We start from the raw sequence: 270,943 nt of genomic DNA on the forward strand, positions 1-270,943 counted from the left end.
GCTTTCTGTGAGAGATAACGCCCTGCATTTAAACAAGCAAACAAAACCACGTTTCTGGAGAAACCAACCGCTACGGTCTTGGAGGCCCAAAGCGGGCGGGCCCTGGGGACGTGGCCGACAAAAAAAAAAAAAAAAAAAAAAAAAAAAAAAAAAAAAAGCCTAACAGTTATTGGCCATATTCCCTTAGGTGCCCGCCCTAGCACCGCCCAGCCACTTTTCCAGACTGAACGAGCTCATTGGCTGAACGAGGAGCGTGCCCTTTGAGCAGGGAGGTTTCATTGGCCGGATTACCGCACCGGCTCTTTGGGGGCGGGACCGAAGAGGGGGCGGGGTTTCTTGCTGTCGGGTCGCGCTCCCAGGTGTTGCAGAGGGTTCTTTAGGCCAGCAGTGAAAATTAGCGTCTGGGGTTAGTCTTGGGGCGGAGGTTGGGACAGGCGTTAGCGGACCCCGCCGTCTTTGCTCTTGCTCGCCCAGCTTTCTAACGCCGAATACAAACCCGGCCGGCGGCGTCGCGGGCGTGACGTCATCGCGAGGCGTCGAGAGAGTCCAGCAGAGGAAGCCTTGACCTCTCTAGGCGTGGGGAGCTGCGCTACAATGCTGCAGCTAGTCCGGGCAGGGGCGCGGGCCTGGCTTCGGCCCAAGGGCTGCCGGGTGAGGCCGGGGACTGAGGGCGGGGTCGGAGGACAAAGGTTGGAGGGTCCGGGGATCGTCTCTCAGTCTTGCTTACCGTTTACAGGGCCTAAAGGCGCTGGCAGAAGAGGCAGTGCAGCCGGCGGAGAAACCAGAACCGGTGGCGAGCGCGGGTGAGGTTGCTGGGGTTGCCCTAGGAGGGGAGGCAACCGGAAACTCTGACCCTTGCTCCTGACCCTTGACCTCCCAATCGGTCCAGGTCATCGGGTGCCCGTGCTGCGCAGGTGCGAGCTCCCGGTACTCGCGCACCGGCGTCCCGTGCAGGCCTGGGTCGAGTCCCTGCGGGGCTACGAGCAGGAGCGCTTGGGTCTGACCGAGCTGCACCCAGACGTTTTCTCCGCGACGCCCAGGTAAGTGGGAGCCGAAATGGTAAACTGGGTGGCAGAGGGACGAGGAGCGGGGATTTAGGAATCAGGATGACCTGGACTCGAGCCTCAATTTCTCCACCTGTTAGAAGAGAGTGATGAAAAAAAAAAGAGAGAATGATGGTTTTTCTTGCTGCAGAGTTGTGTGAAGGTGAGGGCTGAGAGGTAACATCCTCTGAGTGTTAGGGACGCAGAACTCTGGAACCCGAGTGACTGGATTCAAATCCTGCCTTCCCCCTTGTGCTTCAGTGTCTCTATTCTGTCAAACCTCAAACGATTAAATGAGATCATTCTAGCCCATAATATGGTCTGTAGAAATGTTGGTTATTGTTGCTGTTATTGGTTTTTGCAAAAATGAGCACTAACAGTGGTTAAGTCCTTACTGTGTGCCTGTGACAGTCTATTTGTATTTTATTTTATTTTATTTTTGGCCACGTGGCTTGCAGGATCTTAGTTCCCCAACCAGGGATTGAACCTCAGCCCTCAGCAGTGAAAGCACAGAGTCCTAACCACTGGACTGCCAGGGAATTCCCTTTTTTTTGGGGGGGGGGAGCGTATTTACGTTTTAAAAATATATATTTATTTAGCTGCGTCAGGTCTTAGTTGCCGCACGCAGGATCTTGGTTGCCACGTGGGGGATTTTCGTTGCAGCATGCAGGATCCTTAGTTGCGGCATGCGGAACCTTTTTAGTTGTGGCATGTGAGATCTAGTTCCCTGACCAGGGATCAAACCTGGGCCCCCTGCATTGGGATCGGAGAGTCTTAGCCACTGGACCACCAGGGAAGTCACCCTACTTGCAGTTTAGTTAACTAGATCCTCATAGCAACCCCAGGAATGGATTCTATTATTCTTATTTCGTAGGTAAGGAAACTGAGCACAGACAAGTTAAGAAATTTGCCCAAGGTCACACAGCTTATAAACTTTAGAGCCAGATCTCAACCCTATATGGGCCAACTCCCAGGACCAAGTTTTCGCTTGTCAAGGTGTGTGATGTCTCTTACGTGTATGTGTCTGGCACATAAGTGCTATTAATCGATTACTGTTACTTATTTGTGTGGTTTGCTCTCTGTCTTTACAGAGTCCCAGTCTGCTAGAGGGTGATAAAAACGACATATTTTGTTTATTCTGTAAATACTTATGAAGCACTTACTATGTGCCGGATTCCATCCTAGGTGTCAGGGATACAGCAGTGAATGAGCACCGAGGTTGCTGATGTTGCTCCCAGTCTAAGCCGGGATCAGCAAACTTTTTCTGTAAAGAGCCAGAGAGTAAATGTTTTTGGCTTTGCAGGCTGTAACGTCTCCATGGCAACTCCTCATCTTTGTTGATGTAGTACAAAAGCATCCATAGACAGTGTGTAACTGAATGAGCGTGGCTGTGTTCCAGTAAAACATATTTACAAGAACAGGCAGCAGGCCAAATTTGGCCTTACTAGCCATAGTTTGCCAACCCCTGGCAAACCAGCCTGGCAGCACTGTCCAATGCGAGCCATGCATGTAACTGAAATTCTTCCAGTAGCCAAGTTTTCTTTCAAATAGTGAGAAACAAATGAGATTGATTTCAATAATATATTTTGTTTAGCCTGATAAATCTAAAATCTTGTCGTTTCACCATGCGGCACTGGCCACCTTTCAGGGGTGGCCAGACACATGTGGCCAGTGTCTACTGTATGGAGCAGCACAGGGGTAGAGAGGCAAACCAGTCTGTAAAGAAGTGGCAGTAAGGAAGTCGTAATGGTAGGAAAGGAGTAAGGTAAAGTCCTCTTTAGCAAGGGGACTCCTCCTGGAGATACCATTTGGGCTAAGACTGGTAGGCAGAAAAGGAACCAGCCAGGGGAAGAGCATTTCAGGCAGAGGGAACGGCAAGTGCAGAGGCTTGGAGGCTGGACTCCATAGAACGGACACAGAGTGGAGCTGGAGGTGGTGCAAGATGGGCTCAGAGAGGGACCGGGGCAGGTCACACAGGGCCCTGGAAGTGGATGGGGACGAGCCGGAGGTTTTTTTCTTGTTGTTTGTTTGTTTGTTTTGCGGTACTCGGGCCTCTCACTGTTGTGGCCTCTCCCGTTGCGGAGCACAGGCTCCGGACGCGCAGGCTCAGCGGCCATGGCTCACAGGCCCAGCCGCTCCGCGGCATGTGGGATCTCCCCGGACCAGGGCACAAACCCATGTCCCCTGCATCAGCAGGCGGACTCCCAACCACTGTGCCACCAGGGAAGCCCCGGAGTTTTCATCTAGTCGGGCGGAGAGGGTTTTAAGTGGAAGTGGGCCTGTCATGTCTCCTTCCTCCACAGGCTGGATATCCTGCACCAGGTTGCCATCTGGCAGAAGAACTTCAAGAGAATTGTGAGTGCCCTGAGTGGGGCGGGGGTGGGGGGGCAGAGGATGCCCCTGCTGTGTCTTCTCTGGACTGTGGGGCTCAGGCCCCATCTTCTCTCTCCTGACCCATTCACCGATGGGCCATTTGCCAGGCATTTTGTGAACTGCCACTGTACCCTGGGCATTGTGCTGGGGGACAAGACAGGCAAGGTCCCTGTCCTTTTGAAGCTCCCAGTCTAGCTGGTGAGGAGAACATGAATCAAGTAGTCATGCCTGTAAATGTATAATTAGGGAAGTTGTCTCAGAGAAAGGGGCGTTTAACCTCAGGTGTGTGACAGGCGCTAACCAGGTGAAGCGGGCAGTGGGGCTGGGGTGGAGGGCGTCGGAGCAACACAGGCAAAGCCTCTGTGGCAGGGATCAGAAGGGGCCCAGTGTGGCCATGGAGGTCAACAGGGGCAACGTGAGGTGTTTGGATCTTACGCCAAGAGCGCTGATGATGCTGTTATCAATCAGAGTCCCCGCCTTGCATCCGCCCACCTCAAGTCTGGCGAGTCCTCCCTGGCTCGCCGTGGCCCTGGAAGTGAAGTCGTCAGCCTGGCATTGGAAGCCTTGCATGATCCTCTAACCCGCATCGCTCCCTGATTCTCCCTAACCCCCGCGTCTTTCTCCACGCCCCACCTTCCTTTTATTTATTGATTTATTTTTATTATTATTTTTTTTTTGCGGTACGCGGGCCTCTCACTGTTGTGGCCTCTCCTGTTGCGGAGCACAGGCTCCGGACGTGCAGGCTCAGCGGCCATGGCTCACGGGCCCAGCCGCTCCGCGGCACGTGGGATCCTCCCGGACCGGGGCACGAACCCGTGTCCCCTGCATCGGCAGGCGGACTCTCAACCACTGTGCCACCAGGGAAGCCCTCCTTTTATTTTTTTATTTAATTTTACTTATTTATTTATGGCCACGTGTCTTGCAGGATCTTAGTTCGCTGACCAGGGATCGAGGGATCGAACTCCTGTGCCGTGCAGTGGAAGCTCAGAGTCCTAACCACTGGACAGCCAGGGAATTCCCCCAGCTTCCTTTTAGTTACAGCTACATGGAAATCATTCAAAAAATACTAAGTACATACTGTGTGTCAGGCAGCAGAGCCCCTGCCTCTCTGAGGCTGACGTTCTGGAGTGCAGGAGGGAACTCTTGATTTCTCTCTCCCTTCCTCTCTCCCTCCCAAAGCACTCCGTGCTTGTCCCGATGGAGCCCCAGTCTCTGTGTCTCCTGTCCGGCTCCCCAGCGGCAGGCCAGTCCGCCCAGCTCACTGCTGTGTCCCTGGGCCTGGCACCTTTCGTCTGCAATGGCACCTCCCTTGTGAACCTGGCTCTTTCCTCACTCTGCGCCCACAGAGCTATGCCAAGACCAAAACCAGGGCCGAGGTGCGGGGCGGTGGCCGGAAGCCCTGGCCACAGAAAGGCAGTGGGCGTGCCAGGCATGGCAGCATCCGCTCCCCAATCTGGCGAGGAGGTAAGCAGGTCTGCCCACGTGCGGTCAGAGGTTGGAGAGTCCATCCACTTCGCCCCATTTCCCTGCAGCTCTGGCCTTGGCCTCTCATCAGGCCATGGCCACAGCCCCTTTTGCCCCACTTCCCATCTCACCTCTCCTGGCCCACACTTCACACAGCACCCAGAGGGCTCTTCCTAAACCTCCCAGCTCCTGCGGCCTTTGTGTGAAGTCTGAGCCCCTCATCCTGGCCTTCCAGGCCCTGGTGGCTGCAGACCGCACCCCCTTGTCCCTTGCACACCCTCCAAGACCAAACAGAGCTGACTCAGAGGCATCTCCCATTTGTCTGGCCAATCCCTCTCATCCTTCCGATGTGTTTGGGCCATGCCTCCTCCAGGAAGCCCTCCCTGACCCTCTTTGGGTCTCCCCACCCCCTGCAACCCCCTGTGCTGCCTGGTTCCCTCTGGGATCAAGTCTCTGGCTGAATATGAATGGCGTGGGGGCAGGGATCCTGTCCCGCATGTTCCCTGCTGCACTCCCAGCGCCTAGCAGAGGGAGGACACACGGGTAGACCATCCTCACCCCAGGTTTGACGGCTGAAGACACCAAGCCCCAGTGAGGTGAAGTTACCTGTCCCAGGTGATGCCTGATGCAACCTCCCCTCTCCATCCCTACCTGAGGCCCTGCCCTCTCTGCTGGGTTTCTGCCTGGCCGAGGGCAGCCTCCCTCCTGCCTCCCCTGTGCCAGGCACTGGGGCAGATTTCTGACCTCCAAGCCCGGCTGGGGCCTTCCCCTATTCACGCACCTCTGCCCCCACAGGAGGCATTGCCCATGGCCCCCGGGGCCCCACAAGCTACTACTACATGTTGCCCATGAAAGTGCGGGTGCAGGGCCTCAAGGTGGCGCTGACGGTCAAGCTGGCCCAGGTACAGCAGCAGTCCTGCCGGGAGCCACGGGGGTCCTGGGGTGTGGGCTGTGGGTGCAGGGTGGGCTCAGACTGTCCTTTCCTCCCACCAGGACGACCTGCACATCGTGGACTCCCTGGAGCTGCCGACCGCAGACCCCCAGTACCTGATGGAGCTGGCCCGCTACCGCCGCTGGGGCAACTCCGTTCTCCTCGTGGACTTGTGAGGGTGCCGGGCAGAGCAGGGGTGGCCGGGGTAGGGGGACGGGGGGGGCGGTCCATCCTCGGCAGCGGCTCACCTCTTGGCCTCTGTTTCAGAGAACACGAGGACATGCCCCAGAACGTTGTGGCAGCTGCCTCTGGGTTGAAGACCTTCAGCCTAGTCCCTGCTATTGGTGAGCAAAGGGCCCCGCTCTGTCTCCCAGACCCCCAGAGAGTACAGCATGGGCCAGTTCAAATCCTGTATCTGCAGCTTGGTCACAGAGTGGCCTTGGGCAGTGACCACCCTCCCCCACCCAACCCTCAGTTTGCCCAGACGGAACATTGGGAGAATGATGTGTTTCTTAAAGAAAACTTCTGAGGGGAATTCCCTGGTGGTCCAGTAGTTAGGACTCCATGCTTTCGCTGCCATGGCCCGGGTTCATTCCCTGGTCCGGGAACTAAGATCCCACCAGCTGCACGGTGCAGCCAAAACACAGAAAACACTCTGAGGTCACATCTGTCCAAGCTTGGGCCACGGTGCCAGGCATGGAGTGAGTTTGAGGGCCCACTGGCTGGCCCCACCCGGCTCCTTACTCGGAGACGCAGGATCAGGGCTGTCCTGAGTACGTCACACCAGTGGCTGCGGTGACTAATCCCCAGGGCTCTCTCCTGGTCTCCTGACTGTGTGCCCGGCTGCCTCCTGGACAGCGGCACGTGGGCTCTGCTAGTCATCCTGGCACACGAGACCTTCCTCCCAGCAGCTCCACACTGTCCCCCTCCACTCCAGTCTGTTAGCTCACCCTGTCAGCGCTGTCTCCAAACATATCCAGAATCCCACCACCTCTCACCGCCCTGGGCCAGCTCCCACCATCTGCCTGGACTGGCACAGTTAGGGCACAGTGGCCTGTGCCCTGGTCCCAGGCTCCTGCTGACCGCCTCCTCCCCACAGTCTGTCCTGCACTCCCGTCCCCCCCCCCCGCTCCCACTACGGCCACCAGAGGGCGCCTGAGCACCTGAGTCAGGTCCTGTCCCTCCTCTGCCCACCACCCTCCAGGGCTCCCTCGTCACTCAGGGTAAAGGCCCAAGTCTTCCCCGGAGGACCACAGACCCTGCATGCCCTGCCCTGCCCTCCCCTTCCTTCCCCTCATCACTCGCTGCAGCCCCATGGGCCTCCCTCAGTACATTGTGTTTGTTTATCTGCTCTGTTTACCGTCAGCCTCCCGCACTGGGGTGTGAGGTGGGAACCGTGCCCAAGCGCAGGGCAGAGTTGGGTACTTAGGATGCTCTCGGTTGGAAGTTGACGAGCTAAGGGCAGTCTCTTGCCCAGGGTCTCGCTGGGGGTGAGCGACTGAGCCAGGGTTTGAACCCAGGCTGCGGGGCTCGGGACCCTACACCACACCCTGGTGTTTCTGTTGGGGGCAGGGGGGACCCGCCCTGACTGTGCCTCCACCCCGCCCCCCCCAGGCCTGAACGTGCACAGCATGCTCAAGCACCAGACCCTGGTCTTGACCCTGCCGACCGTCGCCTTGCTGGAGGAGAAGCTGCTCTGGCACGACTCGCGCCACACGCCCCTCTACCCCTTCCGCCTGCCCTACCGCGATTTCCCCTGAGCCCCACGCGGCACCCCCAGGGCCCATCGGCCACCCTCCTTCCTGCTCGCTGTCCACGTGGTGCGCCTGCTCCGAGCCCGGCCGAGCCCCCGGTGGGCTTGGGAGCCTCCCGCTCACCCTGCAAGGGCGGCCAGAACCCCTCATCCCGGTGGGAAGCTGAGGCCACTCACAGAGCAGCCAGGCAGGCATCACTACCGGGAAGGGGCCGCTGACAGGAGCTTGGGGCAGCTCCTGCCCCGAGTCTCTTTTGTGTAAGATAAATTTTACTTTTTAATCAAAGAGGAGAAACAGAACAACAGCTCATTGCCGTTTTGTGAATAATTCCATTTGGCGAGTTAGGCTCTTTCCCCGGTGCGCGGCACCGCTGGGTACCCGGCTGCCTCAAGGCACTGTTTATAGAAATGACCCACCATCAACTTTTCTGGGGTGAGTCAGCCTCGGAGCACGCAGAGAACCAGCCATCGCTAGGAACCCACTCATGGTGCCTCCCAATCCCAAGCACTCTCACCGAGCGCTTGCATCCCTGACGGGGCTTGTGGTCCCATTTATTATGGTCCTTCAGTCCAAGTGTGGACCTGATTCCCCAAGTGGGTGCAGTGTGGAGACCTGAGCTTTCATCACAGTGATTTTCCCTAAGCACAGAGTCAGTATCAACGTGGTCAATAAATGAGTGAATAAACATTTTTTAAAAACACCAAACCGGTATCCTGATCCTTGAGTCTGCTGGTGTTATTTGCCCCCCACAAGTTGTTGTTGCTAATTGTCACAATACAGACTATAAAGTAACGAGGTCAGTTTCTTTAAACTCAGCCCGGGGCTTCCTTGGTGGTGCAGCGGTTAGGAATCTGGCAGCCAATGCAGGGGACACAGGTTTGAGCCCTGGTCCGGGAAGATCCCACACGCCACGGAGCAACAAAGCCCACGCACCACAGCTACTGAGCCTGCGCTGTAGAGCCCGTGAGCCACAACTACTGAGCCCACGTGCCACAACTACTGAAGCCCATGCACCAAGAGCCCATGCTCCGCAACAAGAGAAGCCACCGCAACGAGAAGCCCACGCACCGCAACGGAGAATAGCCCCCGCTTGCAGCAACTAGAGAAAGCCCGCATGCAGCAACAAAGACCAAACGCAGCCAAAAATAAAATTTATTTTAAAAATCTTAAAAAATAAAACAGTATGAATGCAAAAAAAAAGCCAGAACTGCCATCTGGTGTGCAGGCCCAACCAGGCGGCCGCAGTGACCCATCGACTGGGCTGCTCCTCGCTGAAAACATCTCTGGAATGCTTCTTGGGAGTGCCTTCAGAGCTTACAACGCGTTCTTTGAAAGTCCTCAATGAACATAAATTGTGATCCTTAAAGCATCAGATTTGACTGAGTAAAAAAGAAAAAGCTAGGACTTCCCTGGTGGTCCAGTGGGTAAGACTCTGCACTCCCAATGCAGGGGGCCCGGGTTCAATCCCTGGTGGGGGAACTAGGTCCCGCATGCCGTGGTGAAGATCCTGCGTGCGGCAACTAAGACCCGGCACAGCCTAATTAATTAATTAAAAGAAGAAAAAGCTATTTGGAGCCAGTAGTAAGAAGGGGGTGCAGGGACTTCCCTGGTGGCACAGTGGTTAAGAACCCACCTGCCAATGCAGAGGACATGGGTTCGAGTCCTGGTCCGGGAAGATCCCATATGCCACGGAGCAACTAAGCCCGTGCGCCACAACTACGGAGCCTGCGCTCTAGAGCCCATGAGCTACAACTACTGAAGCCCGTGCGCCTAGAGCCCGTGCTCTGCAACAAGAGAAGCCACCGTAATGAGAAGTCCGTGCACTGCAACGAAGAGTAGCCTCCGCTCGCCACAACTAGAGAAAGCCCACATGCAGCAACGAAGACCCAATGCAGCCTAAATAAATAAATAAAATTTATCTTTTTTAAAAAAAGAAGGAGGGGTGCAGAGGCTGGTTGGGAAATGCTGGGCTAAACCCAAACCATTACCTACCTCTCCCTGTGCCTCTCACCAGCTCCGCAGGGACACCGAGGCCCCAAGTAAGACCCATCTGTTGTCCTGACAATGCCCAGCCTAGTCGTAGCTATGCGTAGTCAGGCTCAGTCGTCCACATCACAGCCATCAGGAAACAGGGTGAAGGAAGGGGTCAGAACCTGTTGCTGACACTGGGATCCCTCTGCCAGATCGAGGATGGAAAAAGACATCAGGAAAAAACGATCCGGGGCCTAGAATGTGCTAATAATCAGGGCATAGTATGTGTATTAGTTTCCTAGGCTACCTTAACAAAGTACCACAGACTAGGGCTTCAACTACAGAAAAATACCGTCTCATGGTTCTTGGAAGCAGAAGACCAAGATCAAGACGTCATTCCTTCAGAGGCTGTGAGGCAGGCTCTGTCCCATCCCCCTCCCCTAGATTCTAGTGGTTTGCTGGCATCCTTGGTATTTCTTGGCTTGATACATCACCCTGATCTCTGTCATCATCTTCAAATGGCATTGTCCCTCTGTGTGTGTCTGTGTTCAAATTTCCCCTTTTTATAAGCGCAACAGTCATGTTGGGTTAGGGCCCACCCACCCTAATGACTTCACGTGAACTTGATCATCTGCAAAGACCCTATTTCTAAATAAGATCACAATCCGGGGGTTAGTGCTTTTTTTTCCCCCTGGGGAAGAGACGTAGTTGAACCCATGACAGGGTGTAAGGGGAAGGAAGGAACAGGATTGGCCATGAGGACTGTGGAAGTTGGCACATGTGGCTTCATCACATGTCCTCTTTGCTGATGTCTATTTTGAAATTCTGTATAATTTTTTTTTTTTTAGAAAGAGAGAGATGGGTGAAGACATTTCTTCAGAGGAGCTTCAGACGTGCTACCTGCACATCCATCCCTGGTCGGGGAAATAAGATCCCACATGCTGCGCGGCGCAGCCAAAACAAAACAAAAAGCCCTATCACACCCTCTTGGGACATGCGTTAACCCAGAGCCTAGAGAGGAAGGTGACTTCACAGCCTCTGGAAAATATCCCTGACGGCAGGACACCAAAGACTCAGGCTGACCCTGGCTTAAGAAAGTTCGAGTGAGTCAACAGGGCTGGGATCTGACGCCCAGGAGATCCAGGGGCGAGAGGTAGGCGGTTCTCATGGTGGAGTCAGGGTGTCTGCTTCTTGGTGGTCAGCATGGAGGCCCACCAGGAGAAATAAGAGGGTAGGATCAGACCCCAAGGGCTGAGGGAAGAGCCACAACCCATATCAAAGATGCCTCCATGCCAGCGAAGGGGTCTCCAGGAAGAGGAGGCCTCAAAGAGCCCCCCCAGAACACTTTAACACGCTGCTGGGGTACCCAAAAGGGCAAAGCCACCAGCCATGGAGGAAACGCCCTGTCCCCTCCTCCTTGCACCTGGCTGGGCAGGAGGGACCCACAGGCTGGTGAGAGGAGGTGAGGGGGACAGAAAGAGGGTCAACAGCAGGGGGACTAGGCCCTTCTTCTCTACCAAGGCTTCCAGCCTGGAGAAGCCTCACCTGGGGCTCCCATCCAACACCAAGTTCCGAGATTTGAACATGATGCTGATCGGGGCCTAAGTCAGGGGCAGAATTCTCAGCCAGGGGCAAGGCAGAGTCCACCACAGAATAAACTTCCAAAGAGCGGAAGGAGAAGCCAAGTTATGTTTTGTTTGTTTGTTTGTTTTTGTTTTTTCTGCGGTACGCGGGCCTCTCACCGTTGTGGCCTCTCCCGTTGCAGAGCACAGGCTCCGGACGCGCAGGCTCAGCGGCCATGGCCCATGGGCCCAGCCACTCCATGGCATGTGGGATCTTCCCGGACCGGGGCACGAACCCGTGTCCCCTGCATCGGCAGGCAGACTCTCAACCACTGCACCACCAGGGAGGCCCCCAAGTTATATTTTGATCAACATCCAAACGTCATGCATTTTTGCTTTACACCCTGGGGCTCTGATGAGGAACCGTGATGCTAGAATGAACTAACCTGTGGGAACAGAGGAGGAAGTCTGTATTTCTGCCTAGGAAGTTTGAGGGGGGATTCTCAGAGCTGAGTCCTATGGAAACAGACAACTTGTAACTCCTGTTATCTGTTCTCACTGCACATGAATGGTCTTACTGAAATCTCGGGACTTCCCTGGTGAGGCAGCAGATAAGACTCTGCCCTCCCAGTGCAGGGGGCCCGGGTTCGACCTGTGGTCGGGGAACTAGATCCCACATGCAAGCCACAACTAAGAGTTCACATGCCATAACTAAGGAGCCCGCGAGCCACAACTAAGGAGCCCACCTGATGCAACTAAGAACTGGCACAACCAAAGTAAGTAAATAATGTTAAAAAAAGAAGAAAAATCTTAGACCCACCCTTTGAGGGATGCATTACCATCCCTTTCTACAGCTGAGGCCATCTAGGTACCACCAGGGGAAGTGGCTTGCTCAAGGTCACAGCTGGTGGCAGGTGCACTTCGGCCACATCCCCTCGGTACTTGCTGGTCCGTGCACACCCCCAGTTGCCTTTGCTGCAGGATTGTGCTTGGCTTATCCACTGGACAGATCAGAAGGACTGGGGAACCACAGTGAGATACCACTTCCCACCCATTAGGATGGCAATCACCATAATAATAAAACAAAATAAATATTGGCAAGGATGTGGGGAAATTGCAAACCTGGAACCCTTGTACATTGCTGGTGGGAATGTATTGATAAAATGGTGCAGCTGCCATGGAAAACAGTCTGACAATTCCTCAAAAAGTTGAACATGGAATTACCATGGGACTCAACAATTCCACTCCAAGGTATATACCCAAAAGAAATGAAAGCATGTTCATACAACAACTTGTACCTGAATGCTCATGGCAGCATTATTCATAAGAGCCAAAATGTGGAAACAACCCAAATGTCTATCCATTGATGAATGGATAAACAAACTGATATAGCCTTACAATGGAATATTACTCAGACGATGGCCTGAACAGTATGGCGGTTCCTCAGAAAATTAAAAATAGAACTACCTATAACATTATAAATCAACTATATTTCAATAAAAATTTTTAAAAAATAAAAATAGAACTACCATATGATCCAGGAATTCCACTTCTGGGTATTTATCTGAAGGAAACAAAGTTGTTCTCTTGAAAAGACATCTGGGAATTCCCTGGCGGTCCAGTGGACTTGGCACTCTCACTGCAGGGGCCAGGTTCAATTCTTTGTGCTCCTAGCCCTGTTACAACCTGGTAGATGAAATCCTCTGGTAACCTCTTGTAAAAGCAGTAGGAAGGGAATTCTGGGCTGGAGGAACAGCATGTGCAGAATGTTCAGAGAATAAGAGAAGTTCATTCATTCAACACATATGTATTGACCATCTGCCTATAATGACCAGACATTGATTCAGATGCTGGAGCTGAGAGGGTCCCTGGCCTTCTGGAGCTCACGCAAATGAACGTGACACAGGTCAATCAAAAGAATTTCAGCAAGTGAATGAAGTTTCAGTAATGAAACCATTAGAGCAAGTGACAGGGAACGTTTAGGGTGTGGCCCAGGATGGAAGGAGTCAGGGAGTCAGGGAGCGTCCGGGAAAGCTTTTAGGAAGAGGCTCAGGCCACTAAGAAAGGGCTGGCCATATCAGGGACGAGAAGAGCATTCCAGGTCAAGGGAACTGCAAGGTGGTCACGCCAGACCTCAGAATGAGGGGCGAGCAGGCATGATGCCATGGAGTGGGGTTTGGGTATTTCTGCCCTGGGTCCACAGCCTCTGGTCTGCAGTGGGGCCATTCCCTGACCTTCTTGAGACTGCCTGGCACCCTGGAGGAAGCCCTGCCCTTCCTGGTAGCTGCAGCAAAGGGATGGGGAACATCTGCTTCCCTTTCTTTCAAGAAAGCACAAATGGAACATAGACTAGGGGGTGCGTGCTTCTTCTGCCAAACTGCCCCCTATTATCACCCCATTCTCATCTCAGGAAATGGCCCTCCACCCTCCTAGGACCTCAGAGCAAGACCAAGGAGTTGACCTTGACTCTGCCTGCCCCCCACATCCCAGCAAACACAGTTGGACCTGCTGCCAAAATAAATGCCAAATTGGACCGTATCTCCCCAGTGCCATTGCCCACTCCAGGCTCCATCATTGCTCCCCCGCACTGGAGCAGTCACCTCCTCTCCCGTCTCCTGGCTTCCTTCTACCCTGTCCTCCCCACTACTGACTCTAGCTCCTGCTGTCTTAGGAGGGTGCCTGTAAAGGCCTGAGTCAGGGCGTGTCCCTGCTCTGCTCAGAACCCTCCATGGCTCCCACCTCACTGAGAGGAAAGGCCAAAGTCCTCCCCAGGCCATGCTCTACCCCATTCCCTCCTTCCCTCCTCTCCTCCGATCCTCTCCCTCCCTTACTGCATTCCAGCAACACTAGCCTCCTGGCTGTTCCTTAAGGCAGCTCCTTCCTACCTCAGGGCCTTGGCACATTCAGTGCTCTCTGCTTGGTACATTCCTTCCCTGATATTGTCAGGACTCTCTGCTCTTTGCTCAAATGTCACCTTCTCAGTCTTTCCCAGAATACTCTATTTAAAGGTTTATTAACCTTCACATTTCCTATTCCCTTCCCTGCTTTACTTTCTCTTAACACTAATCACAAGCTATGTCTCCATATACCTTATTTTTGTTTCTGTCGTCCGGACTAAGACGATCTCTGCATGACGGTAGGGATTTTGGCCTATTCTGTTCATTGCTGCGTCCCCAGCACCTGGAACGATGCCTGGCACACAGCAGGCTCTCAATCGACGCTGCGTAGCAAGTGTTGAGAGACAGAAGGAAGAAGCACGATTTTACCGCTGTAAGGGGGACCAGAGCCGCGCGCGGGAGCTCGCCGCCCGCGCACTTGGGACAGAGGCCAAAGTAAGCAGTGATCCGAACCTGGTAAAAATCCTCCGGAAAATGACCCCCCGGCGGAGGATTTTCCCAGACCCTCCCAGGGACGTCCCCGGCCCCCGCTCTGCGCCTTTGCCCAGTGCGTTTGGGGCGGGAATTCAACACCTTCCACACTGCAAGAAGAAAGATCCCCGTGGAAATTCCTTAGGAACAATCGGGGCGGAGCGAGGGACTCTTTTCCGGCTGGCGAGTAATTCGCAGCCCCTTCCCCGGGAGGAAGGGGTCGAGCGTCCTTGAAGCCCCCTCCCTTCCCCGTCTGCTGCGCGACCTCCTTGGCCCTTCTGAGGTCTCCCTGGCGACGCGGCGCGCGCGCCACAACAGGAAGCCTTAGGCGGCTGGGTTCTGCGCTCAGAGACTCCAGGATCCCCAGCCTTGACGTGGTGGATGCCGAGTCTTGGGCGGTCACACGCGCAGGCGTGGCTTGGGGGGAGGCGGGGGCGTGGGACTGCCTATAGACGCGGCGCGGGACCTCACAATGTCCCCCAAACACCCTAATGGAACAAGCCGGGGCAAACACCCGTACAGATTTAGTGCTGGCGCCCGCGATTCGAGTTACGGGAGCTGCGAGCAGAGGACAGGGGTTTGAGCGCCCCCTCTCCCCGCCCCATTCCGGGGCCTGGGAGCTGCCTCAGTTTCCCTGCAGAAGGCAAGCATTCGAGCGCCCCCTCTCTCCTCCCCCGTCGAGGTCTGCGGCCTCAGTTTCCCCGCGGAGCCTGGGGACTGCAACGGAGGGGCTCGGCACGTCAGGACCACGCGCCTTCCTTCCTTTTTCTGGAAGCTGTAAAGACGCCCCCGCACTGGTGGCCGAAAGGGGAAGCGAGGCCGCGGGGGAGTGGGAACCCCCCTCGGTGGGGGACGCGGAGCCCCGGACGTGATGCGCCTTACGTCCTCTCCCCCAGGGTTCACAGAAAGTGCCTGGGCTTTCTGCGGCCGCTTCTCAGAGAATCTCGGTGTCACTGGGCGGGGACATGCCCCTTTGGGGAGGGGCACCCTTGATCGAGAGCGCCCCAGGAAGATTCCTGGGGCCCCACCGAAACGAGGGACCGTCCACTCGGTTAAAGAGGCCTGCTTGCGCTGGGGAGTCAGACTGGAGTTCGAATGACCTCGCAGCTTGGAGCCTCAGTTTACCCCTCAGTTTAGTCCCTACCGTCCAGGGTGGTTGGCAGTATCCAATAAAGCACTGTGTAAACGCGGAATCAGGGGTAGCCGAGCCCGGGGACGGGACCCCTAGCTCCGGGAGCAGTCTCCGGGTTGTTTTGTGGCCGCTGCCGCCAGGCAGCCCTCACTACTTCAATTCGGAAATTCCGGTGCGAGAGCGGCCCGCGAGAGGGTACAACCCTGCTCGGCCCCGGCACCCTCTCAATCCGGAAATGCCAGAGCCCTCGTTCCGGAGAGGAAAGCGCGAGGTTTCCGGGAAGGCAGCACCGCCCCCTCGGCCCCCCTTGGCTGGCCGCTATAAAAGGACCCACAAGGTCCTCAGCTCCACAGTTCGCGCCCACGCCTCTGCGCCACCTCGTCCGACCTGCCTCCGCCTGCGATGGTTCCTGGCGCTGCCCATCCCGCGCTGCTTGCGCTCCTGGCCCTGCTCGGGGCTCTGCTCCCAGGTGATCAGGGGTGGGGGGGCTGCCGTCGGGCTAGCTCTTGGGATCTGGGCTGCGCCCTGGGAGCGGTAGGAGGACCGGCTCCCCACCGGCTGGGGACACTGGTACTTAGGTAGCTGTTTATGGGAAGTTGGGGCTAGAGCCATCGATTGAAAGTCAACAGCCATGGGTTCAAATCCAGACCCTACATCATGGCTTGCTGTGTGCCTTCGGACTATGGGCTGCCCCTCCCAGAGGAGCTTCACTTTTTCAGCTGTAAAATGGAGAAGTTAATAGTGTTCACATCGCAGTGGTTGTGTCCTGGCCCCAGGAGGTGGTCAGACCGTGTAGAGATGTGGCCCCGTGCCAAGCTTAGGTAGACTGGGACCCCCCCCACACACACACACACACGCACAGACATTCTGTTCCTCATCCCGTGCCCTTGGGGGAAGTCCAGGACTCTACTCAGGGGAATTCCAGGGCTGACTTGCCAAGGGAGCAGAGGCTAAGGAATGGGATGCCCCAGCAGCCCTTCATCAACTCCAGCTAGAAGGAGGGAGGGGAGAAGGGGGACAGTTGGTCTCAAATGGTGGTCAGTGTCGGGAAGCAGGAGAGTGAAAAATTCATGAGCAGACCACACCGTGGTTACCAGCTCAATGAAACGTTCTAATCCGGACTCTACCACTTTCTAGCTGAGTGACCTCCCTTCAGGTCTCACCATTTCCCTCTGTGAAATGGAAGCGACCCCAGAATCACCCTTGAGAATTCATGGAGCTGCTGTTTCCGCACGCCTCCATCCCAGATGGAGTAGACCCAAAGCTGAAGGCAGAGGTCTTTGGCGGGGTGGGGGGCAGCTTTCAGATGGGTGGGCTCAGACAGACTTTGTTTTTTAGCTTTGGAGGTACCACAGTCTGCGGGAGCTAATCCCAACAAGCCCCCTCCTTCTTACCTGCAGCCACATGCTACCTGCCCTGTGCTAGGAGTTACTTGCATCAGCAGGGGTTGGGGTGACTATATTCACCCACTTTACAGATGGGGAAAATGAGGTCCTGAGAGGGGAAACCAGTTGTCCAAGTGGGTAAGGAACCAGCCTGACTGGAACCCCTTTATCCCTGGAGGACTGACTCCCTCCACCTGACCTCTTGCGGGCGGGGGCGGGGAAGAACACTAACTTCATGCCCCTCTTTTGCTAAAATCCTTCATGGCTGCCCATTGTCCTCGCAATGAAGAACACTTCCTTGGCGTGGCTTAACACTGCTTTGCATGATCTTCCTGACCCCATTTCCCCCCAACTCATCCCTGTGACTCTGCTCCAGCCACCCTGCCTCAGGACCTTTGCACTTGCTGCTCCTTTTCCTGGAACTCATTTCCCTTTTCTCTCGATGGCCAGCCCCCGCTCATCATCCAGATCTCTGCTCACACACTACCCTGTCACCAAGGCACTGTCTGTTCTATCATCCCATTTTGTTCTTGCCAAAGCTCTTGTCAGCATCAGTTATTAATTATGTTGTGTGCTCGTGAATTTTTCTGTCTCCCACGCTGAAAGCAGAGTTTTGTCTTGTTCAAGGCTGTGTCCGCAGCACCCAGAACAGGCTGGATGCAGTAATGTTAATGAGCCCGATTCGTCGTGTCTGACCCCTCCACATCTTTTGGTTCCAGGGCCTGGAGGTGCCCAAACGTCAGTGCATCCTCAAAAAGCCATCACATCCCGAGGAGCCTCCATAACGGTGAACTGCAGTACCTCCTGTGACCAACACACAATGTTGGGCCTGGAGACTCAGCTGGCCAAGAGGGAAGTAGACCATGGGAACAACTGGAAGGTTTTTGAACTGAGTGACGTGCAAAAAGACAGCTTTCCAATATGCTACTCGAGCTGCCTCGGCAACCAGTCATCAGCCTTGATGACCCTCACCGTGTACTGTGAGTGGCTGGGCCCAGGGGCTGGACTAGGCAGCCTGGGTTGGGGAGGTGGACGACGGAGTCCCCAGCAGGTTGGAACAGCCTTTGTTACTTGGGGGTGGGGGCGGGTAGGGTCTCACTGAAGGGCAAGGGGACCCATCTTCTGAAAGTCTCATTGTCATCTAGAACCCTTCCTTGAACTTCCTTGGGGGTGACTTCCAAGTATGGACTCAGTCCTCAAAATGTCACATGTCTGGGTCCTTTGACACAGAAAACCCACTCCTGGGAATTGGGCCTATAGGTGTCCCCACCCACCAGGGTACTGAGGGAGTGTGGGGTTATTCACTGTGGCTTGATCTGAAAGGGTAAAAGTTTGCAAGGCACTCAAATGTAGAGGGCTGGGGAGAGAAACTGTGGTTCAGTCATCCCGTGGAATAGTATGCAACCGTGTAAAAGAATGAGACAGGTGCTCCAAGATGTATTGTCAAGTTCAAAAGTAAGGTATGCCCAGAATGAGTGGCATGCCACCCACAGTGTTAGGGAGCCATGGGCTCGGAGTTAGGGAGGCTGTGTTTCTGCATTAAAGGGCCCAGAAAGGAAATACAACAAATGACAATATAGCTGGCTGTGAGGAGAGAAGGTGCAGGGCTCTGGGAGAGCACAGGGAGCGAGTTTTCTCCATGTGCCTTTTTTTTACTTTGGGCATTTTGAAGTGTGACAGTGAGTTAGCATGACTGTAAGCAATACATAGGTAAATGAAATTCAAATGAAAACAAAACAAAATAAAAAAGGAAGAAAGAAAGAGAACTGGCCAACTGGCCTTGCGATCAGACAGCCTTGGGTTCTAGTCCCAGCATGGGCCTCACTAACTGGGTGACTCTGATGTGGGGAGCGGGGGAGGGGGGAATACGTGGCTTCCTGGTTGCTTTTCACATGAGACCTCCTCGGAAGGGTCTAATGATGCAGTGAGGCCTGGAGGACATTCCGCCTTCACAGGGCCTGTGTAAAAGAAGCTTTGGGGCAAACATCAGCTTTGTTTCTGATTTGGAGGATGTCTGAGCAGCTGCTGGCCAAGTGAGGGAAGTCCCCAAACATTCCCGGTGGCCTCTGAAAACCCCCAGAAAACCTTTTCACAGGACCTTCTGCATCTCACCCTGAGAGTTGAAAGCCCAATCTTCCAGGTTTGAGTCCTGGCCCTGATATATTTCTCCCTCTTCGGGTGCCAGACTTTGCCTTAGTTTTCACCTCTGTGAAATGGAACAGACAGCTGCACACAGTAGCAAGGGGTCACCTAGGAGAGACTCGAGCTTGGTCCTGCCCCACTGCCAGTGTAAAGATGAGGGAGCATCTCTGGGTGGCTGAGCTTTCTCTAGAAAGAGTTGTAATTCCTGCAGGAAGTGACCCCTAACTGGGCCTTGAAGGATGCGTAGGAGTTGGTAAAGACAGGCATTCTAGACAGAGGGAATAGCCTGGGCAAAGATTTGGAGTGGGGAAACATGCTGACCTGGGGTTGGGGAGGCAAGAGGGATTGAATATCAACAGATCGGTGTGGCTGGAGCTGAGTTTGGCAGGACTTTGAATGCCAGGCCGAGGAGCTGAGACTTTCTTCTTAGGGTGACAGGGAGCCATGGAGGGTGTGTGAGCAGGCCAGGGATCCAGAGCAGAGGGCTGACCTTACAGGAAGCCAGAGAGCAGCTGCCCATGGACCCAGTCCAGGTCGTGCATGTTGACCGCAGTTTCGCATACGAGAAGGGAGGGGCAGACAAATATTTGAAGAGTGGAGTGACCAGGACTTAAGTGAGGGACTAAAGATGGGAAGTCAAGGAGAGGTACAGGCAGAACAGGCCTCCTCCCCCAGTCTGGCCTTCAGGGCAAGGATCTGGGCTCCAAGATGTGAGTTCCATTTGGAGGCTGTGGTTTGAGGGGGCCGCCAGCTCTGCAAGTTGGAGTTTGCAACAGATGGTCAGAGGTAAGAGTTGGACGTCTGAGGGTTTTCTCAACCTTTTTTTTTTTTTTTTTAACAGCTGTTAGCATACACTGCAATGAAGTTTGGAGTATTTATAGTGTTGTAGAAGTCTAGTTTAAGAACATATCTCTCACCTTAAAAAGTAACCACACACAAAAAAATTCAGATGTGGAAAACACAATATATTGGCTTCAAAATTTTTAAAAAGGCAAAATTAAAATGAATAAACATTTAATCAAAAGTCAAAAAAAAAGTAACCTCATGCCCATGTACAGTCACTCTCAACTTCTGAAGTGGATTAATAATAGTCCTAATAATAATAATAACGATAATAATAGTCCTACCTTCATTAGCCCCAGGTTACAGCTTAGAAAACTGAGGCATTTCTGTAGCCCCGAGGGCTGGGACTGTTCCAGTGTGCAAAGTCACTCCCCCACAGGCCATAACAAAGAACCAGCAGAGCTAGGAATCAACTCCAGGCTCCTGACATTTTAACATCACTGCTTTCCCCCCCCCCCACCCCCGCTTAGGTTGGAAAAGGAAAGGTTGCTTTATTCAGGAGATTGGCAACCTGGGGAGAAGGTGGACTCATGTCCAAAAATCAACTCCCAACATCACTACTGTTTAAGTGACATTTCAGGGCCTCTTGAGAAGGGACTGAAAGTGGGAGGCTTCAAGACCCCTCCCTAGGGAGCCTGGGGTCGGGGAGTGAGTCTCAGCTCACCAGGGCTCTGCGGGCAATTTCCACTGGCGATCCAGGCTTGGAATTCTGTTACCTCATGCAGAATGGAGACCCCGGCAACCAAGCTCGCGTGTAGTGTTTTCAGGGGATATTCAGGGTTTCGTTCTGAGGGTCTGTGGGTGGTTCTTAGATTTTTAACATTTCAGGGGATCACACGGTTCATTTGGGAACCCTTGAAAGCAAGCTCCTGAAAGGCCTCGCATCGGTGTGGGTGTCTCAACCTTATTCTTTCTACAAACATAGAGTGCCTAAGGGACTTCCCTGGCGGTCCAGTGGTTAAGACTCTGCGCTTCCACTACCAAGGGCATGGGTTCGATCCCTGGTCGGGGAGCTAAGATCCCACAAGCCGCGGGGCGTGGCCAAAAAAAAAAAAATAGAGTGCGTATCGGGTGTCAAGGATACAACAGGGAACAAAACAGACAAAGATCCCTGGCCTCCTGGGTTGACATTCCATGGCAGGAATAGTGGAAAAGCAAATTAACTGAGTAGATGATCTCTTACCTCAGAGGTGAGGGATGCTATGGAGAAAAATGCTAAGGCCAAAAAAAGGACAAGGAAAAACAGGAGTTTTTTTACAACAACGTCTAGAGACTGGACAGCTTAAATGAACTGTATTCATTTGCCGGGACTCCTGGCAACAAACCTCGAAATTCTTTCCCACTTTTCACTCTCAGATGCTGCAGTGAATAAAAATGTATTCTGCCTCCTTCACAACCACTTGGGAACTTCTCACTGGGTTATCCTGAAGCTCTTAACATTCCTCTCTAGTTTAGGTGGTTTGGGGTGTGTTCTCGGAAGAGCGTGGTGAGACTTCCCGAGCAGGTGTAGCCAGGGCCCCGACGTTCCTGTGGGCGGGCGGCCAGCCAGTTCAAACAACACTCCCCTCCCCTCCAGGGTTCCCGGAACGCGTGGAGCTGGCCCCCCTGCCCCGCTGGCAGCCCGTGGGCGAGAACCTCACCCTGCGCTGCATGGTGTCCGGTGGGGCCCCCCGGGACCACCTCACCGTGGTGCTGCTTCGTGAGGGGAAGGAGCTGGGCCGTCAGCCAGCGAGAGACGGGGAGCCTGCCGAGGTCACAGTCACGGTGCTGGTGAGCAGAGATGACCACGGCGCCAATTTCTCTTGCCGCACGGAGCTGGACCTGCGGTCCCAAGGGCTGGCACTGTTCCAGAACAGCTCGGCCCCCAGGAAGCTCCGAACCTTTGGTGAGGCACTGGGGAGCCAGTAGAGAGGATGGGATGACAGGGGTTTCCTGCTTGGGGTGTGAGGTCTCTGGGAAGGAGAGGCCCCTGGCCGTGGGGGCATTGAGAAGGTGGCAACCTTGATTGCAAAGGTTTCTGGGAAGAGCATCTTCTTGGCCACTGGGGTGGAGTGTTCTGGGATGTGGTGCCTGGACTGCAGGATCCACTGAGAAGGCTGTGACCCAGGGCAAGTGGTACACGTGTCCTGGGACAAGGGTGACCCAGGCCACAGTGTCCCGGGAAGAGAGTGTTCCAGGTGGGGGAATGAAAATGCCCCGGGAAAGGGCTTCAGGATGTCTGTCTCCTCTCTGTTTACACCCACTGTCTCTCACCAGTCCTACCAACGACCGACCCGCACCTTGCTACGCACCCGGTACTGGAAGTGGGCACACAGTGCCTGGTGAGCTGCACCCTGTATGGACTGTTTCCAGTCTCGGAGGCGGAGGTCCACCTGGCGCTGGGGGACAGGAGGCTGCAAACCACGATCACGTACAATGAATACTCACTCTTGGCCAAAGCCTTGGTCGAGGGAAAGGTGGAGGAAGAAGGCGTCCAGTACTTGACGTGTGCGGTGAATCTGGGAGGGCAGAGCCGGAGGTCTCTGGAGAACGTGACCATCTACAGTAAGTAGAAACCCAGGTGGGGCTTCTGAAGGGGTGGGGCTAATGCCAGGGGCGGGGCTCACTGTGCACCCCACCTCCAGGCTTCCCGGCTCCCAACCTGACCCTGAGCCAGCCCGAGGTCTCGGAATGGACTACAGTGAACGTGGAATGCGAGGCCCAGGCTGGAGCTGTGGTGACGCTGAACGGGGCCCCAGCCAGGCCTCCGGGCCCGAGGGCCCAGTTGCAGCTGAATGCCAGCGCCGAGGACAACGGACGCAGCTTCTTCTGCTCTGCTGCCCTGGCGGTGGCTGAGCAGGTGGTACACAAGAACCAGACCCGGGAGCTCCGTGTCCTGTGTGAGTGGGGCTGCTAGACAATGATCCCTTACCTCCAAGGCCCAACCCCTAAGACCCCGAGAACTCCTGCCTCCACCCACTCCCACCCCCACCCTAGTGAGCCCCTTCCCCAGATTCCTACCTAAGTCTTCTTACCTAGACCTAGATGGTGAGTGATGTCCTGGTCCCTGACCCCGTCCCTCATCTTGCTGTGTTTCTTCAGATGGCCCCCGACTGAACGAGAGGGATTGCCTGGGAAACTGGACATGGCAGGAAGGCTCCCAGCAGACCCTGAGGTGCCAGGCCTGGGGGAACCCAACCCCCAAGCTGAACTGTAGCCGGAAAGAGGATGGGGCTTTGCTACCCATTGGGGACCTGAGACCCGTCGAGCGGAAGGTTGCAGGCACCTACCAGTGTCGGGCCACCAGCACTCGCGGTGAGGTTACCCGTGAAGTTGTCATCAATGTGATCTGTAAGTGCTGGAGTTCAGGGCTGGGCAGGGCAGGGGCAGTGAGGGCAGCTCAACCCTCACCGCCCCCTGTGTCCTCCCCACAGACCACCAGAATAACATGGCCATCGTCATTCCGGTGGCATTTGTGATGATCTTGGGCGCTGTGGGCGCAGCCATTTACATCTATAACTACCAGAGGAAGATCCAGAAATATGAGCTACAGAAGGCCCGGAAGGCCCAGGAAGAGGCTGCCATGAAACTGACCACACCAGCCACGCCGCCCTGAGCCTACCCCCTCCGGACAGGACCTCCTCAGCCCCCAAACTGTGACAAGCAGGGCTGCATCGAACAGTGGTGGACATATGCCATTCAGCTATACCCACCTTCCCAGGGTGCCAGAGGACAGGAGAGAGGCCTCAGTCAGGATACAGACAGCATCTGGGGTCATGGCCCCTGCACACTTATAACCCCCAGGCCTCACACCTGATGTGGAGCCACAGGACTGAGACAAAAGAAGGGGCCAAGGCTCAGGGCATCAATGTGAGGGATGTCAAGGTCTGACCTGGCCGGAGGGTGTATGATGGAGACCCTGACCTCCAGCATGGGGACACCCAACTGGGAAACATTGAAACTCACCCCCTCCTGCGTGTGCTGAGGCCTTACGGTCCTAAGAGAGAAGTGGCCCTGCACAGACACATGCAGCACTGAAACACAAATCCCCACACGTCCTCTGACAGAAGCCAGCACCAGCATTGCTGTCCACAGACTGTTCCCAACTCTTGATGATGACCTATTTATTCATTTGTTCTCTTACTAGCTATTTATTGAGTGCCTTTTATGTGGGCTAGAATGGTAAACAAGAAGAACATTGATTCCCGCCCTCAGGGAGCTCTCAGTCTAATCTCATTCAGGATCGCCAGCTACAGTTGTACTGGTTGTGCACTGCACAAGAGTGCCTGGCAAAAAGATTAAGTGGGGCTAGAATTTCCCACTCCACTGGCCAAGCTGCTTTCTCCCAGAAAGGGATTAGTAACGGTGACAAGGTATAGCTGGTGACATGCCCAGAGATGACCCACTGAGCCCTTACACCCCAGCACTGGCACTGACCTCTGATAACCCACCTCTCCACCTATACCCATGTCTGCTAGTGCTCACAATGACACTTGGTGGCATGCCTAAACGTGGGTGTTCACTCCTTGATAGCTAAACCATGGAGTCCCAGGAAACTGTGCCCAACCCCTGTGTGTCCCTGCCTTGTCCTACCTGTTTCCATCTCAGTGGGGCCATGCAAGAACAGAACAGTCTGCAGGTCCAAATTCCTGCAGCGACGAGGGTTCTGCAGGCCGTGGGGAGGAGAGGCCTGGGAGAACCCCCTCCCAACTGCGGAAGCCTCTCCCTTGTGCTAATAAAGCTATTTCATCCTTCTGGCCTTGTGTGAGTTGAGGGGAGGTGTCATGTCCAGCTGGAGCCTTTTCTGGCCTGTCCTCCCACTTCCTGCCCCAAGAGAAGGCTGCCAGTTCAAGGTCCAGCCCTCAGGCTCTAATCCAAATCTGGGGTTTATTAGGGCCTTTTGAGACTTTAGTGAAAATTAAAGATCCCTCTCCAGAAAAACACGATGACATTTGGTTTAGAATGGGGTGGAGAATCCCATTCTTAAGCTGCGGGAGTGGGGTGTATACCGCAGGGCTCCGGGGCCCCCCGGAGCCTCTGTCTCTCTCTGCCCGGGGTGGGGCTGAAGAGGCGGTGCTGCGGGCCTCCTTATCTCCGGAGCCAGCCTTGGCTCCCTGGCGCGGGGCCCCTCAGTCCGGGCTTTTTGCCATGGGGTCTCTGCTCCTCCTCTTGTTGCTGCTTTTGCTGTCGCCCTCCTACCCGCGAGGCGGGAGCGCGCGGAGGCGCCGGAGTGCGCGGACGCAAGGCCCGGGAGGCCCCTCTCCCGCGCCCCCGGAGACCTCAGCACCCTTCTGGGTGCGCATAAGCCCCGAGCTCAAGGCCGTGCCGCCGGGGGGCTCAGTGTGGCTCAACTGCAGCAGCAGCTGCCCCCTACCGGAGGGTTCCAGCCTCCGCACCGAGCTGCGGCGAGGCGACACGCTCAGTGGGCCCGGTTGGGTATCCTACCAGCTGCTGGATGTGAGGGCCTGGAGCTCCGATGTGCACTGCTTCGTCACCTGCGCGGGAGAAACGCGGGGGGCCACCGCCAGGATTACCGCCTACAGTGAGGGACAGGGGCTCAGGCCTGGCTGGGGTGCGGGGAGGAGGACGGAGCGGGGGTAACGGACAGTCGCGCTAGGGGGAGCCCTCGGACCTTGCCCAGCGGCCCCCTCTTGCTTTAGAACAGCCACGCAGCGTGATCCTGGAGCCTCCGGTCTTAATGGGCAGTGAGTACACTCTGCGCTGCCATGTGACACACGTGTTCCCCGTGGGCTTCCTGGTGGTGATTCTGAGGCGCGGTGGCCGGGTCATCTACTCCGAGAGCCTGGAGCGCTTCACCGGCCGGGATCTGGCCAACGTGACGCTGACTTACGCGTTACGCGCCAGGCCCAGTGACTTCGGGCAGCCCGTTACCTGCTACGCCCGCCTCAATCTCGATGGCCTGGTGGTCCTCAGTAGCTCGGCACCCATGACGCTGCCAGTCCTCGGTGAGGCACCCTTATAACCCTGGGAAGAGTGGGGAAGGGTTATGTGGGCCAAGCCAGAGCATGTCCATGCGGGTTGTCACACCTCCAAGTGCTCTGTTCCTAATTCTCCCCTCTTGTCTCCAGCTTGGAGCCCTGCGTCCAAAGCCTTGGCCTCCACCTCCATCGCAGCCCTTGTGGGGATCCTTCTTGTAGTGGGGGCCCTCTGCCTGAGAAAGTACCTGTCGATGAAGTCTCGGGCATAGAGGCAGTGGTCCATGCTGGCTGAGCTGGAGGAAAAAGGAATCTGGAACATTTGGGGGAACCTTGCCTGGATCAATAAAGCCTTCCTCAGCCAGCTTCTGCCCCTGGGCATAAAGGTCCCCCATTAGTGCACCTCCTCTGACTGAAGTGGTCTTCTTTTTGGCCTTGCCTCTATCATTTTCTCCAAATTCCTGTCTCCCTGAGGGCACCTGAGGTTTTTCACTCTGGTCTCCCATGCTGGAGCCCCATTCCCTCCGCATTCCCAGCCGATGTAGTAAAAACCTCTCCCGTGGGCATTATCAATGCGGAGCAGAGGGGCAAGGCATGGGCCCAGGGGGGCTTTAGGCTGTGGAAAGGCTGGTTCATGGTATGACTTCTCCTGATTGGCTCCAGCGCTGCCACGCAGCAGCTCTGATTGGATGTTAAGTTTCCTACCCCCCCTCGCCCTTTACACCCTGCACTTTCCTGGAGGGCAGGGGTGGGGAGAGAACTAATCCCCATAGTTCACCATTAGTTCTGGGAGTGAGAGCACAGGTGGGCTGGGTCAAATGTACTTTGTGAGGAACGTGGATACGCAGAAAAGATACCCATGTGTTGACTGCGGGGAAGGAGCAACCAGATGGTGAGGTGGGGGGGGGGGCGGTGGTGTATGTCACAGATTCGCATCCTGGAAACGTCCTGTTGGTCACCGGGCCTGGTGAGCACATGGAGGGTGTCCAAACCTGGAACCCAGATGCGGAGTCAAAAGTATCACAGTTGGTCTCTTGGTCTCGCGTGGACGCAGAATCGGGGCCTGCAGTGGATGCCTGGCAAGGCCCGCGTGGTCCAGGGCCCCGCCCGCCGAGCAGAAAGCGGATTCAGAGGCGCTCTTTGGCGGCTCCTGCTCACACAAGTCGCGTAGACACGTGCCCGCTGAACGCTGGGTAAATACAGACCCAGAGCCGAGCCGACCCTAATTTAGACGCCCGAGAACGCTGCGCGCAAGCACACACGTTCCCAACTCGCTGTCACTTTCGTCCCCGCCCCTTCTGTCGCGTGCGGGGGCGGAGCCAGAGAAAGACTAGAGGCGTAGCTGTAACCCTCAGCTCCCAGGGGTTAAAAGGGGAAGGATCAGTGAGGGAGGCATCCCCACATCCTCCCCTAGAGCCTTCTCATCCCCAGCCTGCACGTCTCAAATCTCTCCTAGCCCCCAACCCATCTCCGCTCCAAGGGGGGGGGCTGGTGGGAGGGGCTAAATGTGGAGGCGGAGCTCGGAGTCCAGCTCATTATCATAGCATCTAAGCAAGGAGTGGGGTGGGGGTTTGAGAAGGGCAACCCTGCATCCACACCACCTCAGCGTCGCCGCCGGGGACGACGCTGGAGTGCGCAGCCGCCCCCAGAAGTCTCCGGGCAATGGGGCCGGCCTCCATGTAGACCCTGGGGGTCGCTCGCTCCTGCCAGCACGCCTTCATCAAAGCCGGTAGCCTGGTGCACGCTCGCCTTCCCGCCCTCCCCGCGCCGCCTCTGCTGCCGCCCCCTCCTTGGAAACCAAGTTACCAACGTTAAACCAATCCCCAAGCGCAACTCAGCCTCCTCCACACCCCACCCGCCGCGCCGCGCAGTCCTCTAGCCCAGCTCAGCGCTCGCGCTCCCCTCGCCTCCTGCGCTTCCCCCGCGGCGGCGATGCCAGGACCCTCGCCAGGGCTGCACCGGGCGCTGCTCGGCCTCTGGGCTGCCCTGGGCCTGGGGCTCTTCGGTCTCTCAGGTAAGAGCCGGTCCGGCTCAGGGTGGACAGGGCGGGGTCGTAGTTTCTGGACCTGAGAAGCGGCCACAAGCCCCTCCCCGCTCCTCCCTCGCCTCGCTCCCACGCTTCTGCCCCCACCTTGAGCCCAGGGCCTTCTTCTCTATCCCTCTTCCCCCACAACACACACTGGACACCAAGCTTCCGGACTCCTCGCTCACTCAGGTCTCTACCCTACCTTCTTCGAGATCCTGGGTGCTCTTCTGCACCCAGCCTCGAGCTCTGGAGACTCCATTATCTCCCCTGTCCCCTCCCGGGGTACCTCCTAACCCTCTGCTATGCACCATGGTCCACGGACTGGCATCTTCACCACTCGAAATCCACGAAGACCCAAATCTCACCAACTGCCGTGACTCCTAGGCACTGTTCCCGCTCCACCCGGAGCCCTGGCAACAGAGTCCATCGGCTGTTCCCGCGGTTCCTTTCATGAGCCCAGCCCCGCGTCCTCTTTCCGTACTCTTCACCCGGGTTTGGACTCCTCCCTTAACCTCGCTTGACTCAGCCTCATCTCTCTTTTGCCCTCGCTTCAACCAGTCTCCCCTTCTCCTGGCGAGAACCGTGAGAACCAGTCCGCTTCCCTTCCCCCACCCAGGGTCCCCTCTTCCCAGCATTGCTGTGTGCGTTGAAAACCCCATGTTTCCTCTCATCTCTCCCCTCCCCCCCATTCTTCCCCGTCACTCCATCCGCACCTTGGAGAGAAGGGCTCTCCGCTGCAATATACCAGAGACACCCTCGAGGTCTGGACCGTGGGAGCGCGCTTGTAAACCTGAGACCTGGGCAGGACTTGGGACTCCTGGCTGTGGCCTCTGCTCATTCCCTGGGAATCCTGAGTCTGCATAGGGGCTCTTAGATCCCGGGGAGGTTGCTCCCAGGCTGAGCTCGCGTTTCTCCGGGCAGTGGTCGCGCAAGAGCCTTTCTGGGCGGACCTACAGCCCCGCGTGGCGCTCGTGGAGCGCGGGGGATCGCTGTGGCTGAATTGCAGCACCAACTGCCCACGGCCCGAGCGCGGTGGCCTGGAGACCTCGCTGCGCCGGAATGGGACCCAGAGGGGTTTGCGCTGGCTGGCGCGGCAGTTGGTGGACATCCGAGAGCCGGAGACCCAGCCCGTCTGCTTCTTCCGCTGCGCGCGACGCACACTGCAGGCTCGCGGGCTCATTCGCACTTTTCGTGAGTTCTCAGAGGCCAAGCTACTTTCCCTCCCTTCCAGGCCCCGCCCCCTGGGTAACGGGGTCCTCTCCTACAGGCCCCACCCTCTGGATCAGCACGCCCTCCCCCTCTTGGCCCCTGGGTTCCAAGCCACGTCGTGCTGAGCCCTGGCATTTCCAACAGCCGTGGTTCCCCCGTTGCAGAACGGCCGGATCGTGTAGAACTGGTGCCGCTGCCTGCCTGGCAGCCAGTGGGCGAGAACTTCACCCTGAGCTGTAGGGTCCCCGGCGCTGGGCCTCGTGGGAGTCTCACATTGACTCTGTTGCGGGGCGCCCGGGAGCTGATCCGCCGCAGCTTCTCCGGGGAGCCACCCCGAGCGCGGGGTGCGGTGCTCACAGCCACGGTACTTGCTCGGAGGGAGGACCACAGGGCCAATTTCTCGTGCCGTGCGGAGCTGGACCTTCGGCCGCATGGCCTGGGGCTGTTTGAAAACAGCTCAGCCCCCAGAGAGCTCCGAACCTTCGGTGAGTGGGTGTGAGGAGGGGACCCAGGGGGGTCGGGCCGATGTTTAAGAAGCTTGGAGGCAGAGAAATCTGAATTCTAATTCTTACCCTAACACTCACCAGCTGAAAGTTATTTTCCCCTCTGTGCCTTGAGGATAATACCATAATAGAGTGCCTGTAAAGCGCTTAGAACATATTGAGCGTTCAATACGTAAGTTCAAGCTCTGTTCTTCTACTCCCAGCCCTGCCTCCGGAAGCCCCTCGCCTCGCTGCCCCCCGGCTCTTGGAAGTGGGCTCAGAAGGACCTGTAAGCTGCGCCATGGACGGGCTGTTTCCAGCCTCGGAGGCTGAGGTCTACCTGGCGCTGGGGGACCAGAGGCTGAGTCCCGATGTCACCCTCGAGGGGGACGCTCTCATGGCCACTGCCACAGCCACAGCTAGCGCAGAGCAGGAGGGCGCCAGGCAGCTGGTCTGCAACGTGACCCTGGGGGGCGAGAGTCGAGAGACCCAAGAGAACGTGACTGTCTACAGTAAGAGGGAGTGAAGTGGGGCCTCGGCGGCTCGGGGGTGGAGCCAGAGGAAGGCGAAGGCGGGGCAAATAGTGGGTGGGGCCCTGGTATCGGAATGGGCGTGGCCCGAGAGTCCCGAAGGGGCGGGGCAGATGGAAGACTCAATAGTAGCTGGAGAAGCGGAGTCTGAGCTGCCCAAAGGGGAAGGTCGCAGACCCGACGAGGATCCCTAGAGATGTGGCCTGACCACCTCAAAGGGGCGGGGCGAGAAGGGAGAGAAGCCTGAACAGCCCGAGGGGCAGGGCACGGTACCCACGGTTTGGCTGAAGTGGGGAAGGTTCGGGCTGATAAGGGGCAGCCTTGAACCGCAGGAGGGGCATGGTCAGTGGTCTCCCGGCCAATGCCCCGTCCCCAGGCTTCCCGGAACCCCTCCTGACCCTGAGCGAGCCCAACGCCCCCGAGGGGAAGATGGTGACAGTAACCTGCGCAGCCGGGGCCCGAGCCCTAGTCACACTAGACGGAATTCCAGCCGCGGTCCCGGGACAGCCCGCCCAGCTCCAGCTGAACGCCACCGAGAACGATGACAGGCGTGGCTTCTTCTGCGACGCCACCCTCGAAGTTGACGGGGAGACCCTGAGAAAGAACGAGAGCGCCGAGCTGCGCGTCCTATGTGAGTTGGCCTTTAACCTCTCGCCTACCTCCGCCTGCCTGGTCTCTGGCCGTGTCATGGAAGTGGAGGATTTCCCCACGGTCCACGTCTAGCCTCTTGTATCCCATGCCCCTGCCCGCAGACGCCCCCCGGCTGGACGATTCGGACTGTCCCAGGAGCTGGACGTGGCCGGAGGGGCCCGAGCAGACCCTGCGCTGCGAGGCCCGTGGAAACCCAGAGCCCTCGGTGCACTGTGCGCGGCCCGACGGCGGGGCGGTGCTGGCCCTGGGCCTGCTGGGTCCGGTCACTCGCGCGCTCGCTGGAGCTTACCACTGCACCGCGACCAACGTCCAGGGCCAGGCGGTCAAGGACGTGACTCTGACGGTGGAGTGTGAGTGGAGGTGCATAGGGCGCACCTCTGTCTGGTTCTCAGTGTCTAGGGGTGGCCTGACTACAGAGGAAGGTGGAAACAGGGTCTGAGGCGTGCCTTTGAGCAGGATTTTGAGAAAGGCAAGAGGCTGGTGAGCCGGATTAGGGGAAGATCTTAGAGAAGGATGGAGGGGAGGGGGTGGACGTGTCCACAGGAGCCTGGGGCCTGGCGTTTGAGCTGAGTCTTGGAAACGTGGGTGCTCCAAACCGGCTAACAATTTTTAAGCTAAAGACTGGGGAGGGTCCTGTGGGCACTTTGTAGGAATCAGGAAAAAAGCACACTTCAGGGCTCAGGAAGTCCCAAAACAGTGCACGGCTTGACTGGAGAGAAACTCCTTTGCTTTGGTGTCCCTGTGCAGAGCATAGCCTACCCGCCTGGGATGGGAAAAAGGGTCTAGGGACATTAGACCTGTCCCTAAACCCCAAAACTCAACAACACCCTCCTCTCTAGACGCACCAGCGCTGGACAGTGTGGGCTGCCCTGAACGCATTACCTGGCTGGAAGGAACAGAGGCCTCCCTGAGCTGTGTGGCCCATGGGGTCCCGCCACCCAATGTGAACTGTGTGCGCTCTGGGGAAGCCAGGGTCGTCGAGGGCACACTGCGTGTGGTCCGGGAGCACGCGGGCACCTACCGCTGCGAAGCCACTAATGCTCGAGGGTCTGCAGCCAAAAATGTAGCCGTCACGGTGGAATGTGAGTGGGGGCAACACAGGGCAGGACGGGGTACGTCGGAATCACCCTGTCCTGACTTCCAGTCCCTCTGCCCCCCAGATGGCCCCAGTTTTGAGGAGGTGAGCTGCCCTAGCAATTGGACGTGGGTGGAAGGATCTGGGCAACTGTTTTCCTGTGAGGTGGATGGGAAGCCAGAGCCGAGCGTGGAGTGCGTTGGCTCCGGAGGCACCAGCGAGGGGGCGCTGCTGCCGCTGGCACCCCCAGACCCTGGTCCCAGAGCCCCTCAAATCCCTAGAGAACTGGCACCCGGAACCTACATCTGCAACGCCACCAATCAGCACGGTTCCGTGGTCAAGATGGTCACCGTGAGCGCGGAGTGTGAGCGAGGCCCAGGCGGGCGGGGAGTAGGGGGTGTTCCAGGTCCCGGCTTCTCCCTGAACAACGAGCCCCCCCGCCCCCACCCCATGGCTGTTTTGCAGCGCCACCGCAAATGGATGAATCTACCTGCCCGAGTCACCAGACGTGGCTGGAAGGCGCCGACGCTGCTGCGCTGGCCTGCTCCGCCCGGGGTCGCCCCTCCCCACAAGTGCTTTGCTCCCGGGAGGGCGCGCCCCGGCCGCAGCGGCTGCGCGTGTCCCGACAGGATGCAGGCATCTACCGCTGCCTGGCCACCAACGCGCACGGCACTGACGCCCGGATCGTCACCGTGGGCGTGGAGTGTGAGTTGCGGGCAGCACCAGATAGAGGGCATCCGGTCTCGGGCACAGTGACTAAAAGAGGTGGGATTCCCCGGGGGAGTTCAAGGGCACCTCCCCAGTCCCATTTCTGGGGACAAGGAATCCTGGCCTTAACATGAAATGTTAAGGGTAATGAAAACTCTAGGGAACAAGAGCCCGAGCCCGCCCCCGCCCCCTCAAGTTCTGGGTCTGAAGGGCCCTGGCGTGGGTCCCCACCTCCTTCCATTCAGTGAAGCAGGGCTCAGGATTTTAGCCCCGACAGCAGTCCAGTTGTAGGGGGATGGGGCTCTGAAGTGAGGCAGGATCTTTGCCTGCTCATCTCAAGAGGGACAGTCTCAGAAGGGGGCTCTCGGTCAGCGGCTGGCCCCTTCAACCTCCTGTCCCCTGTAGACCGCCCCGTCGTGGCCGAGCTGGCTGCCTCGCCTCCAGGAGGCGTGCGGCCAGGAGGGAACTTCACGCTGACCTGCCGAGCGGAGGCTTGGCCCCCAGCCCAGATCAGCTGGCGTGCGCCCCCGGGGGCGCTCAACATCGGCCTGTCAAGCAACAACAGCACGCTGAGCGTGGCGGGCGCTATGGGCAGCCACGGCGGCGAGTATGAGTGCGCAGCCACCAACGCGCATGGGCGCCACACCCGGCGCATCACCGTGCGCGTGGCTGGTAAGTAGCAGCTGGTGGGGGGGGGCCTGGGCGAGGGATCTACAGGGGGCTGTGACCCGCGCCTTTGGACTCTTGACCCCGTCCCTGCCTCCCTCTCAGTCCCCACAGATGAGACAGAAGTGAGCCGGGGTGGAAATTAGGGGCGCCCTGGCGGGTGGGGCTTTGATGGCGCAGTGGGGGTGGCAAGTGGAAGGAGAGGGAGCTGACGAGCCCAAGGGAAGGGAACCTTCGGGGCTGTGACTGCTGTGAGGAGGGACTTAACTTTGGGTGGGTTCTGCGTGGTGAAGGCTTGATCCAATTCACCTTCCAGCGTGCGGCTGTGGAGAAGGGGGTCTGGAGAGGGACAGAGGCAGAGGATAGTGGTGGGGACCCAGCAGGATCCTGCTGCCGCTTCGCGTATCTCTGGGGCTGGGGTCTTTCTGGGGTGGAGGAATGACTGGGTTCCCCCCCGCCCCACCATCCTTTTGAGGGTGAGGAGAGTTGCTTGACTTCCTGGGTATCTCTGGGGCTAGGGGCTTAAATCCTCCCTGTGATGGGGTGGCCCATAAAATGGGTCTAGGGCCTCACCCGAGCTGGGGGTGGCCTTACTGGGGTCTCTCCTTTCCTCCAAGGCTGGGTTCCCTGGGGCTCCCTGCCAGGCACGTGAGAACTGACCTCATGCCTGTGGGGAGGGGCAGAAGTGGCCCGGGCTTGGTGTGTTGGATGGGTGGGGGGAGCTCGACCACCTTCTTTGAGCGTCCGCACCCCGCAGGTCCGTGGCTATGGGTCGCTGTGAGCGGCGCGGCTGGAGGCGCGGCGCTACTGGCCGCGGGGGCCGGCCTGGCCTTCTACGTGCAGTCCACCGCCTGCAAGAAGGGCGAATATAATGTGCAGGAGGCCGAGAGCTCGGGTGAGGCCGTGTGTCTCAACGGCGCGGGTGCCGGCGCCGGCGGGGGCGGGGGCGCCGAAGGTGCAACTGAAGCTGCGGGCACTGCAGAGGCGCCGGCGGGGGGCGAGGTCTTTGCCATCCAGCTGACGTCAACGTGAGCCTGCTCCCCTCTCCCCGCGGGCCGGGGGACGCCCCCCAGACTCACACGGGGGCTTATTTATTGTTCTATTTATTTATTTATTTATTTATTTATTTATTTAATTCAATTCCAGGGGCGTCACCCCCCATTTTCTACCCCCCTTCCCCAATAAAGTTTTTATAAAGGACTTCAGCTCCATCTGTTTCAGTCCGCGATGCAGAAGCAACGCAGGGTTCGAATCCCAACCCTGTGGGTGTTTATTCAAAAAACCATTTTTGCTTTTGAGGGCCTACTACGTGTCAGGCACAGTCCAAGCCTCCATTTCGCGATGTGACCGGGAGTTTGCGCTCTCCGTGCCCTGTTTCGTGTTCTCCCTGGACCCTTGGGCGGGGGTGGGGACCTGGCTCCTTCCTCCCTCTCTATGCTTATCTCTTCCGCCCAGCGCTGCCCTCTAATCCGGCTAATGTTGGGGGTGGGAGCTGGGTGCTTCCCCCAGGCCTGCTTCCAGGAGGAGCTGAGGCTGCCTTCCCTGGATGGGTGGAGGCCCTTTCCCAGGGGTCTGGGCATCGCCCCAGCCCTGAGGCCTTGCAGGGATGGGTAAAGGAAGCTGCAGCTCCGAGTGTCAGCTGCTGCGATGTCCCTCCTATTACAGGGTGCACCCCTGCCCCACCCTCAAGGCCTCCTCCCTCCTGTGTCCATCCGCGGTGCCTCAGTTTACCCACAAGCTGCCTTTCGACTTGGCCCATCACGATTCGGAAGAGACACATAGGGTATCAGCCACATCCCCACCCCCTGCTCACCACCAGTCAACCCCCTCACCCCCCACAGCAGAAGGAGAGAACAGCTGGGCCTCCTCCACCCCCCGTTTCCTCCTCCCTCAAAAGCAGGAACACAGAGCTGCCAGAAGGAAGCGGGCCTGGACTGCTCCAGCTCCACCGGCTGCCCCCCACAAACATTTCGGGAGCAAAAGTGAGAGCAGGAAACTGGGGCACTAGAGGCTAAGCCAGTGCCGGGTGCCAGGTACAAAAGGCCACGAGGCCCAAGCGTGGTGCAGCCCCTGCTGTCCGGCCCCCATCACCTCTCTCCTTGCCCACCCGCATCCTTGAGGTTCCATGAATCCCAAACTCCTGCCTGCCACAGGGCCTTTGCTCTTGCCATTACCTCTGCCCCAGGTGTCCTCATTTCAAATAGTTCCTTTGTTTTTTCTGGCCGCACTGCCAGCATGTGGGATCTTAGTTCCCTGACCAGGGATCGAACCCGTGCCCCCCGCAGTGGAAGCGCGGATTCCTAACCCCTGGACCGCCAGGGAATTCCCAGCTAGTTCCTTACTGTCAGGTCTCTACACAAAGGTCACACCTGCTCAGAGAGGCTTTCCCTGAGAACACGGTAGCAGCCCAACTCCTCACCTCCTTACATACTTTATTTTCTCTGTAGCATGATCACTACTTGACATTCTATTAGATACTTATTGAATACCTGTTTACTGTCACTCTCGAATATTGGCTTTGCTAGGGATCTCTGTTCCATTCATAACTGAGTGCCTCATTGGGACCTGGCACACAGTAGTTGGTCAATAAATGTTGACTACGTCGATAAAAACAGCCAGGGGTTTGTAGACACACAGTCTGAGACCCTCGTGTGCTGTATCTCTCCCCGAAGAGCTTCTCCATGCTGGGCACTGGTGGTGGTGGTGGGGGGCATATCACGGTCAAGAACAGAGAGGTGGTGACCTTGGACCTCTGAAGTCATGGTCCAGTAGGGGAGATGAATGTGAATGAAATAACCCTGGACCAGTAGCGAGGTGAAACTTCTGGTAGGTTCCAAGAGAGAGATGAGCAAAGAGCTGAACTAGAGCCTGACGTGGGGTGGGAGGGGGGGTGTCCATTTTAGGCTGGGGGGGGGGTCAAGGAAGGGGTCTCTGAAGATGTGGTGTTGGGGCAGAGCCCACCCCCACTCCAGTGATGCGAAAGGCAGCAGCTACGGGAGACCTGGGGGAGGGTGTTTTGAGCCAAGCAAGGGGGGTCAGGGATGAATGAGTCAGGGATCCGAGGGCTGAGGAATCTGGACCCAAGCCTTCCCCACAGGCTCACTCAGGAGAGTCAAAGGGGGTCTCAGAGGGGCTCGCCTTCCCAGGGCCAGTGGACCTGCAGGCCTCACTCACCCCTCACAGCAGGGACCACCCCTGCCCACTCTGCATCTCACCCATCCTTGATGCCCCCCTCCTCCCTCCCTCCCTCCCAGTGAGTAGTGGTGGCCTGTGTGTCCTGGCAACAGGGGTAGAGCTCAGCGTCTCCTATGTGGCTTTTGGCTTCAGGTTGGGGACACACTTTGGTGGGGTTAGAGAGATCTTGAAAGGGAGGAGGGGACACAGTAGGGACTGGTGTGTGAAAGGATGCAGGACGGAGACATTCTCTAGGCAAGGGTGGAGCTGCCAGATACAGGGCCCACTTGTGTGTGTATCACCGTGGGCCAACTTGTGCCACCTATGTTTCTTTCATGTGTGTCTGTATCGTGCATGTGTATGTGTCCTGTGTGTACATCAACACGTGTGTCTATTGGTGGATGTGCGTCTGTCAATGTCTTGCTGTCTTGTGTGTGGTCTGTCTCGTGATTGTCGGCACATATGTGTCTGCTGATGCGTCTCTGGCTGTGCCGCAAGGCATGTGGGATCTTAGTTCCCTGACCAGGGATTAAACCTGTGCCCCCTACAGTGGAAGCGGGGAGTCTTAACCACTGGACCCCCGGGGATGTCCCACTGTGTGTATCTTTCTGAACGTGTTGTCTGTCTCTGCATGTGGTGGCTGTCGCCCTGTATGGGGTGCTGTAATGAATGGGGCTAATTCCCAGGTGGTGCCTGTCTACACGACTGTGTGTGTCCCTCAGAACCCCACTGAGAAAACCCCTTCCCCACATTCCTGGGCCAGGGGAGAGGCGGGGGAGAGAGGTGGGAGGTGGGATCCCAAAGTCACAGTGCCCTTTATCTGAGGAGTTTTGCTCTTTATTGTCACTGCTATTAACAATATGAGTTTCACAGCCACGAGCATTTCCTGAGGGGGTGAGGTTCTCAGCCAAGCCTGGCTGAAGCAGGGGCCAAGGAGGGGGCCAGTGACCCCGTGAGCCAGGAGCTCTGGGGCCTGAGGCCTGGGTCTTCCACCTGGTGTCTCTGAATGGGGAGGGGGCAGAGAGGAGGCAGGCTGCACCCCTCAAGACCCAAGTTCTTTCCCCTAGGAGGCCTTCAGCCCATTCTTCCCCTGGAGAAACTGAGGCAGGACAGGCTCGGCTGGGTGAGGAAAGGCTTACCCTTCCTGAGTTGGGACTGGGTGGGGACCCAGCAACACCCCACATCTGCCACACAGCCTCTTGGGCTGGACACTTTTCCTGGGCACCAGCCAGCAGCTGGAGCACCGGGTACCATATTTCTTGTACCTGGGATGGGAGTGCAAGAAACCAACATTCAGCAGGGGCCCAGAAATCACCACGGGTGAGCCCCGTTCCCCAAGAGGTGGGTGTTTCCTCTTCCGCAAACCCCACACCGGCTAAGCATGGACTGATGCGAAGACCCCACCCCAAATCCCTCCTCCATTCTGAGGACCTGATACCACAGGCGTTGCAGAGGGGGGTCCCATCTTCGGCATCTCTCCAGAGTGGGGTCCTCTGGGTCCTACAGGAAGCACAGCGTCGGGGCCCTGAAAGGGAAGAGGGCAAAGGGCAAGGGTCAGAGGCCAAGAGTCCGAGCTCAGGAGGCCTGTGTGGGATGGGCATTTTGGGGGGGTGGGGCCTCTGTGAAGGCCCCACCCAGCTCCGGGCCAGCCCCGGTGTTGCCAGATCTAAGACAGAGGGAAAGCCAAGAAGGGAGACAGATGGCAAAGCTCAGCAGAGGAAGAAGCCGGGGGCGTGGGTGACTCAGCCTGAGTGGAGGGGGATGCTGAGACTCCTGGATGGGTCTAAATAGGGAAGCGGGATGGGGAGAAAGACAAGGAAGAAATGAAACTGTATCCCCCCCCCAAGTATTTATAGCTCTCAAGTCTCCAGGACTCACCCAGAGCCTCGCTGCCTCTTGCATTGGCCTCTGGGACTCTGGCAGGGCCTGGTGGGGGACCCTGAGAGCGGGTGCTGCAGGCCAGGCTGGGGAGTAGACAAGGTGTTAGCACCGAGGGTCTGTCTGTATGCTGTCCCAGATAGCCCCCAATTGAAGATTTACGATCAGGCAACCCCCAAGGAGGCATCTGATGTCTGAAAGTCCTGGCCTTGCACCTCATTAATATCACAGACATAACCATTTGAAAAGACAGTAAGCCTGGGGCCAGCCTGCCAGGTTTGTTTTTGTTTTGTTTTGCTATTTTTTTTTTTGGCTGCAACCAGCGGCTTGTGGGAATTTAGTTGCCCGACTGTGGATGGAACCCCGGCCCACGGCAGTGAAAGTCCACGTCTTAACCACTGGACTGCCAGGGAATTCCCCAGCCTGCCAGGTTGAAAGCTCAGCTCTCCCACCTCTTTGCCGTGTGACCACGTACAAGAGATCTCATCCTCTGCGCCTTAGTTTCTGCATCTGTAAAGTGGGCCTCACGGGGTTCAGCGAGCCCATACACACCAAGTGCTACCTGTTACCTCTATGACTGTTGTCATGTCTGACAAACGGTAGCTATTATCATTGCTGGAAAAACTAACAGAAGCAGCAGCTCTGGGTATGGTCAGGCCTCTTAAGAAGAGACCCAGGCTCAGACCTGGATGTGACTGGCTCATAGCAGCAGGGACAGGGACTGACACCAGCCTGAGGTCTCGCTCAGAGATGGGGCCATTTGTAAGGCAGGGCTGAGGTGGGAGTCCATGATGGCATTCCTGGGAGCACCTGCCCCCGGGCCTCTGCACTGTTACCACTGTTACTTGCATAAAGGGTGCCCTTGCTCAGGCCAGCCCCTACCTGTAGGTGGGTATGATCTGTAGGCTGGAATCTGGCTTTATCTGAAACTTCAGGGTCACCCCCTCGAACTGGGGGTCCACTTTCTCGGCGCCCCGCTGGGGGTTCGACTGCTTCCGGGGTCTCCTCTGTGGCTGGGCTGAAGAGGCCGGGGGAGCCACTCGGGGCCCCAGGCTGCGGCTCTGCTGGCTGACTGGGGTCAGCATGTTCTTGGTATCCTTGGCCGGAGGTAGGGCTCCCAGAGTCTCCAGGGCCTTCGGCTCCCAGCAGGGCCCTAGGGCCTGAGTGTCCCAGGTGGCGGGCTGGGCCAGCCCCTCTGCTGTCTCTTGGAGGAAGTGAAGGGCGGTGACCGAGTCCTGGTGTGCAGGCCAGAAGGACCTGGGGACAAGGGGCAGTGCGGTCACCCCACTCCCTGGGCGGTACCTACATGAGTCTCAGGCACAGGGGGCAAGAAGAACTGTATAGCCTCTGACCCCCATATGACTCCAACTATCCCTGGGGACCGGGACCTCTTCCTTGTAAGTACCAGGAACTAACATTTTGACCCCTGAGTAACCCCAGGAACCAGAGGTCATGATCCCTTGACCACTGGGCCAGGTTGGGGGAAGGGCCGCTCCTTAACGCACCTGCCACTGGGTCTGAGGCATCCTGGGGTCTTTGGTGCCTGCTGGGTGGCGAGTTCCGGGGGCGGTTCGGGGTCCAGACAGGGCGGCGCCAGCAGCTCTCGAAGCATCGACAAGTCCGGGGCTGGCTCGGCCTCCATTGTGCCCCAGCCCTTACCCACTTCCCAAATCTCGCCCGGCCCCGCCCACGCCGGGCCCACCCGATGAGCCCCACCTGCTTGGGGCGGGGGCGCTTCTGGCCCTGGGTGCAAGGAGCTCCACCTGAGGGGGGCGGGGCCAGTGGGATCGGGCGCCTCTGACGTGCGATATTGGGCACGGGCTTCGAAGCCTCCACCCTCAGGCCAGCCTCCGTCCTCTCTCCCTTCCGACCCTGCTTAGGTGGCCTGATCACCCCTTTCGGCCAAGAGCAGCCTGGACCCCTCCAAATCCTTCCGCGGCTGAGGGGCGGGGCCTTGCCACGCTGATCCTCAGGCTCGCGGGCCCTGACTCTGAGGCCTCTTTCTCAGTTTCCCGCTGGCCCATCACCACCGTGGGAGGGGAAAGCTGGAGGCCTGGAAGTTGCAGTTGTAGACCCCAGGGCCTGTACTCCCACCCGCACCCCCCGCAAGGACACTCAAGATGCCGGAAGTCTGTGAGCCGGTTTTATTATCTCTCCGATTAGGTTCCACCCCTATCCACACCCCCATTTTCAGGGGTTTGGGGGAGGCTGACCCAACAGGGGCCCTGTCCCCACCAGAGCCTGGACGCGGGATCTCTCTGAAGCACGCGTTCTGGCCTTCCGGTTGCTTCCGCCATCTCTCCCGGGCCTGTCCCGTGCTCTGGGCGGGGCTGGCAACTTGGCTATTCCTCCAGTCCTGGCCCTGGGGCCGTGAGTGTCTGGGACCATCCAGCTGCCTGAGTCAGTGGGGCTTGGGGACGTGGCCGTCCACGTAGAAGTTCCTGGTGATCTTGGGCAGGGTGAATTCAGCCCCTTCCAGCTCAGGTGTCAGCACAATCTGGCAGCCCAGCCGGGAGTTCTCTTGGAGGAGGGGGGCCATGTCCAGCATGTCGTCCTCCCTGGAGCAAGGGGGGCAGCGATTATTAATGGGTCTGGGGGAGTGGCCAGAAAGGAAGCTCTCCTGCCAGCAGCAGGAGCAGGGAGAAAAGCTGGGGCTGCCCTCTGCTGCTGACGGGGTGGAACTCTGGACACCCGGAACGCCAAGGCTCAGCAACCAAGCCCTGCAGCTCAGAGCTGGGAGGGGCCCCCCTGCTCACCTCTCGTCAGGAGGAGGCAGAAGGTCCAGGTGGTCCTCGCTCACATACACGTGGCAGGTGGAGCACGCCAGGGAGGCTTCACAGGCTCCTGGGGACAGCAAGTGAGGGAGCATTGGTAAGGGGAGTGGTCAGGCAGGTGCCATTCAGTGAAGGACATAAAGGAGAATCCCTTTGTTTCTTTATTATTATTATTATTTTTTTTTTTTTTGGCCACACCACATGGATTGGGGATCTTATTTCCCCGACCAGGGATCAAACCCAGGTCCACGGCAGTGAGAGCCAAGTCTTAACCGCTGGACCACCAGGGAATTCCCAAGAATCCCTTCGTTTCACCACTCGACCCTCATTTCTCCCTCCCGGGCCTGCACGCCCACTGTGGGCACCCTCCACCCACCCTGTCATTGACTTAGCTGGCTGTTCCTGACCTGCACATAGTTTTTGCAAAAGGACGCCCGGGGTTTCCCCCAAACTCCCCAGCAGGCTGAGGACCAGGCTGGATACCTGGAATCGTTAATGAGCGTGGACCTGACTTCAGTGTAGCTGAGAGGGGACAGGCCAGGCAGGTTTCCTGTAGCCTGTGGGCCCTTGCTGCGACCCTGCCACTGTGCTGGGCTTCCCTGCTGCTGCTGAAGGAGGGACCGGCTCACTCAGCATCTAATGCTGCAGCAGGGGAAGGGGTTAGGGAATAAGGGTTGGAAGATGGGGAGTCTGGGATTTCCTGCTTGCCCCTGGACACATTCCCAACCTTCTGATTGATCACTGGGAACTGTGCTCCGAAATAATGTTCCTCCTGGCCTAAAGCCTTCCAAAGGTTTTTTTCTTTTTTCCCCCCCAAAGGGTTTTTATAGCTAGAGTAAAACCCAAACCCCTCCACTCAGTCCTTGAGATGCTCCCACCCCCGCACTCACCCACTTCAGCCACACCGGCCCCCTCACTCAACTCCTCCATGCCAAGCTCATCCCCACCACCAGACCTCTGCATCTTCCATACTCTTGATCTGGAATGCTCTTCTCTCCACTCCTTCCATGGCTACGTCCTTGTTGTCTTTGGGGACTCAACTGTCCTCCAAGTGCCCCATTTCTTGTCCTTCCCCTGACCCTTGTTATCTCTTAAATAATTTCTGGACAGTATTTATCACAGTGTGAAATTACCATCATAATTTCTGGGTTTACCTGTGCTCTGTCAACCTGCCCTCTTCTCTCTGTACTCAGCACTGAGCCTGGCAGGTTGTAGATGCTCGAGAGATACTCGTTATAAGTGAACGGGACAGAATTCTCTTTTCTCTTCCGGACATGTCGGACAATAAGGGTGGTGCTGCAAGGCAGCCTCCTGAACCAGCAGACCATCCCTGTGGGCTACGGTGACTAATTTGCCCACCCTTCCAGTCTCTGGGGAAGAAACTGTCTGGGCCTCGAAACTGCCAGTAGTTCCCAGGCATCTCTTCCTCAGCCCTCTTTCCCAACTCGTTAGCGTCCTTACCCCATGAGACAGATTATCTAACGTAATCGTCCCAGCTACTCACTGCACACCAACTATATGCCAGGTACTACACACTACACATGAGATCTGTTTAATCCTCACAGCAATCTGGTGAGATAGGAACTAAATTATCCCATTTTATAGATGAGGCCGAGAGATGCTAAGGACCTTGCTCACGGTCACACAGTTGGCAACAGCAAAATCTGAACACAGCCCACTTGCCTTGAAAATTCATGTTCTAATCTCTGTCATGAACTGCCAATCACTGGATTCCAGAACAGAACTTTAGGTAGGTTTGCTATGACCCCCACGCCCCACACACACATTCCTACAACTCTCCCCGTCTAATGATTAAATCAGCTCCCTATTACATATACCCAACAGCTAACCCTGTACACTTTTTGTTTGTTTTTGTTTTTGCTTTTGCGGTACGCGGGCCTCTCACTGCTGTGGCCTCTCCCGTTGCAGAGCACAGGCTCTGGACGCGCAGGCCCAGCGGCCATGGCTCACGGGCCCAGCCGCTCCGCGGCATGTGGGATCCTCCCAGACCGGGGCACGAACCCCCGTCCCCTGCATCGGCAGGCGGACCCCCAACCACTGCGCCACCAGGGAAGCCCCCTGTACACTTTTTAAAAGACTGCTCTTCCCAGTTGCTCATGATATAATTACATGTTTATGCATGGGATTATTGTCCCTATTAGGTTGAAATTGGTGTGAAATGACACGGGCCTTATCTGTTTTTTACATTGCTACCTGGCACACAGTAAGTGTTCAATATTCATAGAAGAGCAGCACAGATTAGTGGCTAAAATAGGCTGGGTTTGCTTGAATCTAGTTTTGCCACTTACTTGAACTTGGACCAGGTCTGCTCAACCTAAGGCTCAGTTTCCTCACCTATAAGATAGGATAACATTCTCCCCTCCTGCATAAAGTTTTCATGGAATAGATTCAATCAGTTAATATGTGTTAACAGGCTTAAAGTAATGTCTGCTATTATTGTATTTCCTCTAACAAATACTGATTTAATACCTGTTACATCTAAATACCATGACAGGCAACAAATAAGTGTGAACAAGGCAAACAGGGTTTCTGATCTGATTCTGGGGAGAGATGACAAAGAAGGAAACAAAACAATGAGAAGTGCTACGCAGAGAATAAAACACACTGAGATGACAGTTATCGGGGCATGGGGACTTTAGTTGGACCGAGGGGGACAAGACTGTCAGGAAGATGACATTTACATCGGGACCTGAAGGATGAGAAGGAGCCAGAAGATCTGGTGGGAAAGCACTTCTGATGGAACGGCAAATGCGAAGGCCTTGAGGCAGGCATGAACTGGGCTGTTTGAAGAAGAGCAAGAAAGCCAGTGTGGCTAGAAGAGAGGGAGGAAAAAGGAAGAGAATACAAGCTCCTGGAGGGCAGGAGTTTTAGTAACCTCTAGCAAATGCTCAATAAATAACTGCTGAATGAATGAAGGTTAAGAGGCAGGGAATGAGACTGTGGTGAGGAGTCTGAAGTTTACCCATGTTTGGTGGGAAGCCATGCAGGGTTAAGTAGTGGAGAATCATATCTGACTTATGGGGTTTTTTTAACGAATGAATACGGGCCTCCCCAGTTCCCTGTGCCCGGCTCCCACCTTCCAGATCCACCCCATGGCGCTGGGCCAGGTAGAGAACATTGTCCCCGACTCTGCCGCTCACCGGAATCCGTTGGCCTGACCGGTCTACGAACACCACGTTCACCCTGAGGACAGATTGGGGTGCAGATGACGAACTGGATGATGGGCACAGGGACCAGGTGTAATCTAGGATTAGGGAGTCGCGTTTGGGGCTTGATGGACAGGGGATTAAGGTGATACAGAAGGGGGACCCAGGGATGAGGCTGTAGGGCAAGGTGAGGACCGGAGAAACCTCGTGAAATTAGTAATGGGGGACCTGGCCCCCACACTCACACGTCCCCGGGCCGCTCGGGGCCGCCGGCTTCTTCCTCCCCCGCCGGGCGCGAGCCTAGAAAACACGGTTGGGTGAGCAGCCATGCCGCGCCCGGCCGGCGTCCAATAGGTTAACGCTGCCCGTCCGGAGCGCCCCAGGTACCTGTCGCCCGGAACTTCTTGGCTGTCGCAGGCGCCGCCGCCGCCTCCCCGGACCCCCAAAAACCCCCGGGTCGGCACCACCAGGCACCCCTGGCCGCCCGCAGCAGGAACCCAGCACTCACACCTCCCCGGGCCACGGAGGCGGCCATGACAGGCATCATGTGACCCAGAGACTAAGTACGCGCCGTGGCGCACGCGAGAGAGATGGGCCCGTAATTGCCCGAACATAAGCGCCGACATTTTTGCGTGGGGGCGTGCGACAGAAGTGAGTCCAGGAGGAGGCTTGCCAGAGTGAGGAGCCGGGCAGGCTCGGCTGCACGAAGACCTGCAGGGCTTTCCCAGACCTCCCACCAGGCCCACTGTTATCCCAAGAACCAGCCAGGTCTGCTTTCTTTAAAACCATTTACTTACAAACTTTAATTCAGCAAAGGTCTGTGTGAGAAGACTGGGGAGAGGACACCCCCCCGGCCCGGAGTGGATGTGGACCCCCAGAGTCAGGGGAGGGAAGCTGGTGGCCCAGCCGGCCAGGACCAGGGCCCAGGATCACCTCAGGCTGACATGTCCTGCTGGTAGGCAGGGGCAGAGCTTATTGGCATGTTGTTGAATTTTCTAACACTGGGCCAAAGGGAGGCCAGCTCCGGGTGATCTGGCCTGGGGATGAAGAGGCAGAGCTCATCTTCAACATGGAGGAGACAGCAGAGGCTCAGTGAGATGCACAATGCCTGACAGACAGACAGCAGGGGGACCAATTTAAGCTGGCAGAGAAAGCCCATCCCTGCACCTAAGCCCGAGCAGGAGGGCTGGTGGGACTGGTTTGCCAAGACCAAGGCTTTGGCCTTCTACTGTCCCCACGATGGGGGACTGCGGGTAGAGGGGCCCAATCCCCAGGCCAGAGCCATTTGGTCCTGAGTCAAGCTTCCGGAGCTCAGCATCTGAGAGGCTCTGGCCAGCGGGGCCTGGGGCCTGGAGCCTGGCTTTTAAGGCATCAGAAGGCGAGGGGGCTGTGGTAGGGGGCGGGGGACCCGGACCTGGAGTACAGCTCAGAGAGGGCAGGCAGGGGCAGGAGACAGCCATGCCTGCAGCAGTTGTGGGAAACAGAAAAAAGGGCTGAGCCATCTCAAACCGAAAAGTGTGGAATGGAGGCCCAGACACGCTGGGCCTTGAAGGAATCAGAGCTGGGGGTCGTCCTGGATTGTTTAAAAAATAATAAAAATTAGAAAAGGAAACCAAAGTCAGCTGTCAAAGTTAAAAAAGGGGGACAGTCTCTGATCCTCACGGGAGGTCAGGGAAACCTCCAAGGCACTCGAAAGGCCAAGATACAGGAGCGACGAGGCAGGAGAGAACTCCCAGAGAGACGAACACAGGCGGACACAGGGGTGGGGAGAGAGAGCAGGCCATGGCCTCTCCCTCTTAAGGCTGCAGGGTTTCCACACTGAGAGCAGGCCAGAGGTGCAGAGTGGCTCCCAGACGCCCCTACATTCCTTGGGCTCCTGCTGGTTGGTCAGCAAAGTCTTTCAGAAATTTTTCTATTACCGAAAAGAAAAAAAAAAAAAGAAAAATAACACAAGACAAAACACCAGAAAACCCAAAAGCGATTTGGTGCAGGCCCTTGAGCATCTCCAGCACTGGCCCCTTAGAAAATCCTCTTGCGCTTCAGGTAGGAATCTGCGTAGTGGCCTCCAAGGCCCTGGGAGTGCTGGCCCACATAGCTGCCTTCTGGGCTAGGCTCGGGTGAGGGCAGCAGGTGGGCGAAGCTGCGTTTCTGGCCACCCAGTGGGGTCTGGAGACAGAGGGGAAGGGGTGGCGGGTCAGGGGCCACCCAGGGGCCACCACTCCCCAGCCGAGTGTCCCCACCCCTCGCCCGTACCTTCAGCAAGTGGCTGTGGCCATTGGGCCCAGGGCCGAGGCCCAGAAGCCCTTCTCCAGAGCCCAGTGGGGAGGAGCCGACCGCCTGGGAGAAATGGGAGAGATGTGGGATGGGAAAGCAAGCAGCCCCCAGAGCAGAGGCAAGGGTTTCAGGTTCAAATCTTGCTGCTGCCACTTACTAGCTATGAGACTGGGGTCAGATTACTTCATCTCTCTGGGCCTCAGTTTCTTCATCTGTGGATTGAGGCTATACCACCCACACCCTGGACTGCCGGGGGAGGAAGTGAGAGGCCAAGAAGCCTGGGCAATACTGGGTACAAGACACACAGGCTCAGGGAGAATGGCTTGTTTCAGCTCGGCCCTGAGCAAAACTGACCCCTGCCACCACCCTGGCCTTGGCGCTGAAGGTCACAGGGCCCCATGCATCCTGGCTGTCCCTGGGGACCTGTGCTCAGTCAGGGAGGCTCCTCACCTTGTTAAGGTGGCTCTGCTTGAGGCCAGCCTGCAGGCCGCTGGTGAAGTAGGAAGTGGGTGAGCCCGAATAGAAGTGGGAGAGGGGCCCACTGCCACCTCCGCCACCCCGCTCGCCAAAGCCACTGGGTGGGGGGGACATCTGCAGAAAGGGGGCTGGCTGAGTAAGACGGATCATTGCAGTATCACCCCTTCTGTCCCCCAAACAACTCTGGGCTTTGGACAATACGACAGTGGTGTGACAATGCCAGCAGAGGGGCCTGCCCTCCCTTCCTCCTCTGGGGAACCCTCCTCCAGGGAACCACATGCATGAGCACAGGGGGGCCTGCTGGAGGATGAGCTCCATGTGGAGCAGATAAATCACTATAGCCGAGGCTCTTCCCCAGCCTACTGACTGCCAGTTATATGAAGGAAGCCACCATGGACTGCTGAGCCCCAGCTGAACTGCCAGGTGACTGCAAAGAACTGCCCACCCACCACCCCACAGAATGGTGAAAAAATAATAAAATATTTGCTGTTCTAAGTCACAAAATGGTGGAATTGCTTGTTATGCAGCAAAAGCTAACTGATACACCCAGGAGGTAGGATGGACAGGGCAGCTCTTACTTTGTGTCGGCTGAGTCCATGAGGCCCGAGGGTTGGCTCCCGTGGGTGGGAGAAGAGCCGCCGAGGTCCCACATCCTGAATGAAAGTGGGAGAAGCACGTTGGGTTGGGGTCTGTAACCAACCTCACCCTTGATTCAATTCCACGGCACAGCTGTCACCGGGGAAGTCAGCCCCCTCCAGGAGAGGGCAAACTCTAGTGTATGGGGGCAAACTCAGCCAGCAGGGTGGGGCAATGAGACAGAATAGGTACCCAGTCCCAGGGGGGTGACTGTACCTGGACCCCAGAGGGCTGTGAGAGTGTGTGGCCCCAATGGAGCCAGGGCTTTGGAGTTCTCAAGGCAAGCAGGGCATCCAGGTTGTGTGAACTCCTGTGGTTTTTTTATGTTGGCACTGGCATTTGTTTCGGTTATTTTTTAAAAAACCCACTGTGGGCCAAACACAACACAGGTGGCCAGCCTGCAACGTCTGGCCTAGAGGAAGTCGGAATCATAGAAAGAGCAGCTCTCCAGGGACAGAGACATGAATCACAGAGGGGAGGAGGGGGAGAAGGACAGAGAGACAGAGCGGAGGCTGAGCCCTGTCTCTAAGGAGAAGCAGAAGTGTGGCTGCAGGCCTCTCGGGAGAGAAAAACTGACTGACAGGAAGCAGGGTTTGATGATGCACCGAGACAAACAGACAAGAGACTTAAGGGCAGGGACTGTGTCCAGCACGTTCCCCGCTGTCTCCCTAACGCTTGGCCTGTCACAATCAGTACTAGAGAAATGTCGGTTTGGAGAGTGACTTGCTCCCAAGGGACAAAGGGCCACAGCAGCCGGCCTTTGGGAGGGCTGCCCCCAGGGCGGCCAGGTACTTACTGAGGGGTAGTCGAAGCCATAGCTGTCGGGCAGCCCTGGATCGGGGGGCAGGCGGGCGCTGGTGAGGGGGCTGAGCAGGCGGGACTTGAGCTGGAAAGCTTTGCTGCTGCCACCACCTCCAGGGGCTGGGGGGTTAGGCAGGGGGGCCTCAGCTGGGCGGCGGCTTCTCCCAGCGCCTCCCCAGCCCCGGGCCTCCTTACCCGCCAGATTGCTGGCTGGGAGCAGGCTGTGTAGGTTCAGGTAGGGATTCAGGGGGATCCGGAAGTCCTTGGGAGGCTCCCCCAGCAGCGAGACCTGTGGCAGGAGGGCCGGGTTCACGAGGGCCCCTGGCAGGGGGGCCCTCGCAAGGCAGGGGGCTGCAATGGTGCTGGGTGCAGGCAGGGCCTTACCCCAGTGGCCGTTGGCAAAGGCCCACTGTCCTTCTGCAGGCCTCTGAGACCAGTGCCTCGAAGCCCCACAGGAGCAGGGGGTGGAGTGAGTTGGGGTGCTGGGGGACCCAGGCCCATGGGTTCCCGGTCACCCCCAGAGGGGCCAAGCAGTGGCGGCAGCAGGGGTGGTGGCTTCCCTCGCCGGGACGGCAGCTCCGGGGGCAGGCCCCCTCCTACAGAGAGGAGGAGGATGTCAGCAGCCCGACCACACAGGCCACCTCCTCCCAGGGTCCTACAGCCTCCGCCTGGACCAGGGCTAGCAGCCGGGGGGCAACTATGTGCTGGACACTGAGCAGGGCCCTCAAAGTGCATCAACTCCCAGATGTTCATGGCTCCCCAGGGAGGTGCGCACCCACACACTCAACTGACAGGCGAGGACACTGAGACCCAGAGGGGTTAGGTCACTTGCCCAAAGCTGCACAGCTGGGAATTTACCACGCCCAGTGAGGAAAGGGGCCCAGGAAGGGGAAGTGGGGTGGGGCCCACAGAGATGGGAAGGAGCAGGGTCTGCATTACCTGCAGACAGCTCCCCGAGGAGGGGGCTGGCCGGCTGGGCCCCAGACTGGAGGGTGCCTAGGGGAGAGTCTCCCAGGATCCCGGGTTTCTAGGGACAGAGCACAATCAGCTGGAGACGAGGGCAGTGGGTCACAATGCCCAGCACACCGAGACTCCAGCCCACAGCCAATCACAGGCAGACACACCGGGTATCTCCCAATGTCTGTGATAGCCTGGGCATCACCCACCCAGCCGATGGTGACCGAGGCCTCCTGCATGCCAGGGCTTGCCCAAGGTGCTGGGGAGACCCAGGGAACACGGACCATGCGCAGCGGATCAGAGCCTGTCACCCACACTGTCAATTACTGTGAAATATCTACACTGTGACAGTCCTTCTTTGGCACCCACCATCTCACACCCAGCCCGCTTGCTGATTATTACGGAAGCACAGCGTCTTAACACGCACACCACCACGTCGACTTCAGGCACATGGCGTGTGACAGCCACATGTGGATTCAGTCACTCTTAGCCACACACAGCCCAAGCCCACACACAACCTTACCTTCTGTCAGTTACCATCAGACACATCTGCACCACTGACTTGGCCCCAGTGAATCAAACCACACAGGGCAGTGAGAGAGAAAGTGAGTGAGTGAGTGTGTGTGTGTGTGTGTGTTGAGGGGGTGGGGATGAGAGGCCCCTCTACTCCCCTGTGCAGCCTCAGCTTTGACTGAGTCACTTCCTGAGTCCTGAGCACCTGCGACAGGCCGGGGCCCATAATGGGCCCCAGGGCCACAGTCTGATGGTCCACAGCCCCGCTGATGGTGAACCACCCGTTGGTGGGTACAAGTGGTGTTGGAAACGGAATGACGAGGGGCTGCGGGATGTGAGTGAGGAGGGAGCCCGTGGCCCACGGCCGGCCGTTACCTTCTGACTCTGGGTCTGCAGGGCGAGATGCAGCAGCGCTGTGGACAGGGCGGGCCCGTTGAGCAGCGGCATGGCCGGGGGTGCGCCCAGGAGGCCTATGGGGAGACCCAGAAAATGGGAGGTGGGCCCCGGGTGGAACCTCCCCATCAATTAAACACAGACCCAGGCCTGTGGAGAGCAGGAAACTGAAGCTGCCAGAGGGCAACTGACAACCAAAGAAAAGGGCCTGGGAGATGAGTCCCCCCAGAAGGGGACAGTCCCTCCCTCCACCACACTGCCTCCCCTGCAAGGGGCTCAGGGCACCAGCTCCCTCGGGGCAGCATCACTCTCATCCCAGCCCCTGCGCATGGGCTCATGTCACTGGAAGCTCGGGTGGGAACGGTTGCAGGAGGTGCCCGGTTCTGAGAGCGCTTGGCCCCTGCTTGCCTTACCCTGCTTGCCACCTGCGCCGCCGTGGAGCAGGGGGTTGAGCAGCAGCTGGAGGGAAGCGGAGGGCCCCAGGTTGCTGAGCAGCTGCAGGATGCTGGGCTCGGGCAGGAGCCCTTTGCCCCGATTGAGGGCCTGCAGAAAGGAACAGAGGAGCAGCTCAGGGTCCTGCCTGGCCACAGAGGGTGCCCGCCTGGTCCCCTGGCTCCCCCATCTCCACCCTCTGGGGCACCCTCCCTCTGGCACACGCTCACCGTGGCCTGGGCAGCAATGAGTGCAGCCAGCATGCTGCGGCCAGGGGGCCCAGGGGCGCAGAAGGAGACGCGCAGGTGGCTGCCCCCCAGGGCCAGGCCGTCTGCCCGCTGCTGTGCCTCTTCAGCCATCTCCGCCGTCTCGTACTCCAGCACGGCGAAGCCCTTCAGCTGCCCGTCCTGGCCATACGCCAGCTGGGGGGTGGGGGCAGAGGCAGTCATAAGCACCTGGGTGGCAGTGACCACCATCATGTGAAGTGACAACGGTGACCAGATGAGGATCCTGATGACAGTGACCCCCAGAGAGGATGGACTCGGGGCCCTGCACTGTCCTGTGCCTGGTTTCAGCGTTAGCTCATCGAATCTTCTGAATGGCCCCAGGATGCTACATTCTGCCCATTTTTCAGAGGGGGCAACTGAGGCTCAGAGAGGTCAGCGTGCCCAAGGTCATACTGTTGGTGGGAGGGCAGAGCCATGACCCACTCCATATGGGTCAACTCCCCCAGGCCTTGCTCCAGTGCCACTTTGGGACTTTGCCTGGGATTCCCGAGCACATGCTGCAGGGCTCAAAGAGGAGGGGCCAGCAGAAGAAGCAGGTGGCTCGGAAGTGCAGCCCTGCCACAGACCTCAGGCCGAGGATGCAGGTGGGGCTGGGAAGGGCACACAGCCTGGTGGTGAGGCAGATGGCCACCAAGCTTGGGTTTGAGGCTGGTGGTGCTGGGCCGGAGGGTGGAGTCACACAGCCAGTGAGTGGCGGGAACAGGGATGTGGTCACGAGCAGGCCAGAGAGGCCCCTTCACCCCCCTTGATGCAGTCATTTGATACTTCCGGCCCACAGCCCCCTCTCCAGACCCTGGGGCCAGATATGTTCCAGGATTGAGGCTGTTTGGGAGATGAGAAAGGAGGGTGCCGCACACACCCTGTATTATGTATCAGTCACCCGCAGTGGGTTCTGAGGCGCCCTGGAAATCAAGCTTGTGAATAGCCCGGCAGCAAGATGCAAAGACAAAGGCCACAGACGACCCCACGTCAGTTCAACTCAGGCTTTGCTGCCCAGTGAGCCTGCCCAAGTCGGAACAAAACTCTTGGTTTTCAGGGTGTTGTAGGCGCTGGAATTGTGGGCCGGGGCTGTCCCAGGGCGAGCAGATACTGTGAGAGCACTCAGCTGGGCCCTGCGCGCCCTTGGGCCAGGTGCCACGGGCGCTATTTCAGCACTCCCACTTTGCAGGTGAAGTAACTGAGGCTCAGAGAGGGGCAGTCCCTTGCCCAGGCCACAGAGCTGGAGCTGGGGTCAGACAAGGCCAGGCAGAAGCCCTCAACAGGACTGGGCACCTTGGCGCGGCAATGGCTGTCCTGAGAACCAGTGCTGTTCCTCTTAGGTCCAGAATGCCGCACAGATGACTGCAGTGTGCTTTGGGGCAACGCACTGCCCGCCAGTAGGACATAGCACAGAGTCCATAAAATGGAATATGGCGCAGCTACAGGAGAAATGAGAAAGCTCTCATTTCTGAACATGGAAAGACGCCCAAGATAAAGTCAAACCAATGCAGGCATGGCAATATTTGAGTCAAGAAAAGGGGAATGCAGGAGCATATATACATATCCATTTGAAATGCATAATAAAATCTCACTGGAAGGACACACACAAACTGCTCTGAGAAGGGGTTGTAGGAAAAGACCCTGCGGAGCCAGGAGGGAGTCTTCACTGCAGGGCCCTTGTGGACATGCTAAATTTTGAAATGGGCCTGGACTGCCCATTCATAGAAACGAATCAAGTTGAAAAGGCTTTTTATAACACCCCAGGGTCTTGGGACACCTGCTTTATACATATCCATAGCATTCAAACATTTTTAAGCAACTCTGCAATAAAATGAAGCAATTAAGATACACAGGGACTTCCCTGTGGTCCAGCAGTTGCGGCTCCATGCTTCCTCTCCAGGGGGCATGGATTCGATCCCTGGTCAGGGAACTAGGATCCCACATGCTGCACGGCAGTAAATACATAAATAAAAATTATATATACATATATAAAAAGATACGTCAGTTGGCCTGTGGATAACTGGCAAAGTGAACTGCACTGAGTTGCTGTGGGCTTTCCTTCATGATCTTCTCTTGATTATGTCAAAAATAAAACACCCCCCACATGGGCAGCAAACTCCCGTTGTGGGAGGCGGGGGCACCCAGTTGAGAGCGGGGGCCCCAGGGTCAGCTGCCTGATCTTGGCTCCCAGCCCACCGCTTACTGGCAGGCCAGCCTGCGGAAGCCACTGCACGTGCCCGTCCATGGCCCTCAGTTTCCTCATCTGTAAGATGGGCCCAGCCACTAGACCCACCTGGCAGGGTAGCAGTGGGGATTCAACAGTGTGCTCAGCAGGGGCGGGGAGGCTGTGGGCGTGGGCCCAGTGCCCACTCTGAGTGCCCAGGCAGAGCAGGCTCAGGCCTTCAGCCCACCTCTAGAGAGCACTTCACCTTCACCCCTGGCCAGGCCCAGCACCAAGGCCTGGATGTGCTTCTTCTCACAGTCACGCTCGTCTCATCAGACAAATAGAGAAAGGGGTCAAAGAGCAATCAAGGCCACAAGGTTCCTAAATAGGGGACCGTTCAATCAGGATGAGCATCCTGACCGTTCAACCAGGATGCCCAGCATGACTGGGCTCCTCGGAGGCGGTCTCCTCAAGGCCTGGGACTCAGCAGGTGCTCAACAGACATCTGGTGAATGCCTAAGTGGAGGAATGCGTGAGTAGCCGTTTGCAATAACCTAGTCACAGAGCATGGCCAGACCCATTTTGAGATGGGGAAAGCAAGGCCCAGAGAGAGAACCTGTAGTTGGCCACAGCCCTACAATCTCCACACGAGAAGAGGTGGCTGCTAAGCTATATGTATATGTCATCTGTGTCCTGAGTCCCATCCAGGGCCTGGCACACAGTAGGTGCACGGCAGAGGCAGCAGTGAGCAAAGAGAGGGGCTCCTACCAACGCCAATTCCCCAGCACCAACACCCAAGGCCACAGAGCTGGGGTCTGAGCCCAGTACCAGCCTCCTCCAGGGTGGCCTGGGGTTCCAATGCTGGCTCTGCCACACCCTGGCTGTATGTCCTGGGGCATGTCAACTGACCTCTCCATGCCTCAGTGTCCCCACCTGAAGAAGCGGATGACACCTGCCTCTCCAGGCTGTTACAGGATGGAGGGGTTGCAGGTAAGCCCAGTGAGTGCTGAAGGAATGTCCACCCTGGGGGTCTGTGGGCACGACCACCTGGAAGCTCTCCAAGAGCTGGGTCTGGCCTATTCTCGCCCCACCGCGCCTGTCATGGGGCTAGACACCCTCACAGAAGGGCCCAAAAAGTGAGACCAGAATGAACCAGGGATTGTTTTGCTAAACCAATGCATGAGTATTGAACCCCTTCTTATGGAGGAGGGAAACCAAGACTCAGAGAGTGAGTGACTTGCCACAGAGCAGGGCTGGGATCTGGCCACGTCCAACTTCCTGACCTCAAGGCTTAAATGGACTGTGGGCTCCTCCAGAGTAGCCTCCTTGATGCTGGGCCCGGGGCCTGGGACCCAGGAGGCGTGAGCGCAGAAGTGGATGTGAACACAGGGTGAGCAGGCCTCACAGCCATTTTTTTTTTTTTTTTAACAAAGGTAGCCTCGCCTACATTTTACAGTGGGGAGGTTAAGCAAGTCGCCAGAGGGTGTGCGGGGATCTGAAGCCCAGCCACCTGGCTCCTCGGTGGGCCGTCACGCACTGCACCATGTGGCCTTTCTAACAAGAAGCCCCTTCAAAGTGGCATCGCTGCTGCCTTACTGAAATGGGACCCAGGAGACTGGAGAGAGCAGGTGACTCAAAGAGCCTCTCTGAGGTGCTCTGGGCTTCGCATCTGCTCCCCGAGATCCCCGCACTGGGCACAGGGCTCACCTGGCAGAAGGTGGGTATGTGGACGGCCGAGAGCGCCCGGCGCAGGGCATCCACATCACTGAAGCCAGGGGGCAGGTGGTCGACACAGAGGCAGCGGGAGTGGAGCAGGGAGGGCGTCAGCTGCCCGGCGTCTGTCCAGTGCACGTAGAGGGTGCGTGGGCCCAGCGGCTTGCCCAGCAGGTCCGACTTGGCGCGGGCGGCCGAGTCCTTCTTCATGTACTCGGCGAAGCCATAGCCCTTGGAGTGGCCGGTGCGCTCGCTGTAGACCAGGAAGCAGCGCTCCAGGCTGCCAAAGGGCCGCACCAGCTCCTCGAACTGCTGCTGCGTGAGGCTGGGGGGCAGGTTGGCCACGCACAGCAGGGCGTCCGTGGGCTGCAGCTGCACCGACAGCTCGCGCTCCCGCAGGCGGCTCTGGTGGAAGGCGCTGATGGCGGCCTCGGCCTGCTCCCCGTTCAGCAGGGTCACGAAAGCTGCAGCGGGAGGGAGTGTGGGTCAGTGGGGCCCCCGAGGGCCTGCCCCTCCACCCCATGGTCGCCCGCACCGACCTCCCTCCAAACCACATGTGACCTCAGAACACCGAACAGCCAGGACATCGCAGGCAGCACCTGAATGGAACAGTCACCAGCCTTGAGCAACAACAGTCAGCACCTCCTTGCAACCCACGGTGACGCTCACCTACTGGGAGCCTGGCCCCATCCTAAGAACTACACGTGTAACTCGGGTGACACACAGGGTAGTGGTTAAGCATGTGGTCACTGGAGCCTGGGTTTCAACTCTAGCCCCTGAGTGGCTTTGAGGTCTATTTCCTCGTCTGTCAAATGGGAATAACTTACTCCTCACAAACACTAATTTTCCAGCAATGAAATGGGCCCAGAGCAGTGCCCTGCCCAAGTGCCTGGACTTGAACCCAGGCAGGCCGGCTCCCAGGCACCCACAGTTTTTCAGGTGTTTTAATACGTTTGGCTTCACGGCCAACTCCAACAGGTCATGTCCAATTTGCTGGTGAGAAAACCAAAGCTGAGGAGGGTAAATCACTTGCCTATGGCCACAGAGTGAGGACAGACCAGGACTAGAACCCGGGTCCATTTGCCTCCAGGGCCCAAGACCTTAAGCACTACTCCGGCCCACCAGCTAGGTCTCGAGGGCTCACCAGTCCTCAGTTCCTTCTCAACCATACTATAGTTCACAGGCAAAGGCCCTGGCTGGTTTAACTTCTGGCCCAAAGCCTTGTGGGCACAGACACCCACGGAGAGCCTCCCATGTAGGGGGCCAAGGCTGACAAGACCTGTCCCCGCTCTCACAGAACTGACCACCACGCGCAGGAGGCAGGTGAGTGGGCTGGCAGCGACAGCCTAGGGTGGTTGGTGCTATGATGGGGCGGGGGGGGGGGTGCGCTCAGGGCATTGTGAGGAGCTGCCTGACGCCAGCTGGATGGAAGAGGAGACAGCTAAGAACAGTGACAGAGGGAACAGCCTGGAACCTTAGGAACCTGAGGAGACGATGAGGCTGAGGCACATCCTTGCAAGGTAGTATCAGGAGGAGCCTCAGACAGGTTTTGAGAAGAGAGAAGAATGATCAGGGTTAGGACCAGGTATGATCAGATTTGCAGTCACATCAGAGCTGGCGGTCTGGGGGAAGGCAAGCAGGGGAGTAAAATCGTGGAGGCAGAGAGGCCAGAGGGAGGCTGCCATTTCGGCAAAGATGTACCCTAGGTCCAGCGCAGGACAGACTGTTGCCCCAATCTGTCCCTCATCTTGGGCGCCCATCGTGGGGCATCCTTGATGTTCCTCTTCCAGGCTACCCAGCAGATACCTGGGCACTGGGTACCCATTCCCAAGCCATCCCCCCGGCCGGCCAGTCACCCACGCCTGTCTGATCTTCTCCTGCAAGTCCTCCAGAACAACTGGTGCCCCTCCATTCTCTTGGCTTCCTTCTGGTCCACATCCCTTCCATCACTGCTGAATGTTGGGCCTGAAGTTCATGAGACACTGGGCCAAGATTCTCCCAGCTTCAGGGGCTGTCATCCCCTGCCCCTAGCCCACCCCGCAGTCCCACAAACCTGTCCCTTTGTATTTGTCCACAAAGCAATACTTGAGCTCATAGTCGCCGAGCAGGTCGTGCACCTCCTGTGGAGACAGAAGCCAAAGGACAGGGAATCACCGAAGGCTGAAGGGAGCAACCCAGTGCCACCTTCACATGGACCAGCTATGAGGGCAGGTCAATTACCATCCCTATTTTACAAAGGAGGAAACTGAGTCTCAGAGCATCTACTTGCCCAAGGCCATTGAGGCCATACCTGGCAGAGCTGGGATTCAGAGGTTAGCTGCAGATCCCATGCTTTTAACCAACAAAACACTCTCTTATTAGAGAGTCAGGTGTGTCTGAGTTCAAGTCCCAGCTCTGCGTACACCCACAGGGAAGTTGTTTAACCCATCTGAACCTCGGCTTTCAAGACTGACTCTTTCCAACAACCTTGCAAATCAAGTATTAACAAATCCATTTTGTACATGTGGAAACTGAGGCTCAGAAAGGTGAAGAAAATTGTCACAGGTCATGCAGTTGGTCAGGGCAGCAGTGGGTATGCCACCCATGGGTACCTGACTGGGGACCCTGTGTACTTAATAAGCCCACATTGTGTGGCTTCACGTGCCTCCCCATTCCCTCCTACTGGCAGGGCTGCCTTCTTGAAAGCCAGCTATGGAGGCGAGGCTCTGGGGTCTGCTTGTGCCAGACACACTGTGCACCCTGCAGGAGAGACAGCGTGTTCCCAGCTGAGAGATGGTGTGGGCACTAGGAGGATGGCTGACTCTAGAAACAAACCAGACTATGCTTAGGGGTGCCTGCCCCAGGTCTGTCCCCAAGTCACACTCCTCCCAACACTCCTAGGGCCCCACCAGCCATGTGACCACCCATGGGCAGAGAGAGCCAATGGCAGGTGTGTTGGTGGGCCAGAGACCAGAGATTCTCCACAGCAGGAACAAAGAACCCATTCCATCGCTGATGGGCAGGGCAGACCAGATGCAATCTTCCTGGGTTCAAAGAGCACTGGGAAGTCCTGCCCCATTTGGCCCCAACAGAAGAGCACCCTTGGCCAGATCAGCCAAGGGGGGGCTACGTGGAACAACACCCCCCCCCTTTTCTGCAGGTCTGTGGCATGGGGACAGGAGGAGACTCCATTTTTCCAAATTAATCCCGAGGCTTTTGGGGAAAAAAGACCCCAGAAGCTGCTATAACTTCCGGATCTACCTCTAAAAGGAGTTAATAAACGCTTGCTAGGAAAAGGCATAGTCTAGTCAACCATGAAACTTATGGATATGAAGTCCCACCACTCCATGGTAGAGCAGGAAGAAACTGGCGTCCCGGTTTCCACAGTCCCAATCTGGCTGCCCATTCACAATCCCCCAACGTGGCCAAAGCTGCCCGCCCCCTTCCATTCCCCGCCCCCTTCAATCACTTGGTTTCGTCCAAGCCTGTGGTCGTCCCTAACAACGTCCCCTCAACCAAGTTGGTTTCATCCTCCATCTCCGACCCCCCACATCCCGCTCTTGGTCTCTCCCGACCCCGCGTGGATCCCGCGCTTGGACTCAGCCTACGCCCCCCGCCAGAGCGTTGGTGTCGCCCGGTTCCCCCCGCGCACGCGCACGGTGGTATTTCCCGCCACGCTCCCACAGGGCACCCCCCCACACCTGGTTGGTCACGTCCCCCGGGAGGCCGCGGATCAGTATCTTGCGGCGGTTACGGAACTGGCGCTCGGTGTGTTCCAGGCGTTTCCGGATCTCCTCTGGATCTAGCGGCGGCAGTTCTTCTTCAGGCGCCCGGCGCTCCGCGACATCACCAGCTTCAACCTCGGCCCCAGCCTCCGGGCTCAGCGGGGGCCGGTGAGTAACGGACACGTCGGCCGCCATCTTGGGAAACCCGGCGCCTTCTGGGACCAGCGAGCCGAGGCGGAGCGGCATAGAGCGGCAACGAGGGCGCGTCCGCCGATTGGCCGAGAGAATCCCCGCCTCCTTCCCGACCCCTCAGCCCATTGGATAAGGCCCCGCCCGCCTCTCAGAGTTCAAGCCGCGTCTGGGCGCTACAGGCTCCGCCCTTTTCCGCTATCAAGGTGTCACTCAAAGGACGCGCGGAGCAGTGGGATGGCAAGCCACAGTGTGCAGATTTTAAAGCCTTTATTAGTGCGGAATTCGGGGATGCAGCCAAACCTCCGTCGTCTTTGCCCAGTATCACGGCACTTTGCCCAGTATCATGGCACTCTGATGCTCAGGATAACTCCACTGCCACAGCCTCGTCGGGCTGTTGAGGCGCGAGGGGCAACCGGGTGCTGCTTTGCCTCACGTGGTAGATGTCACGCCGCTTCTGCACCCCAAAGACGTACACTGAGGCCGCAACGAGGATCACCAGGCCCAAGATCGTTAACACCCCCAGGACAATGGTGATGGCGATGGGGTTCCGACCTGTGCAGAAAAGCGAGGAATAAATACACGCGTCTCGGCCCCTCCTAAGCTTGCCCGTCTAGAATAAATACGCCCCGCCTAGGCTCACCCTGAACGTCCATCATCACTGTCAGAACGTCCGTGCCCCGTGAGCTTGTCGCTTGGCAATTGTAAGTGCCACTGTAGTTTAACCTGACGAGGAATGGGATGCCGACGGGCACCTTGAACTTGGAGGCTTCCTGCAGACACTGTAGTTTGGGGTTTGGGTTGCCCCGGGCCTGGCACTGCAGGATATGCATAGTCCTGTCTTTCCACGTCAAGCGCTGGGGACATTTAGCTCGGTCAATCTTGGGGCCGTCTGTGGGACCACCAAATGATTAGATACACCCGACACACCCGAGGCACAATGGGACAAGGGAGAGACAAGTCTTCCCAAATCAAGGAAGCAAGGGATTAAAGGTCAGAATGACCTACGCACACAGGACACGCAACTGGACGCTCCTGTTACGGTGCAAGATCACCCCATGCACCTCGAGGGTGGCATTGCAGAAGAAGGTGCGCCTGTCGTCCTTCGCAGTGGCGTTTAGCTGAAGGTGGGCAGGCTGTCCCGGTGCCGCGGCTGGAACTCCGTCCAGCGTGACCCGGACTCGGGGTCCGGCCGCGCAAGTCACAGTTACTGTGGTCCCCTCGGTGGCGTTAGGTTCTCTCAGGGTCAGGTTGGGCCCCTGGAAGCCTAAAGGCGGAGCATTGCCCAGGAGTTTCATGACCACACACCTCCCTTAGGTCAAGCCCCGCCCCCACCCGCCTCCTTCCCCTCGGAGTATCCAGGCTACGCCTTCATCTACTCTGCAGCCCACGCCCAGTTTGGGGCGCTCAGGCTCTTCTTCTCGAGTCACTTAGGTCCCGCTCCTCTCCAGTTTAGTCTCCGCCCGATGCCACGCCCCCTTGGGCTATGGAGGCCCCGCCCCTTGCCTCCTGAGTTATTTTGGCTCCGCCCCCTCTTACTATAGGCCTTCAAGTTCTCCCGGGTCTCGCGGCTCTCGCCCCCCAAGGTCACGTTGCAGACAATCTCCTGAGTGCTCTCCTGCTCTGCTTTCGCTGTGGCTGTGGCCGTGAGTGTGTCACCGTGGCTCACGACTGTGGCATTCAGCATCTGGTCCCCCAGCGCCAGTTGCACCTGGGCCTCCGATGCTGGGAAGAGCCCATCCAGGGTGCAGTCAACGGGCCACGACGTTTCCACCTCCGAGAACCGGGGGACAACGAGGCGCGGGGGCGTCATGGGCATGGCTTGAAAGAAGGGTGGGAGTGAGCGGCAGGAGGTCTCACAGCCGTGGAGGCCCCTTTTCCCATGACACTCATCCCCACAAACCAGGGTCCTTCTTTCCCAGGATACCTTGCGGCCTGGGTCACCCCCTTCCCAGGACACACACAGCCTTCTCCAAAGGTCCTATGGCTGCAAGCCTCCCATATGAGGCTACCCGTCGCTAAAGGCATGTTTTCCCAAAAGCCCTTGAGGTCCAGGCCACCCCCTTTTCAGGAATCCCGCCGCCAGGGCACCCTTACTCTGGCTCCGCTCATCACCCACCGTCTGCAGTCCCTTCCCTCACCAAAGGTTCGGAGCTTCCTGGGGGCCGAGCTGTTCTGGAACAGTCCCAGCCCTTGGGACCGCAGGTCCAGCTCCGTGCGGCAAGAGAAATTGGCGCCATGGTCATCTCTGCTCGCCAGCACCGTGACCGTGACCTCGGCAGGCTCCCCGTCTCCCGCTGGCTGACGGCCCAGCTCCTCCTCCCCACGAAGCAGCACCACGGTGAGGTGGTCCCGGGGGGCCCCGCCGGACACCATGCAACGCAGGATGAGGTTCTCGCCCACGGGCTGCCAGTGGGGCAGGGGGGCCAGCTCCACGCGTTCCGGGAACCCTGCGTGGGGGGTATGAAGGGGAGAGTAGAACTTAGCAGCCAGCCTGGCAGCCTCCACACTAGGGAGTGGCGAGGAGTCAAGGGTGGCCCAGTGCAGAAGTGTGAACTTTGAGTTAATAAACCTCCAGGGCTTAGAAATGTGCTAGTATAAGTGTTTGCTATTATCATTAGCATCATGATTATTATTTCCTGTTTTGTCGGACACCTTGCCAGGCACTGAAATAAAAGTCAGATTTTCTGTTCCCAAGGACCTCACCATTAAGTGGGGGGGGGGGAAGGAAGGAAGGGGACTAAAGTTTATGGCCACTTATGATGTTAATAGTAATCATAAAATTTCCTGTTTATTTTGAGTTTTCCTTAGACTTTCCAGATGTCATCCACCTTCATTCACACAGCAACCAAGTGAAATCTCTTCTATTATTCTTCCCTTTTATGAATAGAGAAACTGAGGCCTAGAGAGGTGAGGATGAGGTGATCTGCCCAAGGATGCACAGCCAGGAAAGGGCAGAGCCAGGGTTAGACGGGGGTTTTCCCAAACTCCAGACCTGTGTGTCTACCTGCCTCCTTGATATCAGGTCTAGAAACTCCCCTGACCCCTCCTCCCAGCTTCTGGCCTGGACTCTGGTCTTGGCCTTTCCCAGAGCTTGGTCTAGCCCTCCCCAATCAGTCCCAGCTGCTCAAGGCCTAGGGCAGCCTCTGAGGGTGCTCTGCACAGTCCTTGGGGACTCAACAGCCCCAGGCTGGGTCCTCTCCCAGCTGCAGCTGCAGTGGCCCTCACAGGCACACATACCAAACCCTGGGCCTCCTTTGGGGGAGCATCTCTCAAGCCTGGATCTCAAGCTGTCACACACAGGCCTACGGACTGGCCGCTATGGAAAAATATTTAACATCTAACTGTAATTTTAGAATATTTAACAAGGAGGCCCCCATCTTAACCTCTGGTTGAGGGACAGTGGTATGCTGGCCAATGCTGATTATGCCTGGGCTCTCTGGGGTGAGGTGGGGGAGCCCCAACATGGAGCATTTGCCAATTTCTGTGGTGTAAATACTTTGGCTGATTTCAAGCTACTCAGTGTGACACATTGAGTAGCTTGAAATCAGCCACTCAGTGAGCTGGGAAGAGACGAGCACCATGGACTCTCATGAGCCAGGACCAACAGGCTCTTGCACAGCACTGGACAGAAGCATCTTACGGTCACACAGATGGGGACACCCAGATACACACATAGGCAAACATATACACACGCAGATGTACATGTTACAACAGAAATACGCACAAAGACATATACAGACACGTACTGACACAGACATCCACACTTGCTCACACACAGAGATACACAGATACCGACATACAGACATATATAGATATTCACACATAGAGATATACACAAATCCAGAGACACGTACACACAGGCACACACAAACATACAGACAGACACATATACAGACACACAAGTACGCTCACACGGTCTCACAGAGATAATGACAGATACAGAAGCTCACAGACACACACATAGGTACACAAACACGAATACAGACACTGGTGCACACAGGAGCATACGCACAGTTACACATGTACACTACACTTTTCTGTGGCTTCACAAAACAGTAAGCACCATGACTGATGTACTCTGCTACTTTCTAGTCTATTGTTTTGTTGTTGGTTTTTTTTTTTGGCCACACTGCCTGGCTTGTGGGATCTTAGTTCCCTGACCAGGGATTGAATTCAGGCCCTTGGCAGTGAAAGCATGGAATCTTAACCACTGGACCGCCAGGGAATTCCTCAGATATATTTAAAATGCTTATTGGGACCCAAATAAATTAATTCACAACTGCTGCCCTGGCATGTGGTCGAGATGCATCTCTCTGTCTCTGTCTCTATCACACACACCCACACACACACATTCAGGTCCAAGCTCTGGGTCAGAGCCCAGGTCCATTCCTGCAAACTCAGGGCCCTCATGCCCGCCCCGCTCCCCTGCACCATTGGTTATCTAGCCCCACTGCTGCCCGAAGCCAGCTCCACCTCCAGGCACAGCCACTCACGGTACACTGTGATGTTAGAGAAGCCTATCATCTGGGAGCCATTGCAGAAGCCAGAGCAGAGGAGCTGGGTGTCACCAGTCACATTGCTGAGTTGGAAGGCTGCCCAGCCCAGGCCACGGCCCACCGACTCCTTGAGTAGGGACGTCTCCAGGAAGATGGGTCCAGCGCTGGGGCAATCTGTACTGCAATTTACCAAGAGGGACTCTCCGGCAGGCACCACTGGGTTCTGCGGCTCCACTCGCAGCTGCAACTCCTGCCCTTGGGTACCTGGGGGAACAGAAGGAAGCTCTCCTGGGGGTTCCAGTGCCCCCCAACCCACCCATTTGCAGGCTCCACCATTCAAAACTTCCTCTTGCCGAGATATGATGGTCTCTGCCTTCATGGTGCTTCAGTTTAGTGAGGAAGACAGATGATGGATCAGGAACCAAGGAGAGCTGGGAGGGAGGCCAGGGGAAGCCCTGATCAAGCCTCTAGGAGGAAGTGAGTCAGGGAAGGCTTCCTGGAGGAGGGGACCACTATGGTCAGTTTTAAAGTGTCAAGGAGGCGTTAGCCAAGTGAAAGGGAAGAGTGATCCTGGCAGACTGAAGAGCATACGCAGAGGTTGAGGGTCCAGATGGACCAGGGAGGGAATGCATGCATGCATGCGTGCTTGTGTGTGTGTGTGGGTGTGTCGTGCAGAGGGAGAAGAACAAGTCAAATGCAGGGACTGTGTCTCTCCGGGAGCCCTGAAGGCTGTGTTAAGAGGCCACCACTTTCTCCCGAGGACACTGGGGAGCCCCCTGGCCGATCTGAGTTTAAGAAGTGTTATTGGCACAGCCCGGGCAGCAGGGTGTGAGGCGCTCTGTTCTCCTTCCCCTCCGCCACCAATCCCGCAACTCCAGCCCCCCCCAGCTTGCCGGGCCTCACCTGGGGGCAGCAGACAGCAGACTAGAAGCAGAGAGATGAACGAAGTCCAGCAGGCCCTGGGCAGCGGCCCTGAGGGCATCATGGTGGCCAGCCTGTAGGAGGAAGTTGCCTTAATGAGGCGCTGGGCACTGGAGAGCAGGCGGGTCACCCAGGGGAAGGAAGTACAGCCACCGCAGTTAAGAATGCAGAAGTCCAGGGGCTACACCTTGCCCAGGCCTAGGGAGGGGCAGGGGAATATTGTGCAGCCCCAGGGCTCCAGAGTGGGGGGCCCAGGGAGGTGGAGGGCGCTGGCCAGTCTCCAGGGAGTCTCAGGTAGGGTAGACCTCAGTCACCGCCCCTCCCCACACCCCCGGCCCCCCCCCCATGAACCCACAGGAAGTGCTAATGCAGTCTTCTTCCTTTGTTTTTAGCACAGGAAAGCCTGGAGGGGGGAGGGGGGAGGGGGTGGAGGTGGTGAGACACCTCCTTCCTGTTGAACTTAGGTGAAGGGGGGGTGTTCTGTTCCCAGAGAGGAAGTTAACGGGGGATAATCAGACACTTTCCTTGAAGGGATAGGGTGGGATTTCAAGGCAACATTTCGAGGAGGCAACAACAATGGGTGGACTTCTAGGCAGGGCTTCGCACAGTTAGAGCGAGATCCCAACACTCCTGGGGGGCAAATAAGAGATTTGGGGGGTGATAACGAGGGACCCCTAAGATAAGTGAAGCCATGAAAATGAACAGAGCCCACATTTATTGGGGACTTGTGCTAGGCTCTGTGTTGGCTGCCTGGGTGGCTTTTATAGGGCCCCTTATCTTTGAAGATCTTGTGGGTGGGGTCCCCCATTCCCTGTGTGCAGTGCTGAGGTAGAGTGCTTGGGGTACAGCTAAATCCTGAGCCATCGTCTGCCAAGGGTGCTACTTGTAACCGGCTCTTACCCCTGTCCCCCTCCCCCCTTGCCTTTCTTCTCCAGGTAGCTGGTCTCTTTACCCCAACAGCAGGGACTTGGCGGGGCGGGGAGAGGGGTCAGGTGGGGACTCCCACCTCCATCAGTTCCATCTCTCAGGCCTCTGACCTGCCTCCTGTGCCTCTGACCTGAGCTCCAGAGAGGGACCTTGTTGAAGATCTTGATGGCACTCAGCATTCATCCACTCTCCCCATCCCTAAGGCCACACCCCCTCCTCTCTCACCTGGAGTACCCTCCCCAATGAGGTCTCTCCTCGCCTGCCCCGCCTCCCAAAAATCCGTTTCGCACATGGTGCCCAGAGAGCAACTAAAACCCAAATCAAAAGTATTTGTAAATAATATATCTGATAAGGTATTAATATCCAGATTATAAAGAATTCCTACAACTCAACAACAAACCCAATTCAAAAATGGGCAAAGGGCCTTCCCTGGTGGCGCAGTGGTTGAGAGTCCGCCTGCCGATGCAGGGGACACGGGTTCGTGCCCCAGTCTGGGAAGATCCCACATGCCGCGGAGCGGCTGGGCCCGTGAGCCGTGGCCGCTGAGCCTGCGCATCCGGAGCCTGTGCTCCACAACGGGAGAGGCCACAACAGTGAGAGGCCCAAGTACCGCAAAAAACAAACAAAAAAACATCTACAGGGACTTCCCATGTGGTCCAGTGGTTAAGACTCCGCGCTTCCACTGCAGGGGGCATGGGTTCCATCCCTGGTCGGGGAACTAGGATCCCACATGCCGTACGGCCAAAAAAAAAAAATTGACATGTGCAAGGATTCTCACAGAACATCTACTGAACTCTGGCAGAAGATACCAGACTTCCAAACGGGCAAAAAAATCTCCATGTAACTGGGTATGACAAAAGAAAAAAGAAAACGAATAAAACAGAGAGAACAAGGTCCTACTGCATAGCACAGGGAACTACATTCAACATCCTGTGATAAACCATAACGGAAAATAATTTTTTAAAAATATTTATTTATTTATTTAGTTGCACTGGGTCTCAGTTGCAGCAGGAGGGCTCCTTAGTTGCGGCTCGCTGGCTCCTTAGTTGTGTCATGCAAACTCTCAGTTGTGGCATGCGGGTGGGATCTAGTTCCCCAAACAGGGATCGAACCTGGGCCCCCTGCACTGGGAGCGTGGAGTCTTAACCACTGTGCCACCAGGGAAGTCCCGGAAAATAATTTTTTATAAAAAAGAATGCAAAAAGAAAAAGTATCTGCCTAAGAACAAGCCAAGATAATTTTGAGAAAAGAATGAGGAGAGACTTGCCCTATCACCTATCAAAATATATTCTAGTGGCAATGACTTTCCAAATTACCAGGTTAGATCGTGCAGCTTTTCCCATTGGGAATTTGTCCTACAGATACCCTTGAATGTGGGTGAAACCATGTGCACACATGCTTACTCACTGCAACAGCCCAGGGTATGGCAAAGGATTAGAAATGATTACATGAACAAATGCCGATGACATTTGAATGATGAGCTACAACACAACCATAAAATAGAAAGAGAAAACACTGTTTGCCTCCAAGGCCTATTATGTGGGGAAAAAATAGAAAAGATACAGGCTAGAGCTCTATATAGCAGCACACACTTATTCTTGCAAAAGATGGGGAAATGTAACATGTGCACAGATTTCCTTGTATCTGGATAAAATGTCTCTGGAAGCCAAAAGAGGAAACCAGATAACATTAGTTGTCTCCCGGGGAGGTGACAGTGGTGGCTGATGGACAGAGGAGGGAAACATTTCACTGCCTATGGCAATATCAAAAAAAAAAAAAAAAAAAAGGAAGATTTACAATTATAATGAATATTTAATTTTAAAAACTGTTATAAAAAGCAAATATCACTAAAATAGTGTGAAACTGACCAGTCAGGAGGGCTGCAATGCACAGGGTCTTAGGAAGTCCCATGGGAAAGAAATCTAACTGCCTTTCACAATGTGGCAGACCCATCTCAAGTATACCTGTTAAGCAGAAACACATTGGCAAACACCAGATTAACAATAATATCAAATGTTTATTGAGCAGTTGTTTGCATATCTCTCTGCTAAGCATTTGACAGATACGACCTCATTAGCTCTTTTTTTAAAAAAATTATTTATTTGTTTTTATTTTTGGCTGTGTTGGGTCTTCGTTGCTGTGCGCGGGCTTTCTCTAGTTGCAGCGAGCGGGGGCTACTCTTTGTTGCAATGCGTGGCCTTCTCATTGTCGTGGCTTCTCTTGTTGCAGAGCACGGGCTCTAGGTGCGCAGGCTTCAGTAGTTGTGGCACACAGGCTCTAGAGCGCAGGCTCAGTAGTTGTGATGCATGGGCTTAGTTGCTCTGCAGCATGTGTGATCTTCCCGGGCCAGGGATCAAACCCGTGTCCCCTGCATTGGCACGCAGATTCTTAACCACTGCACCACCAGGGAAGCCCTCATTAGCTCTTGACACTAGTCCTACAAGGCAGCAAGCATGACCATCCCAAGTTCTTAGTTGAAAGCTAAGGCCCAGAGAGGGGAAGCCACTTGCCTGAGGTCACACAGCGAGAAAAAGGTGAAACTGGCAATCTTATTTACATGGCATGTGGTCCTCCAGGTCCTCTGTTGATATATTTAACATACATCTTGAGGGCCTTCTGTGTTCCAGGCATTGGTCTAATTGCTGGCCGGTGATTTAGAGGTGAGCAAAGGTTCAATAGTTGAATCTGACTTCTTCTGCAATGAGTGTCTTGCTCTAGCTGCAGTCCCCAGGAGAGTGGACACTTGCTGAAGAAGGGCCCAAGGACCATGCCTCTAGCAGAGGAAATACGAGTTTTTAACCAGTTAGGGGAGATAGTGGGCTCCAAGGGCAGGAGCTGGGGGAAGATAAAAAGATCAGATTCAAGGGCCTGGTTAGCTCCTTGCTTGTCCTGGATCCCTCAGGAGCCTGTGTCAGGCTCATGATCTTGGAAGGTTCTATGGTTTGAACGTTTCTGTCCCTTCAAAATCACTATGTTGAAATCCTAACACCCAACGTGATGGTATTAGGAGGTGCATAGGTCATGAGGGTGGAGCCCTCATGAATGTGATTAGTGCCCTTATAAAAGAGGCTCCAGAAAGATGCCTTGCCCCCTTGGACCTTGTGGGGACATAGTAAGAAGGCATAGGCTATCAACCAGTAAGAGGGCTTTTGCCAAAATTCAACCATGCTGGTGCCTTGATCTTGACTTCCCAGCCTCCAGAACTGTGACAAATAAATTTCTGTTGTTTATAAGCCACCCAGTCTGTGGCGTTTTGTTATAGCAGCCCAAACGGACTAAGACAAGGAAAGTCAGTTCAGAGGGGTGGGGCATCCAGACAGGAGTAAGGCACAGGGAGTCAGTGAGGCTGACCACCCCCTCTTGGGCTCCTCTTAGGGTGGGAAGCAGGAGGCCCTCTCTGTGGGTACCGTCTGCTCCAATCCCCCCAAGCAGAGCTGCTGGCGGGCTTCAGCAGACACTGAACACTGAGGCTGCCTGGCCTTGGTATTTCTCGTGGACCGTTTTGAGGATGGGTATGAGGTTCTGGAAGGTCGGGCGGAATGAGGCCTCTGCTTTCCAGCAGTTCTTCATGAGGCAATAGATCTGGGGAAGGAAAAACTGAGGCTGTGATCTCTGCTCTCTCCCTGGTCCGATGGTGGGGGCAGGGGGAAAAGGGAGGGTCTCACCTCACAGGGACATTTCTCTGGCTGTGGCAGCCTCTCCCCTCGTTCCAGCAGCTCAGTGAGCCTCAGCACTGTCATCTGCCCCTGGGTGAGGCCTATGAGCTCGATGAATTTCTACAGAAGAAACAGGACAAGCTCTTTTTAAGAGGCGGGGCTGCCTAGATAGAGGTCAAGAGTCTGAAGCCGGACGGCAGGAGTTCTAATGCCATCTCTACCACTTCTCAGCTGCATAACATTGGTCTTATGACTTCGCCTCTCTGGGCCTCAGTTGTCTCATCTGTAAAATGGGTGATAACATCTACCACCTGGGGTAATTGTGAAACTTAGATAAACTAATATTCATAGAGTAAGTCTGAATTAGGTGCTTGCTATTATTATTAAGCCTCAGCAAGTTGTTTTTGCCTGTTCAGAAAATTTTTTTAATTTTTTTAAAATTTTTTTAATTTTTTAAAAAAATTTTCCTATAAAGGCACTCTGATTGGCTTTGGGAATAAACCCTTAACATACTCTAGGCTCCTCCCCTCAGCCAAGGACTACACAGTGAGTGGCTCCCTGGAGGGCACGTGAGTCAAGCTGGGCCAATCAGAGAGTCCTGAATTATGCTGGAAAGAGAAAGACCCTCCTCCCCTCAGCTGGGTCCACTGTTGCCACAACAAAGGGAAGGCTTGCTTAAGAAATGCTACCAGTGGTTAAGACTCGGTGCTTCCACTGCAGGAGGCACAGGTTTGATCCCTGATCGGGGAACTAAGATCCCACATGCCGCGTGGCACGGCAAAAAAACCAAAATGCTACCATGGAAATCAGCAGAGCTGAGAGATGGAGAAAATGGGATTCCTGATGGCATTTGAAGGTCTAGATCAAGCCATGTTCCCACTGTCCCCTTGGGGTTTGCAAATGGCAGAATAAGCCGTTCCTATCTGAGTGGGTTTCGGTCACAATCCAAGCCCTCTGCAGTGTAACTGGCCCACTTTACAGAATGCGACTGTGAGGCTCAGGTAGGTTAAGTCCTTGCTAGGGTGGGGGAGCTGGGAACTGAATGCATGCCTCGCTAACTCCTCTAGGATGAGGTCGGGGTGCGGGCCTGGCTCTCACCGAGGGGGGGCTCTGGGTGGAGTCACAGTAGGTCAGCAGCTCATACATGGTGACCCCAAAGGACCAGACGTCAGACGCATAGTAGAACTTACACTCCTTCAGGCACTCCGGGGCATACCTGGGGAGAGAGGGCACTCAGGCCTTGGGCCAGACCGAGCTGGAGTCCTTACCTGAGGCTTAGGAGCCCTGTGGTCCCAGTTAGGGCCCCACCCTTAAGAGGGGGGGCAGTGTCACTTGACCCAGGCCCTGTCGTCTGAGACCCCGGAATCCATCTCCTCCACCCTGTCTGCTCCAGGTGACCCTGGCACCCCTCCCTCCGGCTGGGTCCTGCTGGTTACCAGAACACGGGACTGTCCCCATCCTCGCGCACACAGTAGTACTCATGGCCTTCGGGCACGGCCTTGGCGAGACCGAAGTCCCCAATCTTGACCAGCCTGTTGTTGTCCAGCAGCACGTTGCGTGCGGCCAGGTCTCGGTGCACGTAGTGCTGCGCGTGCAGGTAGGCCATACCCTGGGGGTGGGGCAAGTCAGGATCAGCGCGGGGGCAGGACCGGGCCTGAGAAGCAGTGACCAGGATGGCTGGGGACAGTCAAGTTGGCGGGGACCAGGCGCGAGAACGGGCAGGATGGCAGCTGGGGCCAGAGAGAAAAGGAGCAGAGCCAGAGAGCAGAGGTGGAGCCACATGGGGGGCTCCCCCGGGGCAGGGGGCAGGAGAATTGGGAGGGGGGTGGGGGCCTGGGCCAGTGGGGGTGTGGCCAGGTGATCTGCTGAATGGACAAGGATGGAGGAGAGCAGGCCCAGCGGGGTTGGCGGGGGAGATAGGGAGCTCAGGCCAAGCCAAAGAAGGGGGCAGGTTCTGGGAGCAGGGGCAGGCAGGCCCACCTCGCAGATCTGCTGGGAGAAGAGCAGCAGCTGGGCCAGCCCGACATTGTGCCGAGGCAAGTAGTCTCGGAGGCTGCCCAGGGGCACGTACTCCATGACCAGCTGTACCGACTTCTCGCCTGACACCGGAGAGGAGCGGCCCATAAGGGTGGTAGAGACCTGGACCACAGGCTGCCCACCCTGCACCCCCTATCCCAAGGTGGGGAGGGAAAACCAAGATCCATCCACACTAGGACCAGTCCTCAGGTGGGGCGGACCCATCCTGAACCCGTCCACAGGCAAGGGAGCTGACGGTGGCTCCCACCCATCCTGGCCCCAGCAGAGCACCTAAGGATGGAAAGGAGGCAGCCGGGCCTCGCCCACCTTGGTGTCTGCAAACTGCATCTTCCAGCCTGGGGCTGAGAGGCTCTAATTGGCCAGGTCCTGCTGGCCCCGCCCACCAAGCCACACCCAAGCCATAGCCCCGCCCTGTTACATCTCTAGGCCCCGCCCACCTTGGTCCTCGCAGCAGCCCTTGTACTTGACAATGTGCTGGTGGTAGAGTGTGCGCAAGATTTCGATCTCTCGCCTCCAGCCTGTACGGAGCTGGGGACCGCAGCCTGCCTTGAGGGCCTTCACGGCCACCATCTCACCAGTGCCGTCATTGGTTGGATCGTAGCAGTACAGGCTGACCTTTCCGAAGTGACCCTGGCCGGAGCGTGCAGGAGCGTCAGCCCCACCCCCAGCTCCCCAGGCCCCACCTCCAGGCAGGTTTGTTTGGAAAATCCAAGGCCCCACCTACTCCATGTGGATGGGTCCCCTTGGGGCTGAGGCCTCCCTTTCAATTCCCCGGGGCCTCCCTTGAAGCTGAGAGTCTCTAAGGCCAGGGCCTTGGAGCAGCCCATGCCCCGCCGCCGGTCCTCCAGGCCTCGCCCTTACCTCACCCAGATCCCTGATCTTTTTCAAATAGCGCTTGTGGAAAACCGTAGGATCTGACGCCGGTGAGTCCGGGTTCACAGACAAGACATCAACGAGATCTGGAAGAGCTACAGTGGGTGAGTCTGGAACACAGCCCTTTCTCCAAAAGGGTCCACACTTGGGGACACAGAAAGCCAGCTACTGCTATCCCCAGCATCCGATCCCAGAGATAAGCAAACTGTTTTTTTTTTTTTTTTGCAAGGGCTGGAAAATTCCTCCTATTGTCCAAAACACAGAGCTGGCTGCACCATAACCAACGCCTGGGATGTTCTGAGATTGGGTAAAGGGCACAAACTTTTCATTAATAACCAAAAAATTTGCCAGGGTCTAATTCATCCAAAGAAGCCGTGGCTCTCCCCAAGCAAAACATAAAGGAGAGCTTGGGGCTTCCCCTCCCCCTTACTTAAGTGAATTAGAAACCGGCACACACCCTAAGCCACTGTACAGAGACTTGGGTGCACCATGCCTGAGTCAGCAGGGATCCCAGCCCCTCCCCCCCTCCAGGGTCCCCGCCCTGGAGTGATGCTCACTTTGGGGCTGCAGCTGAGTGAGGTCACGCAGGATGGTGCGGAAGGATGGCCGCTGGGCTGGCTCATAGGTCAGGCACTGGCTGGTGAGTATGGCCAGCTCTGGGCACGAGGGCTCAGGCAGCTTCTGCTGCTTCTGGTAGAAGCGCTCTTTCTGTTGGAGAGAGGACCGGAAGGAGTCAGTGTACACCCTCAGTCCCCTTCCCCAAGAGGCAGAGTCAAGTCCCCAGAGCAGGGCTAGACCAGCCAGGTCCTCGTTCTTGTCATTCCCATTTTACAGATGAGGCCCCTGAGCCTCGGCAACGGGATGCAGACTTGCCCACCACCGCAGAGTCAGGACTGGAACCCAAGGAGAGCAGGCTGTGCTGTGCTGGAGCATCTCACACTTGGCCCTTCCTGCCCTGCCTTCCACCTACCTCTGCTCCCAGAACGCTTTTGCATACTGCAGCTCCCTGAATGCCCCAAAGCCTCCCGGCCTTTGCATAGGCTGTGTCCACCACCTAGGCTGCTCTTCCTAGCCTGGGACACTGATATTTCTGCACTTAGATTAAAACCTCCTCTGGGAAGCCCTGCCCCATCCCTCAGCTGGGTCAGGGGCATCCTCTGGGTCCCCTTCCTCCCGACAGCCTGTGCCTCCCCCTTGATGCCCTGGTCACTCTGCCTAAAGCATGTGATCTATTTGCTTTGTGCCATAACGACCTTATGAGGTTGGGACTGCAGTTCACTGCAACTGACAGATGACCTGATGGAGCCCCAGAGAGATGAGGCTGCACAGCCAGAGGGGAGGCAGCTCTGGACCCTGAATGTACCCTCTGGACTCCTTGGCGGTGCCAGCCCTCTTTGTGCGAAGGGCCCAGGGGTCCCCTGGACATACCTCGGAGGGGCTGCGGCCCTGCAGGGGGGCCTCCCCATCGAAGCAGATCTCCAGGAGGGTGGCACCAAAGCCCCACTTGTCGGCTGCAGTGCTTAGGCTGTTGGCTCCACCGGACAGGCACTCAGGGGCTGTCCAGGGGATCCGCTCCACCCGTTCTGGGGGCCAGAGTCAGAGGTCAGCAAGGTAAAAGGAGTGGGGGAAGCCCGCCCCTGTGCCCAGCCCTGCCTGCGTCCTCACCCTCCCTGGAGAGGACGCTCAGGCCCACACCGGGGTCACTCAGCTTGATGAAGGGGCTGGTGCCCTCCGCCAGCCCCAGCCGTGCCAGGAGGATGTTCCGGCCACACACGTTGCTGTGAACCAGGCTCTTGTCTTCCTGGGGTAGGGGGGAAAGGGGGCGTGGCCACTGGGGGCTGTAGACCCCACCCCTACCCCATCCCACATGGTCCCCCCAGGGACAGCCCAAGTGAAAAAGACAATCATGGTCGTTATGGAGATGCCAGTCCATTGTCATAGTGACAAGGCAGCACTGGGTCTCCAGTGGGTCCTTCCTGTTTTCCCAGTGCTGGTGGCCAAGGCTCTCAGCCAGGGACAAAAGGCCAGAGGACCCTACTGTGGTCCTCAAACCCATGGCAGACATGCTCCTTCCCCAGGGCCTTTGCACTGGCTGTCCCCTCTGCCTGGAATGCACTTCTCCCAGATACACTCACAACTACCCACCTCTCCCCTCACCCCATGTCACCTCCAGGTCACCTTAGTGAGGCCTTCCCCAACCCACCTGTTTAAGACATCACCCCTTCCCCAAACTGTATCAAATCCTCCTCTCCACCTCTGCTTTTTTGCCCACAGTTCTCGCTACTTTCTGGCGTACTATGTAATGTAATGTACGAATTATTATTTCTCGCTTGTCCCTCCCAACTAAAATGCCAGCTCCCCAAGGACAGAAACTTCTGTCTGTTTTGTTCTCTGTTGGGTCCCCAGGGCCTAGGACAGAGCCCGGCACACAGGGGGTGTTCTGGAAACTGGGGTGACTGGACCGGGAAGGGCTGGGGAACAAACGGCAAGAGTGACAGAGGCGACTGCCACAGGGCCTTGGACACCAAGTGGAGGAGGTGGGGAGAGATGGGAGCCACAGGGGTGCGTGAGCAGAGGAGGTTCATGGGAAGATCCAGTGCATGGATGGGTGCGTTCAGGCCTCCATACGCAACGTGGGAGCTGCCCTGGCCCTCCCCACCTGCGCAGGCCCCGCCCACAGACCACGCACCAGGTAGCTGAGGGCGCTGGCCAGCTGCTGGGCCACTGTGAGCTTCCAGGCCAGGGGCACGCGGCCCCTCTCCCGCCGCAGCCACACGTCCAGGGGCCCGTGCTCCACGTACTCCGTCACCATGATATCTGCAAAGGCCCAGCCACTGCAGGTGCTGCCCACCAGCTTACCCTCCAGGGCGCCAGGGGGCAGGACGGGGGGTGGGGGGGCGGCACTGGGATTGTAGGTGGGGAAGGTGTCGGGCAAGGGTGTGGGGGGAGGCTCGGGAGCGACTCTGGGGAGAGGAGGAATGCAGTACCGAGGGCCGGCGGAGGTGGGTGTAGGGTGAGGCCGAGCTGAATGCTGGCATTTGGGTCCAGGGTGGGGCTGGGGTAGAGAGGAGGCTGCGAGTGAGTGACAAAGGTCAGGACGGGACTGGGGAACCGGGGGGAGGGTGCAGACCAGTGGAGGAAGTGGAGCTGGAGGTTGGGATCCCACAGGGCTGGGGGTGCCTGTGCAGTGAGAGGTGCGCAGGCTTGGCACGTAGGCCAGCGTTGCGGGGAAAGCAGGAGAGACGGACATGTGGTGCTGTGGTCGGCGGGTCTGGGGGCGGCCATGGGCACCCTGTACAAGGAGGTGCGCACAGAGTAGCAGGAGAGCGGGGGGAGAAGCAGGGGCTGAGGTCTGGGAGGATCGGGGTGGCCAACAAGGCTGGGGTCTGCATGCTGTCACGGTATCGAGGGGGTCAGAGGATACACAGGGGCTGGATTGTAGAGGTGTTTGGGTGGTAGATGGAGCAAGGGATGCAGTCTGGAGTCGGGGTGCAGGTAGACGGTTGGGGCGTAGCCAGGGATCAGGGAGCTGCTAAGGGTCATGGTGTGGACAGGGTTTAGGCTGGAGATGAGAGTTGATGGGCACAGGCTGGGGTACGTTCAGGGGTGGGGTGTAGGTCAAAGGTCAGTGTGCAGTCAGGGATAAGGATGCAGGTCAAGAGTGTAAGTGGGGTCGGGCTGTAAATGGGGCAGAGTGGGGTGGGGTGTGTGTGTATGTCGGGGGTGGGGCAGGGCCCACTCACTCTCGGAGCCGTGCACGTAGATGCCGTGCACGAAGACCAGGTGCACGTGGGAGACCTGGCTCATGAGGCTGGCTGTCTCGTAGAAGGCCTGTGGGGACGGGGCAGGTCAGGGGGCTGCAGGCCCTGACCCTGACCCTCTTCACCCTGCCCCCCATCCCCCGGCCACGCTCACTCACCAGGGCGATGTCATGGTGACTGGGATCCAGCACCTTGAGTACCACTCGCAGCTCCTGTTCACAGCCCGCCCCAGGCATGGGGGGGTCCTCGCCATCCACCTTGTCCTCTTCAGGGCCTCCGCCCCCCACTCGCAAGAGGCCCTCATACACATTGGTCCTCGTGCCCTGGCCCAAGTGGGACAGCTGGGGGGACATGGTGTGGAAGATCTCCATGACAACGGCTCCAGGCTGCCTCCCTGGTGCCCCGCGCCCGCAGGGGCCACCCCCGCGCCACGCACCTGGGTGATGTCTTCCTGGTGGATCTGGTGGAAGCTGAGATGGCTGAGGTTGAGTGGCCTGCTGCTGGCCCGAGGTCCCCGCGTGACGATGAGGTTGGAGATCTCTGGGGATGGAAGCAGTCCCTGAAAGTCGGCAGGGAGGGAAGAGGCCCCCCCCCAACCCGAGCCCCGTGGCACCCCCATCTTGGTACCTCCTGGCCGTGGCAGGCAGCAGTGGCGCAGGGAAAAGCAGTCGTTGCCGGCCCGCAGGGAGCAGCCCTGCAGGGCAACCCGCAGCTCGCGCACGCTGGGGAAGGACCGGTCCCAGCCCTCCAGCGCGACAGTCCCAGCCTGCAACTCGATGGGGAACTTCCGTAGGTGCAAGCCCTTCACGCCGGGTGCCTGGAGCAGGTGGCAGCAGGGGTGAGGGCGGTGAGCAGGGGTCCAGGCAGGGAGCACGCCCAGCCCCAGCCCAGGACCCCCGCCCCAGGCCCACCTGGTCACGCTGGGCCACCGTGAGGATAAGGCGGTGGAGGTGGCTGGTGCTCCAGTGGATGAGGTAAAGGCCGTCCTCGGGCTGCAGCCTGGCCAGCACAAATGGCTCCCTGGGCGGGTGGGGGCACAAAGGGGCACCATCAGGGCACCTGGGAGCACTGCTGGACCCACACCTGGCAACAAGGACTCACAAAACCTGCCCAGCAGGGCACACTCCAGCTGGGATAAATGTCAGACACGGCTTATGTGGTGACACTGTGTCTGAACACACACACGCAGGTAACCCTGTCCCATGCATGAAAACTCACACACAGACACAGGTACCGGAACAGGCACATGCTCGTGCGTAACAACTGTGGACACCGTGGCCGACAAGATCACACACACACACACACATACACACACGGGAAACAGCCATCAGATGCCAGATGGGCACACACCCAGCCATAGACACTGCCACTCCCAGGGTGACGCACAATGCAGTCTGTCACACACCGAAAGGAAAAGATCACAGACAGAGGACTTCCCTGGCAGTCCAGTGGTTAAGACGACGCTTCCACTGCAGGGGGCGCAGGTTCAATCCCTGGTTGGGGAACTAAGATCCCGCATGCCGCACAGTGCGGCCGGAAAAAAAAAAGAAAAAAAAAGTATGAAAGATCGCAGACACAGCCGCTGTGTAACATAACAGCACAGGGGCACTGGCATCCCAGACCCAGAGGGGACAACTGTCATAAGCACAAACAGGTACTACAAGGTGACACAGCCACACAGACTCTGACAGTTACGTATGTGGTACCAGAGACTGAATGTCTGTGTCCCCCCAAAATTCCTATGTTGAAGCCCTAACCCCCGACCAAGGCGATGGCCTTAGGAGGTGGGTCTTGGGGAGGTGATTAAGTCATGAGGGTGGAGCCGTCACGAATAGGATTAGTGACTTATAAAATGGACCCCAGGGACTCCCCTGGTGGCACAGTGGTTAAGAATCCGCCTGCCAAAAAAAAAAAAGAATCCGCCTGCCAATGTAGGGGACACGGGTTCGAGCCCTGATCCAGGAAGATCCCACATGCCGTGGAACAACGAAGCCCGCGTGGTACAACTACTGAGCCTGCGCTCTACAGCCTGTGAGCCACAACTACTAAAGCCTGAGCGCCACAACTACTGAAGCCCGTGTGCCTAGAGCCCACGCTCCGCAACAAGAGAAGCCACCACAGTGAAAAGCCAGCGCACCGCAATGAAGACCCAACGCAGCCAAAAATTAAGTAAATATATTAATTTAAATAAATAAATACAAAAATAAAATGGACCCCAGAGATCTTGCTCACCCCTTCCACCATATGAGGACACAGCCAGAAGACTGAACTTTGGTTATGTAACAGGAGGTGGGGCTCTCACCAGACACTGGATCTGCCAGCACCTTGAATTTGGACTTCTAGCCTGCAGAACTGTGAGAAATAAGCATCTGTGGTTTCTAAGCCACCCAGTCATTGGCATTCTGTTACAGCAGCACGAATGGACTAAGACACACGCTGACATGGCCCATAGGCCACATGGCCCATGTGGCCCGTACAGCCACAGCCCTTGAGAGGTGAAACGACCACTTCACCCTCCTCTGGTGTAGAGACAGGCTTGGAAGGGTGAGACCTCTTAGACTGACCCAGGGGCCAGTCCAAGTGTCACAGATAGGACAGGAGATACCCAGGCACAGGGCCAATGACCAGATGAGCTGATAGTCACAGACCCCAACCCGGCAGCATACAGGATGGCCACACACACCTGATGACCACATAAGCCCTGACACTTCACATTCTCAGCCCCACACGTCCAAGCAGGAATGCTCAGACAGTGATCCACAAGTACCAGGACAGACACATGCCTGCAGGGGTGTAAACACCCACACGTATATCTGAACAGCCACCAGCGTTTGGACAACGCATAGCCCAGCAAAACTCACCCGTCCTGTCACGTGCAAAAACACACACTGACAATTTAAAATGCAGTTGGAGGACTTCCCTGGTGGTCCAGTGGTTAAGACTCCGCGATTCCACTGCAGGGGGCATGGGTTCCATCCCTGGCCGGGGAACTAAGATCCCGCGTGCCCCGTGGCGCGGCCAAACCAACAACAACAAAACCAAACAAGACGCACTCCCCAGAGTAGTGACACAGCTGCGTGCCAAATGGGCTGTTAAACATTCAGACATGTGTGGTGACAGTCCCCAACCCAGGCACTCTCAGCGTGACACACCGTCCATGCCGTGACAGGTGCCCGTTCTCCCCCCATAACCCCTGGGTGCACACATGCACCCACGTGAGCACCCACCAACGTGAACGCATGCACAATGCTGTATGAGCAAATCCTTGCACGTGTACACGCATGCACAGACACGCGTGTGCACACTAGACACGAATGCTCCCACACACGTGCATGCACACTCACGTGCACACACAGGCACACACACACTGAGACATGGATGCTTGCACACACATGTGCACTCATATACATGGGTGAACACACAGGCCTTCACACCCTAAGACACACATGCACACACCTCATTCAAACCCCACAGTCCCTAGAGCTCATGCCCAGTTCAGTCACCACCACGCAGCCCGCCCGCCCTTCCCGGCACTCACAGCAGGGGTCCGTGGATACCGTCCTGGATACTCATCACCAGACGCGGAGGCGCCACCTCATGGCATAGGTAGTGGCTCGAGTCGGCCGTCAGGCGGAAGTAGCCATCCACCAGTGACACCAAGGACAGGGCCGCAGCCCGGGAAGGCAGGCTCAACTCCTGCAGGCGAGGGGGCGGTGGTGGGGAGGACAACATCAGGTAGATGTCACAGGCCAGAGGCTCCCACCGTCCCCCAACCCTCCCCCCACGGCCAGCCCGGCCCCCCGTCCCGGGCCCCACCAGGCACTTGTTGTCCTGACAGTGAATGCTGACGCGGCGTTCTTTCAGCACCACGTGGGTGATGTCCTGGAAGTCGCAGAAGTAGGCCCATGGGGCCTCCTGAGGTCTGTGCACTGGCTGGTTGCCCACCTCCTGGGCCTTGGCTTTCTTCCCAGATGGGCCAGCATGGGGCATCCTTCTGCCGCCACCACCACCACCATCACTGGGAGTCTGGAAACCAGCACGTGGGGCAGGTGAATGGAGCAGGGCAGTGCCTGTTTAGTCCCACTGCACTTTTCCCCGGGGGAGAGGCGGGAGCTGGAGGGACCAGGCAACCCCCCCATCAACCCCAGTGTCACAGGCTGGACAGGAGACCCACCCAGAGAGATACACATGCCAGAAACTGGAACTTCGGGGAGAGTAGAATGGAGGTTCCTCACCCTCTCGGCCCCAGATGCCAGACCCCAGAAATCAGGTCCCCAGGGGGGCAGGCAGACAGAGGACACTCCCCAAGAAACAGACCCCCAGGGACTTCTCTGGTGGTCCAGTGGTTAAGACTCCACTCTTCCAATGCAAGGGGCACGGGTTCGATCCCTGCTCGGGGAACTAAGATCCCACATGCCATGCCGCGTGACCAAAAAAAACAGAACAAAAAACCAAAACAAAACAAAACAAAAGGAACAGACTCCCAGGCACAGACTGACACACCCCAGAGGCACATGGGGGATAACCACCTTCGCAGGCCAAGGCCAAGGCTGAGCAAGGGTATGCCACCCCCAGCTGCCCTGGACTGCTAGATGGAAGAGGCGCCCCACTCACCTCTGCCTGTACCAGCCGCCACTGGATGCCGTCGGTGCCCGACACCAGCACCTCGTGGGTGGGGGGTCCTGCGGCAGACTCAGGCCCGGGGTCGGGAGGGGCCTGTCCGCCATCCCGGATGTAGCAGGGCTCCCCCTCAGCCTGGGTAAGTAGCTCCAAGTGGCACACGGGCACGCGCTCTGTGCCGAAGCGGGGCGCCAGCCGCTCGAGTGTGGCCAGGTACTTCACCATGACAACCTGCTGGGAGAGGCAGCCCGGCTGGAAGGCCCGCAGGAACTTGCGGAAGATGCTCCACAGGCGTAGCCGCGTCAGAGCATTGTGCTGCCGGATCTGCCACCGGAAGGAGCGTGGGATGCAGTCCTTGAAGCTGTGGGGACGACCAGGAGGGGCCAGTCAGGGGCGGGATTGCAGGCCTAGCTGGGTGACGTGGGGCAAGTGGCTTCATCTCTCTGAACCTCAGCTGCCTCGTCTAGAAAACAGACAGGCTGCAACCTACATGGCCATCAACAGATGAATGGATAAAGATGTGGTACTTATATACAATGGAATACTACTCAACCATTAAAAAGAATGAAATAATGCCATCTGCAGCAACATGGATGCAACTAGAGATTGTCATACTGAGTGAAGTAAGTCAGAAGGAAAAAGACAAATACCATATGATATCACTTATATGTGGAATCTAAAATATGACACAATGAACCTATCTACAAAACAGAAACAGAATCACAGACATAGAAAATAGACTCTAGTTGCCAAGGGGGAGGAGGTTGGGGGACAGATGGAGTGGGAAGCTGGGGTTAGCAGATGTAAGCTTTTATGCATAGAATGGATAAACAACAAGGTGCTACTGTATAGCACAGAGAACTATATTCAATATCCTATGATAAACCATAATGGAAAAGAGGATGAAAAAAACAAGAATGTATATATATGTATAACTGAATCACTTTGCTGTATAGCAGAAATTAACACAACATTGTAAATCAGCTATATTTCAATTTAAAAAATATTAGGGGGGGCTTCCCTGGTATTGCAGTGGTTAAGAATCCGCCTGCCAATGCAGGGGACACGGGTTCGAGCCCTGGTCCGGGAAGATCCCACATGCCTCGGAGCAACTAAGCCTTTGCGCCACAACTACTGAGTCTGTGCTCTAGAGCCCGCAAGCCACAACTACTGAGCCCATGCGCCACAAGTACTGAAGCGCACGCGCCTAGAGCCCGTGCTCTGCAACAAGAGAAGCCACCACAATGAGAAGCCCGCACACCTCACCAAAGAGTAGCCTCCGCTCGCCACAACTAGAGAAAGCCCGCACGCAGCAACGAAGACCCAGTGCGGCCAAAAATTTAAAACATAAAAATAAAAAATATTAAAACTGAAAAAAACCCCAAAACAATAAAAAAAAAAAACAGGCAGGCTGTCATGAAGGTGGACAGAGAATGCTATAAAGGGCCAGCACAGGGAGGCCAGGTGGTGTCTGGGCCCAGGGCCCAGGACTTTGGAGGAGACTATAGGTCAGAAATCCCAGCTCTTGGGCAACTTCCTTAAGCTCTAAAGGGCTCTGTCTTTTCATCTGTAAAATGGGATCAAACAGTGCCCACTTCTAGGGCTGATGAGAGAATCAGGACTATTGATTGGCATAAAATAAGGACTATGTGAGTGTTGGCTATTATTATTATTGGAGAAGTCGCTATTGTTTTGATCATTAATATGATTATCAATAGAAGGCACAGCTCTGGGAAGGCCCTCTGCTCTTCACAAAGCCATACCCTTCACCCCTTCTCCTGCCCTGCACTTGCGCACCAGCATAGCCCACTTAGATGAGATTTGAAGCCTCATCCTCCATGTCCCAAGCCACCTCTTCCAACCTTTGAATACAAAGATCCTAAAGGTCAAGGTTCTAGCTGCCTTCTGCCCCCACTTCCAAGCTTTCCAGGGCTCCCTAGAGCTCTCAGGGAAAAAGGTTCCCTGACTAGTGCCTGGCCGTCTCCTGCATTTGGGCAATCACATTCCGAGTTCAGCTCCCCTGGAAACTAGGCCTTTACCACCTCCTGCCTCTGGGCCTTTGTATATGCTGTTCCCTCTCCCTCGAATGCTTGGCCAAAGCAATCCACATCTGGATAAAGCCAACTCAACCTTCAGGTCTTAGCAGAAATCACCTCCCCCCAGGAGCATCCTCTGATCTCCAGGCTGGATAGGGTCCCTCTTCTGGGCTTCCCAGCATCCTGGGCTTCACTGTCACAGCCCTAGTCCTCCAGTGATAACACGACAGGGATTGAAAAATATGTGCTTTAAGAACTGCAAGCCCTGGGAAATTCCCTGGCGGTCCAGTGGTTACGACTCGGCGTGGGTTCAATCCCTGGTTGGGGAACTAAGATCCCATAAGCTGTGTGGCGTGGCCAAAAACGAACTGCAGGTCCTGAAAGACCCATTTCTCTTGCTGCCTCCTCCAGGCAGTGTGCCCTGATTGCCCCAGCCCTCACTGCAGTGGAGGCTAGCAGCTCTCCAGACTCCTGCCTCCTTTTTTCCCTTGAATTCTAGGGAGTCCTCCAAGCTCACCCTGCTTCCTCCACCACATATCAAGCATGGTACAGTCTTAGGGCCTTTGCACTGGCTGATCCCTCTGTGGAGAATTCTCTTCTCCCAAATACCCACCTGGCTCCCTCCTTCACTTCCTTTAGATTTTTGAATTTGAATGTCACCTTCTCAGTGAGGAATTCCCTGATGACCCAGGTTTTTTTTTTAATTTATTTATTTTTTATACAGCAGGTTCTTATGATGACCCAGTTTTAAATTGTACGCCCCCCATTCCCTGACACACCCCTTCTTCCTCTGTTCCTGCTTAATTTTTCCCCATTGCACTTATCATTGTCTAAAACGCTATACATTTTATTTTTGTATTTTGTTTATTGCCTGTCTCCTTCATCAGATGTGACCTCCAGGAGGGCAGGGATTTTTGTCTGTCCTATTGACTGTTGTGTCCAGAACACCCAAAACTAGTACCAGGGACTTCCCTGGCGGTCCAGTGGTTAGGACTCAGTGCTTTCACTGCCAGGGCCCTGGGTTCAATCCCTGGTCAGGGAACTAAGATCCTACAAGACGCTCAGCACGGCTGGAAGAAAAAAAAACTAGTACTAGCATACAGTAGGCACTCAATAAATGTTTGTTGAATGAATGAAGGCATGACAGTATGCAAGGTCTACCCTGGCCACCAGATGCCTGGGCATGTCCACCCACCTATGCAGTGTTCCCGCCTCATTCTCAATACCTGATCTTCTTGGCCACCTTCTCAAGGGGGACACCATGGCAGAGAGCGAGGTGGCAGAGGTGCAAAAAGGCCATGCCCAGGCTCTCGTTCTGAAAGTGGTGGATCTCCTCCTCGCTTGACAGCTCCCAGAGCGATGCCACATCATTTATGAACTCATGCTTGCCCTGGGGATGGGGAATCAGGCAGAAAGGGAGGCATGAGAACCTGTTCACTCCCCAGCTTCTGGTCACTTTGGGGAAGGGAAGGACCCCACATGTATGCCTCCTCTGCTCAACCCTATGCCTGTGGCAGACATCACTAATCAATCACAGCACTTACCCCTACAACCCTAAGAGTCTCAAAAACCCTTTGGTTCAGGCAGCCAAAGGATCCCAGATGGCATGAGTTGAAACCTACTAGCTACAGCAAATTGGGAGGGAAGTGAGGACTCCTCATTTGCAACCTCCCTCACAAACAGTCTCACCTCCCCAGCCCTGCTCACACCTGCTCAAAGAGGTACTCAAAGGAGGCAGGGTCCAGGAGTTGCACCCCCTGCTCGGCCTGTTCTGAGGAAGGCTCGGACCCTGGGGGACCGCAGCGGTACACAGCCGGCTCCTGGGGATGCATGCCATGCCAGTTCCGGAAATAAAACCTGCAGGAAGGGAGGGGGCGCAGCTGGGGTTTAGCACAGATTCAGACCAGGTCCAGGAAGGTAGGGACAGGGGAGGGAGGGGACAGAACGAAAGCCTTCCAAGGGGACTTCACCCACCTCATGCGGAAGTACAGCATCAGGCTCGAGTCTCTGGACATATCCAGGACGTGGTTTGGAGGCAGCCAGACCTGGGCCTGGACATCGAAGAGGGCAAAAAGATTGAAGCAGGGTGGAGTGATGCCTGGACAGGGGAGAAATGAGTCAGGAGTCAATGCCTGCTGCCGTTAGCCCTGTGGACCCCCAGACCCACTGTCTCCCTTCACAATCCCTCCCTGGGCCTCCTGCCTTGCCAACAGAGGACAATGCAATATGTAAACCAGCCTATGGCCTCACAGGAAAACTACATTTCCCAGCCTCCCTTGCAGCTAGGATGGAGACATTGGGCTGGTTTTTGGCCAGTGGGATGTGGGCATAAGGGAGTACATTTTTCCAGGCCTAGAAATAAACTTTCCTGCCATCTTCGCTGCCCCAGGGATGTTGGAAACCCCTTATGCCTAGTGGTGAAGCTATAAGATAGAGGGGAACCATCTGACCTGCATTAGATTTTAGGTAAATTTTCATTGTCTTAACCCAGTAGAATTGGGGGGGCTGCTTGTTACTACAGCAAAACCTATCATAGACTGACTAACACAGCTCTACAGACTGCTGGCACTTTGCCTGGTCTCTCTCTGAACTCCAGACCCAGAGAAATATCCAACTACCCCTTGGCTGTCTTCCTCTAGATATCTCGGGCCCCCTGAGATGTGCCTTGTTCCAAATAGATCTCATCTGAGGTCCCCAAACCTGCCCCCTCTCTGCCGGACTTCATCCTTGTCCTCAACTCGTCCCACCCCCTCCACATCAGATTGGTCACAAGTCCTGTACTTTCTGCATCCTCCATCTCTCTGGGATCTACCCACTTCCTTCAAATCCAAAACTCAGCCCTAGTTCAGCCTCCAAACTTACTGTCATTCCCCACACTGGCTGCCCAAGCATCTATTTTTTATACACATCACTTAAAAATTGTATCTAAAATAGTTCAGAATTATTTATTTATTTTTAATTAAAATTTTTTTTCTTTCTTTCTTTCTTTGTTTTGGCTGCGCCGGGTCTTAGTTGCGGCAATGAGGGATCTTTAGTTGTGGCATGCAGACTCCTTAGTTGCAGCATGCATGCAGGATCTAGTTCCCCGACCAGGGATCAAACCCAGGCCCCCTGCATTGGGAGCACAGAGTCTTACTCACTGGACCACCAGGGAAGTCCTTCAGAATAATTTATAATCACCTAAGTACCAGCCACGAGAAAAAGAATAAAACCTGGCAAGTACAACTGAAGCCCCCACCTACATCCACCTCCTCTCCCCTCCCACAAGGAGGTAACTATACTCCTGAACTAGAGTTTATCATTTTCATATTCTCTATCATCTTTGAATGTTATAAATTCAGATGCAGTATTATACCATAGGCGTTCTGCAATTTGCTTTTTCATGCTACGATAGGTTTTAAGCTTCACATGTGACATATGTAACTTTGGTTAAATTCCTTTTTCCTGGCTATATAGTATTCCAGTGTTCAACCATACTGAAACTGATTTGTGCATTCTCCTATACACAGACTTTGAGATGGTCTCCTATTTTCACTAAGATAAATGAAGCCACTCTGAACTTTCCCACGTACATCTCCTGGAACACATGAGCTGAGTGTCTGTAGAGTGCACATCTAGGAGTGGAACTGTGTGCCCTCAGGGGATGTACATTTCAACCATGTTAGACGATGCCAAATTGCTCTCCAAACTCATTGCATCCGGGAATTCCCTGGTGGTCCAGTGGTTAGTACTTGGTGCTTTCACTGCCGAGGGCCTGGATTCAATCCCTAGTCAGGGAACTAAGATTCCACAAGCCACATGGCACGGCCAAAAAAAAAAAAAAAAAGGAAAAGAAAAGAATCATTGCATCCAAGTGTACTGCCCCCCAAAGAAAGAGCATGCCTCCCTATGAGACAACTTCCTAAAGAACCAATCTGTTTCACTCTCTGGCTTAAAACTTCCATCGCTCCCCTTTGCCCCCTGAGAAAGCCCAACCCCCTCAGCACTGAATAACCATGACCTGGACCCAGACAATTATGCTCTGCTTTCAATTCCTACTTCCCTTCCAAATTCTTGAAAACTATGCTCCAGTTATTCTTAAGATCTTTTGCTTCCTCAAAAAGATCAGGTTCTCTGGGTCCTTGGCCAGGCATGTTTCACACCACCCAGAAAACCAGTACTTCTTTAAGAATCTGCCATTGATGGGAAAGTACAAGGTGTTATAGAAATCTACCAGAAGGCCCCCATCCAGTTGTGGGACAGGGGGTTTGAGAGGACGTCCTGGAGGAAAGGGCATGTAAGCAAAGTCCCCTTGGAGAGACCTTCTCCCCCTCCGGCAGGAGAAACTAACTTTCAAGCACGTGTGCTGCAGGCTCTCTCAACCATTCCATGCTTCACTACTGTTCCTGGGGAAAGCTTTAAGCCCTAAACTCCTCCCTCTGGGGTTTAAAACACTGTAAGATCTGAACCTGGCTGACTTCTGCCCCATAACCTCCTACTTTACTCCCGCCCTCGCCCGCCACAGTCTGCTCCCCCTACAGCAGCCAGAGATCATCTGTGACACTTGCGTCCAATTACGTTCCTTCTTCACTCACAGTCCTCTGTGGCTCCCACCTCACTTGGAGTAAAATCCAAAGTCCTCCCTGAGGCCCAAGAGGCCCTGTACAACCTGTGCCATCACCTGCTTGCCCTCACCTATTCCTGTCTCCCCTTCACTCACTCGGCTACAGCCACACCGGCCTCCTCACTGTTGCTGGCAAGTTCCCACCTCAGGGCCTTTGCACTTGCTGTTCCCACTGCCTGGCGCCATCTTCCCCAAGATATACCCGTGGCTCAGTCCCTTATCTCCCCAAGTTTTAAATCTTTTACCATGATCTCTGGCCTCCTATACAGTTTTCTTATTGATTGTGTTTCTTGTTGATCCCTATTAGAATATCAGCTCTACAAATGTAGTAACTGGGGGCTGGCACACACTAGGTGCTCACTCAATGTCCTCTGAATGAATGGGCAGACAATTGGATGGATGAGGCCCGGCGGCTGCCAGCACCTCCACCCCGCCATAGGGCTGATGCCCGGGACTCACCGACTTTGTGTGCAATGTGGAGGCAGACCTCCTCCGCAGTCAGTGTGGCCTCGCTGAAGGTGACCCAGGGCTCCCCGCCACCGGGGCCGGCCCAGTGCAGAAGAACCTTCAGGCCTCCTCTGGTGGCCATGGGCTGAGCTCCATCCCCATCGGGCTTTCTGCCCCTGGTGGTGGCCCCCCATTGGCACAGAGGCATGCTCTTGACAGCTGGCTTGCCTGGGAAGGAACAACATCCTGTCAGCCCCAGGCCTCAGCCTGGAGGCCCCTTTGAGCACCTCAACCTTCCAACCATCCAGACTGAGGCTTGGGGGGAAGATTCTGGACCCCTGCTTGCTGTGCAAACTTAGACACCCAATTCCCCTTCCTGAGCCCCAGTTTCCACAACCGTTTGATGGAGTTGGGGTATGTGTCCCCACCTACCAGATCAGTCATGAACAATAACACCACCAAACCCCTTTATTGGACAAATTCACCAATATAAAAATCTGCTCTGTCCAATAAATTTTTTTTTTTTAAATCTGCTCTGAACCCACCTTTCCAAAATAACCAGGAAGACAGGGGTGGCCAGACAGACCTGGGGGTGAATCCTGTATTGACTCAGATGAGTCACTTAGCCATGCTGGGCCTCGGTTTCCCCATCTGGAAAATGGAGATGCTGAGAGTGTTGCCATGAAGAGATGGTTGTGAAGTTTATACATTCTTTTTTTTTTTAACTTTTAAACTAGAGTTGTAAGTGAATTATGCACCACTGTCACCATATTACAGATAGGTAAGGACTTACTATTGCCATTTTGTTGTTTTCTCGTTGTTTTGTACATCCATTGTTCCTTGTTTCTTATCCTGCTGTCTTTCTTTGTGTTTGGATGTAATTACTATAAGATTTTTCCTTTGTGGTTACCCTAAGTTTAATGTTACAAGTTTAAGACATTTTATGAGCCTTACATAACATACCTCACACTTGTAACACCCTATTTTAAGCTAATAACAGCTTCACTTCAATAGGACTGGTAAACATTATACTTTTCATTCTCCTCCACCTCATATTTTGATTACTGCTGCTACACTTTACATGTTTTTTATATTGTGTAACTAAAACAGATTATTATATTATGGTTATTTTTTCTACATCCTTTTTTTTAAAAAAACTAGAGTTGTAGATCAATTAGGTTGTGATGTTTCAACACAATTCTGCATGTCACATGTTCAGTACCTTGATACAGGCATGAAAAAATAACAAACATGATAAAAACAAGAATGAAGTCATTATTGGTTTTATCATCATAATCCTTTTTCTCTTTCAAGCCGAGATTCCTGCATACCACATCTACCCCCACCAGCGACCCCAGTCCCTGCTGGCTCCCTGAGCGGAGAAGGGGCTGTGTTCAGCTCTTTCCCCAACAATCTGGAACTTTTCGAGAGCCAGGCCCAGGGCTCAGGCCTCCTGAGGCCTCCAGTATTTGCAGGGAGGGGCTGTCAGCGATTCGACCGATGTTACTGATTTAAGACAGTGATGGGGGAAAAGAGAAGGTTGTAATGGCACAATGTCGGAGTCGTCAAGAATCAACTCCTCTCTGAACCTGTTTCCTCATTTAGAAAATGGGCATAAAACAGTCTCTCTGTCAAAGGGTTGATGGGAGGATTCAGTGAGGTGAGACAGGGAAAGGGCTCCGCACCGGGCCTGGCGTGCAATAAGTGCTTGATAAATGTTCGCTATTATTATCTTATTAACGTTCGAGATAAGATCTTGGGGATGGGGTTTTGCAGGTGCCCATCTCCTCCCTCCTCGTCCCCATTGGGCCCAGACCCAGCTTTGAAGATGAGGTCTGGGTGAGGTCCGCAGCCCCCGCCCCCCAACAGAAATCTCCAAACCCTTCCGGCAGGGGCGGGAACCGCGACGTGTACCCACCGGGCATCAATCAGTCCCAAGGCAGTGTGGGGGCTTCTACCCACCTCCTGCAAAGGGCAGTCCCGCCGGCCGCATCCTTCTTGATGACCTCCCGGGCGCGCCCCCTCCCGCCCCCTCTCCAGACTCACCCTTTCCGGGGAACTCCGGCTCGAACCTAGGACCCCGCCCCGCCCAGCAGCCAGGGTCAGCCGCCGCTTGATCGCCGCTGGGACACCGCCTCCCATTGGCTGCCTGAAACGGGCACACTCATTGGCGGCCGCTCTGTTCCGCCCCCTCGCTGCTACGGCGGCGCTCCCATTGGTGCGGGCTTCATGCTTTGCTCAGCAGCGGGCGGGAGTGTGAGGTCTTGCCGGGGCAAGGCTGCTTCCATTACCCACGCGGGCGGTGGGCCTAAGTCAGGTTTCCGTACCTGAACTTGGTGCAAGCCCAGGTCCTCAGCTCGGCAGTCTTTCAGTCCTCCAACTCCCCTGCCATATGGCCCTACATCTGTCCTGCCTTTCGTCCCTGTCTGCCTGGCCAGCCCTGCTTTGCGGCCTGAGACCCCCTTCCTCTAAGGGAAGCATTTCCGGCCCACCAGCTCACATCCCTTTTCTGATCACCTGTAGCCCTGTCCTCCGAGGGCCCCTTGCTCTCAAGGTAGCAGCTTGGACGTCCCACCTGATCCGAGTTCTGATGCCTACACAGTAGGTCGCTGTCATTTTACAGAAACGGCTATGCGCTGAGCGTTTTCCACGCGTTATCTCATTTGATGCTAGCAGTAGTTCCTGTGGGGACTGTTATCCCCATTTCTCAGAGAAAGAAACTGAGGTCCAGAGAGGTGACAGACTCTCTCCTTGACCAAACTGTAGTCTTCTGAACCTTCTTCTCGACTACTCCTCAACCTTGGCAACAGTCCTGTCTTTGGCCTGCACAGTACAGTCTAAGCAAAGAATCCTTCTAAGTCATCCCTCAACCCTTGATATCTGATCAAGTTTCTCATTCCCCACCATTGATGTATACATCCTTGGCCTCTCTTTAGCAAGAATCCCCCTACCCTCAATGTCTCCATGGACCTCATCACTCTGCTCTGGCTGTCAATCCCCAGCTGTCTTTGCTGCATTCAGAGTTGAGCCCAATGCTCTCCCCTTTTGCAATCCGCCTATTGCAATAGTCCTGAATAAAGTCTTCCTTACTGTTCTGTGAATGAAAAATATTGCCTGCCATATCAATAAACAAAGGATGTTGTAGCCATCAAGCCATCACATTACAGCCCCCCAGATGGTGACCCTGGAGGGAACTCAGGATAGAAAGAGGATGCCCACCATCAAGCCATCAGCCACAGCACACCACACCCCCCAACCCCCGCAGTGATGCACCCTGAGGAGACTCCGGATGAGAAAGCCCAGGATACTGGCCCTAGATAGCTGAGGTGCCTATCAAAGGAACGACTTCAGTGAGCCCAGACTCTTGCATCTTCCCATACATAGAAAAGTACTAAATTCCTTAACTTGAGATATTTGGTTTTCTTTAATTAACAATAATCTTTTGATGTTCCGACTACCTGGTCTTTGATGCAAAAACTCCTGTGTATCCTGGATCCCCACTTGCCTCTTCAGAGCAATCTCTCAGAGTTATCTGAGATGCTGTGTCCCAGACTTAATTCTCAGTTTTGTCTGCTGAATAAACTATAACTCTCAACTTTTAGGTCATGCTTTTGTCGACTGTCAGTCGACAGTTTTTAACAAGTGTCAGAGTCATTTTTTTCTTTAACAGAGGCTGAGTAACTTTCCGAGGTTAGTTAGTTGCCCAGCACAAAAGAGCAGAACCAGGTTTATTTCTGAAGGTGGAGCCATAACTGCTGTGGCCAAGGGCATGTGGCTACTCATCTTAGTCTGAGAAAATGTGGGGAAAAACAGACTCTTCTTCACAGGGCAGCTATGGAGATTCAATGTGAAGTTGTAGATAGAGACTTAGCCTAGCACCTGGAGGGTAGTGAGTGCTGGGAACTTGGGAACTGGGGAAGCAACAGTGATGCATCCTGACAAGGGAATAATTTGCAACTGGGGAAAAAAAAAAAAAAAGAGGAGCTCTGTACTGATATGGAGACATCTCCAGAGTGTCTGTATATTTCATAACAGAATGAAATATATAGAATAAAGAGAATGTGTTATATTTCCCTGTGCCTGCTCAGCCCGCCTATGGGAAGACTCAAGAGAAATATAGAAATATTGGTTAGCTCAAGGAAAAAAATTTCAGAGAATCTCAGGAAAAAAAAATCTCACATTTGTCTCACACCAACCTTGGGTTCATCAGCAAAATCTCACCCCTCCTGGTCCAGCCCCCATCATCATTTGCCTGGACCAATGCAGTTGCTTCTATCCTGGTCTGAGGCTCCTCCCCTTGCCCCTGCCCACCCCCACCTCCTTGTCTATCCTCCCTGCATCACCCACAGGGCATCTGTGAGCGTCTGAGCACAATCTCCTATCCTTTATAGATATGGGTGATCGGGCCCAGAGCCTGATTGTGTGGGTTACAGAATTGTGAAACCATTTAAATGCTCAGGGTCTCTTATGCTAAGGTAAGGGCACTGACTGGAGAGGTTTGGAATGGAAATATTGGGCAGACACAGATGACCCTGAGAACTTTGACCCCATCAATACACTTGTCTGAAGGAGTTGGCCCTTCTACGTGTGATATTGTGATATAACAAGAAATATATATTTGGTCTTCATCCCTGATTCCTGGCACAGAACTTCGAAAACTCTTGAAACTTGTTGAGTGAAAGAGCTGATAGCATCATGTTTTGTTATAGTATTTGGGTTTAGTTCCTGGTTCCTGGCTCAGAGCTCCTAAAACCCTTGGAATTTCCTGAGTGACAGAGGTGAGAGATGAGAAAAACATGTTTTGTTTTTCGGTCTAAGCCTGAGCAGCCATACCCGAGTTTATGCTAATGAGGTGACTCATGGATGGCCCTGGAGATTGTCAAACTAAGTGAAGTAAGCCAGATAGAAAAAGACAAATACTGTATGATATCACTTATAGGAGGAATCTAAAAAAAAATGATACAAATAAACTCAGAACAGAAACAGACTCACAGACTTAGAGAACGAACTTATGGTTATGGGGGGGGAGGGTTGTGGGGAGGGATAGACTGGGAGTTTGGGAATGACGTGTACACACTGTTATATTTAAAGTAGATAACCAACAAGGACCTACTGTGTAGCATAGGGAGCTCTGCTCAATATTCTGTAATAACCTAAATGGGAAGAGAATTTGGAAAAGAATAGATACACTTATATGTATAACTGAATCACTTTGCTGGACACCTGAAACTAACACAACACTGTTAATCAACTAGACTCCAATATAAAATAAAAATTTAAGAGACTTCCCTGGTGGTCCAGTGGCTAAGACTCCCCACTCCCAACGCAGGGGGCCCGGGTTCAATCCCTGGTCAGGGAACTAGATCCCACATGCTGCAACTAAGAGTTCACATGCTGCAACTAAAGATCCTGCATGCCTCAACGAAGATCCCGAATGTGGCAACCAAGACCCGGCGCAGCCAAATAAATAAATAAATATTTTAAAATATAAAAAGAAAAAAAAAAACTTTCATGAGCTTCACCCGTGCCCAGTTTTAAAGAAACCACAATAATAGAACAAACCAAATACCCAGGCCAAGAAATAAACCCTCACCACTCCCCAGAAGCTCCTGATTCTGAATCAGCAAGTCCATCTTCCTGTCCCCTTCACCTGCTATATTTTTCTTAGCAACCTTTATGACAGTCTGACGTTCCACTGGAAGTCTCTTTGAGCACTGGTTTTAATGCCTGGCTTCCATTCTAGAATGTCAGCTCCACAAGGGTTCTCCACTGTGTCCTCAGTGCCTGGAATTGTGTCTGGCACCCAGTAGGTTCCAAGAAGCTGGTGGAGTGAATGATCTACGGAGATGTCTAGGCCGGGGCTACTGTCCTGCTCTGCTGCGGAAGGGCTGGCCATGGCCTTCCGGCCTCAGCTTCCTCTTTGCCACTAGGACCGCAGCAGCAGGAAACCAAGTGTGCCAGATTCTTCAACAGCCAGCCTGGATGAGGTCGGTTGGCCTCGCTGGGCCTGGAGGCCAGACTACAGAGGGCGGGCTGGGCCTGGGACCTGCTGTCTACCACCCGAGGAGGGACCGACAGGAAGTGTCAGAGTGATTAATAATAACAATAAGGGTAATAAACCCAGTCATAATAATAAACTCTAATAATAGTTCACATTTTTCTAGGCTGGATGCCGTCTGGGCCCAGGCATTCTTGAGAGTGAATTCTCTTGAGTTGAGAATTCAACTCATTCCTCAGTTGAGAATTCTCTGAGCCCTCTCGGGTTCTTTTAAAGTGTAACGAGTACCCCACTTGACAGCTGGAGAAAAAATAGGACGTGGAGGCCACTGGGAAGGCTCATGTGCTGCCCCCCAGGCCTGAGTCCTCTTTCCTGAACTCCTACATCTCAGCTGGGGTCCAGCCCCAGCAGGGAGGCTCCGGGTTACCCCACCAACCATGGGGGTTTGCCTAGGACCGAGGGGGGTTCCCAGGCAAGGGACTTTCCGGGTTAAAATTGGGACAGTCCTGGGCACACTGAGACTACTGGTCACCCTGCTCCAGTGGTTTTTTTTTTTTTTAGGAGGAAGCTAGAATTGGGGAATTCCCCAGACTCTGAGAGGCCTGCTGGGGCCTCCCTAGAGGTCCCGCCAAACCAGGGAAAAGTCAGGGGCTGCTAAATTAAAACAAAAATCTCTTTGTGTCCTTTTGAATGGGAGGGTTCAGGAAACAGTCAGCCCCCTCCCCAAAACAGCTATGAGGTCGGTTGGGAATCCTTCCCTTGTATGTGTGTGAACACATGGCCTCTAGAACATTCTCATAAGTAGCCACAGACAAGCACATTCTGTGCTGAACTCCAGAGGAAACAGAGGAGTTACACACATGAAGGCTGGAGCCAGAAGGCCAGTGTGATCCCAAGCCATCCCTCAACATCACCATACCTCAGTTTCTTCTTCTACAAAATGGGGCTAATTGGAGTCCCAAACTCAGAGGTGTGTGTCAGGATCATCAAATGAATTAATATACATAAAGAGCCAGGCGCAGAGCAACTGGTATTATCTTTTTTATTTCACAATATTTCTTAGATATCTTTCTTTTCCACTCTGTATAGATCTATTTGGTGGATTTTTTTTTTTTTTTTTTGCTGTGCCCGTCGGCTTGTGGGATCTTAGTTCCCTGACCAAGGATCGAACCCGTCCTTTGGCAGTGAACGCTTGGAGTCCTAACCACTGGACCGCCAGGGAATTCCCCAGAACTGTTGTGTTTTGTTTTTAATTAATTTTTATTGGAGTATGGGTGCTTTACAATGTTGTCCCGGAATTGTTTTAATATGGAATATTTCAGGCATCCAAAAAGGTGTGGAGATAAATAAAAACATCACCTAGGCACCAGACAGAAACAAACCCAGTGTCCATCAACAGAGGAATGAACAAACAGAATGTAATATAGCCGTACAATGGAATACATTTGACCCTTTGTATCCACGGGTTCTGAACCCCGGATTTAACCAACCATGGATGGAGAATAATCAAAAGAAAAGGAAATTCCACAAAAAAGCAAAGACTTGAATTTGCCATACACTGACAATTATTTACATAGCATTTACATTGTATCAGGTGTTGTAAGTAATCTAGAGATGATTTAAAGTGTACAGGAGGATGTGCATAGGTTATATGCAAATACTACGCCATTTTATATAAGGGACTTGAGCATCTGCAGAGTTCGGTATCCATGGGGGGTCCTGGAATGAAGTTCTGACACGTGCTACAGTGGGCATGAAACTTGAAAACCTGTCAAGTGCTGGGACTTCCCTGGTGGTTCAGTGGTTAAGACTCTGTCTCGGGTTTCCCTGGTGACGCAGCGGTTGGGAGTCCGCCTGCCGATGCAGGGGACACGGGTTCGTGCCCCGGTCCGGGAAGATCCCACATGCCATGGAGCGGCTGGGCCCGTGAGCCATGGCCGCTGAGCCTGCGCGTCCGGAGCCTGTGCTCCGCAACGGAAGAGGCCACAACAGTGAGAGGCCCGCGTACCGCCAAAAAAAAAAAAAAAAGACTCTGCACTCCCAGTGCCCAGGGCCCGAGTTCGATCCCTGGTCAGGGAATTAGATCCCGCATGCGCAACTGAAGATCCCGCATGCCTCTAATGAAGGTCCTGTGGGCCGCAGCTAAGACCTGGCGCAGCCAAATAAATAAATAAATATTTTAAAAAAAGAAAACATATTAAGCGCAAGAAGCCAGATACAAGAAGACAAATATTGTATGTTTCCACTTTATAGGCGGTCCCTAGAGGAGACAGAAAGTAGAATGGTGGGGGCCAGGGGTTTCAGGAGCGGGAGGGAGAGTCAGTGTTTAACAGGAACAGAGTTTCAGTCTGGGGAGATGAGAAAGTTCTGGAGATGGACGGTGGTGAGGGTTGCGCAACAATGTGAATGTACTTAGTGCCCCTGAACTAGAAACTTAAAAATGATTTAAACATGAACTTTTATGTTATGTGTATTTTAACCACAATGTTTAAAAAATCAGGGGGAAGTGAGGTTAGTGAAATGGACAAAGGTGGTCAAAACGTACAAATTTCCAGTTATAAAATAAATAAGTCCTGGGGATGTAACGTACAGCATGGTGACTAATAATACAGTATTGTATAACTGAAAGCAGCTAAGATGGTAGATCTTAAAAGTTCTCATCACAAGAAAAAAGTTTTTGTAACTATGTATGGTGATGGATGTGAATTGGACTTATAGTGGTGATCGTTTCACAGTGTATACAAACATCAAATCATTATGTTTTTCCTGAAACTAACATAATATTATATGTCAATTATACCTCAATTCTCTTTTTTTTTTTTTGGGCTGCGCCGCAGGGCTTGCGGGATCTTCCCTGACCAGGAATTGAACCCGCGCCCTCATCAGTGAAAGCACAGAGTCCTAACCACTGGACTGTCAGGGAATTCCCTCTCAATTTTCTAAAAATCAAAAAAATTGTCTGTGTGCCCTCCACTGAGGTAAAAAACAAAACAAAACAAAACCAGCATAAATACCGTGGAGGATCTCAGAGTTCCACTCTCCACTTCCATCCCTGGAGGGAGGTAGTTGCTGTCCCTTCCTCCCCCTAAGCAATGAGTAAGGGCCACTTTTCATTTAGTCAATACATATCTCTTGAGCACCTACTTTACGCTCGGCCTTGTTCTAGGTCCTGGCAACACAGCAGGGAAGAGAACAGATAAAATTCCCTGCACTTGTGGCGTGACATTCTAGATGGGATGACAGCCAAGAACAAGGATAAACAAGTAAAAATATATAGTGTGACAGATAGTGATACGATATAGAAAAAGCAAAGGAGGGAGATGATGTCACTGGAGATCGGGTGGCCTGGGACCATCTTTCTGATCTGCAGGAGCTGAGGTGGAGACACAAGGATGTCAGGGGCAGGGTGTACCAGGCAGGGGGAACAGCTGAGGCAAAGGTCTGGAGGAGAAGGCTGTCCTTGAACTTGATGTAATTCCTATCTATCTGCTGGGCCCCGTAACTTGCTTCACCGCATTTCTTTTTTCTTCTTCTTCTCATTTCATTATTTCTTTTTAAATTTTATTTATTTATTTATTTATTCTTGGCTGTGTTGTGTCTTCGTTGCCGTGCACGGGCTTTTCTCTAGTTGTGGGGAGCAGGGGCTACTCTTTGCTGCAGCGTGCAGGCTTCTCATTGCGGTGGCTTCTCTTGTTGCAGAGCATGGACTCTAGGCATGCAGGCTTCGGTAGTTGCAGCACGTGGGCTCAGTAGTTGTGGCTCGCAGGCTCTAGAGCACAGGCTCTGTAGTTGTGGAGCATGGACTTAGTTGCACCGTGGCATGTGGGATCTTCCCCAAGCAGGGATTGAACCCATGTTCCCTGCATTGGCAGGTGGACTCTTAACCACTGTACCACCAGGGAAGTCCCTCATTATTTCTTTTAACAATTAATTAATTTTAAAATATTTATTTATTTATTTTTGGCTGCGTCGTGTCTGTTGCTGCACGTGGGCTTTCTCTAGTTGCGGCAAGCAGGGGGCTGCTCTTCATTGCAGTGCATGGGCTTCTCATTGCGGTGGCTTCTCTTGTTGTTCACCGCATTTTTGTTCATGAATTTCATCCATATTGATGTGAGTTTCTCTCCCTGGTTTCACTGCTCTGTCATGCAGCACTGTACACATTAATAGGCTATAATTTATTTGTCCCTTCCCCCGTGAATGGACAGTTATGTGAAATCCAATTTTGTGGTCTCAATGTCTCCAGGAAACAAAATTTTCCCACCCTTTTTTTCTTTTTAATTGTTTTTTGGATTTTTTTTAAAAATAAGTAATTCATTCACATAGTTCCAAATCGAAAAGGCACAAAATGGCTTTGAGGACAAGTCCCCACTCTGCTTCCAGCCCCCTGACACCCATCTCATTACTGAATTCAAAACATGCTATGGTTTAATGGTTCCTCAAAAAGAATTACCAGGGGCTTCCCTGGTGGCGCAGTGGTTGAGAGTCCACCTGCTGACGCAGGGGATGCGGGTTCGTGCCCCGGTCCGGGAAGATCCCACATGCCGCGGAGCAGCTGGGCCCAGTGAGCCGTGGCCACTGAGCCTGCGTGTCCGGAGCCTGTGCTCCGCAACGGGAGAGGCCACAACAGTGAGAGGCCCACATATCACCAAAAAAAAAAAAAAAAGAATTACCATACGATCCAGCAATTGCATTTCTGAGTGTATACACAAAGAAAGCACAGACTCAGAGAGATATTTGTACATCTGTGTTCATAGCATCATTATTCACAATAGCCAAGAGATGGGAAGCAACCCAAGTGTCCAACGATGGATGAGTGGGTAAACAAAATGTGGTGTATTCTACAATGGAATATTATTCAGCCATAAAGAAAAAAAAGAAGGAAATTCTGGCACATGCTACACCATGGATGAAACTTGAAAACACTATATTAAGTGAAATAAGCCAGGAACAAAATTACAGATATTTTATGAGTGGGGACTTAAGTGTTTAATGCATACAGAAATTCTCATACTTGGACTTCCCTGGTGGTGTAGTGGTTAAGAAGCCGCCTACCAATGCAGGGGACACAGGTTTGAGTCCTGGTCCGGGAAGATCCCACATGCCACGGAGCAACTAAGCCCATGCGCCACAGCTACAAATACTGAGCCCACGTGCCACAACTACTGAAGCCTGAGCGCCTAGAGCCCGTGTTCCGCAGCAAGAGAAGCCACCACAATGAGAAGTCCATGCACCGCATGAAAGAGTAGCCCCCACTAAAATAAAATTAAAAATAAATTAATTAATTAAAAAAATAAAGTATACAATTCAATTAAAAACAATAAAGTCTTGTACTTAATACCACTGAATCGTACCCCTCAAAATTGTTAAAATGGGGACTTTCCTGGCGGTCCAGTTGTTGTGACTTCCAGATCCCACTGCAGGGGCCGTGGGTTTGATCCCTGGTCAGGGAACTAAGATCCTGCATACCACGTGGCGTGGCAAAAAACAAAACAAAACAAAACAACACAAAATGGTTAAGTGATCAGTTTTGTTATGCACATTTTACCACAATTAAACACACACACGCACACACGCGCGCGCGCACTTACGGAATGCTTACCCTGTGCTGTGTTCTCAGCCGTGGGGTTTTAGCCATGAACAAAACACAGGAATCCCTGCCTTTAGGAAGCTTACATAAACCAGATAAATAGTAATAAGCCCACTTGTGGGTTTTGTTGGAAGGTGGAAGTGGTGGGCAGAGAAGAGTGGAGCAGATAAAGGGTATAGGGTGCAGGAGTAACTTGTTTTAGGCTCTGTCCTCAGCACCCAGTGTAATTCCAGGCCCCCGGCAGGATATGTGTTGCCTATGAGCAGCTGTGTATTCAGGGCTTCCTCCTATAGCCACAAAAAAAGAGGACATTGCTTCACTCAGCTTCCATGTCCTTGGCTTCTGGTGGGTTCTGCCGATGGGGAAGGCTGACAGGAGATCAGAGGTGGGAGACAGACGAGGGTCCCTATTCCCTCCCTGCCCAACCACCGTTGGGCAGTAGTGGTTTCTCTGTGGCCACATAACCTGCAAGGAGCCCCTTCTTCACGGCTCCAGATGTCAGCAAGTTCTGCTCCCTTCCCATCCTCTTTAGTCCTGTCGAAATCTTCCCACTGTTGCTAGTTCCGGGTGCCTTATGGAATTACAACGCCCCAAAGATGTTCATCCCCTAATCGCCAGTGAGAATCAGGAATTAAGAATGCTACTCAGCTGACTTTAAGGTAGGGTGATTAGCACTTGCTTCAGCGGCACGTATACTAAAATTGGAAGGATACAGAGATTAGCATGTCCCCTGCACAAGGATGACGCGCAAATAAGTGAATCATTCCATATTAAAAAAAAATGATAGGGAGATTATCTTGGTGGACTCAGTGTAACCACAAAGGTCCTTAAAAGTGGAACGGGGAGGGGACTTCCCTTGTGGCGCAGTGGTTAAGAATGTAGGGGACACAGGTTCGAGCCCTGGTCCAGGAAGATCCCACATGCCACGGAGCAACTAAGCCCGTGCGCCACAACTACTGAGCCCGTGCTCTAGAGCCTGCGAGCCACAACTACTGAAGCCCACGCACCTAGAGCCCGTGCTCCGCAACAAGAGAAGTCACCGCAATGAGAGGCCCGCGCACTGTAACGAAGAGTAGCCCCCGCTCGCCGCAACTAGAGAAAGCCCGCGCGCAGCAACAAAGACCCAATGCAGCCAAAAATAAATAAATTTATTTCTTTTTTTAAAAAGTGGAATGGGGAGGCAGAAAAAGAGGTCAGAGTGATGTGACAGAACTTGATTCATCTTTGCCATCTTTAAAGATGGAGGAAGGGGGCCATGCGCCAAGGCGCACAGGCAGCCCCTAGAAGCTGGAAACAGCAAGGAAATGGATCTTACCCAGAGCCTCCAGAAGGATCACAGCCCTGCCAATGCCTTGATTTTAGCGCAGCGAGACCCATGTTAGACTTCTGACCGGCGGAAGGGTAAGGTAATGCATTTGTGTTGAAGCCACTAAGTTTGCGGTGATTTGTTACAGCAGCCACAGAAAATGAATCCACTCAACACACATCTGTTGGTTCTCCTGTCCCACTCACATCATTACATTTTGTTCAGTGAAACCCTTTGGAGTGGAATTCTGTTTGCCGCTAAGACCCAGCCAATCATGCTTCTGGGAGCTTACTCTATAGGTGGGATGCCTGTCTTCGTGGAAAATGGTGCGCAAAGGTGTTTCGCTGCATTGCTTGTAAAATTAGAGACGGAAAAACTTGCAAGTGTTAAAAACGCTGGTGAAATAAATGCTGAGATGTGCACATACTGGAGCTTTCTACCAGAGTAGAAAGAATGAGGAAGTGCTGATGAACTGATAAGGAAAAATCTGCAGGGCCACAAGGTTCAGTGAGAAACAGCAAAGACGCGCGTCGCTGACTGCAGTGTGTTAGCTCTGTGTGAAAAAGGAACGGAAGGGGTAAGATTACATTTGAACTTACAAAAAGAAACCCTGGAAGGAGTCACGAGACACCGTATACGGTGGGCTCCCATGGCTGGGGGCAGGGAACAGCGTGGGTGGTGGGTGAGTAGAGAGAGAACCTACTCTATGTGTCTCTCTTAATAGCTGGTGTTTTAAATCCTAGCCAGTGTTAGGGTGAGGCAGGCGAGGCATGAAAGCAAAGAGGGCGCCAACTCAGTAATCGAGATAAATATTTTAATGTAATATTTTCCAAAAACACCATTAATGTGAAAAAAAACATGATGAACAAAACATTGAAATTTTAAGTCAAAAATCAGTAACAGGGCTTCCCTGGTGCCTCAGTGGTTAAGAATCCGCCTCCCAATGCAGAGAACACGGGTTCGAGCCCTCGTCCGGGAAGATCCCACATGCCGCGGAACAACTAAGCCCGTGCGCCACAACTACTAAGCCTGCACGCCACAACTACAGAAGTCCATGCACCTAGAGCCCGTGCTCCACAAGAAAAGCCAACGCAATGAGAAGCCCACGCACCGCAACGAAGAGTAGCCCCCGCTCGCTGCAACTAGAGAAAGCCCGGGCACAGCAACGAAGACCCAATGCAGCCAAAAATAAATAATTTTTTTTAAAAAATCAGTAACAGCGCTGAATTCTACTGAAGCCTGAGGTCAAACAAAATATCAGGAATATGGATTCTATCTTTGAAAGTTTTACAGTAAAGTATTAACAAGTTGACGATCCTGAGTGGATCCTGGATGGGTGGGGTTTATCCAGGGCCTTAGGAGGGCCCCCCATACCCCCCCCCACCAGCCATTCTCATCTATATGAAAAGCATTAGGCAATGCCACTCAGGTTTGCAGCTCACTGTTGACCCCTGGTGGTGATCAGCTTGGACACAAAGGCATTTACTGAGGGCCAGGACCCCTTCGGGGCGCTGGGAATATTTTAGGACCAAGACTCAGTTTGTGCCGTGGTGGTGCTCACAGCATAAAGGAGACAGCAATACACACATCAGCAAAACCAGGCAGGTGAAGAAGCTGCGAGGCCAGACGTGATGGGTGACTCAAAAGGCGGGTCAAGGAGGACCTCTGGGAGGAGGTGGCAGAGCTCTGATTGGAGTGAGAAGCAGCTGCCAAGGGGTGGTGTCCCCCAGAAGAGGTGGGCAGTGGGCTTCACGACCCTTGGTATTTCATGTCTTAAAAGTTGATGTGTCCTTGTTTATTATAGTATTCTTTAAGCCTTTCCTGTGGCCCGAATATTCCATTACCTTTTAAAGGAAGACTGCTTTCAAAAGATTACTTTTTCAAGGGAAGGGTGTTCAAGCAGAGGGACGGGCATGTGCCAAGGCCCAGATTTTGAGCACCTGGGTACCAGGCGCCATGCTTGCCTGTACATTATCTCACCTACACCTCATCGCAACCCTGGGAGGAGAGCATGAACATTACTCTCATTGTACAGAGGGGGACACTGAGGCTGAGGAAAGTGCCCAAGGTCACACTGATAAGAAAAACTTGAAAGTGCTTAAGGATCAGCAAGGAGGGAGTTGATGAGAAGGGGAGGACATGAGACGAGGGCAGGGAGGTGACCAGGCAGATGGTGTAGGGCCTGGCGAACTGCAGGGAGGTCTTAGGCTTCTGCTCTGAGGGATGTGCCCTGACTCAGGTGTTCACAGGTGCCCACTGGCGGCTGCCTGCTGGGGTCCAGTGAGGGCAAGGAAGACAGGGAAGAGGCTGGAGTGGGCATGCAGGCCAGAGGTGACAGGGACCTGAACCAGGGTGGAGGACCAAGGGCAGTGGACAGACTCAAGATTTGTTTTGGAGGCAGAGCTGGCCACGTGGAAGGTGAGACACGGTGCAAGTTGATGCTCCTGAACGGACGCTGGGGGGTGGCTCAGAGGGATGAGATAATCCCAAGACTTACGGGGGGGGGGGGGGGGGGGGAGTGAGAACCCTTGACACAAAGGTGTCCTGAGGAAGTGTTCCAGGCGGCGGAACGACACATTCCTGGAGAGCCTGGAGTGAGGATGGAGGACATTGCCCATTTGCTGCAGGGCAAAGCTGGGGGCATCACAAGCCCAGCCGCCAACACTGACCAGGGTTCCCTCCCACCCTGCAAGAGAAGAGCTGTGCCAGCCCTCCTGAGGTCTCGCGGAGCATCTGAAATCCTTTATTGGAAGATAATTGCTGTTTACTATGTAGGAGACTCAACAGCAGATGAACAGTGAAAACGGAGCCCACAGTGACTGGGGCAGGGCCCTCAGCTGGGGACCCCACCCATACCCTGTGGACCAGCCTGGCAACCTCTACCCCTCCCTGGACCCCCAAGCCTTTGGCATAATGCTGAAGTGGGGGAGCTGCAGGCAGTGAAGCTCCTTGACTCAAAGCAGACTTGGATGAGCGCTCAGGGAGTGGGGTCAGTGGAGGGGGGTGGGCAGGCCCCTCCGGGCTAGGTGTGGGAGCAGCCAAAGTGGAGGAAGCCAGGAGCTGGGGAGATGGTGTCTATTTTTGTTTTCTGAAAAGGGGCGCACAGGGGCCTGCAGGCAGTCGGGCAGCAGCTGAGGTGGGTTATGCGCTGACGTCTTTCTTGTCGCCCCGACTGGAGGCTTCCAGCAAGGGGTCCCCGGGACCCGCCTCCTCCTCTTCTTTGGCCTCACTGGACTTGGAGTTGGGGACCCAGAGGCCGGAGTCGATGCAGCGCTGCATATGGTACTTCGCGTCCTGCAGGGAGAAGGGTGGGTTGGTGAGGCTGGGCTGCCATCTTCTGGTGGCCCGCCTGTCCCCCGCACATCCTCGAGCCTGCTTCCTGCTCTTTCTAGATTACAGCTTTACCAAAGAACTGCGCGCAATGATGGAAATGGCCTGTAATCTGTGCCGTACAATATGGTAGCCACCAGCCACGTGTGGCTACCGAGTACTTCAAATGTGGCTGGTGCAGGGGAACTTTAAAGCTCACTTAACTTTAATTCAAGTTTAAACAGTGTAGTCTAGAACAAGGGTGAGCAAACTTTTTTGTAAAGGGCCAGACAGTAAATATCGTTGGCTTGCGGGCCCTATGGTCTCTGTCAAAACCTCTCAACCCATCATGCCTCAACTTTATGGTTGTAGCACAAAACCAGCCACAGACAAGATGAAAATAAACCAGCCTGGCTGCTGCATTCCAATCAAGTTTTATGTAGAGACAGGCAATGAGCCTGCAAGCCATAGGCGGAAGACCCTTGGTCTAGATGTTCATTCCCACAGAAGCATCTAGAAACCCTGGGCCAGGTCTTGCGACTAGACTTTTTACAGATGAGGAAAGCAGTGTGGCCAACGGGGTGAGACAGGCAGCAAGAATGGGGTCAAACCGAGGTCTATCAAGACTCAAAGTATTTATCTACCAGCGCGGTGGCTGCTCGAAACAGCTGCTGTTTTTACCAGCACCTACTACGTGCTCAGCCCTCCCCATGGATTTCGTGAGTTAATATCGAGAGAAAGTGGTTTGATGAGGTAACTGAAGCTGGAAAGGGACCCCCTCCTTGGGCCACTCTGAGCTGCTGGCAAAGGTGGGGTCAGCTGGTGTGCTCATCAACAGTCCGCAGGGACAGGGACACTCAATCTGGACGCCGGGCACACAGTAGGTGCTCAATAAACGTAAGTGGGCAGGTGGCACAAAGCCTGGCTGCCTCGTGTGCTGGCCACACGGTGACAAAACGTCCCTTGTTCCTTTGAGAAGCCCAGGAGGGACACTTCTACCAATGATGTGGGCAGCAGAGCTGGAGGGGGCGGGGGAGACACATCGCTCGCCCAGGTGGGCTTGGGCGCAGTTACTCACGGTGGGGTCCATCTTGCTGATGGCATCTTGGAGCATCTGCACATCCTTCACGTCAAAGCATTTCTGGAGTTCCTGTGGGTGCAGAGGGGTGGGGTCAGGGCCTGGGTCCCAGGGAGCCTGGGGACCCCACTGGCTGCCTGCCTGCTGCCCGCCAGGGCCCAGGGGGCCGCACCTCAGGGAGGGACTCGTAGACCTCGACGGGGTCCAGACCGCCGGGGCCAAGCCGCTTCCTGCGCTCCTCCTCCTCGTACTCCTTCATGGCCTTCTCGATGCGCAGCTTGGCCCGGCCCCGCACGCGGTCTTTGAAGGCCTCCAGCTCGTCGTTGAAGCCCTCCATGTACTGACGGTCAGCAGTCTGCGGGGGGTAGGGGCGTGCACAGGATTGAACTGGGGGAGCCAAGACCGCCCCACTGCAGGTCCTCAGAGACGCCCCAGGGCTCCCTGCATCTGCTCCTGAACTGACTGACAGGCACCCTGGGCCTCAGGGCTCTCCTCTGCCTCCTCTGAGCTCGACTTTACACCTCTGTGCTCACGACCCCCTGCCCGCACAAGCCCCTGAACCTCAGACTCGTGACACCCACCTCCTCCGGGTCCTCCTGTGGAGTTTAGCGGGCATCTCAAATGCAACACAGCCACCCCGGAGCTCCCGGTCACACCCCTTAGTCTGTCCTGCAGCTCCCCCAGCTCAGCAGGGATAGCTTTGCTCTTCAGGTGCTCAGGTAAGAAACCCACAGGCATCCTTGACTCTGGCCCTCACCCCAGCTTAGGACTTTCAGCACATCGTGCCAGCTCGGCTTTCCAAATCTGCCCAGGAGCCGACCACTCGTCAGCTCCTCCATGGCCCAGCCCTCTCCTGACTGAGGAGAGGACTGATCACAGGGGCTTGAGTCCAAGTAAACCCATGTCTGTCTCCCCCAGTGGACCGCAGGCTGGTTCCCTGAGGAGGACCACCCTCCACTCTGCCCTGGCCACTCCGGCCCCTCCCTACCTTGATCTTGGTGAAGAACTGCCGGAAGCAGGCACGGGGGTCCACCTTCAGGCTCTTGGCCAGCTCCAGGATGAACTGCATGACGATGGTCTGGTGGGCCACCTGCTCCATCAGCGCACATTTCTGCCAGGGGAAAACAAGCACGGCGTCACCAAGTGGCGGACCCAGGGCACAGCCGAAATTTCCCCAGCCCCGAGGGCGGGCTCCACATACCTCCTCCACCTCTAGGTCAATGCACCAGATGACCAGGTAGTTGGCGGTCTCCTCACACACCAGGTGGACGTTGTCCGACAGGTACTTCTGGCTGTCATCCCAGCGGCGGAGCATGCCTGCGGGAAGGTGTTGGCAAGGTGTTGGAAGGGCCCTGGAGGCAGAGGCTAGCCCCTTGTCACGTGCACCGCCCACCGGGCCCCCACCTGGGCCCAACTTACCGAAGTGCTTGATCTGTTTCTCATACTTCTCCACGAAGGTTTTGTGTTTCTGTTCCCTCACCTCCTCCGACTCCTCCTCCGCCCGCTCAGGCTTGGTATTGACCATGCTCTGTGGTGGGGTGAGAAGGGGAGTGGGCTGGGGCGAGGCTGTGCGGCGCCTCAAGCGTGGCCGGGTGGGCCGCGGCCGCAGCGCCCATCCCATCCAGGGTGGAGGTGGTGACGGCGCCATGAACATCAGCGTGGCGGAAGCGTGGGCGTGGCAGGTGTGGCCTCGGACTAGGGCCTTCGGGCAGATCAGAGGGGGGGTACCGGTGGGGTGCCGCACCTGCCTGGGCCCCCACACATGATCCCCTCACCCGCCACCTCCATCCACCCGTCCCTGGACCCGAGCAGTCCCCTCGGCCACACCTGCCACCGTCTGCCGAGCGCGCCCGGCTCTCGCACACCTTGCTGAAGCCGTCCTTGCTGAGCGTGTCCACGTTCCAGGGCATGCTCTTCTCCTTCTTGCGCATCTCCTCCAGCTTCTGCTCCCAGCTCCGCTCCTCCTTGCGCAGCTGCTGTGCCTCGGCCTGCAGCCGCTCCAGCTCGGCCCTGCTACCCTCGCCCTCGGCCACCTCCAGATCCTTCAGCTTCCGCTGGCACTCGGCCACCTTGCGCTTGCACTCGCGACAGCCCCTGTCCAGCTCCTCCTTTTCTTTCTGGAACTGCTCCATGCGCTCCACCCGGGCCTGTGGGACAGGCACGGCCCATCACTCTGCGGAACGGCTTGTCCCTTGACCCCAGCCCCAGGCCCAGGACCCCAACAGCTGCACCTGGAATGACCCCGGAGAATGTCAGCACCAACCTCCGTGTGCTGGACTCCCAGCTCCCGCTCTCGCTCCTACAGGTGCACCTGAGCCAGGGCGGGTCCCTCTTCTGCTCAGAACCCTCTACGGCTGCCACCTCACTTGGAGCAAAAACCTAAGTCCTCCCTGTGACCCGCAGGGCCGTGCGCAATCTGTCCCGTGCCCTCCATGGCCTCACCTCTTCCTGCTCACCCCCTCCCTCCAGCCACACTGGCTGCCTCACCTTTTCTCGAACCCACTTCAAACCTCAGGGCCTTTGCACTGGCTGTTCCCTTGGCCTGGAATGTTCTCTCCCCAGATACCCCCCACCCCGGCATCCTTAACATCTTCTTTTTAAAAAAATATATATTATTTATGTATTCGTTGGCCGCGCCCTGCAGCATGCGAGATTGCGGTTCCCTGATCAGGGGTTGAACCTGTGCCCGCTGCATTGGGAGTGTAGAGTCTTAACCACTGGGCCACCAGGGAAGTCCCCCTTATCATCTTCAAATGTCCCTTACAGGGAATTCCCTGGCGGTCCAGTAGTTAAGACTTCGTGCTTTCACTGCCGAGGGCCCGGTTTCAATCCCTGGTTGGGGAACTAAGATCCCACAAGCTGCGCAGTGCGGCAAAAAAAAAAAAAAAAAAGTCCCTTACAGATGAGGCCTTCCTTGACCACCCGGCTGAAGGTCTCAACCTCCCCCTACCCTGCTATGCTTGATCTTCCTCCTCAGCACTTGTCACCCGACAACAGCCTGTGACAATTATTTATCATGTTTCGGGCACTGTCCTCCTCCAAGGATACTGGCTCCACAAAGGTGTTGTGCCTCCAGAGCTGGGCCTGACACACAGTACGGACTCAGGAAAGCCTTGTTGGATGTAATAAAGTAATAAGATGCTGGATAGAGGCCTCACCCCTCCCCAGGGTCTCAGGTTCCCCCTCCTCCCTGGAGCCACCCTCAGTAACACTCAGGCACCCTCCTGCGCCCACCACGCCCCTCAAGCCACCGCTGCTTGGGTGTCCCACAGGCACCTCCAATTCTGTGCCCCAAACTGAACTCCCCACCGGAGCCCCCCAGACCTGTTTTTCTGCTGTGTCCTCCCTCAGCAAAGAGCCTGCCCCTGCCTCCTGTCCCAAGCTGAGGCCTGTTGTGAGCCCTGTCCCTCCCTCTCTGCCACCAAATCCTGACATTTTTTTTTTTTTTTTTTTTTTTTTTTTTTGGCCACGCTGCGTGGCTTGTGGGATCACAGTTCCCTGACCAGGGACTGAACCCGGGGCACAGCAGTGAAGGCCTAGAATCCTAACCACTAGGCTACCAGGAAACTCCCCTGACACTTTTCATTTCCAGTTGTTTCTCCAATTTGCTCCACCCCGGGTGCTGCACCTGGATCTGCAGAGGCCCGCTCAGCTCTGTCTCCAGGCCAGCAGGCCCTCCTGAGCCCAGCCTAGTGCCCACCAGCCTCCTGTCCCCCCCTACCCTAGACGCCACTCCTCAGACCTCCTCTTCCACTGCACCCCATCTCCTCAGTCCCCCATCCCGACCCCTATCAGATCACTGGGCCCTGTCACTCTCCAACCCTGCTTGGCTCCCAGCAGTGCCTGCTCAACCCAGACCAATGACTGAACCCTGAGAGGTGTCACCATCTTCCATTGCTGTCGCCCCAATCCAGGCTCGGAACCTGCCACAGGAGTCTTTGAAATGTACCTGTCTGACCACAGCCCTCCCTGCTACCTCAGACTGGAGTGTCTGGGTTCAGAGGGGACCCCAGACCCCTGCCCCACGCTGGCCAGATGGCCAAGGCTCCTTGGGGGGCTGGGTCGCAGGCCGATGCCGGCCCCTGTGGTTGATGCTAGCCCTGAATGGACCAGCTCTCTCCTGACTCTTAGCCTCTGCACATGCTGTTCCTCCCACCTGGAACTCTCTTCCCCTTACTCCATCTGCTTTGTCCCCAAGTCTCAGCTTCGACAAAGCCTTCCCCAAGTGCCCGACCCCCAGAGTCACTGAGCCCCAAAGGCCCCTCTGTGATCATCAGATGACGTGATGAGATGCTAGTGGAAGGCCTTGGGGCACCAGACCTGGGGTCATATCTCACAGCCACCATGTAATGGCCGGGTGTCCCTGGGCCAATCCCCTAACTTCAGTTTCCTCATCTGTCAGATGCAGACAATAGTGCCAAGGTTGCACTGGGAAAAGCAAAAAAGGTTATAAAAGTAGACAGTCCAGAGCCGTGCTGGGTGCTCAGTCAGCACCATTCCCACGTTGGCTACTGTCATTACTGTCTGTCCGAGGGGACAATCTGTCTCTCTCTGGGGACTGTACTGGGGCTCAAACAAGAAAATGTACTTCAAGTGCTTAGCTCGATATCCAGTAAATGCTTATAACTGGTAACTGGGAGCAGTTGTTACTGTATCATCAGAGCAGCCCAGCTCCACCACTTACTGGTGATGTGACCTTGGCCAAGTCTCATATCTCTCCCTGCCTTGGTGTCCCCCTCTATGAAATGGGGTCTCACAGGGTTGTTTTGAGGACTAAATGAGTTACTCCCAGGAAACTGCCTGCAACACAGCATTCAGTATACGTGTCCTCAACTGTCATCACCGCCGTCATGGCCACGGCCACGGCCACGGCCACCAGAATGGTCCGCTAACTTGCTTCTGTGCTTTATTAGAGGCCCTAGCACAGGGCCAGGAAGACGGTGGGTGAGAAGCGGGAGACCTGAATCCTTCTCTAACGCCCCACAGGACCGACATGGCCAACCCTGAGCCTCACTTTTCCCACTCGGATGAGGCCCTCGCCTTGCGGAGGACACATTGTGGCCTCTGCCACCTCTCTTTTTCCACGATGGGACTGTGTCACCTGGAGCCTTCCTGCTGCCTTATGGCATTATAGCTGGCCTTGGGTGGCAGCAGGAATCTACCACACTGCTGGTTTCTGCTGGACGGCCATCAAAATCTTCCCGGCATCCTCTGAGCAGCCGCCAGGGAGGCCAAAGCTAAATAAAGGCCTCCTGGAGCTGCTGGGGGTGGCAGCCTGCCCGGCCTGAGCTTTACGCCTCCGGGAGGGGCTGTAGCAGGCTGGGAAGGGCAGAAGCCTTGGCAGCGAGAAGGGGCCACAGGTATCACTGCCCTCCTTACAGACAGGGGACCCAAGGCTCACAGAACCTGGATACCACACAGCTCACTGGGAGGAGCCACAAGAAACTAGTACTGGTGGCTGTTTCTGGGCAAGGGAGCCAGGGAGCTGGAGCTGGAGCTGGGAAGACTCGCTGGTCCCCTTCTGGAACCTTTGGATTATTTTTTTACCATGAGCGTGAATTACATGAGTAATAATAATGATAGTGGCTAAAGTTTCTACACAGTTTATTACATGCCAGGTACTGTCCTGAGAGCATTACACACATTAAATACATAAGGCAACCCTCACAACAACCCTATGAGGTAGATACTGATAAGATCCCCAGCTGGAGAAATTGAGGCACAGAGAGATCAACACTCACTGGGGGCAATGCAGCAGGTCAGTGATTCAGCAGGAGCCAGCATCTGAACCTGGGTGGGCAGGCCTGTGCTCAGAAGCACACCAGGCTACCTTTTCTCTAATCTCCCTTTCCCCTCTGGTCCTGCTTACTCCCTCCCGGGCCCTGAGCCAAGTTCTTTTCAGATCTCATTTCATGTCATCCTTACGATGGTCTCATGGAGGCGGGGTCTCGCTCCCCCTAAAGCAGCAATGGCCCTGTGGCAGGGCTGGGATGAGAACCCAGGCTTGGTGGCTGCTGAACCGGGTGCTGGAGACACCAGGCTCCCTGCCTCCACTCCAGCACTGGGGCTCCCAGTGGCAGGCCAGGAAAAGGTTTTGTGCCAAGAGGGAGAAGGGTGTGGTGGGAGGAGGATGCTGCAGGAGAGGGGACATCAGCCTCCCAACTCAGCAGGACCAAACCGTCCTCCCCACGGTGATATAGATTAACTATGTTACAGAAATAGGTGTTCCCAAGAATTGCCTTGAGAGCTTGCAGAGATCTTCAATATTTCATAATAAAATGTTACACGTGTCAAGAAAGAGAAGTGCTAGAACTTTCTCCTTACACTCCAGGGGCCCACCCGGCAGACACTACCCAGGAGGCTGCTGCTTTAAGGAATGGGTTGGAACTGGGACTGGAAACCAGATGTAGGGACTAATGCTGGGTCTTGGCAGGATGGGGAAGGGCCCTTCTAGAAGCTTCTAGATAAACGACTGGGAGCTGATATATGGGAAGGTGGGGTGAGGAATTCCTAACTGGAAGATTCTGAGAGACATATGCCCTCAGTCTGAGAGTGTAACAAGCATAGGAATGTGGGTGCAGGAGCTCTGATTTGGTGGAGCAGATTAGAACATTAGGTCTCATGAGAGCCATTCTGTTGGCCTGAGAGTGCTGCTGGTCAGGGAGAGGGGTGAGAGAACACACAGACTTGGGATTCTGGGGTCTGGATTTGGGGGAAAATAAGTAAAAGAAGGGGCAGGGAATTTGGAATTAGACTGGGAGGGTTCCTGGTAAAAGCAGGGTCAGTGTGGGTGTCTGAGAACAGCAGACCAAACTGGGGTCAGAAGGAAGCTGGGGTGGGTTTAGGTCCTGGACTTGGGTTTGAATGAGGCATTCCAATGCTGGCGGAGGTTCCTACAGGAAGCCTGTCTCGGGGGTGGGCGGTGACTGGGCCTGCAGTACCAAGTAGGGGCAGGGGCTCTGGCTGGGCAGGACGCCACGTGGGTAGGGTTTCCTGATGCAATAGGAAATTGGGTCTACAGTGCATGAGGCTGAAGGAGAGCAGCCGGAATTGGATGCTCCATCAGGGCGGAGCTGGTGGTTCAGTCTGAAGGGGAACCAGGTTTCAAAATTCCAGTCCTAGATGGGACTGAGGGTCCTGGTGGGGCACCGGTCTACGTTCTAGGGAAGGGGTCCTGGGTGTGGGCTGGAGTCCCAGGCCAGGAACAGAAATCTCGGCGGAGGACAGAACTCCTTGCTCTATTGAGAGGAGCAGAACCTCTAGATCTAAATGTGAATCACCGTCAAGATTCCGAAAGGCAGGTCACAGACTAGACTTAAAGTATTGGGAACTCTGGGGGTTGGAGGGGCCAATGGGACATCCAAGATCATAAGTGGGTACCCGAAAGGTTCAGGGTGCAGATTCTGAGGTAGAATTCTGGGTGTAAGTGGAAGGTCCCAAATGGATTGGGGGGGCACGTCCAAAGCTTGTCTTGGTAGTCTAAACTGTGAAGAAGGTGCCCTAGGGGTCAACTGGGAGTTCCAAGAAGAAATTGGAAGGGGAGGGGGGAGGGGGGAGGGCCCAGGATCGCGGGCAAGGAACTCAAGGGTCTCGGCAATTCTGTTGCCCCGGAGTTGAATCAAGGAACCCCGGGCGATTCTGAAAGTCCAGACTGTAGGGTGGGAAACCCAGGTGTCAATGGCTAGGCCCCCAGCAGTATCAGGAGTCAGAACTCTGAAGCGGAGTCCCGAGAGTGGGGGAAGGCGCTGGGCGCGCGCGCTCTACCTGGTGCCGCCAGCGGAAGAGGCTGGCTGTGTCGATGTTGGGGTGCGTCTCGTCTTCATCGTCAGACACCTCGATGTGGTCCCACACGCTGTAGTCCACCATCTTGCCTCCGCGGCCCAGCCCGCTCCGGCTCTGGCAGCAGCAGCAGCGGCGGCGGCAGCAGCGGCTGCTACGGCGGTAGCACCACACAGACTCTGCCCGCAGAGCCCCGCCCCTTCCGTTTCCGCCCGGACGCGGGCGCCCCCGCCCGCGCGTGACGTCACATCCCTAGTAACCGCGGCAGCGGCACTGGCGACCGAGGTCTTAAAGACCCCTGCGCACGTGTTCCGGCTCCCCGAAGTCTTCGCCGAGACCTCACCCCATCGGGCTTGGGGCCTCCGCTAGGCACCTCCTAGGGGTATACGGGTGGCTTCTCCAACCTTGAGCTCCCCTTCTCTCCCGGTGCCCCACGGTGGGCGTTTACGGCGTCCGTGAGGGGGGCAGTTGGCGAGACTGAGGGAGAGGATTGTCCCCTTAGCCACACCGCAGTGACGTCAGACCGAGCCCACTGCTGGGGCCGGGCCTCGGCGAGAAGACCTCGCTCCCGCCCCTTGTGAAGAGGAACTTAACTTTGTGCCTGATAGGAACGGACATTCCCAGTCCGAGGGGTACAGGGCCCTGCCCTGGGAGGGTCTAAGTAAAGGAAGGATATGGCCCTGCCCTTGAGGAGTCGGAGGTGGGCGCGATGTAGCCCTGCCTTAATGGCTGGTGTTTCCCCGGCTCGGATCACAGCCTACCCCTCGCGTCCGTATCTTCTGCCTCTTTAGCGGTGATTCGCGCATACACGCCCCCTCTGGAATCACCCGGACCACACTAACTGGCCTCGGGAGCCTGTCCACTGCGTCCCCCCGTGCAGCCGCTGGGTGTCGCTAGTGTCTAACTAGCGGCCCGTGCTCTTGGCCTCGCGCCGGGTGGGGGTGGGGGTGGGGGTGGATCTTGGCAGTGAGCACGGCGGGGGGTCTTGACCCGTTGAAGTACTCTAGGACTGCTCGCAGCGCCCGCCCCCTTCCTCGTCCCGGGCGCTAAGGACTCCATTACACTGAGCTTGGGCGACCCCAGCCACACATTTTCATACATCCCTATCCACGCTGTGACACCGGGATAAAAGGCTTCGTTGCAGCCTAGGGCAAGGATTATCTCAGATTAAAGGGCGCTGGGGGGACAGGGTGGACTGCAGGAGCTTCAACCGGGAGGCTCCTGGTGAAGGGAGCCTCTTCCAAACTCCCCCAGAGCGGGCGTTGGAGGGAGGGGGTGGAGCGACTGGAGTAAAGGTCTCTAAAAGGGTACGGGTGTGGGGGATTCCCCTGCCCACGGAAGGGGAGGGGCCATTCGGACAAAAGCTCCCGCCTGCTGCCGCCCCTCCCCCTCGCGCTCCATTCAAACCCGCGAGTAGGCGGGCGGGGGCGGGGGAGTCCCCCTCTCCTCCTCCTCCCCCTCCAGCCCCGGCAGTCCAGCATCACAGCGGCAGTCAAGTCCCGGGCACGCGCGCGCGAGGACCCACACCTCGGCGGGTCTCACAATCTCTCTCTCTCTCTCTCTCTCTCTCCTCTCTCTCGCGCGCACACACACACACACACACACACACACACACACACACACACGCACCAGCAACAAACGGTCTGGACACCCCCGTCCCCTACCGCCCCTCAGGCCGGAGAGGGCGGGGCATCCCCTGCCCAGCCCCCCTGCAAGGTAAGCTTTGGACCACAAGCTGCGGTGGCGAGGGGGACCAGGCGCCGGGAGGGAGGGGGTCTGGACGGGGGGGGGCTTCCCTCGCCCCCCAAGAAAGTCAGGGGCTCCCTGTACGCCCTTTGAGGGCTTCAGGCCGGCCTCCAGGCTGAGGGTATGTAGGGAGGACCCCGGATGCCGGATTCCCGGGTAGGCGCGAGGGTCTCTACCTGGCTTCGGAGACCGGAGCTGCCTGGCCCCAGGGAAACAGGGTCCCAGGAGCCCCAGCTCCCAGAATTGGGGACAGGGCGCCGGAAGCTCCCCGATCAGCGCCAAGCATTTACTAATCTCCTGACAACACAGCATCTCCAGCCTGGGGGACTGAGACAGAGACCCCTGAGTTGCTTTGCACTGCCCCTCGGACTCCCAACCGCCCTCCCCCCATCAGCGCACCCCCTGCTGGGCGTCTTGTACCTGTGGGGTGGGGGTGGGGGACTGGGAATGCTCCTCCAGGCTCCCAAGCTTCCTCTGCTGCATCCCATAGCCACACACTGCTTAGCTGCGGCTGTGGGACTGAGCAAACGGCTTTGCCTTCCTGAGCCTCAATTTCCTCATCTGCAAAGTGGGTAATGACACACCCAGGATTCGGGGAGGTCATGCATGCGAGTCTGCCATTACGCCATCATTTATTTTACAGCTCATTTCACACATATTTCCCAAGAGCCTACTGTGTGCAGACAGCCTGTGACCAGGCTGTCAGGCTACAGCAACCAACAAGACCAGCTGGGTCCCTGCTCTGCTGACCCTGGACACTGGTGAGGGAGCAAGATCAGTGTGTAAACAGAGAAATATCCACGGTGATTTCAGACTGTGAAGACTAAAATTTCACGAGGCATAGAGAGTGACTGCAGGGAAGGATGTTCAAGATTAAATGAGATTTACGGTTTGTATCTGCCTTCCTGGTTCACTTTCAGCTCCATGAGGGGAGGGCCAGGTCTAGAAGAGTGGTTGGTACACAATAGGTGCTCAATAAATGTTGAATGAGTTAAAGAGGGGATTAGATTAAGACTATTTTCATAGCACTTTAGATCAGGTAGGAGGCTTATCACGAACCAATCCATCCTCTCTCCTATTTTACGGATGAGGCGAGTGAGTCTCTAAGGCCCAGAAAAGGGAAAGATGTCGTCAAAGGCAATAAGGGAGTTGACGGGGTGTCATCATTCCCACACAGGTGAGGGTGGCTGAAGGAATGGTTTTGAACAGCGGGGAATGGAAGAGAGTAGAGACCAGACTTGAGCACAGGTCCCTCCAGGAACCCATGACACCCAGCCAGTGCCCATCTCTCTCCCCATACCACACAGACACAGCCCTGCATTCATCCATTCAACAAGTATTTACTCAATGCCTACTATGTGCTAGGTGCTCAGGACACAACAGCAAACAGAAGAAAACCCCCTACGCCCATGGAGCTGATATTAAGTAGAGAAAACAGAGAAGAAACAACATAAACTAACGAATAAATATATAACAACAAACTGTGATTAGGACGGTGATAGAAATAGCTTGTGACAAGAGAGAAAAATGGAGGGGTCTACTTTGGGTTGGGTATCCAGGAAGACCTCCCAGAGGAGTTTCATTACTCTTCAAACACACACACACACACAGACTTTGATCCAGACAAACGTAATCACATACCACATACAGGCTGGAGCCTGAGAACCTTAATAGTGTGCCTGAGGCCCCATAGCTACTGGGTGGCCATGCAGAGATTTGAACCCAGAATCCACATTTCTAACCAGTGTACTTCCTGCTGCCCCCACATGCATGTACCCTCCCCGCCTCCACACACACACATACTCAGAGTCACACAGAGACACAGCCAGCCTCATGCCCACATAGACTGATATGGTGTCACTTTGTCACATACACTCCTGTAGGTATGGTCTAGTCTCAACTACACAACACTCAGACTCCCAGAGAGTTCCACCTGTCCAGTTGCATGTGGACAGCTGTGTACAAAGTCTCACTTTCACACAGGTGCACGCGCACGCGCACACACACACACACACACACACACACACACACACGCGCATGCCCCGTGGGGAGAGGGGCTGAGAGTCCTTCCCAGCTCCAGGTCATGGAGCTTGGGTAGTCATTGTACCTCCTCAGGCCTGAATGATCTGGGGCAAGCTGTGGACAAGCATATTCATCCTCATTTCCATGCCTCTTTGGCTGCCCATCACCCTGTCCTTCTGAAGGCAGTGGAGGTTGGGTGAAGCCAGTGCTCCTCTGTCAGGCCAGGCCAGGGACGCTGACAAGCTGGATGGGGGAAGAGGCCTCTTCTCAGCCTGAGCCTGGTGCCTGCTCTGCCATCTGGAACCCCTCGCCAGCTGGCTGCTGCGCAGGGGAGGGGAAGGCAGGCTTAGCGGCTCCCGTCCACCTGGGCACTCAGGCCAGTTTCTGAGGCCCTGTGTCCCATGCCCAGGTTTCTGCCAGAGATGATTTCTGCAAATGTGCACAGGTGTCCAGACAGTGGTGGCATGTGTGTCTCTACCTCTCTCCCTTGGCCTCCTTCCTTCCTTCCACAAATCCCTGAGCATCTACAATGAGTTGTTATGGGCGCTGAGGGTACAGCCAGGACCGGCTAAAGAATTCTGCAGAGCCCAGGACCAGATGAAAATGCAAGGCCCCTGTTTAAAATTATTAAGAATTTCAAGACCACAACAGCAGTGCATTAAACCTTCTAAGCATGGGGCTCAGTGGGACTGCTTAGGTCACGTGTACATGAAGTTGGCCCTAGATCAAGACAGAAAAATCCCCTGCCCTCATGGAACTAAGGGGTGGGGGCAAGCAGAAACATAAACATGATACCTCAGGGGTGATAAGTGCTGAGAACAGAAGTAAAGATGAGTGAGAAACAGAGGGTGATGGGGTTGGGGGAGGCATCCATGCCAGGGAAGGCCTCTAAAAGGAGGTGACTTTGAGCAGAGAGGTGAAGGAGGTGAAGGAGTCAAGTGGATTTATTCATTCACTCAAGAGACATTTGTTGAGTACCTACTGTATACCAGTGTTGTCCTAGGTCCTGGAGATCCAGCAGGGGACAAAACAGACCAACATCCTGACCTCATGTCCTAATCAAAGGACAGGCAATAATAAAATAGGTAAATTATATATCTTGTTAGAATGTTGTAAGTCTAAAACAAACAAAAGGAAAGCAGAGCCAGGGAGATCGGGGGTGGGAGGAGCGCAAGATATCTGAGGCTGGTTTTCCAGGGGAGGGAAAAGCAAGTGCAAAGTCCCTGAGGTCTAAATATGCTTGAAGTGTTTGAGGAACAGCGAGGAGGCCAGCGGGATGAGCGGGGAGGACGGGAGGAATTGAGGTCTCTGTGAATGTGTAGCTGTCTCCCATGTATGTCCACAGCGCCACTGAGTCAACAACAGTGATAATTGTTAGTATTATTAAGATAGTGGCTACTGTTTCATGAGCACCTACTATGAACCAGGCACTGTGCTCAGAACCTTACATGCATTATTTCATTTCATCCTCACAACAACCTCCTCAGATTGGTATGAATATTATCCCCATTTTACAGGAAACTGAAGCTCAAAGAGGCTGGGCAACTTGCCCCCAAATATACAGCTAATAAGTGGCACAGTTAGGATTTGAATGCATGTCTGTCAATGTAATACTGGAGCCTAAGCATGGTCCTTACTACATGGCCCTTTCTCTGCCTGTCTGAGCATATGTGTCTGTCTGCGTACAGAGGAGAGGGTGCCTCTTTCTCTGTATGTCTAACTCATTCCTTCATTTATTCACTCAGCATTCATTGAGACTATGTGTGGGGGACCATGATGCATGGGTACCATTTCTTGCCCCCACAGAGCTCTAGTGGGGAAAACAAATAATTACAACCCCAGATGATGAGTGCTTTAATAGGGGCAGAACAAACAGCAGTGGGAGCCCAGAACATGGACTGGCTCTGTCCGGCTGAGAAGTGGAGGTGACCTTTAAGCTATCTTTACACATTCATCCATTTGTTCAACAATTGTCTGTCATAGACTTGCCTGGTGCTAAGCACTACGTGGGTGAGATGACGTTTACATTCACTTCTACTAGTTCATATTGAACTGAAGTGCTAGTTAGAGCTATATGACAAGAAAAAGAAATAAGAGCTAGTCCATAGGAGACCTAGGAACATTATTAATATGCTCTTGAGTCCTCAAAACAATAACTAGACATTTAACAAATAATTATTAAGAGCCTACGATGTTCCAGATTCAGTTCTAGGCACTGGGGATATATTAATAAAATAGATAAAATATTTTTGTCCTCCTGCAGCTGATATTCTAGTATGGGACAAGACAGACAATACAGGTAATAAGTAAATTACATAGTATGTTATGAGGTGATAAATGCTGTGAAAAAATAGAGCAGGATAAGGGAGTTTAAGAATCCTGAGGGGATAGCAACTTTAAACAGGGGTGGGGTGGAGAGAAACACCAGGAGAAATGCTGAAAAGGTGAGATGTGATTAAAGACCTGAAGGATGTGAGGGACCTGCTGATGTTTAAGGGGGAAAGTTCCAGGCAGGGGGAACAGAAAGTGCAAAAGCCCTGAGGCTAGAGTTTGCCTGGTGTGTCCAGAAACAGCCAAGAGGCCAGTGTAGATGGAGCAGAGTGAGCCTGGGGGAGGGTGGGAGGAGATGAGGACAGCAGGACTGTGTGAGCCTCTTGTTGAGGACTTTGACGTCTCCTCTGAGGGAGGTGAAAGCCATGGAGGGCTCTGAGCAGAAGAGGGACATGATCTGACTTGGGTTCTAACAGGCTCCCACAGGCTCAGATGGTAATAGCCTTTATTAAGCACTTACTGCGTGCCAGACGCAGTTCTTCGAGAATTCAATATGGTCTGATCTCATTTCATTCTCGTATAGACGCTGCAAGGATTATCATTCCATTTCACAGAGGTGAAACTGAGGCTTAGACAGTTTAAGTCACTGACCTACGGGCCACACAGCAATAATTTGCAGCGCCTGGGTTGACGGTGCAGCGAGCGAGCCAGCCTTCCCCTCCCGCAAGCTTTTAGATAGGGATTGCCGGCAGCAGAGCGCACTCATAATCGGGAGTTGCGTCTGTGTCCCTGTCTGTTTCTATTTCCACGCGTCCCTGTCTGTCTCTGCGCGCCTCTGCCTGCGCGTCCCCCATCTGTGCCCAAGCCGCCGTCTCGCTGCACCCGGCCCCCGCACATCGGAGCTATTTCGGGTTTAGGCATAAAAGCCCAACAGCTCGGAGAAGACGCTTCCTCCTGCCCCCGACTCGGACCACGCGCCACACGCGGCCGGCTCTGGGAGCTCCCTGTCTTCTCTGAGGGATCCCCAGGCTGGAGAAGCCCCCGCAAGAGGACAGGTGGGGGTTGGGGCGACCCGGGCCGGAGGCTCTCGGCCCCCCAGTGGCCAGTTCAGGCATTGACTCTGCTCAGAGCCCAGTTGAGCATCAGCTGTCGCTCTGGCAACAGACGGGCGACGTCACCGACAGGCAGTGCGTCAGCCACCTGCTGACGTCACGCCCCAGGAGAGGCAGTTGGTGAGGGGCGGGGGCGGTTTCCATGCTCAGCCGGCAGGGGGAGCCCCCGGGAGCTAATGGCGGATGCCTTCGGCCTGGTCCTGCAGGAGACGCTGGCCGGGGCCGACATGGCCCCTGAAGCCCCCAAGGCGCGCTAGTCTGGCGGGATGAAGAGGAGTCGCAGTGTCCTGTCGGTGGCCCGGACCGGTGACGAGGTGCGAGGGGCGGGGCCCGGGCTGGGGGCGGGGCTTGGGCTGCGACGGGGGGGGTAGGGAGCCCTCTAGAGACCAAGACTGACTGCTCACTAAGCCTGGCTTCACTTCCCCCCAGGCAGCAAGGAGTCTTGTCCCCTTGTGCCTCAGTTTACTCCCTCGACTTCAATATTCTCCTGCTGCCCAAATTAAGGGCTCTCAGCCCAGGGATAGAAGGCAGGGTCTTCCAAGGGGCTTTCCAAATAGGGAGAGGATTGTAGGGTGGAGGGGAGGGTGCTGGGGGTGAGGCCTTGAGGGTCTCAGATATGAGGAGAGGGGGCCACAGACGTTTAGGCCAAGAGGGGGCTTCCTGGACGTGGAGGGTGGTGATGTGTTAGAGGGGTTTCACAGTGAAAGGCAGAGTACAGGCATGAGGGCCCAGAGCCCTGGCCATCCAGTGGTTAAGAATCCATGCTTCCACTGCAGGGAGCACGGGTTCGATCCCTGGTCAGGGAACTAAGATCCGGCATGCCGCGTGGTGTGCCCATACACACACACACACACACAAAAGTGAGAGGAAAAAAGGGAGTCCCACAAAAATTATGGCTGAGAACGGGCACCCTTCAGATGTAAGAGCTGAGAAGGGACCCTCTGTGGGAGGGATTAGTGAGTGGCTAAGACGTGAGAGGGGCACAGTAGCCTATATCCCCATCGGCCACCATCTCAGATGGTTAGGGAGGGACGTTACTGCAGGGAGGGGCTCAGAGCTGCCTGACCAGGCTGCACCCCTACCCCGCCCTTGTCACACCTCAGAGGCCGCGAGATACCCCCAAGCCCGGCCGAGCCAACATGCTCGGGGCTGCCCTCCGACGCCCTCGCCGACGCCTCTCCATGGGCCCAGGCCTGGGCTGGGCTGAGCCTGAGCCCTTGGACACTGGGGTCCCTCTGCCACCACGGCCCACCACGCTGCCACTGCTGATCCCCCCGCGGATTTCCATCACCAAAGCTGACAGGTAGGCAGGAGGTGGACCAGGCTGGGAGGTGGGGTGGAGGAACAGGGCCACCTGGGCTAAGTCCAGCCACCAACCCTTTCCTGTGCTCTAGGCTCCTGGCTCCCTGTGTTTTGCAAAAGCAGCTGAAACTTCTCCTGGAGCCTGGTGGGTCAGGTTATGACATAACCCCGCCCCCGCAAGAGGCGCCTCTTGCAGCCTCTAGGAACCCCTTCTTCCATTTTGCAGCTGCCTGAGTCAGCAAGGGGCAGGATTTCGGAAAGGGTTTCAACCCTCCAGTCCCCAACGATGCTCCCATAATCAGAGAGCTGGGACAGGCTAGGGAGTGAGCCTCTCACCAATCCGCCGTGCACCTCTATTTCCCTTTCTGAGAGGATGCAGTTTCTTCAAGGCCTTAAAAGGAGATGGTGGGACCCTGGAGGAGGTCTGGACTGGCATCTTTCTTTCTCCTGAGCTCAGCTTCACACTGCACTTCCTTTGCTCTTTCTCATCTGGGGCCCTCGGAGAGCACTTCAACCCCCATCTTGGCCCAAGGATGAATTTGAAAGCCAGACAGCTGCCACTGTTCTCTGCAGCTTCTCTCAATCTCCCCACCCACCCCTTTGTCTACTCAGTCGGAGGGCTCCAGGGTCTCTGCTTGGGTCATGGTACAATGGTTCAATTCCAAATGCGGGAGGAAGTGACTGTCATTCCCCTCTCCAGTGGTCTAATGTACCCCCCCCCCAAAAAAAAGAAAGAAAATTCCTCTAGCCTCTACCTAGTTCAGGCCACAGATCCAACTACCAGCTCTGGCCCACTGCCTTGGGCTTTCCTTTTTGTGCAGCCCCAGCTGTGACCTGACCCCACCCTCAACCCCACCCTGTGTTACCCCACCCAGAGCTTTGACAAGACTACAGCAACCCCCCCCCCCGCCAAGAATTTGGTCCAGCCCAAGACCCTCAAGTGATCTGGGGAGGACTTCCAGCCCTTACCGATCCCCTAGAAGCCTTTTTGAGTATGCACTTGTGGGGAGGGTCCCTGAGAGAAGCTGGGGGACAGTTCTGGCCTCTGGGACATCCAGCCGCTGCTAATGGGAGGGCGTTTCTGGCTCTGCGTTCGCCCACGCCTGGAGCCCCCTCTGGCGGGGAGAAAAGAGGCTGTGAGGGTTGGAGACGGGCTTTGTTTTTTCTTTTTTTTTCCAATAAGAACAGTGTGGAGGGAGGGCGGTGGCAGACGGCAAGGCTTGCCCGGGGGGAGCCCTTGAGGGGGGGCGCGCGGGGGCGGGGCCTGGTTGCGCGTACTTGCACCCAAGCTGGTTAATCCGAGCGCGCAACGGCCGGGGGCGGGCCACTGGTGTGTGTGCTCTGCCCCCCGCCCGGCAGCCACCGACACCAGTGCTCGGCCTGGGTCGGGGCGGGGGAAAGGGAGGGCGCTCGGATTCTGCTAGCTCTCTGCTCGCTCGCGCTCAGCGCGGCGCTGGGGGAGGCGGGAGCGTGAGTCACGGCGACTCCCGATTTAGGTGCCGGAAGGGGGGCTCTGCCGGCGGGGGCAGCGGGGAGGAGGCGCGGCTGTTTACTCGCCTGAAAAGGGCACGGGGATGCGTCCCGCGGCTGCCCGGGACCTGCCTCAGTTTACCTGCTGCAGAAGCGCTTTAGAAGGAGCAGCGATACACAGAGCGGTGGGCGGGCAGTCGGGGTATCAGAGCCGGGGTGTCCTCCTGGAGCCACACAGAAGGGACACACACCAGTAACACCTCAGAGTGGCCCCAGGCCGGCCACACACACACACCAACACACATGGACTCCCTCAGACACCACAAACAACAGAGGCTGAATCGAGTGCACAGCTCCGCGAGCGCGGACCCACCACAGTACACACCCAATCGCGGGGGAACACAAGCACAGACCCCAGGCCACCAGAACAGACCCTGTGAGAGGCACACACCCTCCAAACAGGCAGCACACGTGCACACACTTCCTTCAGCCACAGACACGCAGATACACGCACAGCGAAATCCAGGTAAACAGGCAGACCGCAGCAGCCAACCACGTGCGCACACACACTTCTAGCAGACACCGAAAACACACATCCCTCGGAAGAGGCCACGTGCGCGCACATCCCGCCCCCGGACACACACCATCACCGTCCTCCGACCCACCAAAAGGAGATTCCCCGAACACCGTCGCCGCCCGCTGCAGGGACCGCATCCGTGTTACCGGGACCACTTCCCACAAGCTCCCCCTGGCCAGGGGTAGCGAAGAGGACAAGCCAGCACTGGGCTCCGCCCCCACCATGATGGACGGACTGACTGACACACCGGCAACCAGTCGGGTGTCTCCTTCACGAGCGGATTAACCGTTTAACTCCTTCGTGGCCGTGTGCGCCGCGGCTAAGGCAGGGCGCTCTGGAGAGAGCTGAGTTCCGGCGCCCCCTCCCCGCCGGGAGCGGGGCTCTGCGTGGGCGGGAAGGGCCCCCTCCTCGGGTGGCTGCCCCCCACTGGCCCGGACGGAGGAGGAGGGGGGCGGCGCTGACAGCCGCGGCGGGCGTGGGGCGGGGAGAGGCGGGACGGGGCGGGGGAGCCGGGGCTGCCTCAGAGCGGGACGCCGAGCGCGGAGAGCGCTGCCCCGCATCAAGCAGAGCGACAGGCGCTGACAGGAAGCCTCCGCGCCCGGCCCGGGGGCGATCGGCCCGTAGCGCCCCCGGGTCTCTCCCCGGGGCGCCATGGCCCCACCGAGGCCAGGAGCACTTGCGGGGCCCCGGGCGCGTCAGCTCGCGCGCAGCTGAACGGGGTGCAGCTTGGAGAGGCCGGGGCCCCCTGGTGTGCAGGTGGGGGCCGGGGCCATGGAGCCCCCGGCCGTCCCCTCAGAGAGGAGCCTATCTCTGTCTCTGCCAGGGCCCCGGGATGGCCAGGCCACCCTGAAGCCGCCCCCCCAGCACCTGTGGCGGCAGCCGCGGACCCCCATCCGTATCCAGCAGCGCGGCTACTCGGACAGCGCGGAGCGCGCCGAGCCCGAGCGGCCGGCACACCGGCCCATAGAGCGCGCCGACGCCGTGGACACCGGCGACCGGCCCGGCTTGCGCACGTCCCGCATGTCCTGGCCCTCGTCCTTTCACGGCACCGGCACCGGCAGCGGCAGCGCGGGCGGAGGCAGTTGCAGGCGGTAAGACTCCGCGGCGGACGCGCGCGGAGCGGATAGGCGCGCAGAGAGGACGCAACTCGCCCCGCTGACCGCGGAGGGGCGCTGTGATGCGGGTGGGATCAGTGTGACTGACGGGGCTGGGGGGAGGAGTTCTACTGCGGGGGCGTCTGGGACCTGACCCCCGGTGGTGCACTGTACCCGAGACTTCGTACTGAAGATGGAAGATGATCCTGAGATCGATTTATGGGGGCGCCATGCTGCGTGTGCTATTAACGGGGTCTTGGTTGAGGGTTGCAGCTTTAGGGGTCTGTAGCCTTCGTCGGTGACAGTGCAGGACAGTGACTAGGCTGGGTGCCACTTGACGGGGCTAGATTCGCTGTGTTTGGGGATGGCCTAGGGGTCAGTCTGTAGGGGGTGCCTGCTAGAACCACAATGCTTCCTGCAGGCTGGGGTGCTCCCAGGGTCCTTCTAGAGTGGGGGGACTGTATTGGGAGCGGGATTCATGGACTTGCCCTGCAGCTGGGGTCAGTAATCTAAAGGGGGACTCTTGGGGGAGCCCTGTGTTGGGGGCCTGTGTGCTATGTCAGAGCCCCCGCTCAGGGCAGGAGTGTTAGGGTTCAGTAGCTGCCCAGAGGGAGGGAACAGTGTTCAGGGGGTGCACAGTCCCACCACAGGGTGAGGGAGACCCTGGCTCCCTAGGTAACAGTGTTAGTGATGAAGTGGGAGTTGGGTACCCTCTCATTGACCTGAGTTTGCTCCAGCTGTGGGGGATGGCCAGCTGTGGCTACCTAGGCTGCATGCCCTGCCTGGCGTTCTGGGGTCCTATGACTGTGACAGCATAACTGTGTGTGTGTCCAGGATAGTATAGTTAGTGACATGTTGACTGTGTGCTCCCAGGACAGTGATTGTGCCAGTGTGACTTGTGTGCTTCAGGGACATGGTGATTGTGACTGTACGACTGTGCTCCCAGGACTGTGACTAAGCGACTGTGTGCTTCTGGGACAGAGATTGTGACAGTGACATCGAGTGGTCCTGGGACACAGTGATTTTGCTGGGTGACTGAGTGTGCCCCTGGGGTGCTGTGACTGTGATGGGATGACTGTGTGTGCTACTGGAATACTATGATTGTGACAGCGTGGCTGTATGTGCTCCCAGGACATTGTGATTGTGTCCCTGACTGTAGGATGTGGTGATTGTCACAGAGTGACTGTGTGTGCTCCTAGGACAGTGATTGTGACAGTGACTCTGTGTGCTCCTAGGACAGTGATTGTGACAGTGACTCTGTGTGCTCCTAGGACAGTGATCGTGACAGCGTGTGTTTCTGGGATGCAGTGATGGTGGCACTGTGATGTTATATTCCTGGGGACACTGTGATTGAGACACTGTGAAATGTTCTCTGCTGCTTGTGTGCCCCGTGTCTGAGAGCTGGTGCTCTCACTTTCAGGGCGTGCACCCAACTCCCTGACATGCTGTCCTCTAACCACCTAGTGTTCCGATGGGGTCTGACTTTGTGTCCTGGTGACATGTGTGACTGATGGCTTTGAGTGCTTCGCCTAACTCCCATGGGTGCCCCTCTACTTGGAACACCCCTGGGACCGTCAGATTCAGGCCTCTCCTGGAGTTCCTGAGGGAGGCCCTTCTAGGCTGGGACCCTCCTATTTTAGCTCTCTCTGGGGATCTCCAGCAGACACCACAGCCTCCAGGTCACCCACCCACCTCCATTCGGGGCACTCCAGCACCCCTGCCCACCCCCAGGAAGCAAATGTCACGGATCCAGCACTCACAGCCTGCTGTTTCCCACAGGGAACTGGAGAGAGGCTGAGGGAAAACAAAGCTGGAATCAACAGGAAATGCCAAGACCAGGGGCAGCGCGCCAAACTGGCGCAGGTCACTGTCCTGAGAGACCCGAGGGGCGGCGGGGTCCAATAGGAACTGGACATTAGTCCCTTTTTAGGCCCCAGGGACTCCCCCTACCCTGGTCTCTGTGATGTTGACTCTCTGGGGACAGTGGCTGAGTGACAATCATCGTCATTATCTTAGTGAGATCCGTCTCATCATGGCTCACTCTTGGGCTCCATGCCGGGGACTTTTCCACACATCTTCATCCCTAGTGACCTGTGAGGTAAACTGAGGCCCAGAGGGGCAAAGCCCCTTCTCCTGTTTTTGGCTGCGCCACATGCATGCAGGATCTTAGTTCCCCTTAACCAGGGATTGAACCGCGCTCCCTGCAGTGTAAGTGCGGAGTCTTAACCACCGGACTGCCAGTGAAGTCCCGCCTTCTCCTTCTTACCCAAGTTCACACAACCAGGAAATGGCAGAGCTGAGATTCCAACATAGGTCCCATCTGATGCCTGTGTGTCCTGGCACAAGTGTCTTGCCCTCTCTGAGCCCCAGTTTTCCCATCGGTAAAGTGAGGCTGTTGTTGTCACTGCCCTGTGGGGATCATTTCGAGAGTTCTGTGAGATTGAGGATGTGTGTAAAGGACTTCACACAGCGAGTGCTTGGTAGTCACTCAGGGACCCGAATTTGGGAGAGGAGGTGGGCCCTCCGTAGACCCTGCTCCTGTAGGGTGGGAAGGGAAAACAGGAACCTCAACCACATCCCCGCAGGGGCTCAGGTTTCTGTTTCACTGTGGGCCTGCATAGCCTCCAGTGGCTGTGGCCGGAGGGAGGGCACTGGTGCCAGCATCCTCCCCCCACCCCCAGGCAGAAGGAGGAAGGAGAAACTGAAAGGCCTCTCATGGGAACTCACTCCTTAGGAATGAGCATTCTGCCAGCCCAGTTCTCCAGAAAGGGTGCACACACAGGGGGCTCCAGTGCTATCCACGTTAGAGTTCATGCAGCCACCAGAAAGGGGATCCAGAGAGCCCTCCAGACTTGAATCACAGGAACCTCCAAAGAGAGGGCACTGCCCCCCCCCACGTCTGAGATGGCATCTGAACCCCCCTCCAGACCTGGGGATGTAAGAGCCTGCGCTCCCGGCTCCCTGTGGGGCTGAGTCACGGCACCGCCACGATCTGTCAAAAGGCAGATGGAGCTGGAGGAAGAGAAGGACTCTGGTGGTGAGGTGGAGAGACTTGCCTGAACTGGGGGGCGAGGCCAACGTACCGACCCCTTTTGAACCCCCAGACTCTCCCCACCGAGGGAGGCTCTGCCTGGCCCCAGGAGGAGGTGGATACAGCCGGACTGGGGTCTCTCTCTGACCCGTGGTCTCCACTGGGGTCTTCGCCTCCCCCAGTCCCTGGCGCTCCCACATCCCTGCGTGTGTATCGGGAGTAGGTCTCTCCTCGCGCCCCTCCCTCCGCACGCCCTCTGCTGGGTGACAAGAAAGGCACAGGCTGAGTGTGCGCTCAGAGTCCGGACCTGCCTCCGGAACTCTCGTCCCCGAGCAAAGTCGCCGCCGCCGTCACTGCCGCGGCGCCCCGTATTATTACTTCATGTTTATTGAGCGTCGCGGACAGCGGGCGCCAGGCCGGCCGACCGCAGGCTGCGGGTGAGGTCCTCGCCCACCCGGGGTTGGTACCAGGCCGCTACCTCCATCCTCCACCTTCAGCCGAGCGTGGTGGAGACGGCCGCCAGGCGGATGGAGAGGAACTTGGCGGAAAAGTTGAGGACGCGGAGTTCCCGTCTCGCCTCCGCGCGCACTTGCCCAAGCCAATGCCCATGCCAGGGCCTCCCAACACCAACCTGCGTTTTAACTCCCGGCATCTTTGGCTTTCCATTCCTGCCGAGGAAACTGAGACACAAGTGGTTTCCCTAAGGGCACACAGCGAGGAAGGAAGGGCAGAATTATTGTTAAAAACCAGTTCTCCTCGACTCCAGACCAGTGGGTGAGATTCAGATTGTAGCCCTGTCCGCTGACTCGCTGTGTGACCTGGGGCCAGCATCATGCCTCTCTGGGCCTCAGTTTCCTGATCAGTAAAGCCGGGCTGAATAAGATCTGCCCACCCCCCGGGCTGCGGTAAGGCTGAGATAGCCGACATTGGGGCTGGGCAGCGAGAAGCTGTTGTTTTGAGAACTGCACTTCCTCAAAATGCACTTCCTCAGCAGAGCGAAAGGGGGCGTCCCCCAAACCACAAACCCGGGTTCTGGCTGCCAGGGTGCCCCGTCTTTCAGCAGTAACAGATGGACTGCAAGCTCCTCTGAGTTGCAGGAAACTAGGGCTTTGGGCCTGGGAGAACTGCAGATCGGCAGGGTGAGGGCAGAGTTTTGGGGGGCATCTGAGCCCACTGTTTTCACTCCTGAGTAAGAGCCCAAATCCAGCCTTTGCCCTTGACTTGCTGTGTGACCTTGGGAAAGGAATTCACCTGTCTGAGCCTCAGTTTCCTCATCTGCAACAGGGCCATTCATTCCAAAAACATTGATTGAGTGGGACTTCCCTGGCAGTCCAGTGGTTAAGACTCGGCGTTTCCACTGCAGGGGGCGTGGGTTCGATCCCTGGTCGGGGAACTAAGATCCTGCATGCCCTACATCGCGGCCAAAAAAAATCCAGAAATAAAAAACAAAACAAAAAACATTGATTGAACATCTTCGAACTGTGGTGAAGACTGAAATGGACCCAGTTCCCGCCATCCTGGAGTTCTCAGACTAGTGAGTGAGGAAGAAATAAGGAAAGGCATTCAATAATTCTAGATGGTGACGCATGGGATGTGAAGAAAAGAGGGACCTTGAGGTCAGGGAATGCCTCTCTGAGGAGGTGACATTTGAGGAGAGACCTAAATGAAGTGAGAGAAGATGCTATGTGGGTGTCTGAAGGATGAGGTTGACAAGCAGAGGGAATAGCAGGTGCAGAGGTTCTGAGGTGGGAACCTGTCTCATGTGTTGGAGGAAAAGCAGGGAGGCAAGTGTGACTGGGACAGAGTGAGCAAGGGGTGTTGGAAGGAAATGGGGCATGGAGGTGATGGGGCAGCTCATGTAGGGCCTTGTAGATCATGGTCAGGGCTGGCTTTAGACCTCAGTTTATATCTGACTTCAGGGGGCCAGAAGGAAACTGAACCGTGAAGGCCCTTTGGGCCAGAATTCCAGTCTCTGAAGTCAGACAACTCAACTCGTAATCGAGATAATTCCCTGGTGGTCCAGTGGTTAGGACTCGGCGCTCTCACTGCCGGGGTTCAATCCCTGGTTGGGGAATTAAGATCCTGCAAGCCACGTGTCACGGAAAAATAATAATAATAATAATAATCAACTCATAATCGAGCTGTGCTCCTTCCAGACTGAGTGACCCTGACCAAGTCACTTCCCTCTCTGGACCTCAGCTTCCCCATCTCTGAAATGGGTCTAGTATGAACCCTATTCCCAAAGTCTGATGTGAGGAATCAACAAAACAATGCAGGGAACCCTGAGGGCAGGTAAATACAAATGCCCTTCCTTTCTGTTTGTACCTAGACTGAGGGGTACCGGTGGCCAGGGCATGGGTCTTAGTGGGTTTAGAGCAACAGTTCTCAACCAGGGGCAATTCTGCCCCCCAGGGAACATGTGGCAATGGCTGGAGACATTTTAGTCATCGTGACTGAGGGGGTGCTACTGGCATCTAGTGGGGAGGAGCCAGGGATTCTGCCACTGCTACTGTCTCACAGGACTGCCCCCCAGGACAAAGGATCATATGGTGCTAAATGTCAATGGTGCCAAGGTTGGAAAGCCCTGCATTCCCAACAAGGCAACATCACCTCCAACGGGGTGAAATTTGGTTCTTGGGATGGAGGTGTGAAAAAAAGCTTACTTTTATGTATAAAGCCCAGATAAACACCCAGTACATAAATGGATATACAGCATATCTATGGCATTAACATTTCATGAAGGAGGCACCTTGGGGGTGGGTGGGGAAGGGAGCGTCTAAAAAGGCACTGGGGGGGGAATTATCGTGAAATAAAAGGAGACAACCACTGGTCTGGAGCCTGGCTCAGCCACTCATTGGCTCTGTGACCTTGAGCAGATTGTTTCTCTCCAAGACTCAGTTTTCCCATCTGTAAAATGGGACAATAATGTCACTTGATGGGCATTTTGTGAGAATTAAATGAGATCATAGCTAGAGGCGGTAAATGCACAGGAAGCATTCTGAAGGTTAGCTGCTATGTCATCTTTTTATCATCATCAACCATCATCTGTATCCTCTGGCTAGTGCATGGCTTGCACATTATAAGCTCTCCATAAATGTTTTGTCCAATAATAATAATCGTAACTAGATAGTTGTTTGGGGCATGAGTCCACCATCTTCTCGGTCTGCTGGCTTTCTGAATAAAGTCACTCTTCCTTGCCCCAATAACTTAGCACTCAATTTATTGGCCTGTCGTGTGGCAAGCAGTACAAGCTTGGACTTGGTAACACATTTTGGTGCAGCCAGCCAGGAGCCTTGCTGCTGTGGTTGGGGAATTTTCAGGTAAGGCCCTAGCAGCTGCTAGGACCACTTGTCCTGAGAATTAGTCCTAACATTCAGTGAAAAGTGTACAGACACTTTTCTGAGCCTTTTATGTGTCCATCCATGAGGTCTGTAGTGTTACTTTACCCATTTTACAGGTAGGAAAACGGAGGCTCAGTGAAATGAAGTGACTGGGCCAAGGTCAAATGAATAAGAAGCGCCGGAGGCCGGACTCAAGCCTAGGTCATCCAACTTTGGGCCCCTTGACATGGGAGCCAACAGGTAGAGAGGGAAAGATATTCACAGAGGCAATTTAGATTTAAAGTAGAGATGTGCCCCATTTTCTTATTTTAAACAAGTTTCTCCCCCTTCCCGAACCCCAGAGAGCTGTAGACAGGAGGGATAGGCTCTGGAATCATAACTAGCTAGCTGACTTTATTCAAGGATCTTCATCTCTCTGAGTCTCAGGTTCCCCATCTGTGAGAGGGGATAATATGCCCCCCACAGAGTCACAGTGGCTGGGCATGCAGAGTCCCCACCACTGGACCCCACAGAAGTCAGTGCTGAGGGGAGGTTGGGTTCCTGGAGCCACCTCATGAGCTGTGGGGCCCCCAATTCTAAGAGGTGCCTCAGAGGTGCTAAGTAGTGGGAGGACTGGGGGGATTCTTAGGAGTGTCTAGGGGGCTGTGAGCATACTCCAGGCTTCTAGGGGTGTCTAAGACTTATAAGGCATGTCTCAGAGCCTGTGGGGGGGCATTCTGGGGGTGCCCCAAGGATCGTGAGTACATCTTGGATTCTGGGGGTAGCCTAGGGTGGTAGGCCTGTCTTAGGAGCTGTGGAGGAATCTAGTTGTGCCCCTGGGATCTATGGGGGGCACCCCAGGATTTTGGTGGCATCCCCATGGTTATGGGAATGTCCCCTGAGTCCTAAGGCACCCCTGAGGTAATGCTGGGTTCTCTGCACTTCTGGGGGCGTCTCAGGAATGCTGTGGAACTACTAGGGGAGGGGATCTGAGGGATTGTGGAAGCCTTCCTGAGGCCTCTAAGGGACCCTAGGATTTGGGGTGGCCCTCACGGAGATCTGTGGGAATGCTCTGTGGCTGTGGGGGATTCTTGGGGTGTTTGGAGGGTCTCCGCATGACTCAGAGATGGTGGGACTGCCCCAGGGGATTTGGGGGACATCTGAGGAAACATAGTGGTTGTCCTGGGATCTGAAGGGGTTTCTCGTGGACTCTCAAAGCACCTCTGGCATTTGTGGGTGCATCCTGGGATTGTTGGGGTGCCCCTGGAGTCTGTGGGCATGTTTCAGTAACAATGAGGGGACATCTGGGGAGCTGTGAGAGTGTCCGGTGTCTATGGGAGCCTCTCAGAGCACCTTTGGGTTTTGTGGGGGAACCCATGGATTTGGGGGGTACCTCTGGGTTGTGTGAGGACAGCTCAGGGATAGTAGGGGCACTCCTTAGGATTGTGGAGATCTAAGTCTGAGGGACTCTGGGGATGACCCTGAGGTCTGTAGTACCTCTCAACATCGTGGAGGCTGTGTGTGTGTGTGAGAGCACCCCAGAGATCTGGGGGCATTCCAGGTGTTTGTAGAGATGCTTCCGGCGATTGTTGAGGACGGCAGAGGGACTGCGGGGGGCCCCTGGCGTCTGTGGGGTGTCCCCACCGCGGCGCGTGGGGGGCCCTGGCCCGCCCCGCCCCAGGGGCGGCCCCAGCGCGTAGCCGGAAGGGCCGAGGCGGCCGGGAGGGGTGGGGCCCGTGGGCCCGCGGGTAGGGCGGCCGGCCTGTGTGGGCCGCGCGGGGCGGGCGGCGCTGTTCCCCAGCGCCCGCCGAGGCTGGGCCGCCCTGCGGCCCCCCCACCCGCGGCCCGCGCCGAAGTCATGGCGCGGCCGCGCGCCCTGGGCCGCATACCCGAACTGCAGCTGGAGGCCTTCCCGGCGGCGGCAGCGGCGGCCACCGAGGACGAGGCGTTCCTGCCCGAGCCCCCGGCCCCGCGCGCGCCCCGCCGCCCACGTTCGCCACCTTCCTCGCCTGTCTTCTTTGCCAGCCCGTCCCCAACTTTCCGCAGGCGCCTTCGGCTTCTCCGCGGCTTTCAGGATTTCGGTCGCCAGGCGTGGGCCGGGTAAGTACGCGCTGGTGGCTGTGGGTTCGAGTCCCCCTGGCCATCAGGCGCGCGCCAGGGTCTGGGGTTCGTAGCTGGCTCTGTCAGCCTCACTTTTTTTCTTCCGTCACAGGGCAGCGATAAAAATCAAGTCTGCTCGCCAGGGTTGCTGTGGAGACATCTGATAAGGCATGCAGTAGGCGCTCAATAAACGCTATGTTCCTCCCACTTCCTGCGCAGACCTGAAGCTGCGGTCAGGCTTTGGGGGAGTGAAGCCAACCTGCCATCCAGGGTGATGTGGGGACGTGTGTTCAGTTGTGTTATCCTTAGTCCACAGGCCTGTGAAATGGGGCCAGCGCTGCCCTCTGGGGGTTGCCTTGCCAGGAGGCACTGGAATATTACCGCGTGCACCGAGCAAGGAGGGCAAATGGAAGTTCCCTTCCTGGCCAGACCCGGGGTGGGCCGCGGCGGCGGGCAGCTTGCGGGTGAGGAGCCTGGAGGCCACATCCGGTCTGGCTTTCCAGTGTCCGTTTATCTTGGAAACGGAGGTTGGCGGCCCGGAGGTAGGCACGGGCTGGCTTCGGGGGCTTCTCCGGAACCCGGAGAGGTTCTCTGGTTGCCCTTCTCCTCCATACTCTCCGCGTGCACTTGTTTAGAACCTGAGTCCGGAGACACAGGCTGAGAGAGGGCGCTGCAGGGACAGTACGCGGGCCCGCGTCCGGATTTGGGGACGAGATCGGGGCGGGAAGAGATAAGGAGGAGGGGTCGAGGCCCCTGGGAGGCCCGCGTGGGGTCGGGAAGAGTGTGTGTGGGGGGAAATCAGTGCCTGTCTCCGGTTTCTCTCGGTGTCGCTGTCTTGACCTCTGCCTCTCCTGTCTCTGTTACGCCGCCCCCACGCCCCCAACTCCACCTCCCCCGCATCCATCATCCCTTCCCCGGGTTTTTGTCACCGGACCCCGCACTGCGCCCGCTGGCAAGTCGTTCCCCCACGCAGGACGCACGGCGTTCGGAGACCTCCAGGGGGCCCAGCTCGACGTCAGGGAAGGGGTGGAAAAGGCGGGGCCAGGGGAGGGCTCGGAACCCGGGAAACCGGAGCCCGGGGCACCCTCCGAGGCCCGGGGGAAGGGAGGCAGGCGGGAAGTATGCGCAGAGTTCCGCAGGGCCCCCGCAGGAGGAGGCAGGCGCGGAGCCCGCCCAGGCGCTGCGGAAGGGGGTGGGGGGGGTGCCCGAACGCCCGGGGCCGTCCCTGGGGGCGGGGGGTCACCGGGAGGGCGGGTGTGGAGGCGGCGCCGGCGGCGGCTGCAGACACCTAGGGCCTGGAGAGCAGTGCGCGCCACACCACCTTGCAGCCGTCCCCATGCGCGCCCCGACGGTGCTTGGCACTCATGCGCTCCAGTGCAGCACCCCGGACCCGACCCCGGCCCCCTGCCCTGGTACTGCCCCCCGCGGGCCCTGAGTCCCTGGTCCACTTCTCCTTCAGCGACGAGGACACCTGTTGGTACCCTCCAGGCAGATTTGTCAGGTGGGTGGCCCCCGGCCAGTCCCCTCCTTTGCCACTGGAGGGCTCTGGCTGCTGTGTGTGTGTGTGTGTGTGTGTGTGTGTGTGTGTGTGTGTGTGTGTGTGTGTGTGTGTGTGTGTGTGTGTGTGTGTGTGTGTGTGTGTGTAGGGTGGGGGAGCAGTCTGCCTTGCGGGGAGTCCCCAGAGTGGTTTACAGGGTCTATCTGGTCTGGAGGCTCACCCCCTTCCCTGGTCCTAAACTGTCTGGATGCTGCTGAGGGCTTCCTGCAGGTGGTGCCCCCCAGAATGGGTGCTGGGTCCTGCCCCCTTCCTGCTTACCCAAGATGGGATCCCTTAACCCTCTTTGTGCCCCAAATCTGGGCTTCTGGCATTCACCGTAGCAGCAAATATGGGTGTCCTGCATCACCCAGGCTCCACTCCCGGGCTACTGGCCTCAAGCCACGTCCCTCCGGCCCTGCTCTGCTCAGTGCCTCCAGCCTTACCCTCCCTTCCTCCTTGCTGGGGCTGCCAGGATGAAAACCAAGCTGGGGTGGGGGTGGGGAGGAGGTTCCTGCTGGAACTCCTTGGGGGGTATTTAGAATCAGCTGGACAGCGCTGAGGCAGAGAAGTGGTCTTTAGGTTCTCAGAATTCTCAGGGTGCTCCAGCCTCGTACCTGCTCCCCTGCACCCACCGCTTCCGACACCCAGACATGCACATGCTCTCCCACATGGATACACGCACTCCACATATGCAGCTACACAGGACACAAACACAGACACACCCACACACAGGGTAATCGAGATCACCTGGTGTGTACTGTGCTAGGCATGGGTCTTCTGGCTGACGGGGCCAAAAAGAGAACCCCACAGGTGACCCACGGCCATGGTGACAAACACCACAGAAACCCTGGTCTCACACAGCCTCGCATACGCTGCGCTGATCCCAGGTACACACTGTCACTGCAACGCACACCCAGGCCCGATTCCCACCTGCACATGGCCACACACGGGAGCTTTCAACCTCATACCCACTGAGGAGTCAGGGCCCATGTGCAGCACACAGGTACCCTCTCCCAAGGTCATACAGACCACAGACACAGACATAGATACACAGATACACACAGGCACCACCAACACCCAGACCCCGCTCTCACACACACACACGTACAAATCCACACTATATGCACACAGGGGCTCCTGAGCGTGCACACACACCCCGACTCACACACACACAGACCCTCCTTGCACACCCAGCCCCACAAACTGCCGTGTCACCTGGCACCATGCGCCCTCCTGGCAGACACACACCAGCGCCCGCCCCCAACCTCCGTGTGACCTTCACAAAGCAAATGCCAGGCCTTTCCATGAAGCCTGCTTGGCACCTCCTACAAGGCAGTCAGGTGGAGTGGGGCAGGGAGCCCAGGGAGATGCCAGGCCTGCCTGGGAGAGACGGACACCCAGTGATTTACTGGGCAGCCTTGTAGCCCGGCTGCCCTGGTTCAAATCCTGGCTTTACCACTAGCCAAGTTACTCATCCTGTTTGTGCCTCAGTTTCTTTCTCTGGAAAATGGGGCATTAGTACACATCCAGGCATAGCAGAGTGCCTAGCATGTGACATTCAGTAGCAGCTGGCTACTTTCATTGTCATGATCTTTACCAACTGGGATGTGTCCCCTTTCCTGGCCACCCCCACTCCCCTGCTTGTTTCTTTCCCATGGCCCCTGCAGCAGAACTCTCTGAAGCCTGGATCTGCCCCTAGGCTGCACAGTCCTGCAGAGGCCCAATCTGATGCTCTGGGAGCCCAGGTGGGCAGGCCTCGGGGCCCCAGAGGGGTGGAGGCAGGTAGCAGCTTCAACTGTGAATGCCATCAAGTGGTCAGCCTGTCCAAAGGGGAGCCTTGGGCAAGTCGTTTCCTTTGTGATGAAGTGTCTGGGTGTGTGGCTGTGATGTCAGGGCCTGTCGGCTGCCCTTGACTCTGATTTGTGGCTTCAGGTCCCACTGGGACAGTGCTGGAACAGCCTCCAGCCTGACTTTGGCCACGCTGAGCAGTGGCAGGTCAGGGAGGGGTGAGTTCCCACAGCTCTGGGGTTTGGTTCTGAGGGGTAGCTGAGACCCCACCCCCCCTACACACACACATACACAAACACACACACTCAGGCTGCAGTTCAACAGGCCCGATTCTCCTCTGCCCTTCCACAGCCCAGGGGACATTCGCTCCTGGAAGCACAAACAGCAGGGCCCCAGGGAGCCTCCTCTTCCCATCCCGGCCTCTGGGCTCCTGCTTACGTGAGCTGAGTCCCCTGGGGCTGCAGGATCTGCCCGCAAGGCTAGTCGGGCGCCCTCTGGACTTGGGTCTCACCTTCCCCCAACGAACTGTGGCTTCAGGTCCTGGGGCGGGGTTGAGGTCCTCAGTATGGAACTATGTTCTTCTCCCCTCCACAGGGGCACTCAGCAGAGCCAAAACGCCCAGGCTGGGCCTTGGGAGACAGGACATGGTTCGCAGGCAGCAAGGCCACCAACCCCTCGCTGCCTCTCTGCACCACCGCCTCCTCGTTGACCCAGGACATTAACAGAACCCAACTCACAGAGTTAGTGGGAGACCTCATTGGGTTCACGTGTACAAAGCACTTTGATAGTGCTAGGCACACGGCAGATACTGAATAAATATCTTATTATTATTACTATAAGCTTAAAGGATCTAACCTGGCACCCAGTACACAGCAGGTGCTTAATAAATGGGCATTATCATCAAAGGCCCAAGCTCATGATCTAAGAGTATTTTCATTCCTGAGCGTGGTTTTTTTTTTTTTTTTTTGGCTGCATTTGGTCCTCGTTGCTGCGTGCGGGCTTTCTCTCTAGTTGCGGCGAGCGGGTGCTACTCTTCGTTGCAGTGCAGGGGCTTCTCACTGTGGTGGCTTCTCTTGTTATGGAGCACAAGCTCTAGGCGCGCAGGCTCAGTAGTTGTGGCGCACGGGCTTAGTTGCTCCATGGCATGTGGTATCTTCGCGGACTGGGGCTCGAACCCGTGTTCCCTGCATTGGCGGCGGATTCTTAACCACTGTGCCACCAGGGAAGTCCCTGAGTGTTTTGTGTTTTTTTTAATTTACTTAAAAAAATTAACATAAAGTAAAATTCACCTTGTTTTTGGCTGTGCTGTGCAGCTTGTGGGATCTTAGTTCTGCGACCAGGGATCGAACCAGGGCCCTGGCAGTGTAAGCGCAGAGTCCTAACCACTGGACTGCCAGGGAATTCCCAAAATTCAGCCTTTTTAGTATATATTGCATAAGGGTTTTTTTTTGGTTTTTTTTTTTTGGTTTTTTGTGGTACGCGGGCCTCTCACTGCTGTGGCCTCTCCCGTTGCGGAGCACAGGCTCCGGACGCGCAGGCCCAGCGGCCATGGCTCACGGGCCCAGCCGCTCCGCGGCATGTGGGATCCTCCCGGACCGGGGCACAAACCCGCGTCCCCTGCATCGGCAGGCGGACTCTCAACCACTGCGCCACCAGGGAAGCCCAGGGTTTTTTTTTAATTGTGTAAAATATGCATAATAAAATTTACCATTTTAACTTGAGTGTACAATTCAGTCATTAAGTACAACCACATTGTTGTGCAACCATCACCACCATCCATTTCCAGGATTTTTTCATCTTCCTAAGCTGAAACTCTGTCCCCATTAAACACTAACTCCCCATTCCCACTCCCTCAGCCCCTGGCACCCACCATTCTACTTTGTTTCTATGAATTTGACTCCTCTAGGGACCTCATGTAAGTGGAATTGTACAATATTTGTCCTTTTGTGTCTGGCGTATTTCATTTAGCGTAATGTTTTCAAGGTTCATTCATGTTGAAACATGCATCAGAATTTCCTTTCTTTTTAAGGCTGAGTAATATTTCATTGTATATATACCACATTTTCGTTATTCACCCATTAATGGGCATTTGAGTTGTTTCTGCCTTTTGGCTGTTGTAAATAATGCCGCTAGGAACACTGGTGTACAAGTATCTGTTGGAGTCCTGCCATTCAATTCCTTGGGGTGTACATACTGAGGAGTTAGCTTTGCTGGATCACGTGGTAATTCTGTACTTAAGTTTTTGAGGAGCTGCCAAACTCTTTTCCGCACTGGCTTCACCATTTTGTATTCCCACCAGCAGGGCACAAGTATTCTGATTCCTCCACGTGCTCCCCAACACTTGTTATTTTCCTTTTTTTTTTTTTTTTTTTTTTAATAATAGCTATCCTGATGGGTATGCAGTGGTATCTCATTGGGATTTCTTTTTTTTTTTTTTTTTTTTGCGGTACGCAGGCCTCTCACTGTTGTGGCCTCTCCCGTTGTGGAGCACAGGCTCCGGACGCGCAGGCTCAGCGGCCATGGCTCACAGGCCCAGCCGCTCCGCGGCATGTGGGATCTTCCCGGACCGGGGCACGAACCCGTGTCCCCTGCATCGGCAGGCGGACTCTCAATCACTGCGCCACGAGGGAAGCCCCGGGATTTCTTTTTATATAAGTTTATTTATATTTGGCTGCGTTGGGTCTTCGTTGCTGCACGCGGGCTTTCTCTAGTTGTGGTGACCGGGGGCTACTCTTCATTGCAGTGCGTGGGCTTCTCATTGTGGTGGCTTCTCTTATTGTGCAGCATGGGTTCTAGGTGCATAGGCTTCAGTAGTTATGGCATGCGGGCTCACTAGTTGTGGCTCGCAGGCTCTAGAGCGCAGGCTCAGTAGTTGTGGCACACGGGCTTAGTTGCTCTGTGGCATGTGGGATCTTCCCGGACCAGGGATCGAACCCGTGTCCCCTGCACTGGCAGGTGGATTCTTAACCACTGCGCCATCAGGGAAGTCCCTCTCATTGGGGTTTTGATTTGCATTTCCCTAATGACCAGTGGTGTTGAGCATCTTCTCATGTTTATTGTCCATCTGTATATCTTCTGTGAAGAAATGTTTATTTAAGTGCTTTTCCCACTTTTTTTTTTTTTTTTTTGCCACGCACGTGGCTTGTGGGATCTTAGTTCCGCAACGAGGGATCAAACCCAGGCCCTCAGCAGTGAGAGCACGGAGTTCTAACCACTGGACCACCAGGGAATTCCCTCCCACTTTTTAATTGGGTTGTTTGTTTTGTTGTTGTTGTTGTTGTTGAGTTTTAGGAGTTCTTTATATAGTCTAGAACATTAATCCCTTGTCAAATATGAGATTTGCAAAAACATTCTCCCGGGACTTCCCTGGTGGTCCAGTGGTTAAGACTGCACGCTTCCACTGCAGGGTGCGCAGGTTCAATCCCTGGTCGGGGAACTAAGATCCTGCCTGCCCCGTGGTGCGGGCAAAAACAAGCAAACAAACAAAAAAAACTATTAAAAAAAAAATGTTCTCCTGGGGCTTCCCTGGTGGCGCAGTGGTTGAGAGTCCGCCTGCCGATGCAGGGGACACGGGTTCGTGCCCCAGTCCGGGAAGAGCCCACATGCCGTGGAGCGGCTGGGCCCGTGAGCCATGGCCGCTGAGCCTGCGCGTCCGGAGCCTGTGCTCCGCAACGGGAGAGGCCACAACAGTGAGAGGCCCGCATACCGCAAAAAAAAAGAAATGTTCTCCCATTCTGTGGATTACCTTTTCACTCCCTGAATAGTGTCTTTTTATTTTTTTTAATTTATTTTTATTTATTCTTTCTTCTTTTTTTTTTTTTTTTGCTGCGTTGGGTCTTCATTGCTGCGCACCAGCTTTCTCTAGTTGCGGTGAGCAGGGGCTACTCTTCGTTGCGGCGCAAGGGCTTCTCATTGCGGTGGCTTCTCTTGTTGGGGAGCTCGGGCTCTAGGTGTGCGGGCTTCAGTAGTTGTGGCACGCGGGCTCAGTAGTTGTGGCGCACGGGCTTAATTGCTCCAAGGCATGTGGGATCTTCCCGGACCAGGGCTCAAACCCGTGTCCCCTGTATTGGCAGGGGGATTCTTAACCACTGCATCACCCGGGAAGTCCTGAACATTGTTGCAATTTTGATAGGGATGGCATTGAATCTGTAGATTGCTTTGAGTAGTATGGACATCTTGACATTATTAAGTCTTCCAGTCCATGAATATGGTATGTCTTTCCATTTATTTGTGTTTTTAATTTCTTTCAGCAACATTTTGTAGTTTTCAGTATACAGAGGTTTTGCCTCCTTGGTTAACTTTATTCCTAAGTATCTTAATCATTCTGATGCTATGGTAAGTGGAATTGTTTTCATAATATCCCTTTTAGTTTGTTCATTGTTAAGGGCATAGAAAAGCAACTGACTTTTGTGTGTTGATTTGATATCCTGCAACTTGGCTAAATTCATTTATTAGTTGTATGAGGGGTTTTTGTGTGTGTGTGTGTGGTATGTGGGCCTCTCACTGTTGTGGCCTCTCCCGTTGCGGAGCACAGACTCCAGACGCGCAGGCTCAACAGCCATGGCTCACGGGCCCAGCCGCTCTGCGGCATGTGGGATCTTCCCGGACCGGGGCACGAACCCGTGTCCCCTGCATCGGCAGGCGGACTCTCAACCACTGCGCCACCAGGGAAGCCCCAGTTGTATGAGTTTTGACACATGTAATCCCCACCACTGGCTTCTTTCTCTTAGCAAAATTCATTTGAGAGTCATCCAAGTTATTTTGTGTTTGAGTAGTTAAAAAGGAAACTGTTTCTTTCTACTTTTGCAGAAAACTTCTGACACAAAATGTGTTTGGTTTTTTCCCCACACCAACCCATTCTCCAATACTCTATGGACATTAACTGGGTGAACTACAGTCTAATTCAATTCTGACACTAACTGGAGTTCGTGCAGATCCCACAGGTTAAGGGCTTAGTCCCACAAGACCTCCCCCACTTCAGATGTCAGTCTCAAATCCAGGTTGTCACCTGTGCTTTTGGGCGACCAGCTATAAATCAGAGGTACCTACAACCCCCTCCTCTGGTTCAATAATTTGCTAGAACGGTTCACAGAACTCAGGAAACCAGTTTACTTACTAGATTGCTGGGGGGGGGGGGGTTGGTTTTTTTTAATTTTTAAAAATTTATTTTTTGTATTCCCCTCCTGGTTTATTTTATTTTATTTATTTATTTTTGCGGCACGCGGGCCTCTCACTGTTGTGGCCTCTCCCGTTGCGGAGCACAGCTCCGGATGCACAGGCTCAGCGGCCATGGCTCACGGGCCCAGCCGCTCCGCAACATGTGGGATCTTCCTGGACCGGGGCACGAACCCGTTTCCCCTGCATCGGCAGGCGGACTCTCAACCACTGCGCCACCAGGGAAGCCCCTCCTGGTTTATTTTAAAAGATACAACTCAGGAACAGCCAGATGGAAGCGATACATAGAAAAAGGAATTGGGGGAGGAACTTGGAGCTTCCCCAGGTGTGCCACCTTCCCAGCACCTTGATATGTTCAGCAACCCAGCAGCTCTCCAAACCGTGTCATTCAGGGATTTTGATGGTGGCTTCATTATGTAGCCACGATTGACTAAACCATTGGCCATTCCACTGGTGATTAACTCAACCTCCAGTCCTGGTCCCTGAACTGGTCCAGCCTCTCTAATCATATGGTTGGCTCTCCTGGCAACCAGCCCCCATCCGGAGGCTGTCCAGGAGTCCCTAGCGGTCAGTCATCTCGTTAGCATACAAAAAGATACCTATTACTGTGGAGATTTCCAGGGTTTTAGGAACTGTGTACCAGGAAACCAAGGCTGAGGCCAAATATATATATTTATTCTTTCACAGTACTTATGGTCCCCGACTTATGACAGTTCGACTTATGATTTTTCAACTTCATAATGATGTGAAAGCAATACGCATTCAGTAGAAACCGTACCTCAAATTTTGATATTTTCCTGGGTTAGTAACATGTGGTCTGATTCTCTCTTGTGATCCTGGGCAGCGGCAGCAAAAGCCGCAGCTCCCAGCCAGCCACGCGATCATGAGGGTAAACAATTGATACACTTACAACCGTTCTAGACCCGTACAACCACTCTGTTTTTCAGCTTCAGTACAGTACTCCATAAATTACATGAGCTATTCGGCACTTTATTATAAAATACGCTTTGTGTTAGATTATTTTGCCCAACCGTAGGCTCATGTAAGTGCTCTGAGCACGTTTCAGGTAGGCTAGGCTACACTGTGATGTAGGTAGTTTAGGTGTCTTAAATGTGTTTTCAGCTATCGATATTTTCAATTTATGGTGGGTTTATCAGGACATAACCCTGTCATAAGTCAAGGAAGAGCTGTAGTTCATGTTTGTGTTTTTGAAATTGCTGAATAGTATTCCATGGCATGGCTCTGCTACCGTTTATCCATTCACCCGTTGACGCACACTTGATTTGCTTGTTTCTAGTTTTTGGTGACTATGAACAGAACTGCTCTAAACATCAGTCAGCAGGTTTTTGAGTAGAAGTATGTTTTTATTTATCTTGGGTAAATATATAGGAGTGGATTTGTTGGCTTGTACAATAAGCGTGTGTTTAATTTCATAAGAAACTGACCAGCTGTCTTCCAGAGGGGCTGTACCACTTTGCATTCCCATCCACAATGAATGGGAGTTCCAGTTGCTCTGAATCCTTATCATCACTTGATATTGTTGTCAGTTTTCATTTGTTTAGCATGCTAGTAGGTGTGAAGTGATAGTCCATGGTTTTAATTTGCATTTCCCTAAGGAGGAATGATGTTTCCTGTGCTGATTTGCCATCTGTATATCTTCTTTGGTGAACTGACCATACTTTTGCTCATTTTTTCACTGAGTTATTTGTCTTCTTCTTATTGAGTTTTCAGAGTTCATCATGTACACTGGCCACAAGTCCGTTGTCAGATATTTTCTCCCAGTCTATAGCTTGTGTTTTTATTCTCTTGACAGTGTCTTTTGCAGAGCAGTTTTCAATGTTTTTAAAACGTTTTTTGAAGTTTGTTTTTAAAAGAAGTTGGAATTTTTGACTATTTAAAATTTCTGGTTTCTTTACTAAAATTGGAACATCTGGTTGGTCAGGGTCCCCAGCTCCACTCTGCTTTTTATGTTGGCCGCCTGACCCCTGGAAACATTTGCTCTAAGGGGAGGAATGTGCTCTGATGGGGGTCAAGTCGGCAGAGGGCAGCAGTTAACATTTTGGTCTGAGGAATCACAAGACTTTGGTTTGAATTCTGACCCCACCATGACCTTGCTGTGTGACACAGAGCCAATCATTCTCCTCTCTGAACCTTAGTTTCTTCATCTGTAAAATGGAGGCAATGAAGTCCTTGCCCATTCCCTCACCCCAGGACTGGCCCGGAAGAAAGGCCCAATATATGGAAATTGATATCACTGTCCTGGCCTAGGAGATTTCAGATTTATTTCTTGGCAGAGGGAACATTCAAATAAAATCTTAGGCTGACATTCAGTAGTAGGACCAGAAAGGGAGGGAGGGTTCTCTTTCTTCCCCCTACCCCCTTGTACCCGCCAGAGCATTGCCTGAAGTCGGCTGACCAGTCTGCTAACCCCCTGACTTTAAGAGTAACAGACCAGAGGAGGCAGTGACCTTCTTGAAGTCACACAGCATGTCACAGGCACACAGCTCCCCACTCTCATCCTCAAATCTTCATACTGATTGCCTTGCTGAGTTCACTACCCAGGTGGCATATATGAGGCTGATAGACTTGTAGTTGCCAGTGTTTTCTGAGCTCTTTGTTAAGCACCATTCTGAGCGTTTTGCCTGTGTTGACACTGGTCACCTGGATGGCCTGAGGCAGATGGTGGTTGTCCCAGTTTTGTAGATGAGGAAACTGAAATTCCATCTTTCCCTCAAGTTACGTAGCCGGGAAGTGGCACAGCCAGCTTTTCCCTGACTCATCCTGAGGGTCTGTCTTGCCAGTGCCACCAGGCTGTGTCCTGTCTCTGTCATCTGTCTGTATTTCTGCTCAAGCCACACCAATTTCCTTGCTGGTCCTCCAACAAGAACCAAATCCTGCCAGTGGGCGTTTGCACTTGCTGTTTCCTCACCCTGGAGTACTTTCTCCTACCTCCTGACCTGTGGCCTACACCTTCTCATCTTTCAGGACCTGCTCCTGAAAGATATCCTGCAGATATCACTTCCTCAGAGAGGCCCGTCTCAACCATATCAGCTAAAATCACCTCTCCAGTCACCCACCTCACTTTTCTTTTTTCTGCGGTACGCGGGCCTCTCACTGCTGTGGCCTCTCCCGCTGCGGAGCACAGGCTCCGGACGCGCAGGCTCAGCGGCCATGGCTCATGGGCCCAGCCGCTCCGCGGCATGTGGGATCGTCCCGGACCGGGGCACGAACCTGTGTCCCCTGCATCGGCAGGCGGACTCTCAACCACTGCGCCACCAGGGAAGCCCTACCCACATCATTTTAATTCTCTGCATGGCAGTCCGTATATTCATTCATTCACTCATACATTGATTCATGCGATTGACATCTCTTGGGCATCCACTGCGTGTCAGGCCATGTTCTTGGCCTAAAGTATACAGTAGTGAACAAAGCAGACAAAAGTCCTTGCCCTGCAGAGCTTAGTTCTAGAAGGGAAGGCAAACAGTGAAGAGTAAAATATAGAATGTGTCAGGTAAGTAGTATTTATTTTAAGGAAGGGAAATGTGAACTATAAGGGCAGGGGTTGACATTTTAGATGGGTTGGTCAGGAGAGGCCTTCTTGAGGAGGCAACATTTGAGAAGGAGCCTGAAGGAAGTGAAGGAGGCGCCAATGGAGATCTGGGCAAAGGGATGTTCAAAGGCCCTGAGGCAGGAATGTATCTGGAATGTTAAGGAACAGTTAGGCGGCCATTATGGCTGGAGCAGAGTATGTGAGGGGTAGACTGGGAGGTCGTGGGGAGCGTCTGTGGGCACAGCAAGGACTTTGGCTTTTGCTTTGAGTGAGCTGGGAGCCGTAGAAGGTTCTGAGAAGAGGAGTGATGTGACCTGACTCAGGTGTTCACAGGCTCCCTCTGGCCGCTGTAGGAGAGCAGACTGGGGGGCAAAGACGGGAGCTGGGGACCAGGGCAGAGGCGAATGTACTGGTCCAGGCAAGTGTTAAGGTGGGGCCGGCCGAGGAAGGGGTGCAAAGTGGACAGATTCTGAACAAATTTGGTTGATTTGAGGTGCAAAGGAAAAAACAGAGCCAAGGAAGACCCCACGACTTTTGGGGTGTGCGTTGCTGCTAGGTTAACCTTTTGATAGTCTAGCCCTCCCCATGTCATCTCTGTGAGGGCAGATCATGGTCTGTCTTGGTCCCTGCTGTGTCTCCAGCTCCTGCAACAGGACCTGGCCCACAAAGGCGCTCAGTCACTGATCTCTGTCATTTCCTGTCTCCCATCTCTTTTGGGGTACCTGTCTCTCTGCCAGGAATTTCCCTGGTCCCCGTATTCCTCTTGACCCACCCCCCCCAATGCCATCTCAGCCCCCCTGACCCCTCTTCCTGCCCGCCCCTTGCAGCTTGGAGGCGGAGAATGGGCCGACGCCATCGCCAGGCCGCAGCCCCCTGGACTCGCAGGCGAGCCCGGGACTCGTGCTACACACTGGGGCGGCCACCAGCCAGCGCCGAGAATCCTTTCTTTACCGCTCAGACAGCGACTATGACATGTCACCCAAGACCATGTCCCGGAACTCGTCGGTCACCAGCGAGGCGTGAGCACCCCCGATCCCTACCCGCCAGCTCTTCCAGGCCTGGCCCCAGCACAAGCTGCCCTTCCCAGCAAGGAGGGGGACACTGCCCAAGTCCCCGTCCACCTGCACACCCGTCCTCCCTAGTGAAAAGTAAACAGCACCCTTATCCCCTGTCGAGGGCTCAGTCCCTCTGTAGCATGTCCACCCAGCGGCGTATGAGCACCCACCCTATCTCTGCCCCCTGCCCAGCCACGCTGAACCCCTCCCTCAGGCCCAGCCCAGACTCAAGTCCATATAGTCCCCACCTACCCAACCTGCCCAAGCCCACTCCTACCCCTTGGTTTTTGGGGACCTGGCCCACCTCATCCCGTCTCTCCAGCAAGAAGGGAGCCAGCCCCTCCTGGCCACCACTTGCTTCCAGTGTGTCCACCTGGGCTGACCCCCTCTTCCTCCCCCACTCTGGGCTTCCCAAAGCCAGCCCCCCTTATCATGACCACCTGTGGAGGTGTGAGCACTCCTGATCTCTTCAGCCCCCTTCCCTCTCATCCAGTCCTCCAGCCCTGCCCCTACCCATCGAGGCATCCATCTCACCTCCCCGCGGCTCCTTCCGGCCCTCCGCCCCCTCCCCGCCACTGGTCTCCCCAAGCCCAGCCCCTATGGTGTGTTCATCGCCCTCCTTTTGTCTCTGCGCCCACCTCCCCCCCGCCCCACCCACACCCCTGAGCCCTTCTCCCTGCCCGGCCCCCCGCAGCATGGCCACCCTTGTGAGGTGTAAGTGTCCTCCCCCCACCGACCCACAGAGCCCCCTTCCTGCCCACCAGCCTCCCTGGGCCCAGCCCCCCCCCAGAGTGACCGCCCCCCCAAGAGACTTGCTTCCCTGCATCCCAGCCCCTCTCCACCCCGGGCCCTTGGGGGTCCCACTGTGAGGACCCCTGACCTGCCCCTGTCCTTGTAGGCATGCAGAGGACCTCATCGTGACACCGTTCGCCCAGGTAAGACCCCTCCCCTAAGGAGGGAGGGGCTCTAACCTTACACCACACTTGGGGACAGGGGCCCAGCCCCCGCTGCCCCTCTGGGTGGACCACTTTCCTCACTGTGGCTCCCCAACTCAGGTGCTGGCCAGTCTCCGGAGCGTTCGCAGCAACTTCTCCCTCCTGACCAATGTGCCCATTCCCAGCAACAAGTAAGTGGAGGTTGGGCCCCAATGCCCCATGAACATGAGGCTCAGCACACCTGGGTTCAACTCTCCGTGCTGCTGTGTGACCTCAGGCAGGCACTTGACCTCTCTGAGCCTCTGTTCAAGTGACAGCTCCCTCTGAGCCAGTAAATCATTGTGATTTGAATGCCTAAGACGCAGAAACTTTTATAAATAAAGACGGAGGGGTCTGGACAGAGTTCTTAGGTGGCCAGCCACCCCAGCCTCTGGGCCACTCCTAGCCCTGATGCCAACTTGCTGGGCAAATAGCATCCTCTGGTGCCTCTGTTTCCCCTCCATAATATGGGAATTTCATAGTGTCTCCATTAGAGAGCTGCTGTGAGGAGTTCAGAAGGTGATATATAGAAAGCGCTTGAATATTGCTCAGCACATAGTAAGTGCTCACTAAATAGAAGTAGTTGTTATTATTTGGGGGCAGAGGTGTGGCTGAGAGCTGCTGGTCCCTCTGGGAGTGGGCGGCAGAGCCATCCTCATGTTCAAGGAGCTGGGGGGAGGGATGGTCAGGGAAGCAGGGACTTTGGAGACACAGGACCTGACCCTACCAGCCGTGTAGTCTTGAGGAAGTCAGTTCACCTCCTGGAGCGTCAGTTTCCTCATCTGTAAAATGGGTTCTTGTGGGGCTCTGTGAGAGGCTGCGGGCAGAGTACATGGCAGCATGCCTGGGACACAGAGAAGGCTCAGAAAAAGGAAAATCAGCATTCTTCATGGACAAGGGGAAGCAGAGATGGGGGAGAACCAGGCTGTTGTTGGAGCCCCATTTCTTTGCAGGCGGTCCCCGCTGGGTGGCCCAACCCCCATCTGCAAGGCCACGCTATCAGGTAACTAAGCCCCGGGGGATGGGAAAGACCCCTCTTGCTGCCCCAGTGGGGGGTCCCTCACCCGGGGAGGCTGTCTCATCCCCCTCTCCCTGCACCCTCCTCACGTGGTGGGCCCCCATCACCTCTGGGGTCTGCATGTAGACCCTCTCAGCCACTGCCCTGGCTGCTCCTTCTCCAGAAGAGACGTGTCAGCAGTTGGCCCGGGAGACGCTGGAGGAGCTCGACTGGTGTCTGGAGCAGCTGGAGACCATGCAGACCTACCGCTCTGTTAGCGAGATGGCATCCCACAAGGTGCGCAAGGCCTGTGGGGTGGGGCCGACTGCTGGGGTGGGGTTAACTGTGGGGCGTGGCTGGTGGGCGGGGTCAGCCTGTGGCTAGAGCCTATGGGGTGGGGTCAATCCCTGGGCGGACTTTGTAGCGCCTATAGATTCTGACTTCTCCCAGGGCTGGGGGGCCCTGGGGTGTATGTGTGTGCGTGTTTGTGTGTGTGTGTGTCCGTAGGTGACCATCTCTCCCGGGGGGTGGGTTGTATGTTTCTATGGTTTGTGAATGTGTATCTGTGGCTATGGGTCTATGTGGCTGTTGATTTGTTGGCTACATATTTGCAGCGTGGGAAGGTGTGTTCCAATAGGATCCGGCAGGAGTGGCATGCACGTGCGTATCTATGGAGCGTGTATGGGTGTGCACAGCTGATTACGTGGGGCTGTAAGTGTGGGGGGCTGTGGCAGAGGGGTGTGTATGTCTAGAGGTGTGATTGGTCCAGATGTGAATCTGAGTGTATATCTCCATGTGTTTGTAACTGTGTGTGTGTGTGTGTGTGTGCGTGTGTGTGTGTGTGCACGCTTGCAGGGCTGTGGGAGAGGGTGCAAGGCTTCCATGCATAGCTGTGCAGACTGTGCACTGCACAACTCCAGGGGACACCATTCAGAAAGCAGGCAATGTGAATGACACTTCCTGGAGTTGTGCAGCATGGGAGCAGCCCTTGTGGGAGGATGCCTATCAGGAAATGAATGTGCAGGTAGAGGTGTCTGTGTTGGGGGGTGCATACACCCATGGGTGGAGGTTTGTCTGGGAACATGTGAGTCTGAGGGCGCTTGTGTCCCTGAGGGTGTGTTGAGCATCTGAGAATGTGACTGTGTCTCTGAACGTAGGTCTGTGGGTGTATTTCTACGATGGGGTGTGTGCGTGTGTATCTGTGGGTGTGAGTGTGAGTATCCCCTTATGGATTTGTCAGGGCACATATGTGTCTAAGGACACATGGGTATTTGTGTTTGTTTACAAGTGTGTCTGTGGGTGTGTTGAGTGTGTCTGTAAGTGTGTCCAGTATCTGGGTGTTTATCCCTTAGTGTGTGTCTCCACATCTGAGTGTGAGTCTGCGTTCTTGGAAGGGGTGTGTCTGAAGGCATTTGTATTTCTGTGAGGTCAACTATATACCTATAAATGTGTTGAACAACAGAGTTGTGACTCTGTGTGTGTGTGTGTGTGTGGTCAGCAAAGGACGGAGAGCATTTGGGTGTTGGAGTGTATTCAAGTGCATGAGTGTGTCAGGTGTCTGGCTGTATTGGTGTGGAAGGTGTGTCTGAGTGTGGGTGTGTCTGTGTGTGGAGCATGTGGGTGTGTGTCTGTCTCTGGGTGTGTCCACGGAGGGGGCACGTCCTCTCCAGGGTGTGCGTGCCTCCCTGCCTCTCCCCAGCAGCCCCAGCTGGGTCCTGCCTGAGGCCCGTGGGCTCCAATGCCCCTTTAACGCCCCCCCCACCTCCAGCACCACCTGACATCGAGTGCAGCCTGCCAGTGCTGCAGTGAGCACGCACACGCACACACACAGGCGAACACACGGAGCCCAGAGCCTCCGAAGCCTCCTCCTGGGACCCTTACCCTGCCACCCCCCCATGGGCAGGGGTCCCTGGCCGCCTCCAGCCGCTGCCGCGCGAGTGCCCATCGGGGCCAGGGGCTGGCGGACCATGTAACCGGGTCTGCTGCCGGGAGCGCGGAGGGGAAGGGAGCCCCCAGCCCTGCTGGGCCGGCCCGGGCCCCTCCGCGGCTCCCCCTTCCACTGCCCACCTGCCCAGCACCCTGCCCCCCCGCCCCCCGCACAGTAGCTGCTAATCCCGGGACTCCCCAAGCCCAGCCTCTGTGTGCGGCAGCCCTGAACAGGGCTAAGACTCCAAGATGCCCTTGGTGGATTTCTTCTGCGAGACCTGCTCCAAGCCATGGCTGGTGGGCTGGTGGGACCAGGTAGGGGAACTCGGGGTGGAGGATGGGCAGGAGCCCCGGCTCTGGTCCTCCCACCTCAGACCCTCCAGCCCCCGGTCTAGGCTTGTGTGTGCGGCTGTGCACGTGTGCGGCCTGGACGTGAAGCCTTGTGACTGGGTCTCTCTGTGTGTGGCCCAGGGCTGGGCGTGGATGGCGGGTGGCTGGGGGTGTGAGTCTTTCTCTGGGTGTGACTGCCAGTGCACACACGTGTGTGTCTGCAGTGGTGGGGGGCTGCCTGACTATATGCTTGTTTGCCTGGGTCAGGGACCAGGGGGTGGCCCTGGCTGAAGTCACGTGGCTCTGATTGTGGTGTTGTGTTTGGGGCCATGTTTATGAGCCCAGAGCGGCGTGATTTTCTGGGGCATGTGACCCCGAGTGTCAGTGACTGCCTTATTGTGTATGCTCCTTGGTTTGTGTGTCTGGGGCTGTGTAGAACTGTGTAATATGGGAGTCTGTGTGCGGTTGTGTGACTTTGTGGGTCCATCGTGTGTGTGTGTGTGTGTGTGTGTGTGACTCTATGTGTGCCCAGGCCTCTGGCAGCAGTGGGAGGAGGGAGCGCTCGTCCTGATGTGGGCCATGCGGGCTCACCCTTCCTGCTGAATGTCCCTCTTGCCTCTCTGGACAGAGTCTGCTCCTGCTTTGGGGGTGCTTTGGTGGAGCTTGGGGGCGGGGAGCCGATGCCCTTTCTCCTCACGCACAATGTCACAGCAGATGCTTGTGTGAAGTGCTATGGGGGGACCAGCCTGGTTCTGGGTATACTCCGTCCACCTGTGCATCTGTCCACCACTCTGAGGTTGGGGGAGAGGGGGCTATGATGGGAACCCCCTCCCCTGGGTGACTGAACTAGGGTTTCCTCAGCTCACTATTCTCCCTGCCCCGGTCAAACCTCTCCACCCAGAACTTCAGGACTACATTCCCTCCTCCCAAACCAGGCTGGGGGCTGGGGGCCGGGACCCTAGGGAGTGGGGTCCCTGTCTGGGAAGACCTGGGCCAGGGGTAGCTCTGGGAAGGCAGGGGTTAAAGGGCCCGCCGGCTGCCCCCCCTTCCCCCAGCTCAGCAGCTGGTTGGAGGGGGAGTTGCTAAGGAGACTCCCATCACCATGGTGACGGGATTCTCCTGACACCCCATTGGCTTCCTGTTAGGTAGGAGCCCCTCCCTTCCACAGGTGCCCCTCTGGCTCCTCCTTGGGGGGGAGAAGGAGGGAGTATGGTGAGAGGAGCCCCGCCTCCTCAGACAGGGAGGGGTATGCTGAGTCCTGACTCCCCAAGCCTGGGTACCCCCATCCAGAGCTGGGAGGAGAGGAAGGACTGACCCCTCCCCTCTAGCAGCCTGCTGAGGACTCTGTTGGCTGAGCAGAGAAGTGAGAGGGACTCACGGGTTCTTCAGAAGTTTCTTGAGAGGGCCTGGCCTCACCCCCCCCACACCCACACCTGCCATGACCCCATCATTCCTTCCTTCTTGCCTCCTTCACCTTAGTTCAAGAGGATGCTAAACCGTGAACTCACACACCTGTCAGAGATGAGCAGGTCAGGAAACCAGGTCTCTGAGTACATCTCCACCACATTCCTAGGTGAGTGAAGGGTGGCACTTGTGTGTGGGTGGGTGTGGGGGGGGAGGCATTGCATAACTGGACTGCAGGGGGCCACCGCAGACCCTGGGTCCTGTTGCCCACATTTGCCCAGGGAACCCCGACTCAACTCCCCAAAGGTCAAAGTCACCACGCTCAAGAGCTACTATATCGCGATGCCCCCAAATTTAGTGGGACCCCAACTTCTTTAGAACACCCACATTTAAAAATCTCTCCAAGCTGCAAAGCTCCTCCAAACTTAGGGGAACCCCATTGGAACTCTTAAACTCAAGACCCCAAGAAACTCCCAAACTCAAATAGAATTCCTAAACTTTAAAATGCCTCTAGGCTGAAAAGTCTCCCAAAATTCACTAGAATCTCCAAACTTGGATTTCAGCCCCCCCCAAATTCAGAAGACCCCTCAAACTCAAGAGAGGTGCCTGAACTCACTAGGGTTCTCAAACTTAAGGGAAATCCTGCCCTTAAGAGCCTGTAAAAGACCCCTAAACCTTTCCACCAAGCTGAAGAGTCTCCCAAATTCAGTAGACCCCCGCAAACTTTAGATACCCAAATTTAATAGGATTCTCCCACTGAAGAACCTGTAAGTGATTCCCCAAACTTAGGAGAATTTCCTAACTCAGTGGAACCCTGAAGACAGTAGAATACCCCAAATTCATTGGAACCCTCAAGCTCATGGGGATCTCCAACTCATCCTAATCTCATCCTGAACCCAAGAGACCTAGCTGAGGATATCCCCCACAAACTCAGGATAATTTCACCCTCAGAATTTATTACCAAAGGTCCCCGAATTCAGGGCACCCCCCACCAAGCTGGAAAGAAGGTTTCAGAGTTTCAAACACTCCCGCCAGTGGGGGTGTGGTGTGCCTGAGATCCAGCCAATAAGAGCACGGCATGCAAATGAGCCTTCTTAGGCCCTGTCATTGACTGGCGGTCCCCAGGTCACAATGGGTGGCCCTGGCTGGGCTCTGGAAACCCTAAAGAGCTCAGGAAAGGGGCTTCTGGGGCTGGTCCCCAGAAAGCCTGGTGTCCAGGGGGTGGGGGTGGGGGTCCATGGAGCCAGAGACCACCCTTCCCTCCCGCCTCCCAGCGCTGTCCGCCTCCACCCGCTCTCTGGGTCACCATGGGGGTGTCTTCCCTGCCTGCTGGAGAAGGTTCCCTGCCTATCCCAGGCAGGCGGTGGCTCTCTCTAGCATCCCCACCCTGCTTCCTGACTTCCCACACCACACCCATGCCAAACTTGGTGATTGGACGGGGGCTACCCCATAGCTCCAGGCTGGCCCCAGGGTCCCCACTCCAGCCCACCACCTCCCAGAAGAGTTCCTACCTCCTCTCTGGTTTCCAGTCCATAAGTAACCAACAGCATGACACCCAGAATAGGTCTGCCCTCCTGAGTGAGACTTCCCAGGGCTTGAGGGGTTGGTGGCGGGGGGGCGGTCTGAGAGCCAGATGAGGGAGCCTCTGTGAGGTTCTCATGCTGGCTTCTCCTCTATCTTCTGCAGACAAGCAGAATGAAGTGGAGATCCCATCACCCGCAATGAAGGATCGAGAAAAACAGCAAGTCCCACGGCAGAGACCTTCCCAGCAGCCTCCGCCCCCTGGGCCACAGTTCCAGCCCATGTCTCAGATCACCGGGGTGAAGAAGGTGGTGCATAGCAGCAGCCTGAACGATTCCAGCATCCCCCGCTTTGGGGTGAACACCGATCAAGAGGAACTCCTGGCCCAAGTGGGTGGGGCCTCGGTGGGGGGGGGGCTGGGCTGGAGAGGGGCAGGGTTCTCCTGGGGCCCAAAGAAGGACTGGGCTTTGGATCAGCCTGAGATGAGGATTCGGGTGTACCTGCTTTATGAGACTCTCAGGAGAGAGGGAGTGGTCTCAGCTGGTGTCCACAGGGGGCTCTGGAATATGAACAACAGCACTGAGTGGAGCCCACCTTGAGGCAAGTGTGCTGACATTTTATACCCTTGTGTCAGTCATTGGCTGGGGGCTGTCCCCAGGGTGGATGGCATCACCCCCTCCACATAGCTTCTGTGAGGGAAGAGCCGATTTTTGACAAGGGGCAGCTGTGAGTCTTTGTAAGCAACAGCCCCAGCAGCTGGGTGATGGGTGCATTGAGACCAGTGAAGGGAATCTGGGCAGAACCCAAACAGCATCCACTACAGACCAGACCTGGATTCGCCTCCTGGCTTTTCCATGAAATCTTAAGCCAAGGGGCTCCCACAATGATTTGCACAGTGGACTTGATGCAAGCTCAGTGGCTCCCTCAGCTGACATTTATTGTAACCCTCTGCGTGCCAGTACTGGCCAGGGCTCTATTCAGTCATTCAGTGTTTATTGAGCACCTACTATGTGCTGGTGCTGTTCTGAATTCTGGGGAGACATGGAACATTAGCCCATGTTCCTTTCCTCTCAGCACTCAAGAGCAGTTTAACTGAGGCTGAGCTGTGCTTTGGGGTCAGCCACGCTGGGTTCACATCCTAGCTTTGCCACTTGTGAGATGCAAGGTCTCGGATAAGTCACGTCGCTGCTCTGAGTTTTGGTTCCGTCACCTGCTATGTGAAATCAAGCGCTTAGTGCAGTGCTTGGTGGCTAATACACACTCACTAGACTCTGGGGTTGCTTTGTTATTTTCTGGCCCAGTAGGACCTGGGCAGTAAATTCTATACTGCTGAGCATGCCACCTCCTGGGTGAGCGATAATGGTGCCACTATTCAGACCAGGGTTCTGAACTCCTAGAAAAGAGTCTAGAGGGCCCTGGGCCTTGGGGGCTTCTGACCTCTGGCCTCCATCTCTACCAGGAATTGGAAAATCTGAACAAGTGGGGCCTGAACATCTTTTGCGTGTCGGATTATGCGGGGGGCCGTTCCCTCAGCTGCATCATGTACACGATATTCCAGGTAGGGCGGGCTGAGTGGGGCTGGATGCAAGGGAGGGGGCGAGGCGGGGAGCAGAGGGCCGGTGTGGGGGTCACCGCCCCCTACTCTTGCCCTCAGGAGAGGGACCTGCTGAAGAAGTTCCGCATCCCGGTGGACACGATGGTTACATACATGCTGACCCTGGAGGACCACTACCACCCCGATGTGGCCTACCACAACAGCCTGCACGCGGCTGACGTGCTGCAGTCCACCCACGTGCTGCTGGCCACACCTGCACTGGATGTGAGCATCGCCTGGCCCCCATGTCTCCCCAGCTGCCCCCCACACTATCCATCTCCAATCTTCTGTTTATCTCTCTGACCCTGAGTCTCTGACGTCCATCTCTCTCTGACCCCGTTCCTCTCTCTCCTGACTCCCGATCTTTCTTTTTTTTTTTATAAATTTATTTATTTATATTTGGCTGCGTTGGGTCTTCGTTGCTGCGTGCGGGCTTTCTCTAGTTGCGGCAAGCGGGGGCTACCCTTCGTTGCGGTGCGCAGGCTTCTCATTGCGGTGGCTTCTCTTGTTGTGGAGCACGAGCTCTAGGCGTGCGGGCTTCAGTAGTTGTGGCTTGCGGGCTCTAGAGAGCAGGCTCAGTAGTTGTGGCGCAAGGGCTTAGTGGCATGTGGGATCTTCCCGGACCAGGGATCAAACCCGTGTCCCCTGCATTGGCAGGCGGACTCTTAACCACTGTGCCACCAGGGAAGCCCTCCCCATCTTTCTTGACTCCCCATCTCTCTCTTACCCTGTCTCTCTGACTCCCCATCTTTCAAAACCATCTCCCTCTGCCCCCAGGCCGTATTCACGGACCTGGAGATTCTCGCCGCCCTCTTCGCAGCTTCCATCCATGATGTGGACCACCCTGGGGTCTCCAACCAGTTCCTCATCAACACCAGTAAGTGGCCCGCCACGGGGGTGGGGCCTGCTGGGCTGGAGGCGGGGCCTGCGGTGCCCCTCCCAGCGGGGGGCGCCCTGGGTGGGTCCTCCCCTCTCCTGACTGCCCGACCCTGCCTGGGCTACAGATTCTGAACTGGCGCTCATGTACAATGACGAGTCGGTGCTGGAGAATCACCACCTGGCCGTGGGCTTCAAGCTGCTGCAGGAAGACAACTGCGACATTTTCCAGAACCTCAGCAAGCGCCAGCGGCAAAGCCTGCGCAAGATGGTCATCGACATGGTGGGCGGGGCGAGGGGCGGGGACAGAGCGGTAAAGGGCATTGGGGAGGGCCAGGTCTGCGTCTGGGACAGAAAGGCCCCTAGTGGGGGAGGCGTCCTTTGGGAGTGGGTCGTGTCGGCTGATTGTGCGGAGTGAAATCTTCAGAGGCCCTGCCCAGGTCAGTACAGCGGGCAGCCAGGCTTCGATGGCCCCTGTGACAACTTCTTGCCCACAGGTGCTGGCCACGGACATGTCCAAGCACATGACCCTCCTGGCTGACCTGAAGACCATGGTGGAGACCAAGAAAGTGACCAGCTCGGGGGTCCTCTTGCTGGATAACTATGCCGACCGCATCCAGGTGCCCCCCTTCCCACACCGTATAGGGAGATTGGACCCTCCCCTCCCCCGTTAGGTCTGGGTTGCTGCCCCGCCCTCTGCTCCAGCTCCCAGGTTGCCCATCTTCCTGTCTCTTTTTCTCTATTCCATCTAACCCTTTCCAACTCCCACCTCTCCATCCCATCTCCCCCCATCTCCTCCAGTTCGCTCTTCCCTTTCCTCATCAACCCGTTTCCATGTCCCCCACACCCCTGTCTCCCCACCGCCTCTTTTCCCTTCCCTCCCTCTGCCCTTTGCTCATCAACCTCGTCTCATCTCTCCCCTTCTCTTCCCCACTCATCGACCCTCTTCCCTCACCTCTTCTACCTTTCTCCATCTCCCCGCTACCCATTCTCCCCTACTGTCCTTCCAAAGGGGAAGTAAGGAAGCCTGAGGCCTCAGACTAGGACGGGGACACGGCCTCTGAAGGTCCCCCACCCCATGCAGGTCCTACGGAACATGGTGCACTGTGCAGATCTCAGCAACCCCACCAAGCCGCTGGAGCTGTACCGCCAGTGGACCGACCGCATCATGGCCGAGTTCTTCCAGCAGGGCGACCGTGAACGCGAGCGTGGCATGGAGATCAGCCCCATGTGCGACAAGCACACGGCCTCGGTGGAGAAGTCTCAGGTACAGTCTCGGCACCACTGGAAGAGAGCAGGGCGGGCCTCCTCACCCCACACCGGCCTGGAGCTCCAAAGGCCCAAGAGGTCCTAACCTGCCCGTACACAGTGTCAAGTTTGTCTTTGTCTGTTTTTTCCTTCTCTGTCCTGATGGGAAATAGGCAACACTTTCTCCTCCACAAAACACTTGAACTGAGCCTCTGGACTCATAAGTTGTAGTTTTGCACCCAGACAGTTGTAACTCATTTGTAGCAACTGCTGTAACATCAGTAATAACACTTATCCGGCCCTTAATTACAGACTTCATGTCCTTTCAGCCTCTCGGTTTCCCTATAACCTGGCCACTCATTTTGTGCCTGAGTTTTGGTGGAGTTTGTTGTTGCTGTGTGGCCACGCCACGTGGCATGCGGGATCTTAGTTCCCTGACCAGGGATTGAACCCGTGCCCCACTGCAGTGGAAGTGTGGAGTCTTAACCACTGGACCACCAGGGAAGTCCCTTGGTGGATTTTGAAGTGAAGTTAAATGACTCGTCTCCATCACGTGCCTTTTTAATTTAACGAGAGGGACAGAAACACAGTCTCGTAAAAGACAACACTGAAGTGTGAATATGAGACTTTCTCACTCTCCCTGCTTCCAGCCTCCTCCCTGGCGAGGCCTCTTCCCGGTTCGGTGTGTATGCCCTTCCCATCCAGGGTTATGCAGCCTCAACACTGTTGGCATTTGGCGCTGGATCATTCTTAGTGGTGGGACCGTCCTGTGCACTGTAGGGTGTTGAGCAGCGTCCCTGGCCTCCACCCACTAGATGCCGGGAACGCCCTCCCTTTCCTGCGGTAACAACCAAAAATGTCTCCAAACACTTCCAAATGTTCCCAGGGCATGCACACAGCCCCAAACCCCTGATGAAACCCAGTTTTGCTTGTTTTATTATGTATTTATGTTCACAAGCAACTTAATAGCAATAGTTTGTGGGTTTAGCTCTTTTAAAAAATATAAACTGTATCAATATATACCTTTTTGCAGGGGGGGAGGCACTGCATGGCTTGCAGGATCTTAGTTCCCCGACCAGGGATTGAACCTGCGCCCTTGGCAGTGAAAGTGCAGAGTCCTAACCACTGGACCGCCAGGGATCTCAATGTATACCTATTTTTATACAGCTTGCCTTTTCTTTCCAAAAATGACTTGGAGATCTGTGCACATTATTACACATAGATTAAGCTTATCCTTTTTCACTACTGTATAGTATTCCCACAGAGACAGATGAATAATGGTTTGTGTAGTGAGTGCTCTGTGGGTGGACATACAAGTGTTTAGTAGTTAGGGATTCACAGTGACTCAAACAGGATAAAGCTTTATTGGTTTGTTTTTCTCTTATGTAAGGAAAGTCTGGAGAAAGGGAATTTGGCTCTCTCTGGCTCCACATAGTTGGCAGGCACCCCAGAACTTTCAGTGTTTCTCTTCTGTCATGCGAAGCTTGGGGCTTCTCTCCTCAGAGATGTCTCTTGTGGTCACAGATGCTCTTGAAGCTCCAACCATTCCTCCCTGGAATGTCGGGGAACTAAGATCCCACATGCTGCATGGTGTGGCCAAAAAAAATAATAATAACTTAAAACAAATAAACTAATGCCCAACTGATGTATATATGGAGATGTTTCCAGTTTTTGTTTGCATCTCATACGTGGTTTTTTTCTTTTTTTCTTACTTGTGCAAGAGTTTTTCCAGGGTGGCTCTGGAGAAGCAAGATTGCTGGGTCCAAGGGTATCAACATCTTTTATTTTTTGCCACGCCACGCAGCATGCGGGATCTTTGGGACTTCCCTGGCGGCCCAGTGGTTGGGTCTTCACCTTCCAATGCGGGGGTTGGTGTGGGTTCGATCCCTGGTCGGGGAGCTAGGATCCCACATGCCTCGTGGCCAAGGAACGAAGACATAGAACAGAGGCAATATTGTAACAAATTCAATAAAGAATTAAAAAAAATTTTGTATTAGATCCCGCAGCATGGCGGTGCAATCTGCACCAGCAGATCCCTGGTTTATTCGTCCTTCTCCCTCCCTCAGGTGGGTTTCATCGACTACATTGTGCACCCGCTGTGGGAGACGTGGGCCGACTTGGTTCACCCAGATGCCCAAGAGATCCTGGACACTTTGGAGGACAACCGGGACTGGTACTATAGCGCCATTCGGCAGAGCCCATCGCCACCACCCGAGGAGGAGCCCGGGGGACCAGGCCACCCCCCTCCACCGGATAAGTTCCAGTTTGAGCTGACGCTGGAGGAGGAAGAAGAGGAGGAGGTGTCCACTGCCCCAGGTGCAACTGAAGTGCAGGAATTGTCCACCGCCCAGGACGTGTTCCCAGCTGAGGAACCGTTGGAGGTCGATGGCCAGGACCAGTCTACGGAGGTGGAGGTAGAGGAAATGTACTTGACACAGCAAGCAGACTCAGCAGATAGTGTGGCTGAGGGTCAGGACGCGTCCACGCCCCCAGGTGCATCTGTAGGCTGCAGCAGCCCCCCTGCCCTGTCTCCCGAGAGCCTCCCTCTGCCTGTCTTGAGGACCCCGCCCCCTCCAGAGGAGGACCCGGGCCTTCTGGGCCTCCCCTCCACGGCGGCCGAGGTGGGGGCCCAAAAAGAGGATCAGGCTGCCAAAAGGGCGTGCTGCGCCTGCACAGGAACATCGGGCGAGGATCCATCCACACTCCCAGCTCCTGGAGGGTGGGGGGCAGCCGGAGGCCCTACCTGAGCCTCAGCCTCTACACCCCGTTGGCCTCCCTGCCTCCCGCCACCACCATCACCCCCCCACCTCCTCCACTGCCTCAAAGACTCTTGGGCCTCCTGAGAAAAAAGAAAACAGAAAAGTGGGGTTTTTTCTCTTTTCTTTTTTTCCCCTTTCCCCCCACCCCCTCCCATGGGGCCTCTTTTTGGAGGTGGGGGCTGGGGAACAAGGGGCTGAGGTCCCCGAAGGGATTTTATTTTTGGAATTTTAATTGTTACATTTTTAGAAAAAAAAAACAAAAAAAACAACAAAAAAGCCCAGGATGAAACACAGCAACTGTAGATGCTCCTGTACCCAGCTCCCCTCGGCCAGCTCCACCCCCCTCCTCTGACCCACCCCCGCTTCCCCCTCCCACCCCCACCCCCCATCCCCCCACCGCCCCCCCCACCCCCGCCCCAGGTTCCAGGCTCAGTCTTCCGGCCTCTTCGGGCTCTTCACCTGGTGTGGGGTCTCCCTCCAGACTTTTCTTCTGAATTTGGGAGGGTCTCTAGAACCCAGCCAGGAATAGCCATTCTGGGTGGGGCCTCTGGGGGCGGGGAGGGGGCGCCCCATGAGCTCCCTGCCCTCCCCCCAAGAAGTCCTCAGCCTCATTTTGCACAAACCTGGCAATACTGACTTGGGGGACGGGCAGGGGGGAGATGGGTGGATCTTAGGAGGCAGGGGTAGGATGTTGGAGGGACATTCACACCACCCCCCTGGGGTCTGAGGTTTGAGGAGGGTGTGATCCACCTCCCCCCTCCACCGGCCACCCCTTTCCCCTTCCAGTCTGGTTTCCGTTTGAATTTTCTCCGTTTGCGGGGGCGGGGGATGGCTTGGAGCCGCACCCCTCCTTCCAGCTGCTTCTCCTCTTGTTTCTGCCTTAATGATTCCCACGGCCATAGGAGGGGGGGGTTGCAGTGGCTCCCACCTGCACCTTGGGTGGAGTAGGGCCAGGCCTGGAGCCCCCCCTCGTGGGCACAGCCCCCTCCCCAGCATCCTCCTGCTCCCCCTCCCCGACTCTTTGCCCTAGGAGGAAGCAATAATGGTGTACACCCACGTCCCCTTTCTGGGCAGCCCTTCCCACCCTGGCAGCCAAGGTCATCTCTCCTTTGCCCGCACCTTGCCAAGTCTCCCCCTCTACCCTTAGCTCTTCCCCCAAGCAATACGACAGACAGATGCAAGGCCATTTTTCTCCAAGCCATGGGGGGCTGTTTGGAAAGAAAGACCTCCTCTTCCCCTTCCGCTCTGCCCCTCAGCCTGGCTCTGCAGCTGGGCAGGACCGGCCTCTCTCTCTCATCTCTCTCCCCTCCAGTTCGGAGCACACGGTACTGTAGCCCCCAGCTCCCCCCAGCCTTCCATCTGTCTGTCCTTCCCTGTGGGGAGTACCACCCGCTCCCACCCCCATGATGCTGTACAGGGTTCATTTTTGTAGCGAAAGTAGTTTCAGTCCCAGCCGGCCACCGGAGTGGGCCTTTTTTTTTTTTTTTTGGTTTTCCTTCTTTCTTTGTTTCTTTTCTTTTCTTTCTTTCTTTTTTTTGTACATACTGTAAGGTTGGTTTGTAAATTATTCTACAGAGGCAAAAAGGGAAAATAAACTTGCCCTTCCCCCGCTGACTCAGGGGAAGGAGGGTTTGGGGGTCTCCCGATGGGAGTCTCCATTCCTGCTGTATTATACAAACTGTACCATAGACCCCGGAAGTGTGGACTCAGCGCTGTTGTTGAACGGCGAGTCATGTCATCAGAGGGGGTGAGGGAGGACTGCGCAGACCCTGCCCCTCCCCCGGCCCCAGGGCCAGGAGTGATTGGCAACTGGGGACAGGGACCCCGGGGGGCGGGGGAGGGGAGTCAGTACCCCCTTGAGCTGCTCGAGTGTTGTCCACTTTGATGATCAGTCAGTCGGTCTGCTGATCGATACTCAATCCTTCGATCTTGTCTCCAATTAAACCGAGGCTTTCACCGATCTTCCTGGCTGATGTGGCTTCCTTTCCCATCCTGTTTCTCAAGGTGTGTGTCTCTCTCGCTATCTGTCTGGGGAGGGGTGGGGAAAATGAGCGGGTTCTGTCCCTGCCCCTTCCCAAGCAGATAGAACTTGAAGGGGGTGCAGATAGTTTGGTGGGAGGCAGCCCCCTGGCCTGGGCCAGGTCCAGGCACAGGGGCTGCAGGTTGTAAAGTGGAGGTTCAGACCACGCAGTTTTTGGAGGCCAGCAGACGCAGGTAAGCCTTGTTTCTCTCACGTGGAGCATATCTGACGCAACTCGGGTTCTCCTGGTACCAAGAAGTCACTCCTGGAAACCTGACTGACCCCCGCCTCCAACATCTGGTTGCCAGGTCACGATAAAAGCACTTGGATCAAATTCTGCCCTGCAGACATTAAACTTGATTTATTAGCACAAGAGAATTTACATCTGTAAGTTCCATGAATTCTGGCCATGATAGTGTTGCAGCCCTCACGCTGCATTAAAACAAAACCAAAACAAACAAACAAACTTGCCTATCCTAAAGCCCGTGAACCTTACGATGTATCTCAGGCAAGCTGAATCCTCCAAGTTCACACAGGACCAGCTTCGGATTTTAGCTCTGTTTTTCCGACGAGTTCATACAGGATCGGGGAGCTAGGGAGTCTCAGGTATTTTAACCAATCCACATATTTGAATACTGTTAACTCCACCCCTGGGAGCCCATTTTTCCAACCTTTATCAGCCTAATTAAAAAGCCCCGATTTCACCAATAAAATGTTTCTGCCATTCATTATGCTAATGAGCAAAACTTCCCTTGGGAATAAAGATAAAGATGGAGGAAGTGTTTGTGATGCAGGTTTTCAGACTGGAATACGGGCTGCCTCTGGTGTGTAATAAACAGAGATACACACGTACACACACAGTCCTTAAGTGGTTAAGCACAGTGGGACCAGTATATATTCACAGCATGTGTCTTCTGAAACAAAATGATGGCAGCTTGGGACTTCCCTGGTGGTCCAGTGGTGAAGAATCTGCCTTCCAATGCAGGGGATGCGGGTTCGATCCCTGGTCAGGGAATTAAGATCCCACATGCCGCGAGGCAACTAAGCCCACGTGCTTTAGGGCCCTGAGAGCCACAACTAGAGAGCCCGCGTGCCGCAACAAAGAACCTGCACACCACGACTAAGACCCGACGGAGCCAAATAAAAAATACTGAAAAAAAAAAAAAAGGATGGCAGCTTCCCTGGATCTGAGGATAGGCCGACCCACCTACTCTGCTGTTTGTCTCTAGTGGCCAAGGACTGGTTTGGATCCCAGTTCTAGCTGTGTGACCTTGGGCGTGAGCTCTCTGACCTGCCATTGTTTCATTTATAAAATGGGGTTAACAAAAGTTCCAGACTGGAGAGGGGTGTCCAGTGAAACTTTCTATGATGCTGAGAATGTTGTATGTCTGCGCTATCCAATAAGGTAGCCACTAGCCATACGTGGCTGTCAAGCACGTGAAATGTGGCTAGTGCAACTGAACTAGAGTTTTAATTTTCCTTTACATCAAGTAGCCACGTTTAGCCAATGGCTGCTCTATCTGACTGCGCAGTACTGGCACTTAAGCGAGAGAGTTAATGTAGAGGGTTTAACGTATACAAAGGTTCTCCTGCTTGACTTTGGCTTAAAGATTCATAGTAGATATCCTGGGCCAGAGGAGCAGGGGCCAGCCTGGACCCAGGGGGGCGGAGCAAAGCTGAAAAACTAGGTAGAAGTTTCCAGGGAATCTGAATTTTGCGCAAGAAGCAGCGACGAGACACAGTTGTTTTCCCGAGGGTGTTTCAAAGGGAAGCAGAGTCGGGGAAAGGGTGTTGGGCTGGGGGTCAGGAGGCGACAGTATCAATCCCAGCCTGCAGGGGGTTAGGTGGGCGGCTCTGGGTGAGCCTTCTCTCTCTGGGCCTCAGTTTTCCCAAGTGTAAAAGGGTAGGAGTGATGTCCCACATGCCTCCTGAGTTGGGACTTGGTGACAGTCTGAGAATGTGGGTCAAAGGATAGAGGTGGCATGTGACCGTCAGCTGGCTCTTTAAAATTCTCCTGTTGGGGAGTTCATCTTTCCTCGGGGGAAAGGTGGCCAAGGGCAGAGAAGCCCTGTAATCTGAACAGGACAGGGGGCCCTGGGAAGGGGTGGAGTCAGTTCATTCTTTGAAGTTGACGTCAGCCACTTGCAAGCTACAGGGGTCTGGGGCAAATGGCTCCACCTCGCCCAGGCTTCAGAGGGCTCTGCCCTATGCTAAACTCATTACTCAGATTATTTTATCAACTTTCCAGCTGTTCTTGAGACAGGTACTATCATTTTGCAGATGAGGAAACTGAGGCTGAGAAGTGATCTCACAGTGTTGAGAAAATTCAGGGAAATAAGGCAGGGATCTCACTTCACCCAATGCCTGTTTGACAATGATAGCTGCCTGGTCCTTTTATATTATTATCGCTATTTTAGTTCACATGCACAAAATTATGAGATGTGGGTAATATTTCTCCCTCTTTCTCAGCATCAAAATATATGGAAGTAAAATGAAAAGGAGACAGTTTTCTTTTTTCACCTATTGGCAAATAATGAAAAGATGGACCATCCACGGGTGGGCAAAGCACTTTCATAGTTCGTTAGTGCTGGTAGAAATTAGCACATACAGCTCTCCAGGAGTCGTCTGACAATATTTATCAAAAACATAACTGTGCATGCATTTTGACGCAGACGTTGCACTTTTAAAAATATTTATCCTAAAGAACCAGTTGGTGCTCACTTCGGCAGCACATATACTAAAATTGGAACCATACAGAGAAGATTAGCATGGCCCCTGCACAAGGATGACACGCAAATTCGTGAAGCGTTCCATATTTTTGCAAATCAAAACTACAGTGAGGTATCACCTCACACCTGTCAGAATGGCCATTATCAAAAAATCTACGAACAACATATGCTGGAAAGGGTGTGGAGAAAAGGGAACCCTTTTACACTGTTGGTGAGAATGTAAATTGATACAGCCACTATGGAGAACAGTATGGAGATTCCTTAAAAAACTAAAAATAGAACTACCATATGACAAAGCGATCCCACTACTGGGCATATACCCTGAGAAAACCATAATTCAGAAGGACACATGTACCACAGTGTTCATTGCGGCACGATTTACAATAGCCAGGACATGGAAACAACCTAAATGTCCAGCGGGGCTTCCCTGGTGGCGCAGGGGTTAAGAATCCTCCTGCCAATGCAGGGGACACGGGTTCGAGCCCTGGCCCAGGAAGATCCCACATGACGCAGAGCAATGAAGCCCATGCACCACAACTACTGAGCCTGCGCTCTAGAGCCCGTGCACCACACCTACTGAAGCCCGCGGGCCTAGAACCCGTGCTCTGCAACAAGAGAAGCCACGACAATGAGAAGACCGCGCACCGCAACGAATAGTAGCCCCTGCCCAGAGCAACTAGAGAAAGCCCGCGCACAGCAACGAAGACCCAACACAGCCAAAAATAAAAACAAATGAATAAATTTATTTTAAAAATGTCCAGGGACTTCCCTGGTGGCCCAGGGGTTAAGAATCCGCCTGCCTATGCAGGGGACACGGGTTCGAGCCCTAGTCCAGTAAGATCCCACATGCCGTGGAGCAACTAAGCCTGTGTGCCACAACTACTGAGCTTGCACACCACAACTACCAAAGCCCACATGCCTAGAGCCCGTGCTCCACAGCAAGAGAAGCCACTGCAATGAGAAGCCCGTGCACCACAACAAAGACCCAACACAGCCAAAAATCAATAAATAAATAATTTTTTTTAAATGTCCAATGATAGATGAATAGATAAAGAAGATGTGGTATGTATATACAATGGAATATTACTCAGCCATAAAAAGGAACAAAATTGGGTCATTTGTAGAGATGTGGATGGACTTAGAGTCTGTCATACTGAGTGAAGTAAGCCAGAAAGAGAAAAATATCGTATTAACGCATATATGTGGCATCTAGAAGAAATGGTACAGATGAACCTATTTGTAGGGCAGGAATAGCGACGTAGACGTAGAGAACTGACATGTGGACACATTGGGGGAAGGGAAGGGTGGGACGAATTGGGAGATTAGGTTTGACATAAATACACTACCAGGAGTAAAATAGCTGGTAGGAACCTGCTGTATAACACAGGGAGCTCAGCTTAGTGCTCTGTGATGACCTAGATGGATGGGATGGGGGTGGGGGTGGGGAGGGAGGTCCAAGAGGGAGGGGATATAGATATATATACAGCTGATTCGCTTCATTGTACAGCAGAAACTAACACAACATTGTAAAGCAATTTTACTCCAATAAAAAAGTTTGAAAAAAAAGAACCAGTTGGCTGAAAACCTAAAGTTGCAGGTACCAAATGCCCATTCTAGTGCTGGTCAGAATAGTGAAGACTTGTGAAGAACCCAGATGTCCAACACTAGGTAGTCATGAAATTATGCTTCCTGTATGGTGGAGTAATATGCACTTATTAAAAACAATGAGGTGGGACTTCCCTGGTGGCGCAGTGGTTAAGAATCTTCCTACCAATGCAGGGGACACAGGTTCGATCCCTGGCCCGGGAAGATCCCACATGCCGCAGAGCAACTAAGCCCATGCGCCACAACTACTGAGCCTGCGCTCTAGAGCCCGTGAGTCACAACTACTGAGCCCTTGTGCCACAACTACTGAAGCCTGCACGCCTAGACCCCATGCTCCACAAGAAGAGAAGCCACCGCAATGAGAAGCCTGCGCACCACAACGAAGAGTAGCCCCCACTCGCTGCAACTAGAGAAAGCCCGTGTGCAGCAACAAAGACCCAACACAGCCCAAAATAAATAGATAAAATAAATAATAATTAAAAAAATAAAATACAATAAATATAAATAAATAAAAATAAAAACAATGAGGTGGGTCTGTATTTATTGAAATGACAAGATGTTCACAATGAGAAGAGCGGGCTTCAAAACGTTCTGCATGGGCTTCCCTGGTGGCGCAGTGGTTAAGAATCCATCTGCCAATGCAAGGGACACGGGTTCAAGCCCTGGTCGGGGAAGATCCCACATGCCGCAGAGCAACTAAGTCTGTGTGCCACAAATACTGAGCCTGCGCTCTAGAGCCCACGAGCCACAACTACTGAAGCCCACGCGCCTAGAGCCCATGCTTCGCAACAAGCCCCTGCTCACAGCAACTAGAGAAAGCCCCTGAGCAGCAATGAAGACCCAAATGCAGCCAAAAATAAATAAATAAAAATAAAATTTTAAAAAATGTTCTGCTTTATACCATCCTACATATCTGCATAGAAAAAGCAGCTTGTTCATCAAAATATTTACAGTCTCCAGTGAATGGATTAAAAGACACTGGTGTTTTCTGTTCTGTAGTCTTGGATGTTTTCTGAATTTTTGCAATGAACATGTATTACTTTCATAATCAAGGGGAAGTTGTTTCGTAATCAGAGGAAAGACACAGCCAGTATTTGTTATCTGGGAGCCACAGAAGCATAGTAGATAAGCACACAGACTCTGGATTCTGGTCGCGACTCTGCCAGTTAATGACTGAGTTAGTTTGAGCAGATTACTTACTCATGCTGTGCTTCAGTTTCCCTCGCTGTAAAATGCAAATAATAACAGCTCAGGTTTGCCAGGCGATTACCATGTGACAGGCACTGTTTTACATAAATTATTGCACTTAGCTCTCGTAACAGCCCTGTTAAGTAGGTACTGTTCTATAAAATGGGTCACAGGCGAGGAAGGAGGTAGGACTAGGCGTTCGAACCCCTTGCGCCCCCTAGAGTGTATCTGAGGAACTACAGCAGGCCCGAAGGTGCGCGGCGCGTAGACTGGGAAGAAGGCCTGCCAAAGTCGCGCGGGAGATTTTCTTCTCCGAGCTACGATTGGCTGTCGTAGCTGTCATTAGCCAATAAAGCAGCCAATGAGAGGCGCGGCCGCTCCGCTTTTCGAACTAGATGACCGAGGGAGCCGAGGAGCTTGGACCGAGGCAGGTGCGACGAACCCTGAGGCGGGTGAGGGGACCTGGCGTCACTCCCTTCCTGAGAGTGACCCCAGCGCCGTTCCCATTTTCTTAGGGAGACCCTGGCATCATCCCCCTTTCCTGAGAGTACCCTAGCGTCATTCCTGCCGTACTGAGGGGGACTCCAGCATCCTCTCGCCCTCCTGAAGTGAACCCTAGTAGCGTCTCTTCTTTCTGAGAGCGACGCCAGAGTCGTCCCCACTTCTTTAGGGAACCCTGGGGTCAGGCCCCTTGCTGATGGGGCCCCAGCATTATCCTTCCTGAGGGAGACCGACCCTGGCGTCACCCCCTCTTCTTGAGGGGTCCCCTCCTATGTCATCCTTTCCGAAGGGGACCCCCAGGGTCATACTCCCCCCTTTCCTCAAGGGTCCCTGTATTGCTTCTCCTTCCTGAGAAGGGGTCTGGCATTGTCCCCTCCCTTCCTGAGGGTTTGTCGTCATTGCCATCCCCACACCCTGAAAGGACCCATCACCGCCCTTCTCTCTGAGGGTAATCTCTTCCTCCCTTGCAATTCGAGAAGGACCCCGGCAAGGGCTTCGGTGGTCCCCGTACATGAGAAGTCCCAAAGCCCCCTCCTGCGCTTTCCTATCCCCAGCTGGGGAGAGGGAGAGGCAAGACTCAAATCACCCTCAAAATGTTTGGGGGCGGGGGAGTGAAACTAGCTGATAAAGGAACTCACCATGTCACATGAGAAATTGTTTAAGGAACTGGGGCTGTTTCTCCTAAAACGGGAGCTGGAGGAAGGATCTAAAGCTGCCTTAAAATATTTATCAAGTGCGTCTCACAGCTCCTGACATCATCAGTAGGTACTTATTCAGCAACTGGATATATTCAGGCTGTTACCTGAAAGAGGGATTACTCTGTTCCATGACGTTCCAAGGTATCTGATGATAACAGGTAAAGAAAGGTCAAAAGGGCTTCTTGGGTTGAACTAAAATCGTAACAGGCTAAGTAGCTCTACTCTTGCACAGAGCTGCCGAAATCCACACCATTGGAGAAGCATCTGCATGACCTCACCAATTCCATTTAATCTCACAAATGTTTATCATACATCCATTGTGACCAAGAATTCATCTACTCAACGTTCAAATATGGGTGAAGCTCCTATTGTGTGCCAGTAAATAAAATGGTGAACAAGACGAAGAATCGAAGAATAATTATGAATACAAGGCAAAAAATACATTGTTTATGATTTCTGCAAGCTACTTTTTCCTAGAGCACTTCTCAGGGTTTCTGGTTGTACATTAATAAAATACAAATACAAAACACCGCCCTTGACCATGGGCTACAGGAGGGCAGAAACCATGTCTTCTGCTCCCAGTTGTATCTACACAGGGTCTGGAATATGGTAGGCACTGAAATATTTGTTGTTCCCGCCTCTTCACTTGGTGAATCCTCAGAGGAACTGGGAGATGGTCAGAGATGGTGATATATGATCAGTAAGGGAAAGACATGGGCTAGAAACGAAAGAGAATCCACCTGCGATAGCTGAGACTTAAGAAAGAAACACCAACTCCTTGGCCAATGCTATTAATCTTTCCTGTGAGGGCAAGGGAAGGCAAAGAGGTAGCTGACGTCAGCATCGGGCTGCAGTTTCGAATTTCCCACAAATGTTGTCTAAATCAACTGAATAAATCCCAGGGGATCCTGGGATGTGTAGTCTGAAAAGTGTTCCTGGGTGTCCGGCTTACAATTGGTTGTAATAAAATCAAAGTTACAACCCTGAGGTGTGGATTTGGTGCTGGCGCTCACAGGAGGGAGAGTCCTTGTTTATTTATAAAAATATAATTTTCCCAGAAGTTTTGAAGAATGCTGACTTTTTAAAAAATAGGAACTGGGCTTCCCTGGTGGCGCAGTGGTTGAGAGGCCGCCTGCCGATGCAGGGGACACAGGTTCGTGCCCCGGTCCGGGAAGATCCCACGTGCCGCAGAGTGGCTGGGCCCGTGAGCCATGGCCGCTGAGTCTGCGCGTCCGGAGCCAGTGTTCCGCAACGGGAGAGGCCACAGCAGTGAGAGGCCCGCGTACCGCAAAAAAAAAAAAAAAAAAAGGAACAAGCCAAAATCAGGGCATTCTACACTCTGGGGCTTCTCCAATCTTGCTCCTTTTCTTCCCTGGAAATAGTTCCGTTTTTTACCCAAAGGCCCACAAGAGGGTGCTGCACTCCTTTTAGGCCACACTTCCTGTATCAACCCTGAGGGTCTTGGGGAGCTACAAAACCATCATAAAATGAGACAGGTGGGTTGGGGGAAGCACTGATTTTTCACAGGTAATGAGAGCCAGTGAGGAATTTTAAGTAATGCAGGTATAGTGCTCTGAGGTAATAAAATGTTATCATTATCATTCTGACTTTGAAAACCTTAATAATTCAGATTAATGTTAGCATTTCAGGTTTCTAGTACTTATCTCGTTCCTAGTCAATAATACTACATTTATTGCATTCTTACTGTGTGCCAGGTGCTAGATACTGTTACTATTCCCCACTTTACAGAGGAGGAAAATGAGGCCCAGAGAGGATTTGAACCTAGTAAGTGACAGATACGGGTCTCAAACCTAGTCTGTTTTCTCTCTTCTTTTTTCTTTTAATTTTCTTAAATTCTATCTTCTGCAATACTGTATATTCCCACTAACATTTATATTTTAAAACCAGGATCCCTAGTGTTCTCCTTACTTGTTGCAAGTAATAAATACTTCCTTCGCCCAATTAAAAAACAAACAAACGCACCAGAATACACTCCCAAGGGAGAAGATAGTCCTTGAATTGAAGGTATGTTGTATTGCACAAAGCAAGATACTCTAGCACCCAGAACTACAGTGGCCTTCACAGAGCTGAAAGTTATCTTAGACATTGTCCAGTTGATTAAGAGGGGGAAGTTACTTGCTCATCATCACTATAAGTTCATCCTTTCGCCTTCATCTTTGTTTTCTTTCTATACTGGAACTTCCCCTTAGCTTATAAACACGCTCTGTCTTCTGAATCTTAAAAGCAAAACCCCAAACCCTCCCTGAACCCTTCGTTCCTCTCTAGCTGTCATGCGTACTTTGCCTCTTCTCACCCAAATGTCTCAAAAGAGATATTCCTTCTTTCAGCATCCTTCACTGATTCAGTGTTATCTCCTCGGCAACAGTGCCTGTTCTAAGGAGGCATTCGATAAACACCTGCAGAATCTATTGCTTTACCCTCACAATTCTACCAAAATGGTTCTTAGTAAGCTTACCTTCCAATCGCCAAATCCAGTGAGCATTTGAAGGTCTCTTTCTGAACCGCTTTGTATTTAATAGTGTGATTCTTTTAAACCTTTTGTGCTCAAATTTTTCACCACTTGGCTTCTGTGACACTGTACATTTCTTAGTTTTTCTCGTAATTTTCTGCTGCTGTTGTGCTCCTATCGGGCCTTCCCTTACATCCCTCTGCTCCTTAAATGTTGTTTCTCAGAATTTGCCTTTAACCCGTTATTCTTGTTCTACGCCAATGTCTCAAAATGTGGTCCCTGGACGAGCAGCTTCAGCATCAACTGGGAACTTGTTAGAAATGCAGTTTCTTGGCACCCACCTCGTGAATGAGAGACATCTAGAAAATTCAACATCCATTTATGATTTTTAAAAAGATGTAGCAAACTAGGTATAGGAGGGTGCTTCCTGAACTTGATAAAGTTTCCAGCAAAACTTAAGGCACAGATTACAGAAAATGTTTTGGCAAGTATCAGAATTAATGGTGGAACATTAGAAGCAGTCACCTTATAGTTAGAAGTAAGACAACTATGCCCACTATTACCATTACTAATCAAAATTGTATAGGATGTCTTAGCTAATGCTGTAAGACAAGGAAAAGAAAGGAATTGTAGAACTATTGGGAAGATGACATTACACTATCATTATTTGTAGATGGCTATCTGCTAAAAAAAAAAAGATACTAGAAAGAAGCTGGCAGAAGACCAATACATCTATATCAACAACTTCCCCATAACAGAAATATCAATTTAAAAGGATCAGTGAGTAAAGATCTCATTGACAAGAGCAAGGCCTATAAAACTCCCATAAAACCTACTGCAAGCCCTTTGTGGAGAAATTATAAAGCTTTCCTGAAGGACAGCAAAGTCTTCACTAAATAGACGGATATACCAAGTTCATGAACAGAGAGACCTAATATAAAAATTGTTTTCTCCCCAACTGGATACTTTTTTTTAATATATTATTATTTTTATTGATATTAGTATAGTATTTTTTAATAAATTTATTTATTTTTTCTGGCTGTGTTAGGTCTTCATTGCTGCGTGCGGGCTCTCTCTAGCTGCCACGAGCGGGGGCTACTCTTCATTGCAGTGCGCGGGCTTCTCATTGTGGTGGCTTCTCTTGTTGCTCCTGGCAGGGAAGGAATCAAATGTTTCCTCTAAGCTGTTTGGAAGAACCTGTGAAATCCCCAATAGTTGAGACCATACTTCATTCTTCTTTTCTCCACTCCCCCAGCACGAACAGAGCTGACTCGCAGAAAAGATCCAGGCCACGTACTCCGTTCACACATATAGTTCAGAAGGAACCAGGCTGTTGAACCCTTTGCCTGAAGAAAATTCTCAAGAACCCCTTTGTCCCAGACACCTAAATAAAATAAAAGGCTCGGTCTACATTATTGAAGTGTATAAAGATGACGGATGGACTTTCACGGAATTTGGAAGGCGTGCCGGGGATAGTCCTCCTTAAAATATAAACCGTTCGCATGTGCAATTAACCTCAGGGAGCCCTAGGAGATGAGTCAAGGAGTTGGGTCACTGTCTGCAAAGCAGCTAAAAGTGACAGACAAAGTGAGCCCTGTGTGGCTTGCCCATGGGGAGAAAGATAACCTACATATCAAAATTCAATGGGCCGAGATAACAAACTGGTTTCAAATCCAAGCCCTAACTCGAAGACTTGAGTGCATTTCAGGAGAAGAGTCCTTTCCGTCCCACTGGCTCAAGACCTCCAGCTGAGAGCCCGGGTGGAAGACACTAGTTAGTTTGTTCTTTATTTTCAATGGAAAGTTACAGGGTTACTTATCAACAAAATGACTGTCCAGGGCAGTGATACCCAATGGTTTCTATGTACAGGCCCATCCCCGGGGTCCACACCTCTGGAGGGGCCTCAGCCCCTGAGGCCTCAGTTGGCTCGTTCCCAGGCCTCCAAGAACCAATCACGAAGATGCAGGGAACAAAAACCAGCCTGTCCTCGGCACCTGCTTTCATCCCAAGGGGAGGTGGTGGCTGCTGGTGTGGGACCCAGGCCTGGTCTCGGGGTAGCAGGTGTAGGGGCCTCTCCCCGGGGGGCCTGCCCTTCCCGCACCCACCTCCCGGGCAGGCTCTCCTGGACATTCCTGGGACTATGATGGGCTCACGGGTTCCCATTCTGGCCTTTTCTTTCGAGTTGTCATTTTAACACTGAGGCATCCCAGCCTCCCATCCTGGAGGACAAGCATTTGCTCTGTAGCCTTTTCTTTTGTCCCTGTTTTTGTACAAAGACGACAGTACTCTGGATTGGAACATTTTTTTGCCCAAGAAACAAAAGTAGCTCAACAGGTACAGTTCTGCTGGTCAATCTGCTTCCGGCAGGGTTCCATGGTGACAGCGACACCAACTCCACTCCGGCCAGATGTCATGCAGGTCACCTCGCTCCAGGTGTCCGTGTCTGGGTCGTAACACTCCACGCTGTCCAAGAACGTGTGACCGTCATAGCCTCCTGCAGGGAGAGCAGAAGGGATGGTTGCTCCCTCCGAGGGCAGGGGAAAAAGAGGAGAAGAAACCACAAGATGCCTTCCTGCCAGGACTGGAGCCTGCCTCTAAAAGATGGGGTTAGGTAGGCTTCTCCACCCAGGCCCCCACCCCCAGGGCCTCACCGAGAACATAGATTCTTCCCTGGTGCACAGTAATTCCCAGAGCGCTTCGCCGATGCTTCATGGGGGCTACGAAAGTCCACGTTTCTGTCTCCACGTCGTAGCGTTCCACGCTGTTCAGCTGGTCCTGACCATCGTAGCCCCCCGCAGCATAGATGCAGTTGTGCAGGACGCAGACTCCTAAGTGGTACCACACAGAGAGGGTGACTCCGGGGCCTGGCCTTGCGGGCCTCAGCCACCACCTTCTTGGGCGGGGGGACCCTCCCCTCCCCCTTCTCCCCTCTCCCGAGTGACCCTTTAGAAACAAAGCCGGGAGAGAAGAGCATGGACTCTATCAGAATCTAGCTCTCCTGTGTGTGCCACGGGATTTAAGGCTGAAACAGGAGGCCTGGCCGAGTTTCACGCCCAGGGGTGGGAAGGTGTTCCTCTTCTCTCCCCTCCCCGCAGCCCCTGCGCACCTGCCCCACTTCGGATGGTGTTCATGGGTGTGATCATTCGCCACTCGTTTCTCTCTGGGTAGTAACACTCGGCTGAGTTAAGGCGGTTCGTCCCGTCAAAGCCCCCGACCGCGTAGAGTAGACGGTTGAGGACAGCCACTCCCACCCCGATCCTTCGTGTCAGCATTGGGGCCACCAAGTGCCACTCATCCCGCTCTGGCTCATACCTGCAACGACATAATAACAATGACAGCAGCAACCACAGCTGACCTGGAACACTAACCCCCACTGATATTCTGCTATGGCTTTAGGCACTTGAACTCTTTAATTCTCACAGGGATTCCCCAAAACACAAGTTATCAGTAGATCCATTTTCCAGATGAGGAAATTGAGGTTCACAGCCACCATCTGCTCAAGGTCACATGCACATCTGTTGGACCCCAATGGCTCCATCATACCACTGCCTGTGTTGAGTGTTATGTGTATTATCTCACCAAAGCCCCACACAGCCTAGTGGGGAAAGGAGTCCTCGCTATTGTCCCCCACCTCACAGATGACAAGACAGAGGCACAGAGAGGTGAGATGGCATACTCAGGGTCACCCAGGAAGTGGCAGACCTGGGGTTTGATCCAGCTCTCTTGGACACCAGAACCCCAGTCCGAACAACTAGGCTACCCCCGGCATGGTTCTTCTCAAAGTATGATACTCAGAGACGGAGTAACCATATGTCCCAGTTGGCCCAGGCACTTCCAGTTCAGGCCTGTGCTCCTGGAATAATTCATAGGGCCCCTTTTCTTCTCGAAAGTGGCCTGTTGAGGGTGATGCATCATCTCATCATCCTATTCACAGACCGTGTACATTAGAAGCCTCTGGGGTGTTTGTTTAAAATTCCTACTCCCCAGCCTCACTCCAAACCCACCAATGCCAGATCTCCAGCATCCCCTGTCGTGGGCCGGGGAGTTTGTTTTAACAAGTTCCAGGTGAGAACTGTATTCTGGCTCACACCTCTGGAAAACAAGAAGGCAGAGGACGAGGCTATAGGAGAGTCAAAAGCCCAAAATACTTGGCCTCTAAACACAGGGTCACCACGCACAGTTGTGCAGACTGTGTACTGCACAAGGGCACCACATCTGAGGGGGGACCTACCATGTAGCAGGCCTCACACATATGTTTATTACAACAATTTGTGGACAGATGGCAGTGAGGTGTCACGTTTTAACAAAATTAGCATATTACAACAATTTCAAACTGATGGAACTTTTTCCAAAGCTGCATAAAGTTGCTGTGTGCATTTGTGGTGGCCCTGTAAACAGTTGCCAGGCCCAGACCCAGCATCCAAGGTCACGACCATAAATCTCCCAGGAGTTTAGCTTCACCTTGAGGCTTCCACTCCCTGAAGGCAAGGCACAGAGAAAAGCACTCAACAACAGGGGGAACCCCCAGATCCCAATGGCTTGGGACCCGTCAGTAGTGGAACCCTTGGAGCCCACCGCTCCAGACGCCGCCACTCACCTCTCCACACTGTTGTGGTGGATACAGCCATGGGAGCCGCCGACAGCATAGATGTGCCCATCGATGACCCCAACCCCGATTCGGTTTCGAGGTACGCTCATGGAGGCGCAGGGCGACCACTGGTTGGTCATGGGGTTGTAGCAGTCCAGGGCGCTGGAGTCGGTGTTGCCATCGGGGGAGTTGTTCCGACCACCCACGGCATACAGCAGCCCACCTACCACACAGCCCGCCAGCCCGCTCCTTGGCACCTGCAGGTCCGCCAACCGGAGCCAGGTGCCATCGCTGGGGTTGTAGGCCTCCAAGTAGCTGAGTGACTGGCGGAAGTAACCGCCGGCCGTGTAGATGAGCCGGCCCACCTTGGGCGCCCGGCAGGGCATCACCTGTGTGGGCTTGTGCAGGGTGAGCTCCTGGAAGATCTTCACCAGGTAGTCCTTGCAGCGGGAGTCCGACTGCAGGATCTCGCACTTCTGCAGCTGCATCTGCAGGAAGTGGGGGGTGAGCGAGTGGCAGCGCACAGCCCGCAGCAGCGCCTGCACGTAGAAGCGCCGCTGCTCGCAGTCGTACTTGACCCAGTTGATACAGGCGTGGAAGACCTCAGACTCGCAGCGCACGTTCAGATCGTCCCGGCTGATGAGGGTCACCAGCTGGCAGTGGGACAGGTTGAAGAACTCCTCTTGCTTGGCCACCTGCAGAGGGCATTTGTGTGACGGGCTGACTTCCATGTCTCTCTCCACCTCCCCACCCCCCCAGCCCGCCCTTCAACAGTGCTATGACCTTGGACAAGTCACTCAACCTGCCTCTGACGACCTCAGCTTCCTCAGGTGTGAAATGGGGATTTGAATAGCATGAACCTCACAGTTTGTGAGGATCAAATGAGTTACATTACGTGAGCCAAGCGTGTAGTACACAAGTACTCAGGTAAATGGGCAAGGACACGATGTACCGTGTACGTTTTTGTATGATTTTGTATTTGAACGTTACCCTTTTCTTTTAAGGAAATTACTTTTCAAAATAGCAGACAGACTACAAAGGCAATAGCAATAGAATATTCTAGAAAGAAAAAAAGTTCAGGCTCGAAGAAAACAGCCTGAGTTGCAATTTCGGCCTACTACTTTCTAACTGTGTGACTTTGGGCAAAGATCTGAAACATTCCAGGTCTTGGTTTTCTTCCTCTATAAAAAGGGGATTAAATTAGTAGCTATCTCATAGCAGGGCTACTCCTGGGGTAAATATTTCTTGCCAGGCACTGGTCTATATAAATAATTTCAGTCACCCCACATAAGCGGGTTCCCAATTTTCTGGTACCCCCAAGCCCATGCAATCCCTTGAAACCAATGCTGTGCAGGTCAGTGGGAGAGCCTTGCTCTTGGACCACCTTCCTGGAAGCCACAGGCCTTAGGACTAATGCCAGAGCTTCTTGGAGCATCTGGACAACCCACAACCCCCAAGGTGGTAGAGAAGAAGAGGAGTGGGGATCAGGGTAGTGTCCACCCCAGCTGGTCCCAGCCACTGGAGGATGACTTTGAAAACTTCCAAGAAGGTACTCCAAAGCATACCTCCTCCTAGGAGAGCTGGGAAGATTCAGTGATTTAAAGGATGAAAATCACTTAGAACAGGGGCTGGCCCACAGCAAGTGCTAAACAAGCACTTATTTTCTCTATTCACAACTTCCTCCACTTAAAAACAAAAACGAAACAAAGAATAGTGCAAGGACAACACTCCGTGGACCAAAGAAAACATGTGTAAGGGTCATACTTGCAGTCAACAGCACGCCATGGGTGTTCAATATATAATGGCGGACTGACTGAAAGGTCAGGCCCTGCTCAGCACACCAGGATGGAACTGCCAACATATTCACTGCACCCTATCCCCACCTTTGACCCCAGAGAGACCAGGGGGCCCAGAAACCCGTGAAGGCCTCACTTTCCTCGCTGTTTCCCAGAGTTGCCCCAGATATGTAGACTAGGAAACCAGAACCCCATGTTTCTCCAGCTCCTTGCCTTGACCCTTCACATCTTAAGGGGAGACAGTGATGACCACCTGTCTGTTCCCTGGTCCTTCTGATGCTGCTCCCAAGCCCTGGCTCCATGTCCCCTCCCCTTGCTCACCTCCCCAAAGTGCATGTAGATGTACTCTCGGGCACGCTGGTGCAGCTCAGTACAGCCGATCTGCTCGGCGAAGTTGGCGATGCCAATGGCGTTGCTGGGATCCAGCTGCTGCACCAGGAAGTCACTGCAGGCACGGACCACGCTGTCAATCTGGTACATGACGGCACCGTTCATGACATGGAGCACACACTTCTCACCCATGGAGATGGAGGCCGTGTAGGCGAACTCAATGAGGCGCTCCATGACCTTGGGGTGGATGCCCTCAATGGACACCACCTCCATGCCCTGCTCCCGCAGCCCATTGGTGAACATGGCCTTGAAGACGGGGCTGGATGAGGCCAGCACCACCTTGTGGGCCATGAACTGGGCGGCTGGTGCGTCCTGGTACTTGACCTGCAGTGTGACATCACACAGCTGCTGGCTGAGCCGCAGTTCGTTCATGATGCCGAAGGCCTGCTTGGTGTGATCCTCCAGGGTGTAGCTAAAGGTGCGGTTGCCGTGCTGGGAGGGCGTCACCTCGGCCTTGCACTCGGTGGAGGCGTACATCACCGTGTCCCCTGCCCCCTCAGGGCGCTGTGACCTCAGGGGTAGGAATTGGGTGTGGGCCCCAGCCCCACTAGGCCCAGGTTCCAGCTGCATGGGGTTCCAGGTGACAAGGGACAACACCACCACTGGCACTCAGGGGCCTGGAGGAGGGAGAGCACAGGGCTGGGGGGAGGGCCTGGGGCCAGGCCTTCTTTTCTAAGATAAAGTAACTCCTAGCCCAGTTTTCCTTCCTAAGCACAGGTGAAGCAGTGTGCATTTGCACTCCCTAACTGCCCCATGGCCTCACCAGCCCGAGGGTCCAGCCTAAATCATAGGTCAGATGGTGTCCCTCCCCTGCTCAGAATCCCCCTACAACTCCCTGTGGCATGAAGAATAAAACCAAATTCTTCAATGGCTTGCAAAGCCCTTCACAGTCAGCTCCTGTCCACCTCTTCCCTTTGCTCATTCTGTTCCAGCTCTCTGGTGGCCCCTCCCTTCCTAGGACATGTCCAACTCATTCCTTCATTCACCTCACCAACATTTATTGAGCACCTACTGTGTGCCAGGCACTGTTCTAGGCACCGGGGACACAGCAGTGACCAAGACAGAAATGCACTGTGCCCCGCTGGTGCTGACACTGGGGAGGGAAGGGCCATAAGTAAAATAAGTAAGACTGGAGCAGAAACTGGGGTTATGAAGAAAATGACAACAGCATTGGGACAGTGTCATATGGGGGCAGTTTTTTTAAAATCAGGTAGTCCAGGCCTCTGTTGGAGCTGAGACCAGAAGGGTGAACGTATGAAGAAGCTGGGGGTGGGAGTTAGTTTTCCAGGCAGAGGGAACAGCAGGTGCAAAGGCTCAGAGGCAGAATGATGAGAGACAATCTAGAGAATCAGGGAGCAGTGTAATGAGAGAGACTGACTAGTGAAGGGAGGCTTTCGGTGAACCCTGTGGAGTCTGGAGGACCGGGGCATGAGTTATGTTTTGAAAAGTCCTGTGGGGAGTGGCATGGGGGGGGGGGTTGGTCTGCAAGAGGCTCCCTGGGTTCTTCATCTTATCTTTCTCTGGGCTCGACTCAGAGTCACCTCCTCCCTGTTTTATATCCATCACAGCACTTGTCAAGAATGGAAAGGAGCTCCTTTGCTTGCTTGTTGAAGGATGGCCTGTTCCTCTGGCCCTGAGCCCCAGGCTTCAGAGAGCAGGTAGACCTGTGTAGGTCAGGGTTATGCCCACCCTCTCATGTGCCTCCCCTGCATCCTGCCTGGGGCCTGGCACCCCGCAGAGGTCAGTAAGCTGTGGCTGGCTGACTGCCCACTCCACTGTCCCTGCCAGCGCACCCTCCTCCACCGGGCCCTGGATGCCGCTTGGCCGCCTCTCCCCAGCCGAGACCCAGGCCTGCCTCTAGGTCTTCGGCCAATAGGTCAACGGTGCCCCCTGGGCACCGGGCACTTCCCCCCAAGAAGCGGTAAGTGGGGGACTGCGCATGTCCCGCCTGAGCCGCCAAGGCCTGGAGAAGGGAGGAAGTGACCCCGCCGCGGCCTCTCCACTGCCAGCCCCAGGGCGCAAACCAAGCCCCCCAACGCCCCGGGGTCCCCAGGCCTCCGTCCGAGCGGCGCTCCCTCGGCCTCTCGCTCGGCTTGCGTCGCTCCCGGGCCACCCCGCGAGCCGCGCCGTCCAACAAAAGGATAGGACTCGAGCCGCGCCCTCCTGGCCCTCCGCGGAGCCGCGGGAACCCCGAGACCGGTCCCGCATCTCCCGGTTCTCTGGCCCCCGGGCACGGCCGCAGGGCGCTCACGGCCCGTGGCGCCCTCAGCCCGGGCGCTGGCCGCCCCACTCACCCCGCCATGGCCGCGCTCGGGCTCCGCCTCCGTCGCCCAGGCCCGGGCGCCTCCATCGCAGTGCGCAGGGGGGAGGCGCAGAACGCGCGCAGGTCACCATGACTAAGCAGAGCCGGGCGCCGGCCGTGTCAGAATAAAAGTCCCCGCGGCCCCAGGCCTCCCGCGGCAGGGCCGCTCCCCCCTCACCCGCCCACGCTAGCTGTCGCCCTGTTGCGCATCCCCAGCGCGGCCACCACAGCGCCGGTCATTGCGGCGGAGCCAAGGACCGCAGCGCACCCAGCCGCGTGGTCGGAGCCGCGGAGAATGAGCCCTAGGTTCGAGGCCCAGCGCTTCCCCGCACCAGGGATCAGTGGACACCCCACCCCGCCGCTGCCGCCGCCGGCGCGCTCACCTGCGTCTCTGCGTAGGCTCCGCTGCTCTCGAGGCGGGGTGGGGATGCCAGGGGCGCGGCGATGGCTCCGGGTACGGTGGTGCCACCTGCGCACCGAGCTTCCGGGAAGCCCGAGGGGCCGTGGCCCGGTCGGGCGAGGCTCCAGCCTATCCTTCACTGTCAGGGTCCCGCGGGAGCTTCCGCCGTCTGGGGGGCCTCGGCTTTGGGGCGGCGGGGCCTGCGGGATTGCGACCGTCGAATGGGGGGCAGCCTCCGGACGCCCGGGAAGGAGGCAGGGAGAGGGCGCAGCGGGGAAGGAGTCGCGATTCCCCGCCCTTCCCGCGGGTGCCCGGCGCCCATGAGCGAGGAATGGGGCGTCGGGCGAGGGCGCATGGCCAAGCCCACCCGGCCCGTCCCTCCTTCGCAGCCCCTTCCATCCGCCGGGTTTCGTCGTGTCAGCGCAGGTCTGCTCTCCACGACCTGTTCTCCCTTTAACGCCACACAGTGCAGGCCTCACATTAAGGCGGCCGCAGGATCCAGCCAGAATTGTCTACCTACTTGGATTTGCATTGTCTTTATTTTTTATCTCCAGTCTGGAGGCGCGTGGAGCTCGCGGGCGGGCATTCGAACAACTGCTTTGCCACTCTCTAGCTCTGTGCTGGTGGGCCCATAATTTAACCTCTCCATGCTTCAGTTTCCTCCCTGTAAAATGTTAATACCTGCTAGGTTATCGGGAGAACTAAAGGAGAACGCTAGGGCCCAATAAATATGGATTGTTATTTTTCATGGCAAGTGATACTGATTTGCCATTTATGCTGTTTGTGATATAAAGTTAGTTTTTAAGTAAATGTATTTAAGTTTTTTTAAAAGAGTCCATCTATATGAAACACTAGGCTGAACAGATGTTGGTCTAAGAAAGGATTCCACCCGCTTCCGGGGTGAACCTGGAAGATTCAGCCTCCCTGCTCAGGGTCTGGGATTAATCCGGTGTCCGAGGCTGGAGTGGGGTTCCTCCCCCCTCCTCCCATTCCAGTTGCATGAAGCTGCAGTTCTGGGTAGCTCCAGAGGGGACGCAATAGCATAGCCGGCAAATACTGTACAGGGAGTGACCGAGACTGTGAGGAAACCCGCACCCTCCTCCACAGGCCGAAAGAAACCTCCAGTATCTCAAAATAACATCTACAAGACCTGTGACCCAGCAGTGCCACATGTAGAAATTTATCCAAGGTACACTGGCACAGGTGCAGGAGGATGTATGTACACAGATGTTTATTGCCACACTGTGTATAAAGGCAAGGTGTTGGACTCAACACGTGTCCCTCCCTAGGGCCCTGGTATAAGTGGTGGTATGTCTATGCTGTGAAATACCATGCAGCCAGTGAAAAGAAGCAAGACATGTTTACTTCGATTTTTTTTAATGTGGAAAAAAAGAAAAAAGTACTATGGACTGAATTGTGCCCCCCCACCATCATATTTTGAAGCCCTAACCCCCAAGGTGATGGTATTTGGAGATGGGGATTTAGGAAGGTAATTAGGTTTAGATGAGGACTTGAGGGTGGGGCCCTCGTGATGGCATGAGTGCCCTTATCAGAGGAGACACCAGAGAGCTTGCTCTCTTTCTCCACCATGTGAGGACACAGGAGAAGGCAGCTGTCTACAAGCCAGGAAGAGAGCACTCACCAGAACCCAACCATGCTGACACCTTGATCTTGGACTTCCAGCCTCCAGAACTGTGAGAAATAAATTTTGGCTGTTTAAGCCACCTAGACTATGGTATTTGTTATGGCAGCCAGAGCCAATTAACACAGTACAAAATCTAGATGTGCAACAATTTCCAAGATATACTATTAAGTGATCAAAGCAAGGTGGAGAGCAGTGCTAAAGTGTAAAACGAGAGAGGTGTATTTACATTTCAGCTGATTTATCCACAGAATAGCTCTGGAAGTTTTCCAATAGTGTATGCATCCAGGAGGGGGAACTGGTGCTTTTTGAATTTTGTAAGATGTGAACAAGTGAATAACTCGTCTGCCATCACACTATCACACAACTGAACAATGGGGTGGGGTGTCTCAGGTTGCCCCGGAAGATAACGGGAGCCTGGGGATAGGGGAACCAGGCCAGGTGGGAGATTGGGTCCAGTTCTCGAAGTGCCCTGGGAGGCGACCCCAGGTTTGAGTGTGTTTGTGTTCCAGGAAGTAGGTTGTTTCCCCGTGCGTACGGTCTGCAGGGGTCAGCCCCCGCTCCACGCCCCAAAACACACCGCGATCTTTACTTATGGCTGCCTGCAGTTCCGATGTTTCCCGGCAGGTGGCGTGCCGCAATCTGAGCCCGAAGCCCCCAATCCTTTCCCCACACCCACCCCACCCCTCTCCCGCCAGCCCCTCCGCACAGAGGTTAGGAATACGCCTGGGGACACCTGGGGGCCAGGGACAGCTGGCAGACGCGGCCTCCGCTCCTGGAGCCTTTTATGGGCACAAACGGGGCCCTAGGATCGCCCCTGGCCGAAAATGTAGACCCTTGAAGGAGGGAGTGTCTGCTTGGCCTTAACAGACCCCTCCAGAGGGACCAGACATCAAGCCTGCGCCTCCTCGGACCTTGGAGCCTGGACCACCTGGTCTTGTATCCTGGCTCAGACACTGGGACAAGGTACTTTGTTCTTGGAGTTTCCTCGTCTGTCAAATGGGGGTGAGGAAACCTACCTTGAAAGGTTGCAGTAAGGGTGAGAAAAAGGCCTGTCCTGGGCCTAGCACTATGGGGCGACTATCCAGGCACAATAAACTGTAATCACTTTTATTATTCGATTGTATTTTTATTCTTTATGAAGAATCTGACACCACATTCAAAGAAATCTTGTTTCAGATAGGAATTGGCTGAGTCTCCTAAAGTAAACTTTTAGGGTGCCCTGTCTTTGGTCTCTCCTCTCGAGTGAAGAGCTGTCCTTGACTCCTTTCTCCCCCACACCCAATTTCCTCCGGAATTCCGTCCAATACCTCCCAAATCCATGGAGAATCCACACAGTCTGATTCCTTATCATCACTCCCCTAGGCCAGTGCAGTCACCATCACCTTGTTCTCCTAGCTTCACCCTCCACAGAGACCAGAGGCATCTGTAAACACGTGAGCCAGATTAAGTCCCTCCTCTGCCTAGAACGCTCCATGAACCCACTTCACTCAGAGCAAAAGAAAGTCCTCCCCTGGGCTCCTAAATGCCTGCCCCATCTGTCCCATTATTCCCCTGCCTTTGTTTCCTCCCACTCTCCCTCTCCATCCTCCGCTCCAGCCACATTGACATATGTGCTTTTCAGAGAACACACAGGCATATTCTAGGCTCAGGGCCTTTGCAGCCCCACCCTGAAATGATCTTCCTTCAGAAGTTCCCAGGACAGTCCATCTCACGTCACATGTTACCACCTCTGCAGAGAGGCATCCCCTGACCACCATCGCATCACTATATTGTCACTGGAATTATCTCCATACCTCTTCATTCCGTTGTCTATGTCCGCCACCAGAACATCCATCCCACAAGGGAAGGGATTTTTGTCTGTTTTCTTCATTGCTGTGGGGTTTAGCGTCAATAAAATACATTCCCCTGCGTCTTTTCTGCCTCCACCATCTTCAGCTGCTTTTACTATAAATTCCTTAATTTAGCAAGAAAGTCTGCGAAAGAGCTCTTAGGGAGGCCAGTGGCGGACCAAAGGGCGTCAGTCTGCGGCTGGAGGGGGTACCAGGGTCCAGGCGGCTGTGAGCGCGCCAGGGCTGCCTGTCGAGCCGCTGGTGTCCAGCCTGTCCCGCTGGGGTGACGAGCGCTCGGAGTGGCTGGAGCTGCCATCCAGGCCAGGAGGCAGCCAGCGCTGCAGGCCGCCCGAAGCCCCAGGGGGGCTCCCCGACGGCTGGGAGGCACCCGGGCCTAGGCTGCACCAGCGGCGGCCGCAGCAGAGAAGGCGCAGGAGCGCTTGGCGCATGTCGCGGTTGGTGAACGTGTAGATGATGGGGTTCAGAAGCGAGTTGGCCATGGCCAGGCCCAGGAAGGGGTCCGCCTGCAGGAGCACAGGGCAGGCGCGCGCCGGGCACGCCACGTCCAGCAAGAGCAGCAGGAAGAGTGGTCCCCAACAAGCCACGAAGGCCAGGAGCACCACGCTGAGCGTGCGCAACAGAGCCAACGAGCGCGGCGTGTGGCGTGCGCGGGTCGAGGCGCCCTCGCCAGCCCCGGGGTGGGCCCCCAGGCGCCGCGCTTTGGAGCGCACTTGGCAGTAGATCCGCGCGTAGAGTGCGCAGATGGCAGCCAGGATGCCAACAAAGGCGAGCACGCAGAAGAGCACGTAGGCCTTAGCATAGAGCGGCAGGACCGTGGAGCAGGCGTCCAGATGGCCGAGACAATTCCAGCCGAGCGCGGGCAGTAGCCCGAGGAGCAGCGACACGCCCCAGGCCGCGGCCGCCAGCGCCAGCGTGCGCCCCCGACGAGCTGCGGGAGCGGGTCCGGGTCCCCGGCGCTCCATGGTGAGGAGGCGCTCGAGAGCGATGGCCAAGAGGCTCAGCACGGACGCGGCGAGCGCCACGAAGACGCCACCCTCACGAGCGAACCAGAGCGCGGGAGACAGGCGCAGCGTGAGGGGCCCCGACAACAGGATGTTGGCTGCATAGGCGGCGCCCGCCAACAGGTCGGACAGCGTGAGGCTACCCAGGAGCAGGAACATGGGCGCATGGAAGCGCGGGTGGCGTCCGAGCACGATCAGCACGGCCAAGTTCTCGAGTACGATGAGCGCGCACACGGCCAGACACACGACGGCGTCGGCGCGCAGCCCCGCGCCGGGCTGGTAGCGCGCACCGCGGAGCTTCCCGGTGTAGTTGTAATGCAGGACGATGACCTCGCTCACTGGCGCTGGCCGCAGCAGCCCCGGCTCCATGGGCTGCCCGCCCCAAGACTGCAGAGAGGTTGGGTGCAATGTCAGGCCTGGCGCGCACCATCCCCGCGGCCTGCGGAGGCGGGCACGGGCGGGGCCTCACCTGCGAAGGGGGCCCTAACCCCCTACTCCCTACCCCACACGCACTACGGGGCCCAGAGGGAGTTTGGGATGGCAGGGGGGTGTCCATGGAGACAGGCCGACACAAAGACACACAAATAACATCACAAGGGGACAGGGTAACACAAGTCCCACAGGAAAGGTACACTAATAATTCACACACAAGCAGGGATGTCCAGAGGCATATTAATCATAAACAGACAGAAATAGCCACACACAGAAAGGGACACACAAATACAGTGACACACCGACAAGGACATGTGCACAGATAGGCACAAACTAGGGCAAAATGCGCAGTTACACCCCATCAGGGAAACACGAATGCCCATTCACACATGGACAGAGAGACACAGGCAAAGATATACAAATTCCGCCACACGCAGACGGGATCTTCTGCCTAGTCTCACAGGCCACAATTTCACAAACTCCACCCACACCCAGCCTGGAACCCAGAGCCCCACAATCTTCACACCTCGCTGCACACAGGGCTTTTTTCTGCGAACCCCCCTTCATCCGCCACAAAACCCCAGGGAGAAAGCTGAGCCCATCCACGCATTTTGCAGCGACAGAGCCTGAGGGCAGCAGACAGGATCCACATCTCACAGACTCTTGCAGAAGGGCATATATGTCATTAAAGTATAATAATACCTCCCACCTGTGACTGCATGCTATCATCCCCTCGTCCCCAATTTACAGACGAGGAAGCTGACGCTCAAAGTACCCTGCATAGAAGCAGGCACAAAGGTTTTCACGCTCCCACACAAACACATCCACGCAGAAACAGTTACACAATCACGGGAGTCCCAGTTAACAGATGAGAAAACCAAGGCCTAGGGAGGGGAACGGACTTAGTTGGACATGGCAGAAACAAATGCACCCCAGACAGCTTCAGCTGCACACAGGGAACCAGGCGCAAATACGGACTCACAGGGAGTCACGGACTCAGCCACGCTGTGGGGGAAGGGGGCATCAGATACACGCAGATACAGGTTACATTCGCTCTGCTGGGAACACTGCACAGAGGCTCACACCCTGTGCACCGCCCGCCTCGCCTCGTCTTGCCTGGAGGCACGAGTGAGGTAGTGAAACTTGCAGTGGCGTGGCTGGGAGGGAGCGAGGCCAGGGGATTCCGGGCGCCCCACAAACACCCCCATCCCGGGTCCCGCATCCAGTCCCGAAGTCGCCGGTTTTCCTCTCCCGCGAGGCCTTCGGGAAAGGCCGAGGAACCCAAGCAAGGGGACAAGGGTAGTGACAAGGGCAACACCCTCTGGGCCAGGCCGAGCCCCGCGCGCGAAAGGACCCGGTGCTGTACACTCACCCCTGTGCCCAGGTGTTGTGCGCTCAGCAGTCGAGCGGCCTGGAGCCGAGTGAGCTGCCTCTGTTCGGGGGGCGGGACTGGAGCTGACAGGCGAGGGGGCGGGCCCGCAAGGACGAGTGCCGGCGGTCGCAAGCAGTTGCCCCCTCCCCTTGGGGCCCGGGCTCCCAGCCCTTGTCTGCCAGCCTGTGCCACCCGCCGCGGCACCGGAACGCGCCCTGGTGGCGACTGGCACAGGCGAGCCCTCAGCTTCCCCCTCCGGGCCTGGGCTTCTCTCCCAGGGACGCTCCGTCGCGGTGGGAGGACCCGGAGACATGAGAAGGGGAGGGTTCTTCAGCCTCTCCCCCCGCCCACCGAAGTAAAGGGGTCCTCTCTGTCCTCTGGGCACTGGTCCCTCCCTGTATTCCACCTACCTTCCAACTGAACCTCCTGGGCTGCACCCCAAGTACGTCCCACCGGCGGAGGGACCCTGGCAACCCGGGTTAGGAGGGGTCTTCGGCAGCGGTAGCCTCAATCCCCTCCCCCCAGCAGCTAGGTCCCGTCGGCCTCCGGGCTCAGGCCCCACCCCATTTCCCCGCTCCCACCCCCCGTCTGGGGCGAATGGGGGAGGGGCAGGCGCGGTCAAGATTCTGGTGGGAACCTTTTCCTCCCCAGATAAGGAGAATCTGGCTCGTAAGTCCCCCTGGTTCTCCCGCTTCCCCCACCCCGTCTCTCTCACCCTTATCACTCCGACAACGTGATTTACTCGGTTGTCATGTTTCTGGACTGTGTCCCCACCAGTCAGCCCCACAGGGGTAGGAATTTGCGTTCTGTCGTGGGCACTGCCTGGACACAGCCTGTGCCCAGTAAGCAGCCGCTGAGTGAATGAATGAATGACTGTCTCCCTCACTTTCTGTGTGTCTCTCTTCTGTTCTCTCAGGGTCTCTCCGTCTCTGTTTCTCCCCGTCTCTGTGTGTGTCTCTCTCAGTCGCTTCTCCGCCTTTCTCTGTGCCTCTCCCACGTCTCTCCCAGGCCTCCGCTCCTCCGACGGGCCAGTCCCAGCTGGCCCCGCAGCCCACACCCCCAGTTCCCAGGAGCCTCCAGGCTGGGAAGCTCCCTCCTACCAGAGGCCACAGCCGGGAAGGGGGGCTGGGCCTGGCTGCCACGACCTTCACCAGGACTGTGCCCTTTGCACTGGCTGCCTCAGGCTTTGCGGGTCACGGGTGGGGTGAGGGCGTCCCAGAGACCATGAGCCAGAGGTTGGGGATGGATCGGAAGGGTGCCCCCAGGGGAGGGACCGCGTGGGACACCCAGGCCGGGTCGCATCCCCGTGTAGCCTCTTAGGGAATCTCTGTGGCTCCAAATACAACCACTCCTGCCTGCTCCGACAGGTCCCACACAGGGACAGCGCAGCCAGTGGGGCCCACGAAGGGGGGGCGCCTTAAGGTTTGGGTGCCAGAGCTCCACAGCCTCCCGCGACCAAGCCCGCTGGGATGAGCCCTGAAGATTCCCCAGACGCGGCGGGGCCATGCCTGGCACACATCATGTGATCCATAAATGACCCCATTCTGCAAAGGGGAAGCCACACCCCAGGGTGGGAAAGTGGCTGCTTCTCACCTCCCAGGCGGCGATCTCACCTCCCACGGGCCCCGCAGGGTGGAGGGGGGCTCTTCCTGCCACGGGTCTCAGGCCCAGCACCCCCAACTCATGCCACCTCGTACACAAGATCCCACAAGATCACAGCCCTCTCCTGCTCTAGACCCTCCCATGGCTCCATATGTGGCTCAGAGTTCAAGTCCAAACCCCAACTACAAGGCCTTCAAAACCCACAAGGCCTTGCACAGTCTTTCCTCCTTACATCTCTGCTATTCCTCTGTCATACTCCCTTCCAGCCCCACTGACTTCCCCCCAGTTCCTCACACACTTCAAGACCTTGGCACTTGGGGATCAGCCTGCCTGGAACACCCTTCTTCCAGCCCTTCCAGCCGGTCACCTCCACAGAGAGGCCTTCCCTGCTGCGTCCCCCTCCTCCCCAAGCTCACACGGCAGTAGGCACCATCTGAAATTACCTTGAATGTTTACTTATTCATCTGGCATACTGTGGGTCTCTGCCCTAGACTCCCAGCTCCAGGAAGCCAGGGACCCTGTCTGTCCCTCTGCCCAGTCACTGAGTAAAGGTTAAGAGCTTGGAGTGTGGAGCTGGGCTTAGCTACTTTGTAATCTAGGACTCTGGGCAAGTGACACCCACTCTGAGCGTTGGCGGCCTCTTTTGTAAAATGGATAACGACAGTTCCCACTCCGAGGGATGCTGTTGAGGAGGAAGGAGTGGAACAGAGCTGTGAGACACAGGTGAGAGTTCAGTCAATGTTAGCTCAGGTGCTATTGGTCACCACTGTATCCCAGAGGAGGAATTAGGAAGGGGTTCAACTCAGGGCCCATCAACCCCAGGCACCACTAGCACCCCAACCTGCCTCCACCCCCTGCCCCCCAGCCATGCCTGGTCTCTTTCCCAGGGGAAGGGCACCCCTGGCCTCCGAGCTCCTGCCACAGCCCGCCGCCTGATGCATGTCTGGGCCGGCACACCTGCCCGGCAGGTTCTGCTGCCAGGGCCCTCACCCATAGGGGCCGCCCCACCCAACCTGTGCCCACTCTCACTGAGCTGTATCCTCATCTCTGAAAGAGCAAAATGCCTCCCACAGTACCCTCACACCTCCACCCATCCAGAGGCAGAGGGCTGCAGCAGGACTTCCCATTCCCCCCCTCTCCATCTCCCTCTGACCAGTCCTGAGGCATGAATGTGGCTGCAGGGAGGTGCGAACTGACAACTTTCCCACAGCCAGAGACCAGAGCATTCATGGTTTCGGCGGGGTGGGGTGGGGGGGATGGTGGGGGGTTGTCTCAAACTGGAGGTCGTAGGGCGAACTCCGGCTCACAACCTCAAGATTCGGTTACTTGGCTCAAAGGTTTCCCATTCAAACATCTGTCCGAACGGTACAGAAACACTAGTCTGATCGGTATATTTGTTTCTCACAGGGGTACGGGTTAATTCTGGAACTGCTATGTACTAGCACTGAACAAATAAGTACATATGTTGTAGATACTGACAACCAGTTTTCATACTGTTGGAGAATGAAGTTACAAATAAGCAGTGTGGTGCCGGATGGGGTTACCATTATGAAGTGTTTATTTTAACAGTTAGATATGAAAGTAAATATGGATGTGAGTGTACACACGGGTTAGTACACACACATTTCCCAGCTCTGCCTGCCGAGGGCTCAGAGCAATGACACCCCAGTAGCAATGAGTACACTCAGCACCCAGATCTTGGTTTCTAAATACCATTTTCCAGTATGAGGAACCAGGGCTTCTTGGAGAAACGACCACTTCTAGGGCTGGGGCAGAGAAACTGCACAAGGACCCTGGAGCATCTTCTAGACAGAGTGCTTTAAAAAAAAAAAATGCCAAAAAGACACCAGAGCCAGTCTGAAAGAACTCCCACTGGCCAAAGCTGGAACAATTTGAACAAAATAAATAGCGATAGAATTGGATTATAACCCAAAGAATAGAATAAATGTCCACAAATCCATGCCGATTTAAATACATGAATGAATCTATTTAAACTGAGGGAGAAGGAACAAATCTTCCTGACAGAAGAATTCCAATGAATAAAAGTATAATGAGGGATTCCCTGGCAGTCCAGTGGTTAGGACTCTGCACTTCTACTGCAGGGGGAACGAGTTCGATCCCTGGTCAGGGAACTAAGATCCCACAAGCTGCATGATGTAGCCAAAAAAAAAAAAAAAGTATAATGAATGATGAAAATAGAAAATCACTGTTAGAATACCACTGTGGTCATTGTTGCAGGTAGAACCCACTGATTAATGAGAAAATTAATGGGTAAAACTTTAAGGAGAAAGACGACATTCGCATAGCCTCAAAGTTTCTCCTCCCAAATATTTATTAATCACCTAGGTGGCCTTAATCTTTGTCCAAAAATTCTTGGAAACTCCCTCTAAAGGGGAGAGCTAAGTTCCCCCCTCCTTGAGGGAAGGAGCTGGACTTCGAGACTTGCTTCTCAAGAATAGAGTGTTGTCCACACAAAAACCTGCACGTGGATGTTACTAGCAGCTTTCTCCATAATTGTCAAAACTTGGAAGCCACCAAGATGTCCTTCAGTAGGTGAATGGATAAATAAACTGGTACATCCAGACAATGGACTATTAGCTCAGAAAGAGATGAGCTATCAAGCCATGAAAAGACATGAAGGAAGCTTAAATGCATATTCCCAAGTGAAAGAAGCCAATGTGAAAAGGCTACATGATGTATAGTTCCAACCATGTGACATTCTGGAAAAGGCAAAACTATGGGGACAGTAAAAAGATCGGTGGTTGAGAGGGATTATGGAGGAGGGAGGGATGAATAGGCAGAGAACAGGGGATTTTTAGGGCAGTGAAACTATTCTGTATCATACAGTAATGGTAGATACATGTCATTATACATTTGTCCAAACCCAAAGAATGTGTAACACAGAGAGTGAACCTCAGTGTAAAAAATCTATGGACTTTCGGGACTCCGCGTGGTCCAGTGGTTAAGACCGTGCTTCCACTGCAGGGGGCACAGTTTCAATCCCTGGTCCGGAAAATAAGATCCTGGCATGCCTCGCAGTCTCGAAGTGCCAGGGGGAAGGGGTGGGGGTGGGGGAGCCACTATGGACCTATGGACTTTGGGTGATAATGATGTGTTCATGTAGGTTCATCAGTGGTACTAAATACACTACTGTGGTGTGGGGTGTCCATAGTGGGAGAGGTTGGGAGTGGGGCACGGGGAGTATATGGAACATCTCTGTACTTTCTGCTCAATTTGCTGTGAACCTAAAACTGCTCTAAAAAATAGAGTTTATTAATCCAAAAAAAAGGTGGGGGGAGGGATAAACTAGGAGTTTGGGATTAACATACACACACTACTCTATATAAAATAGATAATCAACAAGGACCTACTGTATAGCACAGGGAACTCTACTCAGTGTTCTGTAATAACCTATATGGGAAAAGAATCTGAAAAAGAGTAGATTTATGTATATGTATTACTGATTAACTTTGCTGTACACCTGAAACTAACACCACATTGTAAATCAACTATGCTCCAATATAAAATAAAAATTAGGGACTTCCCTGGTGGCGCAGTGGTTAAGAATCCGCCTGCCAATGCAGGGGACACAGGCTTGTTCCCTGGTCCAGGAAGATCCCACATGCCACGGAGCAACTAAGCCCATGCGCCACAACTACTGAAGCCCGCGTGCCTAGAGCCTGTGCTCTGCAACAAGAGAAGTCACCATAATGAGAAGCTCACGCACCACAACGAAGAGTAGCCCCCTGCTCTCTGCAACTAGAGAAAGCCTGCAGGCAGCAACAAAGACCCAACACAGCCAAAAAAATAAATTAAATTAAATTAAAATTTTTTTAAAAAAAGGTAATTTTACAGCCTGAGAGGTCCTCGAGAAGACATATGCTCCCAGGCCACGGCACCAGGAGGCTTTGGACATTTCTATTGCCAGCCTGGCCTCTCACAGTATCTGAGCTTGAAATCTCTAGCTGCAGTGCCAGGAGCATGGATTTCAGAGGAGACAGGTGGCAGGGCGACTTTCAGTTTCTAAACTTCCCTGAACCTCCATTTCCTCATCTAAAAATGAGAACACCATGGTCCTCTGCCCATAAGACGCTCACGTTTTTGTGGGGGACAAAAGAAAATCATACACAAGTTATTAAGAGAATTCCACATAGTAACATGTACTATAAACAAATAAAATATAATGTTGTGTTACGGGAGTGAATGGGGAATTTATTTTATTTTATTTTTTTGGCCGCGCAACTTATGGGCCCCAACCAGGGATTGAACCTGCGCCCTTGGCAGTGAAAGTGTGCACTGGACCACCAGGGAATTCCCGGAATGGGGACCACTTTATTTTTTTTAATGTTTTTATTATTTATTTATTTTTAAAATTTTATTTACTTATATATTGATTTTTGGCTGCATTGGGTCTTCGTTGCTGTGCGGGGGCTTTCTCTAATTGCGGTGAGCGGGGACTACTCTTCGTTGTGGTGCGCGGGCTTCTCCTTGCGGTGGCTTCTCTTGTTGCAGAGCACAGGCTCTAGGTGCGCAGGCTTCAGTAGTTGCAGCACGCAGGCTCAGTAGTTGTGGCTCACGGGCCCTAGAGCGCAGGCTCAGTCTTTGTGGCACATGGGCTTAGTTGCTCCACGGCATGTGGGATCTTCCCGGACCAGGGATCGAACCTGTGTCCCCTGCATTGGCAGGCAGATTCTTAACCACTGCGCCACCAGGGAAGTCCTGGGGACCATTTTAGATCCAAGAGCAGGCAAGGGCTCTTTGTGGAGGTGAAGTGAGCTGAGGTCAGAATAACATGAAGGCAGAGGGAAGGGTGTTCCTGGAAGAGGAATCAGCATGAGCAAAGGCCTAGCTTACTGTACTTCCTTTTTTTTTTTTTTTTAATTGAGGGAGTTCCCTGGTGGTCTAGTGGTTAGGACTCAGAGCTTTTCTTTTTGTTTTTTTAACAAATTTATTTGTTAATTTATTTTTGGCTGTGTTGGGTCTTCATTGCTGTGTGTGGGCTTTCTGTAGTGGCAGCCAGCGGGGGCTACTCTTCATTGCAGTGGCTTCTCTTGTCACAGAGCACGGGCTCTAGGTACGCGGGCTTCTGTAGTTGTGGCACGTGGACTCAGTAGTTGTGGCTCGTGGGCTCTAGAGCGCAGGCTCAGTAGTTGTGGCGCATGGGCTTAGTTGCTCTGAGGCATGTGGCATCTTCCTGGATCAGGGCTTGAACCCATTTCCCCTGCGTTGGTAGGCGGATGTTAACCACCGTGCCACCAGGAAAGTCCGGACTCAGCGCTTTCACCGCAGTGGCCTGGGCTCAATCCCTGATTAGGGAACTGAGATCCTGCAGGCTGCGCAGCGCAGCCAAAAAAAAAAAAAAAAAAAATGGAGGAGATAGTCACGTAACATAAAATTAATCCTCTTAAAGCAACAATTCAGTAGCATTGAGGACATTCACAATGGTATTCAACCACCACCTCTATCTAGTTTCAAAACATTTTCATCACCCCAAAAGGAAACCCCACACCCATTAAGCAGTTGTTCCCCATCGCCATCCCCCAGCCCGAGGCAACCACTGATCTGCACTCTGTCTCTATGGATTTCTCTATTCTGGATACGTCATATAAATGGAATCATACAATATGTGGCCTTTTGCACCAGACTTCTTTCACTTAGCATAATGTTTTGAGGTTCTTCCAGGTTGTAGCAGGCAGCAGGACTTCATTTCTTTTTATGAGTGAATACTACTATTGTATTAATGTACTTATTAAAAATTCTAAAAGGCTCCGAGAAGAGGCTTTGAGTTGGGAGAGTGAGGGGCTTCGTGGGCGGGGGGGGGAATCACCTTGTCCCCAGGTGCTGGGCAGAAATTGGGCAGAGCCATGCTTTTCTCCCCTGCTCACTCCGGGCCTGGTGAACTGCCCAGGGGAAAATCTGACCTCATCTTCCTGCACAGATGTCCCCAGATACAGCTTGGGTTAAACCCAGGCCAAGGGCTCCAAAAGATGGAGACATGGTTGGCAGACCAAGTCCTCAGAAGGCAGAAGAGGCAGGCCCTGATCTTTCCCACCAAGCAGCCCTCTTGGTGCCCCCCTCCCTGCATCCCTCACTTCCAAGTGAGGTTTGGAAACTTGGAGTCAGATCCTCCTCTCTCTTCCTCTCTCTCTCTCTCTCTCTCTCTTCCCCCTCACACTTAGACATTCATTTCACCGACTAGATAGGGAGGGGAGGGGAAAGAACAACTGGGCAGAGAGATTGAATCAGCACATGCAAAAGTGTGGAGGCTGGGCTTCCCTGGTGGCGCAGTGGTTGAGAGTCCGTCTGCCGATGCAGGGGACACGGGTTCGTGCCCCGGTCCGGGAAGATCCCACGTGCCGCGGAGCAGCTGGGCCTGTGAGCCATGGCCGTTGAGCCTGCGCATCCGGAGCCTGTGCTCCGCAACGGGAGAGGCCCGCATATCGCAAAAACAAAAACAAAAACAAAAGTGTGGAGGCCGAAAAGAATGTGTGGGTAAAAGAAACAGAAATCAGGTCAGTAGGGCAGAGTTATGGCTTAGGGGGAGGAAAGAGCAGGAGTGGGAGGTGAAGCTGGGGGTGGGGCAAGGGCAGATCTGGTGGACCTCAAATATCAGGCCTGTGATATCTGTTCACCATCTTGCTGTGTGACTTACTTAACCTCTCTGACCTCAGTCTACTCATCTGTAAAATGAAGTCATGGAAATCTTTTTCGTTCTCACAGTGATCTTGGGAGTATGAAGGCAATCATTGGTGTAAAGAGCTAACACATTGCTCGGCCCAGAGCTAACCACTTGATAAATGTCAGACTTTTTTTTTTTTGGCCATGTCATGCAGCATGTAAGATCTTAGTTCCTGACCAGGGATCGAACCCAGGCCCCTGCAGTGAAAGCACGAAGTCCTAACCACTGGACCATCAAGGAATTCTCAGACACTTGGCTTGTTTCTATTCTTTTTCTTCTTTTGTTTTTGGCTACCTTGAAAAATGCTATAAACCTTTGTGTACAGGTTTGTTGTTGTTGTTGTTTTGTTTTGTTTTTTGGTTGCACCGGGTCTTAGTTGCAGCAGGCGGGCTCCTTAGTTGTGGCATGCATGTGCGATCTAGTTTCCTGATCAGGGATCGAACCTGGGCCCCCTGCACTGGGAGTGTGGAGTCTTATCCACAGCACCACCAGGGAAGTCCCTGTATACAGGTTTTTTTATGTGGACATATATTTTTATTTCTATTGGGAATATATCTAGGAGTGGAATTGTGGTGTCATGTGGTAATTCTCTGCTGAACGTCTTGAGGAACTGCCAAACTTTTCCAAAGTGATTGCCCTGTTTTGCATTCCCACCAGCAATATATAGGGGTTCTGATTTCCCCACATCCTGCTAACACTTGTTATTTTCCATCCTTTTAAAATTTTATTATTTATTTATTTATTTTTGGCTGTGTTGGGTCTTCGTTGCTGCACGCAGGCTTTTCTCTAGTTGCGGGGAGCGAGGGCTCCTCTTTGTTGCGGTGCACAGGCTTCTCACTGCGGTGGCTTCTCTTCTTGTGCAGCACAGGCTATAGGCATGCGGGCTTCAGTAGTTGTGGCACACGGGCTCAGTAGTTGTGGCGCAAGGGCTTAGTTGCTCCGTGGCATGTGGGATCTTCCCGGACCAGGGATTGAACTCGTGTCCCCTGCAGGAGGATTCTTAACCACTGTGCCACCAGTGAAGTCCCTTCCGTCCTTTTTGATTACAGTCATCCTGGTGGGCGTGAAGTGGCATCTCATTGTGGTTTGATAGTTATTACTTTTTGTTATTATTTTTATTGATCCCAACGCACACACTGCAGTGCATGCTTCCTCCTGTCCTTCCCCACTCATGACCCTCCCGTAACTCCTTGGAGCACTTTGAAGAAAGCTCAAGCAGAGGGGGGAAGGGATAAATTAGGAGTTTGGGATAAACATATACACACTACTATATGTAGAATAAATAACCAACAAGGACCTACTATATAGCACAGGGAACTATACTCAATATTTTGTAATAACCTATAAGAGGAAAGAATCTGGAAAGAAAAGATATATATGCATGTATAACTGAATTACTTTTCTGTATATCTGAAACAAACACAACATTGTAAATAAACTATACTTCAATTAAAACAAATAATAATAAAAGAAAGCAAGCTCAGGCAGCCCAGGCCTTTGCCAACTGGCTGTTGCCCTGCTCCCCACCCCCTACCATACCATAGCTCTTGTCTCTAAATCTCCAAACCTGGCAACTGTTCCTCATGGTCAGAGAAGCAGGATTTGGGGTCAGAGAGACGTGGGTTGGAATTCTGGCTCTGATGATCTTGGGCAGATGGATTGACATCTGTGAGCCTCAGTTTCCTCACCAGTTAAACGGGAATCATAATTATTCCCCTCTCATACGGTTCAATGAGACTGGTCATGTCAACTGTTTAGTGCAATGCCTGGCATTGAGTAGGGGCTGTATTAATCAGGATTTGTTTAGTTGAAAGTTCCAGGAAAAAAAATTAAGTCCAACTTAAAAACAACTCAAACTGCTGTGGGGGCAGTGGTTAGGAATGAATTGACTCCCGTAGCTGAAAATCTAGGGATCTAGGAGTTGGGTTAACTTCAGGCATACCTGGATCAAGAAGCTCCAGTGTCACCAGGAATCTAACTCTGTCTCTTGGCTCAGCTGGGCTTTCATCTCATCAAGCTCCCCTTTGGGTGGCAGAGATTCTTCCTGGCACTACAGATCCATTATTCCCACTCAGTAGCAACTTGGAAAAAGATATCCGGTCACCCCAGGGTTCCACCAGAAGTCCTAGTACTGAATTTCATTGGCCCAGCTAGGATCACATGTCATAACCAAACCAATCTCCTGGTCTGGGGAGTGGACTGCTCTGATTGGTCAGGTTGGAGAATGTGGGCGGAGTCAACCCAAAATTGGTCTGAGCATCTTCATGTGGGCCATTAGGAGTCTTCAAACTTTGGTGGGTTGCTTTTCAGGCATCTGAGATGGGAAGGGCACGGAACAACAGAAAGGGCAGAAGTTAAATTCAGGGAGTTCAGTTCAGGGCCAGTTGAGTTTGAGATGCCTCCCCGCCATCAGGTGGTGCCACTGAGTCATCAACTGAATATGAGACATGCATTCACCTGGTGTCTTGGTGGCTCACGTTCTTTTTATTGATTTTATGAAAATGTAATTTCCTTTTGAAGGATACAATTAAGAAATGTAATTATTATGATGTATAATTTCTCCACCTGGAGTTAATTACCTTCTTTTTTTCTTTAGCTGTCTCTCTTAGAAGTTCTGGTAATTTATCTCAATCCAACTTTCCAAATGATAAAATTCATCAGATAATCTATAGGTAGCACTCTGTTTTCCTCCTGGGTTCTTTTTGCTGGGGTATTCCTCCTGCCACCATCCCAGGAATTCTCTTCATCTCTTTCCTAAGCTGGAATCCCTGTTTCCTCAGTCTCATGTCTTCTTTTCTTCTTTGTTTACCCCTCTGTTTTTGTGGAGTGCATCCTGCAGTAAATTTCTGAGAACGTAAGAGCATCAAAGATAACATTTCTGAGTCCTTCCATGTTTTGATATGTGTTTACTTGCTCCTCACACTTGATCAATATTTTGGCTGGAAATAGTGGTCTGGATTGAAAATCCTTTTCTGTCAGAATTTTGAATCCATATCCCCATTGTCTCTCTCTCTCTCTCTCCTTTTTTTTTTTTTTTTTGATGTATTGGTATTTATTGGAAAGAAACATGCTCCTCTCACACACCTGAGGGCAGGAAGCAAAGGCAGGTTCTCAGCAGGAGTGGGACGGGGAACCTCTCTCTCTTTTTTTAATAGATTTATTTATTTTATTTATTTATTTTTGACAGCGTTGGGTCTTCGTTGCCTCATGCGGGCTTTCTCTCATTGCGGCGAGCGGGGGCTACACTTCGTTGTGGTGCACGGGCTTCTCATTGCAGTGGCTTCCCTTGTTGCAGAGCATGGCCTCTGGGCACAGGGGCTTCAGCAGTTGTGGCATGCAGGCTCAGTAGTTATGGCGCATGGGCTTAGTTGCTCCGTGGCATATGAGATCTTCCTGGACCAGGGATCGAACCCACGTCCCCTACACTGGCAAGTGGATTCTTAACCATTACACCACCAGGGAAGCCCCCATTGTCTCTTTGTTTCCCATGTCTTTGAATGTGCTGTTCTACCAGGAAGGCACTTCCTTCCTTCCTCTCTTTTTCTCACTAATTCTCACTCATCCTTTAGATGCTACGATAAACATTTCTGGGGATCACTATTGAATGAAAAACTACTTCAATTAGGTGACTCTCTTGACTAATTTTGGCCACTGAAATATGAGATGTATGCAATGACATACATCACTTCTGCATGTCAATCAATTCCGAGGAGGCATCAAAAAGCCCACACAAGGACTTCCCTGGGTGCATAGTGGTTAAGAATCCGCCTGCCCATGCAGGGGACACGGGTTTGATCCCTGGTCCGGGAAGATCCCACATGCCACGGAGCAACTAAGCCCGTGCACCACAACTACTGAGCCTGCACGCTAAAGCCCGAGAGCCACAACTACTGAAGCCCCAGCGCCTAGAGCCCATGCTCTGCAACAAGAGCAGCCACCGCAATGAGAATCCTGCGCACCGCAGCAAAGAGTAGACCCCACTCGCCGCAACTGGAGAAAGCCCGCGCGCAGCAACGAAGACCCAACGCAGCCCCAAAATAAATAAATTAATTAAATTAAAAAAATAATAAAAAAAGCCCACACAAGCTTCTCCAGTCTCTCTCTTGTCCCTTTGTGGCAACTGAGGCAGTGAGTTCCTGACGGTACAGCCACAAGATGGTACGTACCTGGTCAGCTTGGACCCTTTCATGACTGTGTAGAGCTGAGCCTCTGCCAGCTCATGTAGGATGAGTAACATGATGGGGGAATAAACTTTGGTTGTGTTAAACCATTGGACTTTGGTCTTGTTTGCTATTGCAGGGAAACTTGACCTATTCGGACTAATACAGAGCCCAACTTAAATGTGGCTTCCTTAGAAGTCCTCCCGGATCACAGCCCCCAAACTAGGTTACTTCCTGTTATTGTAAGCTTGCATTTTCCTATGTGACCCTTATTGCAATCATAACTATGTAATTATTTGTGCAATGAATTCAACATTTATCTCCTTTATCCTACCTCCAAGACCCCAAGAGGAGACTGTGGTATTTGTCCTCTTTCTATAGCCCTGTGCCCAGCATAGAGCTTGGCACATAGTAGATGCCCAGCATAAATTTGTGGGGGTTTTCTGTTTGTTTGGTTTTTAGTAGTATTGTTTTTATTTTTTATTTTTACTTTTTAAAATTTTTACTGAGGGACTTCCCTGGTGGTGCAGCGGTTAACTCTGTGCTCCCAATGCAGGGGATGAGGGTTAGATCGCTGGTCGGGGAAATAAGATCCCACATGCCATGCAGTGTGGCCAAAAAAAAAAAAAAAAATTTATTGAAATATAGTTGATTTACAATGTTGTGCTAGTTTAAGGTGTACAGCAAAGTGATTCAGTTATATATCCATATCTATCTATACTTTGTCTATCTATTAGATTCTTTTTCATTATAGGTTATTACAAGACATTGAATATAGTTTCCTGTGCTATACAGTAGGTCCTTGTTGGTTATCTATTTTATGTAAAGTAGTGTGTATATTTTAATCCCAAACTCCTAATCTATCCCTACCTCCAGGATACATTTGTTGAATGAAAGAAGAGTTTGGCATCCTTTCAGCCAAAAAGGCAGTCATAATGTGAGTTCATTTCTAGAGCATTCTCTCACACAACTCTGGGTGCAATAAAGGCATGAGAGGTAGGACGAGGGGGCTCTAAGGAAGCAAGGAAGTTTGACTAGGAAAGTGATCTATGTGAGAAAGCATCTTTATACATATTTGTGTTTCCTTCAAGAGTGTGTAATTTAGTCAGCTCAGCCTAGGAGGGATGATTTCACTAAGGAGCATGGGAACTGGGTGGAGAAGCGCAGAAACATTCTTGAAATTGCTGAGAGACCCAGGATGAAATTCAGGCACTGACACCAAAATACAATCACCAGAATACAGTCACCAATCCTACCTCACTGGATTCCACTCAAATGCAATTTTGTGTCCGTGTCCTAATGTTACCATACTGATTTGTTTTTTCTAGTTTATTGGGGTGTCATTGACATACAACAAAATGCATGCCCTTTAAATGTTTGGTTCCTCTATATCTTCACCTTGGTAGGGTCAGGTTTTTTGGGTTTTTTTTCGGTACTCGGGCCTCTCACTGTTGTGGCCTCTCCCGTTGAGGAGCACAGGCTCCAGACACGCAGGCTCAGTAGTTGTGGCTCACGGGCCCAGCTGCTCCGCGGCCTGTGGGATGTTCCCGGACTGGGGCACGAACCTGTGTCCCCTGCATCGGCAGGCGGACTCTCAACCACTGCGCCACCAGGGAAGCCCCAGGGTCAGTCTTTTTCATTTTAGCTGTTCTGGTGGGTTTGTGGTGGTATCTGATTGTCGTGTTATTTTGCATTTTCCTGATGGTTTTCGATAAGAATCTTTTCATGTGCTTATTTGGCATCCATTTGTCTTTTGTGAAGAGACTGTATAGATCTTTTGCCTGTGCTTTTATTGGGTTGCTTTCTGAGTTTTAAATGTATGACGACTATGAAGATGACCACTGGGAATAACAGTAGTTCGCCCACTGTATGACCTCTATTTCTGATACTTTATTTCCTCACCTGTAAAATGGGTTTAATAATCATATCTAGGGACTTCCCTGGTGGTGCAGTGGTTAAGAATACTCCTGCCAATGCAGGGGACACGGGTTTGATCCCTGGTCCGGGAAGATCCCACATGCCGTGGAGCAACTAAGCCCGTGAGCCACAACTACTGAGCCCGCATGCCACAACTACTGAAGCCCATGTGCCTAGAGCCTGTGCTCCGCCACAAGAGAAGCCACCGCAATGAGAAGCCGTCGCACCGCAATGAAGAGTAGCCCCTGCTCTCCACAACTAGAGAAAGCCCGTGTGCAGCAACGAAGACCCCATGCAGCCAATAAATAAATAAATAAATTTATTTATTTTAAAAAATAATTAGATCTGACTTCTAGGGTTGTACTAAGGGTTAAATGACTTAAGACAGGTAAAGCCAGTAGGGCAAGTCTTGAGGGAATTGATCTTGAACCCTGGAGAAGCCAGCTGAGGAGACTCAGAAAGAGCTGGGGATGCTAAGCTAATTATTAGAGAAATGCAAGTCAAAACTACAATGAGGTACCACCTCACACTAGTCAGAATGGCCATCAATAAAACTCTACAAATAACAAATGCTAGAGAGGGTGTGGAGAAAAGGGAACCCTCCTACACTGTCGGTAAGAATGTAAATTGGAGGAGCCATGTTGGAAAACAGTATGGTGTTTCCTCAGAAAACTAAAAATAGAATTACCATATAATAATCCCACTCCTGGGCATATATCCAGACAAAACTCTAATTCAAAATGATACATGCACCCTTATGTTCATAGCAGCACTATTCACAATAGCCAAGATATGGAAACAACCTAAATGTCCGTCGACATGTGCATGGATAATGAAGATGTGGTGCATGTATACAATGGAATACTACTCAGCCATAGAAAAGAATGAAATAATGCCATTTGCAGCAACATGGATGCAACTAGAGATTGAAGTGAAATAAGTCAGAAAGAGACAAATACCGTATGATATCACTTATATGTGGAATCTAAAATATGACACAAATGAACCTATCTATGAAATAGAAACAGACTCACAGACATAGAGAACAAACTTGTGGTTGCCAAGGGGGAGGGGGTGTGGGGGAGGGATGGAGTGGTTTGGGGTTAGCAGATGGAAGCTTTTATGTATAGAATGGATAAACAACAAGGTCCTGGGACTTCCCTGGTGGTCCAGTGGTTAAGAATCCGCCTTCCAGTGCAGGGGACAAGGGTTCTATCCCTGGCCGGGGAACTAAGATCCCACATGCATTCTGCAACTAAGAGGCCTGCGTGCTGCAACTAAGAAGTCTGCATGCTGCCATGAAGAGCCCACGTGGCGCAACTAAGACCTGGTGCAGCCAAAATAAATAATAAATAAATTGTTTAAAAATCATTATAGGGCTTCCCTAGTGGCACAGTGGTTAACAATCCGCCTGCCAATGCAGGGAACACGGGTTTGAGCCCTGGTCCGGGAAGATCCCACATGCCGTGGAGCAACTAAGCCCGTGCGCCACAGCTACTGAGCCTGTGCTCTAGAGCCCGTGAGCCACAACTACTGAAACCTGCGTGCCTAGAGCCCGTGCTGAACAATAAGAGAAGCCACTGCAATGAGAAGCCCGCGCACAACAACGAAGACCCAATGCAGCCAAAAATAAATAAATTAAATAAATAAATTTATTTTAAAAATCATTATAAAAAATTTTTAAAGGTTGTATATATATGTATAACTGAATCACTTTGCTGTAAACAGAAATTAACATGCCATTGTAAATCAACTCTACTTAAATTTAAAAAAAAATAGCTGGGAGGAGGCTCTTAGGACAGCTAAGTTCCTTAATCATTCACTTAGTCATTTAACAAACAATTACTGTGTGTCTGTCATGTAACAACACAAGAGGCACCAGAGAGCCGGGACGGCTGGTTTTCTCTCCTTGTCATCGCTGGCCTGGTGCAGGATACTGAGAGTGACCATGGACGTTCTTCTTTTTTTTAACTGAAGTAAAGTTCACTTAAAATATTCTATTAGGGACTTCCCTGGTGGAGCAGTAGTTAAGAATCCACCTGCCTATGCAGGGGACACAGGTTCGAGCCCTGGTCCAGGAAGATCCCACATGCCACAGAGCAACTAAGCCCGTGTGCCACATCTACTGAGCCTGCGCTCTAGAGCCCGCGAGCCACAACTACTGAGCCCACGTGCCATAACTACTGAAGCCCGTGCACCTAGAGCCCATGCTCTGCAACAAGAGAAGCCACCACAACGAAAAGCCCACATGCCACAACGAAGACCCAATGCAGCCAAAAATAAATAAATAAAATAAATAAATTTATTTAAAATAATAATAATAAAAGTATTCTATTAGTTTTGGCTGTACAATGTAGTGAATTGATATTTTTGTAGATTATACTCCATTTTAAGTCATTATAAAGTATTGGCTATATTCCCCGTGCGGTACAATGTAGCCTGTAGCTTATTTATTTTATACATAGTAGTTTCTACCTTTTAATCTCCTCCCCCTACGTTGCCCCTTCCCTCCTTCCTCAGCCCACTGGTAACTTTTAGTTTGTTCTCTGTATCTGTGAGTTTGTTTCTGTTTTGTTATATTCACTTATTTGTATTATTTTTAGATTCCACATAAGTCAACATACAGTATTTGTCTGACTTATTTCTTCTTTAAAAAAATATTTATTGATTTATTTATCTGCTTGTGCCAGGTCTTAGTTGCGGCAGGCATGCTCCTTAGTTGTGGCGTGCGAACTCTTAGTTGCAGCATGCATGTGGGATCTAGGGAAGTCCCACAGTCGCCACCAGGGAAGTCCCTGTCTGACTTATTTCACTAAGCATAATGCCCCCGAGGCCCATCCATGGTGTTGCAAATAGCAGAATTTCATTCTTTGAGAATTCCCTGGCAGTCCAGTGATTAAGACTCTGCGCTTCCGCTACAGGGGGCACAGGTTCGATCCCTGGTTGGGGAACTAAGATCCCGCAAGCCACGTGGTGCAGCCAAAAACAAAAAAAGTAATTCATTCTTTACCGTGGATGCTCTTGAAGGAATAATGGAGTTACGACTGTTGTGGCTCTTCTCTTCGTGGGGCTTTTGCTCTCACAGGGGACACTGGGAATAACAAGCGATGACACCATTGTAAAAATGTAATAATTCATTTGTGATCAGGAGGAGCCTGAGAATAAAGAGGGCCTGGCCCAAGCTGGAGGTCAGGGCAGGCCTCTTAGAGCAGGTGATTGGCAAGCCAAGACCTGAAGAAGAGAAGGGATAAACAGGCTGCACTCATTTCCTAAGGCTGCTGCAATAAATTACCGCAGAGTGGGTGCCTTGAGACAGAAATGGATTCTCTCTCAGTGCTGGAAGTTAAAAGTCCAACATCAAGGTATCAGCAGAGCTATGCTCTCTCTGAAGGGTCTAGGGGAGAGGAGAGAATCCTGCCTTGTCTCTTTCCTAGCTCCTGGTGGTTACCGGCCTTCTTTGTTGTTTTTCTTTTTTTTTTTTTTTTCAGTACGCGGGCCTCTCACTGTCGTGGCCTCTCCTGTTGTGGAGCACAGGCTCCGGACGCGCAGGCTCAGCGGCCATGGCTCACGGGCCTAGCCGCTCCGCCGCATGTGGGATCTTCCCGGACCGGGGCACGAACCCGTGTCCCCTGCATCGGCAGGCGGACTCTCAACCGCTGCGCCACCAGGGAAGCCCTGGCCTTCTTGGTTTTGCACAAAGCTGCATCACCCCAATCTTGGCCTCCATGGTCACATGACTTTCTTCCTCTGTGTCTGTCTGCATCTCTCTTCTCTAAAGACATCAGTCATATTGGATTCAGGACCCACCCTAATTCAGTATGATCTCATCTTAACTAATTACATCTGCAAAGTACCCTATTTCCAAATAAGGTCACAACCTCAAGGACCTGGGGTTTGGATTTCCACATATCTTTTGTGGAGAAACAATACAGCCCACAAGGCAGGACAGCCTGTGACAGTCATTGTTATTTTGAATCTGAGGTGGTGGTCCCAGGCCAATCCAGACAAGCCTGGGGTGGCCCTGTGGGGGTGCCTGGCATCTGGTTTGTTTAAGGTAGTGGGACCTTGCAGGAGGAGGAGGGAAGAGAGGAGAAGGGGTTCAAAGAGCAGAGTCAGTACCTTTGGAGATACAGACTGGGCTCCAGCCCTACACCAGGCTCCAAGGAGTCCACCGCAATTCAGGCAGAGACTATCTGGGAACATGGAGCGAAGGACCCAGGGTTCCAGCTGCATCTGGGATGTCTCCTGTCTTCACCTGGGCAATGGTTACATTTCCTGCACTAATACAGTAGCCACTGGCCACATGTGGCTCTTGAAATGTGTCCAATTCAAATTGAGGCGTTCTATGGTTGTAAAAAAAACACATGAACTAGATCAGATTTTGAGAACAGTACCCCCCAAAAAGGTAAAATAGCTCATTAATAATTTTTTATACTTGTTACATGATCGTATTTTGTGTATAGTGGGTTAAGTACAAAGTATTATTAAAATTAGCCACCTATTTCTTGTAATTTTTTTATGGAGATAGAATTGACATATAACATTGTATTCATTTTAAGTATACAACAGAATGATTTGCTGTATGTGTATGCTCTGAAATGTTCACCACAATCAGTTTATTTAACATCCATCACCACACATGGTTCGATTTATTTTTCTTGGGATGAGAATTTTTAAGATCTGCTCTCTTAGCAACTTTCACATGCACAATACAGTATTATTAACTATAATCACCGTGCTGTACATGACATTCCCATGACTTATTTGTCTTATAATTGGAAGTTTGTACCTTTGACTCTGTTCACTGATTTCATCCACCACTCACCGTCTCTGGCAGCCATCTATCTGTTCTCTGTATCTGCAAGTTTGTTTTTTTTAAGATTGCACATATAAGCGAGATCCTGCAGTATCTGTCTTTCTCTGTCTGACTTATTTCCTTCTTTTTGTGGTTGAGTAACGTTTATATATATATATATATACACACACACACACACACACTTTTTTTTTTTTTTTTTGCCACGCCACTTGGCATGCAGGATCTTAGTTCCCCCACCAGGGATCGAACCCGTGCCCCCTGCGGTGGAGGCACAGAGTCCTAACCACTGGACCACCAGGGAATTCCCCTATATCACATTTTCTTTATCCATTCATCCACTGGTAGACATTTAGGTTGCTTGCTTCCACATCCTGGCTATTGTAAGTAACCCTGTAATAAACATGGGAGTGCACATATCTTTTTGAGATAGTGATATCATTTCCTTCAGGTAAATACCCAGAAGTAGAATTGCTGGATATATGATAGTCTTATTTTTAATTCTTTGAGGAACCACCATACTGTTTTCCACAGTGGCTGCACCAGTTTTACATTCCCATCAACAGTGTTGAAGGGTTCCCTTTTCTCCACACCCTCACCAACACTTGTTATCTCTTGTCATTTTGATAATAGTCGTTCTAACCCCTGTTAGAACGACTATTATCAAAGTCATTGTGGTTTTGATTTGCATTTCTCTGATGATTAGTGATGTCAAGCACCTTTTCATGTACCAGTTGGCCATCTGTATGTCTTCTTTGGAAGAATATCTATTCAGATCCTCTGCCTGGTACCAGAAAACCCGCCTCTTTGTGGGTGTCAAGCCAAAAGACACAACCAAGCCGAAGATAAGATAAGATCGGGAGAAGGAAGGATTTATTACTTGCAGCAAGTAAGGAGAACCCCGGGGATCTCTCCCAAAGCAGTGTCTCCCCAGGCAGTAAAATTGGGGACGTTTTAAGCTAAGATTATATGCATATCCATGAAGGGGTTTGAGCAGAGGAGAATTCAGCATAGAATTTGGACAAAGGTTGACAGAGTCCAAGCTTAAGTTGATGAAATCAAGAGGGTCAGAAAAGGTCAACATCTTCATTCCTTAGGTACTAGTTGATCTGGTGACTGAGCACTTGAGGGGAGTTTGAATTTTGCAAAACAGCTCAAGAGAGTGCTTCAGGCTACTCTTTACCACTGAAACAGAACTGGAAGTCTTTACAACGGATTTATTATCTTTGCTACTGTTACTTCTCTTGCCTGATAACAGTGGTTCATTCCTGCATTCTTTTGTTCCCTTAAGATCATTAATTACTGAGACTCATTCAAGGGCAAGCCCCGTGGCTGGCCTTAGATCACAAAATGGCTTAGGCAAAAAATGGCTTCTCTTATGTCAAAAAGGTATATCTGGTTCTTTTCTTCCAGGGACCCTTACCCTATCTGCTTACATGCCCACTTTTTTAAAAAAAAATTTATTTATTTATTTGGCTGCGTCAGGTTTTAGTTGCGGCACACGGGGTCTTCGTTTTGGCACGTGGGCTCTTCCTTACGCGCACAGGCTTCTCTCTACTTGTGGCACACAGGCTCGAGAGCGTGTGCTCAGTAGTTGTGCACGGGCTTTGTTGTCCCACAGCGTGTGGGATCTTAGTTCCCCGACCAGGGATTGAACCCACGTCCCCTGCACTGGAAGACAGATTAACCACTGGACCACCAGGAAAGTCCCCCATGCCCACTTTTTTTTTTTTTTTTTTTTTTTTTTTGCTGTACGTGGGCCTCTCACCGTTGTGGCCTCTCCCGTTGCGGAGCACAGGTTCCGGACGCGCAGGCTCAGTGGCCATGGCTTACGGGCCCAGCTGCTCCGCAGCATGTGGGATCTTCCCGGACCGGGGCACGAACCTGTGTCCCCTGCATCGGCAAACGGACTCTCAACCACTGCGCCACCAGGGAAGCCCCCCCATGCCCACTTTTTAATTGAACTAGCTCTATTTTTTTTTACATGGCTACTAGAATATTGAAAAATGTACCTCATGTTATGTTTCTATTAAACAGTGCTGCTCTAGATTTTTTTGTTGTGGTGGAAATGTTCATGAAAATAATTTTATAAATAGGTTCTTCCAGCTGTTGTGTGGATTTGAGGGGTCAGAGATGGCATTCAGGAGGCCAGGAAGGATGCAACAGTGGTGGTGGGGGCCAGACCTCAGAGGGCAGTGGTGGGAATAAGAAAGACAATAGCAGTAACAATTCAAAGTGAAGTGGTGGTTGCTGTGTTTTAAACATTTTGCATATTCCTTTAATTCTTCTCCCAAACCCTAGGAAGTAGGCACTATTACTATCCCATTTGGCAGATGAAGAAACTGAGGTATAGAGAAGCAAGGTCACCTGTCTAAGACACCTGGCTGCAGCATCTGCCCATAACTATTGTGCTCCTTTGGGGACATGAGGACAATTGGGGACAGATTAGTAAGTGGACTGACAGACCCCCAGGAAGGAAGGCAATGAAGCCTGGGTGGGGAGAAGCCAAGGGCATGGGAGGAAAAGCCAGTGGGGGTGAAAAACCGAAACTGGGGAACCTGGGGGACATCCCAGGGGGGATACAGGTGGCAGCTGAATGCTGGGTGGGGACAGAGACCCAGGTGGGGAGCTGACGTTGTGGCTGTACTTGTATGGAAGGCGAGTGAAGGGAAGAAATTGAAGGTCACACTGTGAATCACTGCCCTCCTCCAGGAAGGAACTGTTGCAGGAAGGGGGACCCCTTCCAGTGCCTGAGAGTGGGCTCTTGTCTAACACGGAAATGAATTGTCCTAGGGACACACGTACTGACAAAGCAAAAGACTTTATCGGAAAGGGGCGCCCGGGTGGAGAGCAGCACGGTAAGGGAACCCAGGAGAACTGCTCTGCCACGTGGCTCGCAGTCTTAGGTTTTATGGTAATGGAGTTAGTTTCCGGGTTGTCTCTGGCCAGTCATCTTGCTTGGCCCATATATAGTCTGACTCAAGGTCCTTTCTGGTGGCGCGTGCCTGTCTCAGCCAAGACGGACCCTAGCGCGAAGGATCCGGGGAGGTCTGTAGGACAATATTATGGGCTGGCATCTCCTCCCTCCTTTTGGCCCCTCCCAAATTCTCCCAGTTAGTTTCGGCGGCAGCACCATATTCTTTATTGGGAGCTCCTGTTGTGAGACAACTCGTGCAAGTGGTTAGCGTCCTGCCTGACCAAGGCGGGGGGTTTCGGTCAACAGCTGTGACCATGGGTGGGGCGGGGTTCAGCCAGCAAATCAAACAGAAGGGGTCACCTGGGGCCACCCCAGTCCATCTGTCCCCTGTGAAGCTATCAGCTCTCCTTCCACTCCACAAGTTGTTTGACAACTACCATATGCCAGGCCCCACGTTGAGTGTTGTGGAGGCAGCAGTGACCAAGATGGACAGAGATGCCTGCTCTAGTGATGTGTGGTGGGGACAGAGGTGATAAACATAAAAATTATACATGTAAATATAAGATCAGTGCTGTGGTCTAACATTTGTGTCCCCCCCAAAAATTCACAGGTCAAAATCCAACCCCCTAGTGTGATGGTATTAGGAGGAGGGGCCTTTGGGAGGTGATTAGGTTTAGATGAGGATATGAGTGTGGAGCCCCCCTAATGGGATTAAAAAGAGGGAAGAGACACGAGATATCTCTCTCTCTGTATAATGCACCAAGGAAAGGCCATGTGAGGGCTTCGCTAGGAATAGGGCCCTCACCATGCACTAATGTTATAGCAGTCCAAGCTGACTCAGACAATCAGGTTATGATAACTGCTCTGGAAAAAAAAAAAAAAAAAGCAGGGAAGGGGGAAGGATCTCAAGGGTAGGGGTGAGGTGGAATTTTGAAGGTGGTCACACTGCAGGGGTGACATTTGAATAGTCCTGAAAGAGGTTGAGGGACAGCCATGCAGATATCTCAGGGAAGAGAGGTCTAGGCAGAGGCAACAGCAAGTGCAAAGGTGAGGTGGATTGGTACCTGTTGAATTTGAGGAAGCAGGCAGGTGTGTGGTTGAAGGGAAGTGAATGAGGGGAGAACCCAAGGGGAGAAAGTCAGGGAGGTGACTGTACTTTTGTGTCTTCTTCACATTGCACGCCCTCGTCTAAAGCCTTCATCCAACTTCCTCCTGCCTGCTGAGGACAGAGCCCGTGGGCTGGCCACTAGAGGGCACCCTCTCTGTGGTTCCCAGGGCACTCATCCTGCCTTTGAGGTCATGATTGGCTTTCTCTGAGCCCTAACTGTGCCTCAAATGCCTCTATAAGCGCTTTACCAGAATGAACTCAGCTCGTCCTCCTAACATTCCCCTGAGTTAGATGCACTGAAAAATTTTTACAGCTTTCTTGAGGTATAACTGACATACAACACACCACACACTTTTAATGTGTACAATCCGTTGAGCTTTCACATGCTGGAAACCATCACCACAATCAAGATACTAAACACATCCTCAGCCCTTTTTTATCCCTCGCTCCCACCTCTCCCCCCCACCCCCAGGCAACCACTGATCTGCTTTCTACGACTATAGACGAGGTTGCATTTTCTAGAGTTTAAATAAATGGGACCAGCGAGTATATACTCTTCTTTTTTGTCTGGCTTCTTTCCCTCAGCAAAATTAGGAAGATTCGTTTATGTTGTTGCGTGTATTTGAGCCCTTCTGCTCCTGGGGAAACTAAAGCACGTAGGGGTATGTCTTGAAGGGGGAGTTTGGGGGAGTGGGTGTCACGCACAGGTTGGGCCCCCGACCGAGGCGGGTCTTGGGTGCGCAGCCCGCAGAGCAGCGCTCTGATCCTCTGGCGGACGTGGTCAGGTGCAAACCGCGTAGGGGTCCCGCCTGGGGGGTCAGTCCCCCAGCGCACGGAGGGGGCGGGGCCGAGAGGGGCGGGGCCGGAACCGGCGAGGGGCGGGGCCTGGCGCGGGGCTTCCCGGCTCTGGGGCCTCCGATAAGGACCTCCAGGGGCTCGGCCGCGCCTGGCTCTGCGATAAGGCGGGCGGTGGAGGGGGTCGCGGGGCGCCGCAGGGAGGCGCGGCGTCAGGAGGTCACAGCGCAGCCACACGGGACTGGAGCTGGGGACCCAGGCTGGAGGCCGGGCTTGGGCGGGGCGTCCGGCTGTGTCACGCCCGCCTCCCTCCCGGGGCCAGGGCCGCTAAAATGGCGGCGGCGGCGGCAGCGGCGGCGGTGACACCGTCCCGCACAGGGCCCGGGGGCCTGGTCGCCGTGCCGGGGGCCCACTAGCGCCTTCCTGGGCGCCCGCGTCCTGGCCGCGTCCTGGCCCTTGGGGCGCTCGAGCGCGGCCCCTGGGGCCCTCGGTCAGCCCTCCCGGCGCGCCCATGAACTCCGTGTCGCCGGCCGCAGCTCAGTACCGGAGCGGCAGCCAGGAGGACGCGCGCAGCCCCGAGGGCCGCAGGCCACGGCGCCCCCGAACCCCGGACCCCAACGGCCTGGGGCCCTCCGGAGCCAGCGGCCCCGCTCTTGCGTCGTCCGGGACCGGCCCGGGGGAGCCGGACGAAGTGGACAAGTTTAAAGCGAAGTTCCTGACAGCCTGGAACAACGTCAAGTACGGTGAGGAGGGGGCGGGCCCCGGGGTTGGGTTCTGAGGTGGGAGCGAGCTGAGGGTTCAGGCGGGCTGGGGACTTGGAGGTCGGTGGGAGTCAAGGAGAACCAGACCCTGCACCTGTCAAGTATTCCACCCTTTGTTCCCCTCCCGTGAGTCACCTGTGGGTAGGTCCCCCGCCCTGCCCTGCCCAGAGCGGGCCGCTGGCTGGCAGGTCTAAAGGGGAATGTGTTTACACGCCTCAGTCGATTCCCCGTGTGACCTTGGGCAAGGTTTTCTGTTTCCCTGTGCCTCCATTTTCCTCCTCTGTAAAATGGGTACAGTAATCAGACGTGCTTTGATTCATCCCGAATTAACGGTAGACATGCATGTGGCTGTTACTAGGGGCTCCGCCTCCATCCAGGAGAAGTGTAGCACGGATTCCCCAGAGCCTTCCCTGAGATAGGAACTAGGATATCCCCATCACACAGATGGGAGGATTTAAGCGCTGTTGCTGCCCTGTTAGGTTGCGTGTCTGCCAAGCAAGTGCTTCATCTTGCTGGACACTGCCCCATGTCTCCCCAGGTTGGGCAGTCAAAAGCCGGACCAGCTTTAGCAAGATCTCTAGCGTCCATCTCTGTGGCCGCCGCTACCGCTTCGAGGGCGAGGGTGAGCTGGTGGCCCCTGGCTAGGGTTGGAGGAGTCCCGCAGGGGTGTTTCTGGTGGCAACTGACAAGCCTGCTCTTGTAGGTGACATCCAGCGTTTCCAGCGGGACTTTGTATCTCGCCTATGGTTTACATACCGCCGGGACTTCCCACCTCTCGCCGGGGGCTGTCTGACCTCCGACTGTGGCTGGGGATGCATGTTACGGAGTGGGCAGATGATGCTAGCTCAGGGGCTGCTGCTGCACTGCCTGCCCAGAGGTGAGCGGTGGAGGGGGAAGGGCACAGTAGGAGCGTAGCGCCCACCACAGGTCAGCAGTGTTAGAACTGTTTGTAAACAAAGAGTTTAAAGTGGTGTTAGAATTGTGTGTAAAGTAAGCTTGTGGGGGGGCGGGGAGTGAGAGTTGTTTAGAAAATAAGTTGAAGGAATGTGAAAATTGTAGTTAAACACGGCATCTCTGGAGCAGTAGAGTTGTGTGTAAATCATGGATAGTGGGAACTGTGCCCCACCCCCCTACACCATCGCCATTTGACTCTTAACTCCATCCCTACCAGATTGGACGTGGTCCCTGGGCGCGGGCCTGGGTCCCCCTGAGCCATCGAGGTTGGCCTCTCCCAACCGGTACCGTGGGCCTGCCCACTGGATGCCTCCGCGCTGGGCCCAGGCTGCCTCTGAGCCGGAGCAGGAGCGCTGGCACCGGCAGATTGTATCCTGGTTCGCTGACCATCCCCGGGCCCCCTTCGGCCTACACCGGCTGGTGGAGCTTGGGCAGAGCTCGGGCAAGAAGGCGGGTGACTGGTATGGGCCGTCCCTGGTGGCGCACATACTCAGGTGAGGGCCGCTGCAGGGGACACGGGAGCTACTGGGTACCCCCAGGAGCTCAGGCCTTTCCTCCCATCCCCAGGAAAGCTGTGGAGAGCTGCTCAGAGGTCACCCGCCTGGTGGTGTACGTTTCTCAGGACTGCACAGGTAAGGGGCTGGGAGCCAAGGTCACAGGGTTCTCACCCTGAGCCAGTCATTACCTCAGCTGCCTCTTAGGACCCACATTCCTCAGATGCTGAAACAAGTTCTGCGGCAGAGGGACCCTTGGAAAGGATTCGAGGCCCACACTGGGTCGGGGTGCTCAGGATTCCTTCCCTCCCTCTGGAACCAGGAGAGGAGACGTCAGGGGCTTCTCCCTGAGTGATAGAATAAAAGACATAAGGAATTCCTCTCGCAGGTCCAACTCGCTCTTACTGTGTAAACAGGTCCAACATGTACGAAAGTTGGGTCTCTGCCTCACAGGGTTGTCATGAGGATTAAGTGAGTCAGTGATAAAAGTAAAACCCTTAGGATAGTGCTTCTCACTTAGTAAGTATTCACTAAATCTTAGCTATTCTTGTTATTATTCCCTCGAAAACAGTTCAGGAGAGCCTTTTTCTTAGTCTGTTAGGGCTGCTGTAACAAAAATACCATAGACCAGGGACTTCCCTGGCGGTCCAGTGGTTAGGACTCAGCGCTTTCACTGCCGGGGCCCTGGTCGATCCCCGGTCAGGGACTAATATCCCACAAGCTGCGCGGCATGGCCAAAAAACCAAAACAGCACACAGAAAACCAGAGACTGGGTGGCTTGTGAACAACAGAGATTTATTTTTCATAATTCTGGAGGCTGGGAAGTCCAAGAACAAGGCACTGGCAGTTTTCGTGTCTGTTGGGAGCCCACTTCCTGGTTCATTTTGCTGTGTCTTCAGGTAGCAAAAGGGGCAAGCGAGCTCTCTGGGGTCCCTTTTATAAGGGCAGTGATTTCACTCCTGACCTAATCCCCTCCCAAAGGCCCCACTTCCTAATTCCATCACCTTGTGGGGTAAGATTTCAACATAAGAATTTAGAGGGGGGCACAAGCATTCAGACCGTAGCAGCTGCCTCTGGAAAGGGTTGAATGCACTTTTCTGGGAGCCAGGAGGGGGCTCACATAGCCACAAGGGAGGAGGCGGGAGAGGAGAAACCAGCAGACAGGACTTGAGGAGGGACACACAGGAACTTTCAGCTGACTGGCGGATTGCTCAGCGCTCCCATTTCCATCTTAGAAACCCAGGCGCCAAGTCGGGGAGGACTAGAGGCACTCTGGGCTGCGGGGAAGGCTCTCCAACTCCTCCTAGCTTTACACTGTTTGTCTCAGTCTCAGGACGTCAGTTGCCCTCTCTGTAAAATGGGGATGTCCACACCTGCCTGGAGGCCCTGGGATTGTCTGAGGGAGCTTGGGGTGGGGGGACACGGGAAAGGTGTTTTTCTGCCGATGACAGGAGTGTCATCCCAAGAGGTTGCTCAGGCAGGGTTGGTCCCCTGAGGATGGAGGACCATACTCTGAGGCTTGAAGGGCCGGAGAGAATGTGACCTGCTGCCCTGTCCTTCCAGTGTACAAGGCGGATGTGGCACGCCTGGTGGCCAGGCCAGACCCCACAGCTGAGTGGAAATCCGTGGTCATCCTGGTGCCAGTGCGGCTGGGTGGTGAGACTCTCAACCCCGTGTACGTGCCCTGCATGAAGGTAGGTTCTACCAGATTCTACCATGCCTCCCCCCAGGAGCCCTGCAGACTTTTTCAGCTTGGGTTAGGTGTTTATGCTTCCTTCATCTCTTCATTGGTTTATCCAGTAGTTACGGAGGGCCAATTATGTGCCAAGAACTGTCCCAGCTGCTGGGGATTCAGAGGTGAACAGGCAACAACTGATGCCCTCTGGGAACAGACGTTCTAATGGGGGAATAACAGGCAGTGTATGTGGAACCAAATTGACAGCTGTGGTGTTACAACTCGGACTCTAAAGGAACCAAAATTAACACGATGAGGGGCAGATGCAGGTGGCTGCACAGCCTAGGAAAGCCCCTCTCTAGCCAGAAGCAAGAGAGAAGCCAGAGGAGGAGTGTTCCGGGCAAAAGGAACAGCAAGGCTGGAAAGACCCTGATGTATTTATACCTGGAATAAAGGCCAAAGATCCCTCCACAGCCCACAGGGCCCTGTACCATCTGCCCACACTCTCCAACTCACTTCATTCTGCTCCAGCCACACAGGCCTCTTCACTGTTCTCAGAAGACACCTGCCTCAGAGCCTTTGCACTTGCTGTTCCCATCACTTGGAGCACTCTTTCCCAAGATGCACTCTTTTTTTTTTTTTTTAACATCTTTATTGGAGTATAATTGCTTTACAATGGTGTTAGTTTCTGGTCTATAACAAAGTGAATCAGCTATACGTATCCCAAGATGCACTCTTAACTCTCTTAACTCTTTGCTAAAACGTCATCTCTCAGTGAGGCCTTTTCCTGATTCCCCTGTTTAAAATTGCAAAGCCTTCTTCCCGCCTTTATTCTTTCTCCAGTGTTACCGCCTTGTGACACGTGACGTAACTTGCTCATCTTGTTCCTTGTTCTCCCGCACTAGAACATCAGCTGCATAAGGGCAGGGTGTTGTCTATCTTGGTCACTGCTACCCCCCAGGGCCCAGCACAGGCTTGGGTTTGCACACATTGGGCCTTTGCTATGCATTTGTTGACAGTGCTTACAATGCTCACTGACGGCACCTGCTGTGGGTCCTTACCTTCACCCACTTTCTTCCCTGCAGGAGCTCCTGCGTTCAGAGCTGTGCCTTGGCATCATGGGGGGCAAGCCACGCCACTCGCTGTACTTCATTGGCTATCAGGGTAGGCCCACCCCATCCTGCTTCATCCCATCCCACCTTACCCTCTTCCACCCCTGCTCACGCTTCCTCCCCTGCAGATGACTTCCTCCTCTACCTGGACCCTCACTACTGCCAGCCCACTGTGGATGTCAGCCAGGCTGACTTCCCCCTAGAGGTGAGCTGGGATCCCCAGGGTAGGGTTGGAGGCCTGTGGAGGGTTCCCCCCGAGCCTCCCTTGTTTGTCTGCCCCAGTCCTTCCATTGCACCTCACCCCGCAAGATGGCCTTTGCCAAGATGGACCCGAGCTGTACTGTGGGGTTCTATGCTGGAGACAGGAAGGAGTTTGAGACGCTCTGCTCAGAGCTGACCAGGGTGAGCAAGGCATGCTGGAGGGTGGGAGGCAAAGGGCAGGGCAAGGGTAGAAGAGGAACAGAGGCTTTGAGGCCAGCAGACCTGGCAAGGCCACGTCCAGGCTATGTTGTTAGGATTATTATCCTGACCACAAGCTGCAAAAGCCCAGCTCTAATTAGAGCAAAAAGAGGCATGAAATGAAAAATTTAAGTGGACAGCTGCTTCCAGGGGGTCAAGTGGTAGGACCCTGCCATGTGCTCATCACTGAGCCAATCACTATAGCCAGGGCACAGAAGGTGCTGATTGGCTGGCCTGCATCACTGCCCTGGAGGGATGGCAGTTGAGTTCAGGAAGCACCTGATAAATGTACCTGTTAAGATAATTACACCTACTAGGATAATTAACATGGCTTGGGGGCTGAGCTCTTCTCTCTCCGCCCACCAGGTCCTCAGCTCCTCCTCAGCCACAGAGCGATACCCCATGTTCACCCTGGTTGAGGGCCATGCTCAGGACCACAGCCTGGACGACCTCTGCTCCCAGCCCTCCCAACCCACACTGCGGCTCCCTCGCACAGGCCGGCTCCTCAAGGCAAAACGCCCAAGCTCTGACGACTTTGTGTTTTTATAAAGGGAGGGGATGAGGGAGAAGACACGACCCTATTTATTTTTTTATTTATGTCACTCTGGGTGTGGGAGCTTGAACTCCCCTCCCTGACAAGTGCAGCTGAGAGCAGTCCAGGAAGCCTCCGGGCCGCGGCCATTCAGCCAGGAACAGAGCCCGCACACCTGCCTCCCACCAGCTGGGCCCTCCTCACCCGGCAGGGAGGGAGGGCCCCCGGGCACCCACTCAGGGCCTGACTCAGTACTGTAGTTTGCACTGGACCGTCCATGCCCCTCACCGGTCCCAACGCCCCCATCCTGCCAAGGGCTGGTGGGAGGGAGGAGGGGCTGTGACCAATGGGGGCTAATAAAGCTGTTTGACTTGACCTTGGCTATGGCTGGGCCCAGCATTTGAGGGATGGGGCTCAGGGTATGTCTCGAGGTGAGGTTCCAAGTCATCCGGGGAAGCTTACTGAGTAGGCCTCAGCTTTCACATCTCTAAGATGGGAAGACTCCCTTGCCCACAGGTAGATGTGAGGGTCTATACAGTCGATAAGAGGGGGCTTGATTGAAGGGGAGGAGCCCCAAGGCCCTTGCAGGCTCCCTTGAGCTCAGGGGTGGCTCTTAGGCCCCTGCCGCTTCCTCCGTTGCCGGCCCAGCTGGCGGAAGTGCAGCCGTTTGGGGTTGAGGCCAAAGGCCTGCAGTCTCTGACGGCTGAACTCACATCCACCAAGTGTTACTGTGGGGCCCAGGAGACGTGCCTTCTTGCCCCTCCTCTGCCTCTGGGGGGCCGGTTTCTCAGCGGTTGTCGCAGGGGCTGCCTCTTCCTGTACTGGGGGGCTCTCAGGCTGGGGCCACTTCCCACAGGCCCCATCGGGTGCCAGCAGCTGCCCCTGTGGGCCAGCTTTGTCTCTCTGTGGCTTCCCTGTGGCTTCTGTGGGCATCTCTGTCCTGGAGGAGGAAGGCGTGGCTCAGCCCAGGCCAGTCACAGTTAGGCTTTCCATCCCCCATTTTTACAGATGTGAAAAGGAGAGGTTCAGAATTCGGGGGCCTGGACTTCCTTGGCGGTCCAGTGGTTAAGACTCCGTGCCTCCACTGCAGGGGGCACGGGTTCAGTCCCTCGTCGGGGAACTGAGATCCCACATGCCGCGTGGCGCGGCCAAAAATTAAGAAAAAAACAATTCAGGGGCCTGCCTGGGACTCAAATGTGGGTCTAATGCAATACCAAGCTGGGATTTTTCTACTGAACTCTGAGGCTGGATTGTGTCACTGATAATTTTGATTGTTGAGCCTGGGCCTGCACTAAGCTCTTCACACAAATTAACTCATTTTAGCTTTCCATCAACTCCGTGAGCTTTTATCACTCATTTATAGATCAGGAAATAACAGGCATAATAACAAGAGCTAATACCTATCCAGAACTTACTGTTTTAAGCACTGTGCGTGAATTAACTCACTTAATCCTCAAAAAAAAGAAAAACCCAACAAGAAGTGAGCCATCTTTATCCCCATTTTATAAATAAGGAAGCAGGCCCAGGGAGGGAAAGTGACTTGCCCAACGTCACACAGCTACAGCCCAGCCAGGACTTGACACCCAGGTATCAGAGAAGGCATACCCCATTCCCAAGGTCATGTGACAGATGGCTGACAGAGCATGACTCAAACCTGGGCCTGGCAGGCTCCCAAGCCCACCCACCCCCTACAACCAGCAATACTTACTCCTCTGGGCAGAGTGACTTGAAGATCTGCCTCTTTTTCCATACGTTCTGGGCCTTCTGGCTGTACGCCCTCCTGTCCTGCAGCTCCTCCTGCTCCGACCTGCAGGCCGCAGGGTGCTCTGGGAGTTGCCCATGCTTGCCTTCAGCCTGCCCGCCCCTCCCCCCCGGGGCACCTGGCCCAGCCCCACCCCGTCACCTGTACATGCAGGTCTTCTTCAGGGAGCACCATCGGTTCAGCTCCTTGTCATCGGCAGTGAGGATCTGCAAGGGCAGGGAGAGTGGGGTCCTCCTCGTGAGCCCCAGGGGCCCCTGACTCTTAAGCCTTAGTCACCTCATGGGTCAAAGCAGGGTAATGCCAGTTCCACCCAGCAGAAATGTCATGATGGTGAGAAAGAACTGATCTCTGCAGAGGCTAATTGATTTTTTTGTTGTTGGGGGCATCAGATGGGTAAACTGAGGCTCAGAGAGGGGATCCTTGCCCCAAGTCACATGGCCAGGAAGTGGCTACTCTCAGATTACAATTTGGGCCCTTGAGCCCTGACCCTATGCACTGTGGTCCCAGCAGCCTCAGACCAGGGCAGGGGTCTCCATGCCACTGACTGGGTTTGCTAATTACAGATGAGGCCCAGGTTCCTCACTTATGAGTTGGGCACCCCCTTAGAACCTACTGGAAGGTCATCAGGAAGATGAAGTGAATGCAGCTGTTATAAGCTCAATAAACATCGTCTACTTTTACTGTCAAGCATCCGTAGCCATTGTGGCTAAGGCGCAAGTGACGTTCAAAGCATATTTTTTTCACATCCACGTCCATGAGGTGGGGCTGCTATGAGGCCCATTTTACAGACGGGGAAACCCAGGCACAGAGGCTCTAGTCACATGTCCAAGGTTATACAGCTGGTGAGCGGCTGAGCCAGGATTTGAACCTGTGTCAAGTCTTAAGGGTCACCCTGCTGCCGATATACGGTAACAGAATTAAAACTAATATTTATTGGGACCTGTTGTGGGCAAAGCACTGTCTGAGCCCCTGCCTCATAGAAACCTTTTGAGGCAGGTAATATTGTTAGTACTGTCATCAGCACTATTATTCCTGTTGTTTTCGAGATGAAAAAACAGGCCACGTCACAGCACAGATGGCTCCAGGCTCCCCCTTGCCTAGCGGGTGCCCCCAGGGTCCCACCTCCTCGGTGCTGAGCCCGAAGTCGCAGGGCACCACCGTGCGGTACTTGAAGCGACAGGGCAGGTCATCGATGATGTCCTCGTAGTCCAGCTGGTAATACTCGTCCAGGTACTCCTCGAATGTCTTGTCCCCTGAGCGGGGACAGAGCCAGGCTGCCGGGGTGTGCCGGGCCCTGTGGAGCCCCTGCCTGCCCACGGCCGCCCACCCGGGCCTCACCAGGGTCAAACACAGGCTTCTCCTGCTCCACGGCTGCGGCGAAGGGCGACTTTCGCTTCTTCTTGCCCAACGAAGGAGCCTTGCGCTGCTTCTTCTGAGGCTGGCTGGGGTCATAGTCGGCATCCATCTGCCGGGATGCGCAGGTCAGGCCTGCCCTTGCGGTCCTCGGGACCCTCTGAGGACCCCCAGACCCCCGCGCCCAGGGCACCTACATTGAAGTCGGGGTCCTCGCAGTGCGGCTCCTGCTGGCTCCAAGCTCCACTCTGCTCCGGCCCAGCCCACATGTCCCAGTTCCAGTCGTCTGATTCCAGAGGACAGGCAGGCAGGGATGGGCCGGGGGGTCATGTCAGGCCAAGCAGCCCCCGCCCCCAGCCCACTGCCCCAGGTGACCTCACCTTCAAGCCCTTCCTCTTCCTCAAACTGTGGCTTCTCCTCCTCCATGGTTCCGTAGTACTTGTCCCCGAAGCACTTCTGCAGGGTCGGGGCCAGGAGGGTGAGCAGGGCCCACTCCCCCCAGATGGCAGCACTCCTGCACCTTAAATGGCCTCGCAGCACCCCCCTCAGCTCCTGATGTCGGGGGAACCCTGTGTGTCTGGGCTCCTCCACACCCACTTTTGGGCTCGTCTTGCCCCCTTGACCCCCCTGCTCTCTGCCCCCTGTTCCACTGGCTGGCAAAGGCAGATATTGCTAACCGTGCCGTTTATAAGCACCTACTACATGCTGGACGCTGGGCTGCATCTCACTGTGTTCTCACAAGCTCCCCAAGAGACAGAAACTACTGCCAAATATTGAGAAGCTGAAGCTCAGGACTGAGAAGCTTCTAGAAAGTGAAGGCTGAACGCTGACCACACAGCACCCACCCACTCCAGTTTTCACCTGGCCCACCTATGCATCCTTAGTCTCCTTCCTTGACCTCCCAGGCTTAGTCAGGGGCAGCTTTGCGGTGCCCGTGGTCCCCACTGCTCTCCCATCCAGCCCTCATCGCCTGTTCCAGTGGCCTGAAGCTGTGTTTCCCCAAATACAACAATAAACACTCACGGCTCAATAAATGAGTTTAAAGGAAATACCAGGACCCACAGTTCCTTGAGCATTTACCAAGTTAATTAACATTTAGTATTCCTCTCAGGCTATCTTTACAACAGCCCTGACATAAATGCTGCAGTTAGACCCACTTTATAGACAGAGACACAGGGTCAGAGAGGTCAAGTCACTTTTCTGAGGCCACACAGCCAGGAAGGGACTGCTGATTCCAGAGCCATGCTCTGAGCACTCGGCTGGCTGGGGCTCTGGGGCCACACCTGCATGAGCTGGTCGTGCTGGGCGGGGTCAAAGTCGTCCTCGAGGTCCTGCTCCTCAAAGCCCAGTGTCTCGTTGCCTGTGACCTGCCGCAGCCTCTCCAGCTTGGCCAGAATCTCCTTCCTCTTCAGGTTCTTCAGCTGCTTGAGTTCCTCCTGCTTCCTCGCTTTCTCCTGCAGGCGGCAGTTCACAGGAGAGGGAGGGTATGGGCTCCCCACTGGCCCCTGCAGGCTGGGCCCCGCCTCCTCACAGCGCACCGCCCCAACAGACACTCACCCTCCTCTTTCGCTCCCGCGTCTCTTCCCTCCTCTCCTTCCTGCGCTCGTCCTTTTGGCGCACGGAGGATGTGATGTTCCGAGGATAGGTCTTGACCTGTGGGCAGCAGAGATGATTCCAGGCTCTCCCGGCCTGGACCCTGCGGGCCAGGTCCTCCCTGGAGCTGGCATTGGCCACCCACCGAGGCAGAGTCTGGCTCCTCGAAGCGGAAGTTGTACTTGTGCTCAAAGTCCTCCTGTTTCTTCAGAAACAGCTCACCCTCGTCTGAGGAGTCGTCCACGGCCAGCTGGACCGGGGGGCCAGGGACCCTGAGGGATGAGATGGGATGGGACTGGGGGCGTCAGCCGAGCTCCTGCACTCCTGTGTACCAGCATATTAACTCATTTAATCCTCACAAGAACCCTCTGCTAGGGTGCCACCGTTACCCCCATTTACAGATGGGAAAACCGAGGCATGGAAATCCAGTGGCAGGGCCCGCTGGCTCCAGAGCCCACACTCTGCAGCTTTTCCTCAAGAAAGGCTAACTCTGGGGAATTCCCTGGTGGTCCAGTAGTTAAGACTCACACTTCCACTGCAGGGGCCACAGGTTCAATCCCTGGTTGGGGAACTAAGATCCTGCATGCCACACAGCGCAGCCAAAAAGAAAAAGAAAAGGGCTTCCCTGGTGGCGCAGTGGTTGAGAGTCCGCCTGCCGATGCACGGGACACGGGTTCGTGCCCTGGTCCGGGAAGATCTCACATGCCGCGGAGCGGCTGGGCCTGTGAGCCATGGCCACTGAGCCTGCGCGTCCGGAGCCTGTGCTCCGCAACAGGAGAGGCCACAACAGTGAGAGGCCCGCGTACCGCCAAAAAAAAAAAAAAAAAAAGAAAAAGAAAAAGAAAAAAGGCTAACTCTGCTACCATCTATGTGAAAAAGTGTAAACGCCTGGTGCCTTTTCCTTTCTGGCCAGTACTGGCTCGAGGCCCCTGGGGGACATGGCTACTCACCCTTCTTCTCCTTCCTCCTCTTCCTCCTCATCTCCTTCCTCCTCGTAGCGTTTGTTGAGGATGTAATCCCGCAGGAAGCGCTCCCCCTCATCTAGCTCTGGGTTGTTCCAATATTCCTTGAGGTGAGTCTAGGGGTGAAGGGGGGGTAACAGGACCCGGATCAGGGACAGGGAAGGAGCACAGATACGGGCACCCAGTGGATTTGGTGACTGCAGCTTCACAGCCAGCCTAGGAAGTAGGTGGGCTAATCCTCATCTTATAGATGTAGACGCCGAGGCCCAGAGAGGGACACACCCCATCTTTAGAGAATGTGCTCCTGGCTACCGTCTCAAGGGCCGGTTTCCAGGGAAAGGTTGGATGGAAGCAGACCAGGTAGTTTAGTGGGTCAGTGACCATGAATGCGAACTCACCAGTTCTTTCAGGGTGTCGGGGTTCTGAATCTCCTTCTGGCCCTTCAGCCACTCGATGTAATCAGCATCCTCCTGGGCCTGGGGGGAAGGCCAGTGCTGAGGGTCTGTGGGAGCCCTGGGGCCCCCTCTCTGCCACCAGCCCCCATCTAGCTGGGCCCCAGTACCCACCTTCTCCTCTCTGCTTTTAGCACGTTTCTGCAGCAACCCGGAGCTACCTTCGCCGGCACTGTCCTCGTCCTCACTGTCCTCCACAAACGCCCGGAAGCTGCCCGTGCGAGAGAACAAGCCTCAGGATGGGTGGGCTGGCCCTGCCCGCTGCCCCAAGACAAGCCCCATCTACTAATCCCTGAGCTCGTCCTGACAACCCCAGAGCTGTGCTGTGACATAGAGCCCATGACCAACCCCATGTCACAGATGCAGAAACTGAGGCCCGGAGCTAGCAATGATGTGCCCAAGGGCACACAGCCATTAAGTGACAGAGCTGGATTTGAACCCAGGCCCGCCCAACCTCAGAGCCTCAACTCCTTTCCATCTGGCCACTCGGCCAGCCCCAGGGCTCACCTTTCCTTCAGCTGTTTCTGTTCTTCCACATAACTTTTCAATGAGGTCTGCTGCAGAGAGAGTGACATGGGCCTCAGGCCCAGCCCTGAGGCTTCAAGCGCCCCCAAGCCCCCCACCCAGCCTCCACCCCACTCACCTGAAGTCTCTGATTGGAGGCCTCCCCATCTGAATTCTCCTCATCAATATATTTGCTGTGTGAAGAAGGAAGAAGGCTTCAGAATAGACTCCCCATGGCCTGTCTGTCCCCATGGGGTAGGGGGCTGTTAAGAGCAACAGCTGGTGGAGGGGGCAGTGGGGTGCAGGCAGGCTCCTGCTCTCCAGGGTTCCCTCAACTCTGGTGAGTCACTGGCTTCTTCCCACCCCTGCCCCTAAGTGCCTGATGTGTCCACCTGCCCTGGGAAGGTGGGAGCAGAGGGGTCAGGCTTTCTCCTTACCCTCCCTTCTCCAAGATAACCTTCCTCTCGTAGTCCTTCAGGTACATGGGCTGCACCTTCTTTTGTTTCTCTTCAGCTGCTGGCTCCTCCTTACTGTCTGAGGACGATGCTGCGGGGACACCAGAAGACACCTGCCATCACCCACATCCACAAACCCCTTCCTCCCCCAGGCAGAGAGTAAGACTATGCTGGGCCAGAGTCAGACCGAGGTTTCAAATCCCCGAGCCACTAGTTCCCAGCTATCAAAGAGGCATCACACTTGCTGCTACCTGGAAGTACCTGGCAGTGATCATTCAGTGAATAATTCACACTCAGAACAGGGCCAAGCACACAGCCGTTATTAATGACAACCTAAGACACTCTGCTAAGCGGTGTTTTTGTTTTGGTTTTTTTGCCTTGCCGCGTGGCATGCCGGATCTTAGTTCCCCCCACCAGGGATTGAACCCGTGCCCCCTGCAGTAGAAGAATGGAGTCTTAACCACTGGACTGCCAGGGAAGTCCCTTTGCTAATCAGTTTTGATGTGTGTGGAGATCCATTAAACAGTCACAACCGCCTATAAAGCAATGAGGAATCTGGGCCTCAGTAGAAGTAGCCCCAGACCTGTTCTCTGATAGAAGGTGGCATCTTTCTGATAGATGCGCGGATCCTTCTTCTTCAGTAAGGAGAGGGTCCTGTAAAAGTCACGCTCCTGCTGAGTGTCAAATTCCTAGGGCAGGAAAAGGGGTGGGGACAGACTTCAGAAAGGGGCTGTGATGGGGGCAGTAAGCAACAGGGGCAGGTGGGCTGAGAGTGTGTGGGAATTAGTGTGCATAGAGGAGTATATGTTAGGAGGAAGGAAGCGGGGGAATCCGGCTGGGTAGAGGCAGGTGGGGGTGGAGGGCTGGATCTGAATTGGGGGGAGTGGTCAATTAGGTGGAGGAAGGAGAGGGGCCCTCTTGGGGGTGGTCCACACCTAGGTACGGGATATGAGACAGAGGAAGGTAGCAGGCAAGGGCGTGGGTGGTACTTTCTGGTATCAGCAAGGGATGGACAACCTAGGGGCAAGTGGGCAGAGAGCACATCAGAGAGGAAGGGCTGGACTGCTCAGTGAGGCTGGGAAGATCAGGGCTGATATGGGGAAAAGCTGGGTGCCGCATGTGGCAGAGGGATGCCCCACTCTGGGGACAGAGACAGACACGGAGAAACGGTTAAACTGTTAGGGACGAAAATGTGGACAGAGGGTTCACACCTCACAGATCAAGATGGGCAGGTAGATCCGAGGTAGGGGAGAGGAAGTAGGGGAGATCTGCCCACTCCCTGGGTATGGGAAGGGCGCCGTCTGTCCCTCATGGAAATGGGGGGTGGGAGATGGACGCTCCCGTACGGCGCGATGGGGTTGGAGGTTAGCCGCCCCCTATAAGTCGGGGCCGGGATGCGGTGTGGGGCTTGGACACCTCCTGCAAGTCCGGGAGGGAGGCGGGACACCTCCTGCAAGCTCACCACGCGCTCGTCGCCGGAGTCAGACTCGGAGCTGGAGTCGCCGCAGCTGTCCCTATCCCCATAGCGATCTTTCACTGTGGGGCACAGATGGGATCCCCCCCAGCTCAGGCTGGGGGAGCAGATCAACCCCCACTTCCCGACCGCCCTGCACGCGCCGGCGCCCAGCGCGCATGCGCCCCGCACTCACGCCGCTGCAGCTCCTCGCGCTCCCGGTAGCGGCCGTACCGCGCGGCGAACGCCGCGTTCACCCGCAGGGGTGACGACCCGCGCGGCTCCGGCATGGCGGCTCTACGATCCATTGCGCACGCGTGTGAAGAGGCTCCGCCCCCCAGGAGGCGGGGCTACTCACTAGCGAGCTTTTAAATGGGGCGGAACCTCATGGGCCGCACCTAATCCGCCCCCGGTCCTTCCGGGATCCCTAGCCCTGTGACCGCAGTCCCCGCCCATGGGCCACGCCTCTGCGGGGAAGGCTGCAGCCACCGCCCACCCGACTCCCCCACCCGCCGGGGCTCCCGGCACCCAGCTGACATCTGGGGGCCCTTTCTCCACTCGCGGTTTCCTGCCTCCCTTCCGTTCCGACAGCGCAAACCGCTGCCCCACCCAGCTCACTCACCGTGGCGCCCTGGGAATTACCACTCTCTCCCCTCCCCCAAAGCATCCAGGATCCGCGACCCCGGTGCCCACCCCCACAAACATCCTGAACACGCGACTTTCCATCGCAGCCTCAAAAATCAGAAGCCACCGGCGCTGTGATCATGCACAAGTCTTAATTTAATGGGTAAAAACATTAAATTACACACACAACAATTTCTTCCATAAATCATAATAAATAGACTTTTTTTTTTCTTTAACGCTGTACAAGGGACTGGAAACCAAGCTTTCAACAAAATATGAATGAACTCATACTACCCTTTTATTGATTTGGAACACTCCCCCCTCCCCCATGCCGGAAAGCAGTGTGCACACTTGAGGTCTCTCTCTCGGTACAGCCAGCCAAGGTCGACAGGTTCCAGGAGCCTTGGAAGCGATGACCTCACTCTAGGGCTGGGGCTTTAAACGCTCTGCCCTTGGGACTCGTCTGTAGCCCCAGCAGTCGGGGCGTGGAGGAAACCGAACCGTTTAGGTGGCTGTTGCCTGCAGGAGCCCTTCTCTGCTCAACACACCAAAAGGGGTGAGAAAAAAAAAATGAGAAATGTACCTCAAACACACACACCCCAGAAATCAACACCAACAAGCCACAAACTGGTGCCCCTCGGCAGTGGGCAGGAGGAAGAAAGGGAGAAAGTGTTTCTTCCCTCCTTTTCTGACACAGAACCCAGCCGGGTCCTGCTGCCGGAGTGGATGGCCCCAGGTCACAGTGGTATGTGCAGTATGTCCATGAGATCCTTAGCGCCTCTCCCCCTTGCCAGCTCCAGAGGTGTGAGCCCCCTGGCGTCCCTGTGATGAAGATCGGACTCGGCAGCCAGGAAGCCGACCACAGCCGTGTGGCCCTCTCTCACTGCCAGATGGATGGGGAGGGCCCCGGTGCCATCAGGTGCATTGACATCAGCGCCATGCTCCACCAACACTTTCAGGGTGTCAAGGAATCCAGTGCGTGCTGCATCATGGGCTGGAGTGGTGCCGGAGGCATCCTGGACGTTGGGGCTGGCACCTTGCTTCAGGAGCTCCAGGGCGATGGTGGGGCTGCCAAACATCATGACCTGTTCGGGGGGTAGAGGGTCAGGGGGTCTCCGAAGGAGGAGGTCCAGGAAAATGGGTGACTGCAGAGAGGGGCATTCAGGAGTAGAGAATGCCAGAGACGAGGTCCTCTAGCGAACGAGAAACTTCAGGGAACATAAACTCCCAGGCAGCTGTTGAGACCCCATAGAAGATGATCTGGGAATAAGGACCCTCAAAAAACTGGCCACCCCCCCCCAAGGATAATACACTCCCCCTAGGGTATAGCCCCATGGAAACGTTCAAGGAACCTGAGACCCTCCCCCAAGGAACCAGAGACACTTCTCTCCACAGATGGGAAATCATCAGGAAATATGAAACCCCCACCAGGAAACAGACCTCAGAGAACAGCCCCCTCAAGGGAAAGGAGATGGCCAGGGAATTTGAAACTCCATCTCCAAGGAATTTCCCCCTCCCATATAGTGAGGATGCTCCCAAAGGTACCTGACCCTCTCAAGAAATGGGGTTCCCCTTTTGTAAATGTCCCCAAGGGAAGAGGGACTCCCATGCAATCTGTAACTATTCCCTTATTGGGATCCCCCCAATAATATGGCAATATGAAAATCCCGCGGGAATGGAGATTCCCCGACCCCCCAGAAACTGGATACCTCTCAGAGAACCCCCCCCAGAAAATGGGGACACCCTGGAAACATGAATCCTTTTTTCCTGCGGTCGGATCCTCCATGCAAGCTCCAAGAAACCGGAGCCGTCCTCATGAAACCGGGATCCAAAGAAGCTGAACCCTCACCCAAGGAATACGAACTTCTCCAGGGAAACTGAATCCTCCGCAATCAGAGAACGAGGAATACTCCGAAGATGGAAAGTTCTCCCCTCCCCCAACCTAACCCCATCCACCACCCACCTAAGAAAGGGGACATCAGGGAGCCAAGTCAGCCCAGCGATGGAGGAACAGACCCCAGTCGGCTACCAACGGGAACAAGGAGAGAAGAGGGAAGGTATCTGGGGTCCCGGTCCTCGCCCCGCTCCCCGCCCCGCCCTCGCTGCGGGAGGGCCGGGCCTCACCTGCAGCGCCGTCTTGCCAAAGCGGTTCAGGGCGTCGGGGTGCACCAGCTCGCGGTGCAGAAGGCGGCGCACCTCCTGCACGTCTCCCCGGGCCGCCGCCCCGCTCAGCCGGTCGCCGGCGCGGACCTCCTCCAGCAGCATGTCGATATTTGCGGCCTGCGAAGCCCCCCGCCCCACCCCGACGCGGTCAGTGCGGGGGAGCGCACCGGCGCTGGCCCGAACAACCCTCCCACAGCGTCCCCGGCCTGCGCGAGGCTCCTGGTCCGACTCGCCAGTCCCGGGCTCCTGCGCGACCCCCGCCCTCCCGTCCGGCTCCTCCCCCTGTCGGCCGGTGGGCCCGGGCCCAACCCTCCGAGGCCCGCAGCGCCCGGCCCGGCGCCCGCCCCTTGGGGGCCGGGTCTCCCCCAACTCACCCTCCCTCCTCCTCGACGGGCGGGGTCTGTTCTGAGCAGACGCCGACGCCGCAGCCGAGCCGGCCGCCAGGGGGCGGAGCCAACGCGCTCGGGGTCCCGCCCCCGAACGCCGCGGATTCGTTTTCTTAAGAACTAGCTAGGTTGCAGCCCAGCTGCATTGCCCGGCTCTGGACCCTATAGTGCCCCGCCCACTCGGCCAGCGCAGCCAATGGCCACGCGTCGCCAGGGAGGCTGTGCACACGGGCGTGGGCGGGTCCGCTTCTGATTGGGCGAACTGCGGCGACCGGTAGACCGCCGGCAATGGCGGGGTTTTCGGTTTTTCAAATGCGCCGGGCGGGCGGGAAAGAGGGCCGGTTTAACTGACCCAGGGGAGAAAGGTCAGGAGCAGAGTAGCACGGGCCGCTCCGGGACCTCGGCACCTCCGAGGGAAAGGGAGGCAGGGCTGGGGCCGCCCTGTTCGGAGTTCTACCGTGCGATATGTATTTATTAGCTCTTACTGTGCTGAGCGCTTTATTTGATTCATTCACTGTGTGCAGGAACCGTTCTCTGTGTGCAGGAACCCGGCGCTGGGGAGCGCACATTCAAGCAACTAAATAATTTTAGATAGTCTTAAGCACGGTGAAGAAAATAAAACGTGGAAATGGGGTGGATGAGGAAGGAATCACATTCGGCTCAGATGGGGCCAGCCGGGGCACGGCAAGTGCAAGGGCGTGGAAGAAAGTTCACGCTGCAGGTGCCACGTGGGTAAGCCTGGGAGGCGAGAGTCGCGGTCGGAGGCTCTTAACAGAGACCTTCAAACATTTACGGAGCACCTACTGTGTACTAGGCGGCCAAGTGGAGAGCAAGCTGGGTGCCTCCTGCTGCAGGACGCCTACCGTTTAGGGCTGGAGAAGACAATAATTACATATTTTCAGAATGGTATACACTGTGGAGCTGACAAATCGGGATAAGTAATAGTCTCTTGGGAAAAGAAGGCCGTTGAAAGAGAGAGGTCAGAGAGGGCCACCCTGAGGAGGTGACATTTGATTTGAGACCTGAAGGTGAGGGAAGGAGCCATGTGGATCTCTGGGGGAAAGCATACCAGGTGAAGACGCTGCAGATGTAAAGGCGCTAAGGTAGGAGCACGCCTAGTAAGTCCAGGAAGAGTGAGGGAGAGGGGGAGAGAGGGGGCAGGAGGTGAGGGCAGGTAGGGGACGGGGAGGGGTAATGTTGATCAGGCCTGTGGGCTGCTGTGAGCGCTTGACTTTTACTTTTTAAAAAGAATGGAGCTATGATCTGATTTAGGAGTTAACGGGCGCCCTCTGGCGGCTCTGATGGTAACTGGCTGTCGTGGGGGAGGGAAGCCCAGAGCCCTGGGAACCAAAGTGGGGGCAACGGCGAGGGCCCAGATGAGTGGCAACCGGGATGAGAAATGGATATGTGTTGCTCACGCTTATCCCAGCACTTCAGGGGACAGCCCTGGCACCCCCCAGCCGCCAGCCAAGAAACACATAACAGCAGCTAGATTCATTTTTAATGCCATCCTAAAACTCAGAATGGGCCAGCGGGGTCTCTGGGCTCGCGGGGTCTCTGGGTTCAGCAGCTGTGGAGGAGGGCCTCCCCACACCTCCTAAGGCAGGTCACTGCAAGAAGGCACTCATGAGGGGGACTTCAAGTCCCTTTTCTATTTCTTCATATAAAATGGGAGAGGGGAGGGGCGGGAGCCTGGAGACAGGGAGACCATCCCTCCCAGCCTATGGGTAAAGGAAAAGGCTGGGAGCCAGCCAGCCCTTAAGAAACTGCTAATTCAGGGACTGCCGTCCCCCCCCCACACACACACACACGCATCCCATCTTCCCTCTCTCTCTCTAGAGTTCGCAGTCGGGGCCCGGGGAGAGGACGGCCCATGTTCAAGCCCCCACTTCTTCTCCCTTCTAGCTGGTACGAAGTTGATAATCTGCAGGGAAACAATGAGCGGGGATCATCTCAGAATTGGGGAAAGGAGACAAAGGGACAGGCCCCCCACCCAAGTCCGGCCCCTTCCCCAGCGCTCATGATCAACCCTACAGGTATGTAACAAGGCCACGGACTGGCTCAAACATGGGGACTGTAACCACAGCAACAAGCCTGCTTCCAGGCAGTAGATGGGGGTGCTATGTGTTCAGCCCCTCATCCAAACCCCACCACCACTAACCTGGAACTGGCAACTGTCCCCACTTTAAAGATAAGCAAACCGAGGCCCAGGGTGGCACACTGACAAAGACAGGGTAGACTTGGGGCCAGGCCTGTTGAGTTTTGGAGCCCTCTGAGACAGGATGTATTAAAGCCCCAAGACCATCCCCTTTCATCTCCTTGTCTCCGTCATCCCAGGGAGCTGGGCTGCCTTACCGCCACTCTGGGTGATATAGCGGACCCAGGGCAGGGCCTGGTAACCACTCTTCTCGATGATCTTCATGTATCGGACCTGAAAAGGGATGAAAGGAGGTGGCCCATGCTAGGGGGAGAGAGCTGGCTGGGGCCAGGGGAAAATATATAACACAACTTCGGGGAATAAGAAAGCACAGGCTTGGGGACTTCTGTGGTGGCACAGTGGTGCCTGAGCTCCCAATGCAGGGGACCCGGGGTTCGATCTCTGGTCAAGGGACTTGATCCCACATGCATGCTGTAACTAAGAGTTCGCATGCCACAACTAAGGAGACCGCCTGCCGCAACTAAGACCCAGTGCAACCAAATAAATAAATAAATATTAAAAAAAAAAAAAAAAGGAAGCACAGACTTGGAGAAATGAAGTAACATGGCTCAGGGCAAAGATGTGGCAAGGAGAGTGTGTGTGGGGGTTAGGGGAGAGGTGGTCCAGGACAGTGAGAAAGATGGCCCAGTATAAGGGAAGAGACACAACACAGTTTAGGCACAGGGCAAAGTAAGAGGGGGAGGGGGAGGGGACCCAGGCTGAGAGTAGAAAAGGCAACACTGTTCCAGGAAAAGACAAGGATGATTGCAAAGGAGAGATGAGCCAGGCCAGGGAATGGAGGTGATCCAAGCTAAGAGACGGGAGAGCACTGAGGAACCCACTGAGGTCAAGGAGAGGAGCCACTCTGCCCACTTCTCTCACCTGGATCCCGGAGACGGTGAAATAGGGGATCTCAAACTTGACTCCAATGGGGGGCCGGCCCTCTACCTCCTCCTTCTCCACGCTGGGGAGGCCAAAGTGGGCGCGCATCAGGTACTCCTTGCCCCCCTGAGGGCACATGGAGGTATCAGACACACTGAGGGGCCCCTCTATACCCCAGACAATCCTCATGGCTGCCCCTAGGTGTAGGCTCTGCTCTCAGCCCGTTTTACAGACCAGAAAGTAAAGGCTCCTGGCCAAGACTCACAGCCAAAGCTTCTGGTTGGGGACCTTCTAATGATCACCTCCCATTTTCCAGGCCCTGATGAACAGCCCCACCAATATCCCAGGGACAGACCAATCCTCCCTCCAGCAGCCCAAGGATGTGGGTAACATGATATTGCCTATTTTACAGATGGGCAAACTGAGGCTCCATGAGAGGAAGTGGGATTCCCAAGGCTGTCTGGGATTGGGAGAATTTAACTATTATGCTGGTCTGGATTCCAGCTTTATCATCCCCGAAGGATAGCCGTGTGCACACGTAGGTGGCTCTCTGATTTATTCTCTGCCTTGCTCTCAAGAAGCAGGGGTAGGTCCCCCAGATCCCCCACCCATCCCCGGTGCTCACCGGGAAAGACTTGATACTCCATATAACGACGTTCTTCTCTGGCATGTACTTGGCACTGCCCACGCTGGTCTTGAAGCGTGGGGAGTCGGCATCGCTGGGTACCGGCACAGATATCTCCACGCTGTTGGCCACCGACTGCTTCTTAAACTGCCCCTTAGCCTGTCAGTGGAGAGAACATGGGGCATGAGGAGTTCACTCAGGCAAATTTTCACCAAGGCCTTTTCATGTGCCAGCTCATCAAGAGCCCTGAAGTGGGGACCATAATCCAGCCTATTTTCCAGATGAGGAAACAGGCACAGAGAAGTTAAAGCATTTGCCTGGAGACACACAGCCAACAAGTGGCAGAGCCGGGGTCCACACCCAGGAGAGACTCCAGAAGTCCTGATTTTGTTTTTTTGTTTTGTTTTTTGGCTGTATGCAGAGCATGCAAGATCTTAGTTCCCCGACCAGGGATGGAACCCACGCTCCCTGCAGTGGAAGCGCAAAGTCTTAACCACTGGACTGCCAGGGAGGTCCCCCAGAGGCCCTGCTTTTGGTGCCTTCCGTTTGGAAAGTGTCATACACCGTTGTCTGGTTCAAAAGATCCCTCATTTGAGCAGCCTCTAAGGCAGGCTCTGCTCTCAGCCCACTTCACAGACAAGAAAGTAAAGGCTCCTGGCCAAGACTCACAGCCGAAGATTCTGACTGCAAAGCCTGAAGGGTCCTCAGCCCGTCACAGAGTTTTCATTTGAAAGCTGAAATTTACTGACCCCCTACCATGTGCTGGGCCCTGTGCCAAGCAGTTAGCCCTCTCACTAATTCTCTAAAGTAGGAGCCATTCCTAAGGTCCATTTTACAGATGAGGAGACTGAGGCCCAGAGAGAAAGAGCATTTTGCCCGAGTCACGCAGTTGATAACCGGCACAGCAGGGATTTGACCCAAGCCTGTGTTCTCAATCCTCACATGTTCTCCTTACAGATAAGTTACAACATTATAGCCAGATCTTTTTTAAGATCTGGCTTTTAACACAAGGACTCTAAGTGTCCATGTGCAGTAGCTAGCATTATGATGACTGCTCTTATTTATGAATTTGGTGGTGGTGGGGAATATATGAGAGGTGGGATTGGGGGCAGAGGACCTGGAGGTAAAACAATGCAGGGGGTGTTCTTTCTGGAAGGCACCAGCTTTAAGGCCCTTTCCACTTTCCCTGCCCGTAGAGATGGGGACACTGGGGATGTCAACACCCCCGCCCCGTGACCATCCACTCCACAACCCAGCTCCCCGAAGACTAAGACTGGGGAACAAAGTTAAATCGGAGAACACAGACTCTTGAGCCAAGCAGACCCAAGTTCAACCTGCCCCCTCCCTTCCTAGATGAATGACATCTTAATTCTTCTGGGCCTCAGTTTCCCCATCTGTAAATGGGGCTAACTATATGCTCTGGAGAAGCTCTTGCTTGGGGCACCAGCAGACAAGCACAGGGGTATTCATGGTAAGGTGAACCAGAGTAGCCAGGAACTGAAAACAACCCATGCAAGAGATGGGACGGAAGATTCTCACGGTGGAATATTCTACAGCCACAGAAATGGATGCACTAAGCTCTGGCTGCTGGGATTCCTCTTAAAAATCCACGTTACCTGAACAAAGCAAATTATACAGAAAGTCATACAGCTCCAGTCCATGGATATAAAGGTCAGAAACCAGAAGAATGAAATATTTGTGGTTATAAATGCAGGTGGCAAAACTATAAAGGAAAGCAAAGAAATTATTTACAGGAAATTCAAAATTGTGATTACCTGCAGGCAAAAGGGGAGCAGTAATTGGGAGAGGGGCAGGTGGGGGTTCAGAAGAGCTGGTGGAGCCAGGCACGTTCAGATAAGCTGTGTGGTTTATTATTAATCTTTAAACCATATAAATACACTATATGGTTTATCTACGTGTATGAAAGTAAATAAGTAAAACAGATCATGTGTCAGATGGTGGTAAGTAATAAGGGAAAAACTACAGCAAAGAAGGGAGGTGGGAAAATCAGGGAGGGCTTCTCTGAGGAGGTGACATTTAAGCAAAGAACTGAAGGAGGTGAAGGAGCAAGCTATGTGTATATATGGGTGGCTGGGGGCAGAATGATCCAGGGGACAGCCGGGGACCATGCCTGGCATGTTTGAGAACCAGCCAGAAGACTCATGTGGCTGGAAGGAAGTGAGGGGCAGGGAGGGAGGTAGGAGATGAGGTTACACTGATGGGGGAGGGGGGGCGGGTATGAAGGGGCGGATCCAGCATCGTAATTATTCCCCAGGGCCCACCTTGACCATGATCTCCACGCGGCTGTGGGAGAATTTCTCAATGACAGATTCAATCCAGATCAGCGGCTTGACCTACACACAGAGGAAGAGGGAGTTCTCCGAGGCTCTGGGGTCAACTCTTACCCCTTGCCAGGGGCTTGACCCTGCCTTACCTGGGTGCTGAGGCGGTAGGACATGAGCTCGAAGTCACCGTCGGGCGGAATGAAGGAGATGGTACGGTCGTTGTCGAAGCGAGACAGACGCACACACTGGTGGAATTTCACATCCTCCAGTTCCACGGACTTGTTCTTACTCCCTGAAACTCGGAGCCGAGTTAGCAGCGTGATCCTGAAGCCTGGGGCGACCCTGGAGCCCGGGGCATGGTCCCTATCCTTGTCTTCCCTTTCTACCGCTACGATCACCCCCATTTAACAGATGAGGAAACTGAAGCCCGGAGTGGATGAGTAACTTGCCCAGGGTCACCCAGCTGGCCAGGAGCGGAGCTAGGATCTGAACTCCGGGAATCAGGCTCTTGCTGCCAGGTTGTTAAATATGATGCTGTTCTGTCCCCTACTCCCGCTAGAATGTCAGACCCATGAGGGCAGGGATTTTTTTCTTCATTGCGGTCTCCTTGCGCCTGGCACTCAATAATGAAGCAGTTGTTTGCCCAAGGAACCAGCAGCTGCAGTACTGGTTACAACCAGAAGAGGGCGAGCGAGTGCTATTTCAGAACTGATTGCAAGTCTCTCGGTACCACCCACCCCTGATGGGACGAAGTCTCAGGCTCCCGCTTGCGCCCCCTTCCAGAAACTTACGGCCAGTGAGCTCGAAGAGCACGCGGTCATTGAGGCCCAGCCTCAGCTCCGGCATTCCTGACAGAAACACCTTGAGCTTGATGGTGCCCACGATCTCACTCAGCAGGACACTGCCGTTGGCGTTGACCTGAGGATGGACACACGGGGCGGGGGTGGGGGGGTGTCAACAGGCATAGGGCCCACTCTCCTGCCCTAAGGCCATGGCAGGGGTGGGGCAGAGGTATGGGGGCTCACCAGCAGGTTGACGGACTCTATGACATCGATGAAGACTTCGTTCTTCTTGTATTTGATGCCCTCCGAGCGCCAGGACACAGCATTGGTGACAGTGGGTGGCACTCGCGACTTGCCCGTCTCCAGCTTGTTGCCCTGCTGCGTGATGTATCTGGCAGGGCAGGGAGATGAGCAGGTAGGCCCAGGGACACTTCCCCAGCCCTCCCCAACTTTCTTCTACCCATGGCCCACACTGTGGTTGACCCAGGGCCCACTCACTCCTGCAGGATTTTGCTGTCCGTGGTCTGTGGGAAGCCGAAGTCCATGAGCTCATCCAGCAGCTCGTAGACGATGACAAAGTTGTCTCGAATGCTTTCCTCCTCCAGCTCCTTGAAGTATTCAGAGAATACCTGCGGGTGCAGGGAGACCGACATCCACAGAGGTGTGGCTGGTGTAGCTGTGGGCTGAGTAGCCACCCGACAAGCAACTATTGAGTGCCTACTATATACCACTGTCGGTATATTAATGGTGAACAAAGCCAACAGGGTCTCTGCCCTCCTGGAATGGACCCACCTCAGAACAAGGTTTGTAAATGCATGAAATAAAATACACAAGATGGGAATTCCCTGGTGGTCCAGTGGTTAGGACTCTGCACTTTCACTGCCAAGGGCCCAGGTTTCATCCCTGGTTAGGGAACTAAGATCTCACAAGCCAAGATGCAACGCACAGCAAAAAACAAAAAAAACAAAAAGAAACGCAAGATGGCAAAGGAAAACTGTTACACAGAAATACGTCTCAGTTTATGGACTCCCTGAATTCTATCCAGGGGCCCTTGGGACTTGGGGGACCCCAAGATGGGAGTCCCTGGGATTAATAGGTATCACCACAGCAGAGAACCTGTCAGTCACCCAGCATTGGAAACCTCATCCTTCATCCTGCTCCAGCCTCTCTGGCCTTTTTTCTGTTCCCATCTCAGGGCCTTTGCACATGCTATGCCCACTGCTTAGGACACTCTCCTCACAGCAGCCTCCTTGTGACAGGCCTCAGCTCCTCAGTGAAGCCACCACTATCCCTTGACCCCTGTGAGTATCAGGGTGAGACTAGCACCCCCGTGACTGGTTATCACAATGTCCCTTTGAATCTCCTTCTTGCCCTTTATTTTTTTATATACATATTTATTTATTTATTTTGGGGGGTCTTTGTTGCTGCACATGGGCTTTCTCCAGTTGCGGCGAGTAGGAGCGGGGGCTATTCTTTGTTGTGGTGCGCGGGCTTCTCTTTGCAGTGGCTTCTCTTGTTGCGGAGCATAGGCCCTAGAACGTGAGGGCTTCAGTAGTTGTGGCGCACAGCCTTAGTTGCTCTGTGGCATGTGGGATATTCCCGGACCAGGGCTCGAACCTGTGTCCCCTGCATTGGCAGGCAGATTCTTAACCACTGCGCCACTAGGGAAGTCCCTCCTTCTTGCCCTTTAACTCCTCAGCATAGGCAGGGACAGCGCCTGTCTTATGCACAGCTGTGTCCCCATCTCTGCCTGGCAGAGAGGAGACAAATCAATACAGATCTCTTGTTTGTCGAAGTATAGTATATTTACTAGGAATCTTTTTTGGCTGCACCGTGTGGTATGCAGGATCTTAGGTCCCTGACCAGGGATCGAACCCGTGTGCCCTGCAGTGGAAGCACGGAGTCTTAACCACTGGATGGCCAGGGAAGTCCAGGACTCTGTGCTTTCACTGCCGAGGGTGTGGGTTCGATCCCTGGTCGGGAACTAAGATCCCATAAGCCACACGGCGGCCAAAGGAAAAAAAAAAGTATTTACTGAGCACTTTCTCAGTCATTGAGGATGGCATATAGTAAGGGCTCAATAAATTACCATATGATAGTATGATACAACATTAGTGGTAATGCTAACAATAATACCAACCCTTTATTGAGCACTTACTGTATACTGAGCACTGTTTTAGGTACTTTAGAGGTACAAATTTGATTAATTTGTACAACAACCCTGCGGCAGGACTAAACCCAGTTGAGAGGCACAGAGAGAAGTGACTTGTTCAAGGTCACACAGCCAGGAAGTGGGGGAGCTGGGTCTGGAACCCAGTTCCCTCTGGTTCAGTTTTGAGCACCGGAGACCTCCTTGGTTCCTACCCTATAGGGAGAGATGATCCCACAGCAGCTAATGAGAACACAGAGCGATGGGGCTTTGTTGGTGACACCCCCAGGGAAATCTTCCTAGGAGAGATGGATTCCGAAAGAGGTGGGCTAGACAGGTAGACAGACAGACCAGCCGGCCAATGGAAGGCCAGGACCTACCTCCACTGTCTTGTAGAGGAACGAGTACACGAGGGAGGCGTTGGCGTTCTTCAGTGTGGTGGCCACCACTGCGGGCGGCGAGGTTAAGGAAAATGTGCCGTTTTGGAGGGTTCCAATGGAGCACAGACCCTGAACCCTCACCCTCCAGCCTGAGCCACTGCTGTATTGTGCACCTCTTGTCCCAGCCCACCACCTCTGGGCCTGAGCTGCCCACCACTCCGGGCCCCCAGGGATCCTCCCGTGGCCCCGGATACAGTAGAGGTTGCTGTATTTGATCCACAGGAAGTGGACCCGGCCGTGGCTCATCAGTGGGGCCAGAGCGCCCTCCTCCTCCCGCTGCATGAGCAGAGGCATGAAGTGCTCAATCTCACTCATGGCCACATCGCCCTTGTAGTTGCGGCTGATCAAGGGCTAAGGGTGGGCAGAGAAGGTCTGGTCACTGCTGGGATCCAGGGACTGTCCGCCCGGGGGCATCAGAGTGCCGAGCTCTGACCCTACTTGCTGGCTGAGGGGGCGTGGGCAAGGCTCTGCCTCTCTGCATCTCAGTTTCCTCCTCTGCAAAATGGGCACGTGATAATGACAGCTAGAGCGTCTAGAGCCCTCACTGACATCTGCTAAAGCCTGGTTGTTTGCTAATTTATTCTGTTGTCACCACAACCCTGTGAGGTACGTGGTATCACCATCTCCATTTTACAGATGGGGAAACTGAGGTATGAACCACGCCCATAGTCAGTGAGGAAGCTGGGAATTGAACGAAGATGCCCCGGCTCCAGAATTCCTGCTCTCAAGCCAGGCTCCATCCATATGCACCAAATCGGTGAGGTAGTGACGATGAAAGGAAAGAAAGAGAGAAAAAAAGAAAAGAAACAATTATATCCATATATCTCTCATACATCTCTCATAGTTCATATAGCTCTGCCTGGCAAGCAGCAATAATAATACCTACTTGGTGAGGTTGTTTAGTCCAGTGTTTAGAACAGAGAGGGCACCCGCAGGTCCTCACACACCTTAGCTCCCACTATGATTATTATCAGAAATATTATTTTCACCGCCACTGTTATTATTGCTACCGAATGACAAGACGAATGGGAGGGGGCACCAGAAAGGGACAAGACAGCCCCAAAGGGGAATTAGGCTCTCCGGCCCCTGCTGTCTTTCCCAAATATTAGCACTGTGGATGATGATGGCGACAGAAATAATCATTTCAATTGACTGAACGCCTAATGTTTGCAGCAGGGCTACTGTGCTAGGTGGTATACACGCATAAGGTTGTATTCGTTCTTCTTGGGTGGGGACTTCTGTTATTCCCATTTGTACGGACAGGGAGACTGAGGCTCAGAGAGGAGAAGCCCCTTGCCTCAGACACGCGGCTAGTGAACAGTGGAGGTGGGATTCGACGCGGGACTCCCAGGGATTGGGGGAGGGGTGTCCCCACGCCCCCAGAGCTTTCCGGGGCCTCGCTGCCTGCAAGGAGGGGCCGTCTCGGGGTCCGGGAGGGTGCAGCCTCACCTGTCCGTTCCCCACTTCCTGCGCCCAGACTCACCTTGCCCTTGACATCGAGGATGAAGACAGCCGAGGCGGACATGGTGGCGGCCGGCGGACCTGGCTGGTGGGGAGGGAGGGCCGGGAGACGACGGTGGCGCCGCTTCCTTCTTCCTGCGGAAGCGCCCGCGCGCAGGTGAGCACCCAGGTGAGCGCGTCTTAAAGGGGAGGCCACCAGGTGAGCGGCGCCGTCTGCCGACGAGAAGACGCTGCGGGGGCGGGGAGGGGCGGAGCTTCGGATGGGACAGCTGCCCCGCCTCACTTTCCCTTTGCGCCCTGGAGGGCTGATGGGTGGGGACCCCAGACCAACCAACTATGCATCCAACCAACCATCCACCCATCCATTCATCCATCCATCTATTCATCTATCCATCCAACCAATCAACCATTCATCCATCCACCCACCCCTCCACTCATCTTTTTTTTAATTAACTGATTAATTTTTAATTTTATTTTATTGTTTTGGCTGCGTTGAGTCTTCGTTCGTTGCTGTGCGCAAGCTTTCTCTAGTTGCGGCGAGCAGGGGCTACTCTTCAGTGCGGTGCACGGGCTTCTCGTTGCGGTGGCTTCTCTTGTTGCGGAGCATGGGCTCTAGGCGCGTGGGCTTCAGTAGTTGTGGCACGCGGGCTCTCGAGTGCAGGCTCAGTAGTTGTGGCGCACGGGCTTAGTTGCTCCGCGCCATGTGGGATCTTCCTGGACCAGGGCTCGAACCCATGTCCCCTGCACTGGCAGGCGGATTCTTGACCATTGTGCCACCAGGGAAGTCCGCATCCACTCATCTTGTTTCTTCTGTCACTCCCACTGCATGTGCACCCGAATAGAGCAGGGACTTTGTCCTTTTCATGTCTGTGTCCCCAGGGCCCAGTGCTGGGTGCTCAATATGTGTCTAATTAATTAATTATTACCATAAATATTTACTAAATAATTTATTCTTTCACTCAGTGACAGGAACTATGAGTTACACTCTTAGCAGGACAAATGTAACTGCCTTTTTTTTTTTTTTTTTGGTCACAGCCATGTGGGATCTTACTTCCCCGACCAGGGATCAAACAAGTGGCCCCTGCCGTGGAAGCTCAGAGTCTTTTTTTTTTTTTTTTTAATTTATTTTATTTTTATTTATTTTTGGCTGCGTTGGGTCTTTGTTGCTGCGCGCGGGCTTTCTCTAGTTGTGGTGAGCGGGGGCTACTCTTGAAGCGCAGAGCCTTAATCACTGGACCGCCAGGGAATTCCCCAAGTAGCTGCTTTTATTGTTATTCCTAATGTTACTCTTTCAATTTTTTTAATTAAAAAAATTTTTATACCGTTTTTAAAGGTCACACTCCATTGGCAATTGTTACAAAATATTGGCTATACTCCCCGTGTTGTACAATACATGCTGTAGCCTATCTCACACCTAATAGTTTGTGCCTCACCCCCCATCCCTATATTGCCCCTCCCCCTGCCACTGGTAACAATTAGTTTATCCTCTATATCTGTAAGTCTGGTTTTTTTTTGTTGTATTCACTGGTTTGTCGTAATTTTTAGATTCCGCATATAAGTGACATCACACAGTGTTTGTCCTTCTCTGTCTGACTTATTTCACTTAGCATCATGCCCTCCAAGTCCACCCATGTTGCTGCAAATGGCAAAGTTTTGTTCTTTTTTACAGCTGAGTAGTATTCCATTGTGTATATATACTACATCTTCTTTATCCATTCATCTGTTGACCGACACTCTAATGTTACTCTTTTTTTTTTTTTTTTTTTTTTTTTTGCGGTACGCGGGCCTGTCACCGCTGTGGCCTCTCCCGTTGCAGAGCACAGGCTCCAGACACGCAGGCCCAGCGGCCATGGCCCACGGGCCCAGCCGCCCCACGGCATGCGGGATCCTCCCGGACCGGGGCACGAACCCGTGTCCCCCGCACCGGCAGGCGGACTCCCAACCACCGCGCCACCAGGGAAGCCCCTGTTACTCTTTTTTTTTTAAAAATTTATTTTATTAGGGAATTCCCTGGAAGTCCAGTGGTTAAGACTCCATACTTTCACTGCCGAGGGTGTGGGTTCGATCCTTAGTCAGGGAACTAAGATCCCACAAGTCACAGGGCGTGACCAAAAATAAATAAATACATAAATAAAATAAAATTTATTTTATTGAAGTATAGTTGATTTACAATGTTGTGTTAATTTCTGCTGTACAGCAAAGTGATTCATTTATACATATATATATATACATTCTTTTTCATATTCTTTTCCATTATGGGTTTATCACAAGATATTGAACATAGTTCCCTGTGCTATACAGTATGACCTTGGTTTTCTTTAATTAACTAATTATATTTTTGGCTGCATTGGGTCTTTGTTGCTGGGCGCAGGCTTTCTCTAGTTGCAGTGAGCCAGGGCTACTCTTCGTTGTGGTGCGCGGTCTTCTCATTGCGGTGGCTTCTCTTGTTGTGGAGCTCGGGCTCTAGGCATGCAGGCTTCAGTAGTTGTGGCTTACGGGTTCTAGAGCGCAGCCTCAGTAGTTGTGGCACATGGGCTTAGTTGCTTCGCGGCATGTGGGATCTTCCTGGGCCAGGGCTCGAACCCACGTCCCCGGCATTGGCAGGCAGATTCTTAACCACTGCACCACCAGGGAAGGCCGGGACCTTGTTGTTTATCCATACTATATATAATAGTTTGCTTCTGCTAATCCCAAACTCCCAATCCATCCCTCTCCCACCCCCCTTCCCCTTGCAACCACAAGTCTGTTCTATGTGTCTGTCTCTGTTTTGTAGATAAATTCATTTGTGTCATATTTTAGATACCACATGTGATATCATATGATATTTGTCTTTGTCTGACTTACTTCACTTAGTATGATAATCTCTAGATTCATCCATGTTGCTGCAAATGGCATTATTTCATTCTTTTTTTATAGCTGAGTGGTATTCCATTGCATATATGTACCACATCTTTATCCCCTAATGTTAACTCTTTTTTTTTGTTTTTTTTTGGCTGTGCCACACGGCTTGTGGGATCATCTTAGTTCCCTGACCAGGGATCGAATCCGGGCCCTCAGCAGTGACAGCGTGGAGTCCTAACCACTGGACCACCATCCCTCCCCTGATGTTACTCTTATTCATTCCCAACGTATTTATAAGGTCCTACTATGTGACATTAGGATGTTGATAGAATGTTGAAAAGATAAATGGTCATCATTAATATGACTATAATTATTATCTTATTCACTCAACCAACATTTATTGAGCACCTACTGTGTACTAGACTGGATATATGTAAGCCGTTTTCATTATGGTGATGATGGTTCATTCAGTGAGTGAATATTTATTGAGCGGTCCTGGGACACTATGGATGGTGACACAGACAAAGCCACTCCACTGCTCTCCTCCTAGGGAGGGCGAGAGGTATGCAACTTGAAAAGCAAAACAAACAAGGTGACCCTTGAGAATTCCCTGGCGGTCCAGTGGTTAGGACTCCACGCTTTCACTGCTGAGGGCCCAGGTTCCATCCTTGGTCAGGGAACTAGGATCCCACAAGCTGTGAGGCTTGTGTGTGTGTGTGTGTGTGTGTGTGTGTGTGTGTGTTGGAAAATAAATGGGGGGCTGTGAGGCAGGGAGATCAGAGAAGGAGCTGACATTTGAGAAAGTCCTGAGGGTAAATGGTGATGTGATGAGATCCCATTACTGCCAGGGACTATTTGCCGATCCCTTAACTGTGCTGAAGTTCACGGGCTTCCCATCCCTGAATTTCCACCATGATCTTCAGAGCAGGGGCAACCCAAGGGAAAGTCCCACTGCAGAGCCTGGCACAAAGCTGGTAATAGTATTGTTTCTGTTGTTGTTCGTGTGTGTGCTGGTTGAGTGCATGGGCTCTGGACCTTACGGCTTCGGCTCAAGTCCTGGGTATGCAAGCAGCCAGCTGGATGGCCTTGGGCACCTGGCTTCCCCTCCCTGGATCTCGGTTTGCACATCTATGAGATACAGTTAAAACTGCACTTTACTATAACCAACAAGGACCTCCTATATAACACAGAGAATATATTCAATATTATGTAGTAACCTATAAGGGAAAAGAATCTGAAGAATAATGTGTGTGTGTGTGTGTGTATATATATATATATATATATATATATATATAGTATAACTGAATCACTGTGCTGTACATCTTAAACTAATATGATATTGTAAATCAACTATACTTCAATTAAAACACACACAAATAAAATTTAAAAAAATAGGGGGGCTTCCCTGGTGGCGCAGTGGTTGAGAGTCTGCCTGCCGATGCAGGGGACACGGGTTCATGTCCCGGTCTGGGAGGATCCCACATGCCGCGGAGCGGCTGGGCCCATGAGCCATGGCCGCTGAGCCTGCGCGTCCGGAGCCTGTGCTCCGCAACGGGAGAGGCTCACGTACCGCAAAAAAAAAAAAAAAAAATAGGGAGGGATCAATCAGGAACTTGGGATTACATACGCACACTACTATATATAATAAGGTAGATAACCAACAAGGACCTACTGTATAGCACAGGGAACTCTACTCAATATTCTGTGATAACCTATATGAGAAATGAATCTGAAAAAGAATGAATGTATGCATATGTATAACTGAATCACTTTGCTGTACACCTGAAACTAACACAACATTGTAAATCAACTATACTCCAATAAATTTTTTTAAAAACCTTGCAAAATGAAAAAAAAAAAGAGAAAAAAAGGAAAAAAAAAACCAGAACAAAATAAAAACAAACACAGTAAAAAAAACCCACTGCTCTTTCCTAATTAGGTTACAGCGCAGCTCAGCTGAGTTATGACATGCAACACGATGCTTGGAACTGTGCCTGCGATGGAGCCTCCCAGCTCATCAGCTACCGTGGACCCTGGGTTCCACCCCAAGATTGTTGGCAGGGAAGTTTGTGGTGGGGAGGGGAAAGGAAAGGGAAAATAAATCTCAGCCTGCCTGAGAATGATCGTGCTCCACAGAGGGAGGGAGGGTCCTGCAGGGCCTCTAGGGGGAGACACTCAGCTCTCCCATGCTTAGTCCCTCCTTCACCAAACCCAGCCCCGGGTCTTTATCAGCCTCTGAAGGGGGGATGGGCATCCCCACAGGGGACCTGAGGAAGGAAGGAGAGAGTACAGCATCTATCAGAACCACCCACTGCTTCTAATATCATCCACTGAGCACTTACCTTCATGTCCTCTTACAGAGAAAGAAACAGAAGCACAGAGAGGTGAAGCCACTTGCCCAAGACCACACAGCAATTGAGCCAGAATTTGAACCTGAGTTGTGGAGTTTGAGAGCTAGGTCCCAGCCCTCTTCTGTCTCATGACAGGATACAAGCATTACTATTACTAACAATAGCTAACCCCTATTTGGTGCTCACTACACTCAGGGGCTCCCCTAAAAGTCTCCAATGTGGGAGACAATGTTCTGAGTTAGGAAACCTGTTATCTCCATTTGACAGATAGGAAAACTGAGGCTCAGAAAGAGTGAATGATTTGTACAAAAATCACCCAGCCAGCGGAGGCAGAGCTGGAAATTCTAGCCCTGCAAAGCCCAAGGTTTTAGGTTGCCTCTGCCCAACAGAGGGGTGTCCTTCGTGCCTCGACCAGCCCCTTACTCAGAAGGTAAACTGGGTGGATTGAGGACACTGCCAGTCCCTCGCCCCAGCCCCAGCATCACTGAACATTGCAAGGGCCCTTCTCCTGGGGCCCTCAGATGTTTTCAGGCAGTAAACAGAACCTAAAAGCCTGGGCCCAGCGCCCTGGAATCTGAAACTCAAGGTCTGTTTGGCTGAAAAATTCATGAGCCCAAAAGCTTCAGTGGGATCAGAGAACAGAGCAGCTCTGTGTGCCCAGCTGCCCCACTGCAGCTGCAACCTCCCCCGTCCCTAGAGGCTGAGGCCCTGCCCCAGTTCCTCCTAGATGCCTACAGGGACCTTGCCTCTAGACACCCCCCTTAATCTCTTCTCCACACCACTAAAGGCATCTCCCTGAAACTCACAGTCCTATGGCCCTCCCTCACCCTCACATAGCCCAGGGCTCCTCAATGCCCTCAAGCTGCCCTGCTTGACAAAGTTTGACCCCTGATGACCTCTCCCAGGAGGCACGCTTGAACCCATTGACTCAGACACACTGACTCCACCTGGTTCTCACTCAGCTCTCAGGCCTCCTCTTCAGAAGCCCTTTCTGACCTCCCACCCCCTGTCTAGGTCAGATCCCTCCTCTTTGCTTTCCCAAGTCTCCTGTGCCCCCATCACAACTGTGTTGCACCGTATTTTTAAAAAGCTATTTTAAAAACTTTTATTGTGCTAATATATATTTACCACATAAAATCTGCCATTTTATCCATTTTAAGTGTCCAATCCAGTAGCATTAAGTACATTCACTTTGTTGCACAACCAACACTGCCACCCATTTCCTGAACTCTTTTTCTCTTTTGAAACGGAAACTCTGTCCCCAGTAAGCAATAACTCCCCATCCCCCTCCCTCCATCCCCCGCGGCATGCGGGGTCTTAGTTCTCCAACCAGGGATTGAAACTTCACCCCCTGCAGTGTAAAGGTAGAGTCCTCACCACTGGACCGCCAGGGAATTTCCACGGAATCTATTTTTTGTTTTTTTTAATTTAATTTTATTTATCTATTTTTGGCTGCGTTGGGTCTTTGTTGCTGTGTGCGGTCTTTCTCTAGTTGCGGTGAGCGGGCTTCTCATTGCGGTGGCTTCTCTTGTTGCGGAGCACGGGCTCTAGGCGCCCAGGCTTCAGCAGTTGTGGCTCGCGGGCTCTACAGCGCAGGTTCAGTAGTTGTGGCTCACGGGCCCAGCCGCTCCGCGGCACATGGGATCTTCCCGGACCGGGGCACTAACCCGTGTTCCCTGCATCGGCAGGCAGACTCTCAACCACTGCGCCACCAGGGAAGCCCCCTGGAATCTATTTTTTGAAATAGAGTTTTCATTACCCAAGAAACGCATGAATACTTTCTTCCACTAAAGAGACAGAGAGAAAGATAGATAGAACATGATAGATTAGGAAAAAGTCCCCTTTGCCTCCCCTCCCCCATCCTGGTCCTTCTGACATCCCCTATAAAGTTGAAATCTTTTTCTGTTGTTATGTGCAGATGTGTGTCTGTGTGTCTGTTTGATGTATCTCTCTCTCTTTCTCTTTCTCATGCCAAAGGTAACCGACTAAAAACAACTTGCTATTTTTACTCACCAATAGGACCTGAAAGCCTAGCTGAGCTACTCTGCAGGGTTATGGCTGAGGGGTGTGGAATGTATGTGGAATGTGAAGTTAGCCTTCACGCGTTCAAATTCTTGTTCAGCTCAGTGCTCACTAACTGTGTGTTTGTGGGTAAATTAATTACCCTCTCTGTGTCACTTTCTGCAGCTGGAAAATGGTTGCAAGGAGTAACACAAAATACTTAATAAATTGCTTAATCTCCCTGTGTCATTTTCCCCAATGGGAAAAAGGTGATAAAGATTTAATGAAAAGCACTTAATACCTCACCTGATGCTGACTAATCTCCTTAAACATTTACTCTTGCACTAACCTGCAGGGCCACCTCCTTCTTTCTTAAACTATTGAGATATTTCCCACTATTAAAATGTAACATATATTAAGAAAGGGCAGAAGTCAAGTAACTGTGACAAACTGAACCCATCTGTTTAACCACAGTCCTGTTTCTGCCCCCGCAGGAAGTCACCCTATGGCCTTTCCTGCCAATCACTACCAACAGCAAAGGCCACCTCTGATTCATGTTCCATGGGTTGATTAGCTATGCCTGTTCTAGAACTTCATATCAAAGTCTCTGGCCTTTATCACTGGGCATAATGTCTTTTTTTTTTTTTAGATTCATCCATGCTGTGGCAGTTACCAATAATAGTTCATTCCTTCTTCTTGCCGAGGAGTATTCCATGGTATGGATGGACCATAGTTTGACGAACCATTCACCCGTTGATGGACACTGGACACTTGGGTTGCTTCAAGCTAGGAGCCATTATGAATAAAGCTATTACAGAGCTGCTATGAACATTTGCATACACATTTTGCGGGTTTCTTCTCTATTCTTTCTTTTTTTTAGTGGTTTTGGTTTTATTTTTCTTGGGTAAATACTTAGGAGTAGAATGTCTGGGTCATATGGTTGATGCCCGTTTATAAGAAACTACCAGATCTTTTTTCCAAGTAGTTGTACCATTTTACATTCCCACCAGCAGTGTAGGAGAGCCCCATTTGGTCCAGATACTAACTAACACTCGGTACCCTCAGTATTTTGAGTTTTAGCTATTCCAGTGAGTATGTAGTGGTGTTATTATCAAGTTTTAATTTGCATTTCCCTAATGATTTCATTCTTTTCATCCATTGTATGGTGTTCTCTTCTGTTGTGTTTTGTTGTATGCACCCCTCAATTGGTGGACATACATGTTCTCCACCATTTTTTACAAGAACTCCCAAAACTGCAGGTAACACCTTTTGGCACGTACTCGCCGTGCATATGGTTTCTCCAGGATCACTGGCAGACAGGAATCATATAGGGTGAACACGGTTTGGATTTAATCTTTCTGCCAGAGAACATTCTGACCCGCAGCATCAGCTCACCCCGCTTGATGTTACCAAACTCTAAAATTCTTGCCAATCTGATGAATGAAAAATAGCATCTTTTTGTCTGTTCACTGGCACACAGTCGACACTCAATATCTATCTGGCGAATGAGTGGATGGATAGATTGAATGAATGACGACTGCTCCTTGCCCACTAAACGAACCTAGAGGGTCTCTCTGAGAGCCCAGATAGGAAACAAAGGTTGGGGCTCCACCCTTTCCCGAGCTCGACCCCGCCCCTGGGTCCCGCCCCCACCCGCTCGGGACTCCCATTGGTGGGGTCGCGAGGGGATGACCAGGTGGGAGGGGCGGGCCCGGACCCGGGGCGGGGCGCTGCAGCCCGCGGAGCCTCTCGCCCTGCCGGGCTGGGGTCGCGCTGGCTCAGACTCCCCTCCCCGCCCGCCGCGGCCATGGTGGACGAGCGGAAGGACGGAGCCTACGGTAGGAGCCGCCTCTGGCCCGCGGCCGCCTCTGCTGAGTTCGGGGGCCTTGGTGGGGGGAGACATCCGAGATCTTAAACAGCCGCGCTGCAGCTGGGGGCCTCCTGCTTCCCGGCCTTGCATCCTGCTCTGCGCCGAGCCCACACCCACCTGCTCCCGCCAGGTCGCCCTGCATCCCCTCTCGGGAGCCCCTGCTCCCCCTCCGGCTGATGGGCCGGGACACACGGCGCATGCTCCGCCCGGGGAGGTCCCGTTATCTGGGCGGCTCGATGCAGGGCGGGGGAGGGGAGGCACGGCGACCGGGGCTCGGAAAAGGACCAGGGCCCCAACCTCCCCAAATCCTCCTCTTCCAATTCCCTTTATCCACTTCTTCCTCCTGCTCACACTCCCTTAGAAGTAGCCGTTCCGGGCTTTCGGCCAGATGGGGAAACTGAGGCAAGACTAGGCAGACCCAGTGCTGGGGTGGGAGGCGATCGGGTCTCGCCCGCCGTCTGGGAAGGGCGGAAACAAGGGCGCCACCGGCGAAAGGACAGGAAGGAAACAGGAAACAATTGAGAAACTTTCCCCGCCCTGTGCAAGGAGCCGGGGGCGCTCGCTCCCATTTCGAGGGGTCCCAGCGACGGGACCCCCCCACCCCGCGAACCTCTGAGGGCGGCCTCTGGGCCTATGGGATGGGGCAAAGATGAGGCTTCCTCCCCACCCACGCCCTGCAGAGCTTCCCTTCCCAGGGTTCCACGGAGGGGTGTGCGGTCCTCAGTTTCTCTTTTCTCCTCCATTTTGGGTCCCCAGGGCTCAGGTGGGCACACGGCCCGCGTGGCACTGCCTTGGGCTAAAGGGGCTCTGCCACCCCTCCTTGTGTGTCTGAAACTTCCTGGAAACTGTGAGACCGAAGGGCCTTGGGGAGGGGGCCGGAAACCGCTCAAAAATAATCAAGAAAAACGAGCTGGCGAGAGCTGTGCCTCCCTCCCCCCAGGGACTGTGGCCTTCAGAGGCTGCAAAGAGAGACAGATAGGGGAGGCTGGGCTGTCCCTGCCCAGCCCAGCCAAGGGCCTGGCAACTGCACAGCCTCTCCCCTCTCTGCTTGAAGCTGCCAGCCCAGACCTCCTGAGGGGCCCCCTTGCTCTTGGTTTTGGCCCAAGCCCCAGACCCTGTGGCTGCCCGTGCTGTGCGTCCCTTCGGTGTGGCTGGCTGTCTCTGATCTGGGATTCTCTGCCTGGGGTCCTGCCTGCCTGTGGGCAGCACCTGAGGGATCTTTGGTCTCCCTGAGGCAAGCCTGGGGGCAGAGTGGACAGTGATAATGATTCACCCAGCCTTGAATTTGGCCAGAGGGAGCCAGCCATGCATGGTCTTGCCAGGACCACACAGGAGACAGGGGACCTATGTGCCCAACAGACCTTGTGCTGGGCACTAGAAGCACATTCCATCGACAAATATGTATTGAGCATCCTTCAGGCAGTGTCTAGACACGGAGAACACAGCAGTCAACAGAGTGGAAAAATTCTTGAATAAATACGTAATTTTAGGTAGGAGTGTGTGTGTGTGTGGTGGGGGGAGGATCATCTGGGATTATTTTAGGTGACCAAGGGCTGGAGGTTGAGCCAGCCATGGGAAGATTTAAGCAAAATGTGGCAGAGGGAACAGTAAACAAACCACACAGTTGCTTAATTATTTCTCTCTGTGAGGCTGGAGAGTGTGAGATGGAGACTTCAGCTGGGTCTTGCAGCCAGGCCCTCAACTCCTCCAGAGGGGCCACATGGCTTGAATCCTCAGAGTGGGCGGGGGGTGGTGGTGTCTTGCTTAGTTTGTAAGTAGTCCATTCTCATCGGAACCAAAAACCTAGGGCCCTTGCTCTGCCCTGTGAAATCAGATAACAAGATTTCCTTTGGGAACAGTGTGGTTTGGAAAGAGTGGCTCACAAATCCTCCCCTGTACCCCAGTGCCTTCCCATCGGTCATTGTGAATTTAGTGGGTGATATCAGACAGACATAGGCTCAAATCCTGGTTGGTTCTGATACATACAAGCTGTGTGGCCATGTGCGAGTTGGTGACCTCTCTGAGACTCTGTATCCTCATCTGTAGGGCTGGGCAGACTGTACTGGCTGGTGGGAAGTGTTGTTTTGCACAGTGCCTGGTAAGCTGTACGTGCTCAGGAGGGCTCTGGGACTGGTGATACTGGGGACATGGATTTTTCCATGAGCTGCTGGAGAAGCAGCCCTATCTGTTGAGGCACATACTTGGACAAGACTGGGCAGGACAGAAAGCTCCTTCCCTATCAGACACCATATCTAGAGAAAGGCAGCATCTCTGAGGAAGCCAGGAAATGGCTCCCAGCCCCGACGGATGTCAACAAGGGGCACTGCCATCCTTCCCAGCCCACTCTTGGCATGAGCAGTGTGGAAAAAGATTCTAGAACCTAAAACAATAGACTCTGATGGGGTTCGGGGACTGGGAAAAAAGTCATGGTGCTTGTTTTAAAAGCAGATTCCATGGCTCACTCGCTAGAGAGTTCAACTCAGCCAGCAGTAGGGCTCTGGCATCTGAATTGTTAAAAATATTGTGGAAGAGGATATTGTTAATTGTAACTTTTACAGGGGAAGAGATAATACATTCACATGCTTCAAAAAACAAAAGATAACAAGCTTTATCATGAAAAATCTCCCTCTTGCTCCCTCTCCCAACATCACACTTCATTCTTGGGATGCATCAGTATTACAACATCTTGTGTTTTCTTCCAAAGTCTAGGCCTTAGACCTTTGCATGCAATTATATACATATTCTTTATTTAGTGGCTTTTTTCCCCTTTTACAAAAATGTCAGCAAATCCCTAGAGTACTAGCTTCATGAGGCAAGAAGGCACGTCTGTTTGGTTTGAAGGTGTATCCACAGTGCCTGGCACATAGCACATAGTAGGTGCTCAACAAATATTTGTTGAATGAAAAGGTGTTTGTTTCACATCGTGTTGCTTTTTTTTTCCTTTTTCTTAATATATGTCGGAGATGATCCCTTTCTCACATCAGCACCTGGAAACCCTCCTCAATCTTTGCTGATGGTTGCATTAAGCTGTGCATTTGTGGGTGGACCCTCTTACATTGAACCAATCAAGCGGAATATTTTAAACATTTTTTTTAAGATGAAATTTCATTTTATTTATTTAATATATTTTGGCCCTGCCGTGCAGCTTGCAGGATCTCAGTTCCCTGACCAGGGATCAAATCTGGGCCATAGCAGTGACAGCACCAAATCCTAACCACTAGGCCACCAGAGAACTCCCTAAAGTTTTTATTGAAGTAGAAAATTCATACGTAAAAGGGTATAGATTCTAAATGTATGAGGTAACCAGCATCTAGATCAGGTAAAAAATATTACCAGTTTCCTGAATCCCCTCATGCCCAAGGAGGGCCTATCATTATTTTTTTTTAATCTTTTTGTTTTTATTTTTTTAATTTTATTTTTGGCTGCATACGGTATTTGTTTTTCTCTTTTTGGCTGCGTTTGGTCTTCGTTGCTGCACTCGGGCTTTCTTTAGTTGCAGCGAGCGGGGGCTACTCTTCCTTGCAGTGCATGGGCTTCTCATTGCGGTGGCTTTTCTTGTTGCGGAGCACGGGCTCTAGGCATGCAGGCTCAGTAGTTGTGGCTCGCAGGCTCTAGAGTGCAGGTTCAGTAGTTGTGGTGCACGGGCTTCATTGCTCAGCGGCATGTGGGATCTTACCCGACCAGGGCTCGAACCCGTATGTCCTGCATTGGCAGGCGGATTCTTAACCACTGTGCCACCAGGGAAGCCCGAGCGCCTATCATTATTAATATATTTTTAAAAATTTTTGTGGTAAAATACATAACATAAAATTTACCATCGAAACCATTTTTAAGGGTATAGCTCAGTAGTATAAGGTATTGTTATTACATTGTTGCACTGTGGCCTGGACTAAGAATGGCTCTTGTATTTTTAAAGCGTTCTTAGAAGAATATGTGATAGAGATGACATTTGAACCAGAAAGCTTAAAATTTTTAATACCTGGCCCTTAGAAAAAACTTGTAGATCTCTTGTAAGAACCTTCTCATCACTCCAGAAAGTTCTCTCCTGCCCCTTCCCAGTCAATCCCCAATGGGAGAATAATAATAATAATTATTATTTTGACCACACCACGCAGGTTGCAGGATCTTAGTTTCCCCACCAGGGATTGAACCTGGGCCACGGCAGTGAAAGTGCCAAGTCCTAACTACTGGACCACCAGGGAGTTCCCAGGGAGGATTATTTTTAAACAGGATTTGAAGTTCTTTTATAACAAAATTAATATATTCTCTCTGCTGGGCTGGGGGTAGGGGCTGAAAATTAAAAATAAGCCCTCAACCGCACAGAAGATTTTAGCTTTCCAAGTGAAAGAACCCTTCACATACCCTCAGCTAGCTGTCCTCACCCCGGAGGTAAGACAGCCAAGAAGACTCTTTCCAGAGCTTAGACTGTTTATTTCTGTGTGTATGTGTGGCATCTGTATCTTTTTAAAGCTCCTCAGGCTGGTTTAATGAGAAAGGGTACTGTTCCTAGGGTGGGCTACTATGTTCCCTTGTGAGATGAAGAGCCTTGCAGATGCAAAACAATGTCTAATTATGTTAGTTTGTGAAATAGCAAAGTGAGGAACAGGGTGTGTAACAAAACAGGGGGGATGAGGGATAAACATCTAGAAATCTACTTAGGTATGTGCCCTGTGGACAGTGTCTAGAAGGGAAACCAGTGAGAGGAACTGCCCCCAGGGAGAGGAAGTGAGGGCTCTGGGCCAGGGGTGAGAGGGAGAGGGATTTTTCTTAGTCCAAAGGCTTGTTCTGCCTGAAGTTGTTTTTTTGTTTTAGTCTTGATAAGCATACAGTTTACTTAACATAAGCAAGTTCATTCATAACTTCCTTCAGCAAACATTTATTGTGCAGGTACCATGTGCCAGGTTCTGTCCTAGACCCTGGAGATCCAGCACTTGTCAAGCTGAAATTGTAGAAAGGAACCCAGACAAGATACTAAGATGAATGGGGAAAATTCTCACAATGTCAGAGAAGGTGCTCTGGAGAAAAGTTTAGCAGGAAGGAGGGATAGGAGTGATCTATAGGGCCTGGAAGCACGGTTTAAAATTTCAAACAGGATCAGAGAAGGTCATCCTGAGGTGACCAGAGGAGTGAGAGAGGGAGCTGTATAGAATGTTTCAGGCAGTGGGCAAGGCATGTGCAAAGGCCCTGGGGCTGGAGCGTGTCTGGTGTGTTTGAGGAGCAGCCAAGAGGCGCGTGTGGCTGGAGTGGAGAGATCAAGGGGGTAGAATGGGAGGAGGTGGGGGCAGAGAGGGGATGGGCAGAGTGTACAGAGCTTTGTGGGTCATGGGAGGACTTGGGCTTCTGCTCTTTTTTTTTTTTGGCCGTGTCACGTGGCTTACAGAATCTTAGTTCCCCCACCAGGGATTGAACCTGGGCAGTGAAAGCGCGGAGTCCTAACCACTGGACCACTGGACCGCCAGGGAATTCCCTGGGCTTCTGTTCTGAGAGAGGTGGGAGTCATTGAGTTCTGAGCAGAGGAGGAACCTAGCCTGACTCAGGGGTTCACAGGTACCCCCTGGCCTTTCTGGGGTGCAATGGCAGAAGCCAGGAAACCAGACCAGAGGTGATAGCACTAGTCAAGGGACATGAATCGCCTTGTAGCAAGGTGCTAAATAAATGAACACATCTACAAAAAAGTTAAGCAGAGTTCTGACTCTCAGCCAGGTTCTGGAACCCAGGATTGGCTCCGTTCCAGTCCCAGCTCCATTCTTCTAGCTCTGTACTAGCAGAGACCTTTAGTATCCCTGAACCTTTCATATCTGTACCTTTTCCATATCTGAGGCTCAATTTCTCCATCCAGAAAATGGGGTTAATGACAGTATCAGCTCCCTCTCGGGGCTGCCTCAAGGGTTCAGTGAACTCATGTGGGTATAGCACTTAGCTCAGAGATGGGTCTACAGTAAATGCTTAGTTAATCGGAGTTATTCACAGAGCACACATTTCAAGAGCATGGTATAGATAACCAACAAGGAACTCTGCTCAATACTGTGTAATGACCTAAATGGGAAAAGAATTTGAAAAAGAATAGATAGGTGTATATGTATAATGCAATCATTCCGCTGTACACCTGAAACTAACACAACATTGTTAATCAACTATACTCCAATATAAAATAAAAATTGAGAGAATTCCCTGGCAGTCCAGTGGTTAGGACTCTGCGCTTTCACTGCCAAGGGAGGGCCTGGGTTCGATCCCTGGTCAGGGAACTAAGATCCCACGAGCCTCGCAGTGCGACCAAAAACAATTGAAAAAATTTTTGGAAAAAAAAAAAAGAGAGCATGGTGTCAGGACCAGAGTTCAAAATCTCAGCTCCTGCCGGCTGTGTGATTTCAGACAAGTCACAAAGCATCTCTGTGCCTCCATTTCTTCATTGTGCCATCCGTCCTCAGAGCCTCGTTGAAAGGAAAAAATGGATTCCTAGAAGGGAATAACTGCTTTGGTGCCCGGCACACAGCAGGTGCTCTATCTTTGGTCCTATCATGGTGGCCAGTAGAATCACTTCTAGCTTTCCTACCCCAACCTTTTGTCAAAGGGATTTTTCTTGGCAGCTGGGATGCCTATTACCCAGGCAGAGATTTCTGGGAAGGCAATGGTGAGCTGGCCTGGCTGCATGGGCGAGGCCTTCGGCTGTTGTAGGCTTTGGGGACTTGGCCTGTATCCAGAAGCCTCAGGCTGGGTGGCACTTGATGTCCTGGCACGAGCATCGTGACTGGGTAGCCTGTATCTGTTTCCTTATCTCCTACACCCACTGAACCGGGTGGGCCAGCCGTCGTACTCAGCAAGGCTGGGACCCAACGGCCGCCTCCCCTCCCCGATCCTGGTCTAACGGTCCGACTTTCCCATGCCTTCTCCCCCACCACTGTCACATCTTTAGCTCTGCCTCTGCCAGTATCTGCCCACAAAAGGCCTGGGGTGGAGCCAGAGGGACCTTGGTTTGATTCAGAGCTCCATCCCTCACCAGCTATGTGGTCTGAGCACGTGGCCTCAGTTTGCCCCCTCTGTCAAATGGTACCGTGCTCCTGGTTAGCATTTCTTTTTTCTTATTTTTTTGTTTTCTTTTGGCCGTGCCGTGGCTTGCGGGATTTTAGCTCCCTGACCAGGGATCAAACCCGAGCCCTCGGCAGTGAAAGCGAGTCCCAACCACTGGACCACCAGGGAATTCCCCTGGTTACCATTTCTTAAAGCCTTGGACCCCAGACCTGTGCTAAGTGCTTTTTGAGCACCAAGCCCTGGCAACAGCTACCAGTAAATGCAAGGATGAGTCCCGTTCTCCACGCAGGAAAACGTTAGCCTGGAGAGGGAAAGGGCTTGTCCATTTCCCCACCCACATTACCGGGAATGGATGACATGCCTTTACCGCTGCCGGTTGTTATAAGCAGAGCACATGAAACATGCTGGCACAGACTTGGGCTCGACACGTGTGGGTTGATGGCTTAGAGACCAGGGGGCAGCGAACTTCTGTAAAGGGCCAGAGAATCCATATTTTCACATTCAATCTATGCCTGCTACTCGAGTCTGCCATAGACCACAGACAACATGAAAGCAAGCAGCCATCAACAATACGAAAACGGGGACTTCCCTGGTGGTGCAGTGGTTAAGAATCCGCCTGCCCATGCAGGGGACACGGGTTCGAGCCCTGGTCTGAGAAGATCCCACAAACCACGGAGCAACTAAACCCGTGCGCCACAACTATTGAGCCTGCTCTCTAGAGCCCGCGAGCCACAATTACTGAGCCCTCGTGCCACAGCTACTGAAGCCCGCGTGCTTAGAGCCCGTGCTCTGCAACAAGAGAAGCCACCGCAATGAGAAGCACGTACACGGCAATGAAGAGTAGCCCCTGCTTGCCACAATTAGAGAAAGCCCGGGCACAGCAACGAAGACCCAATGCAGTCAAAAATAAACAAAATAAATTTATTTTTAAAAAAAAAACAATACGGAAAGACCATTCCTAGTGCTGAGCCATATGAAAGCATGGTGGATGGATTTGCCCCACAGGGGATGGATAGTTTGTCAACCCCTGGCCTAAATGGTTAAGACACCGTGGTAGGGACTTCCCTTGCTGTCCAGTGGTTAAGACTTCATCTTCCAGTGCAGGGGCTGTGGGTTCGATCCCTGGTCGGGGAGCTAAGATCCCACATGCTTTGCAGCCAGAAAACCAAAACAGAAAACAGAAGCAATATTGTAACAAGTTCAATAAAGACTTTAAAAATGGTCCACGTCAAAAGAAAAAAAAATCTTAAAAAAAAAAGACACTGTGGTAGGCAGGATAATGGTCCCCTCAAAAGACGTCCATGTCCTAGTTCCTGGAACCTATGAATATGTTACCATACACGCATAAGGCACTTTGCAGATGGGACTAAATTTAGGATCATGAGATGGGGAGATTATTCTGGATTATCCAGGTGGCCCCAAGGACAAGGGTCCTTATAAAGAAAAGAGGGGGACTTCCCTGGCTGTCCAGTGGTTAAGTCTCTGCGCTTCCACTGCAGGGGGCGTGTGTTCGATCCTTGGTCAGGGAACTAAGATCCTGCATGCCAGGCGGTGTGGCCACAAAGAAGAAAAGAGGGAGGCAGGGGAGTCAGAGGAGAAGATGTAGCAATGGAAGCGGATGTGGGCTTAATGAGAATGCTGGCTTTGAGGATGGAGGAGGAGGCCACGAGCCGAGGAATGAGGGAGGCTTCTAGAAGCTGGAATAGGCAAGGAAACGCAGCCCGGCCAGCACCCTGATTTTAGCCTAGTGAGATTCACTTTGGACATCTGATCTCTAGAACCATAAGATAATAAATTTGTGTTTTGAACCACCAAGTTGGTGTTAATTACTTACAGCAGCCATAGAAAACACTAACTCAGGAGCTGGGTGGCCCAGCTCTGTTGCTCACCATCTTTGTGGCCACCAGCATGTGTTTCTCTCTGGGCCTCAGTTTCTGCATCTGTCAAATGGGGGTAATGATGGGATCAACCTCACAAAGTTGCTATAAGGGTGAGCTGAGGTAAACCGTGTAACGTTTTAGAAAAGTGCCTGGCACACAGTAAACGGGTCAGAAATACGGAGGCGCTGGGGCATTCCACTGTTATTATTTTGCAGCATTTTTGCAAAGATTCAGCAAGTTTCCATCCTCAGGCTCAATTATCAAACCATTAGTATTTGCCTTGTCCCTCCCTCCGTCCCCACTTGGCTAATGTTAAAATGAGAGTTAATGGAACCCATCAGATGACAGTACCTTGTTCCCTCTTATATTTCCTGAGCCACCCACAAGGCAATGCCCTGAGCCAAGGCTACACCAGGTGCCTCTCTGCTTCTTTAGTTCCATCTCAAAGAGGGATAACTCAAGTTCACACAGGAAGGCCATAGCCCATCTGTCCCATCCACGGCCACCAATTTCCCTGAGAGCTGTCTGAGACTTCCCCATGTGTCTTCCCCTCCCCAGCCCGGCCTCATCATGCTCCTGTTCAGACACCCTCAGTGGCTCCCACTAATTCATCAGAACTGGAGTAGGGACTGACCACTTGTTGCTTGGTGACGGGGAGCCACTTCCTCTCCGTGAGCCTCTGTTTCCTTCGCTGTGAAATTGATGTGTTTTGGCTGCACCGTGCGGCTTGTGGGACCTTAGATCCCCGACCAGGGATTGAACCTGGGCCCTCGGCAGTGAAAGCGCTGAGTCCTAACCACTGGACCGCCAGGCAATTCCCTAAAATGGGTTGTTGATAGGATCACCCGTATTGTAAAGAGCTCTGCGCCAGTGTCTGAAAGATATTCCTTGGTTCTTAACCGCTGGACTGCCAGGGAAGTCCCAGCCCCAGCTGTTCTTATCTGATGGTTCCCACTGCCAGTTTGGCTGACATAAGAAACTTCCGGCACTCCTTTCTCTCTTCCCCCACCCACCTTACCTGTCTCACCTGCTATCAGATGGTAGAAATATGCTCTTGTGTTTTCCCATCCTACTTGTCATAGTTTTGAGTTTTATATTTTTGCATGATTAATCCATGTGGAATTTGTTTTGCTATGTGGTGGGAGTGGAGTTAACTTTATCTTCTTCCAAATGAGCAGTCAAGGCTACTGACTGATTTATCCTTTCCCTGCCAACTGGAAATTCCACTTTTATCATGTATTCAATTCTTATATGTATAAAATTCGAAAATTAATTTTTTAAATACGTGCACCCGGAAAACTCAAAGCTGCATTTTTATTTTCAGTTTTAGCTGTATTATACATGGATTATATATCGTGGTTATTCATTTAACAAACTCTGACTGAGTGCCTGTCTTGTGCCAGATGCTATGCTGGGTGCTGGGGACAAAATTATGAACAAAACAGACATAAATCCCTGCCCTTGTGCAGCAAACAGACATGGGGGCAGACAATAGTCAATGTGTAAATGAGTCAGAAACAAAATAAAATAGGGTAACAGGAGAGAAGGGGGAAAGGGTGCTGTTTTATTTTATTTTTTTAAATTATTTATTTTATTTATTTTTATTTTTGCCTGCACTGGGTCTTCACTGCTGTGCACAGGCTTTCTCTAGTTGCGGCGAGCAGGGGCTACTCTTTGTTGTGGTGCACGGGCTTCTTATTGTGGTGGCTTCTCTCGTTGCCGAGCACGGGCTCCAGGCTCGCGGGCCCAGTAGTTGTAGCTCGCGGGCTCAGTAGATGTGGCACGTGGGCTCTAGAGCACAGGCTCAGTAGTTGTAGCGCACGGGCTTAGTTGCTCCACAGCATGTGGGATCTTCCCAGACCAGGGCTCGAGCCCGTGTCCCCTTCATTGGCAGGAAGATTCTTAACCTCTTCCCCTCAAGGGTGCTGTTTTAGACAGGATGGTCAGAGAAAGCCTCTCTGAGGAGGTGATGTTTGAGCTTGAAGGAGGTGGAGCCAAATGGCTGTCTCAGGGAAGAGCTTTCCGGGGAGAGGGAACAGCCAGAGCAAATGTCCTGAGGTGAGACTGTGTCTGGTGAGTTTATAGTCTAATCAGGGGGGACATAGGCCGGTGGTGGCCTGGGTGAGGGCAAGTCCACCATCCTCCTGGGCAACAGATGCCCATTGAAGGAGACCCAGCCCAACCTCCCCCGATTTTTTTGCTGGAATATTTTGGGGGTTGAAATTCAAAAAGGAAAAAAATATATATATGCATCATTCTTTTCTCAAAAAATTTAAAAAATTTTCCACGTTAAAACAATCGCTATACTAGTGTTTGTCCCCTATTTAGAAGTAGACGGTTAGATGGCAAATAGAATTTCTTGACATTTTATGAAGCCCTCATGGTCAAAACCTTTAATAAATATGAAAAAGTTTAAAAAACAGTATACAGTGTAACCAGTATAACCTACAGTATAACCAAGGTGCCAGTGAGGCTGGAACAGAGCAAGGAAAGGGGAGAGTGGGAGGTGTGAAGGCAGGGAGGAGGGGATAGGGCAGAGCAGGCAGGGCCTTGTGGGAATGGTGAGGAGTTGGGCTTATGGGAGCCATAGAGGGTTCAGGGCAGAGGAGGGAGTGCCCTGACTCGGGTGTCCACAGGCTCCTCTGGCCCCTGTCGGGGAGTGGACAGTGGGGGACAAGTGTGGGAGCTGAGAGACCAGGGTGGAGGCACCTGCGCTGTCCAGGCAGGAGACGACAGCCGTGTGACAAGGGTGGGAGTCAAACAGGGGGTGAGAGTGGTTGGATCCTGAATAGATTCTGAAGGCAAAGCTGATGTGAAGCAAAGAGAGACGTGTCCCAGGTTTCCAGCCTGAGCACTCAGGAGGACAGAGCAGCTTGGGGGACAATGGGGGCTCGATGTGGTCATGCTGAGTGGGAGGTGCCCATGAGACCCCCATGTAGGGTGCTGGGGGGCAGGTGTCACAGGGTCGTGCCGCTCAGGAGTGAGGCCCTCCCCAGGGACCCATATTTGAGCATCATCAGGGCGGAGCTGGTGGCTGAAGGCCGGAGTTTGCAAGAGTGTCCCCAGGGGACCTAGCGTATCTGGGAAGAGAGAGGCTGTGGCCTGGGCACTGCTTACACTGGGCAGGGTGGGACCAGCCAGGCTTTGGGCTGGCAGGGACTGTGGCAACTACAGGGCTACTTTGGGAGGCCCCTGGTCACCCAAGGGCATGGCTTGGAGCCTCGGGCCTCGCCTGTTTGCTGAAGCCTGTGGGCCAGGGGGTAGGTGGGGCCTCCACAGCTAGAAGCCACTGCGGGGGTGGTATGACATTTCTCTAGGCACAAGCTGAGCTGGTGACCAGAGTCCCATCAGGGGGTGCCTGACTCTGAGGCAGCAGGTACGATTATTGAGCACCAACTGTTCTCTTATAACCCCACGCTGGCTGTATGCTTCACACTGGATATCTCTTCCTGCTGACTACACCCTGACGCCGACTGTATCATGCCATGTCACCTGTAGAGCTGGTTGTACTGTGAAGTATACAACTGGCCCCAAGGGCTGTTGGGAGATGCAGTTTGAACAGGCACACAATCAAGAGAGTATACAGCTGGCGCAGGGGTGGATGGTTGGTGTAGGGGGTGTAGCCAGCTGACTGGGAATGCTATGCTGTGTACCCTCACACCAGCTGTATAACTCCCCGCTGACTGTATACCTCCCACCAGCTGTATACCGCTACCCCTACTGTACACCCCACACTGATTAAACACCCCGAATTGTATACCTCCATGTGGGCCATATACCCCATGCTGGCAGTACCCCCATACCTACTGTATACATCCATATCAGCTGAGTATTCCTACACTGACAATATACTGCTTCCATGCCAACTGTATACTTCTTGGTATCCCATGCCTGGTCTTGGTCTGGTTTTGGTTTTATGCTTTAGACCCATTTCACAGTTGAGGAAGCTGAGGCTCAGAGAAGGTAAGGCCCTGGCCTGGGGGCTGTCAGTCCTAATTTGGCAGTTTTCCAGAGACAGGGATGTGGCTTTTTATATGGACTGTCCCAATATTTAACTGTTGGCATTTACTTTTTAAAAAAAATGCATCCACAGGTTGGAGAGTTTTCAGCCCAAATACTCTGTCATTGGTTGTTCGGGTTAAGCCAGCTGCCCGTTTTGCTGTGCCTGGCTAGACACTGACCTCCCTATGCCTCAGTTTCCATACCTGGAGAATGGGACAGTAATTAGGCGCTTTCCAGGGTTGAGAGATGTTCTAGGGCGGTGTCGCCTGGTTGGGGGCAGGGGGCTAGCCCAGGCCGCAGGGTGAAGCCACAGGGTGAAGCCACAGGGTGAAGCCACAGAATGAAGCCACAGAGTTCCCCGGGTGGGGGCTGGGCGGCCGGGGGGGGGGTGCGGAGAGGGCTAAATTGGGCTGCGGGTGAGTGACGGGAGCAGCTGCCGCCCCGCCCGGTCCTCTCCTCCCTCCCTCTCTCCCTCCCTCCGTTCCGTGGTCCAGTCCGTCTGAGGCAGCAGCTCTGCTAGGGCCGGTCTGACCGGTTTGGGCCGCCCCGCCTGGCTCTGCTGGGAGGGGCCGCCGTCCGTCGGTCCCTCGGTCCCTCCCTCCCTCGGGACTCCTGCGCGTCTGGACCCGAGGGCAGAGAGGGAGCGCGAGCCGTCAGTGGGCCGTCGGGGCAGGGCGCCCGCAGGGATGGGGGGCGAGCGGCAGCATTACTACGGGAAGCACGGTAGGCAGTGCCCCGCTCCCGCGCCCGGGCCTGGCAACTTGGAGGGGGAGGGGGCACCGGGAGGACCCGGGATGGGGGGACGAGGGGGGAGCGGAATTGCAGATCTCGACCTGTACCCCCCCAACCCCCCATCGTCACCTGGCAGCACCCTTCACCCCAACGCCCACCCAGAGGCCCCTCCAAACTCCCTCATCCGAAGGGTCTGTCCTCGCAGCCTCCCCAGGACTCCTGTGAGAACCATCTCCAGATCCCACCTTGGACTCTCCCCTCTCCACCGGGCTTGCTGGTAGCCTTTTTTCCAGCCCCCTCCCAGTGAGTGGTCGTCAGGTGATAAATCGGGCTGTTCACAGAAAATCCTCAGGATCTCTGAATCTTACTTCTCCGTGGCCAAGACACCCCTAGGAACATCTGGGGAAGGGTGGTCTGCCACCCTCATCTTGGATCACTCAGCTCAATCTTGCTGAATTTCAGGAACACCACAGAAGTATGACCCCACCTTCAAAGGACCCATTTACAACAGGTAAGCCGTCTGGGTTCCTGAGAGGGGAGGGGTCTCTACTAACACTGCCTCCACCCCTGTTTCTTTACACACCTCCGCATTTGTACTCCAACAACCTGGTGATAAATATTTGCAACTTAACGATAAAAGAACTTAAAAGAATGATAAAAGAACGATAAAGGAATTTCCTTAATATACAAAGTCTTTACAAATGAATTTTTAAAATTCAGGCAAAAGACTGGAACAGATCATTTACAGAACAAGAAATACTGTAAACAGTGGAGTTATGGAGAAATGCTCAAACTCACTGGAAAGTAAAGGAATGTAATTTAAAACAGTAACCAAACAGAATTTCCCCATCACAGATTGGCAGAGGCTAAAACGATTGACACACTAGGGTATACAGAAGTAGAAATATAATGTTGTACACATGAAACTTACATAATGTTATAAATCAATGTTACCTCAATTTTAAAAAGATTGACACATATTCTGCTCTGAAACTAATTGATACAGTCTTTTTTGAAGGGAATTTGGAAATATGACTTTTTCTTTTTTTTTGATGTACAGCTGTTTGTTCCAGAGATTAAAATTCTATGAAAAAAATTCTCCCAGTACACCGTGCATAGATGGGCAAAATTGTATGATAATGCTGCCTTTTTGAAAATGGCAAAAACCAACAATCTGAGTTGCATCTCTTGGAACTAGTTAGATACATTACAGTGCATCCTTAGGTTATTTTATTACACAGCTGTTAAAATGTACAAGAGCCTTTATAAATAGTCACTTGGATCCCTCTCAATATATTAGTGAAAAAAACAAGACACAAATAGTGGGTGTATCATAATCATACTTGAGTTAACCAAAAAAGTTTTTTGGAAAACATTTGTACCAGTGAATAAAGAACTCACTAGAAATCATTAAAACAGGTTACTCCTGGAGAGGAGGGTTATGTGGGAGACAGTTCTTGGTTATGTACATTCCTGTGTGGTTTAAATTTTATCATGTTCGTATTTAATCTTATGATAATAGTTTAATTTTTTCTTTTTAGTAAGTGCTAACATGGTTGGTGAAACTTACGGGTTTTTGTTTTCGTTTTTTCTTCCAGTTTTATTGAGATATAATTGATATACAGTACTGAATAAGTTTAAGGTGTACAGCATAATGATTTTTTAATTTAAAAAAATTTTTTTAAATTTTTGGCTGCGTTGGGTCTGTGTTGCTGTGTGTGGACTTTCTCTAGTTCCCTCGAGTGAGGGCTACTCTTCGTTGTGGCAGGCGGGCTTCTCATTGCAAGGGCTTCTCTTGTGGAGCACGGGCTCTAGGTGCGCAGGCTTCAGTAGTTGTGGCATGTGGGCTCAGTAGTTGTGGCTCGCGGGCTCTAGAACGCAGGCTCAGTAGTCGTGGCGCATGGGCTTACTTGCTCCGCAGCATGTGGGATCTTCCCAGACCAGGGCTTGAACCTGTGTCCCTGCATTGGCAGGCAGATTCTCAACCACTGCGCCACCAGGGAAGCCCCAGCCTAATGATTTGATTTACATATATCATGAAATGATTACCACAAAAAGTTTAGTGAACATCCATGATCTCATATAGATATGAAAGAAAAGAAGAAGAAAAAAATAACTTTTCCTTGTGATGAGAACTCTTAAAATTTCCTCTCTTAACAACTTTCACATATATCATACAACATTATATTTACCGTGTGTACATTACATCACTTATTTACCTTATAATTGGAAGTTTGTACCTTTTGAATACCTTCATCCAATGCCCCCTTCCACTCCCCAACTGCCACCTCTGGTAGCCACAAATCTGTTATCTTTTTCTATGAGTTAGTTATTATTTTTTTTTACATCTTTATTGGAGTATAATTGCTTTACAATGGTGTGTTAGTTTCTGCTTTATAACAAAGTGAATCAGTTATACATATATTCCCGTATCTCTTCCCAGTTAGTTTGTTTTTGAAGTATAATTGACCTACATCACTATGTTAGTTCCTGGTGCACAGCATAGTGATTCAGTATTTCTATGCATTACAAACTGATCACCACAAAATAGCTTCACTTTTAAAAAACATTAATATGCTATGCTGGTAAGGATGTAGGGAAATGGGCACTTAATCAAAAGAGAGCTGAACATTGCTGCAACCTGCTTTGAGGACAGTGTAGCATGAGGTATTAAAACTTATTTTTTAGTTTTTTAATTGAGTTATAATTAATATACAATGTTATATTAGTTTCAGGTGTGCAACATAGTAATTTAATATTTTTATACATCATGAAATGATCACTGCCATCAGACCAGTTACCACCCATCACCATACAAAGTTGTTACAATATATTTTTTTAAAATATTTATTTATTTATTTGGTTGTGCTAGGTCTTAGTTATGGCAGGTGGGCTTCTTAGTTGCAGCTCGTCGGCTCCTTAGTTGCAGCATGTGGGCTCCTTAGTTGTGGCTCCAGGGCTCCTTAGTTGTGGCATGCAAACTCTTAGTTGTGGCATGCATGTGAGATCTAGTTTCTTGACCAGGGATCGAACCCGGGGCCCCTGTATTGGAAGCATGGAGTCTTATCCACTGCACCACAAGGGAAGTCCCCATAGTTGTTACAGTATTACTCACTGTATTCCCTATGTGTATATTACATCCCTATGACTTACTTATTTTGTAGTTGGAAGTCTGTACCTCTTAATCCCCTCTACCTGTTTCGTCCATCCCCCACCCACCCCTAGTCTGACAACTGCCAGTTTGTTCTCTGCATCTATGAGTCTCTTTCTGTTTGTTGATTCATTTGTTTCATTTTTTTAGATTCCACATATAAGTGAAAGCATACGTTATTTGTTTCTCTGTCTGACTTATTTCACGTAGCAGAATATCCTCCAGATCTATTCCCTGCTGCCGCGAATGGCAAGATTTCATCCTTTATGGGGGGCTGAGTAATATTCTCTTGTATACATGTATACCCCATCTTTATCCATTGATCTAGGGATGGCACTTAGGTTGCTTCCATATCTTGGCTTTTGTAAATAGTGCTGCAATGAAAGGTATTAATATTTAAAATGCACGTGCCGGGCTTCCCTGGTGGTGCAGTGGTTGGGAGTCCGCCTGCTGATGCAGGGGACACGGGTTCGCGCCCGGGTCCGGGAGGATCCCACATGCCGCGGAGCGGCTGGGCCCGTGAGCCATGGCCGCTGAGCCTGCGCGTCCGGAGCCTGTGCTCCGCAACGCGAGAGGCCACAACAGTGAGAGGCCCGCGTACTGCAAAAAAAAAAGAAGAACCAACCCTATTTCATTTAAAAAAAAAAAAAAAAAAAAGAAAAAAAGAAAAAAAAAAAAATGCACGTGCCCTTCGGCACAGCATGGGTACCACTCAGGAACATGTGTCCAAATAACACATACCTATATATGTGTACAAGGCAGGATGGGTCCATGATATCCAGGGCACCAGTACTCCCACCCTGACACGGTCTCTTGCTCCCCAGAGGCTGCACAGACGTCATTTGCTGTGTGTTCCTCCTCCTGGCCATTGTGGGCTATGTGGCTGTAGGCATCATAGGTGAGCAAAGGAGGGGATGGGATTGGGGTTCCAGGGTGGAAGGGCAAGCCATCGCCTCTGGGGCAGAAGTGGGGCTGGTGCTAAGGAGTGGCAGCCCCTCGGCATCTCTGGATCCCTCCACAGCTTGGACTCACGGGGACCCTCGAAAAGTGATCTACCCCACTGATAGCCGAGGCGAGTTCTGCGGGCAGAAGGGCACGAAAAATGAGTGAGTCTGGCTCCTTGGGGCCTGCTGGGTCTGGGGAGGAGTGTGCGGGAGAGCTTCATGAGCACTGGGGAGAAGGTTCTAGGCTTTCCTCGCCTCCATCCATCCACTAGTCCAGTCAACAAGTATTTATAAAACTCCCGCCATCCCCAGCCTCTGTTCTAGGCCTTGGGGACACAGCACTAAATGAGACATTCAAAGTCTTGTCCTCTGGTGGCCCACATTTTAGGGGAGAGACAGAGAGGAGACAGTCCCAGATCTGATGTCCGCAGGTGATGAATAGGTGAGGTAAAAGAGCAAGTTCAATCCACGCTGTGCCATTCCCTGGCTGTGTGACCTACGGCAAGTGTCTCAACCTCTCTGGGTCTCATTTTCCTTATCTCTGAAATGGGGATCATGACAGTCCCACTCTCATGGGGCTGTTGTGATGGTTAGATGAGCCAGCACATGTCCAGTGCTTAGAAGAGCACCTGGCATGGAGTTGCTGCTGCTGTGGTTATTATTGTTGTTTTCGTTAAGATAGTCTATATAGGCTGATTGAGAAGTCTTGACAGTTTCCATCTCCCTTCCCCAACCCCAGGAACAAACCCTTCCTGTTTTATTTCAACATTGTGAAGTGTGCCAGCCCCCTGGTCCTGCTGGAATTCCAGTGTCCCACCCCCCAGGTAACTTGTCCCCTCCCCACCTCTTTCCTGTCCCCCACTTCCACCATCAGGTCCTTTTTCCCTCTGTAGCGGCAGCTTCTCTCCCAGCCCTTTCTCTCTCCCTGGTGAATAGGGGGAAGGGAGTGGGACCTCTGTCTTGAGAGGCGATCAGGTGTCTGTCCAGACCCCACTCAAACCCTGCCTCCTGCCCCCCCAAGATCTGCGTGGAGAAATGTCCTGACCGTTACCTCACCTACCTGAACGCTCACAGATCCCAGGACTTTGAGTACTACAAGCAGTTCTGTGTGCCCGGCTTCCAGAACAACAAGGTAAGCAGGTCACTGCCCAGGCAGGGGCAGGTCGAGAGTGCTGGCCCGCAGGATTGACCCCCTCCCTGTCTCTTGGCAGGGTGTGGCTGAGGTCCTCCGAGATGGCGACTGCCCCGCCGTCCTCACCCCAAGCAAACCCCGTGAGTCTGGGTTCCCATGAGCTTGGGAGGGGCATGGGGAGGTTTCAGGGGCTCAGCCTGACTGGTCCTATCCCCTGCTCTGTGCAGTGGCCCAGCGGTGCTTCCCAGACATCCACAGCCACAAGGGGGTCCTCATGGTGGGCAACGAGACAACCTATGAGGATGGGCATGGCTTTCGGAAAAACATCACGGAGCTGGTGGAAGGCGCCAAGTGAGGACTGTGACCCACCATGCTGACATCACATTTTCCTGGGTGGGACAGGGTATCCCCTGGGGCTGGCCCAATCAGGGAGCAGGGTCCGACCTAAAGCCTTGTCTGCCTTCCCCCAGGAAGGCCAATGGAGTCCTGGAGGCCCGGCAGCTGGCCATGAGGATATTTGAAGATTATACAGTCTCCTGGTACTGGATTATCATGTAAGTTGAGAGGGAAGGTAGCCCTCATTGGGCTGCCCTGTCTGAGACCGGTGAAGGGGTGGGGTCCGCTCATGCACCCATTTTATCCCCCAGAGGCCTGGTCATCGCCATGGTATTGAGCCTCCTGTTCATCGTCCTGCTCCGCTTCTTGGCTGGCATTATGGTCTGGGTGATGATTGTCATGGTGATTTTGGTCCTAGGCTACGGTATGTCTCTCCCTCCCTGTGTCCTCCCCTCCCCACAATCGGCAAAATGCCTATGCCCTTTGAGCTGTCATGGGCCTATCAAGGATCTTCTGTCCCTGGCGGTCCGGTGGTTAGGACTTGGCGCTTCCACTGATGGGGCCTGGGTTTGATCCCTGGTTGGAGAACTAAGATCCTCCAAGCCGTGTGGCACAGCCGAAAAAAAACAAAACAAAACTTCTCCTGAGCCATCCGACATCCTCCATCTTTTATTTGGAATATTTGTGAAGATATTCATCTCAACATTGTTTATGAGAGCAGGTACTTGGAAACAACCATTACATCATAATCTTCCCAAGCAGGACTGGATCTGTATTTCATCGACAGCAAATGCATTCTAAAGTATACCATTTTGCACAGTGGCTAGGGCCACATGCTCTGGCACCAGAAAGCCCAGGGTTCAAATGCTGGCTCTGCCACTTCCTTGCTCTGTGACCTTGGGCAAGTGACTCCACCTCCCCATGCCTCAATTTCCTTCTCTATAAATTGGGGATAATTAGTATTTACTAGTTAGGAGACTTAATGAGAAGAAGACAGTCTGCGGATGAGATGCGGGAGGGCCTGAGGCCTGTGGAACTCAGAGGCAGTGCTCAGAAGCCAATGCTTCACGTTCTGTTGATTCATTTAAACTTTCCAAGAGGAAAGATGCTGGATGTGCAACCTACACTGGAGACACAGATGTTAAAATATTCATTTAAAAAAAAAATTTTTTTTTTTTTTTTTTTTTTTTGGCCATGCCGCGCAGCACGTGGGATCTTAGTTCCCCGACCAGGGATTGAACCCATGCCTCCTGCAGTGGAAGTGTGGAGTCCTAACCAGGGGACTGCCAGGGAAGTCCCAAAATATTCGTTAATAGTCGTTTCTAGCTGGGTGCTGGCCGTTTTGGTGACTAGCTTTTTGTACTTTATCTGTACTTTATAACTTTCTTCTACCAGAGCTAAGGGGAATGGTGAAAATCCCTAATGCTACCCCACTGGACGTTAGCACCCGTGTCCTCCCTCCCCACCCATGAATCATTGTTCCAGGATGGCAGAGGGGTCAGGAAAGCCTCAGGCCACACAGCATCCTGACTTCTATTCACTCATTCATTCATCCATCATGTACTGAATGGCTGCTATGTTCTGGGCAGTCTTCTAGGTCCTGGGCTTACAGCAGTGAATAAAACAGGACAAATCCTTACTCTTGTGGAGCTTATAGTCCAGAGAGGATGGGCAAGATGGGCAAGAAACAAACCAGAAAACCTCTGGGATGTCAAAGCTGTGAAGGGGGATAAGAAATTGGAATGTAAGAGGGTATGATTCTAAATGGGGGAAGAGATCCCAGAAGGTCTCATGAGAAGGTGACATTTGAGCAGGGACTAGAGGATGTGAAGATCCAGTTGGGGGGAGACTGAACCAGGCAGCAGGAACAGCAGGTAAAGGCCCTGAGGCAGCAGCAAGCGATGGCAGCCCCTCTCAGCCTTGGTGTTTGTTTCTGTTAAATGGGTGTGGTTGTACATGCTTTGTAATGTTGCGGGAGCCCTCGGAGGGCTGAGGTCAGTCGTAGCACGGTGGTTCCCCATGCAGGAATATTTCATTGCTACATGGAGTACGCTCGACTGCGTGGCGAGGCCGGCTCTGACATCTCCCTGGTGGACCTTGGCTTCCAGACGGACCTCCGCGTGTACCTGCACTTGCGGCAGACCTGGATGGCCTTCAGTGAGTCCCAGCTCCCCATTCAGTGAGGCCTGGGTGGGAGTGGGGAGCCCAGGCAGGTGGCAGACTTGATCACTCTCTGCCCGCCCCCCCCCCCCCACCGCGCAGTGATCATTCTGAGCATCCTCGAGGTTATTATCATCTTACTGCTCATCTTTCTACGGAAGAGAATTCTCATCGCCATTGCACTCATTAAAGAAGCCAGCAGGTGGGTGCCGGGGTGCCAGGGGGTCAGGCTGGGGTGGTCCCAGGGCTGTTCGGGCCTTGATGTCTGTGTTTCTACTCCTCCCAGGGCTGTGGGATACGTGATGTGCTCCTTGCTGTACCCGCTGGTCACCTTCTTCCTGCTGTGCCTTTGCATCGCCTACTGGGCTAGCACCGCTATGTATCCACCGTCAGACCCCGATCTCCGACCCCGGGGCTGGGGGCTAAGTGCCACACTTGCCTGGAGGTGACCTACATCCTGGGGGCAGAGCCTGAACCTGGTGTGGGAATGGATTCTTTTCCACATGCCCCTGTGGTCCCCAATCCCAGACGTTGGGTTCCTTAATGAGCCTCTAGCTTTCTGTCCACTTCCAACGAAGCTGTCTATAAGATCTTCAATGACACCGCTTGCTCAGTGGCTGGGAAAACGTGCAACCCTGAGGTGGGTGTCCGGAAGTGGCGGGGTGGCTCTTTCCCTAGCAGCCCACAGTTGATCTGAAGGCCTCTCATCCCCACTTGGGGACCATTCAGCAAACATTTGGTGCCTGCCGTATGTCCTGTGCCAGATGTGGGTGGCATGGAGAGGAAGAGATCCAGCCTGGCACCTACTCCCCCCCACCCACTAAGTGCTGATCTACCCACCTTCCCCCACCCCTTGACTTCATTTCCTGCCCCGACACCCCTCTCTTAACCCAGTGGTGGTCAGTTCTTCCTTTAGAGCCCCGTCTTGCCTTTCACAAGCCCCTAACCTGCCTTCCATGGTCCTCATACTGATCTCTGCCACTTGTGATCTGTCCACATGGCCACTCCATTGATCCCCAAGATAGCTTATCCCGCCTCTCTGACACCCATTGGGATGATGATCCCTAATCTTGTTTCTAGAAGGCCTTTTGAAAGCCCCTATCCTAACCCCCCAATTCCTTGACTTAACTCTGTTCCCCATGACTCCTGTCCCATCTCGTGGTCTACCTGACAGGTCTGACCTGATGCCCAGAGCCCACTCTGAACCCCTAGCCCCTATGATGTGACCAGGCTCTGCATCCCTCCCACAGACCTTCCCCTCCTCCAATGAATCCCGCCTGTGCCCTGGAGCCCACTGCCAGTTCGCCTTCTACGGTGGTGAGTCGACTTACCACCGGGCCCTGCTGGGCCTGCAGATCTTCAATGCTTTCATGTTCTTCTGGCTGGCCAACTTCGTGCTGGCGCTGGGCCAGGTCACGCTAGCTGGCGCCTTCGCCTCCTACTACTGGGCCCTGAACAAGCCGGATGACCTGCCTGCCTTCCCACTCTTCTCTGCCTTCGGCCGGGCGCTCAGGTGGGGCCCAAGGTGGGCTGGGGGTAGGGGTGAGTTGGAGTGGAAGAGGCCTGGCTGGACCACTGACCACTCCCTCGGCCCAAAGGTATCACACAGGCTCTCTGGCCTTCGGCTCCCTCATTCTGGCCATCGTGCAGATCATCCGAGTGATACTCGAGTACTTGGATCAGCGCCTGAAAGGTATGGCCCACAGATGGTTGGCAGTAACTCCCGAGGTGGGGGGGGGGGGCTGAGGGGCAGCTTAGGATTGGTTCTTGTGGGGGGGTGGGGCTAAGGTGGTAGGACAGAGATTGGTTTATGCCTATGGTGGGGAAAGGGTGGGGATGAGGGTCTTGAGTGATTGGTTCCTGTGATGGAGGGGGTGGCTGAAAGAGCCCACTGGGTGTTCTTACTGCTGAGGGGGTGGGAACAAGAGGACTGGGCCACCATTGGTTCCTGACGAGAGGGTTGGGCTGGGATTGGTTGTACTTTGGGGTGGAGCCAAGGAGGCATCAAGGATTGGCTTCTGCCCTGGAGGCGGGGCCAGGATAGCAGTGTGGGTTGTCGCCGC

The 270,943-nt window shown here is 53.8% G+C and overlaps 19 protein-coding genes, 1 long non-coding RNA gene, 1 other non-coding gene and 1 pseudogene across 62 annotated transcripts in view; 11 read left to right on the forward strand and 11 right to left on the reverse strand.

The window, feature by feature from the left end:
- The first annotated feature begins 331 nt into the window (after positions 1-331).
- MRPL4 (mitochondrial ribosomal protein L4) lies at positions 332-8,270 on the forward strand. Of its 2 annotated transcripts, none has more exons than XM_033401048.2 (9): positions 332-651; positions 746-803; positions 890-1,040; positions 3,347-3,398; positions 4,763-4,880; positions 5,676-5,782; positions 5,874-5,983; positions 6,079-6,155; positions 7,426-8,270. In XM_033401048.2, the coding sequence occupies exons 1-9, from the start codon at positions 595-597 to the stop codon at positions 7,569-7,571; spliced, it is 876 nt and encodes a 291-aa protein (XP_033256939.1). In that variant the 5' UTR covers positions 332-594; the 3' UTR covers positions 7,572-8,270. The 2 variants fall into 2 exon arrangements, with proteins under 2 accessions (XP_033256939.1, XP_004277397.1); XM_004277349.4 differs by having other exon boundaries at positions 333-651; positions 737-803.
- Positions 8,271-15,860: 7,590 nt separating this feature from the next.
- On the forward strand, positions 15,861-24,705 carry ICAM1 (intercellular adhesion molecule 1). The gene is made up of 7 exons (XM_004277350.4): positions 15,861-16,067; positions 17,703-17,963; positions 21,545-21,853; positions 22,225-22,512; positions 22,593-22,847; positions 23,050-23,298; positions 23,382-24,705. The coding sequence occupies exons 1-7, from the start codon at positions 16,001-16,003 to the stop codon at positions 23,561-23,563; spliced, it is 1,611 nt and encodes a 536-aa protein (XP_004277398.1). The 5' UTR covers positions 15,861-16,000; the 3' UTR covers positions 23,564-24,705.
- A 375-nt stretch (positions 24,706-25,080) lies between these two features.
- Positions 25,081-26,285, forward strand: ICAM4 (intercellular adhesion molecule 4 (Landsteiner-Wiener blood group)). The gene is made up of 3 exons (XM_004277351.2): positions 25,081-25,489; positions 25,608-25,913; positions 26,037-26,285. The coding sequence occupies exons 1-3, from the start codon at positions 25,096-25,098 to the stop codon at positions 26,153-26,155; spliced, it is 819 nt and encodes a 272-aa protein (XP_004277399.2). The 5' UTR covers positions 25,081-25,095; the 3' UTR covers positions 26,156-26,285.
- Positions 26,286-27,066: 781 nt separating this feature from the next.
- On the forward strand, positions 27,067-34,430 carry ICAM5 (intercellular adhesion molecule 5). 2 transcript variants are annotated; one of them, XM_049707538.1, is made up of 11 exons: positions 27,067-27,897; positions 28,831-29,100; positions 29,283-29,603; positions 29,825-30,112; positions 30,621-30,761; positions 30,883-31,131; positions 31,621-31,863; positions 31,942-32,220; positions 32,322-32,561; positions 32,970-33,236; positions 33,988-34,430. In XM_049707538.1, exons 1-11 carry the CDS (start codon positions 27,816-27,818, stop codon positions 34,260-34,262), a joined length of 2,655 nt encoding a protein of 884 aa, XP_049563495.1. In that variant the 5' UTR covers positions 27,067-27,815; the 3' UTR covers positions 34,263-34,430. The 2 variants fall into 2 exon arrangements, with proteins under 2 accessions (XP_049563495.1, XP_004277400.1); XM_004277352.3 differs by having other exon boundaries at positions 27,069-27,897; positions 30,507-30,761.
- Positions 34,431-37,539: 3,109 nt separating this feature from the next.
- ZGLP1 (zinc finger GATA like protein 1) lies at positions 37,540-40,301 on the reverse strand. The gene is made up of 5 exons (XM_049707321.1): positions 39,788-40,301; positions 39,165-39,539; positions 38,283-38,368; positions 37,836-37,929; positions 37,540-37,669 (listed from the first exon to the last, which is right to left on the reverse strand). Exons 1-5 carry the CDS (start codon positions 39,922-39,924, stop codon positions 37,540-37,542), a joined length of 822 nt encoding a protein of 273 aa, XP_049563278.1. The 5' UTR covers positions 39,925-40,301.
- Positions 40,302-40,411: 110 nt separating this feature from the next.
- FDX2 (ferredoxin 2) lies at positions 40,412-44,992 on the reverse strand. 4 transcript variants are annotated; one of them, XM_049707320.1, is made up of 6 exons: positions 44,611-44,849; positions 44,469-44,523; positions 44,154-44,260; positions 43,759-43,889; positions 41,039-41,126; positions 40,788-40,840 (listed from the first exon to the last, which is right to left on the reverse strand). In XM_049707320.1, exons 1-5 carry the CDS (start codon positions 44,768-44,770, stop codon positions 41,079-41,081), a joined length of 501 nt encoding a protein of 166 aa, XP_049563277.1. In that variant the 5' UTR covers positions 44,771-44,849; the 3' UTR covers positions 40,788-40,840; positions 41,039-41,078. The 4 variants fall into 4 exon arrangements, with proteins under 4 accessions (XP_004277401.1, XP_012391377.1, XP_033256946.1 ...); XM_004277353.4 differs by lacking the exon at positions 43,759-43,889 and having other exon boundaries at positions 40,412-40,840; positions 44,611-44,921; XM_012535923.3 differs by lacking the exon at positions 43,759-43,889 and having other exon boundaries at positions 40,412-40,840; positions 44,218-44,260.
- A 5-nt stretch (positions 44,993-44,997) lies between these two features.
- Positions 44,998-58,949, reverse strand: RAVER1 (ribonucleoprotein, PTB binding 1). 3 transcript variants are annotated; one of them, XM_004277355.4, is made up of 14 exons: positions 58,530-58,949; positions 56,903-56,969; positions 54,844-55,313; positions 50,937-51,128; positions 50,688-50,817; positions 50,257-50,351; positions 49,351-49,438; positions 48,796-49,007; positions 48,607-48,700; positions 48,407-48,531; positions 47,553-47,627; positions 46,948-47,088; positions 46,477-46,560; positions 44,998-46,389 (listed from the first exon to the last, which is right to left on the reverse strand). In XM_004277355.4, exons 1-14 carry the CDS (start codon positions 58,797-58,799, stop codon positions 46,243-46,245), a joined length of 2,190 nt encoding a protein of 729 aa, XP_004277403.2. In that variant the 5' UTR covers positions 58,800-58,949; the 3' UTR covers positions 44,998-46,242. The 3 variants fall into 3 exon arrangements, 2 of the variants coding, with proteins under 2 accessions (XP_004277403.2, XP_004277402.3); XM_004277354.3 differs by having other exon boundaries at positions 48,407-48,700; XR_007476238.1 differs by lacking the exon at positions 48,407-48,531 and having other exon boundaries at positions 46,335-46,389.
- Positions 58,950-58,995: 46 nt separating this feature from the next.
- ICAM3 (intercellular adhesion molecule 3) lies at positions 58,996-64,452 on the reverse strand. Of its 3 annotated transcripts, XM_033401053.1 has the most exons (8): positions 64,350-64,368; positions 64,145-64,236; positions 63,239-63,505; positions 60,884-61,192; positions 60,282-60,563; positions 59,755-60,009; positions 59,386-59,634; positions 58,996-59,297 (listed from the first exon to the last, which is right to left on the reverse strand). In XM_033401053.1, exons 2-8 carry the CDS (start codon positions 64,224-64,226, stop codon positions 59,104-59,106), a joined length of 1,638 nt encoding a protein of 545 aa, XP_033256944.1. In that variant the 5' UTR covers positions 64,227-64,236; positions 64,350-64,368; the 3' UTR covers positions 58,996-59,103. The 3 variants fall into 3 exon arrangements, with proteins under 3 accessions (XP_033256944.1, XP_033256943.1, XP_012391229.1); XM_033401052.2 differs by having other exon boundaries at positions 64,145-64,441; XM_012535775.3 differs by lacking the exon at positions 59,386-59,634 and having other exon boundaries at positions 64,145-64,452.
- A 2,634-nt stretch (positions 64,453-67,086) lies between these two features.
- TYK2 (tyrosine kinase 2) lies at positions 67,087-89,262 on the reverse strand. Of its 14 annotated transcripts, none has more exons than XM_033401062.2 (26): positions 89,169-89,234; positions 87,916-88,033; positions 87,709-87,773; positions 87,135-87,350; positions 84,047-84,170; positions 83,782-83,929; positions 83,299-83,462; positions 80,031-80,397; positions 79,233-79,442; positions 78,955-79,112; positions 76,328-76,436; positions 76,044-76,233; positions 75,853-75,956; positions 75,575-75,757; positions 75,399-75,486; positions 74,345-74,472; positions 73,321-73,456; positions 73,084-73,238; positions 72,213-72,363; positions 71,644-71,750; positions 71,220-71,412; positions 70,726-70,844; positions 70,182-70,354; positions 69,844-69,961; positions 68,755-68,865; positions 67,087-68,671 (listed from the first exon to the last, which is right to left on the reverse strand). In XM_033401062.2, the coding sequence occupies exons 4-26, from the start codon at positions 87,328-87,330 to the stop codon at positions 68,537-68,539; spliced, it is 3,567 nt and encodes a 1,188-aa protein (XP_033256953.1). In that variant the 5' UTR covers positions 87,331-87,350; positions 87,709-87,773; positions 87,916-88,033; positions 89,169-89,234; the 3' UTR covers positions 67,087-68,536. The 14 variants fall into 14 exon arrangements, with proteins under 14 accessions (XP_033256953.1, XP_033256951.1, XP_033256954.1 ...); XM_033401060.2 differs by having other exon boundaries at positions 89,041-89,175; XM_033401063.2 differs by lacking the exon at positions 89,169-89,234 and adding an exon at positions 89,085-89,102.
- A 10,120-nt stretch (positions 89,263-99,382) lies between these two features.
- On the forward strand, positions 99,383-99,482 carry LOC117195753 (uncharacterized; annotated as a pseudogene).
- Positions 99,483-100,813: 1,331 nt separating this feature from the next.
- CDC37 (cell division cycle 37, HSP90 cochaperone) lies at positions 100,814-112,382 on the reverse strand. Its single transcript, XM_004277357.4, has 8 exons — positions 112,165-112,382; positions 106,266-106,547; positions 105,820-105,928; positions 105,602-105,717; positions 105,389-105,511; positions 104,573-104,755; positions 104,401-104,472; positions 100,814-103,307 (listed from the first exon to the last, which is right to left on the reverse strand). The coding sequence occupies exons 1-8, from the start codon at positions 112,264-112,266 to the stop codon at positions 103,155-103,157; spliced, it is 1,140 nt and encodes a 379-aa protein (XP_004277405.1). The 5' UTR covers positions 112,267-112,382; the 3' UTR covers positions 100,814-103,154.
- A 1,311-nt stretch (positions 112,383-113,693) lies between these two features.
- LOC101278828 (cAMP-specific 3',5'-cyclic phosphodiesterase 4A) lies at positions 113,694-159,256 on the forward strand. 5 transcript variants are annotated; one of them, XM_049708135.1, is made up of 18 exons: positions 113,694-113,895; positions 114,569-114,814; positions 119,537-119,644; positions 120,434-120,633; positions 145,102-145,293; positions 146,228-146,264; positions 146,385-146,455; positions 147,257-147,306; positions 147,485-147,597; positions 151,036-151,129; positions 152,647-152,870; positions 153,941-154,039; positions 154,136-154,300; positions 154,853-154,952; positions 155,080-155,234; positions 155,449-155,571; positions 156,036-156,218; positions 158,266-159,256. In XM_049708135.1, exons 3-18 carry the CDS (start codon positions 119,597-119,599, stop codon positions 158,944-158,946), a joined length of 2,535 nt encoding a protein of 844 aa, XP_049564092.1. In that variant the 5' UTR covers positions 113,694-113,895; positions 114,569-114,814; positions 119,537-119,596; the 3' UTR covers positions 158,947-159,256. The 5 variants fall into 5 exon arrangements, with proteins under 5 accessions (XP_049564092.1, XP_033256962.1, XP_033256963.1 ...); XM_033401071.2 differs by lacking the exons at positions 113,694-113,895; positions 114,569-114,814; positions 119,537-119,644; positions 120,434-120,633 and adding an exon at positions 123,211-123,770; XM_033401072.2 differs by lacking the exons at positions 113,694-113,895; positions 114,569-114,814; positions 119,537-119,644; ... (4 more) ...; positions 147,257-147,306; positions 147,485-147,597 and adding an exon at positions 149,123-149,541.
- On the forward strand, positions 131,858-132,431 carry LOC125960288 (zinc finger protein 574-like). The gene is made up of 2 exons (XM_049708152.1): positions 131,858-132,224; positions 132,337-132,431. Exons 1-2 carry the CDS (start codon positions 131,983-131,985, stop codon positions 132,386-132,388), a joined length of 294 nt encoding a protein of 97 aa, XP_049564109.1. The 5' UTR covers positions 131,858-131,982; the 3' UTR covers positions 132,389-132,431.
- Positions 159,257-163,691: 4,435 nt separating the features above from the next.
- Positions 163,692-163,798, forward strand: LOC117195768 (U6 spliceosomal RNA). The gene has a single exon (XR_004475591.1). It is a non-coding gene; the product is annotated as a U6 spliceosomal RNA (small nuclear RNA).
- A 3,052-nt stretch (positions 163,799-166,850) lies between these two features.
- LOC117195707 (uncharacterized) lies at positions 166,851-171,174 on the forward strand. Its single transcript, XR_004475491.2, has 2 exons — positions 166,851-169,195; positions 169,415-171,174. It is a non-coding gene; the product is annotated as an uncharacterized LOC117195707 (long non-coding RNA).
- Positions 171,175-171,930: 756 nt separating this feature from the next.
- On the reverse strand, positions 171,931-180,309 carry KEAP1 (kelch like ECH associated protein 1). Of its 3 annotated transcripts, none has more exons than XM_033401074.2 (6): positions 179,629-180,309; positions 176,875-177,560; positions 174,767-175,452; positions 173,276-173,481; positions 172,821-172,997; positions 171,931-172,663 (listed from the first exon to the last, which is right to left on the reverse strand). In XM_033401074.2, exons 2-6 carry the CDS (start codon positions 177,511-177,513, stop codon positions 172,497-172,499), a joined length of 1,875 nt encoding a protein of 624 aa, XP_033256965.1. In that variant the 5' UTR covers positions 177,514-177,560; positions 179,629-180,309; the 3' UTR covers positions 171,931-172,496. The 3 variants fall into 3 exon arrangements, with proteins under 3 accessions (XP_033256965.1, XP_004277407.1, XP_012391216.1); XM_004277359.3 differs by lacking the exon at positions 179,629-180,309 and adding an exon at positions 179,238-179,606; XM_012535762.3 differs by lacking the exon at positions 179,629-180,309 and having other exon boundaries at positions 176,875-179,606.
- Positions 180,310-182,395: 2,086 nt separating this feature from the next.
- On the reverse strand, positions 182,396-196,318 carry S1PR5 (sphingosine-1-phosphate receptor 5). Of its 3 annotated transcripts, none has more exons than XM_033401077.2 (2): positions 196,169-196,318; positions 182,396-184,528 (listed from the first exon to the last, which is right to left on the reverse strand). In XM_033401077.2, the coding sequence occupies exon 2, from the start codon at positions 184,508-184,510 to the stop codon at positions 183,308-183,310; it is 1,203 nt and encodes a 400-aa protein (XP_033256968.1). In that variant the 5' UTR covers positions 184,511-184,528; positions 196,169-196,318; the 3' UTR covers positions 182,396-183,307. The 3 variants fall into 3 exon arrangements, with proteins under 3 accessions (XP_033256968.1, XP_004277408.1, XP_033256969.1); XM_004277360.4 differs by lacking the exon at positions 196,169-196,318 and adding an exon at positions 186,356-187,837; XM_033401078.2 differs by lacking the exon at positions 196,169-196,318 and adding an exon at positions 185,946-187,836.
- A 13,736-nt stretch (positions 196,319-210,054) lies between these two features.
- Positions 210,055-216,298, forward strand: ATG4D (autophagy related 4D cysteine peptidase). Of its 4 annotated transcripts, XM_004277361.4 has the most exons (10): positions 210,058-210,679; positions 211,236-211,319; positions 211,401-211,574; positions 211,869-212,145; positions 212,219-212,283; positions 213,709-213,839; positions 214,906-214,984; positions 215,061-215,137; positions 215,215-215,334; positions 215,758-216,298. In XM_004277361.4, the coding sequence occupies exons 1-10, from the start codon at positions 210,448-210,450 to the stop codon at positions 215,938-215,940; spliced, it is 1,422 nt and encodes a 473-aa protein (XP_004277409.1). In that variant the 5' UTR covers positions 210,058-210,447; the 3' UTR covers positions 215,941-216,298. The 4 variants fall into 4 exon arrangements, with proteins under 4 accessions (XP_033256975.1, XP_033256976.1, XP_033256973.1 ...); XM_033401084.2 differs by lacking the exon at positions 215,215-215,334 and having other exon boundaries at positions 210,055-210,679; XM_033401082.2 differs by lacking the exon at positions 211,236-211,319 and having other exon boundaries at positions 210,057-210,679.
- KRI1 (KRI1 homolog) lies at positions 215,969-224,805 on the reverse strand. 2 transcript variants are annotated; one of them, XM_033401079.2, is made up of 19 exons: positions 224,654-224,805; positions 224,467-224,540; positions 223,588-223,693; positions 222,987-223,095; positions 222,689-222,743; positions 222,553-222,599; positions 222,160-222,256; positions 221,992-222,069; positions 221,582-221,709; positions 220,777-220,903; positions 220,596-220,691; positions 220,322-220,492; positions 219,419-219,494; positions 219,236-219,324; positions 219,024-219,150; positions 218,808-218,938; positions 217,827-217,891; positions 217,632-217,730; positions 215,969-216,863 (listed from the first exon to the last, which is right to left on the reverse strand). In XM_033401079.2, the coding sequence occupies exons 1-19, from the start codon at positions 224,763-224,765 to the stop codon at positions 216,524-216,526; spliced, it is 2,127 nt and encodes a 708-aa protein (XP_033256970.1). In that variant the 5' UTR covers positions 224,766-224,805; the 3' UTR covers positions 215,969-216,523. The 2 variants fall into 2 exon arrangements, with proteins under 2 accessions (XP_033256970.1, XP_004277410.1); XM_004277362.3 differs by having other exon boundaries at positions 222,553-222,602.
- Positions 224,806-225,219: 414 nt separating this feature from the next.
- On the reverse strand, positions 225,220-227,746 carry CDKN2D (cyclin dependent kinase inhibitor 2D). The gene is made up of 3 exons (XM_004277363.4): positions 227,619-227,746; positions 227,206-227,361; positions 225,220-226,166 (listed from the first exon to the last, which is right to left on the reverse strand). The coding sequence occupies exons 2-3, from the start codon at positions 227,344-227,346 to the stop codon at positions 225,819-225,821; spliced, it is 489 nt and encodes a 162-aa protein (XP_004277411.1). The 5' UTR covers positions 227,347-227,361; positions 227,619-227,746; the 3' UTR covers positions 225,220-225,818.
- Positions 227,747-229,114: 1,368 nt separating this feature from the next.
- AP1M2 (adaptor related protein complex 1 subunit mu 2) lies at positions 229,115-238,630 on the reverse strand. 3 transcript variants are annotated; one of them, XR_004475492.2, is made up of 12 exons: positions 238,474-238,630; positions 237,185-237,341; positions 236,931-236,998; positions 234,900-235,030; positions 234,645-234,792; positions 234,411-234,537; positions 233,769-233,917; positions 233,617-233,688; positions 231,335-231,493; positions 230,710-230,791; positions 229,986-230,061; positions 229,115-229,554 (listed from the first exon to the last, which is right to left on the reverse strand). XR_004475492.2 is itself a non-coding variant. In XM_004277364.3 (12 exons), the coding sequence occupies exons 1-12, from the start codon at positions 238,513-238,515 to the stop codon at positions 229,532-229,534; spliced, it is 1,272 nt and encodes a 423-aa protein (XP_004277412.1). In that variant the 5' UTR covers positions 238,516-238,629; the 3' UTR covers positions 229,115-229,531. The 3 variants fall into 3 exon arrangements, 2 of the variants coding, with proteins under 2 accessions (XP_004277412.1, XP_012391235.1); XM_004277364.3 differs by having other exon boundaries at positions 230,710-230,835; positions 233,769-233,911; positions 238,474-238,629; XM_012535781.3 differs by having other exon boundaries at positions 230,710-230,835; positions 238,474-238,629.
- An 8,710-nt stretch (positions 238,631-247,340) lies between these two features.
- The window catches only part of SLC44A2 (solute carrier family 44 member 2), a 28,383-nt gene continuing 4,780 nt past the window's right edge, over positions 247,341-270,943 (forward strand). For 3 of the 6 annotated variants that reach the window (XM_033401088.2, XM_049708139.1, XM_049708138.1), the window contains exons 1-16: positions 260,989-261,148; positions 261,620-261,668; positions 265,133-265,206; positions 265,330-265,414; positions 265,992-266,076; positions 266,274-266,384; positions 266,464-266,524; positions 266,612-266,735; positions 266,855-266,938; positions 267,032-267,144; positions 268,746-268,877; positions 268,983-269,082; positions 269,167-269,259; positions 269,436-269,520; positions 270,131-270,393; positions 270,479-270,573. In XM_033401088.2, the coding sequence (XP_033256979.1) occupies positions 261,112-261,148; positions 261,620-261,668; positions 265,133-265,206; positions 265,330-265,414; positions 265,992-266,076; positions 266,274-266,384; positions 266,464-266,524; positions 266,612-266,735; positions 266,855-266,938; positions 267,032-267,144; positions 268,746-268,877; positions 268,983-269,082; positions 269,167-269,259; positions 269,436-269,520; positions 270,131-270,393; positions 270,479-270,573 (1,591 nt within the window). In that variant the 5' untranslated portion in view covers positions 260,989-261,111. Of the gene's footprint in view, positions 247,483-260,987; positions 261,149-261,619; positions 261,669-265,132; positions 265,207-265,329; positions 265,415-265,991; positions 266,077-266,273; positions 266,385-266,463; positions 266,525-266,611; positions 266,736-266,854; positions 266,939-267,031; positions 267,145-268,745; positions 268,878-268,982; positions 269,083-269,166; positions 269,260-269,435; positions 269,521-270,130; positions 270,394-270,478; positions 270,574-270,943 lie in introns of those variants that run through there. The other 3 variants (XM_033401087.2, XM_004277366.3, XM_033401086.2) reach the window with 3 other exon arrangements.

The sequence above is a fragment of the Orcinus orca genome, chromosome 3 (assembly GCF_937001465.1).
Source record: "Orcinus orca chromosome 3, mOrcOrc1.1, whole genome shotgun sequence".
NCBI lineage: Eukaryota > Metazoa > Chordata > Mammalia > Artiodactyla > Delphinidae > Orcinus > Orcinus orca.

Excerpts from the sequence above, each read along its gene's own strand:
- KRI1 (XM_004277362.3), bottom strand. The coding sequence starts at position 224,765 with ATGGATCGTAGAGCCGCCATGCCGGAGCCGCGCGGGTCGTCACCCCTG. Across the intron at positions 222,603-222,688 it reads CCTCCAATCAGAGACTTCAG|CAGACCTCATTGAAAAGTTA; the intron begins GTGAGTGGGGTG and ends CTCTCTCTGCAG. Across the intron at positions 218,939-219,023 it reads GAAGCCTGTGTTTGACCCTG|GGGACAAGACATTCGAGGAG; the intron begins GTGAGGCCCGGG and ends GTCCCCGCTCAG.
- MRPL4 (XM_004277349.4), top strand. The coding sequence starts at position 595 with ATGCTGCAGCTAGTCCGGGCAGGGGCGCGGGCCTGGCTTCGGCCCAAG. Across the intron at positions 652-736 it reads TTCGGCCCAAGGGCTGCCGG|GGCCTAAAGGCGCTGGCAGA; the intron begins GTGAGGCCGGGG and ends TACCGTTTACAG. Across the intron at positions 3,399-4,762 it reads AGAAGAACTTCAAGAGAATT|AGCTATGCCAAGACCAAAAC; the intron begins GTGAGTGCCCTG and ends CTGCGCCCACAG.
- LOC125960288 (XM_049708152.1), top strand. The coding sequence starts at position 131,983 with ATGGCGCGGCCGCGCGCCCTGGGCCGCATACCCGAACTGCAGCTGGAG. Across the intron at positions 132,225-132,336 it reads GGTCGCCAGGCGTGGGCCGG|GGCAGCGATAAAAATCAAGT; the intron begins GTAAGTACGCGC and ends CTTCCGTCACAG.
- CDKN2D (XM_004277363.4), bottom strand. The coding sequence starts at position 227,346 with ATGCTGCTGGAGGAGGTCCGCGCCGGCGACCGGCTGAGCGGGGCGGCG. Across the intron at positions 226,167-227,205 it reads TTGGCAAGACGGCGCTGCAG|GTCATGATGTTTGGCAGCCC; the intron begins GTGAGGCCCGGC and ends CCCCCCGAACAG.
- ICAM3 (XM_033401052.2), bottom strand. The coding sequence starts at position 64,226 with ATGATGCCCTCAGGGCCGCTGCCCAGGGCCTGCTGGACTTCGTTCATC. Across the intron at positions 63,506-64,144 it reads CTGCTGTCTGCTGCCCCCAG|GTACCCAAGGGCAGGAGTTG; the intron begins GTGAGGCCCGGC and ends CTGTTCCCCCAG. Across the intron at positions 61,193-63,238 it reads CTCTAACATCACAGTGTACC|GGTTCCCGGAACGCGTGGAG; the intron begins GTGAGTGGCTGT and ends CCCCCCACGCAG.
- CDC37 (XM_004277357.4), bottom strand. The coding sequence starts at position 112,266 with ATGGTGGACTACAGCGTGTGGGACCACATCGAGGTGTCTGACGATGAA. Across the intron at positions 104,756-105,388 it reads AGTTCTTCACCAAGATCAAG|ACTGCTGACCGTCAGTACAT; the intron begins GTAGGGAGGGGC and ends TACCCCCCGCAG. Across the intron at positions 103,308-104,400 it reads TCAGCAAGATGGACCCCACC|GACGCGAAGTACCATATGCA; the intron begins GTGAGTAACTGC and ends TTCTCCCTGCAG.
- RAVER1 (XM_004277354.3), bottom strand. The coding sequence starts at position 58,799 with ATGCCGCTCCGCCTCGGCTCGCTGGTCCCAGAAGGCGCCGGGTTTCCC. Across the intron at positions 56,970-58,529 it reads CGGGGGACGTGACCAACCAG|GAGGTGCACGACCTGCTCGG; the intron begins GTGTGGGGGGGT and ends CTGTCTCCACAG. Across the intron at positions 46,390-46,476 it reads GCCACAGCCACTTGCTGAAG|ACCCCACTGGGTGGCCAGAA; the intron begins GTACGGGCGAGG and ends CTCTGTCTCCAG.
- LOC101278828 (XM_033401071.2), top strand. The coding sequence starts at position 123,451 with ATGGAGCCCCCGGCCGTCCCCTCAGAGAGGAGCCTATCTCTGTCTCTG. Across the intron at positions 146,456-147,256 it reads GTGCCCATTCCCAGCAACAA|GCGGTCCCCGCTGGGTGGCC; the intron begins GTAAGTGGAGGT and ends ATTTCTTTGCAG. Across the intron at positions 151,130-152,646 it reads CATCTCCACCACATTCCTAG|ACAAGCAGAATGAAGTGGAG; the intron begins GTGAGTGAAGGG and ends TATCTTCTGCAG.
- TYK2 (XM_033401056.2), bottom strand. The coding sequence starts at position 87,832 with ATGTATAAACTTCACAACCATCTCTTCATGGCAACACTCTCAGCATCT. Across the intron at positions 76,234-76,327 it reads CGGTGGCCCAGCGTGACCAG|GCACCCGGCGTGAAGGGCTT; the intron begins GTGGGCCTGGGG and ends CACCTGCTCCAG. Across the intron at positions 73,239-73,320 it reads GAGCGTCCTCTCCAGGGAGG|AACGGGTGGAGCGGATCCCC; the intron begins GTGAGGACGCAG and ends TCTGGCCCCCAG.
- S1PR5 (XM_033401077.2), bottom strand. The coding sequence starts at position 184,510 with ATGGAGCCGGGGCTGCTGCGGCCAGCGCCAGTGAGCGAGGTCATCGTC.
- ICAM1 (XM_004277350.4), top strand. The coding sequence starts at position 16,001 with ATGGTTCCTGGCGCTGCCCATCCCGCGCTGCTTGCGCTCCTGGCCCTG. Across the intron at positions 17,964-21,544 it reads GATGACCCTCACCGTGTACT|GGTTCCCGGAACGCGTGGAG; the intron begins GTGAGTGGCTGG and ends CCTCCCCTCCAG. Across the intron at positions 21,854-22,224 it reads CAGGAAGCTCCGAACCTTTG|TCCTACCAACGACCGACCCG; the intron begins GTGAGGCACTGG and ends GTCTCTCACCAG.
- ICAM5 (XM_004277352.3), top strand. The coding sequence starts at position 27,816 with ATGCCAGGACCCTCGCCAGGGCTGCACCGGGCGCTGCTCGGCCTCTGG. Across the intron at positions 29,604-29,824 it reads CAGAGAGCTCCGAACCTTCG|CCCTGCCTCCGGAAGCCCCT; the intron begins GTGAGTGGGTGT and ends TTCTACTCCCAG. Across the intron at positions 31,132-31,620 it reads CGTGACTCTGACGGTGGAGT|ACGCACCAGCGCTGGACAGT; the intron begins GTGAGTGGAGGT and ends CCTCCTCTCTAG.
- FDX2 (XM_033401055.2), bottom strand. The coding sequence starts at position 44,849 with ATGTCGGCGCTTATGTTCGGGCAATTACGGGCCCATCTCTCTCGCGTG. Across the intron at positions 44,261-44,610 it reads CAAGAAGTTCCGGGCGACAG|GGTGAACGTGGTGTTCGTAG; the intron begins GTACCTGGGGCG and ends ATCTGTCCTCAG. Across the intron at positions 41,127-44,153 it reads CCATGGGGTGGATCTGGAAG|GAGCCTGTGAAGCCTCCCTG; the intron begins GTGGGAGCCGGG and ends TGCTGTCCCCAG.
- ZGLP1 (XM_049707321.1), bottom strand. The coding sequence starts at position 39,924 with ATGGAGGCCGAGCCAGCCCCGGACTTGTCGATGCTTCGAGAGCTGCTG. Across the intron at positions 39,540-39,787 it reads TGCCTCAGACCCAGTGGCAG|GTCCTTCTGGCCTGCACACC; the intron begins GTGCGTTAAGGA and ends CCTTGTCCCCAG. Across the intron at positions 37,670-37,835 it reads TGCAACGCCTGTGGTATCAG|GTACAAGAAATATGGTACCC; the intron begins GTCCTCAGAATG and ends CTCCCATCCCAG.
- AP1M2 (XM_012535781.3), bottom strand. The coding sequence starts at position 238,515 with ATGTCCGCCTCGGCTGTCTTCATCCTCGATGTCAAGGGCAAG. Across the intron at positions 236,999-237,184 it reads CAAATACAGCAACCTCTACT|TGGTGGCCACCACACTGAAG; the intron begins GTATCCGGGGCC and ends CGCCGCCCGCAG. Across the intron at positions 235,031-236,930 it reads TCCTCTACAAGACAGTGGAG|GTATTCTCTGAATACTTCAA; the intron begins GTAGGTCCTGGC and ends CTGCACCCGCAG.
- ATG4D (XM_004277361.4), top strand. The coding sequence starts at position 210,448 with ATGAACTCCGTGTCGCCGGCCGCAGCTCAGTACCGGAGCGGCAGCCAG. Across the intron at positions 211,320-211,400 it reads CTACCGCTTCGAGGGCGAGG|GTGACATCCAGCGTTTCCAG; the intron begins GTGAGCTGGTGG and ends CTGCTCTTGTAG. Across the intron at positions 211,575-211,868 it reads GCTGCACTGCCTGCCCAGAG|ATTGGACGTGGTCCCTGGGC; the intron begins GTGAGCGGTGGA and ends CATCCCTACCAG.
- ICAM4 (XM_004277351.2), top strand. The coding sequence starts at position 25,096 with ATGGGGTCTCTGCTCCTCCTCTTGTTGCTGCTTTTGCTGTCGCCCTCC. Across the intron at positions 25,490-25,607 it reads CGCCAGGATTACCGCCTACA|AACAGCCACGCAGCGTGATC; the intron begins GTGAGGGACAGG and ends CTCTTGCTTTAG. Across the intron at positions 25,914-26,036 it reads CATGACGCTGCCAGTCCTCG|CTTGGAGCCCTGCGTCCAAA; the intron begins GTGAGGCACCCT and ends TCTTGTCTCCAG.
- KEAP1 (XM_033401074.2), bottom strand. The coding sequence starts at position 177,513 with ATGCAGCTGGAACCTGGGCCTAGTGGGGCTGGGGCCCACACCCAATTC. Across the intron at positions 173,482-174,766 it reads CACCACAACAGTGTGGAGAG|GTATGAGCCAGAGCGGGATG; the intron begins GTGAGTGGCGGC and ends ATGTCGTTGCAG. Across the intron at positions 172,998-173,275 it reads CACCATCCGAAGTGGGGCAG|GAGTCTGCGTCCTGCACAAC; the intron begins GTGCGCAGGGGC and ends GGTACCACTTAG.